General features: G+C 31.9%; 28 protein-coding genes, 3 long non-coding RNA genes and 1 pseudogene across 46 annotated transcripts; 15 read left to right on the forward strand and 17 right to left on the reverse strand.

The window, feature by feature from the left end:
* Nucleotides 1–4,019: 4,019 nt before the first annotated feature.
* Nucleotides 4,020–7,596, reverse strand: LOC111025811 (histone acetyltransferase TAP1). The gene is made up of 8 exons (XM_088123638.1): nt 7,384–7,596; nt 7,153–7,238; nt 6,890–6,950; nt 6,164–6,350; nt 5,815–5,914; nt 5,621–5,721; nt 4,480–4,573; nt 4,020–4,271 (listed from the first exon to the last, which is right to left on the reverse strand). The coding sequence occupies exons 1-8, from the start codon at nt 7,416–7,418 to the stop codon at nt 4,192–4,194; spliced, it is 744 nt and encodes a 247-aa protein (XP_087979764.1). The 5' UTR covers nt 7,419–7,596; the 3' UTR covers nt 4,020–4,191.
* A 3,371-nt stretch (nt 7,597–10,967) lies between these two features.
* Nucleotides 10,968–12,744, reverse strand: LOC111013866 (HAD superfamily, subfamily IIIB acid phosphatase). Its single transcript, XM_022288396.2, has 2 exons — nt 12,294–12,744; nt 10,968–11,479 (listed from the first exon to the last, which is right to left on the reverse strand). Exons 1-2 carry the CDS (start codon nt 12,716–12,718, stop codon nt 11,089–11,091), a joined length of 816 nt encoding a protein of 271 aa, XP_022144088.2. The 5' UTR covers nt 12,719–12,744; the 3' UTR covers nt 10,968–11,088.
* A 17,873-nt stretch (nt 12,745–30,617) lies between these two features.
* LOC111013874 (serine/arginine repetitive matrix-like protein) lies at nt 30,618–34,177 on the forward strand. Its single transcript, XM_022288407.2, has 5 exons — nt 30,618–31,041; nt 31,301–31,406; nt 31,991–32,114; nt 32,360–33,283; nt 33,436–34,177. The coding sequence occupies exons 1-5, from the start codon at nt 30,867–30,869 to the stop codon at nt 33,820–33,822; spliced, it is 1,716 nt and encodes a 571-aa protein (XP_022144099.1). The 5' UTR covers nt 30,618–30,866; the 3' UTR covers nt 33,823–34,177.
* A 6,670-nt stretch (nt 34,178–40,847) lies between these two features.
* On the forward strand, nt 40,848–45,418 carry LOC111013832 (Leucine-rich repeat protein kinase family protein). Of its 4 annotated transcripts, none has more exons than XM_022288352.2 (4): nt 40,848–41,325; nt 41,465–41,518; nt 43,170–44,491; nt 44,598–45,418. In XM_022288352.2, the coding sequence occupies exons 3-4, from the start codon at nt 43,237–43,239 to the stop codon at nt 45,236–45,238; spliced, it is 1,896 nt and encodes a 631-aa protein (XP_022144044.1). In that variant the 5' UTR covers nt 40,848–41,325; nt 41,465–41,518; nt 43,170–43,236; the 3' UTR covers nt 45,239–45,418. The 4 variants fall into 4 exon arrangements, with proteins under 4 accessions (XP_022144044.1, XP_087975180.1, XP_022144043.1 ...); XM_088119054.1 differs by having other exon boundaries at nt 40,848–41,221; XM_022288351.2 differs by lacking the exon at nt 40,848–41,325 and having other exon boundaries at nt 41,349–41,518.
* Nucleotides 45,419–46,991: 1,573 nt separating this feature from the next.
* On the forward strand, nt 46,992–49,347 carry LOC111013862 (ubiquitin-conjugating enzyme E2 28). The gene is made up of 5 exons (XM_088119058.1): nt 46,992–47,199; nt 47,359–47,431; nt 47,623–47,750; nt 47,878–47,982; nt 48,939–49,347. Exons 2-5 carry the CDS (start codon nt 47,362–47,364, stop codon nt 49,080–49,082), a joined length of 447 nt encoding a protein of 148 aa, XP_087975184.1. The 5' UTR covers nt 46,992–47,199; nt 47,359–47,361; the 3' UTR covers nt 49,083–49,347.
* Nucleotides 49,348–50,661: 1,314 nt separating this feature from the next.
* On the forward strand, nt 50,662–55,448 carry TH9 (thioredoxin H-type 9). Its single transcript, XM_022288380.2, has 5 exons — nt 50,662–51,007; nt 51,511–51,582; nt 52,778–52,900; nt 54,483–54,605; nt 55,134–55,448. The coding sequence occupies exons 2-5, from the start codon at nt 51,562–51,564 to the stop codon at nt 55,287–55,289; spliced, it is 423 nt and encodes a 140-aa protein (XP_022144072.1). The 5' UTR covers nt 50,662–51,007; nt 51,511–51,561; the 3' UTR covers nt 55,290–55,448.
* A 2,609-nt stretch (nt 55,449–58,057) lies between these two features.
* On the reverse strand, nt 58,058–61,494 carry FER (Malectin/receptor-like protein kinase family protein). The gene is made up of 2 exons (XM_022288354.2): nt 61,366–61,494; nt 58,058–61,221 (listed from the first exon to the last, which is right to left on the reverse strand). The coding sequence occupies exon 2, from the start codon at nt 61,100–61,102 to the stop codon at nt 58,406–58,408; it is 2,697 nt and encodes an 898-aa protein (XP_022144046.1). The 5' UTR covers nt 61,103–61,221; nt 61,366–61,494; the 3' UTR covers nt 58,058–58,405.
* Nucleotides 61,495–68,270: 6,776 nt separating this feature from the next.
* STN8 (Protein kinase superfamily protein) lies at nt 68,271–72,182 on the reverse strand. The gene is made up of 4 exons (XM_022288409.2): nt 71,514–72,182; nt 70,680–70,853; nt 69,361–69,765; nt 68,271–68,732 (listed from the first exon to the last, which is right to left on the reverse strand). The coding sequence occupies exons 1-4, from the start codon at nt 72,054–72,056 to the stop codon at nt 68,382–68,384; spliced, it is 1,473 nt and encodes a 490-aa protein (XP_022144101.1). The 5' UTR covers nt 72,057–72,182; the 3' UTR covers nt 68,271–68,381.
* A 901-nt stretch (nt 72,183–73,083) lies between these two features.
* Nucleotides 73,084–76,575, forward strand: LOC111013822 (uncharacterized). 2 transcript variants are annotated; one of them, XM_088125393.1, is made up of 7 exons: nt 73,084–73,980; nt 74,070–74,150; nt 74,612–74,686; nt 74,876–74,920; nt 75,006–75,095; nt 75,207–75,338; nt 76,107–76,575. In XM_088125393.1, exons 1-7 carry the CDS (start codon nt 73,231–73,233, stop codon nt 76,293–76,295), a joined length of 1,362 nt encoding a protein of 453 aa, XP_087981519.1. In that variant the 5' UTR covers nt 73,084–73,230; the 3' UTR covers nt 76,296–76,575. The 2 variants fall into 2 exon arrangements, with proteins under 2 accessions (XP_087981519.1, XP_022144029.2); XM_022288337.2 differs by having other exon boundaries at nt 73,116–73,980; nt 75,237–75,338.
* A 2,093-nt stretch (nt 76,576–78,668) lies between these two features.
* On the forward strand, nt 78,669–80,070 carry LOC111013855 (myelin transcription factor). 2 transcript variants are annotated; one of them, XM_022288385.2, is made up of 4 exons: nt 78,669–78,819; nt 78,953–79,408; nt 79,498–79,566; nt 79,665–80,070. In XM_022288385.2, the coding sequence occupies exons 2-4, from the start codon at nt 78,977–78,979 to the stop codon at nt 79,743–79,745; spliced, it is 582 nt and encodes a 193-aa protein (XP_022144077.1). In that variant the 5' UTR covers nt 78,669–78,819; nt 78,953–78,976; the 3' UTR covers nt 79,746–80,070. The 2 variants fall into 2 exon arrangements, with proteins under 2 accessions (XP_022144077.1, XP_087981042.1); XM_088124916.1 differs by lacking the exon at nt 78,669–78,819 and having other exon boundaries at nt 78,868–79,408.
* Nucleotides 80,071–86,846: 6,776 nt separating this feature from the next.
* On the forward strand, nt 86,847–94,853 carry LOC111013881 (phospholipid-transporting ATPase 1). 4 transcript variants are annotated; one of them, XM_022288422.2, is made up of 9 exons: nt 86,847–87,403; nt 87,589–87,796; nt 87,913–89,947; nt 90,786–91,122; nt 91,264–92,047; nt 92,160–92,283; nt 92,446–92,665; nt 93,037–93,495; nt 93,856–94,853. In XM_022288422.2, exons 3-9 carry the CDS (start codon nt 88,210–88,212, stop codon nt 94,067–94,069), a joined length of 3,876 nt encoding a protein of 1,291 aa, XP_022144114.1. In that variant the 5' UTR covers nt 86,847–87,403; nt 87,589–87,796; nt 87,913–88,209; the 3' UTR covers nt 94,070–94,853. The 4 variants fall into 4 exon arrangements, with proteins under 4 accessions (XP_022144114.1, XP_022144112.1, XP_022144113.1 ...); XM_022288420.2 differs by having other exon boundaries at nt 87,589–89,947; XM_022288421.2 differs by having other exon boundaries at nt 87,631–89,947.
* Nucleotides 94,854–96,274: 1,421 nt separating this feature from the next.
* LOC111013860 (Transmembrane proteins 14C) lies at nt 96,275–100,695 on the reverse strand. 3 transcript variants are annotated; one of them, XR_002601758.2, is made up of 8 exons: nt 100,346–100,692; nt 98,614–99,004; nt 98,162–98,329; nt 97,640–97,686; nt 97,471–97,508; nt 96,867–96,962; nt 96,687–96,766; nt 96,275–96,470 (listed from the first exon to the last, which is right to left on the reverse strand). XR_002601758.2 is itself a non-coding variant. In XM_022288390.2 (7 exons), exons 1-6 carry the CDS (start codon nt 100,559–100,561, stop codon nt 96,881–96,883), a joined length of 942 nt encoding a protein of 313 aa, XP_022144082.1. In that variant the 5' UTR covers nt 100,562–100,691; the 3' UTR covers nt 96,275–96,766; nt 96,867–96,880. The 3 variants fall into 3 exon arrangements, 1 of the variants encoding a protein (XP_022144082.1); XM_022288390.2 differs by having other exon boundaries at nt 96,275–96,766; nt 100,346–100,691; XR_015788411.1 differs by lacking the exons at nt 96,275–96,470; nt 96,687–96,766; nt 96,867–96,962 and having other exon boundaries at nt 97,474–97,508; nt 97,640–97,724; nt 100,346–100,695.
* Nucleotides 100,696–101,372: 677 nt separating this feature from the next.
* LOC111013880 (putative serine/threonine-protein kinase PBL11) lies at nt 101,373–105,162 on the reverse strand. The gene is made up of 5 exons (XM_022288419.2): nt 104,949–105,162; nt 103,401–104,076; nt 102,748–103,005; nt 102,364–102,489; nt 101,373–102,222 (listed from the first exon to the last, which is right to left on the reverse strand). Exons 2-5 carry the CDS (start codon nt 104,028–104,030, stop codon nt 101,593–101,595), a joined length of 1,644 nt encoding a protein of 547 aa, XP_022144111.1. The 5' UTR covers nt 104,031–104,076; nt 104,949–105,162; the 3' UTR covers nt 101,373–101,592.
* A 5,165-nt stretch (nt 105,163–110,327) lies between these two features.
* On the reverse strand, nt 110,328–111,192 carry LOC111013867 (RING/U-box superfamily protein). The gene has a single exon (XM_022288397.2). It carries the CDS (start codon nt 111,050–111,052, stop codon nt 110,519–110,521), a length of 534 nt encoding a protein of 177 aa, XP_022144089.1. The 5' UTR covers nt 111,053–111,192; the 3' UTR covers nt 110,328–110,518.
* Nucleotides 111,193–116,818: 5,626 nt separating this feature from the next.
* Nucleotides 116,819–117,781, reverse strand: LOC111013857 (Bifunctional inhibitor/lipid-transfer protein/seed storage 2S albumin superfamily protein). Its single transcript, XM_022288388.2, has 2 exons — nt 117,372–117,781; nt 116,819–117,096 (listed from the first exon to the last, which is right to left on the reverse strand). Exons 1-2 carry the CDS (start codon nt 117,722–117,724, stop codon nt 117,084–117,086), a joined length of 366 nt encoding a protein of 121 aa, XP_022144080.1. The 5' UTR covers nt 117,725–117,781; the 3' UTR covers nt 116,819–117,083.
* A 2,711-nt stretch (nt 117,782–120,492) lies between these two features.
* LOC111013848 (MACPF domain-containing protein CAD1) lies at nt 120,493–125,089 on the reverse strand. Its single transcript, XM_022288377.2, has 7 exons — nt 124,311–125,089; nt 123,229–123,467; nt 122,936–123,131; nt 122,752–122,829; nt 122,330–122,513; nt 122,074–122,237; nt 120,493–121,358 (listed from the first exon to the last, which is right to left on the reverse strand). The coding sequence occupies exons 1-7, from the start codon at nt 124,566–124,568 to the stop codon at nt 120,726–120,728; spliced, it is 1,752 nt and encodes a 583-aa protein (XP_022144069.2). The 5' UTR covers nt 124,569–125,089; the 3' UTR covers nt 120,493–120,725.
* A 12,073-nt stretch (nt 125,090–137,162) lies between these two features.
* On the forward strand, nt 137,163–146,602 carry LOC111013800 (PAP/OAS1 substrate-binding domain superfamily). The gene is made up of 9 exons (XM_022288320.2): nt 137,163–137,809; nt 139,727–139,912; nt 140,955–141,047; nt 142,381–142,563; nt 142,672–142,774; nt 142,866–143,051; nt 144,183–145,429; nt 145,616–146,022; nt 146,121–146,602. Exons 1-9 carry the CDS (start codon nt 137,549–137,551, stop codon nt 146,185–146,187), a joined length of 2,733 nt encoding a protein of 910 aa, XP_022144012.1. The 5' UTR covers nt 137,163–137,548; the 3' UTR covers nt 146,188–146,602.
* Nucleotides 146,603–149,403: 2,801 nt separating this feature from the next.
* On the forward strand, nt 149,404–154,575 carry LOC111013783 (putative serine/threonine-protein kinase WNK5). The gene is made up of 7 exons (XM_022288303.2): nt 149,404–150,030; nt 150,849–151,114; nt 151,214–151,437; nt 151,512–151,669; nt 152,223–152,520; nt 152,940–153,314; nt 154,040–154,575. Exons 1-7 carry the CDS (start codon nt 149,977–149,979, stop codon nt 154,441–154,443), a joined length of 1,779 nt encoding a protein of 592 aa, XP_022143995.1. The 5' UTR covers nt 149,404–149,976; the 3' UTR covers nt 154,444–154,575.
* An 821-nt stretch (nt 154,576–155,396) lies between these two features.
* On the forward strand, nt 155,397–158,147 carry LOC111013795 (2-oxoglutarate (2OG) and Fe(II)-dependent oxygenase superfamily protein). The gene is made up of 3 exons (XM_022288315.2): nt 155,397–155,941; nt 156,675–157,026; nt 157,644–158,147. The coding sequence occupies exons 1-3, from the start codon at nt 155,475–155,477 to the stop codon at nt 157,866–157,868; spliced, it is 1,044 nt and encodes a 347-aa protein (XP_022144007.1). The 5' UTR covers nt 155,397–155,474; the 3' UTR covers nt 157,869–158,147.
* Nucleotides 158,148–172,834: 14,687 nt separating this feature from the next.
* Nucleotides 172,835–173,990, reverse strand: LOC111013793 (transcription repressor OFP1). The gene has a single exon (XM_022288314.2). The coding sequence runs from the start codon at nt 173,888–173,890 to the stop codon at nt 172,934–172,936; it is 957 nt and encodes a 318-aa protein (XP_022144006.1). The 5' UTR covers nt 173,891–173,990; the 3' UTR covers nt 172,835–172,933.
* A 6,533-nt stretch (nt 173,991–180,523) lies between these two features.
* On the reverse strand, nt 180,524–183,014 carry SAUR21 (ARM repeat superfamily protein). Its single transcript, XM_088127818.1, has one exon. It carries the CDS (start codon nt 182,731–182,733, stop codon nt 180,682–180,684), a length of 2,052 nt encoding a protein of 683 aa, XP_087983944.1. The 5' UTR covers nt 182,734–183,014; the 3' UTR covers nt 180,524–180,681.
* A 23,437-nt stretch (nt 183,015–206,451) lies between these two features.
* LOC148213295 (CBL-interacting serine/threonine-protein kinase 14-like) lies at nt 206,452–208,185 on the forward strand. The gene has a single exon (XM_088122696.1). It carries the CDS (start codon nt 206,711–206,713, stop codon nt 207,986–207,988), a length of 1,278 nt encoding a protein of 425 aa, XP_087978822.1. The 5' UTR covers nt 206,452–206,710; the 3' UTR covers nt 207,989–208,185.
* A 20,704-nt stretch (nt 208,186–228,889) lies between these two features.
* On the reverse strand, nt 228,890–231,027 carry LOC148213296 (adenine/guanine permease AZG1 pseudogene; annotated as a pseudogene).
* An 8,531-nt stretch (nt 231,028–239,558) lies between these two features.
* LOC148213297 (uncharacterized) lies at nt 239,559–241,834 on the forward strand. Of its 2 annotated transcripts, XR_015790659.1 has the most exons (4): nt 239,559–239,862; nt 239,948–240,096; nt 241,043–241,164; nt 241,325–241,834. It is a non-coding gene; the product is annotated as an uncharacterized LOC148213297 (long non-coding RNA). The 2 variants fall into 2 exon arrangements; XR_015790621.1 differs by having other exon boundaries at nt 239,561–239,862; nt 241,043–241,834.
* A 39-nt stretch (nt 241,835–241,873) lies between these two features.
* LOC148213298 (uncharacterized) lies at nt 241,874–242,877 on the forward strand. Its single transcript, XR_015790555.1, has 2 exons — nt 241,874–242,404; nt 242,617–242,877. It is a non-coding gene; the product is annotated as an uncharacterized LOC148213298 (long non-coding RNA).
* A 1,606-nt stretch (nt 242,878–244,483) lies between these two features.
* On the reverse strand, nt 244,484–247,677 carry CIPK15 (CBL-interacting protein kinase 15). Of its 4 annotated transcripts, none has more exons than XM_088123455.1 (3): nt 247,519–247,656; nt 247,210–247,253; nt 244,484–246,477 (listed from the first exon to the last, which is right to left on the reverse strand). In XM_088123455.1, the coding sequence occupies exon 3, from the start codon at nt 246,194–246,196 to the stop codon at nt 244,751–244,753; it is 1,446 nt and encodes a 481-aa protein (XP_087979581.1). In that variant the 5' UTR covers nt 246,197–246,477; nt 247,210–247,253; nt 247,519–247,656; the 3' UTR covers nt 244,484–244,750. The 4 variants fall into 4 exon arrangements, with proteins under 4 accessions (XP_087979581.1, XP_022144061.1, XP_022144060.1 ...); XM_022288369.2 differs by having other exon boundaries at nt 244,484–246,488; XM_022288368.2 differs by lacking the exon at nt 247,210–247,253 and having other exon boundaries at nt 247,519–247,677.
* Nucleotides 247,678–250,476: 2,799 nt separating this feature from the next.
* Nucleotides 250,477–254,510, reverse strand: LOC111013781 (saposin B domain-containing protein). Of its 2 annotated transcripts, none has more exons than XM_022288301.2 (6): nt 254,356–254,510; nt 253,897–253,990; nt 252,932–253,128; nt 252,511–252,708; nt 252,100–252,159; nt 250,477–250,833 (listed from the first exon to the last, which is right to left on the reverse strand). In XM_022288301.2, exons 2-6 carry the CDS (start codon nt 253,976–253,978, stop codon nt 250,669–250,671), a joined length of 702 nt encoding a protein of 233 aa, XP_022143993.1. In that variant the 5' UTR covers nt 253,979–253,990; nt 254,356–254,510; the 3' UTR covers nt 250,477–250,668. The 2 variants fall into 2 exon arrangements, with proteins under 2 accessions (XP_022143993.1, XP_022143994.1); XM_022288302.2 differs by lacking the exon at nt 254,356–254,510 and adding an exon at nt 254,181–254,335.
* A 1,813-nt stretch (nt 254,511–256,323) lies between these two features.
* LOC111013879 (WEB family protein At2g38370) lies at nt 256,324–259,203 on the reverse strand. Its single transcript, XM_022288418.2, has 3 exons — nt 259,034–259,203; nt 258,694–258,930; nt 256,324–258,011 (listed from the first exon to the last, which is right to left on the reverse strand). The coding sequence occupies exons 2-3, from the start codon at nt 258,862–258,864 to the stop codon at nt 256,485–256,487; spliced, it is 1,698 nt and encodes a 565-aa protein (XP_022144110.1). The 5' UTR covers nt 258,865–258,930; nt 259,034–259,203; the 3' UTR covers nt 256,324–256,484.
* Nucleotides 259,204–269,605: 10,402 nt separating this feature from the next.
* On the forward strand, nt 269,606–270,617 carry LOC111013865 (uncharacterized). Its single transcript, XM_022288395.2, has one exon. The coding sequence runs from the start codon at nt 269,852–269,854 to the stop codon at nt 270,395–270,397; it is 546 nt and encodes a 181-aa protein (XP_022144087.2). The 5' UTR covers nt 269,606–269,851; the 3' UTR covers nt 270,398–270,617.
* Nucleotides 270,618–274,381: 3,764 nt separating this feature from the next.
* Nucleotides 274,382–278,382, reverse strand: LOC111013883 (aspartate aminotransferase, mitochondrial). The gene is made up of 10 exons (XM_022288424.2): nt 277,982–278,382; nt 277,818–277,903; nt 277,519–277,725; nt 277,337–277,442; nt 276,772–276,876; nt 276,510–276,682; nt 275,935–276,094; nt 275,755–275,850; nt 274,956–275,050; nt 274,382–274,865 (listed from the first exon to the last, which is right to left on the reverse strand). Exons 1-10 carry the CDS (start codon nt 278,147–278,149, stop codon nt 274,760–274,762), a joined length of 1,302 nt encoding a protein of 433 aa, XP_022144116.1. The 5' UTR covers nt 278,150–278,382; the 3' UTR covers nt 274,382–274,759.
* Nucleotides 278,383–278,982: 600 nt separating this feature from the next.
* LOC148213299 (uncharacterized) lies at nt 278,983–282,768 on the forward strand. Its single transcript, XR_015789800.1, has 2 exons — nt 278,983–279,940; nt 282,277–282,768. It is a non-coding gene; the product is annotated as an uncharacterized LOC148213299 (long non-coding RNA).
* Nucleotides 280,313–282,555, reverse strand: LOC111013797 (uncharacterized). The gene is made up of 3 exons (XM_022288318.2): nt 282,421–282,555; nt 281,546–281,719; nt 280,313–280,694 (listed from the first exon to the last, which is right to left on the reverse strand). The coding sequence occupies exons 1-3, from the start codon at nt 282,505–282,507 to the stop codon at nt 280,596–280,598; spliced, it is 360 nt and encodes a 119-aa protein (XP_022144010.1). The 5' UTR covers nt 282,508–282,555; the 3' UTR covers nt 280,313–280,595.
* Nucleotides 282,769–286,298: the final 3,530 nt, after the last annotated feature.

The following is a 286,298-nucleotide window of genomic DNA, read 5'->3' on the forward strand; positions in this document are numbered from 1 at the left end:
GCGGGTCATACCACTTTGGATAAGGTGGTCGTAATGGCTCTACAGGTACTGGAACTAATAGATTACATTGAAATAATTGAGATAACAACTCGGTATAAGATATTGGGATCAGATGAAAGCTGTCTTGCTTTAGTTGCCTCCGACTATTATGATTGTCAGGTAATGCTGAAAAACTTGCATGTGGACCATTATGCAGAGTCAATGATTTTATGGGTACTGTAGATGGATTGTATATCGCAGATCCTTGTTGGTGCCTCCATTTGCGCTTCGAGATTACTGCCTGGACTTTATTTTTCCCTTTAGTAGAGCTTCTATTCATTTCAGGACGTGGGCCTTTATAAATTAAAGGCACTGGCAGCTGTTCTGTTACTTCTCACCATCTTTGAGCATATTCTTTCCCTACAGTTTCTTCAACATTTCCATTGGTAACATTTCTTTTTTCTTTACCTTTTAAAATATTTGAGTGAATGGCCTTTGATGTTTGTCCATCATGGAGTGTAAATTCAACCTGACATATTGTAGGAGCTTGTTGGCCTTTCTTGGAAAGCTGAGCTTCATGTGATGAATTATGCGGAGGGAAGCCCTCTATTAACTGACAAGGAGGTGAGTTCACCTTAGGTGATGAATTATTATGAGGTTCGACTAAATTGTTAGGTTGAGAAATGCCGCCAACAATATTTTTTAAGATATTGAAAATTTCTGTGATTTGTCCCTGAATCTTATCAATGTCTTGTCTCATCTTCTTTAGCTCTACATTCTGCACCTCCATGACCTGTTGTTGAATCTCGCCTCTTATTTTCCTTAGCTCAGTATTCAATTCTTCCATGACCCGTTCGTGGATTTCTATTCTAAGTTTGTTTAGCTCAGCGTTAAATTATTCCATGTTATGCTGCATTATGTACCTTGTATATAAAGAATAGTAAATATGTGGTTCTTGAGCTATTTTTTCTAAGAGTTCGTATTAATTATAATGTAATGGAGAATGCACAGATTTTGATTTTTTAAGATAGAAATTGATATGCATCAGACGATGAGATACAAATGTTGGATCACCAATTAGGGGAATTATGCGAAACAATGCCTGCGAAAATATTGCTTCCTTTTTTTTAATATATATATTTAGACATATGAATGATGCATTAGAACGATAAATTTTAATTTATGATATAGACATGTAAAATGATGCATACAAAAGATAGATATATATTTTTTTTAATTTATGATATGGACATGCAGAATGATGCATGAGCAGGATAAGTTTTTTTATTTTATTTTCTTTGGAGGAGAAAAAAAAATTATCTAAATATGCTACAAACTGCCCCAAGAATATAATAAATACTTCATGCAATCATTAATACATTCCAAATGAATGCAAATGTAATGGTAGACTCTAATTCACCCTAAGAGAGAGAAACATAAATATGTACATAAAATTAAATTCTAGGGTTATAAAGCCGAACTCCTAAGTGAGTAAATAAGTTTGAAAGTGTTTACGTGCCTACAACAGGGACATTTATAACCCCTTTGAAAGGCAACACTTCTATCCAAAACTTAAACAAATAGTTAGGAAGAAGTAAGGTAAATTATTTTTTATTATTTTCCTTTATTTTTTTAAAAAAGTGGTTCATTTAAAGTTTTATGGTTAAAACTTCAAATCAACCCTAAATTTTTTATTAAAACAAACAAAATGCTATGAATAACATAACAACTGACATAAATGTAATATGAATATGGCGTGAAGTTATGTACTAATGCATCCTAAAAGATAATGGCCCCCAAATTTTCCATATGCTTTGGCAGTATGGTCGACTTGAGTGGAGAATTTCATGCGCCTGCACGGGAACCGCAATTCCACGAAGGTCACACTACTCAGTCTCCGATCTAATCCTAAAAGGTAAAACCCGGGTAGGAGGCTTGTGAATGTGTGTGAGATGCATGATTATGCAAAATAAAATAATAATACAATTAAATGAAGAAAAAAAACAAACAAAAAAAGGACCCAAAAACATATTACAATAGGATAATAAATGACAAAATAAATGGCTTGACTCTCAAATGTCCCCAGCGAAGTCGCCAAGCTGTGGCAACGTCATCGCGACGCGGAGTGGCCGACGTCATCCCTTGAAGGGTCTCTTTCGAGATAAAGGTTTCGAGTCGCCACCAATCATCTACGAGGTGTGATTGGTCACCTAAAAATAAAAACAAGGTCTGCAAAAACAGATCATTGGTTCGGGAGTCGACTGAGCGTAGGGAAGGTGTTAGCACCCTACGACACCCGTCTGAAAACGGTACCACATTTTGTCAAAAATTATCCCATTATGTTATTTGGTCCAAAAAAAATATTTTTTTTATTTTAAATGTCTCATATTATATTAATTCACATTTTATTATAAGATATGAATTAATAGATATGAGTGGCACGAAAGCCATTAGAAAAATTTTGACACCTCGAAAATATTGGAAAGATCCAATTTCTGTCATTGGGATTTTCGAAATAATTATTTAGTAAGAAAACAATGATAAATAAAAAAAAGAAATAAAACGAAATCAAGGCACACATAAAGACTTGAACTTTTAATATGGTTGTTAATACCTAAAGCTCTTGCCAGTGTTCAAAGACCTTAGTATGCAATTTAAAATCGTCTTTTATAATATAAATTTTTTATTTTTTAATTTTGTTTAAAAAAAATAAACGAAAAGATTTATTTAAAAAGAAAAAAAAAACTTTTATTTAATAAAAACAATGATAAAAATGAGGCAATCAAAGACTTGAACTTGTGTCATGTATGTCAATATCCTAGTGCATTGCCAATGTAATATTGTCTTAGGATACACATCATGCTCTTTTTTAAAATACAAACCTTTGTATTTTTTAATTTTATTTAAAAAAAAAGGAAAACAAAAGTATAAACGAAAATTTAAATAAAAAGAAAACTCTTTATTTTGTATTCCTATAAAACTGTTTTATACAAAAAAAAATAAAAATGAAAATAAAAAATCTTATCAAACTTTACATACGTATGATTTTAGATTTATTAACTTTAAAACAAAATTTATTTAAAAAAATCAATATTCTTTTATTTAAAAATAAAGGGAGAAACCGATTAAAAAAAAATGCAAGAGTAAATGGAAAGAGACAGAGAGGACGTGAATTGAGACTGCCATTAGACCATCACGGAGAATCTCTATTTCTCTGTTAAACGGGCTGAAAACTCAATAATTCGTCCCACTATAAATAATAAGGTAAAATATGTTATTTTTAATGAAAACAAATAAAATTTTATAATATAAAATATTAATATTAATGTTAATAATAAATAAATAAAATAATAAAATTTGAGCCGGACCAAATACGGTGTCAACAAACAGTATATTCGAGATACATTAAAGAACGAGTTAAAAAAAATGGTGTTTAACGTCTACTGGTTGAATTTCACACTAATCTTGGACTCACAAGTGAAGATCGTTGAGAATATATTAAAAAGATTACATTTATCTTAGCCAGCTTAAGTTTTTAAGTTTAGTGGTGATTCAAAAATTTATGTAGGGTTTAATTTTTAAATCTATAACTAATAAAAGGTAACACATAGTTGAGTATTATAAGTCTAAGTTATGTTATCCTAACTCAAAATAAATAAACTTATGTATCAAAAATAATTTGAGACTTTTGAACTCTATGATACATAAACCTAACTCATGAGTTAAATAATCTCTAAAGCTTGAACAGTATATTCAGGTATATAGAGAAAGATAGAATGGGTCGTCTACACATCGACCAAAAACTACCTATATTCACCTAAGATAGAACTGTTATGGGTTGGACTAGCAGTTTATAAGATACAAATAGTAAAGAACTTAGAGGGAATGAATTGAATCTATGGTGGTTACTTTTCTAGTATTTAATATCTCACGAGTAACCTCAACAACCAAATGTAGCAAGGTAGAAGTTGGTCCTAGACTAAAAAAAGGAAAAAATAGGATCATTCGGAGGACGGCGTGATATAGAACATAAATCAAAGTTGCACCACAAGAAGCTAGATATCATTCCTATATATGAAGTGTATTTACAGAGTTTAACAATAATCATATAAATAAAACAGAAGCAGCAGTGTTGTTCTATTTTCGTTCCAAGATCCCGTGTTAAGAAACAGAACATAGGGAGAAATAAGTGTGACCTTGTCCAAGCGAGCACTACCTTTTCGGGTACCAGAACATGCCTTTAATCCCTTCAGGGTCCGGTTCGAAACCAAGATTCCGATAAAACTCTACCACTGCAACAATCACAGTGTTTTAGACTTTCAGCTGAATCCAAATCCAATCTAAACTATTGCATAAAGCTAAAACTGGAATCGATACGTATTGCATTCCTAAAATCATGATATCGGGGTGGGGGAAAAAAGCATTGGCCTAAAACCGATTAAAAAGCATTAGATGTAAAGATCAACAATAGTAACTAAGCTGAGAACAGTGCTGCAATACCTTGACTATCTGCGAAGAGTGTTATATTGCCAATATCCCTTTGCAAGAGTGCTCTTATAAGCTTTTCAACAAGGGCCCTGCCAAGGCCTTGACCCTGAACCACAAAAGCATCATCAATGGAATTGATATAGTTTGGCAAATTCAGTATCCAGGTTCTAACACACAAAATAGTGCAACAGCACATGTTTTAGATCAAATTTATGCCCTCGAAATTTCTCGTATTCATACAACCAAAATAGTGGATGTTTGTCCTGAATCTTTTGATGTCGATACTCAAAAAGAAAAAAAAAAAAAAAAAAACCTCCTCTTAGCTAATTTAGGCCCGTTTGATAACTTTTTGTATTTGGTTTTTTGTTTTTAAGAATTAAGCTTATAAACATTACACTTTCACCTATGTGTTCCTTTGTTTTGTTATATAGTTTTAATAAACATTTTCAAAATCTAAGCCAAATTTCGAGAACTCAAAAAAGTAGTTTTCAAAAATTTGGCTAAAAATTCAAATATGCTTTCAAGAGAGTTGATAAACTTACTCATGAAATTGTACAAAAACAAGCATGATTTTTAAAAACAGAAAACTAAAAACGAAATTTTTATCAAACAGCCCTGTAATAGTTTCCATGTCACTTAGCTTATTCTTCAATCCATCTAGCACAAAGCTATTATTAGGCCAGAAAGAGAGGTAAAGAAAACTTGTGGTCTTGAACAACCATGGCTAGATTCTATGCTTTGATGAAAACCTAACTCCCTAGATTATATCACCACATAAAGATACAGCCTAAAGTGATCTATTATCTATTCACCAGCTAGATGTGGCTCTGGTTAATGTTAACAGGAATTTATTAGGAAATTTAGAATATAATAGTAATAATAATAACATAGCACACACGTCGAATGCCTACTTGGGATATTGCACTTGGAGTTAATACACGATAGTAAAACTTAAAAGATACAAACCAACACGAATCTACAGGATGAAGTTCAATTACTAAAGTGTGTATGTTAGTTGTTACCAGAAAAGCACAACACTAACTGATTGCAAGTCCATAATACATAAGTTAACGCAGTCTTCTGCTAGGCAAATGATAACCTTTACAGCACTAACCAATTAATTCAATGACCACATCCCCATAATGCTGATTACCTGATAAGAAGGATCCACAAGAACATCCCAAATTGTAGCGTTGAATGCATGATCTGATGTGGCACGAGCCATACCAATCAGCCTCTTTTGTTCATTCTCCTCTGTCAAATAACTTCTCAAAATACACTAAGATGTTCATAAAGACTTTCAGACGTAGAAGTAGAGAAAATGAATGAAAAATCACAACAAAATACCTGTAACAGGAGACCTCCGTATTGAATGCAATGCAGCTACCATATAACTGTTTCTAAGAGCTGCAGCTAATTTTGATAGCGGTCTGCGTGGCCAACCTACCTGTTAACAAAATATATCATCTAAGATACTTGTGGACTAATCGTTCTAATTAGTGGGCGCCACAAATTCACAATAACATCAAGGCCATAGATAGGGAAGAAAGTAGCAGATACTTTATTATTATTTTTTTTTCATAAGACAAATTAATCAAATGAAAACAAATTCCAGATCCTGGGCACATAATTCATAAATAAGCTCCTAGCATACAAAACTGATATTTATGATAAGGTGCTAAATCTGATGTCTAACCTTATCACAAAGAGCTTGAAGATCGTATATATCAACATCTCCACCTGAAGAGAATATTATTTGTTCAATTGTTCCATCTGGTAATGTCGTCTCGGTAAGAACAAACTCCTCAGGCAGGGGTTCTTCTTCCTCTTCCTGAAGCATGGAAGGAGGTTCAACCACTTGGGTAGTATTATTGTTCAAGAACCTGCAATCAGAAGCAAAAGCTCCTTTTTAAAATGAGTTGTAACCTGTGGATCAGGCTTATCAGTAGGACATGAAAGATGCCCACCAAGAGATTCAATGAAATTGAAATTTTAGGGAGAGAGAGAGAACCCATAATCACACCCAAATATTTAGAATTTTTATTTGCTTAGGATCCTCTGAGGGAGCATGACAAATTCCTTAGTTGATCAGCATAAAATACATGTCAACCAAAATAGCCGATACATACCAACAGGAAGACACGATAAAAGCAACATACTGTACACGTGGATTATTACAATTTTACTTCATAGGAAAAAAGATTATCCAACCACAATATCTACACATGGTCAAAATAACGATAAGGGGTCACAAATTATAGACAACAATTCTGAAAATAGCTATATCCTATATCTAAAATAGAAGGCCGACACAATAGAAGAGCATTAAAAAACGTGTAATCTAGAAATCTGTTGAAGCATGCTTACTACAAAATTGCAGTGTGTGCAAAAAGGTCACCACAATAGCCATATCTCCAATTACCCGGATTTGATAGAATCCCAGAAGCCAGCTTTGAGTCGACATATCTTGAGCTTTTTGCTCACTGCAAAATAGTACATACACACACAAAATTATCAGAATTAGCAGAAATAGATATAGAATTTCCACGAAACGTGAGACTGAAACTAATACTTCAAACTCTCCTTTTGAATTGAATGAGAAACAAAGCATCAAATCCCCTAAATTGATCCGGTTTAGCAACAAAAGAGATTCAACCACGAACTGATATAAAGTAGTATGGATACCTCTAGTGAACCCGTAGTTCAGATTGCGAGGAACCAGCAACGAGTTCGACCCTTTACAGTTACAATCCAACAGAACAACTTGGCATCTGCAACATTTCAACAAAAACAAAAAGCGACGAAATTAAGCTACAAAAACAATCAAAATCAGCTCCAGCTACGAAGAACAACTCAAAACTAGTAATCAGAGAAAGCAAATCTGAACAAACTCAAATGAACAGTTAAAATAGTTACGGAGAAGAGGTGGCGATGAGTTTTTGGGACATCATCTCCGGATTGGTCCAGTGGTGAGGATACTTAGAGACCTCGAATCCAAATCGGAGCTTCAGAGAAAGCGCCGGAGGAGAGGCGAGCAGTTGTAGTTGAAGATTCAATTGTGCTGCCCTCGCAATTGTCTGTTCTCCACAGAATTCCCCGGATAATCTGAAAAAGTTTATAATTTGCTCAAATGACTTCAATTAAAAAAATTGACTCAATTCACCAAATTTATTATCTGGAATATAATATTGAAGGGATAAATTACTATTTTAGCCTCAATCTGGAACGCAAATAAGAAGTCGCAATTTCCCCCCTTTTTTTTAATATTTTCGTTCGTATATTAGTCTAGGTTGAGGCTAAGAATCGTATATTCACTTCCCCCTTTTAAATTATAGTACCACGACTCAATCTGAACGTTCGTGATGGAATTAACACGACCATGGTTCGATGATTGTTAGCCTGACCATGGCCGTGATTGTTAGCTAGGTTGACCGTGGTTCTTGTTTAGCTGACCATGGCCGTGAAAAGTATAACCACAGTCGTGGTGTTCATGAAGACAAGCAATGAACTAGGTTGACCATGGTTCTTGTTTAGCTCACCATGACCGTAAAATGTATAACCACGGCCATGGCGTTCATGAATACAACCAATGAGCTGAGGTTGACCATGGTTCTTGTTAGCTGACCATGGCCGTGAAAAGTATAACCACGGTCGTGGTGTTCATGAAGACAAGCAATGCGCTAGGTTGACCGTGGTTCTTGTTTAGTTGACCATGGCCGTGAAAAGTATAACCACGGTCGTGGTGTTCATGAAAACAACCAATGAGGTGGGGTTGACCGTGGTTCTTGTTAGCTGACCATGGCCGTGAAAAATACAACCACGACCGTGGTATTCATGAAGACAACCAATGGGCGCGGTTTGACCGTGGTTAAATTGGTTGCTTTACCATGGCCTTGAAAGGTACGACCACGGCCGTGAATTAAATGACAATTATACCCCTCAATTGAAATTGTAACCGTGTTAGTTTCAGACACGACCATAATATAACGCACAAAAACGACGGGGGGGGGGGGGGGGGGGCACATAATCGAACAATAGAAGACCATGTTCAGAAAATTTTGTACCACGGCCATGAATCCAACGGCCTTGAAAATAGTATATCGCGGCCATTAATAAGACGGTAAAAAACCACGGCCAAGGCAATTTGTGACCACGGCCATGAATCCAACGAGCTTGAAAATAGTATATCGCGGCCATTAGTAAAGCACCACGACCGAGGGTATTTGTGACCACGGCCACCACGGCCATGAATCTAACGAGCTTGAAAAATAGTATATCACGGCCATTAATCGGTAAAGCACCACGGCCGAGTGAATTTGTGACCACGGCCATGAATCAAACATTACAGGACCGCGACGAATGAACATGTTACCACGACCATTAATCAGTCGATTAAGAACCACAGCCGAGGTAACATGTTACCACGGCCATTAATCACACAACCACGACCGTGGTTCTAAACACCCCGGTCGCGAATCGAACAAAGTGGACCATGGCCGTGACGGGGATTAAGGTTATCTGTATCCAACCACGACCGAAATCACCTAAAACCACGGTCGTTAATCATAACACCATTGACCACGGCTGTTAAACGAAGAAACATGGCCATGAATCATTGACTTATGTAACTTTTTTTACCGTAAAAAATACTGATCAAAATTCAGAATTCCATTTAGTCCAACTACATACATCATATTATGGACGAGTCAAAAGTAATATTATGAACCGATAAAAAACTAACTTCGTTCAAGGTGTCAAAGATGATAAATTGACTTCCTTTAATGGATTGAAGATGTGAAAAATGTTGGAAAAGGTATGGAATTTCTTCAAAACCACGTGAAAGATGTGCTTGTAGACAAAACTAAATGAAACATACTTTTATTCTCTCCAATCTATGAGAATGTATGGGTATATAATAAATGAAAGTACAAAAATTTGGTGGGGAATTAATATGTTCGTGGTACTTTAATAAATTCACGGTCATGAATTAAGTGGAACTCGCCCATGGTTTTAATTACACCAATCCGGGGTACATTCGTAATTACAGACTCTCTGAAATGTCAGAAAAATTAAAATTGGGTCAGTTGAGTTAATTTTTATAATTTAGGTCATTTGAGCAAAATAGAAACTTTTTTAGGTTATCTATGCCAATTTTCCATCTTCTTCCGCGGCCAGCCAATAGCCTACCAATTTTTTTTCTTTTATTTTTTAACCTTTTAGAAAACGGCTAAAATTCATATTTATTGCTTTTTAGCTCATACCTTTCAAATTAACTGAACTGATAAGTTTAGAACTTTGCACTTGGAAATTGCTATTAACTTCCAAGTAACTACAATGTATGGGGTTCGGAACCGCTCTTTTAGTCGGAATATATATTGTAACTGGTCAAGGTCTTGTAGATGTGTTAAAAATGTCTACTAAATTAACAGTTTATTAGACACAAAATTAAAATTTAAGGGGACTACTAGACACGTTTTAAATCGCAAAGGATCAAAGTTGTGATTTGAGCATTTATATCGCGATAGGTTCGTTAGTTTTAGATTTATTTATTTTCACAAATTTAAGGTGATGATTCGAATATATCATTGTTAAAGATAGATAAATATGTTTTAACGATTGAGTGATGCTCCAAAAAAAACTATTGAGTTACGTTAAAGTTGTCAACTTGGACATAGCTCAAATGGTTGAGACATATATCATTAATAAAAAAGTTGGAGGATCGAATTTCTACTTCACATGTTGTTGAACTTAAAAAAAACAATAGCTATGTTCAATTAATAATATGCTCAAATTGAAAACACCCAAATGGTTAGGGTAATAAAAATTTGAGAAAAGTTTGAATCTCTCCTCTAATGATGGAAAAATATTGAATATATAGTTACTCAATAGTTAAAGAATTTTATTTATTTTCTAAAAATCAGGGATTTAATCCTCTATCCTTACATTTATTATACTAAGACAAAAACGATTACTTATATCTTATTATCAAACTATAAAATATATATATATATATATATAACAATAAATTAAAATATTCGTACCTTGTACATATAATTTGATAATATTTATTTAATATTTTCATAAGCAGTGAGTAGTGACATCAATCAAAATTCAACCAATCATCACACTTTAATACAAGTTAATGAAATAATACCAACATTACAATAATACCAAACATTATCTATATATATTATTATTATTTTTTTTTTGAAATCCGTGTATCCGGACCAGCTTGTGCGCACCTCGACTAATCACGGGTCAACTGCCTGACCCTACTACATTTGGTTGACAAGGTAACTCGTAGGATATTAAATCTTAGGTAGGTGGCCACCATGGTTTGAATTCATTTCCTTTAAGTCCAAACATTATCTATATAAAGAACGAAATATTTACTATATGCCAAATACATTCATAAGTTAAAAGACTCGAAATTAATAGGTGTATCAAATATAAAAATTATGAAATATGAAAAATAAAACCATCAAAATAAAAATAAACAATAAGATAAAATACTTATTTATTAATTGAAATAATTTGTATACATTTCTTAGTTACCATACTTTTTCAGGTATATTATCAACATTTGTATAAATTTAAGTATAGTTTAGGAATTAAATTGAATTAAGGAACGAAATACATAGGATTTGGGAGTTTGAAAGTACGATTTCCCACAAATTGCCCCTGAAGATCGCTCCACTGATCTCCGACGTTGCCCCAAATCCGGTACCCTTGCTCCACCAATCGCCGCCGCATCTCCGTCTTGAACTCCACAGCGTTCCGCCCTGAGTACGCCGCCGACCTCAAGATTAGGCGTTCGTAGCCGACGAATCCCTCCCGGTGCAGATTATCGGCGGTGATTTGGCCGAACGTCTCCTCGTCTCTGCCGGTGACGAGGAACACTTTGAAGCCGCTTCCGATCAGCTTTTCGAACAGCGCCACCACCGATTGGATCGCCGGACATTGTCCCTCCATCGCCCATGACTTAAACGCCGCCGCATCGTACGGCTCGCACCTGCTCCCACCATTTCTCCTTCGGTCACTTCTTCGTATTATTTCGTCTTTTTTATTTTTATTTTTGAAAATTATGTTTTGCTTTTCTAAAACGTACAGTTAATTCTTACACAAAATTCTTTTTTTTTTCTCTTTTGAAAAATTGGCTTTGAAAACGTTTTTTAAAAATATATATACTTAGATAGAAAAATTACACTATATATATATATTATATATATATATATATATTTTTCTTTGGTATGTTTTATAATATTAGATTTGAGTTTAAACTTGATTTGGCTATGTTGTTTTTGTAAAATTTCAAATTTATGCCATATGCAAAAATACCCACTCATTTTATGCTATTTAGTTAAATATGTCAATAAAAAAATATATGGATAAAAGTAGTACTTACACATTTAATTTACAAAAATAGAAAACTAAATACAAGATAGTAGTTAAATGGGAGAGAAAATTCATATTTTTGTTGTTGTTTTCCCTTAAAAAATATAAGGACATTAAATTATATCTTAAATTTAAAATAAATAAAAAATTTACAATCTTAGGTCATTTAGAATCCGTTTGGTAATTTCTTATTTTTCATTCTTCATAAAGAAAATTGGAATTTTAAACCGGTAATAAAAAATGGTAAAACCAAAGAGTATTTTATTTTTAAAATAATAAGGGATGTTCAGAGGAAGTTACGTTTTGCTAGTAAAAAGTCAAATATCTTTCGATTTCGAACGTAGGTTAAGTTCTATATTATAATCAAAATGCCGTAATTAACCCCAAGCAGAAAGTTCGGAAACAGATGAAAATTTAGGGATATTGGGTACCCGTATCTCCTCTTTTGTCTATAATAATCGACATTAGAAATGCAAGTATCGTCCACGTCAAGAATCCAGGCGTCCATTCCGTCGCCGGCGACCGGAATAGCCTCGGTGTAGCTCATAATCTGGTCGACGACGAAGCGTAGATCGTGCTCATACTGGCCGCCGGTGATGTAAGCTCCGATGCAGCTGAAGCACTGCGCCGGCACCGTCCGCCACGGCTCCACATTGTTCACCTCCACCGCCAGCCGCCAGCTCAGGCAGTGGCTGCAGCTGGCTCCGCCGCCCCTCGGCCAGTACGGCGGCCTCAGGGCGGCGGCCTTCGAAAACACGGCCAACATCAGAAACACTACTACTTCTCGGACTCGCCGGACCATTTCTACGATCATATGTGCTCCGACCGCCGGCCTTGATTTGATTTTGAGCACCATAAGAACAGACCATAATGGCCGCACCCAAAATCTTAAACTATTTATAGAGAGAGACAAGAGAGATTAAATTACATTTTTTACTCTATAGTCCATGCTTTTTCTTTTCTTTTTTTAATAATTTCTTGGATTTAGTCCTGCCACTCATTTTTACTTTTATCTCATTTCTTTCGATCCTAATTTTAACATTACACTACTTTCCTTAAATGTATCTTGAAAGTTAGTTATAAATTCGTATCGAAATGTTTTCATTGAATATAAATTATGTATTCCATTTGTGTTAAAATTTTGTAAATAAAGACTAAAACTGGTCACTTTCAATAATATAGGGACAAAAATGAACGTTTTGGAAGTATATAATCCATAAGAAAATTTTTAAGAATATGGATGCCACTCCTGTTTATCATTAATCACATCATCACCTTATTTAAAAATAATATGGAATCACTAATGTTAAAAAATAAGGCAAAATTATAATGTGAATATAGGAATATAAGTATCCTATAATACTAGAATTTTTTCCATCCTCTATAATATATAATTATATAGATCATGTTTAATTAGTAAATGTAAACCTAACTTAATGGATAAAATACTAATTATTTAAATTTTCTTGAAGTTGAAGACAAAAGAAAAAAAAAACCTCTAAATATGAATATGTCCTACATTTACATTAAATAATTTATAAAGAAAAAATGTCAATAGCAAAAATCAAAATGATTTTTTATACAAAATTATGAACTACGTCACCACGTGTTTCTCGTAATATAGTATAATTTAAAATTAAACGTATTTATTAAATTAACTTATGAACAAAACGATGGTTTAATGTTCGATTCGTTTATAATTAAGAGGTTAGAATATAATTGAAGTTAATTCTACTAGTATTTTTCTTTTTTTTTAGAGAATTAATTTTACTAGTCTTGATAGACAATTTTGTTTTTATATAATATATTGAACATCCATCAATTTTCACGTCGATTATAGATTTAGAAATCATCCTCAATAGTTTACTTATCTTATTAATAATTAAATTACAATTTTGGTCCTATTGTGATCATGTTAAACTAGAACATAAAAGTTTAAACCCAACCTATTAGAGCATATTTAATCTTTTATACCTATTCTAAACTTTAAAAAAATTTAATTACCTCCTTAAGATTTGAATATTCTATTTCAATTTTTGTAGTAACAGAGAATGAAATATTGGTGAGTATTTCATTAGTTAAAATTTAAAAGTGGCGTTGTGATCTAACAACTAATTTATGGATTGTCATGACTCATAAATAAAAACATGGCAAAAAATTTTTGAATATTTTTTTTAATCTCATTTGAGTTTCTAAACTTTCAACATTATTCTATTTTTGTCACTGAATTTGAGGGTTGTTTCTTTTCGATCTCCTGAATTTTCAAAATGTCTATTTTAATTTATAAACTTTTAAAAAATAACCATCATTATTCTTGTCTTTATTTCTCTTTGAACATGTTAATGTGAGCATGTAGCCAAATTACATTGGTTGAAGGCTAGTATTGGGTAAGCAAATATCACGTGGTAAAATAATATAACAATGACTCGAACAGAATCGACATTTTGAAAGTTGTAAGACTCGAACAGAACATACTCGAAAGTTAAGAGATGAAAATAATTTTTTTTCCCATTTTTGAGTGTGCCAAAAAAAAAGAAGGGAAACTTAACAAGAAAGGGAGTTAGGTGGACAAGAATGACACACATCACATGAGGGGGAGAAACATGAAAACAAAAAAGGCAAAAAAAAACACATAGGGATTTAATTTTTGTGTCAGTCAATTATATGCCCATCAAAGAAAGGTATTTTTTTACTCCAATTGGACAAGACAAGTGGATTCCTTTCCCGTGCGGAAATAAATACGTTAAAACAAAGTTTAACTTGCAAACTCAGTCTCGTATTTAGAGGTCGAAATAAAGTTAGATTTATTGTGAGAATGAGAATTCGAACTCACGTAATCTTGATCAGAAATAGGTTCGGTTGGATAGCAAGAACAATATTTGAATTACTAAAAGACACGTTTTTGGATAGAATTCAAAAATAAAACTAGTGGATTTGTTAGCGATTTTTTTCCTCTTGTCCTCTTTATTTAATGATTTGACACAACGTAGGTCAACTTGATAATATATTAACAAATTAAGCAAATAAATCAAATGAGGCAGGCTGACGAATACATTTCAAAATTAAACAATTGTTTGGGCCATCTACCATACACATCCACCTTAAAAGTTTACAAAAATGAAAAAGTTGTGTTAATATTAAAACAATTTTTAAGCAAAATTCACAAAACTAAACTCACAATCGTTTGAAAAGTTTTAAGAGTAAAAAATTAGGGGTGAAATTCACATTCCAAAACTTATTTTAATATCTAAAAAAAGACATCTTTAATAATTATTGATGCAGGATTCTAGATGATGTGACACGCTAGCTTCATATCTGAGGTGGACATTTAGCTAAGGTGAGTACTTGCACACAAATTTTTGCACTGATGTGGTGTTTGACCACGTACAACTCTAAAACTTAAGTTAGAACTGTGCTGGCGAATTTGGTTAGGCGGTATAGATCTAGAAATTTTTTACCTTTGAAAATAAGGTACTCTGTCTTTTATAGAGGAGCTTTGGAGAGCCTGGTCTACCATATGGCGTCCTGTATCCTGTGTCAACGAATTTACGCTAGTAGCATATGTATTTTCAAGGTAGATGTCGAGCTTGACTTCCTTTAGACCGATCATAAGTGATTTAACTTGTTCTACCTTGTTCTTGACCTACTTAAGATTATTGGAGTTGCAAGGCGTGGAAACAAAGTCTCATATTGGTAAGGGAAGAGAGTGATCCATGATATATAGATGATGACAATTATCTTCATTGGTATGACGTCTTTTGGGTAAAACCAGAAGTAAAACTGTGACGATTATCCCTTTACAAGTGGTATCGGAGTCAATGCAAACAAAGTCTCACATATCTCTATTGATACAAGGTCTTTTATCATTTTAAGTAATTGTAAAAACATAAACATATATATATATATATATATATATATATTTTTTTTTTTTCTTATCATTTTAAGTAATTGTAAAAACATAAACATAATAAATATATATATATATATATATATATATATATATTTTAAAAGAAAAGGGAAAAGGAGTAGGGAAAAAATAAGAATATTAAAATTTAGAGACCAAGATGGAGTAGTGGTGGGCGGTTGGGTGGGGGAAGTTAGAAATGGGAAGTGGGTGGAGGTGGCGTCATATAGCAAAATGGTGAAAGGCAAAACGCATAAATTTAATTGCTCTTTGGACCCACCACACCACCGTGGAGACACACTCACACTCCACGTCTCCTAATTTTGCTTCCGTGGACACCATCTTTTTTTTTTCTTTCACAAAATCTATTACAAAAATTCAAAAAAAGAAGAAAGTGTATATTTACATAATGTTTCAAAAGTCATATTACTTTTTTCTTTTTAAAATAAAGTATGAAAAATTACAAATAAACGCATAAATTAATGAATTTGTTGCAGTTAAAACTTTAAATATTGCGCAAAACCATGCCTAAAATAAAATACTATACCTAATGTTACACAATAAGTGTGTGTTTTAGGTCCATGTCAAAATCATTTTCGTTTTCATTTTCATCGTGTGTTTGGTAAATTAAAATATTGATTTTAGTAAACTTTAAAATCATTTTTAGATTGTGATTTTGAAAAATCAATTGTACTCATTTTTTTTTAAAATACAAGAATTAAAATAAATAAATATATAAAGTTAGAAAGCAATATAAGATTTGAACATAAATTATAATAAATCAAAGGCAATCTATAAATCCTCATGATACCATAATTGCATTTTGGGGTCATTTTCAAGAAAAATGAAAGAGGAAAAAAGGAAAAGAGAGAAAAGGTTCTAACTTTTGTACAACATGACAAGTGTAACATTATTTCCTTAATTCAATTTATATCCATGAAGTTTTTTTAAAATATTAAAAGCACTAATACAAGATAGCTTAGCTTTTTGAAAATAAACAAAAAAATTAAGAAGGACCAATGTTTTTTAAAAATTCGAAATCTAGTGTCAATTGAATTTTAGACAAACCATTATGAATAAATCGTATGATGCATTTTTAGGATGTGTACTTTTTAAATGTCCATTTTGATGATTACACTTTTAATTTTTTATTCATTTTAGTCTCTATATTTTGAAAATATTTGTTTTCGTCTACTTTAATTTCTATTTGCAAAATTTTAACACAAATTTTATACACAATGAAATGAAATTCTTTAGTATAAAGATATGATTATCTATACTAGGGGCTATGGAGGAGAATCTTTACCTCCCCATTTTGTCCTTCACATTTCTACGAAACACGACTGTTCGAGTTAAAGTGTCTGTTGATATAACAAATTCAAAAAGTTGTGACCATTCGATGAAACAAGGAGTTTAATCCAAAAGAGTTGTAACTGTTCGAGTGAAAATATGTGTTGAGAGAAGTTTAATCCAATGAAAATTATAACTATTTGATGAAGTGATGCACCTACCCATGTCATAGCAAATAATCTATGAAATGAAAGATTATGTTTTTTTTCTTTTATGACCTAAAACTCATTTCCAAAATATTAATGAAGATTTTTCTTATTTTCATGAGTGAAAATTGAACCATGTCAAAAGAATATTTGAGATTCCAGAAACATATTTAATCGATTAAGAGGTACAGTAACAAAATCATGTATTCGTATTATCTTCAACTTTTATTTCTTTTAGATTATTTTAATATTTTTATGTAGATTACTTTTAAGTTATATATTCACGATACCTTCGTGTTTTAATGTTTAGTTAATGTTATTTTCAAGTTTGATTTAATATTTAGTTAAGGTTTTAAAATATATTCATGTTATATTTTAGTATTTGTTTTCATATTTATCTTGATATGATTTTTTGATTACTGTTGTTCTTATTTTATTTTTCTTGGTCATATGATTCTTTATTCCACATTTTTTCAATGATTTCATGACATACATAGTATTCAGTTTCTCTCTCACATTTCCATTCTTTAATTTTGGTTCATTTTTCCTTATTACATAATATACAAAAGATAAAAAAGAATGAGTAAATAATTTAAGAGAACACACAAAAAGATTATTGTTGTTTTCTTAAAAAAGAAAAATTGACAACGAATAATGTATTTTATTTGAAACAAAATATTAATACCATTTAAAAGTTCCGTTGAGTTATTATTCTATATGTTAAATCGGTAGAAATATTATATTAAATATATTTTATTTGAAACAAAATATTAGTGCATTTAAAAGTTCTGTTGAGTTGTTATTCTATATGTTAAATTGTTAGAAATATTATATTAAAATGTTTATAACCATGTGCAATGCACGTGATATTAACTAGTATTTCAAAAAATTTATTAAGTATAATGTCAGGTTAAAATTGTAATAGATAAAAATGAGATCAAAAAATGATGAGATCAAAATAATTAGATTTTACAGTACAATGATCAAAATGAACTTTTGAAAAGTAGATGACTAAAATATAAGAAACTAAAATTACATTAAAAAATGTTTTAAAAGCATAGGAACCAGAACAAAATTAAAAGTATAATCACCGTAACAACATTTGAAAAAAAAAAAAATCTTCCAATAGCTTAAATACTTCTTTCCAATAAGTTATTTTATTTTTTTAAGTACAATGATAAGTTGTTTCATATTAGGTAGGTCTATTAATTATATTAGTAATATACTTAAAATGAAATATATCTTTGATATATCTAGTATGACTGATATACTTGATATTAGGTTATTAGGTACCTCTGATATATGAGTTATATACCAAAAATAGAATAGAGTATATCTATTGAATATTTGATATATCAATAATAAATTCTTTTGTTTTTACATCATATCAATAATAAACTTGCAATGTTACTTAAACTAAAATCGTCAATCCAACGAATATTATATATCTAATATGAAGTATATCATTCATATATTTATTTAACGAATGTGATACCTGTTGATCCTAGAATTCTGACTCCTGGAATTTCGCCGAATTCGCGCCAATCTTCTAGAACAAAGGGAGTAATGTGACCTGCAAAACAGAACAACACTAAGATCGGTGTACCTTTGCCACACAGGCTCCAATGCCTAAGTTAGTATCAGAGTAATCGGGTATAGAAAGTAGGGTTGTTAGGCATACCTCTAGGGTTTGGCTTACCCTTGTATTTATAAAGGTCGAGTCCTAATCCCTTTAGGATCAGCTGAACCTTAATCATCGGGTTTACATTGGTCGAATCCTTATGCACTTAGGAGATCACAGAGTGGGCCTCAACTGTACTATTCACGGTCGAGACCAAGTCAACTCGGACTGGGCTTGCACGGGGGTCGAGATTCACTAGAGAGGTTCTCGGTCACTGAGCTGAGAACCCCTCGGCGCCAAGCACTGGTCTGGTCAACCACAGCCGGCCCGGATCGCTGGGCCCCGACTCACTTACCTCTTTGGATCGGTCCTTCTTCGGCTTTCTTTCCTCTTTTCGATTTACTTAATCTGATCTCTATTTTCTTCCTATAACAATACCCTTTTTCTAGAGGTCAAGTTAAGTCTCTCATTCCCATACTTATTTGATGTACTAAAATAATACAAGTTATGCCATATTACATTACTCGTGACTCGTGAGATCTACAAATAAATGAAAATTAAATTACACACACACAGATATAGATATATATATATATTATATATATATATATATGACATATAACAGCGACACGTGGTCATTTACAGTTTCTCTAATTTTATTGGGCCTTGAGAATTGAAAGGAGAGACCCATGGTTTGTGGGCTCTACATGGGCCGAGTAAATGGCATGTATATTGATTACTAGTTGCAATTCTATTTTATTTATTCCCAAAATGGTGGGGTTTTTTTGTTATTTATTTGCACATAATAGTTTGTATTGATTTTTAAAGGTTTAAATATTATTTCCTTCCATTTACTTTTGGTCTTTGTTTATTTAGTCTCTTATGCTTTCAAAACATTCAATTTAGTCTTTGTAGTTTCAACTTTTGTTCATTTTAATTTTTTTATTTCAAAACGTCAATTATGATTTCTATACTTTTTAAAAATGACCATTTTGATCCATTCATTTTCATTTTTGTCTCATTCCATCATAATTTTTGTCTCATCTCTTTCCATGATCATAAAATATAGTTATTAATTTTTATTTGAGAATTTCCATTATATATAAAATTTGTGTTAAATTTTTACAAACAGAGACCAACAATTGATCACTTTAAAGTGGACTTACCAAAATAAATATTTTAAAAGTAGAAAGACTAAACAAGACCAAAATAAATTAAAATAAAAAGTCCATTAGTAATTTGTTTTATCACAATAATGATCAAGCTCGAATCACAAAGCTCGTATTGGATGAACCGACGTACGAATGACCTGCAAAAAACACTTCAATGCTTAAGTCAGTGCACTTATCCGATCCATATTCGAGAGAATATTATTTCGTGTACCTTGCATGAGGACAAGTTCTCTATTTATAGAGATGAGCTCCCAACAGAACTTCTGACCACTCAAAATCATGGTGTCTTGTCGGAGAACACGTCTGTCACTTTTGTGTCTGTAGATGCTCTCTTCAAGGTCGGCTCGTACCTAGCAACGGTTGGCTGGTAGATTAGGTATAGTTCTATTAGAATTTGATTGCCTATCTGCTTAAATTTAATTGTATGAATCTCTTCATTTAATTCTCCTTTATCATCATGGTGGTTGACGTCCATACGTGGCATGCGATAAATCACCTAAAACATTGTTGGGAAAATGAATGGAGCCAAAACAAATACTAATCAAAAGGAAGGAATTGGGCTTAAATATACATTAAAGTCCAATTTACCTCACTTGTCTTTAGGTTTTGTTTTATGACGAAACTTTTTTTGTTGCTAGCCGTCTACCTAAATTTTGGCCGTGGGAATTGAAGGTTTTTTGTTGGTGCACAAACGTGGCAGTTGGCGGCAAGTAGAGTTGGCAGAGAACAAAACGAGAACTTGATCTATAGTGCGTTGTCGGCAGTCCATTCTCGTGAGGTTAGTGAGGTTTTTCATTTTGTATTCATAAGTAGCTATTGTCGTAGTGCTTAGAAGCTAGATGATTATTGTTATGGCGTCTAGAGAGAGCTTTGTAGAGCATTTGTGAGACTCATTGTATTTATCCCAAAATCATAGTAGAACCCTTTGTTGCGGAAGACTGGACGTAGTCCATAGTTAGGGTGAACCAGTATAAATTGCTTGTGTCGTTTTCTGTGTTTTCCCTATTTTTCTTAGTATTGTGTGTAACTTAGTTTTCCCTGACGAACTGTGGAAAAAGAAAATATTGTTGGTAAATAATTTTTCCCAACAAAACATAATTAAACAATTTAAAAATTGTTGTAACTCTTTAGTAAATAATAAGATTGTTTTGGAAAGTAAAGTTATTTTATTTATTATATGTGTGTGTGTGGTAATTGTAACCTTTTGAAGCATTTATCGTGAAAGTGAAGAAGAAGGAACCATAATATTTGGGCATTTCATTTTGCGTTTGTGGCAAGGAAGTTACTTTAATAGCCAAATTTGCACTTTTAACTTGTAGGATTTTTATTATTTTTAATGCATTTTTTAAAGATGATTTCATATTTTAGTTATTCTTTAAAAAAAAATATGATATAATCATCCAAAAGACTATTTTGAAAATAAATTATTTTTATACAAATAAATTGTTAATAGAAATAAATAGATACACATAATAATAAGAACAATGGTTTATATTTTTCTTTTGTATAACAAATGTGAGGTGCGAAAATTTGAACCTCCAATCTAAAGGAGTAAATGTTTTTAGTATTAAGCTATTCTCAGGTTAGCAATAACATATATATTTTTATTTTTTAAGAACAATGAATTTTTTAGTTCTTAAAAAACCAAGAATTTGTAAATAACGGCTTTGAAATTATAAATAAGTAATCTTATCAAAACCATTAGCTATTATTCTCGAGAAATGACCCAATCTAGCTCATTACTCGAGAAGCTTTTATAGGATCTTTATCTAAAAATTTTTACTTCTTGTTCCCGAATAATCATTGAGTTTTCTTATTTCAAGACAACACATACAAACAGATCTGCCAATGCTTAACAAATTTGTGAACCCACTTATATGATTGTTCGTCTTTACAAATTCAAGAACTCCGAACATGGAAGCCTCTCACCCCTCAAAATTAGGGCAAAATTGACAAACAAACCTCATTTTTTCTCCCTAAATAGGGATGGTGGGTAGCCATGAAAGGTGGCATCACAACCACAACAAAACATGCATCCCACAAATGGGTCACTTCAAATTTCATGTGACAAAAATCAATAGGTTGTGAGTTCGAATCTTTTCCCCACCATGCACCAAAATAAAGTATCTAAGTTCGAGATCGAGAGACTCGATAAAATGAAAGGAGCATATTAAAAGTTCAGAGATCAAAATAGAATTCACGGACCTGAAAAGAAGGCATAGAATTGTAGTAGTGGGGTGGGGGAGTTTGGTAGGCATAATTGTAGGCATGGGGTTTGTTGGGCATGTGTGTAAAAGGCCAAATTTCAAGAAGGAGGCCCCTCCCTTCCCCTTGTGTCTTTCCCCATATTGCCCTACTTAAAGTTTGGACATCTCAACCACATCCCATCTCCCATTTTTCTTCTCATAGGAAGCCAAAATTAGGTTAACTTAAATAAATCTTGATTCACGTGCTTTCGAAATCGTGTTTGCTTAGCATATAAACTTTACAGATTTGTAATTGTGTTCCTTGACTTTGAATTTTGTTTATCTTTATTGATTCCGTCTCGTTAATCTAATTAGTTGGCTAAGACTTTTTGTTATCGTTTAGGACTTTACACACAAATCGCTGTCTTTAGAAAAAAAAAAGTTCTTAAAAAAATATATTTTTTAAAGTTTTGTGTGGAAAAAAAAAAAAAAACTTGTACTTAATACTATAACTTTTTCTTCTAAAATCACTTTAAACATTTTATAAAAGTGTCTGTTATAATTTTAAAAAATTACTTTCTGACTACCTAACTAAATATCTACAAAGAATTTGAAAATTACTTTTATTTGACTAGCCGCACTTTTTACCTACGTTAAGTGTGTGTTTGAGAGTGAAAGTAGAAAATAAATTATACTTAATTTTTTTTTTCAAAATCACCCCTTCTACCGTCACTCTGAAACACTCCCTAAATCATCTCAAAGACTCAAACCCACCCTAAAATTTTTAGAATTAAAATATTTCACTCGTTCAAAAAATATTTTTAGATTGAATATAGCTAGATAGTCATAACATTATACATATCTCCTCAAAGTTTGGACTAAAATAAAAAGTTATTACTAGCATAATTATATATATGCAAGTTCGATAGGTTTTAGAATATTTCATAGATGGATAAAGAAAAAAAGTGTAATTTTAGAACCAGAGCATAATGTAAATGATATCTATTTTTTTTTCTTGGAGTTGATGTTCGAATACACGATAATATGGAATTAAATTGAGTCCAAAAGAATTTATCCAATAAGGACCACCCTACATTTGAAGGGCGATGAGTCGCATTACACCTGACTCATGAAAGCAACCACACTATTGCAACCAAACACTTCAATTATTCTCTCTCTCTATCTCTATAAATTTTAAGGGCACACGCTTTTCTCTCTCCTCTATTCAAATAGATTTTCTTTTTAAGTAAATCAAGTGAGATAAATAGATTCGAATTTATGACCTATTGATCAGAGACATGTGCTTGAGTTGAAGTTCATATCGGCTACTTGAATAGATTTTAATAGCATTCTCTCTCGATTTTAGTGACATATTCTTGTATGTGAATGCAATTTGGAGATGGGTCAAGTTTTAAATGCAATGAAAATGTCCAGATTTCAATTTTATAAAGTATTTACTCTTTTCAAATAAGTTAAAAGAAATTATTTATATTAATATTATGTCTATATATTGTGATGGATGATGGTGAATGAGGTTAAATATATTGAGGTGGAAGAAACAAATGTCTTCTAAATAATTGTCAAATACTAAATTTTTTATTTTATTTTAAAAATTATTCACAATTATTGCTCCACATAAAATATGATGGACCCTAACAAAAAGAAGGAAAAAAAAAGAGAGAAAAAGTTGGAAAAAAAAATAATGAAATTAGAGAAGAGGATAAAATAAAATAGATTGGAAATTTGGATAGGTGAATAACAACGGTGAGTATGCGTTTATTTGATTTGATCCAGACACGTGCTTTCGGATTCTTAGTTAGATACGAAGTTGATAACCCCAACCTTTGGTGGACCATTCACATGCCTCCCACGTGTTGTACTTGATGTTTTAAATACCGGTTCGTCGAGATCTCAATTTCATGAAAATTACGATGGAAACATTGATAAAATACCGGCTGTCAATCGATATATTTAGAAAAGTTATAAAAATTATAAAATTATAACCAATGTTAACATTAAGGTCAAAAAATACAGTTGGTCCTTATACTTTCAGTAAAGTAACGACTCAGTTCTAGAATTTTCACAAGTAATGATTTACATATTGTACTTAAATTAGTTACAATTTAATCCTACCTTTAAGAAATTAGGTTAAAGTTAATGGAAGTATGATATGACTGCCAACTAGGACACATGTGTATAAATTAAAAGCCAGGTGTATAGAATTATGGATTGATTCAAGTTCGAGTTGGTTCAAATTTAGATCGAATTATGGCTTAAAAAAAAAAAAAGAATCTCATCCTTCCATTCAATTGCTCTGAGTGGTACAAGTATTGAGTGCACTACCATCATATCACATCTCTTGCCATCTTCGACAACGAGTTCTTGGACCAAATATGATTGTCCCTAAAAGTTGAAGGTCGCCAATGTCTGATGGGACTTCGCCATCGAAGATTACTACATAATAAATTTTTGTCATTAAATTGGTCAATTTAGAGTTTGCATGTATTATTTAATGAATATGTAACGTATTGATATTGATTTCAAAGTAGTTTAAAAATTTTTAGGATATAAATGTTAAATTTGCAAGTACGTAGACAAAATATAAACAATCTTACAAATTTAGGTGTTGATGTAATTAAGTTTCTGCCAAGCTCCACAAGTCGATCACGGACTAATTAGAGCGAGCTGCTGAGGTGCGACCTCAAGTTTTAGTGGGACCTTCATAGGAAACCAACACTCCGACACCCAAGTTAGAGTGAGCTCGAGCTATAGTAGATCGTTATCGGACAGAAATTACGTACCTGATATGTGGACTGGAGTGTCCCTTTTATAGGCAGGCGGGAGAGACAAGGTTGTTGGCGCCGTTCCGACCAACGGTTACGTCTGTCGGGCCCCCAGGTCGGTAGTCGAACTTGAGGTCAGATTCCTCAGGTCGGCGGAGATAGGTTATTCTCCTCAGCTCTGTATGACGTCAGGTCGACAAGTACAAGTGGTTCCTTTTTATCCCTTCTGGTGACTCCGAGCTGTGTTGGAGCGTACACTTGTCGATTCTTAGTTCTACCGCCAATATTGGGATTTAAATTAAAAAAATAATTTTTCAAAAACTTATTTGGATTTTGCAATAATTTTGATGAAATTCGAAAATGATTGTATTAGATAAAAAGAGTGAAATCATTTTTATAAAAAAGACAATGTCAAGAGGCATAATATTTTTAAAAAAAATGTTTTAAATGATTATAACCCACATGATATCATCTTTTAAAAATAATTACCCAAAATAATAATAATATTTTTTAAAAAAATTTATTATAATCCCTGGCTGTCGTGCCATCCATGTTACCTTTTCATGTCACGCTTCCTTTACTTATTTCCACCATTTTTTTTTTATGAAAAATAGATTTCCACGTGGGATGTTCTTATTGGATCATGCTTATATGGTGATTTTCAAACTCATGTGGAGGTTGGGATAAAGGATAATTATTTACATTTTAATTTCGAGAAAGATTAATTTTAGTTCTATTTGGTCTCTCCATCTTTCCTAAATTTAAAATATTTTGTTTTATTTTTTTTTAAAGTTAAATTATAAAGTTAGTAACTTTTGAGTTAGTCCGATTCATGTAGTATGTAAGAGATCTTTAACTTTTAAATTAGTACTTATTTGGTAATATTTATATTTTTGATTTTTTGTGATTTATTTTTTTAATAGCTAAAAAGAGAATTATATTTCAAAATTATATTGTTTCTTATTTTTTTTAATTGAAAAATAAACAAAAATATTATTGGTTTTACTTTTTGTGCTCTAAAATTTTAAATTGAAAAAATGAAAAATAAAATTATAGCATTAAAAATTTTTATGTTATAATTAATTTTTAATATTTTATTACGTTGGAATCATACTTTTCATTTATGTTTTGAAGAAGAGAAGCACTTAGAAATGATATTGTTTCTAAAGTTCATGCACAATTTTAAAAAAGTTTCCTGAGAAACATGAATAGTTACCCGACGTTTATATTTCTAAAAAATAATTATATATTATATACTCTAGAAGTTGAAATTTATAAAAAGAATATAATTCAAATGAAAGTCAAACTCAAATAAAGAAAATACATGAGAAGAGTTAAGTTTGTGCTGTGTTTGCAAACAATGGAAAATCATAACATTTTAAAAGTACATATAAATTTTAGGTCATGCAATGAATTTTTTTAATTATTATTATTTAGCAGAACCTAACTGTAGATAATTTTTTTAATTCATTTACCTAATGGATAGATGTTAATATAGACCAAGATTTTAAATATAGACATCGATAGAAATGCTGAGGTCTTAATTTCATAGAAATATCGATGAAAATGATGATGCCTGTAAAAGTTAGAGAAATTAAAAAATCGTAAAAAATATTTAAATTAACAAATAAAAATTCTCTTTTTTAATATATTTAAAATAATTAATATCAATATTATGTATATATTAGTGATATTTTGTTGATATTTTTCATATTTTGTCGATTTTTGTAATATGATGGAAATGTTGATTGTCTCCCACATGTCATTGTCGAACCCATGAATATATGGAGATGTCGATGGAAATGTTGACGTGTCGATTAATATTTAATAACATGATATAGACAAATATCTTAAACCAAGTATCAATTTAAATCATTAATAAAATATTAATGATGACACTAATACAATTTTTTTATATAAATTTAAGAACTTAAACAAAATATTTTAAAAATCAAGATCAAAACAAAATAATTTTCATGACGAAAACACATTTAAATTAAAATTTTATTTTATTTTAATTACGTGTGTTTATGTCTTGATCACGATAAAATAATATTTAAATGTTGATTAATAACCAGAAATAAAAGAAATGGAAAGGAGGCTGCTAATTATTTGCCTCAATAATACAAGTCGGTGAAGGTAACGATTAAAATAATAATTTTTTTATTTAAGAAAAAAATACAAACGATTAAAATAATAGTTGAAATATTTAAATTATGTATCACGTTTTCCTTGAGCTTCAAGGGGGAAAAATTCAACTACAAGAAAAAAAATGAGATTTTGATAAATTACTTTTTTCTTTTAATTTAATTAGAATTTGAAAAACATTTTTAAAAAACGAAGAAAAAAAATTAAATTGATTATCAAACAAATTTGTTGTCAAAAACTAAAAATAAAAAATAAAAAATAAAAACGAAATGGTTATCAAATATTTCAACAATATTCTTGTCCCTCGTTTCTTTATTTTGAATAAGTAGAAATAAAATTGTCTTGCGTAAACAACATATCTTGTGTCTTATTATTAATAAAAAAAATAGTAATAGGTCTAATAAGCATTTTCTGTTTTTTTTTTTAAAGAAAGCCTTTGTTACTTTTTATATTAAATATTCAAATATTTTAATATTTATTTTGCATGGTATGGTAATGCATTTATTTATATTTTGAAAAAAACTGGAAACATTTTATTGTTTTCAAAATTTATATATATTTTTATAAATGTGTGCAAAAAATAGAAACACTTACCAAATTACCAAATAATTATGTTTCTAAAAAATAAAAAACAATAAATTGGAAGTTGCCAAAAAGACCCATCAGATAAAAGATTAAAAAGGAGGGAAAAAAATTATTACCATTTCACTTAAAACCATTTAATTTTTCCCAAATCACAAAACTAACAATAATGGATATAAGTTATTGGTAGAGCCCACATTTATTAAGTTGGATACTTGGTGCATTTATACCCAAACATTACTCATTTAATATATAATTTTATTACACAACTCCCCCACTCAATTTGCTAAGACATTTATTATCATAATTAAAGTTAATAATTTGATCATCATTTTGTAATTATTCAATGAAAAAATTGTTAAGAAAATTCGAATCTACAACCTCTAAATTGATCAGTATGACAACCTAACATAGCTCAATTGATTAATGCATTTATTTTTTATTAAGAGTTGATGAGTTCGAGTCTCCATCGTCATTTAAAAAGAAAAATAAATACAACTATTTGATTGATGAACTATTACTATTGAAACTATATATATAAAGTATATTTGCATAGTATTTTTAGATGTTCGTCACATCACTTGATTTTATTAATTATATTTTGGTCCCTAAACTTTCAAAATGTCTTATTTAGTCACTAAAATTTTAAAACTAATAATTTCAGGTCATGTTACTATTATTTTGTTACTTAGGGCTCGTTTGGTAATGTTTCCCGTTTCTCGTTTCCAATTTTCTTTAAGAAATCTTAAGAAATCTAAACATCTTGCAACTAGCTATATTTTTTGTTCGTTATTTTTTGGGAACATTTCCAAAATTTCCAAAATTGTATAGAAATTTTGGAAACAATAAAAAAAGTTTCTTTTTTCTTGTTCTCATTTCTCATTTGCTCCAAAACATAAATAAGAATAGTGTAGTATCATACTTGAGTTCATAGATGTTGAAACCATAAAAATTCACTTTTCTTTATTAAAAATGAAGAAATAGAAACAAGAAACAGGAACGTTACCAAACGGAACCTTAATGTCCGATCATCGAATGCCCGTCTCAGCCAATCAATTTGACTTTGATAATGCTCATATCAGCATATTAATACACATATTACAAGTCACATTATCCATATCTTAAAGAATTGATGAAAAACAAAAACGATCCCCAAAATGAATATATATTTATATAGTTTCTAGAGCCAAAAGTTTTCTTGAAAATATTACAATCTTAAAAAAAAATGGTCCAATGGATTTTTGCCAAAAATAAATAAAAGAAGAAACAAAAAGAATTCCTCTAGACTTCCTCACTTATCCGATTGTTGCTGAACAATTTTTGGATATCAAACGACCTGTAATTTTAATGTGTCTGATTTTTCCTCTTTAATAAAAAACAATTATTGAATGTCCTTGTATTTATTTAAGTGGAAGGGGAAAAATGATAATAATATATTTTTTTAGTTTTAATTTATTCGTAAAACAATTAAAAGTATTTTGATAAAAAAACAAAAGTTCATGTGTGAAAATACTACTTAAATTTATTTATAGATATTTTATTGATTAAAAACTTGTGGGAAAATTTAGGCGAGTTATTAATTTTTTGTCTTATATGCTTAGTTGTGTGATTTAATTTTTTACATTAGAATTTTAATTTCATTAAATCAAATCTTAAAATATAATAAAAATTGAAATAAATAGCCAATCAAAACATTGGTGGAGAACACCCCTATTAGAAAAAACAAGACATTAAATACCATTTATCAAAATCAATTTATAAAATTAATGAAAAATTAAAATTTTCCAAAAATATAGTCGAAGTCAATTAAATACCAATAATTTTGCTAACATGAGCATAACTAAATTGTTTAACAGGTTGATTCCTCAACTAATTATTCACTCGAAATATAGTTCAATTTATTAAGACATTATTCTTTAAGATATTAATAACCTCGGGCCACAGATTTCAAATACTCACCTCACATTGAACTAAAAGATGAAAGTGTTGAACTATTACTTGTTTTTAATCCTTTTTTTAATTATTTCATTTTTAGTATTTACTATGAGGGTACAATTTGATTATTTCATTTTTCACCTATTTTGAAAAATATATTTAAATTCTTAGTCAAATTTAAAAAACAAAAACACACGAGTAGTAATGTTTATAAATTTAATTTAAAATAGAAAATAAAAAACAAAATAGTCATCAAACAAATTCAACTTAAAAAAACTCCAACTTACTCATAAAATCAAATGGCAAACGGCTCAAACTCTAAATCACTTAAACTCAACTCAAACCAAAACAAATAAAAGAATCACTTAAATACTAAACTTAAATTTAATTTTGTGTCTGATAAGCTCTTTGAATAAGTCAAGTACCTATCAAACACCAAATTAAAAATTCAAAAATTTATTAGAGATACATAACCAAAAGTTAAAGAATTTATTAGACACTCCTAAAATTTATTAGTAAAATACAAAACTTCACTCTACTAATAACTGTATCAAATCGAGTGCCAACCTAAAATAGTTCAACCAGTAAAAATACCTATTTTCAACTAAAATGTATTAAGTTCAAATTCTCACTCCAAATATTTAAAAATCTAGATCGAACCTTGATCGAACTATCGTTGGACAAAAGTAAATAAATCAAGTATCAATCGAAATAGTTTGGTTGGATCGATAAAAGTATCTATTTCCAACTAAAAAATTTAACTTCAGATGCTCACTTGAAAATCAAGATCGAGTTTTACCCGAACCGTCATTGACCAAAGTAAATAGATCGAGTAAAAATAGTTCAAATACCAATTTTAAATTAAAAAGTTCATGGAGTTCGAACCCGACCCGTTAAAAATCCGCATCGAGCTTTGGCCGAACCGCCGTTGGCCAAAGCAAATGGATCTGACGCTGACTCTCTCTCTCTCTCTCTCTCTCTCTCTCTCTTTCCTTGTGACATAGAAAGTTAGTTCGGTGACTGGTTTCTCCTCCATTTCCATTTACTCCTCTCTCTCCTCTCTCTCTCTCTACCTAGATTTTCCTTAATCCCTCCCTCAATCATAGCTACGGATTCGGTTTTCTTCAGCAGTTTCATGTTTGTTTTGCTGATCGGAGCTTGAATCGTCGCCGCCGACATGAACCGCAACTGGAGGGAGCCTCTTTCCGCTCCCCGGAATGCTCCTCTTCTCTCCCACCACCGCCGTGGTCATAGCTTCACTGCAATCTCCCGAGATTCCGATGAGAATCTCGATCTCTTCTCCAAGAATCGCCGCAGTCTCTCCGTTGCTGCCTCCGATGACTCCTCTGATGGTAATCACTTCGTATTCTCTGCTGCTGATTGCTCGTGTGTGTACTCTCGGAGTAATGTTGCGTCTGTTTGTTTATGTAATGGCCTGATTAAGAGGCTGTTGTAGTTCTGAATCTGATTGTTTTACGCCGAGTCGTGATTCTCGTCAACTGAATGGACGGATTGAACTGTTGTGTCCTTTTGCCATTCAGATTAGATCGTGTACTTTGTTAATGTTGTTCTGGTTATTTCTTACTTTGTGATCTGATTTTTGGATGTCAGCGTCGGTGAAACTGGGGAGGCTTTCGGTTGGATCGGTGAAATTGGCTAAGAATGGGATCGACGATCTGCTCTCATCGACTGAAGGAGGAAAACACGACTACGACTGGTAACTATTGTACAAATTAGTATAAGCTTCAACGATTTCGACACTTTTTCTTGCTCTGGAACTACTGCTTATCAACGAACTAGTCCTTGAAACAGCTGAGATTTCATTTATATCAAAATGTTGTATAGGATTAAGGAGATGGCGGAGAAGTTGAAAAACATATCAGCATTTCTAAATTCTACCCCGATTTGGGCAAATCAATTAATTTTCCAGGACCATATATATTTACTTGATCTATTTATGTGATACATCAGCCGGGCCCTTTCGTGCATTATTTGAAGTATCTTTTAAGAGTGACACTAGCATATATTGTGATTAGAAAGTTGTAAGTACATGTCAATGACGACTTGTCAAAAATATGAACACCGATGCTTGCTGATGAGGAGTTATATAAAGTAGATGCCAGTTATTCTGATCCTTCTTTTAACTGATAAAAGTGATGGGCTTCTTTTCTTCTCTGAAAAAGAAAATGAGGTAGATGCCGACTCGTGTTTGAAACTTCTAAGCACAACACTTAGCTGTTTGAGTGTGATGCACAATGTGTTCTGAAACATGATTCTTCTCTGGTGCCTTTCTTTTTGCAGGCTTCTAACGCCTCCTGGGACTCCTCTTTTCCCTTCATCCTCGGAAAGTGAAGTTCAGTCAACTGTAGCAGCACCGAGAAGTAGCACCTTAGTCAGGTCGTCTTCCACAACAAAAGCTTCAAGGGTAGGCTTCTGCCTTCTTTACTACCTATGATTCTCTTCAGTTGCATAATATATAGTGATACATTATCATCGCTTCAGTTTGCTTTCTTCTATTTTGTGTGCTCGAGGTACATTACAGAAACTCAGAGTTACTTGGTACATGTTAATGTTATGATACAAAAGCGCTTTTCTAAGCAGGGATAACGATGATCCCTCTTCAGTTGTATGATCTAGGATGTTTATTATTGCTTGCCATATCTGTTTCAGCTTTCAGTTTCACACTCAGAGAGCAACAATTCTTCAAGGCCAGCTAGGAGCAGCTCTGTGTCTCGGTCTTCTGTCTCCACTCCACAGTATAGTAATTATTCCTCAAACAGGTCTTCATCAATTCTTAACACAAGCTCAGCTTCGGTTTCCTCTTACATAAGGCCTTCCTCCCCAAGTACACGTAATTCATCTACTACAAGACCTTCTACTCCATCTTCACGCCCGACAGCATCGAGGTCCTCAACTCCTTCAAGGGCTCGTCCATCCCCCACCAGCTCCTCCATTGACAAACCAAGGCAAATTCAAAGTTCAAGGCCATCCACTCCTAGTTCTAGGCCCCAAGTTCCTGCAAATTTGAGTTCTCCTGCAGCCCGGTCAAATTCCCGTCCATCTACACCCACTCGACGAAACTCCGCTCCTTCACTCTCTTCTGTTGTAGGCGCTCCATCTCCTACAGGGCGTGTTCTATCAATTAATGGACGCAGCTCAACATCAACATCTCGACCAAGTTCCCCTAGTCCTCGCGTCCGGGCTTCACCTCAGCCAATTGTCCCTCCTGATTTTCCCCTTGATACCCCTCCCAACCTCAGAACAACATTGCCAGACAGGCCAATTTCTGCTGGTAGATCCCGCCCAACTCCTGCTGCATCAGTCAGGGGGAGTCCAGAGCCTACATCGACTGTTACCATGCCTAGAAGGTCGGCATCGCCTACTGTCTCAAGGGGAAGACTAACCGACACTCCTGGAAGAGGTCGCGTGAATACCAATGGACACCTCAGCGATGTTTCTGAACCTAGGAGACTTTCAAGTTCCTCTGATTTGGGGGGAAGGAGACCTGTGAAGGCTTCTACAACTACAGCGGAAAGCAATGGATTTGGAAGGTCTATTTCAAAGAAATCACTTGACATGGCCATCAGACATATGGTATGCTTCACCTTCTGTTCTGAAGATCGAACTTAATCCTTATGCTGTTGATTATGCACAGGGCACGAGGAACACAAGTTCTATGATGCCATCGAATTATTATTTTCGTTGTTCAACGTATTTTAACGCTCAAATCTGCTCATGTGGTGCAGGATATAAGAAATGGCCCTGGTAGCATGCGCTCAGGTTCAGGCAATACTCTATTTCCCCACAGCATTCGATCGGCCACTTCCAAAACTCAGTCCATTGCTTCAAATAACTCCGAGGCCATCGATACCGACTTTCAAACGAGCAGCAACAGCTTTATGGAGAGAGGAAACCATTTACATAGATCCTCAGAAGGTGGAGGAGAGAATGGACGGTTTTCTGCAAGCTTGAACCATTTGGACATCTATGAGAGCTCCCGTTATGATGCAATATTGCTTAAAGAGGACTTGAAAAACACCAATTGGCTGCACAGCGCAGATGATAAAACCGATTTGGGTTCCATTTTGGATAATGGATTTGAAGCTCTGCCAGAGCCTTTTGGCCTCCTATAACATCTAAAGATGATGATGGGGTTTGTATTCTACTTTTATTTTTGTTTTTAATTATCATTATTAATTTTTTGGCATCATTTTGGTTTTGAAAATGATGGAATCTGCCCAATTGCAGTGAAGCCTCAAAAGGGAGAAGAAAAAAAAAAAATATATATATATATATATGAAGAATTGTATGTGATTTTCTGAAGGAAAAAAAAAAAGTTTTGTTAGTTTCCTTTTTAATTGTAGGCTGGATCTGCTGTCTGCACTTTGAAGTAATCTCTGTACCCCAAATAATTTTTTTTTGGGATAAAGTTGTCATTTTGTCATCAGTAAACTTGTATTTGTAATAGGGACTATCCTGTTTTTTTTCTCTCTCTTTTTTTAAAAAGTTTTAGTTCTAATTTGATCCGTCTGAGTTTCAAAATTTTCTAGTTTATTCTATTTTGGTCTTTAAAAATTTTTAAATGTTTTTGAACTTTAAAAAATAACCATTATCATTATTTTTGCTTTATTATCATTATTTTTGGTTTTAACAAATGGAGACCATGACTTAAGTAGTAAAATTAAAATTGAGTATCTAGTAGATGGAGATCATGGGGCAATAAATGTTATTTACAGGAGAGCTAAATTTTTGAGAATATTTTCAAAATTGTTTAGGAAATTTCAAAAACAATATGATGAAATTTCTTGTTGTTTGTTTTCAATTTTTTTTTCAAAACAAAGATAATAATAGTATTAGAATTTTCTGTCTTATAAAATTCATAACAATATAATATAAAATCTTGAATATTTAATTTTCGTACACAAACTTTATTGTTTTTAAATTAAAATCTTAGATAATGTTTTTTGAAAAAAAAAAACATAAATAATGTAGTTTTAAAAGTAATAACAAAAATAAGTTAGTAAAATCGCTGGAGCCACGTGGGTTTTGAGGGAAATGCGATCCCCTACCATTTCTACTGTTATTTATTTTATTTTATTTTTAGTTTTAAGATTTTTTTTAATAAAATAATTTTTAAAAAATTACATAAATAATATAGTGGTAAAATCTAATTTGGTTGGGATGCTTTTCCATAGATTTGTTTTCTAACCTAAAATAGATTTGTTGTCTATTTGATCTTATTGTTGTCGGAAATTTGGAGTATTTTCTTTTCAATTTGTACGTTATCATTATACATCGTTGATGTTTTTTCGACAAATTAGACTAATATATTTTTATTTATATTTTTTCTATAAAATATATTTATTTGTTGGATGTTGATGTATGCATGGATCTATACTTTTAATTATATATTCAAAATAGCTAAAATAATAATAAAATAAATAATATTTGTTTGTAAAATAAATAACAACATAGATATAAATATATTAAAAATATTTTAAGAAAATCGCATATCCACCTCATATATGACTTGGAACTTAAATCGCATCCATTATCTCCAATTTATTACTTTGATTTTGACCAACATCTAGTATATTTTTGTCAATAGTTTGGATCCTTTAATTTTGTAATTTTTTTACTTAAATTACATTTACTTTGTTATTATTTTTAACTCTACATTATTTTTGTGATTTATTTTTAAAATTACATTATTTTTACAATTAACCCCTCTTTTTTCTTCTTGAAAGCACCTCATTTTCTGGTAATTTCTGTTAATTTCCGAACCTACCCCACGTGTTATATTACAAGAAGAGGCCCAACTGGTAGGGCCCAAAAAGATGGAGGCCCAACCCAAAATTCATTCATCTTCGTCTCTAGAATAAAAATAAAAAATAAATTGTAAAGAATCTGTCCACCATAGCCAAAATATTTGCCATATTTATAAATATAGCAATAGTTTTTAGATCTTATAAATATAAAAGATATTTGGAATCTGATTTTTTTGTTTTTTATTTATATCGTTTACCTTTCTCGATTTTCAAATATATCGATGTTTTGTCGAATCATGTATATCATTGTTTGAGCTTAATGTTCCCTAAAAGTAGATTGAACTTTTGCTTTCTTTTGTGTGGGTAAAAAATTAGGAAACTTTTTTTTAATGTCTTTTCTATGTTATTTTATTATCGAAATTAAATATTTTAAAGGTTAAATATATGTTTTAGTTCTTAATATTTGAATTTTTCCAATTTAACCCCTGACATTTTAACATTTTTCAATTATATGGTCTCACCGTTATGAATGTTAAAATTGGTTAATGATAACTTACATAACACAATACTTAGTGAGTTAGTAAAAATATAAGGAATGGATGATGTCACCTAAGAAAATAAAAGTTGATTTTTTTTTTTTCAATTTCTTAGTAATTTGGTGGGAGGAATTGTCTCCTCTATTTTTTTTTGTTTGACTCATTAATTACTCTGTTAGGTAAGTTTGTCATCGGCCAATTATAAACATTCATCGATAGTAAAGGTATGACTAAAAAAATGCTAAAATATAAGATTATAAATTGAAAAAACACAAAAATATTAAAGATTAAAAAAATATTTAATCTAATTATAATATTATAGAGTTAAAAGTTTAACAAAAACATGTACGACCAGATGTAGCCAACTAGAGCATAGCTTAGCGGGAGGCACGTGTATGTATTCAACCATAAGATTGAGAGTTTGAATCCCCACGTCCACATTAGTATAAGGTTGAAACTATTTTGCATTTATTTTGCAAAATACAGAGATTAAAGATTCATTTAGTAATACTTTTTATTTCTTGCTTTCAATTTTTGAAAAATATTAGCATCTAGTAACTGTTTTTGTTTTTCTCTTTCTCATTTTTCAGATACACCTCTAGTAAAAATTTTGGAAACAACGATAATCAAGTTTCTTGTTCTATTCCTAATTTGTTTTTTAATTTTTTAGATAAAGTCACTGTTTTATCATTTTTATTTTTTAAATGCATAGTACACATCAAAAGAACAAATACAACATTCAAATTAAATTTCATATAAACCTTTTAAGTTTTTTTAATCTAAAAAATTATAGAACAAGAAAGAATAGATAGTTACCAAATTATGCTTTCGTTTCTTTTTTTAATAATAAAAAAAAGTGATGAATTCTAATTTTCTTAATTGAAAAAACAGGAAACAAGAAACATATATGCTAACAAATGATCTTTTGGACTAAAAAATTCACATATTAAAATTTTAATTTACAGGAGTATAAATGATGGCCCATTTAATTATATAAAATTCCAAGTCAAACATTAATAAAAACATATTTGTTGTTATAAAAAAAAAAAAAAACATAGTGCAGTTCAACCACTTCCACATTTTGAAGAAGAAAACAAAATAAAACAAATGTACAAATTAAATTACAGCAGAGATGTCTTTGTTATTAGCATCACCATTTTTGGCCCAACCATTATTGACCATTTTTCTCTTTTTGTTTGAATTTGGTTGGTGAACTCTCATTTCAATTATAATATATTTCCTAAAATTGATCAAATTATTACACAAATGTAATATGTTCTAAACTTATTGAACAATGTTGATGAATTATTTAGAATTATTTGTATCTCAAATAAAACTCTTTGCGATTTAAAAGACCAAGAATGAAAAAATCATCTCTCTCGATCAACTTGAGTGTAGCTAAGACATATATTCTTGACCAATTGATTGGAGGTTCGAATTCTCAATCACATTCGGACTCGCAAAGTTCAGATTGTATGTATGGAAGTACGAAAGACCTGCAAAACAGAGTTAGCACTCTGAGGCTCTAGACAGTACATAAGCCGATCTATATTCGAGAGAGAATGTATTTTGAGTACCTTATATGAGAGGTGGGACTCTCTATTTATAGATGCAAGCTCTCGATTGGACTTCCAACAACCTAGGACCAAGCTATCGTGTTGGAGAGCATGTCTATCATGTGTGCACCTGCGGTTATTCTTTAACTTCGATTCGTACCTAACAAAGGTCGACCAGTACGTAAAATGTAGCCCGACTCGACTTCAGATATTGAGACGAAAGAACTTGTCTTCATTAAATATTTTCAAGCATCGTCGATGAATAAATAAACATGGTTATCTAAAGATATCAAACATTTAAAATTTCAAACAACCGATTATCGAGTTTATGTCATGTATTTAAAATTTTAAAACAAGTGGTCCCAAAGTATAACATTAAAAAAAAAAAAAAAAACTCTTAAAAGCAAATTTGAAAATAAAAGCATGAAAAATATTTTAAAGAATCACTTCCGAACAACCATATTAAAAAATAAATAAATAAATGGTATAGAAAAATTACAATATATAATATTCAACCATTGGATATATAGTAAATATTCTCCTTCTTTTTCTTGTGATAAAAAAAAAAAGATGCACAAAATATCTAATTTAATGAAGCTTTTGAACCAACCTATAATTTTGGACCACCACTAAAAACATAGGGCATCCAATGCCCTATTAGACAACAATAATTATCATTTTAATAAGGACCAAATAGCAAATTTTAATTTATTTAATGATCTTGTTTACGATTTAAATTTCTTTTCTTTTTACTTTTATCTTAGTTTATTTTTATTTTTCAAAAGGCATCACGTTAATTTTTTTTTATTTATTCGGTCGAAATCGAGTATTTGAGACCGAAAAAATTTTAAAATTATGAAATCCATGAACAATGGTCTCAACAGTTTAATTGAACCAAACGGCAATAAAACTTATGGCTAAAATTAAAAAACAAATTTCATTCATATTTCTAATTTAGTTAATGAATTAAATGTTGGAATTAAAATGCTACTACAACATTACTGTTCCTTGGGAAATTAAATTTTTATTGAATGAATTATTACAGTAGATGCTAGTGGAATTTGAAAATTTATATATATATTTTTTAATAAATCCATTCTTTTGATTTCTTAAAAAAACAAAGCCATATTAATTTTATATGGATAAAATATTCCATTCAAGAGATAATTAATATTTTATTTACATGAGGAATATTTCTTCTTTTCAAAAATAGATATTGACCATACCTATTGTGAGAGGAGATCCTATTCTTTCTTGGAATATAGGACTAAATTTTTGGTTTTAATTTTTTAAAATTATAATCTCGCTTTTCTAATACATTTTTTTATTTCAATTTCATCAAGATTTAAAAAATGGTAAGAAAACAATTAAAAATAAGAAAGCATAATAATAAGGTTTTAAAAATTTTAATTACCTTGTTGAATTTTCATGAGAATAATTTCACCAACTATTTTTCACATTATATAGTTTCCAACAAAAGGAAATTAAACAAACAAAGTGCCATAGATTTTGAAAGAGGCTTTCAACCACCCACCCTTCAATTATTTTATAAATATTCAATGCTACCTAATTGAAATATGATTTAATAAAAGTTAGGTTAAAATATTATTTTGGTATTTGTAGTTTCAGCTTTGGTTTGTTTCGGTCTATCTACTTTCAAAATGTCTATTTTAATTCCTATATTTTCAAAACGTTTGTTTAGATCCTGTACTTTTAAAAATTGACCATTTTTTATACACATTTGAAACTCCTTAATATAAAGCTATTGATATATTTCAAGTATAGTGTCGTGTTGAAAATGTGATTGAAACAAATTTAAATGAGATAAACATTCACTTCTTAAAGGTACAGGAACCATAACAAACGTTCCAACATTCCAGGAAGTAAATGGACAAAAATAGATAAAAATTAAAAATATAGATCAAAATGGAAATTTTAAAAGCACATAAACAAAAATGCACAAAAACTGAAGATATAGAGATCAAAATAGTATTTTAACCCAAAAGTCACCTTATAAATTTAGCCCACGTAATTTCAACATTCTACCCGTTTAGTCTATAAATGTAAAAATTATTATAAATATTCAATTTTCAGTCTTGTTCTACCGTTACCAACCCTACATATTGGGAGAAAGAACACGCACACGCGTGTATATATTATATATATATATATATATATATAATGTGGAGTTCTCTACTATTTTTGTCATGTTATTAATTTCTTATCATTGAATTCCCTGCTATCCTAGTAAGTTATGAAGTTATTTTATCTACCTTGAGTGAGAATTCGAATATTCGACTTTTTTAGTGCATCATATTTAAGATGGAGTTTCGAAATCATAACTTTTTAGTCGGAAATGAGTATCTTAACCAATTAAGTTCTATTAAAATTGTCATATGTTTTAACAAGTTGAGATGTGATTAAGTCGGCGATATATACTGCTTTATACTCAATGATAAATATCGTAAAAGATAATGTTGGTTTACTGGGCAGGTTAGTTAATTAAGATTAAATAAAAATTTATAAAATCAATGTATTGCTAATTGGAAAAACTAATTTGAAAAATTCAAAACAGTTTTTTTTTTTAAATCTTCATATTATTATGCATATTGAAATCACTCGTGGACCTTTGGCAAAAAGAAAACACTCTTAGTAAATCCATAATTCTAAAAGTAACTTAATTGTGATAATACAATTTAACTCTAAAACAAATTTTAATCTAACTTGACAGAATTAGAATACCTAATAGGTCGTGAGTTCCACTCCTACACGTCAAATTAACCAAATGAAGTTTAAAAAATAACTATTCAACGTGATGACCACATAAATATCATATTAAAACCATACAAATTTATTGACAATTAAATATTGTACAGAGAGTCTTACATTTTTCTCGCGATATTAGATGAGATGTTTATAGAGCGGCTCAAACACTCGTAAATATCCAACAAAACATGTTATTACCAATTTCGAAGGGAAGAAGTAATTTTTACATGAAAAATATTTTGTGTTGACCACGATAAGAATTTGATGGTTTTCTTTTTTCTTTTCCTCTCTGAAAAACGAAAAAGAAAAATCAGTTTTTTTCTGTATTTATCTATCTGTCAAAAATGATCGTTTTTTTCTCTATTTATCTATCTGTCAAAACTTTAATAATATTGGTAAAAAATAGTGCAAAACTCCATAGGAAGTCGCACTGCAAATCAGGGTCCAGTGATAAGCCGCCACGTGGACTCACAAAATCAAATGCAGCTATTACAGCTCCAACGAGTAAAAAAAAAGACAGAAAAAAGATTTAATTTTTCTTTTTCTTTTTTGAGTTCTGAGCAAATCCCAAAAGTGGCGGTGAGATTCCCATCTGAAGAACTGACTCCGCGGCGGAGAAGAGTGACTCGCGGCGGCGACGACTCGGGAGGGGAAAATGCGGCGGTGGCATCGAGATCCGAGCAATCGGAACAGTAAACGGCGGTGGCGGCGTTGGCTTCACGGTGAAGCCAAAGCCTGAGCTCAAACGGTTGATTCCTCTGCTGGGGAGAATCCGAAGACCCCCAAAAGGGGAAAAAGCAAAGAAAGAAAGAAGAAAATTAAAAGAAAGTGAGAATTTAAAGAAGAAAGAGAACAAATGTATTAACAATGGAACCCCAATCCCAACCACCATGGCTCTCTTAGTTGGTAACTGGCTTTAATTATCTCTCTCTCTCTCTCTCTCTCTCTCTCTCTCTCTCTCTCTCTCTCTCATGCAATTGCGTCTTCTTCTTCAAGAAATGCCGTTAAAGGTTGGGTTTCTCTCTGCTTCTCTCTCTCTATATCTCTTTATCTATTTTTCTCTCCTCCCCCTGCCCACCATTTCATTTACTTGCTGCTGCTGCTTCTTCTTCTTATTCTTCTTTTTCTTCTTTTTCTTCCTCATTTCAGCTCTTATTATTGGCTGCTATGCAATGCTCTGGCTCAATGCTCAAGGTTCTTTAGGTTCGATTTCTCTCGCTCTCTTGGGTCTGCTGAAATTGCCCTGTTCTTCTTCTTCTTGTTCTTATTCTTGAGTTTTATGCAATGTGGGTTGATTTTTGGTGGGGTTTTCTAATTGGGTTTTTAGATCTAGAAAATGGGTTTTGGAGTATTTGGAGAGCTGGTTTCTATGGTGGCTTGGAGTGAGAGATTACTTCTGGCTGTTTGGTTTCTGTGAATGTCAATTGGGAAAATCATTGTCAATGTCTCTGAAATTTTCAATGGGAATTTGGTTTGGGTTTTAGGGTTTGAAAAGGGTTTTTAAATCTGTCCTCTGTGTATAAGACTGATGCCGCCTTTTTGGCCATTTCTTTGACTGAGAGGACACCCTTTCACTGTAAGCGACTTGCAGTTTGAATTAATAAGAAGTCTTTGATTTACCAAATCTTCACTGGCTATTGTAAAATTCTACTGGGAACACCATCAACATTTGATTTCTTTCTACACGTCTTTAATTTTACTTTGAGAGTGCTGGTTTTTTGGCTCTTCTTCCATGGCTGACTTTTCTGTGGGTTGGCAAAAAGATTGGACCCTTCCCCTGTTTAATTATTCATCATCTTCTTCTCCATTTTGCTGTGGCTTTAGGTCTGATATGGGCCTCCATTATCAAGTGTTTCTCTTTTGCATTTGGTTGTTGGATTTTGATTCAATTATCAAAGTTGGAAAAAAGTAAAAGTTAGCTGAACTTTCCTTTTGGACAAAAAAGTAGAATTCTTGCTTCTTTTTTTTCCCCTCTCATTTAAAACTTCACAGAACATAATCAAGCAAAATCTTCTCCCCTTTGTTTCTCTCAAAGTTTTGCATTTTAGGTCCTAACTTTCCGGATTGTTGTTTTAATTTTTTGGATGAATACGCTTCGTTCTCGTGCATTATTTTACATCTATCTGTAACCATAGAATCATTTGGGCAATGCAAAAGGAAAATTAAAAAAGTGAAAAAGGGCTTCTATAAGCATTTCTTTTGCTGCTCACTTTAATGCTTTTTCTTTTCGCAAAAAAAAGGCTTATGCTTTTGTCTTTTCATTCCTTCTTCTCCATCCCCATATCCACACCACACGACTTGTAGATATTCATTGAAATCTGAATTTTTATTAGCGCTTAAGACATGTAATTGAGACAAATATGTGGCTTTCTCAAGATTCGGAAGGACTGGCTCGAGTTCCGGACAAGCTTCTCCCACTGGTGAATCCATCCTACTCGTGTAACAAGGAGCATACTCGTTACACCTAATGTGAAATGGGTAGTTAGATCTCCTTCATTTTTTATGAAAGTAGTTGAAATGATTACGCAGCCCTGTGTTATGTTTCGGAAGTGTAAAATTACCACTAACATCCTAACAAATCTCCCCTTCCCCCTCTTCCTGTCCTCGTAGGTCGGTTTGGCTTTTGGTTTAGTTTCTAGACGAGCTTCTTATTTTTGTTTTGATACCATATTTCTTAATTCTACATCACTCCTGCATTTTCTAACCATGCCTGTGATAGAAGGCTACTTTTATTTCTTTGCACTGATGTGTTAATTGCTTCTTTCTTTGCATTGAGATGAGTTTGGTCGATTCCAATCATTTTTGAGTTTGTAATAGATAGCAGAAATTCCTGATAATGTTTATTACTCTGCAGGGAAGAGAACTTGTTGATTACGTCCGGATTTCCTGCAACCACCATAGGCCTCCACTAGAAATCCTCCATGAGGCTACAATCCCTTTTTGCAACATCACCTTTACTCTTACTCATATATTTTCTCCCCGGAATTGTGGCTGACCTAAACTCAGAAAAGCAAGCTCTTCTCGAGTTTATTTCGATAGTTCCCCATGGTCGAAAGATCAACTGGGATCCTTCTACCCCAGTCTGTACTACTTGGGTTGGCATCACCTGCACTTCAGATCTCTCAAACGTGCTTGCTCTCAGGCTGCCTGCCGTTGGACTGTATGGTCCGATCCCCACCGATACACTTGGAAAGCTAGATGCCCTCAGAACTTTGAGTCTTCGATCTAATAATCTTAACGGAAACCTTCCATCAGATGTGCTATCCCTTCCATCCCTAAAGTTTATATATCTTCAACACAATAACTTTTCTGGTAAAATTCCTTCTTCCCTGTCTCCTGGCCTTACCTTCCTTGATCTGTCCTTCAACTCTCTCACGGGAAACATTCCGTCATCGGTACAGAATTTAACACATCTCACTAGCCTTAACCTTCAAAACAACTCCCTGACTGGATCTATTCCCGATATAGGTCACCCAAAGCTTAAGCAACTGAACTTAAGCTACAACCATCTAAGCGGTCCAGTTCCTGCTTCACTGCAATCATTTCCTCCTTCTTCCTTTGAAGGGAACTTACTGCTATGTGGCTCTCCTCTGAAAAATTGCTCTCTCAGTTCACCCTTACCGTCTCCATCTCCCACTTCTTCGATCCTGCCAAATAAAAAGAGGATAAATATTGGAGCGATCGTTGCCATTGCATTAGGTGGTGCTGCAGTTCTCTTCCTTCTGGTGTTAATGATTGTTGTCTGCTGTATGAAGAAAAAAGATGGCGAAGGTAGTGCTGCTGCAGTGAAAGGAAAGGGTAAAAGGAGCGAGCAACCGAAGGAGGATTTCGGGAGCGGGGTACAAGAACCCGAGAAAAATAGGCTGGTTTTCTTTGAAGGCTGTTCTTATAATTTCGACCTCGAGGACTTGTTAAGGGCCTCGGCCGAAGTGCTCGGAAAGGGGAGTTATGGGACTACTTACAAGGCTATCTTGGAGGATGGAACAACAGTGGTAGTAAAGAGATTGAAAGAAGTAGTAGCTGGAAAAAAGGAGTTTGATCAACAGATGGAGATTGTAGGGAGGATGGGCCAGCATTCTCATGTTGTGCCTCTCCGCGCCTATTACTATTCAAAGGATGAGAAGCTTTTGGTTTACGATTATGCCGCTGCTGGAAGCTTTTCGGCATTACTGCGCGGTATGGCTCTATTAAATCTCTCTCATCATATTTATTGCTTTTATGGATCTTTTGCTCTTTATGGATGAAAGCCAGAAAATAACGCTGCTCCCGTCGCATTCTGCAGGAAGCCGAGAAGGCGGACGAGCGCCACCGGACTGGGAAACAAGAGTGAAGGTTTCACTGGGGTGTGCCAGAGGCCTTGCACATATCCATTCAGCAAGTGGGGGAAAGTTCATCCATGGCAACATAAAATCCTCCAACATCCTTCTCACACAAGAACTGAATGGATGTATTGCGGATTTCGGGCTGACTCCTCTGATGAACTCCCCTGCTGTTCCCTCTAGAAGTACAGGTTACCGAGCACCGGAGGTGATAGAGACTCGAAAATCAACTCAAAAGTCCGATGTTTACAGTTTTGGAGTTGTTTTGCTCGAGATGTTGACTGGGAAAGCACCATCCCAATCGCCAGGCCGCGACGACGTAGTTGACCTTCCGAGATGGGTCCAGTCTGTTGTAAGAGAAGAATGGACATCTGAGGTGTTTGATGTAGAGCTAATGAAGTACCAGAACATTGAAGAAGAGCTGGTACAAATGCTCCAAATAGCAATGGCCTGCGTGTCTCGGATGCCCGATATGAGACCAACGATGGAGGAAGTCGTTAGGATGATCGAGGAAATCCGACCATCTGACTCGGGAACTCGACCATCATCAGAAGATAACAGAGCCGGGGACGGGGACGATGGCTTGAACACTCCGACCTTGTAACTGCTGTCTCACAGTGAGTTATTGGTGTGTGTGTGACGTAATTCTTTATATTTGGAGGGTCTCATTGTTGTAGGTTTTGATTGGGTCTGTATTTCTCTCTTGTAATAACCATGTCAAAGTTGTATCCATTATGTTCTTAGTTCAATCATTAGTTATTAAAATTTGATCATATTTTCATCACTTTGTATTTTTGGCTTTGTTAATTACTTTTTGCTACATAATTATAATTAAACGATTCTTGAAAAAAAAAAATATTGTTACTATGCAGTTTGAACTATTTATCATAAAGTATGGGAATAATTTTTCGATGATTATTAAAAAAAAGGAAAAAGGAAAAATTATAACACTTTTTCAAGTTGAAATTGTAATGTGATGAAATTGAAAGTACAGAGAAAGGAGAGTTTTTGAGATATATGTTAATTATCACTGAGTTATGCTCGTTTTGTAGAGGGATAAGAATTTCTCTACAAACTGTTCAAACTAAAATTGATTAGTGTTGCTATGCATTTCGAACCATTTATGGGCTATTGGATATAAAAATTTGGATACAAGCAATTCAATGATAAGTTCTTAATTTACGTTTACTTTGTATTCAATAATAAGCCAGTAAATAACAAATTCAATTTTAAATAAAAATGAGCAATTTTATGAAAAATAATGAAAATTGATACACTTTTGCTAAATTCAAGCTTATTAAATTTCAATTAGTTATTTCAATATAAAAGTATGTTTTTCGAAAATACATTATTTTATTTTATGTGTTTTCAAATTCATTAGCAAACAAAGTTTTGCAATTTTTAATTTAGATTTAATTTTTTTTACTCAAACTTAACAAAAATACGTATTTTTTAGTACAAAAAATATAGGGATAGGAGATTGAAGATTCGACCTCTAGAAGAGAAAAAAAAAGATGCATACATGCTCGTGTTTGCACTTAGGAAGAGTGTCTTGAAACTATTCCATTGAGTTTCCCTTACTCCGAATAACCACAACATTTATTTCACATACATATAATGATTTTTCAAATTGATTAAGACTACTGTTTATGTATACTTCTTTATGTTACTGATTGTTGCTTCATTAATAGTTTTTATACAGGAAACTAGGTAAGGTCAAGCCTAGTCAAGGTATGAGAGATGGAATAGCTTGAACGTTCAATAAAGGAATGACCTACACAAGAAAGGCAAAAATTCCGATGCTCAAGTCATTATAAGCTCAGACTTAATAGGGAGTTCGAGATAAAATTTGATACCTAATGCATAAGTGAGACTCTCTATTTATAGGTTAGGGCTCCAACAGGCTATCTGACAAAACAGTTATAAGTGTCGGTCTGAAGGTCGAACATATCGGGTGCCTAGGCTTAGACTATTCGAAGATTGCATTACTGGAGTACTTCTCAACAACGTATTGTGACTAAGTATAGCGCCTGAGACCTGTTCGAAGTGGCTTTTAAGCATGACATAGTCTACATGGAACTTTATTTGTCCTCCACATGACAATGTGATTTTCTCTCCCCAACAAATAGTTTCACTATTCGATTTTGATTTTTATAGGGTGGTACTAAAATCTAACCCTGATCAGACATAATTTTAACAAGATTATACCCTTAAGAACCAAAAAAATATTATTGCTATTTGAGCATGTAAAATTAGAGAAGCTACCGATTCTCACAAGTAAAAGAATGGATAAGATTGGAAGGCGGTAAGAAAATAAAAAAAAGGGGGATTTTTGGGATCGCTATAAATATTCTAAGTCCGCTGTGATTTGGGTTGGCGATTGGCGGAGCTCTTGGGTCTCCACATTCTCAAATTGCAGAAAAATCAAAGGGTAAAGAGACCCACCAAGAAGTAGCGGTTGGTTTCTGGGGGCGGCCCTGGATCTGCTTTCCAACTCTATTTCCCCTCCCCGCCGATCTTCATCTCCTCAATCTCGCCGATCACAAACCCTTTTATTTTCTCAAGGTATTTCTCTTCCCCACCCCCCCCCCCCCCCCCCCCCCCCCCCCCCGATTTCCCCTTTTTATTCCCGTTCTCTGTTGAATCTGTTTCTCAATCGTCTGCTCTGTTCTTAGCTTGATGGGTTTTTTGCATCTTCTCGTTTTTGATCGTTTTTGCCTCTAGAACATGGCTTCGAAGCGTATCTTGAAGGAACTCAAGGATTTGCAGAAGGATCCGCCCACATCTTGCAGCGCTGGTGCGTTCTTAAGCTTTGATCTCTTTATTTTGTGATCTAAATTTTTGCATACGTTGTGGGAAATGAATGAATCGATTTCTGTTCCAATTTCATTTAGGGTTTTTGTGATTGATTTTGTTGTTGACCTTCTGATCTGTCTTGATGTGATGATGATTAGGGTGATGTTTTTGGAATTTTGATTTTGAGGATAGGTCCTGTAGCTGAAGATATGTTCCATTGGCAAGCGACCATTATGGGGCCATCTGATAGTCCTTATTCGGGAGGTGTTTTTCTTGTCAATATTCATTTCCCTCCTGATTACCCTTTCAAGCCCCCCAAGGTAAATGATGTTTTGTTTTCAAATGATCTATCGTCTGTGCAAGATGATTCTGTGTTTACCGTTTTTCTTTTCGTCGGAGTAGTATACGACCTCTGAACCGAGGTTTTGATGGTTGTGTATTGTTCAGGTTGCTTTTAGGACCAAAGTCTTCCACCCTAATATCAATAGCAACGGAAGCATTTGTCTTGACATCCTTAAGGAACAGTGGAGCCCTGCGCTTACAATTTCTAAGGTTGGTTCGACTTTTTCGTTTATCTTCTGGTTCCTGAATCTGGCCTGTCATTGTGTGATGTCTACATGATGAATATAACTTTGGTCATGTTTGGTATACAATACATGTGCTTTTGTTGTAATAAAGTTATGTGTGGCGTAGCATGGATTGCGTACTGGTTTGAAAGTTCCATAGTTGATGGAGAATCTTAGAATACCCGAGTAACACTGGTAAATTCATGACCTTGGTAGCATGGCCTTTAATCAACAGCATAGTTCAATTTCTGCTTTTGTTTTCTTGGTGGGTGTCTGTGGTTTGATCACATAAGCATTCTGGAAATTGTCTGAATCACGATCTTGCTGCTAAGTTAACATAAATTTTTGGGTTGAGTGGTAGTTTAATATGGTATCATAGTAGAAGGTTCTGTATTCGAACCCCATTTTCCTCACTAGTTCATGATTTCTTTTTTAGTTAAGAATAGTCCCATTTCCCCCCTTTTATCATTGAGATGATGGGCCCTGCTTGTTGCATTATTCTCATGGCGTGCTAACACCCCACCAATCCCCGAACGGTTTGCCCCACCCAAAGGACAGCTCTCCGGGGCAGTCGAGAACAGTCATTAATTTGTGTTTCCACCCTATAAAAGTGTTGAGGAAGAAGTGGTTGTTGTGGCCATCATCACTTGTTAATATGTAGGGTACCTCAGCTGGCATCAATGTTTAGAGAAGCCCTCATTCTATCTACATTGCTGTGACTTCGTTATCATGGAATAAGATCAGTTTCCCATCTGTGAACTTGCATTCCTCATCAGCTTTATTGATTTAGATTTCACTATAGACCCGCACAACTGCTACTCGCAATCCCGCTTGGGATAAAGTAAAAGAACGAGATTGACATGATTTCATTTCCCTTTCATCTTGTCAAATAGACGGGCAAATACCTAAAAACACTAATGTCTAATGGTGTTGATGAACCAGGTCCTGCTCTCCATATGCTCATTGCTGACCGATCCAAACCCAGACGACCCTCTCGTACCGGAGATCGCACACATGTACAAGACTGATCGAGCCAAGTACGAAGCGAGTGCACGGAGCTGGACTCAGAAGTATGCGATGGGTTGAGATGCAGTGTCGGTGATGGTGATGATGATGACGATGGTGGGTGGGATCTTTAGCATGGCATCCTTCTGTATTTTCCTTGGTTTCTTGCAGTTATTTGGGCTGTGTAGGTAAAAAGAAAAAAGAAGTTTTATGCTGTTTTTTTAGCTTTGCCACTGAAATTTAATTTATGAATGAAAGATGGAAGCAAGTGTCTAAGATTGTCAAATTAACTGGATTGAACATTCCCTCTTAAATGGGGATTTGATGCAAGCACTTATTTATCTCATTCCTAAGTTTTTTTTTTCCCCTTTTCCTTTCTTGGATTTTTGGCACTTTTCTAGGATGGGTCGGGATTTCTCGCGGGGAATTTTTTGTTAACCCATCTCTGGAAAATATCCTTATTCGAAAGACGAGATGGAGATGGGGATTCTTTAGGGGAGCTTGTTAGGAATATGGTTCTTAATCCTTTCAAAGTTTCAATTCGATAAATTTCAATTTTTAGAGTTCAGATTTCAAATTCAAAATGATGCCCCATAAGAAGTTGATTGGTACTACTGATTAATTTTCTTGAAAAATAAATTGTAATTGATAATAAAATCAATTGATATATATATTTTTAACTATCGTTCGTTTTGTGAAGTTTTTCTTAATAATAATTGTATAAAAAGCCATACCAATGCCTTTTTGTTTTTTAAAAAATAATACTTCACAGCGAGGTTGGTAAGTCAATTTCAACCTTAAATTTTTTATTTTATCAATTTGTACATTATAACTGAAAAAGTAGTACAATTAATAACTCCTCGGATAACAAATTTAAAATGCCCGTGAACCAACTAATAAAATCATACATATTTCTATAAAAAAAAAAAACTCTCAAAATCATGTCACGAAATTATGAATATACTCGAATCCAATCAAAATAAGAGTCACTCAAACTTAGTAACAACATGTCCAAATCCAACTAATTAAAAATATCTAACACAATTGGAAGAATAGTATCGAACATATTTTATTATCTAACTATAAGAACGACCATGGTTAGTCACAAATCTTTAGAAAATGAAAACTTAATTAATCGAGGGTCGTAATGTTCTCGTTCTTTGTTTCTCATTTTTAAGAAATATTTAGAAAATTATATAAAAATTTTGGAAACAACAAAAACAAGTCTATCTTTCCATTATTTTTTCAAAAACATGAATAAAAAATATTATTTTATAATTCATGAATAATAAAATCCATAATTAAAAAGGACAAGTATAACCTTAGATAATGAATATTTAATTAAAAAAATTCCATTTTTTTTTACTTTAAAATTTATAAAACAACAAATCAGAAACCATTACCAAACATGTTTTTCTTTTTTTTTTCTTTTAAATAAATAACAATAAATAATAGACAATTACACAATGCAGTTTGGTTATGATTTATTCATATAAAACAAAAGCAAAAACAAAAAATAGAAACATGCACTTAAAATAAAATAAAAAATTCAATTTTTTATATTTATGAAAGTAATATTCATTAAATTACTACCAAAAGAAATAAAGTCGGAAAGAAAATGTATATTAAAAAGATGTTACGTTCTTACAATTTCTTGTATGAAAGTTCAAAGTCTGCATTTTTACCACAGCCAACGTGCCAATGAACTGCAGAAAGTCAATATACAAAATCTAGGGCAAACCCAACTTCACTTTTCTTCTTGATTCCAATCTGAGAGACAGATCCTTCCAATTTTCCAGTTTTGGGTTCACTCGCGTTGCCTTATCCCCTCCGATTCGAGCTTTTTTCCCATCAAAACCAGCCCGGAGGAGAGATTTCGATTGCTGTGGTATTTTATTTGTGTTTTGTTCATCTTCCTTCGCTCCTTTCCTCTCCGCTTTGACGATTTCTGGATGCGATCATCTGCCACTGATTGACTCGAGGCTCCATTTCGGGGGTTCTTGAGGGTAATTTTCTGTTTCTTTTTAATGGGATTCTGCTGTGCTCTGTTTGAATTATTCTTCAGCGATTCGTTTGTGAATCTGGTCAAATGGGTTGCTGCGTCTTCCGCATTTAATTTTGCTTGCCCAACTTTTAATTGGGGAACAGCTAAGGAGTATTCTATTCTGCTAATGATTTTATTCTCTTTCTTTCTGCTGCAGTTCCCCTTTTTCTTTTTCCTAAGGGAATCACATTTCCTTGCTTTACCAATGGGCCAAAATAAGTTTTAAGAGTTTTTACGACTTTGGAATAATGGGAGAGAGGTTTTTGCAGTTTGTCAACGTTTTAGCTGTTAAGATTGCATTTAGCACTGTAATTAAAGTAGAGCGAGCCTATTTTTGATGTCTTCTTACCCAGAATTTATAACCTATCTGTGAATTGAAATTACTTGCAATAGAAAGAAAAACGTTGTATTTTTTTTTTTACCTTGATAGCACATCGCTATTCTGATAGTTTTTCCTTGTTTCAGGCTAATCTGTAACACATAGGACACTTCGAAAATCTGAACTCAGACCATCAAATGGGACTTTGCTCTAGTAAGGTAAGAACCGTATGGAAATCTTATGTGAGTGACGTAAGTAGTTGTTGATGTTTTATGATTTCCTTGTTTTGTTTTATGACTTAAGGAGTTTATGTGTAAGTAGTTGTTTTATGGTTTCCATCAAATGGGTCCCCAGTGGTGTGGCCTTTGTAAAAATTCTTCTGAAGACCTTGACCATATCCTATAGAGTTGCCAGCTCGTGCAGTCTATTTGAGGCTGGTTCTTGGAGGTTTTTGGGGTTTCATTGGCTTGTAATACGGAGTGTAGCACAATGGTGGAGGAGGTGTTCTCTGCCGTGCCCATTTTCGAGATAGAGGGATCCTGTTGTGGCAGATTTTTTTTTTTTTTTTTTTTTTTTGCTATTTTGTGGAGTATTTGGATAAAGTGGAATAGTAAAATTTTTAGGGGTTAAGAGGTCTTGGGGGAAATTTTGGGAGCTGGTTATATTTAATACCTCTCTATGGGTATTTGTTTCTAAGGCTTTTTGTAATTATCAGTTAGGTGTTACTTTTTGTATTAGAGTCCCTTCTTATAGGTTGGTCCCCCTTTGGTAGGTTTGTTTTTTGTATGCCACTTTATATTTTATCATTTATCAAATAAAAGTTTGGTTTCTTATAAATAAAAAAATATATATATTCCCTTGTTTTGTTGGTCTCTTGAAAATTTTAATTGATTGTGAAACTTGTATAGAATGTGAAATCATGAGAATGATGGGTCAGGGCATTGCTTGGCCCAGGCTATGTGGGGTTTGAAAGAGGACTGGACATGTTTGCTTCTCCCGTTAATTGGGTTTGTAAATTAGATTTATTAATTTTCAATCTGTTTGAACAATATAATATTATTTTGGGTGATAGCATTCTGGAGGTTTTTCTTTGTCGTTTAAAAAATGAGGTCGTTACTATATCACCTTAATTATATATGGGTATGGTTGAAGATGGTGCTTTATCATTATTTGCATTCCATCATGGGAGGGATACTATCAAAACATTTTTGGCAGGAAATGTATAATTATAGGAAATATCATTTCCATATGATCTAAGTCCTGACATCAGCAATGCATCAAATTTTATGGCCCAAATTTCTTTTGAAAGGGAAAGAAAAATGATTCACACTTTCGAGAATTTAGCTTGATGCATGTTTTATGTGATCATTAACATTCATCTATCTGGGAAATTATTATGTTTGCTATTCCCAGCCTGAAACCAGAGATGATGAGCCTGAAAATCATGTTGAGTTTTCTGCTGGGAATGTGCATCTCGTCACGACCAAAGAAGCTTGGGACGAAAAGTTGGCAGAAGCTAGTAGGGGTGGCAAAATTGTAAGTTTTTCATTGTTTTATATGCTGCAGTTATAGATAGGTAATGCTTTATTGCTTTTAATATGTTTGATCAATTGAACAGATTAAAATATTTAGTTCCTGAGTTATGTAATCATCGGAACCTTAAGCACCGCTGCTGGTCCCAGATGATTTGATGCTCAAAGATGAAGCAGGCCTGTTTTTCAGAAACCAAAATAGTTGGGGAAAAGCTCTCATGCACTTATATTCCTGTTCCATCAACCTTGTTCACAATCATGCTTTATTTTACATGTATTGACATCCGAAAGTTAAATGGTGCTTAACGGTAGAGTATACTTCAGGTAGCTAAATAGTTAGTAAGGCTTTTGTGACGACAAGTTGGATGGTATTGTTGGGCGTCATGGATTATGGTTTGAACTTGAGAATGATAGTTATACCCTGATTTACTGCCTAGGACTTTTATTCCTCCCCTGCCATTTTTTTATTCGAGAAAAAAGAATGACTCACTAAGGTTAATGAAGGAAAGAGGAGAGTTCCAGAAGGGCATTTCACCTCTTAGCCATGGTATCATTAATTCAACAAGTGAGCAGTCTAACTATTCATATCAAGGATAACGTTTTGTTTGATGATGAAGAAGATTTTAATGTTAGTGTCAGTAGTGAGGATTCGGCAGAATTTTTGGAAAACTAAGAGGTTGTTAATGAAGATTTATAAGAGGTTTTCCTAATTGAGGATTTTAATTTACTTTTTGCAGAGGATAACCACCAATTACACTCTTTTCCAAAAAATGGATATCATTCTTTCTCCTTCTCGGGAGTAGCCTTTGGTAGTCGAAAAAGCTTCTTGTGCAGATAATCAAAATTTATTTTTAATTTTTTGAAGATGGCCTTACCCTAGTTCCAATCACTGAATAGATAGACTTTAATTATGGGCAACAGGTATTTGGTTAGTTCCGCTTCGCAGCAGTGCTGAAGGTTGAGATATTATAGTTTTATTGTCTTCTTAGTGGAGGGAGGTTTTAGATTCTTTACTTCTTCTTTCTGGCAATCAGTTTGTGTTAAGTGATGGTTTCGGTTTCCTCCTCAGTAGTCAATCCTTTTGATTTGGCAAGCTTTATTGATGACAGCTTTTCAGCATCTGTTCTTGGGTTTCAGATCTCATCTTTCTCGTGGGTTTTTTGTTTCTATGTTTTATTTGTTTTTCTTTTTCTTTTTTTCGCTTCCTTGGGGAGCTTGTATCCTTGAACCTTTTCTTCATTTTCATATTATCAATGAAAAGTTTGTTTCTTGTTAAAAAAAAAAAAACCACTAAACTGGGACCTGATACTGCCATGTTTTCCATAATCTTTAAAGATCTATGTGCACCGGAAACGAAAATGAAAAGAAAATACTTTGCTCTCTTTTAAGTCATTTGATAAATAATTTATTGCTTCATGCCTTTATTTTCCCCCTGCTTTTGGTCATTCAAACCATCCACCCATGCTTTATGTCTGATCAACTCATTTAAACCCTGTTTGTGTTCCTTGACCAACTTTCAGCATACTTATTTGTCAAACGATGGGTTTAATCCATTCTTAATTGAGATTATGCATTTGACATGACAGGTGGTTGCGAACTTCAGTGCAACATGGTGTGGTCCTTGCAAGATGATTGCCCCATTCTACAGCGAATTGTCGGAGAAATACCCGTCTTTGATGTTCCTAGTGGTTGATGTTGATGAACTAACTGTGAGTAGTGAAGAACAATATCATTTAGGGAAGACTTTGTTCACTCCTTGATATTTAACTGATTGTTATCTCTAACTACTGCATCTAATTGACATAGAAAGTAATGTTTTTTTCTTTGAGAATATAACCTTACAATTGTAAGGTGGACATTCGAACGGTCAGCCTATCATAAAGGTTATCGATATCTTAACTATTGAACTATGCTCATGTCGGTGACATAAGAGGCAATTTGATTAACATAGCCTGTAAGGTTATAATTGTTTCCAATGAAAAGTTAAAAAAGTTTTGCTATCCATAGGCATATTGGTGTAGAACAGGAGGTTTGATGCAAAGGGCGAAGTGTTCCATGTTCAATAAGTTTATCGTACTGTTACAGAATGGAGTCTGATAACTGAATAAAACATTGTGTTTGCTACTCATTTTGATTAAATTCACAGCATTTTTTATTCACTTGTAAGTTCTACATTGTCTAAGTCTGTTTGGTACACAATACATTTCTGAGTAAAATTGGGTTTTTATCTGTTGCAGGACTTTAGCACTTCTTGGGATATCAAAGCCACTCCTACCTTTTTCTTCCTGAAAGAAGGGCAGCAAATCGACAAGCTCGTCGGAGCGAATAAACCTGAACTACAGCGGAAAATTACTGCAATGGCAGATTCTGTGGCGCACGATCATCGGATATGACTTCTGGTAAATATCATTTTGAAGCCCTTTTGAGTAGCTTCTTTCTGTATTGTGGATGTATGATTTTCTCTGTATAATGCTTCCCTTTTTCAAGTGTAGACATGTGAGGTTGACTGAGTATGAGTAATATTTATTCTGAAATTATTGAGACTTCTTCAAGCTTGAGATTTTGATTTCTTGTTCCTTTGGGAGAAAAAAAATGTTAGATTTTCCGAGCTTGAACAGATCTCTCGTTTGAGAATGATTTTGTTTCGTTTTTCGATTTCCTATGTTTTTTTTTAAATAAGTTTTTCAAGTTTTGAAAACATATTTTTCATCTTAGACAAACTTAAAATACAAAATAGATTTTTAGAAATGTTTTTCTTTTAGATTCAAATTTTGACTAAAATTTTTAAAACACTTTTTAGAGTAGATTAGATGCAAAGGAAATTGTTCATCATCATACGTATATGTAAATAAAAATATTATCAAATGGGAACTAAAAATTCAATTATTGGACTTTTTCTTTAGAAATTTGGGAAACTCATGTCCTGTCGTATAAATTTGTTCTCCCTCACTTTGGACAATTATCCATTTAGCATAATTTGGACAAATTATATAAAAATAGCAGTTAAAATAAATAATTACTAATATAATAGAAATTAGAATCAATCTATGTATATATATATGTTCTACGTTCACATAAATAAAGGAGTTAAATATAATAACATATTAAATTATTATATTTTTAGTCAATTAAGGATTCATCCTTTGGCAAAATGAAAATAAATAAATTGTTATGAATTAATCATTCATCTTTTTTTTTTTTTTTTTGAGTACTCATGATTCGTCCAGTTAATTAATGATTCTCTTTTTTAAAAAAATTATTAGTATTTAAGAAGTTTAAAAATATGAACGTATTTATAAACAGTTAATTATTTTGTTTAAACAATATTTGCAATTATTTTTACATGAATACATATTTAATTTTGATTTTCACATAAAATCCCATCCAAGATATTGTAAAGATGAGGCAGCACTCATGTGGTTTGTTCATAATTTAGGAGACATTTTAAATAAATTTTGGTCATGAGATGTAAATCATTTATTGAAATGTCTCCTCTATACTAAAAAAATAAAAATAAAAATAAATGTCTCCTTTATATTCTGAATGCTGATTTGTCCCTTTTTTTTTTATTAAAAAAGAACATATTTCTTCTTTTAGTCAGAGATTCAACAGGTTCATGTCACTCTGAGTTCGTGCAAGTGTTGTGTTGCGTTGTATTATCATTACATTTAAGTTAAGGAACTTTAAGATTAATAAATAAAAATTTTAAAAAGTATAAAAATTAAGTATGAATGAAAAGGGATTGAGAAGATTGTCCCAAATATTTATATTTTACATTTCAATTTGATATTATTTTAATTTTTTAATTCTCCGATAAAGAGATTTTTTTTTTTTACCACTTTTGACATTATTATTATTTTATATCACTTTTGGAACAATATCTTTAACTAATTAAAATTACTTCTCTGGACTAGAAAAGAAATTAAAATTACTTTTTCATTTTCTTATTTTATTTGACCACTTCGTCAAAACTCAAAAGTACTTTTATAAACTTTTGAGAATGGAAAAATAGAATGCTTTTTCAAATGTAATAAGTGCCTCGGAAATGCAATACAATTATGAAATCTAATTGAATATACAATCAATAAGATTAATTTTTTTTTATCTCTATTATATGTATATATTCAATATATTTTTGAAGCTAAATATATCAAAATGGTTGGTAATTCTCAAATTGATTCTTAATATTTTAATATTCTAAAAACATATTAAAAGTGATTGTTGAAAATTGGTTAATTAAAAGCTAACGTGTAATTAAATAATTATTTTATCACATATTTGAACATGTAAGTAAATCACTTAAAAGAAATAAATCTTCGATCATATGAGCATCAAGGTTTTATTTTGCTTATGAATGAGTTAGGTTTCATTTATTAGGCAGTCCAAATATCATATCTAATTTTGTATTTTTTAACAAAATTATGAATGACTTAATTGAAATTTTTTAATACAATAAGGGTAAAATTGAGAATTTGAAAAGATAGCCTGTATTGAATTTTTCAATTAATTTTAGATGAAATTAATGATTTAAAATGATACCTTATAAAAAATTGAATCATCAACTTTTAAATTTGTAATAGTTGTCATATCCATTAAGCTAAGCTCAAATGGAAGACTTTAAAATAACATCTTTTAATATACCGTTTCGTTAGCACTTTTAACGAGTCGGTTTTTTTTTTTTTTTGGTAGTAGTAGTAGTCGTCATCGTCGTCTTGTTCCAAATCTAGTAAATTATCTGGAGTTATGTGAGTGTATTTGCAATTCGTATATTCAATTTTGGTTCATTTTAGTCCCTACATCTTCAAAATGTCCATTTTGATCTTTGTACTCTTAAAAGAGTGACAATTTTGATATCTATGTGCAAAACGGTCACTTTTTAAAAATACAACTAAAATGAACAAAAGTTGAAAATATAAAGACTAAATTTAGCGTTTTAAAGGTAGAAAGACTAAAATGAACCAAAGTCGAAAATACATTCACCAAAATAGTATTTAAACATTTCCGATCATTAAATTAAAACATGGACATTTCCTACTCATTCAATAAATTATACTTTGAAATCACCTATGAATTTTAATGTTCAGTTGTGACAAAGACTAGTTTGAAAAGAAGGAAAAAAAAAGATAGAAACTGAAACTGAAAAACATATTAAAGATGAAACTTTAAAGAATGACATAAACATTAATGACAAAATAATACACTTAAAGTAGTCAATAATAAAGAAACAGAGCATGCAGAAACCACACATGGAGGAAAGTATGGAGTAAAATAAGTTGGAATATACCGATATTTCAATCGATATTTTATACATACAACAAATTATACTACCAGGCCACAATAACAGAGGAGATTTTTCTTGGATTTGAATAATTAGAAGCCTCAAAGAGAGAAAAAGAGGGAAGATTTGTAATAATTGACGAGCAAAGATTGTACCTTTATATGATCAATCAAAACTATAGAAGTATGGCCTTACTGAGTTGAGTGAGTGAGGCAGCCTCTCCTTGTGATGTTAACGACCTTTTGGGTTCATGATCTGTGAGAAGACAGCGCTCGGGGTCAGCCCATCGGAATCTTCACTGGCGAGGCTTCGGCTTCCGATGCTCATACTGATTCCGGTGCTTCTTGAGTCGGTTATGTTTCCATCGATGCCGGGGGAAGCATCTGGGTCCTTCTTCCCTTTGTAAACTACGTCGAGCTGAGCTTCGTCTTCTTCGATCCCACTGCCTAGTTTGCCACTCTCTTCTGCGCTTTCCTGCAGCTGCAATGCAAACTCTAGATTCCAAAGAACATCGCCCATCGATGGCCTCTCGATGCCCTGATCAGACACACATTTCATTGCTGTTTCCGCGAACTTCTTGAGACACTCGGATGCGATCTTCCCCTTTAGGTATGTGTCGATTATCTGATCCAGAATGCCTTTGTTGTAGCAGTGTGCAGCCCATTCGGCTAAACTCACTTGCTCCTTGGGGAGTGTTGGGTTGAGGGCTGGCCGAGCACATAGGACCTCGAAGAGGACGACCCCAAAGGAGTAAACGTCTGATTTGTCAGTCAATTGCTGCCTCCTGAAGTATTCGGGATCCAAGTACCCGAAACTACCTTTCACTACAGTGCTAACATGAGTGTGATCCAATGTAGGACCGGTTTTCGACAACCCGAAATCAGAAACCTTTGCCACCCACTTTTCATCCAAAAGGATGTTGGTTGTCTTAACATCTCGATGAATAATCGTATGTTTGGCACCAGTATGGAGATAATGCAGACCACGGGCAGCTCCAATGCATATCTCGAGCCTTTGCCTCCAAGACAATGGTGGCTTGTGAGTCTTGTATAAATGCTCGCGCAGCGTTCCATGAGCCATGTAATCATAAACCAGGATCATTTCACAGTTCTCTTCACAGTAGCCAATCAACGAAACAAGGTGGCGATGACGAAGCTTAGAGAGCATTTCAATCTCGGTTTGGAATTCATGCACACCTTGCTCAGAGAGAGGGTTCCCGCGCTTGATCGCGACTTTCATAGTCCCACCATCAATCTCTCCCTTGTAAACCTTGCCAAAACCACCCACTCCAAGTACAAGAGATTCATCAAAGTTCTTTGTGGCAGCCTTGATCTCGGAAAACGAAAAGTGGCGACAAAGGTTGGAAGGCAGGGAGGATGTGTAGCTTCCAGTCGTGTTTGTCTTAGCAGATCCAGCTGAATGTGAATTTCCATAGAGAGAAAGAGGGAGCCATCCTGATGGTCCTTCAACAGTACTCGAATCTTTCCCACTCCAACGACGACGTTTAGCAACAACACAGAAACCGATGATCAGAGCTAGAACAACTACACCACAAACAACTCCAGCAATAATCCCTGCATTATTCTTCGATTTACCATGAGAAGATGCTGGCTTAACTAATGATGGGTCAATAACATCCTGTTTAGGTGCAGGAATCGGATTCAGCCCAGCAAGATTAGCATTTGTATCATTAATTTTGAATATCTCCACTCCATTCAAGATCGAATCGTAGTAATTCGGGACCGCAGACTTGTCTGGATGCAGTTCGAGCCATAAATCCTTCTGTGGACTTCCCTCGGCCGGAATGTAAACCACATAATCTTCAATCACGGGAGTATCATTACTTCTAGCCCAGGCAATCACATCGGCACCATCCGTAGCAGTTTGATTGTAGATAAAAATGTCGAACACTCGTTGGTTAACTTTTGTGATATTTACAGCAATCTCACAAAAATGGAGCCTAACAAGGTAGAAGAACCCAGAGTCAACAGAGAAAATCCATGTCAAATTATAATTCAGATTGACATTGTTATCAGGCCCCATAGCTCTAGCAGTCGAGTAGACATCAACTGGCGCAACATAAGTAGGAATGCTCGGTGGATAATTAATCGTCGTGTTCTGATCAGTGCTCATCGTTACCCCCATTGAAGCACCATACAAGTATGGAGTGTCATCAAACCAAGACCTGTACATTCCCGTATCAGCCGAAGGCGAAATATCATTCCCCCCGACATTCAACCGATAAACATTCTCGAGCGCAGTTGAGTTATCCACAGTGAACGGAGTAGATTGACCAACAATAAAAGTAGTGCCAGTAGTTTCGCTGTAAATATCGGCCATCGACACAATCTCAATCCCGTTCACGAATGCATAAGCTTTTGGGTGGGTGGAGGACGGAATGAAAGTCAAGTTCAACCTTCCATCTTCAACATAGATCGAGTATTCCTTAATGATATACGCAAAATTCAAAGCCTCAGTGGTCTGTGAAGCGCTGAAGTTCTTAAGAAGAGTATAGGATTGAGTGGCGACAGAGAAAAGAGCATCAGATGCATCAAGACCTCCATAAGAAGAAGGATAAAAGTAGAGACGAACGAATAAACGACTAGGGGCCACAGGAAAGCTATAGGTGAAATTAGAGCGAAAAACCCGGGCCGTCATGAAAGGGACTTCAGGAACTGCAGAGTTTTGAGTAGCGGCTTTCGACGCGGTGCTATCACCGGTCGCCGGAACAAATTTGGAGTTGACATCCGTCATCCATTTCCGGTGATCGATATCGTTAGCAGTGGGAGGTCCTCCACAATCCAGGAGGATGAAATCCCGAGGGACATAGTTATCTGCTAAAACCCCATGGAAACCGAAGAGCAAGCAAAGGAAAACAGAGACAGATGCAAATGCAAATGGAAGACGGTACTTATGAATCTCCTTCATGAAATCAACTCGAGAACTATTAATCTCCAGAAATCAACAGAAGAAAGAAGTGAAAAAAAAAAAAAAAAAAAACCTCAGTAGGGCATCAGCCAGCAAAGGAATCAGCTCAGGACTGCGATCTGGAGACAGAAAAACAAACAAACGAAGAGAAATTCGCGCAGGGGAAGTCAAAACTGACCCAGATCCAGCCCCAAACAAGAACACAAAGCACAAAGTCAAAGTAAATTCTTCAGCTATGGGGGGGATCTGAAAATGGAGATTACCTTGGGAGAAAGCGCAGAGGAAGAAGAAGATGAGAAGATGGAGAAAATGGAGGAAGAAGAACCAGAAACCGAAGGCAAAATGGTGGTGCCAGCCAAGAGTTTCGGTGCGGGCCGCATTTTGCAGTGTCTCCAATTAGTGATCCAAAATAGCCCTTGACTTTGGGATTATCTACGTTTTTGCCACTACTACGCAACCAAGTCCAAGTAGCTCCTATCGAGCTTTACAAAGTCTGGGTCTGTGAAGTTTGTGCGTCGGGTTTAGATTGTAACAAGTTTTTCAGGCTATATAGTTTGGGTGTTTGTGATTGACGAAAAACAAAGGGTATGTTTTGAATTGAACTATAAAAAGTTAGATCACAATTACGAAGGACTGAAGTTAGATATTGGAAACTAATATCGTGAGAGATTGATCAGGCGGACTTGTTGATGAGAGAGGTCAAACGATATCATGTCCTATTTGACTTGAGTCTTATTGTGTTAGATGAATGTGAGCCATTGCTAATTTTTTTTTTTTACAACATGTAGGGTGGGGATCGAACTCACAATCTCTTAGTTGGAGATATATGTCAATTACTGCTGATCTATGTTTGTTTTCACAGTCATAGCTAAAATTTAGCTTCATATGCCTAGAGTTTATTTGATTATGAGTCTTTGTACAAAAATGCATAGAGTTTAGAAAGATTACACTAATCCATTCTAGATACAAAATTAAATCTTTAAAAACCAAACTCAAAATCACAAACCAAATATTCCCTAAAAGATTAAAATTTCCTCACCTACATATTCTAAGACGTCACCCTAAATCCTTAGGTATCAAGATTTCATATATCCAATTTCATCCATTCTCACCATTATATTAAGTATGATTTTTTTTCTGTTTCGAAATAGAAAGTATATTTAATTTACCTTTCATTTTTCTTCCCATCACAATACTCTTAATTAAATAGATTTAAAAGAAAAACTATTGTAACTCATACGGTATGTAAAATAATATTTTTTAATACAATTGTGAGGTGGAAATTCAAACTCACGACAACTTGATCAAAAGTAAGTGTCTTAATCTAATAACTTTAAATTGACATATAAAATAAGTTATCATAGGTTGAGTACACCCTTTTTAATAATTATATATAAACAAAAAATCAAATTGTATCCATGAATATATTTCTCCTGTCGTTAGGTTGCACTCCATTTGTCAAAAAACTGAGTTGTGAGGTGGGTCAGTGGTTGTGACTCAATGGACGGTGGATGGATCACAGAGAGAAACTGATCGGACGGTCAGACGACTTCCACAGAAACCCAAAACGCAATTCAAAATAATATTAAATAAAATATCTCATCTATTTTTGTTGTTAAACTTTTCTTTTAAAATAATCGTTTCCAAAGTACTTTTTTTTTCGGGTTCATTTTAGTTATATACTTTCGAAATATCTGTATTTAATTTTTTGTCTATTTTAATATATATACTTTGTAAACGTTTGGTTTAGTCTCTGTATTTTTGTAAACTATTTTATTCTCTCTCACATTTTCTTTGTTTACAATTTCAACACTACATTACATGCAATGTATTTTTTGACATGTAGTCAATAACTTTATATTAAAAGGTCTACGATGTGTATAGAAGTTGTGTGAAAATTTTACAAACAAATACCAAAATAATCATTTTATAAAAGCATACAATTGAAATAAATGAACCAAAATAGAAATTTACGAAAGCAGAAATATCAAAATAAAATAAAATTGAAGGTAACGTAAATTAAATACGGACAATTTCAAACATGGCAAAAACATTTAGTAAAATTAACAAAATAGCAGCTACATTTAGGTTTTTCAAATATAGCACTTTTTCAAAAAAGAAAACTCCACCCAAATGATATATATCTGTAATATATATGACTGTTGATATATATATGTGAAATACATATAATATACTACTGGCATGAATGTCTAAGATACTTGCAATATGTATATGATATACATTCGATATACTACTGATATAAGTGTATGTGCAATATGTATGTGATATATATCTAATATACTATTGATATGAGTATCTGATATACTTACAATATGTATGCGACATACATTTGTACTGTATGTATTGTAATACATATCTAATATACTTCTGATATAAATGAAACTTTTTGCTATATTTAAAAATTTTAAAAATATGTAACATATTTTAAAATACATAAAAGATTTTTGTTAGGACGCTGTTTATAAATTAAATAATTGAAATATTATATTTGTTTTGTAGCATAAGTACGCGTTTTCTTATTTTTTTTATTTTTCTTTTTGTTTAGGAAAAAGGCGAATATGATATGAGAACGCGTTTGGAGAGTTTTATTGGGGAGCCGCGTGGTACCCATTGGCGCCAGCTAGATTGAAGTAGTTCAAATTTTTAATGCCAAATATTGATTATTTTTTAGAACTCAGGCAAACGTGGGTGGGGTCCACCTACTTTTTTCTTCCACTCTTAGGCTGACGTGGATCAATGAGATTTCTTCTAATGATGGCTTTTTAACAAGGTCAAAGTTTTGGAGAATTTATCTACAATCTTGACTTTTGTTTCTAGTATCGGTCCATTGGTGTCCGTTTCGTGAAAAATTGGTTTCATGAATTTTTCTTTACTCCTACTCGATTAGGTTTTCATGTCAATTTAAATATAATTTAATAGATTAAAGTATTGATATTGTAGAAAAGATCGATGGTTCGGTCTAGGGTTTAGGGTATAAAAAATTAATTTAAGTTTTAATTAGTAAGCATTACAAGACAACTCTATCGAAGAACAACGAAAGAAAAATGTTTGTTTTCTTCTTTTTTTTTTTTGACTTGGAAAGTTTAAAATTTCACATCTATCTCATGAATTAATTTCAATATGTTTTTCGACAACAAATGTTGTAAGATCAGACGACTACTCTATGAGATTAGTCGAGGTGCACACAAACTGATCCTCACACTCACAAATATATTAATAAGTAATTTGTAATGTTACTTAAACTAAAATTTTCAACTCAAATAAAATTCATGAATGATATACTTTATTCATATATTTAGTATGACTTAAATGTATTAATGATATACTTGATATTCGATATATCAATTCCTATACATAATATCAAGTATATCGATGATATCCTTTTTTTTAAGTATATTTTTCATAAACAACGATGACAAAATTAGAATAAAAAAAGAAATGAAATTTTCAATTTAGAAATTTTGCCATATTTACCAAATAAAAAAGCTAGTATTATATTTGCAAGTATAGCAAATATTTTTACTACCGGTTAAAAATACCCAATAATTTCTTAGCATCGTCAATAAAGATTTGAAGTAACACAAAAGTTTATATTACTAAACAGATATATCTAGTACCGTAAATAAATTCAATCAAAATAGTTTAAAATAAAGTAACACAAATATATATTATAATAACAAATGTGCAGGAGATTCAAACTCGTGGTCTCTTAATTAGAGATAGACATCGATTACCATTGAGCTAAGTTTATGTTAACAATGTTCTATCATTTCTTTTATATTTAAATATATTTATATTACGTTTTTAACATTTATTACCTAAATTGAGAAATATTATTAAGATAAAACATGTCACATGGACTACATTTGAAAGATAAGAACTCCGAGTCATTTTCAAAAGCTAGCACCAAAGAGGGAGTTAAATTAGTCAAGCAAAATATAGCTAATGGAAATTCAAGGAAATTGCAAGGCACATTATAGAAATTGGAATAATTGGAATTGAGATAATGGAATTAATGAATAATCATTATCATTATGGAAATTGGAAATTGGACATGGCCACCTTCCATCTTCCTTTTTTCTCTTTATTCCAAATCTGGAAACCAAACCGCCAAACTCGCTAAACCGAACCGAGAAAAAACCGAACCATCGTCGGTTTTGGATTGCAACCCTATTTAGAGATCACAGGCTTTCTCAATTGATGACATAAAAAGAAACTTCCTTTTTTCAGTCAGTTACCAGAAAACTAAGCACATGAAACGCCCCGTTTCATCTATGCACAAAATATTACCTCAAATTTCATCCTTTTAAGTAACTTCTAATCAAACCCAACCAATTCCTTTTAAGTAATTTTACTAATATTGTCGGTCCCAACTTCAAGTAATGCCTAAAACAAATTCTAATTCTAATTCTAACTTCTCATTTGGTTGTTATTTTCTTGTCAATTGTTTAAGAGATGAATGACGTGTCTTCATATTTGTATCAACATAATGATATTGACGAGTATTGAAGTCGGGTAGACTAATTTAAAGTGGATATTTGGTGGGGTAGAAATTGATGATGGATATTGGGTGGATATCATTCATTCTAGCTCTCGATCGTTGATAGTTGTTATGTTGTGTCTTGTTTATGAGATATGTGGTTATCGATCTTTTTCTTTGCAATATATTTAACTTTTATCAAAAGAAAAAGAAAAAGTGATCTTAGAAATATAACAAGAAAAAGGGAGCAATTATAGTTTGTAGTAAATGGTTTATTTTTATTTTTAAAGATTTAGAGACTAAAATATCATAAATTATTCAAAAGAAGTGTTAATCTTAATTAGTGATGGTTGAGTGGGGGCACTAATAAAAAATGACGTGTACTCCAAAATTCAATCACAATTTGAAGTCAACCTCAAAATATTCCACAACATTTTTGTAAGTGGGAGAATAGACCATACCAATCGTTTTCCGTTCTGTCATTAGTCATGAATAATTACAAGTTCAGAGAACTATGTAAACAAAAAGTTTAAAATAATATAAGAGTTTTAGTGGACTATTTTAATATGTAATAATTTAGTCCATATAGTTTAAAATTTGTAATAATTTAGTCTCTACCACGAGAATTCTCATCAAAATTAAGCATCAATGTTTATCATATAACGGTTTAATTTTATAATTTATAAACTAATTCGATCCTTCATTGGTTTATCGATCTACATATATAAAATATTTAACCAAAAAAACTCACAACGAGACTAAATCATTACAAACTTTAAACTTCAAAGACTAAATTGTTACATTCTAAATTCCAGGGACTAAAGTGTTACCAATTTGAAAGTATAAGAACTAAATCGTTATTTTTGAAACTTCAGGGACTAAATCGTTACTTCAACTAAAGTACAGGGACCAAAAGTGTTGTTTAACCAATTTAGAAATATATTAGATGCAACAGTGAAGATAACGTCGTATTTTGGTAAATTTAGAGTTTATTGACACTTTTTAAAATTTTGAAATATATTAGATGCAACGGTGAATGTACCCTCGTATTTTTGGTAAAAAGTTTTATATGTGAAAAATGAGTAGTTTGAATATTTTTGAATTGGCTCTAAATATTTTTTATTAATAAAATTAGTGATGTGCAAAATTATTTAGCTTAAGATTTAGTTTTACAATAATTAAGTTATTTCCTAAATCAAAAGAAAAAAAAAAGATAGATAAAATCTTTTTTAATTTGAATTTGAATTTAAATCCTGTTGAAATTAAGCTTTAAGCTTTCTTATAGAACCCTTAAACAAAACATGGACCATATCCCACTATCCTCAACCCTTAATATTTTTAATTGCCATTAAGGTAGGTAGCTTTCCTTTTGAAATATCTATGATATTTGATTATGTATTGTTTATTTCTTTGGATTGCGTATGTATGAATTGATTTATGTTTTCGTGTCAAAAATCATGAAAATGTTTTTATAAAAGATTTTTGAAAAGTTTGTGCAATTACCTCATTTTAAAAGACTCGTTTTGTCGAGTTAGATTTGGCTCTACTAACTAGGTGCTAACTATTATTAGCGGCGTAAAGTCTCCTAAGAAATCCGCTTATGCACTTGGTATTATTTATAAAGAATGAATTTATTGCCCACATTAGCCCCATCTGTTTATGTTACATGTTATGTATGTGTATACCACGTTAGCTGTTAGCTTGGTTACCTACGGAGTATTAATACTCACCCATTTTTCCTTTTCTTTTCTAGGGAATAAGAAAGGCGTACAAGGACAAGTGACGAAAATGTCGCTTCTATATATTAGTTCTATGTTTTCTTTAATTGTTATTAAAAATTATTTATTTTACTACTATGTTTTTATGTATTTTTTTTATGGGATCCCAAATAAGGGTTTTTAATTATTTTGTAAAGTTATTTTATGAAAATATAATTTACTATTTATTTTTTTTTAAAGGATTTTTTATGTAATTAACATGTATTAACATTCAACAATTTAAGATCCAACTACAATTTAAGTCCCAAAAAGTTGGATGGTTGTCATGAATATTCAAGAAGAGAAATTTATAATTTAATCGACCAATAAATAGATTACTAATTTTGAGAATTATATTCCCCCAAGAAAGTAAAGAATCTTAAAGTTGTGAACTTCAACCATTATCCCTGCATTTCTCATAGATCTCATATTCAATTTAAATGGATCCTCATTCTAAATGTTAATAAATTAAATTTGGTCATCTACATTTGTTTCGATTCTCTTCTCTTAAGGAGTAACTAATTTGGTAAATAATTGAAAGCAACGAGATAAACCCTTTAACAAAAAATTTATACGTAATAGAAATCCTGTATATGACTCTATTTCAAGAAATTTAATAAATAATCGAAAGCAATGAGATAAAAAAAAATGAATAGATTTTTAGAAATACGGGATCAAAATAGTATTCAAACCATTAAACAAAATTGATCCTAATATGCCCTTTTTTTTTAATCTCAATTTCAAAAGTTTTAATAAACACAATAGTAGAAATTTTATTAAGTATACACAATTCAATAGCTAAAAATGGTACCTATAGAATCTTTGCCTAATAAAATTACTTTTGCATTGAATTTTTTTATCTCAAAAGTCAAAATTTTGCATTGAAGACATTACTTAAAAGGTTATAATCTTGCAAAAGGGACCATCATATTGCCCCATGAAATTGAATATGAAAAACCAGATCAAGATACAAAAATGATATTTATATATCTAATTTCTACTTACATTCCCTTCCATAACCTCATTTCTTGACCAAATTTAGTTTTGAAATAACTGCAGCTGCCTGATCACCACCCAACAAGAAATAAGGATGCCTCAGAGCAGCGGCAGCCGATAAACGCCCCCTTCTAAGGAAGCCTCTCTCCGAGACAAGCTTCGTTGCGAGATCCCACCCCCTCCCCGAGTCGAGATCGAGAATCGTCAAATCGGGCTTTGTTCTTGTTTTCTCCCTCCATTTATTCAAGTCATATCCATAGTTCTTGAGTTCCAAATTGAAATTCTTCAACCCAGCACTACTTCTCAAGTTTGGTACTGCCATTTGCAAAAGCACAATACCAGCAGAATACATGTCAAACAAATCTGGGCTGTTCAGCTGCAAAACCAAAACAGTTTCCACATTGAAATAATTCAAAAATATGCAAAGGAATTCCACAACAGCCCTTTTAACAGCATAAATCATTCTATGTGTTAAATTATGAATTTGGTCCCTGTATGTTGTATTGTATCTACTCCGTTTTTGTACTTTAAAAAATTTTAAATAAATGCCTTTTGAACTTTAATAAGTTTCTAATAGATTCTTGAACTTTGTGCCGATGCTAACTCTATTAGTTTATGATTATGCCTCAGTTTACTTGACCTGGCCTAAAATTCAACCACCATCTAATCTTTAACTAATACATAATACAGTTAAAATGTGATTGAGGCCTTTTAGAGATAAAATTGAAAGTTAAAAATCTATTTAAAATTTTTAAAGTTATTGAGCCAAGTAGGCAAACTTTTAGAAGTTTAGAACCTATTAGAAAACCTTTTTAAGTTCAATAACGTAATAGACACAACCCTATCATTTGGGAACTAAAACTTGTAAATTAACCTTCTATATAAATAGATATAAACTGAGCTTACTTCAAATATTCATAATTAAACTCTTTTATCACTTTACTAAAAGGCATCAGATTCCCAAACTTAGGCTTTTAAGAACAGATCCATGGAAATCAGCATACCTGCCAGACTATGGGAGAAAAAAGTGCAGCAATGGGAGCTGGAGGGGGGCTCGGTGTTTCTTCAGGCATCACGTAAAGCTCGGGAGGGCAGTAATCGGGATCCAGCAAAGCAAGATTTGGTACGTAGTTCTTGCCGATCCGAAGGTCAGTGGCTGCCCCGAAATCAATAATCTTTATCTGCCCTTTCTTGGTTACTACTAAGTTTGCAGGCTTCACATCCCTGTGAACAATACCTGTGTCGTGGATCTTCTTCAATGATTTAATGATTTGGCGTAAGATTTGCTTGATTATCAAAGCGTTCTTCTCGACTGAGTTTACGCCTCGTAAGACACGTCCAAACATAAGAGCTTCCAAGTTTACAGGGAAGCTTCTATCTTTCATGTAATCAGCAAGAGTTTGATCTCCCTGTCATATTCAGATGGGATCAGAGAAATTGGTTTTGAATGTTGCCTCCAACTTGATTCATAATAATAAAATCAAGAGTTTAGATTGATTGAGATGTATTACAAATTTCCTCTAGCCCAATAACTTAAACTTAACTTTTACTATGTTTAGTGTCAAGTGGAGCCGAAAATTATCATAAAAGTGGTAAAATTTTACATCTTAACTAACAAATTAAAGAGAGAACTTTAGACCCGACTAGTAACTTTTCCCGTTTCTTGTTTCTTATTTCCAATTTAGAACTACAGTGTTTGATAACTATTCCTGTTTCTCGTTTCTCATTTTCATGAAACTTTTCCAGAATTGTATAAAAATTTTAGCAACAACAAAATCGAGTTTCTTGTTTCTTGTTATAGTTTCTAATTTTTTTCATAGTGTAAATTAAACCTTCACCTTGACTTATAAAATGCATAATAAATATTTAAAAAAAATAAATATAGCATAATTTAATTTTAAAAAATTAAATACATATAAAACTTTTTACTTTTATTTTTTTATTTCAAATGGAAGATAACAGAAATCAACACATTATTACCAAACATGTTGTTGTTTATTTTTTCAATTACAAGAAAAAGACCAAGAAACAAGAAAAAATTATCAAATTCAGTTCTATTTTTATTTATTAAAAAAGAAAAAACAATAAACAATAAACAATAACATCACCCAACAAGCCCTTAAACCTGAGATCTAATGTTATCAGGACGTCTTTACCTGAAAAACTTTCGATGTCGCTTGAACTTTTACAAAATGTTATTAGGAGATCTCGAGTTCAAAAGCTTACAACAGCACTTCCTCTCCATTTCATATACTTGTGTCATAATTCAAGACGATAATATATGGAATGATTAAATTGTTACAGTAAATGATGTGTAAAGTACCTCAAATTTCCAAACGAGCCATTTCCCTCCTGCAGAGAATTGCCTGCTTTCTCTATCAGCTACAAAACTGCCAAGAAACTCAGCACAAGTTTCAGGCGCTGCTCTTGAAAGTCTGTAGTTAAACCACTCTTCATATTCCCCAAACTTCTCTGCTCCTTTAACTCCCACCTTAATCTGCACCATTACCCCCAAACAAAACAAAAACAAGAAAAACGCATCTTCATTTGTTCTTTTTCATACCTAAAAAGCACATGGAAATCGAAATAGCAGAAGTCAGGGATAGCATTCTATTGCTCAAATAATAAGCAACAAGCACTTCTCTTTCAAAATCATGGTGTTTGAGAGTAATATACAAGTGTTCTTTAAAAATGGTAAAAGCACTCAAAAGGGCTTTTATAAAGTAACACTCCTAGAATAATTTAAGGTCAAGTGCTTGGCCAAGAAGCACAAGTTTGCACTAAACTAACCCACGAGTATTTTTGAAAATGGGAAAAGCCTTTGTTGACTTTTGGCTTCATGTGTTTGACAGTGCTAAACATCAAAGTGTTTGCTAAAATTTTTAAAATCAAAGTACTTTTCCTAAAAATAGTGACGACATATCTTTTAGTTCAAATCATTTTTCTCATAATCATCTCTTAAATGCTTAAATGCTTAAAACTATAGGTGTGAATCATTTTAAAGTCACATTGAGGATCATCATCACTTAAAGAAACTCTACAAAACACACTTTAAATTAAGTACTTCTTAAGTGCTAGCAGAAAAGATTTTCTTATTGAAAAAGCACTTTTGCATCACATCATAGAAAAACACAACTAGAACGCAGCCTGGTGTTACCTTCTTAAGAATCACCTTGTCCTTCCCATCCACCTCCAAACCTCTACTCGCTCGCTCCTCAATCTTCACATTCTTGGGAAGAAACGCACCCGAATAAACAACTCCAAACGAACCCTCCCCCAATTTTCCCCCAATCACAAAATCAGAGCTCTTCAAGCTTCTCCTCCCCGTCAAACTGTCGAGCCCCAGCTGCAGAGGAGCCAGAAGATAGGCATCAATGGCGCCAAAAAGCACCCCTGGTCGAGCAGTGAGATAAACCCACAAAACCCCAGCAAAAACAATGAAACCCCATTTCTGCAAATCGCTCAATTCCCCCGAGAATCGTTGAAACTGAAGGTACCCAGATTGCAAAACCGGAAGCTGATCCACCGGCCGGAGAGGGCCGTCCAAGTTATCGAGCAGGCGGTCGGAGATGTCGCCGAAGAATGCCTTGGTCCTGAAAGTTCCGGCGAAGAGGGAGACGTGGGATTTGAGAGGAGAGAAAAAGAGGGTTTGGGGAGTGATTTGGAGGGAAATCGAAAGTGGGGAGAGGAGAGAGGCCATGGTGGTGTGGGCGAGTAAATGGGTGTCGCAGTTGGAGGTCGCTGAATCGCATCTTTACAGAGTGGTTCGATTCGGCAGTGGCTGCACAGAGGCCGCGTGGCTTTATCTAGTTTATCCCATTCTGTGAGAAGAGAACTGAGAAGCAACTTTTTGGGCGCTGAGAAATGGGTAGGTGGGGGCCCTCTCCCTCCATTTTGCTCTTTTTCCATCTCTTGTTCTTCCAATGATCTAACTAATTGAACTTGAAGAATATTGATAATGAACAAGTACAATTCAAGTATATTGATATGAATCGAGATGTTTTAGCCTTACTTTTATGACCAATCAGTTGTTTAAAGGACAATAACTCGTCTTTGCTCTTACTACTCTTCTTCTAAAGAGTAATGAACTCAACTAATAAAGATCGGAAACGAGAAGAGATGGTGGAGATTTGTGTTAATAATATTTTATTATTATTTATTTAAATTTTATGTTTTGGTTGTGTTGGAAATGAGAGATGAAAAATAGAGCAAATTAGTTATTTTGGAGAGTTTGATTTAATAACTATTTTATAATTAAAACATTTTATTTTTGTGATATTATTCTATAATAGTTGTAATGTTTATGAATTAATGGTATACATTAACAACGTTTAATTTATTTTATAACAGTTTTCAATTCTGTACAAAATTCTAAACTAGTTCTTCGATTTCAATTTGTTCTGACGCACGTTCGAGTGGGGTGTTTTGTTAACCTTGGGGAGTAGGAGATGTACATAAGATTTAGCACCGTAACCGTGTCAAAATTACTTTTAAATTGTTATAATAGAACAAAGATTTAGATGAAAACGATTGTTGTACTGTGGAAGAACCACGGTCTTAAAAGCAATTTCAGCATAACCACAGTGCTAAATTATATGTATGCCGATTGTTCCCCAAAGTTAACACAACACCCAACTATATACTTAATTACTCGCTAAGCTCTCTCAACTATAGCAATTTCATCGTGTAGATTAGGTACTTACCCCAACGTATATGCACAATATTTCATCAATCTCTTAATGAGATTCGGCAGATTCAACAAGATTAACGTTCCTTTTAAAATTGAAGCTGAAACAAAGACAATTCTATGACTATCTTTTAGCTGAGTTCCCGAAAATTGATCCTTCAATTGGGCTGACATTCGGCCCACGTAAATGTGTACCCAATTTCAGGCCCAAACGGTGACGATTCTCAATCCCGGCGATGATAGCCTCCGTCGGATCGTGCATGTTCAGTTCGAACTTTCCGGTCAAGGTTTCACCATGTGCGACTCTGTTCCGTCGCTCCCCTTTACATCTCCGATCAAATTTCGACGATTAGGGTTCACCCAATTCGAATCTCTTTCCCTCCTTCTTTCAAATCCCTTCAATTCTGGCCGCTCCGTTGTTAGAAATGGCTGCCCACTCTTCCCTTCGAAGACAAGAGTCACTAAAAGCTTGGGCGCATTTGTACCAAAGCGAAATCCGTTCAGCAGCGAGTTAAGATTGAAGGGTGAAGACGAAAATCTTTTCGACGTCGAACCAAGTCGCAGCGTTCCAAATTTAGATGATATCGAGGGTAATTTCACTGGTAGAAATGAGATTGGTTCGGACGAAGGACGGGGTGATACTGCAGCAGCTGCAGCTTCGTCCGGGTTGAAGTTTCTCGATCAGAAGGGTGGTGGGGAGGGGAAGAAGAAGGGCATGAACAGCGGAAGAAGCTCTGAAGGAGAGAGGGATTTGGTTCCCGTTGAAGATAAGGGTGTAGAAATGGAGAAGGAATCGGAAGTGGAGAGTGGGAAGGTAGCAACGAGGAAAAGGAGGCAAGTGATGAGGAGATCGAACATGTTGGCAAAGCAAGTGATCAGCATTCAAAGTGCTCTTAGCTTGGGTTTCGTCTCGCAGCTTTGGGTTGATGCCGCTTCTGTAAGTGACGACGTTCTAATTGTAGCTTGGGTTTTGAGTTTTTGTGTGATAGTTATGTGCTCTAATTTATATGCTATTGTCTTCTACAGTGGATGGTAACGTTTGTGGAAGTGAAGCCAAACTTGCTTTCTGGGGAATCAGAATGGTTTCTTCTTGAGGATATTAGCCAGGTAATTTTTCCATCTTCTTCCTCATTCATATGCACCTTCTCTGCACATTTAGGATTCGAATTACAAGTCTGAGACAAATGGTATAAAGAGTTCTGTAATTCTCTACAGTTTAGGAATTGTAGATTATTGCCTTTATAGTTACTTTACTATGAACCTAACTTTTGAGTTTTAAGTCTATTTGATTGCTTAACCAATTTAGATGTTGGTAGGTCTAGTGCTTCACTGCCTTGGATCTCCTTGCACCCACTTTAGACTCTTTCTTCAGCCTTCTTAGGGAATCCTGTTCTGAAATGTCTAGTTCTCAGCAGTAGATGGGCATTCATGATTGATGTGATTAGAATTTAGAATCAGGAGGACCCCTTAGAGGACTCTTGCTACGTTTTCTTGTCTGTGGCCGGTGTCCGTGGTTGAACTTATGCAAAAACAAAGTTTCTTTTAACATCTAATAAAACCCTTTGCAGGTTGGTGATGTTGTTCTTGTCCAAAATGAAACCGTGATGGAGAATGAATTCAAAATGGCTGGATTGGAAACGCTGGTACAGTTTGTTGTTTATTTGTCCCCTCCACCTTCAATGAGAAAAAAGTATTCTTTCGACGATGATTTTTTTTGATTTTGTAGATAGAAAGGTGCTATTGAAGTTTGCATAGGATTTTGTTTTGGGGTAGTTGGAGGGCACTGATATTCGTGGTTTATTTTTGGACATTAACAATCAAGTATTTGCTAGGTAGGATACAGAGTAGTTACACCTGGTCGAAGAAATATCGGAAAGGTATCTACTTTACTCGAGAAAGCTCTGGATTCTGGAATCATCATTTACTGTTTATTCCTCACGTGTTTCAAAATGTTGTGCTTAGATACGGGGATACACTTTCAACATTAACTTAGGGGCAGTTGAATCTTTGGAACTTGATTCATTTGGGTATTCCTTTCTCCCGTCCAGCCTGGTAGGTGGAGTGATCCTTGTAAATCCGTTTCATATACCCACGAATACATAGAATTTGTTGCTTTCGGTTTCTACTGTTGATATCTTTACTGAACATCATGTACTTTTCAAGTTGGTCTTAGATCTCATGAGACTATTTCAGGTGAGTACATATGCTTTGCTCGTTGAGGATGTGCTCGAAGTCATATCTGACGTGGTGGTTGTACACGAAGATGCTGCATCACGCATTCAAAGGCTTACAAAGGTACCATACCATCCTATGTGTTTAAACTTCCCCGTACATATTATGTTGATTTTTCTTTTTTTAATAAGAAACAAAGTATTTATTGATCTATAAAAAAGGAGACAACCTAAGGGCAGACAATCCGGCCTTCCATATTATGGTGATAATATTGTTGCTTTGCTCCCTTTTCTCTTCTTGTGTGCTGAAGATTAGTAGTAGACTTGTAGTTTAGAGGAGAGAACTTTATTTGGCCACTCTAGAGTTTCTGAGGAAGTCTGTGAGATTGGAGATTAATCTTTTCAAATTATTGTTGTTTGGGAAGTTTCTAAAATTGGTAATTGGTAAAATGAATAGAATTCTAAAGCTGGCTGATTTTCTTATTTTAATAATATGTAGTTGAAAAGCCAAAGCGAGCATGACTCAACGATAATTGGCATATATTTCCAACCAAGAGGTTATGAGTTCAATCCCCTACCCCCACATGTTGTATTAAAAAAATAATATGTAGTTGAAAAATGTAAGAATGAAGCAAAAAAATCAAATAGATAAAAGAGAGATCAAATTTAGCAACAAAATGTCCAAATCCAGCTAAAAAGTATTCAACACAAGTAAAAAAACCAATACTAACAAAAAATAGTCTCGTCCAACCACAAGAACGCCTAGAATTAACTGTAAATCTGTAGGAAAAAAAATGAAGTCACTCGTTCAAGTTTAGAGTGTAATTTATTTGATGAAATTAGACTTTTAAGTTATTTTCTTGCTCATGGATCATATGCTTGGTTGTACCAGGGATTCTTAGGCATCCAAAGTGTGGGGAATTCATTAGATGACCTTGAAGAACAGTACGAGTTCGAAGGACGGAGATTTGATCATGGCAGTTGGAGTAGTAACAACAGAAGAAGTTATGACAGTAGAAGACCTCGTAAGAGCAGGGAGACGAACAATGACGATTTGGGGCTCCCGATGGATTATCTCTGAACCTAAACTCAGGTTTTCCACTCGCTTCCCCTTGTACATTACACCACACTTTTGCATATTTGCTCTCCTCTTTTACTTTTGAATTGATGCTGGATTTGGTGGATTGAATGTTTGGATTTGGAGCCAAAAGTCTCACCCTCCCAAGTTTCAAAATGGGGGTCTTCCCTCTATTGCCCACCAATTGAACTGGGGAACTCTTTTTGCATTCTTCTTATTTGTGTTTGTACATAATACTTACATGTTTGTATACAAGTGAGAAATCCTTTGGTATGCCCCTTAACTTTTATAGCTTCCATTGTCCTTCAACATTTAATCATTCTACTTCAGTCTATTATTTTCAGAAAAAAAAAAAGTTTTTATAGTTAAATTTTCATTAATGGTTTAAGAAAATCTCGTCATGAAACTTGACCTAAGTTTCAAATACTTTGTTAAATGAGTAAAAGACGTGTTGCATTAGATTTACGGGTTCAAATCATGGTCGCCCCACGGACGTAGGATTGTCCTTCGAGTGTTGATGTGGACACTCACAGATATCCAATAGAATGCTTGCAAGTTTAAGAGTAAATGAGTTAAATTACAAGTTTAGTTTTAAACTCAAAATCGTCTCCTATATATATATATATATTATTTTTTTAGTACAACACGTTGGAGTAGGGGATTAACTCACAATCTTTTGGTTAGATATATTTTGATTTTAAAAAATGTTTAATAAATTCATGAACTTACAAATTTGTGTTGATGAATCATTTAAGAAATATTTTTAAAATTATAAAGAAATTAAAAAAAAAAACAAAATCTAGTTTCTAGTTATTCTCTTTTCAATTTTTTTCAAAACACAAATAAAAACATTACTATATTATTCCTGACTCATAAATGCATAATAAATAAACAAGTAATAGTTACCCAAAATACTTATTACCATTTTAAATATGGTTTGCATTGGGACTTTAATAGAGTAAATAAAAAACAATTATGAACTCAAATTGATGGAATGGGAAAAGAGAGACACCTCCAGTGAGGCTTTAAGAGACCTTTGAAAAAAAAGGTTTTTGGATTCCATTTTTCTACACTAGACTCATCTTTAATTTGAAACTTTGAAATTGAATTGGGATTTCCTTTTCAATTATTTGAAGTTGGTATATATATATATTTTTTTTTCTTTTTTAGGGAAATTTTTTTGAATTAGTCTAAATTGATTTGATTATGGCATATTTTGAATTATGTGTGTTGATTATTTAAATGTGATTGCTCACTGGTTAGGAATAGGCATATTCTCTTCACCCAATTATTGGAACAAATAATAAAAAAAAAAAGTAAATAAATTTGTTTACTAGACATTAATGGAAAAACAGAGAGGTTATTCATCAAGTCAAAAAGGAAGCTGCTCCAAAATTATCTATCAAACAAATAATTTTAATTAAATAACTTCAATATTTTAGAGCAACTTGATATTTCTATATATATATTATTTTTTTTAAACTAACCACAAACTCATACAAAACTTGCTAATTATATTTTTGTAAATAGATTCAATCCGCTTAAATGATAAAAACATCAATAAATGTATAAAAAATTTATATATATTTATTTAGTAGTACAAAATTAGTATTTATATTATTTACTAATTTAAATAGTTGTTCTTTTAGAAAATAATATTTTTATGAATAATTTGATGGAAAAAATTAAGAGTTAATTCTATTTTTGTTGGTTAACTATGTAATATATATCTTTTTTCTATTTTGGTCCTTAAATTTTAAAACAACCATTTTGAACTACTAACTTTCATACCGTCTATTTTAGTTTTTAAACTTAAAAAAATAGATTGGTCCTTGAATTTTTTTTTATTTTTTTTATCTAGCATGTGTTCATTCAATATTTGTCTTAACGAGTATAAATCACTCCAATAGTCAATAGATACATCAATATAAAAATTCATCTATTCGAAACTACATTATCTATTTGTTTAAATCAAAATAAAGATAAGGGTTAAAGTTTATATATTATTTTTCAGATTTTTAGGAACTAAAATAGATATTTTAAAAGTTTGACACAGAGGAAATAAGACTGAAAAATGTAGATATCAAAATGGAAGCATGGGAAGAGTTTTAATTCTCATACTTATCCTAAGAAAAATTAGGAAAACTTTTTCTCACATCATCAACTCCTACTTTATTTAAAATTTTAAATACTATTTTAATTTTTAAACTTAAATTCTCGACTTTGATTCATTTTGATCCCTATACACTCAAAACATCTATGTAATGTCAATTTTTATTTTTAAATAGAGGCCAAATTATTACTTTTAAAGAGTATAATAACCACGAAAAACGTTTTGAAATTACAAATACTAAAAGAACAAAAATTGAAAGCACAATAATCAAAATGAACCAAAATCAAAAGTAAAGGGATCAAAATAGTATTTAAACAGAAATTCTTCGTCCGCTTGGAGCATGGCCCCGCACGCACGCGACTTGACCCGATCGAACCCGGTGGACAACTTTTGTCTTTTCCTAACTTAAATAAAGTAAGTAATACAATAAACAAAAGTCTGATTATTATATCAAGTAGCCGTTGGCGCCTGTCTAGTTTCAAATTCAAAACCCTAATCTTCTGAAATCCCTCTTTTCTTTTTCTATGACTCCACTTCTCTTCCACAGCAAATCTCCAGATTCTCTCCCAAAATGCAGGCCATTCTCCATCCCCTGCCCGGAGCTCACGATCTCCCTCTAAGATCCGGCCGGCGGCCTCTCCAGCCGAAGAATTCCAATTCCCTGCCAACTCCTCTACCCGCCGTCGCCAAAATCAAGCCCGAACGCATCCAGATCTCGCTCTCCGGCGACGCCAACAAGGAGAACCTTCCGCCGATTCCAGCGACAGCGACGGCGACGATCGAGTCCTGTGATTCGTCACTTGCGGATGAGCTCAATGCGGTCAAGAGGAAGCTCGAGAGATTGAGATTGGACGGCGACAGGACGGAGAAGATGTTCAGAGAGAGGGATGCGATCTTCGAGTTGCAGATGAAGGAGCTGCTGAGGAGAGGTCAAGAGCAGAGGGAACTAGAGATGGAGGTCGATAGGTTATTCAGATTGAAGGAACTCAGATCTTACTGTATGGTAAGCATTTTCATCGCCAGTTGTTGGAAACTTAATCACTGTTAATCTGTTGTTCGTTTGCTTATTTTATTTTGGATGATTTGGATCAGAGAATTTCTCCGATTCGGAGTCTCAGAGAAAAAGAGCGAGAAAAGATCATCACCGATGCACAATTTCCGGTAAATTCCAAGCTCTAACTTCGAAGCAATTTCTCGATTTCTGAGATCCGGATTCATCCGCAATGTAAAATCAATCTCCAAATCTGTAATTGTTTCAGGAAATTGAAGTCGGCGATGGAGAAGAATCTGTTGGCGAGAATTCATCGCTGGATTCTTCAGAATTCGTCACAGGTATATGACGACGAATCGTTTCAGTTTTGTTCGCCGCTTTTGATTTTGCCCAACTTTCCGATTAATTTTCCTTCTAGTTCTGGTTCTTCATCTTCTTTGGAATTCTGCTAAAAGTGGCATTCAAAGGTCAAACAAAATTCAATGTAATACCTCATTATGTTCTTCTTTTGGTTGCTGGAACGGAAATCTTGAAGTGTAATCAACATCATTCTCCATCTTTTTCACTTCATTTATTGTCTGTAAATGAAGAAATTCCAAATCCGCATCTGTGGATTGAAGTTTAGACATTGATTCAATCTAAACAGATTAAAATTTTCTGATTTTGAATTTTAATTTTTCAAGTGTTCATAATAAAATCTATTAGGATCTAACCTTACTATTTAAGCATAGCTCAAGTGGAGCTATAGTTTAATTTTCTATGACAATTATTGAATTAGATATTTCTGATATATGATTGGAAAATTAATTAGTGTTATGAATATTTAAGAGTAAATAAATATACATATTGTTAATTGTGTTGATTTACCATTCGTTATTCTTAAACACCTTTTCTTTTCATTTAGGAGAATAGATGATGCAAACAAAGTCACTATTTTAATTAGGATAAAATGGTATATTTCAAACTTAAAGGAAAAGTCTTAAAAGCTATTATTTTGTTTTATTTTTGACAAAGACAAGTCCTTGTAAAATGTGATTCTCACGCAAAATAAATAAATAAACTCACTTTTCTTCTATTTTACTATTCTCACATTTAATTTAAATTGATGGTCATTATTTTCAAAAAAAAAAAAAAAAAATTATCATCATTTTAAGTGTTAGTTAAACAAATCAATAACTCTAGTATCACATCTCTTTATTATAATTTAAAAAGAATTCACATTACATAATATTAAAAATTTTATTCCAATTCTACAAAATTTATAAGTTTAATTCTTATTTTGATTTTTGAACTATCTAATTGATTGTATTTTGGTTCTTGAACTTAAAAAACACTCTGGTAATTTCTAAAATTTTGTAATGTCTTATTTAGCCTTTTAACTTAAAAAAGAAAAAATAAGTTTAGTCATTGCTATTACTCTCTGCCACCTAATAACGTCCTGACCAACCTATGTAGTTTAATATACGACTCTAATAAACAATGTTAATACATATTCTAGTCGTGTTATCCATCTATTAAGCAATTAACAATAAAGTAACGATAATAACAAAAAATGACAAATTTTCTTAATTCATATACTAAAATTAACCTTTAGAAAGTTTAGGAAACAAAATAGAACAAAAAAAAAAAACGTGTGGAGTAAAAGGTCTAAAATAGACGGATTGAAAGTTCAAGAAGAAATGCAAAATCTCAAGAATTCAATAACAAAAATCAAACTTATTTTTTATTTTAGTTTCACACAAATTTCTACTAAACATCATTAGCAAAGTAACATTTCTATTTCGATTGATTTTCATTATAATATTTTGTGATTTAGATTCCTCATTTGATGGAACCACAAACAAGTCATGATTTGGATGAATTTTCTATTACGTGTAAAATCATTACACCTAGGTCAGCTATGGAAGAAATCAAGTCGATTGTATAACTAGACCAAAAAGTAATACGAATAACTATCGACAAATTACTCAACTCGCAACATGTAAATAATGCCGTTAGAAGCTATACCTTTTCTAGAATAGCTTATAGCCTTAGCTTGACTGTGTTGAAGGAAGGGTCGAGATCAAGGCACTTACCTAACAAAGATCTCAGGTGTCGTTAGTTCGCCAAAAATTTTACGCAATTAACGAGATTAGCAGCAATAATATTTAAAAAAATAAAATGATTCAAACTGCTGAAACAACTATAGGTGACTCTCTCTATACATCAATAGAGATACCTCACATATATGGTGCATGCTCTGACTTTCTCGAATGAGCTCATTCGTGACTTAGACCTAAATCGTGTATAAAAAATTTTCATTTTCCATAAGTAGCTAAGCATATTTGAGAACCGACATGAACTTGTCAAGCTTAAAGACTAAAAAGAAAAGGGGAGATGCGAGCGACAAGTCGGCAGATTATGGTCCCCACACACGACGTCCTCGTTTCCTCAGCCAACTTGTGAAATTACCAAAAAGGACACCTCCGTACCCCTCCGTAAAATTCTCTCTCTTATTTTTCTCTGTTTTTAATTTTATTTATTTTTACAAATTTTGGAATTTGTTGAAAATGCCAAAGATTCCCACCATTTAGAAACCTGTGGAACTTTCCACATCCAGAATGACAATGATGCCCCTTGGCAAAATCTTTTTTCACTCCCAGCTCTAATATATATATATATATATATATTTTAACTTTTTTCTTCCCACTACCAATTTTATAGAAGATAATAAGTATCTTATTAGTTAAATTATTCTCGAAACGAGAGTAAAAAATTAACTTAGATTTTTTTTTTTTAAACACAAAACATAACTAGTATTTCTCAAAGAATGCCACTTGGGCTACACATCGAGAGATCTTTATTCTTAGTTACAATACTTAGATCGGATAGGGAAGTGGGTTGTCCACGACATAGACAAATTCCATTAATCGCTTGGTTTGCAAGCAAATCAACAACACCATTGTAATGTCTACAAACATGTAGAAAAGAGATGGTGGAAAATAGAGGTAAAAGCTCGTGGATAACTCTTATCAAATTTGTTGCTTCAGCATTTGTCTTTCTTAATCACTGCGATCGAAAGGATCCCTTGAAAACAGTCAAATTCTACCAAAATTTCATCTCTCCATAACAAAGAAATCTCTCCAACTTAGACTTTACTCATCACTGTTAAATACCCTCTAAAAATTAGCAAACTTTCATCTTGATTGACCTCTGTTATTTAGTCTCATGACAAAGATTAACTTAGATATTGGTTAGCCTTAATCTTAGTATTTTGATTGATTAATCTATATTAATATTTTTGTGTTCCATCTTAAAACCAATTCCAATGAGAAGAGTGACCTACTTATATTTTAAACTCAGTTATTTTATGATCTCACTAGACTTGTAGATATTCTACTATAGTTCTTTGATTTTGCTTAAAGTACTATTTTAGACTATGTTTAATAATTCTTTGAACTATTTAATAAAAGCGTATCTTTGGTTTATTTACACTAGATATCTCGAATAAGTATTCAACTCCCTTTAATGATTAATGAAGAAGTAACGACCTTGACCAAATAATTTTTTTTATATAAATTTTAAGAGAGTAAAATAAAATATTACAATTCTACATGTCCTTTTACATTAGCAACCTATAGCTCTACAATTTTCAACATTATAAATTATACTCATTTGTTAATTGAAGAGTAAAATTAAATGAAAGTATAAAGGTTAAACAAATACTTTTGGTTCCTCTCTTGAAAAAAAAAAAAAACAAAACTTTTGCTTCCGTTTAGATTTCTACTTTATTAAATAACAATTTAATCCATAAACTTTAGTTTACTCTCAATTTTACAACAAGCTAAGTCTTTCAAATTTACAACAATTAAGTTTATAAACTTTAATAGGTATGTATGTGTGTAAACTAACGAAGTATCAAATATATTAATAAATTACAGATACTAAATTGTTACCTAATAAAAGTTGACACTTAATTTTTATGAAATTTTTCGTGGCAAGGACTATTTGTTACACCCTACTCTCTATACTAGAACTCCATATCCATCGACTCTCCTTGCTAACTTAGACATCGGAGCTCATATGACTGAAGTCACATCGGTTTAGGTTTGATTGGTTTGGCAGGTTTTTGTCCCCTGCTTATCAAGTTTGGTGCAAACCTCATAAGGAATCGGGAGAGCAAAATTCACGCATCAACGTATGATTTATATATCCCATACAACTTAAATAAACCTTATTTTTTTAGTACCATTCAAACAAAGATTATATAAACTCAAACCTATATAGGCCTATTTGAGATAAAAAGTTTTTTTTTTTGTTTTTTTTTTTAAATTCCAAATGTGAAGTAAATCTTTGTATCTTATTGATAAAACTAAAATAAAAAAGATCCTGTATTTTTTTTTTTCCTTCTTTCGAAATAACTTAAGAATTAAATGAATTTTTTATCATAAAAAGTTCGCTTATATTTTTTCTTCATCAAGTATTACCATGTGGTTTTTTTTGTTTTATATTTTATTTGGTGAGATCTTTTAAGAGAGAAACAATGCAATTAATGTATAGAATCAAAGACATTTATATTTGATGTGAAATTATGGCAATGATAGCACTAAAATTACCTTAACTACTAAGTTTGTAACACTTTTCTTTTTGACAAAAAAAAATATGTAAATCTAATTAATTGAGATTAAAGTAAATACAAGTTCATATATATATACAAATATACATATAGTGAATTTTAAAAGTAACTGCCATGAATTGTGGTCGTTAAGAAATTGGGAAATTACATTGTTACACGTTTATAATGAGCACATTTTTTTTTTATTAAGGTTGGTTTTATTTTGATTTCTAAATGTCTATTTTAGTCTTTAATTTTTTTCTTAAAGAATAACTAATTTGATCCCCAACTTTCGAAAGGTCTATTTTAATCCTTAAACTTTCCAAAAGTAATTATTTTGTTACCTATTATTCTTCTACCTAGTACTTTTTTTTTCTTTTGTTTTTTAGTACAACATGTAAAAGTGGAGGATCGAATTCATAACCTCTTGGTTGGAGATACATTTTGTCACCTATTATTCTTCTACCGTTGAGCTATGCTTTCTATTTTTTTATTTTATAGATCTTCTACCTAATACTTGTCTCCAACATATTTGGTTTAAATACATGCTCGCATTAATATATTTAATTTACATACTTGAAACTATGTTATTTAATCTGTTAAACGTAGAGAAAGGTAAGGACTAAAATGATTACTTTTCTTAACTGTGAACTAAAATAAACATTTTGGAAAGTTAAAAAGGCAAAAATAGAACATAACTTTATAGTGTTCACATGCTAAAATGAGATTTAAACTTTACTTCAATTTTTTTGTTATTATTTATCAAATTTTTAATAAAAGTTTAAATTCATTTCAAAATTTGATGTGACTTTATTATACTATGTGACTTCAAATACTTGAGAAATTACTATTCCATATATTCTAACATCATTAACAAATAATTGAAGGTTTAAATTCCCTATTGAAAAAAGAAATTAAAAAAACAAATGTTGTCCATGTAAATATCTACTCATAGAATGTCTGAATCCTTATCTTCTTCGTATTGGCAATAATTATATCTCATGTTTCCATTAAAGAATTTTTTTTTAAATGGCAATAAAGATAATTGGTTGAAAAATATATTCCTTTTAATTTAAAGTATTGATAATATGTTTCAAAATTTAGAACACAAAGAAATTGAAGACAAACCAAAGGGAGGATGAGGCATGTACGTAGTGTCTTTTGTTTATCATAAAACTACAAGTTTCATTAATCTTACAAATTAAAAAAAAAAAATTAATGTGACAATCTGAGTATAATTTAACTGGTTGAGACACTTATCTCTAATAAAAAAATGATGAGTTCGAATTTCCATCCACACATGTTGTACTAAAAAAGAAATAAAGTATTTTAAGTCCACAGACTAAATGGATGGAACACAAAAAAATTCTTCAAATGATTTGTCATAAATTTTTTAAAGTGTAGAGACTAAATAGACAAAATTCTAAAAGTTCAATAACCAAATTTATAATTTAATCCAAATACAATGTTAAAGAACGTTTTTTTTTTTAAATTTTTGGCTACATTAGATGGTTTAATTCATCTTGAAATAGGTAAAACTTTATCGCTGATTGTAGAACCTGACTTACTTTAAGTCATTCGCCTCTTGAATCAACTAGACATGTTAACGCCAACATGAACATAACTCAACCGTAATTAATATGTACTTCTTTTCTTGAGGTTAGAGGTTCGACCATAAATTGTTGTACTAAAGGAAAAAATACTAGACATGCTAGCGTGCCTCCGAGCAAGAATGTGAAGGCTTTCACCCACATTCGTAGAGATACCAATAATTTTGTGCATTATTTGGAAACTTGGAGCCCTCATTGATCTGTTTGGCTTGAAAATAGGATATTTATCGAGTTGTAGTCTTGTTTATTTAATGCCTTTTTCAGAAAAAGAAGTTTGAAATGAAGTGTTTTATATGTTTTTAAAGTTTCAATTTAACCTTTGATAGATTTTTTAACATTAAAAAGTGTCTACTAACCTACTAAACTTTCAATTACGAGTCAAATAAGTTTTTAAACTCTAAAAATATCTAAAAATTGTATTATAACTGGTTAAATTATAAATTTGATTCCTAAATTTTTAGGACCGTGTCTAATAGGTTTTTGAATTTTAGGGAACATCTCATAGGTCTCTAATTTGTCGATATTGTATCTAATATGTCTCTACAATTCAAAAAATGTATAATAGGTATCTAAATTTTCAATTATGTATCTAACTTATATAGAAATCCATCAATTCTCATCATAACAAAATTTTATATCTCGAACCAAGTATGTATGTATGTATCTATCTATATCTCTCTATATATATATAAAACTGTCTTTCAATTCCCTTCCTCTCCTTGAGCTCGAAAACCTAGCGGAAGATGAATAGAAGCTTACTTATGGGTCTCAATGAAGAAAGATCTTTTTGACATCAAGTTGATGGAGTGACGAATGCCTATTAGCTACAACTTAAAAATAACTAGTATGAATTTTTACTTTTATTTTTTTAGTTTAGTCATAGGAGCAAACATCTCAAGATAATCGATGCCATGTGTTTATGTCTAAAAAATGTCAAACTTATTAGAAAGTTTTTGGCGAACACTTTTTAAAGTTTAAGAAAGGAACCTATTAAACTTTTTGTAAAATTCAATCACTAGGTACTAGTCGTTTTGAACATAACTTAGTAAATAAGGTTGATGATTTGGTATCCTACTTTATTTTGGAAGGTCAATTTGAACATAATTCTACTAAGTATTTATATCAAATCAGAAGAGTGTGAGTTTGAATCTCCACTCCCGTATAATGCAGTTGTTTTAAAGTTGGAGAAGAGGGAAAGAGGAAGGAAGATGGGGAACGCTCGCAAGAAGAGAGACAGGCAAAAGGGGGATGAAACGGTGCCGTATTGAGCGAGCGAGCGAGCGATGGATCGAACGAAAGCAGGCAAATTGGGAATTGGGAAAATTGCAATTGCAATTGCAAAGCTTCGATTTTGAATTGGTGGTTTTCCGATTCTCTCTCTCTGTCTCTCTCTCTCTACGATTTCCTCGGTTTTAGCATCTCTCTCTCTCTCCAATTCATTCCTTCCACCTCCTTCTCTCTCCTCCGCCATACCCATTACCCATTTCAATCCTCTTCCTCTTCTTCCTTTTTCTATTCTTATCCCCCACCCCCTTAATCCCTTAATTTATCCTTTTTCTGGGTCGTATTTGATCTACCCGCCTCCGATTCATCTCCGGAGACTACATTTTCAGGTGGGAGATCCCCCGATCCGCGTTTATACCCCCATTCTTCTTCTTCTTCTTCTTCTTCCTCTTCCCTTCTCTCACTTCTCTGCCATTTGCACTATGATTTCGTATTCAGTGCATTGAAGGGGCCTCTGATCTCTCTGCTCCTATACTTCGTTTCATCAATTCCGAGGAGATAAGCCTTCTCTTTCATCTGGTACCTACCCTCTGCCTTCTCTCTTTAATTCTTTCTTCTTCTTTTTAACATTATTTTACGTTTTTCTTTCTTGGGTTTTTTTCCAATTTTTTGTGATGATTGCATATCTGAGTCTGATTCGATTGGTGGGTTCTTTTTATTTTTTGATTTTTAATTTTGGGTTGGGGTTCTTTTTTGTTTTTCAGGTCTAGGGTTATTAATTCGAGTTTGTCTCATTTGCTCTCTAGTTTTTGGCATTGCGTGCTTGGGGAATCGTAGGGCGTTGTTGTTATTTGGATCCACGAGAGGGAGTTGTCAATACTCCGTCGAATCGAGCTGTTTGTGCATCATTGATTCCCCTCCCGACCTGATTTCTGTCTTGAAGGCTGGTCTCTGATCTGTTTTTTCTTGCGTGTAAGTTTGTCACTTCTCTTGTCAATTGAAAACGGTGTCCGAGGAGAAGACAGAAGCCTGAATGTGTTGATATTGCTAAGCCCTCCCACATTATATTTCACTGTCTTCACTTCCAGGCAGAGATATCTCTCGTCGAACCCTTCAACGTTTCTTTATTCTTCTAGTCGTGCTGATCTTTGGTAGCAAAGTTGTGGACGCTGTTCAGCGGGAATTCATTGCTGGGTAGTGCAACTGGGTTTTCACTAAGAATATGGATTTAGGAGGATGAAGGGCGGCTTCTTGGTAAAATGGAGCTCGAGTTCTTCTGGTTCTCTGTGTTTTTCTTGGATGGACTTGGGATGAGGGGTTTAATGTCTACTCGGGCTTCCTTTGATTTGCATGTGAGACTCTCTAATGAAGTCGAAGAATAATTTATGACTTCTGGTCAGCCCTTGCTGGCTTCATCAGAATCTACATCAGTCGTTGGACACCGATCCCCATCTCAAAAATTTGGTTCCGTTGGTTGTCTATGTCGCAGTGCTTCCTTCACCTCTTCCGGTTATGATGATGCTCCGAGTGACATTGTGGATGTGAAGGAAAACTGTGATAGCCCTACTGGAGATATTAGACGTTCCACTTCTCTTTCTAGGAATAAGCAGTTTTATAGTGTTGGCTCATTGTTTCCCGAGCAGTTTAATTTTGGCTACCCCACCCAGGATAGAAGACGCCTGGTATCGTGGGGTGCAATGGAGCTACATAATATTAATGAAGATCCTGTGAACTTTGAACTCTCTAGGGTTCAGGAGAAGTTGCAGCATAGGGCACAGAGAAGTCGTCATAAAAGTATGCAGTTTGATGATAATTTACAGCATGACGATAATCCAAGGTTGATTTACATCAATGATCCAAGGAGAACTAATGACAAGTATGAGTTCACAGGAAATGAGATAACGACTAGCAAGTACACAGTGATTACGTTCTTGCCAAAGAACCTCTTTATTCAGTTCCATCGTGTTGCCTATCTTTATTTTCTTGCTATTGCAGCTCTTAACCAGCTTCCACCTTTGGCAGTCTTTGGGAGAACTGTATCTCTTTTTCCCCTCCTGTTTGTGCTTTGTGTTACAGCTATTAAGGATGGCTATGAGGATTGGCGTAGACACAGATCAGATCGCAATGAGAACAATAAACAGGCTCTGGTGCTTCAATCTGATGAATTCGAGTTGAAGGTGTGGAAAAAAATACGAGCAGGTGAAGTTGTGAAGATTTGTGCAGATGAGGCCATTCCTTGTGACATGGTTTTATTGGGGACAAGTGATCCTAGTGGCCTTGCTTACATCCAAACGATGAATTTGGATGGTGAGTCCAACTTGAAGACAAGGTTTGCTAGGCAGGAAACAGCATCAGCAGTAGCTGAGGGGTGTTCATTTTCAGGTCTTATTCGATGTGAACAACCTAATAGGAATATTTATGAGTTCACTGCCAACATGGAGTTCAACGGCCATAAATTTCCCCTCAGCCAGTCAAACATAGTCTTGCGTGGTTGTCAGCTGAAGAACACTGAATGGATCATTGGGGTGGTTGTATATGCTGGACAAGAGACAAAAGCCATGTTAAATAGTGCAGTATCTCCTGCCAAGCGAAGTAAACTGGAGAGTTACATGAACAGGGAAACATTGTGGTTGTCAATCTTCCTCTTTATCATGTGTCTAGTTGTGGCTATTGGAATGGGCTCATGGCTTGTTCGTCACGAGGAACAGCTTGATACCTTGCCATACTATAGGAAAAGGTATCTCACAAATGGACCGGATAATGGTAAGAGGTACAGGTTTTATGGAATACCGATGGAGACCTTTTTCTCCTTTTTGAGTTCTATTATAGTGTTTCAGATCATGATACCAATATCCCTTTATATTACAATGGAGATGGTGAGACTGGGCCAGTCATATTTCATGATTGAAGATAAGCACATGTACTGCAGAATGTCCGGCTCAAGGTTCCAGTGCAGATCACTGAATATCAATGAGGATCTTGGTCAAGTTCGCTACGTATTTTCTGATAAAACAGGAACACTTACTGAAAATAAAATGGAATTTAGAAGAGCGAGTGTACATGGGAAGAATTATGGGGACAACTTGTCTGAGGGATATTCATCAATGTTATATTCCATTCCAGGTACAGAAAATGAATTCAACGCTATCATAATCATCATAATTTTAATCTATGTTTGTGTCAGCTCATGATGATAACTTCTGCTAGCCAATGCAGTTGCCATTTGTTTCTGTTTATGTGACTTCTTTGCATATTATCTAAGCTTGGTGGTTGGAAATGTATCAAATATTATTGTTGTTGCTGTTATTATCATTATTACTATATTTTGCAAGACATGCTAACTGGGTATACTACTTCTCTCTTATCATTATATTTATACTCTGATTGTTCTCTATTTTTTTGTTGTTCTGTCATTTTTTTTCCTAAGGGAAATCTGTATACATGATAATTATTGAGCTTACATTTGTGAAAGGTAGTCTCTTAAAGTGGTTATATTTACCAATAAATATTAGTTGAACTCATGAATTGAACATATGCTGTCTGGGTAATTTATTTATACTTTGGCATAAAAGTTAGAAGATTGTCTGGTTAAATCCTCAGTCATCAACTGGAAGGGCCATTTTTTGATTGTCGGTGGTCTCAGAAAATTTTCCATTTTTACCAACTATCAACTATGATAATTCCGGTTGAGTTATGGTATATGGAATATCTAGTCTTCAGAGTTTAAAAGGTGGTGGGTTGGCACATGAGTTCCAAAACTAACTAGATTTAAGTTTACTTGCATTTCTTCTGACAATAAAATTAGGTCTAATTTGTGGTGTCAGTATGATCTCCATTAGATGGCCAGCCTATACCCTATGTTCTTCCTCAAGTATTAAAGACCTTCTGTTAGGTGAAATTCTGAGATTGTATTATGTGTTTTCTTCTTTTTTCCTTCATCTATTGTGATCTTTTGCAACAGCAGTTCTAGGGAGGAGGAGGTGGAGACTTAAATCTGATGTTGCTGTTGACTCCGAACTGATGAAAATGTTGCACAAGGACCTAAATGGAGATGAAAAGATTGCTGCACATGAATTTTTTCTTACATTGGCTGCATGCAATACTGTAATTCCTATTCTCGTGGATGATAAATCTAGTTATGTGAATGGTGAATTGCATGAGGATGTCGAAACTATTGATTATCAGGGGGAATCCCCTGACGAGCAAGCACTAGTTGCTGCAGCCTCTGCTTACGGATATACTCTTTTTGAGCGCACATCCGGGCATATTGTTATAGATGTCAATGGTGAGAACTTAAGGTAGATAATCTATTTCTTTCTATTTTTCATTTTTTAGCTTGTCTAGTAATTCTCCATTCCTGCTTGTTTTCGTGTTTCAAACATTTTTTTATATTGTTTTATACAATATTACATTCTGCCTTTTTTTCCCCTGGATTCTAGGTTAGATGTTTTGGGTTTACATGAGTTCGATAGTGTTCGCAAAAGAATGTCTGTTGTCATCAGATTCCCCAACAACACTATAAAGGTGCTGGTGAAAGGGGCCGATACTTCAATGTTGAATGTTTTAGGCCTTGAATCTGAGAGGGAAGAACTTATCAAGAATGCTACACAGAACCATTTGCGTGAATATTCATTGGAAGGTTTGCGAACACTTGTAGTTGCTGCCAGGGATCTGACAGATTCTGAATTTGAGCTGTGGCAGAGCAGATATGAGGATGCTAGTACTTCACTGACTGAAAGAGCGGTAAAACTACGTCAGACAGCTGCCCTCATAGAAACTAATTTAAAGCTTCTGGGTGCTACTGCGATTGAGGATAAACTTCAAGATGGTGTACCTGAAGCCATTGAATCTCTTCGGCAGGCAGGAATAAAGGTTTGGATCCTGACTGGAGATAAGCAGGAGACAGCTATATCAATCGGTCTTTCCTGCAAACTGCTGACCACAGATATGCAGTCAATTATTATCAATGGCAACTCCGAGAATGATTGCAGGCAACTTTTAGCCGATGCTATAGAAAAATATGGTATTAGATCAACACAGGACATATGTCAAAAACAGAAGCTGAAGAGTTGTGAGAATGACAGTCACGATATACCAAAGCCATCTAGTATGACAGATTTTAATGATGAGGAGATAGAAGAAGAAATGACTAATAAACCACTAGCTCTAATAATTGATGGAAATAGCTTGGTGTACATTTTGGAGAAGGAATTGGAGTCAGAGGCAAGAATCTTGTTGTTACCTTTGAGAACCTTTACGTTGCAGCAACATTAATATTCTTCTAATACTTGGCGACTTGTTAATGACTGTTAGAATGACTCCTATTTTCTGGCAGCTTTTTGACCTCGCAACTTCATGCAATGTTGTGCTATGCTGTCGTGTTGCACCCCTGCAGAAAGCTGGAATTGTTGATTTGATCAAGAGTCGAACTGATGATATGACATTGGCAATAGGAGATGGTAAGTTTTCTTTTCTAACTCCCTAAATATCGTTGAATATGCCCCTTTGAGACCACTACGTGGTGAGAACTTACCAACTATAACCGACCAGCTTTATGAATGAATTACTCTCAATTCAGTTTATTGATGCATCTGTTCACTGTCCAATGACAATTCTTCTAGGGGCCAATGACGTCTCAATGATTCAGATGGCCGATGTAGGTGTTGGTATATGTGGACAGGAAGGGCGCCAAGCAGTAATGGCATCTGATTTTGCCATGGGACAATTTCGCTTTTTAAAAAGATTACTTCTAGTGCATGGACACTGGAACTATCAACGTGTTGGCTACATGGTTCTTTACAACTTCTACCGTAACGCTGTTTTCGTCTTGATGCTCTTCTGGTATGATAAGTGTCTTTTTGTATTCCTGCATTCCATGCCAACGCACCGAATTACTTTTAGTGTTTCCTTGAAATGCTAAAAGCGATCTGATGATCTTAGAGAGTAAAATACTTCAAAATGGAAAACGTAATTTGTGCTGTCAATAGAAAGTTGATCAACTATTTTATGCATTTTCTATGCTAGTTTATGAATGAATTACATCTTCTTGAAAACATGACACCCACTCTTATGATGGTAATATTTTGTTTTGTGGTCGCCCCTTTCTCCAGTCTTTATAATCCATGCTCTGAAACATCATATCTTCTGTTGGTGAAGCTTATGCTTTAGCTAATGTGTGTGTGTGTGTGTTTTTTTTTTGTGGTATTTATTAGGTACATTCTGTGCACAGCATTTTCCACAACATCAGCTTTGACTGATTGGAGTAGTGTGTTTTACTCTGTTATCTATACGTCCATCCCTACTATTTTTGTTGGTATCCTAGACAAAGATTTGAGTCACAAAACTCTAATACAATATCCAAAGCTTTATGGTGCTGGCTATAGACAGGAGGCATACAATTTGCGTCTCTTTTGGTTGACAATGATTGATACCCTGTGGCAGAGTCTTGTTCTCTTCTATGTACCATTGTTCATTTACAAGGACAGTTCCATTGATATATGGAGCTTGGGAAGTTTGTGGACCATAGCAGTTGTTATCCTTGTGAATGTACACTTGGCAATGGATGTTCAACGTTGGGTCTATATTACCCATGTTGCAGTCTGGGGATCCATAGTCATAACATATGCCTGCATGGTGGTGTTGGACTCCATACCTTCATTTCCTAATTACTGGTTGGTTTCCTGCAACAAATCTTGATTCTCCCATGTTAAATTACTAGATGTTTAATCTCGAACTTTAAAGATTATGTCTATAGGTTCTAGTACTTTAAAAATTGTCTAATGGGTCTCTAAAGTTTTCAGTTCTATATCTAATAGGTGTCTATAACTTTATAGACTTAAAAACCTATTAGACTTGAAATTGAAAGTTTAGGAGACCTATTGCTATTAAACATTTTTTAGAGTTCGGGAACCTGTTAGACACAACTTCGAAATGGTAGGATTAAACTTAATTTAAGCTATTTACATGCTGCAAACAGGAGTTCATCTAGTGCAATTACTTGCATAAGTTAATATTTTTTTGTTGTTTTGCAGGACGATCTTTCATTTGGCGAAGTCCCCAACCTATTGGTTGACTATATTCCTCATAATAGTTGTAGGATTGCTTCCACGCTACCTTTTTAAAGTTGTGAACCAACGATTTTGGCCCTCAGATATTCAGATAGCCAGGGAAGCTGAGATACTGAGGAAACGAAAAGGTCGTGATCATTCGGGTTCAAAGCGAGATCGAGATCGAGATTCCAATTAACACATGTCTACTCTGTGTACCATCGTTGTGAGCAAAACTCATTTGCAGATGGCTTCCCCTGTGGTGGTAACATGCGTGATTGTAACTCTGAAGGTTAGACATGCCAAGTGATGCATTTGTCCTTGGATATAGATGAATTCTTTTAGTTAATTATACTTTTGAGGATAGATATCCACTGGAGGCTTAAGGCACTTTAGAAGGGGTCGTATGATACAAATTTTTCGATTAGTCCTCAGACACGACTGGCATCGTAAAGAAGAGTTTATGAGAGTTGGGTCACAGAGTTTGAAGTCAGGTGCGATATGAAGATGGGAGAAGACGGAATGCCCCACCAAATGATGTCTCTTTGGTTGGGGTGATTATTCGAAAGGATGCAAAATCTGTGTCCAAATAGGAGGGATCTCGAGTCGTAAAATTTATGTTTTATTTTTGGCAGGAAGAAATGGATGGAGGAGGAGGATGGATTAATGCAGAGAATTGTCTGAAACTGTATCATATGATATTAGGGTGCTGAGGTAAAAAAAACCTACACAGTTTGAAAGAGAAAGGAGAGATTGAAGTAAAGTATATAATAGGGGGGTTTTTTCTTTTTTCCTTTCCCTTTTTTTTAACCCTTGTAAAAATTTGAGAACTTTTTACTCATCAACATAAGGAATGAGGCAAGTGTGTGAAAATACAACACTTACATACAACCTTTGCAATATGTTCATCTGCATTGTAACCATTTTAGCAGCTGTAAGCCATCAAATGAAAAAAAATAGACATGAAAGTGTTGGAATCTTCATTCTTCCATCTGTTTTCAGCTATTTTGAGTCTTCCTAATGATGAAACTTGTGGATTTGGAATGGAAGCTTTGAAGATGGCAGTTGCTGCAATGTAAAGCTTTTCCCTCTCTGAAATGATATTATAAAGCCATTTGTAAGGCATGCCAATCATATTATGTTTCTGACAGTTGGCTATGGTGTTAGTGTTACTATGGCTACAAAATTAGCCACATTTGATTTAGGTTCGAGTAGGGGCTATGTCCTATAATGTCTTTTCAGTGTTCAGATGATAACTCATCTGAGTAAAGTGACTTCTAGTCTCAACTAACTTATCTCACCTGAATTGGATTACTAAGTATGGGAATTCACGTAGTCATTTTTGCAACCTTTACTAGCATGCTACCACTTATACTATTTCTTATTTTCACCCATAACATATAGATTACATTGTCCTACGTTCTACCATGTTTCCACTATTGAAGTATGATAAAATACCGATATGGCTTGTGATAGTTTGTTGTTCCAATAAAGTTATGTTATGGAGCTATGCTTCCCATTATATAGGTATGTATCTATTGTGAATTTTAAAGAAAAATTTAGCTAGTAATTGTATAACGTTTGATGTACAAGAGAAATTACAAAAGATATTTTTATTTGTACCAAATGGTTATCAGAACTCAGAAGACCATATAGATTTTGGATCTACTTCCAAGCACATTGTGTAATCTTCATTCAATTATTTTTGGATGTTTATCTTTTGTTTTGCGATACAGATATTAAATATCATAAAATTAAAGGTATGAAATATTACAACTCACATCTTATGCTGTATGTTTTTATTAATCTCAAAATTCGTAAGTAGACATAAGTTTCTTACGTTCCAAATATAAACTATCTAAACTCAAAGTTCTCAAAATCCCTGAACTAGATGCACTCCATGAACATTGACACAAAAATGCATTCCAAGCTTACAGAATACCTTCCATCTTCATTCGAGCTGTTATTTATAATTTCTAAATTTGGGTAAGTAACAATTTAATCCCTATCGTGGAACGACGAATCACCTAGATTAAAATTACCTTACCACTGTTGCCAAGGAGAAAGAGGGTACTAGGCAACGCAATGCAGAATTTCCAGTCCACTACTATGCATAACTAGACTCGTAGGAAAACCAAAGAGCTACTTGGGATTGATGGATATAGCTTCTATTTCTTCCCATTATCTTCTCCAACCTCGTCAAATCGTCAGCACAAGTATAAAACTTAAGGACCCATCCTCCAAAGAGGGAAGAAACCCAACGAATGACGGATGCAAAAATATGTCATTCGTAATTATTCAACACTACGTTGCCACGAATTCACAAACTGATCCTAAGAGAGAAGTTTCTCTAGTTCATACTAAATAATCCTGAGAAAATGTTAGTATATCATTAGATGAGAGAGAGACAAAACTAGGATACGACTTCAAATCATATGATGAATCTCTCTGAACAGTTCAACAACTATTTTATTTTAGTACAATTGGTGCCGGACAAGATTGAAAAGCATTCAAATTACTTGACTGTGTTCCAACGATTTGGCCGCAGCTCTTCCACTCAAATTGCTCCAGCTTCAGTCCACAGTGTAATTTTTTGGCTCCTTCACATTATAGTCGACATCCAGTAAAAAGAAAAAAAAAAAAAAAGAACAAACTCAACCAATAACTAAAACTAAGACCATTTCTTTGATTCTCTTAAACCAGCTCGAGTTTTCCTGGCTATCCTACCAACAAACTGAATCATAATCCAAAATTTCACCCAACTTCATAACCTACATTTCCTTGGAGAACAAACTCTTAAAAAAATAGCAACATACCAGTGCCCCCCCACGGATCGTTTTAACTGAACTGGCAAACTATTCTCTTTCGACGCACTAATTCCGATCCCCCAAGGATCCTGCAAGTGAAAATCAAAATTCAGCCAGTACAGAAAGATTACACTGCAAAAAGATGCAGGGACTTTATCTACGTATGCACATGCATAAAAAGTAGTTCACCTGACTACTAGTTTTCATTCTGCAGAGAAGTCTTTTTCTTTTTTGTGGCGAGCGTCCAGCACCATCCTATAGACATATAATGAGACCATTGTTGCACTGTACAAAAAAGAAAAGTCTCAGCCAGCAAACCCTTCAATGTGGATACAGCAAAAAAGTCTGGCTAATCAATGCATTCTACAATAATAGATGAGTGAAGAGAAAAAATCTAAATGGGCAGAGGACTGTGAAATCATATTTATGGAACAAGACCGCTAATAAGATTGGTTTGGGGAAAAAAACTCATCAAAAGGGGAGAAAACAGAAAAGAAAAGGTGTAAAAAGAAAAGTATACATTTGATCTATTAATAGAACTAAAAGTATTAATGAACCTAACTGCCACAGGTCAAGTTCTTTGGTGCTGAATAAATATAAATGAAGAGCTTAACCTTAGGATTTTACAATACAAGCTAAGATCAAACAGACGAACATAATTTTCCAGCCAAAAATGGCAGCGTAAACTCACAAAATAGATGAAAGTTACAATAGCAATAAAGTACTTTCAGTCTGTCCATCCAGCAGAAGCAATAATGAACGTGAGAAGAAAGAGGCGAGGAAAGATATAAACCTGATCAAGGTTGTTAAAAGATTTACAATTGATGGTCTCTGCATGCAGAAAGAGAGAGAATAAGAAACAAAACAAAAACAAAGTGTCAGAAAAGAGTTCAAATTCTGTCAGTTCAAGAACAACATTCACCACGTAAACATCATGTTTAGTTAGTATCTAGAGTTCTCACCTGAAACACCAAGCGCAACTCTCTAAGAAATAGAATACTTGCAATCGCTGTTACACAAAAATCTTGAAACAGTTACAAATTCCTTCTGAAAAAGGAAAGAAAGGAGAATTGGAAGACTGATCAAATGACTTAAGGCTGAACGACTACAAGAAATGCGACTAAAAAAATGTGTGTGAATTGCAATTATTGAGGTGAACCAATGACATCAATGACTTAAGACTGGAAGACTGATCAAGGGACTTAAGGCTAGATGACAGAACAATTCATTACAGTTCATGAAGCAGTGAATAAGCTGTACATTTCACAAGTAGAGATATGGTAGCTAAAGATGTAGGTAGAACATGAAGCATGTGACATTGACCACGACAAGACAAAAGGAGAAATACCTGCCAATTAAGAATTTTTAAACAAACTTGAATGCTGTATAATTAAATACCAAAATGGCTACTCAACTAAATAACTCAATGAGTGACGATCATTTGTGTTTCATATATTAAGCTATTGAATTATTGGCAGACTGACCTGCTTGCCCCTTCAGGCCGAGAGGAAATGATTGTCCTCTTTTATATGACCGCAAGCTCAAAATACTCAAGGCCAACAAAGCACCACCAAGTATCACACCAAATCTAATTGCAGCAAGGCTTCCTGTTATCATGAAGGAAAGGAAACCACCAAGAGAAAGGACCAGTCCTGTAGACGATTAGCAATACAAGTCAGCAAGAGATTTATAAGCCCACAGGACTGGACTATATAAACTGAAGAACAATATAGTCATAGATAGAATGTTGAAAAGACAATGTTGCAAATTGCAATACACACAGCTACTACAATTATCTTATCCGAAGTTTTCTATCCCTCTAAATTAGAGATTTTACTTGGATAAGCTACTCAAGTAGAAGCTGAAATAAATGGTAGTACAAAAGCAAAGCTAACCTACTCCATTTATACATAACATAAAGTTTGATAATACATACCATATGGTATCCCAAAATAGAAGTCTTGAACTTTTGAAATTTCACGTAAGTCATCCGTTGGAGAAGTAAATGTTACCACGATCTCCTTAACTTCTTCAGGATAATTCTCTGCTACTGTGGCAATATATTCTTTACCTTCTTCACTTAATTCATGCACTACTAAAACCAAATCTTCCCTTGCCTTTTCTGCTTGGATTTTCAAAATCTTTGAAGTTTCATTCAGAGAAACAAGTGCTTTCTCAGAGTATTCCTCATATGCATCCTTCGAAATGCTTTTCATCTTCAGAGCTTGTTCTTTGAAGGTATTTAAAGCTTTTTTCCATAACTCTTGTACTTTCTCCGCATCAAAATCGAAATCTTTTTTTTCTTTCTCTGCTTCACTTTCTGAATGCTAACAATGCAATTGAGAAAAGAAAAGGAAATATCAATCTACATTCAATGCATATGATCAACTACACGACCATATATATTCACTAACCAAGAGCAAAACTAAAATAACCTAGTCATTGTCAAAAAATCAGTTAGGCTATATATATTCTTTTTTTTTTAGAAACCTAAGATAGATATATTATAGACAAAAACCAAAACAGACTGAGGGCTGGGGGTTCTGAACTGCCATGAAACGATAAATGATGGCTTTTCAGTTGTTTACAAACATGGAAAAGCGGTAATTACAAAATAATTTCCTTTTATTGAGTCACCACCAAGAAGAGGTGTTGTGCTGTACATTCCTACAAAAAATGTCAAAAGTATGAGCCTTGTCTTAAAAAATGCGCTCATTCCTTTCTAACCAAATATGCCAAAGAAGAGCTCTCACTACACAACAGAGGGATTTAACTTTCCTCGATAAGAAACAACCCGAAAAAGCCTCAGATAACCACCTGTCGATATGTCTAGGAGCACAAATGGAGATGCCAAAAATATCCAGCAAGAAATACCAACCTTGGCCACAAAGGGGCAGTGTATAAAAAGATGATCTAAGGATTCTCCATCTCTATTGCACATACTACAAACCGAGGGAGGTATGGTCCAGTTTTTGCATTTCTTTTGGAGATAATCCTGGGTATTTAAACTTCTATAAACCAGCGACCATAGGAAAACCTTAACTTTCTTGGGAATTTCAAAATTCCATATGGCAGCAATTAGGGAAGACTTCAAAGAAAGGGGAGCATCTGAAAGTTTTAATAAGGCAGACTTTGAAGAGAAAGCTCCCCCTTTTCCTAAACACCAGTAGACCTTGTCTTCTCCTTCTCCCAGGCGAACCACATCTAATACTCAAATGAGGCCCAACCAGCTTTCCATTTCCCTGTCAAAAAGACCCCTGCGAAGGCCTAAATCCCAATAATGAAAATCTTGATTTACCATGCTTGAACTTTTGTGTGCATTATTACCATCATTAAGAATAAGTTGTGGCTAAACAACCCTAAGAGCTAAAAATCTTGAGTGCCACAAATTCAATAATTATTCAACGAGCCGGGACAATGCAGACCTGGCTCAATCACCTACGGCATGACATACATATTAAATAATCAAAATAGATACCAATTTCTTAAACTCCAAATGGCCAATAGTGTACTCCAGAATACATGTATCAATTACTAATCACGAACACCATCACCCTACCCACATTCTCTCTTAATCCCAACCAGCATTATTCAATCAACAGAAGCTAATAAAAACAAGAACAAGAGATGGAATTCAACGGCAGGACAGAAGAGAGAAACAACCATACCGATTCCTCATGCGAGGCAGCAAGCGCCACAACTCGCCGAGTCAAAGGACACCGCGGAAGAGCTTTAGCGACGATGGAAACGTTAGCACCAGGAAAACCCAGCAAGGGATGGAAGCGGGGAGACGAACAGAGGCGGGAGCGCGCGGGGAGAGGAGCAGAGCTCTTCGGCTTCAAGTGGGAACAGGCGGCGGGGTTGAGGATCAAAAGCGACTCCATGAATGGGGAAGCGAAGCAGACGAAGAATGGCCGGAGATGGGATATGGCGAGGGTTTCGAGAAGAGGGTTTTATATGAATGGAGTTACAGAAGGAGAGAGAAGACGGGGAAACACAATTTTGTACTGTAACCAACTGTGGAGCCACCATATTTGCACTCAAAAAGTTTCCAACTTTAAACCCTATTTTCAGTTGATCAAGATGTATATCTTAATATATATCTACTAAATCATTTTAATCAACATAAGCTTAGAATATTTTGTTGGTTCAATCTTTCATCTTTTGATGTACTTAAAAAAAATTAAAAGTTTATGAACTTTCAAGGTTGTGTCTAATATCATATCGAGCATTAAAAATTTAGAGACTTATCCACCACTTCTTAAAATTTAAAAATCTATTAGATACAATTCTGAAGTTAGAGATGTATTTCTTGTTTCATTTTGAAAGTTAAAAGGAGAATCCCTAGTACTTATAGGAAAATCGTCGTTGTCATACTATGTCTATTTAGTCTATAAACTTCAAAATGTTTCAATTGCATCTTTAAACATTCGATTATAATTTTTACACCCAAAAGTAACCCAATTGCATTTATTAAAGACAGAAGAGCTAAAAAAAACTATTAAAGTTTGATACCTTGAGTAATTGAACTATGTTCAAGTGAGCCGAACCAAAAACATGTTATAGGTTACTTTACTTGTTTCCAAGGGGCAAGCAAGGAATGACACCTTTTCAAGTAACCTAATTGAAGCAACCAAGAACATTTGTTACATCCTTTGTTTATAACTCAAGCAAAGAGATGAGACAGGAGAAAGATGTATGAAGTGTATACATTCACATAAAACGACATTGTTAGAACTATATCTACAGAAAAGTAGGCATATATTTCTCCTCCTTCAGGTAGGAGGATGAATGGTTTTTTTTTCTCTCTTCTTCTAATCTGCTGTACATTGTGTTGAAAAATCAATCACCAGGAGAGGGGAAAACAGACAAGAAAAATATAATAAATAATGAACAAATAAAATGAATTAGAATGTCAATATCCTTCGATACGTGGTCTCCGTAGGGCTGATGCAGATGATTTTCGTCTTTCCTGTCGATCGAAATCCTCGAAGGAGAGGGTCGAACATAGCCGGGGTGGGAGTGTAGGAATGGAAGATTTCCCTCCGGGTGAAAGAGATGGGTGAAATCCGGAGGGTGGAGAAGGCGAGAAACTTAATCTAGCTGCTGCTGGTGTAATGATTCCATCAAGGCTTGGTGATCTTAGCATCTGTTTTACTGGGGGTGCAGCGGGTTCTTGGAGCGGGAATCGGCTCGAGTGCTTCAAATTTTGGATAATCTTCAGGTGTTCAACTACATTCCTCATTGTGGGTCTTTCTGAGGGGTCCTTCTGAAGACATTTCAGAGCAATGTCAGCCACTGTCCTGGCTGCCTTGATCGAGAAGCGGCCTTTTAATTGAGGATCCATGATCAATGACAACCGACCATCATCGGCGAGGAATGGTCTGCTCCACTTGACTAAGTTCCTCTCTTCTTTTGGGTAACGACCATCAAGGTTTCTTCGCCCAGTTAGCAATTCTAGAAGAACGATTCCAAAACTCCAAACGTTGCTCTTTGGAGTAAGCAGCCCTCTCTCCAATGTCTCAATTGATAGATATGCTGCTGACTGAATATGTAAGAACAGGAAAAACAATCAACAACCTTGCACCCAAATCGGCCAAGTGAAAAACGAAGGTTTAAGAAGCCAAGATAATACATGTACCACTAAAAATACCAGAAAATCTAATATAATGGATTAAGAACTCACCACTGAATTGTTAGAAATCTCTGTCTCAGGTGTAGGAATGTGTCCAACACAACCATATCCAGAAAGCTTGGCACTAAAATCTTTGTCAATTTGAATGTTGGTGATGGAAAATTCATTGTACATTGCCTGCAGCAAATAAAAATCACATTCAGCTATAGAATAATAAACCGCTCTGAACTTTTTTCTCGAGTGTCACTGAGTAAGTTCGTTGGAGAGGGGGTGTGTCATGGAATGTTGTTCATTATTACTCTGATTATTTGAAACAATTCCCAAATTAATATCATTTTGAAACTACAAGTCTAGGGTTCTAACAGTGATTCAAATGAGGAAACCAAGTAAAGTGACTAAATAGTTATAGTAAATTTGAATAACAAGTTTTCTCACCTGAAAAGGTCCCTCTTCATGCAAGAAAGTGAGACCCTGTGCAGCACATAATGCAATCTTCGTTCTTGTATTCCAGTCAATAGAAGGCCCATCTGATCTCCCATACAATAGACGATCTAAGCTTCCATGAAAAAGCCTCTCGTACACCAGCATTCTTGGCCCCGAACCCTCATGGGCATGAAAGCCAATCAATTTACAGAGGTTTGGATGTTGCAAAGATGCTAGGGTATTAACCTCGGAAACAAATTCCTTAAAACCCTGGAGTATAGAATAGCAAGGGCTTAAGAATTTCTCAACCACAGATATAAATCAACTTAAGTTTATCACTAGCCTAAAACTGACAGTTCGAAATACTGCTCAAGTTCACTTGAACGTGATGAAAATCAAAGCCTAATCCTGACTTTTTTAGTCATTAAAGTATATATAGATTGCAATAATAAGTAGGCTTAGTTCCCAATTTATCGTGGTAGATAGCTAATTCTCGTCACAAGCTTTGAACAGAAAACAAGGTTGAAACATACAAAATTAAACAAGCTACAAACGCAGGTAACAGTGACTACAAAGGCCATAAGCAGTGGGAGCTGTAATTATACCAAACTTATCAACCTACGAAGACCATTTAAAATGGAAACATGTACTTGCCAATATATTACCTGGTTGGACGGATGGCGGCAAGTAACGGTGGCTTCAAACCTCTTTGAAGTTGAAGCGTCGTCTCCAAAAGAAGCCCTATACATTAAAGAAGATAGACTTTCTGACACACAGGATTCCGCAGAAAAATTATGGCAAGCAGCTGATATTTCTTCAAATGAAAAGTTTTTGGCTGCTCCGACAGGTGGTAGTGGCAATGGCCCAGAGGCGTACAGAGGTCCAGTTGACACCACTGATTTAAAGCTTCCAGTATGCTTTAGTGCCACAACAACCTGGGGTGATGGAAGAGGAAGAGGTTGAGGACTTGGGGATCTCTGTTCCCTATTCAATCCAAATCGGCCAATTGACTCTTCTGGTTCATCATATTCAACTGATGAAAGAGCATCCTGCTCTGCTGCATCAAGTGTCGATGGAGCAGACAATGTCCGTATCCTACTGCCAGCAGCACCATTCGCTGGTTGTACAGGTTTCACTCTGGTCTTAAAACTTGGTGGTGCAGACTGCAATGAGCGTGTACGAATTTGGGGTTCGGGCAGCATAGTTGGCACAATCTCCTTAGAGCTAACATTTTTGTCATGAACACTGTGTCCATGATTTTTCTTCTTACTCTTTAAAACTGGGAAGCACCCCATCTTGTGTTCAAGAAGATAGTTATGCAAACAGGAACTCCTAATAAATCTGAAAAAGGAAAAAAAAAGGTAGACTACTAAGCCATCAATTAAAATACATAAAAATAATGCAAACTTTAGTTCTCGTTAATCCAATTCCTCATTCAAAGTTGAGAATTTACATGAACGAACCCAGAAACAAAACCTAAACTACTGGTGCATTCAAATACAAAAAATCACCATAAAACGACTAGACATTTTGAACTTAATTCAAGGAGCTTCTGAAAACTAACAAAAGGGTCGAACCACAGCAGTAACGCCCTCAATTGCCATTTCTATTTACTTGCAATCTTCTACAAACAGAATACGAATAAAAGACGGAATTCAGATAGACTCCATGAATCGAACAGCAAGAGGACATCCATGCTTCCAAAACGTAAAGAAGAACAGGTTCACAAATTGAAATCCCAAATAAATCTCCCCCAACAAATCCAATCCGCAGCAGCAAACAATCATCAAAGACTAGAGCTCAGAGGTGAATATCTGTTAAATTGTTAATCTCATGTTCAAAACGAGAAGAAGCCCAATTACCCTAACATTTGGGGGAAAACCGATCGACGACGAAAACAAAGGAAATAACCTAACCAAATAAGAAAGAACTGTCAGGTACTGATAAAAATTCCATCCTCCTTCCATACCTGCGGAGATATAACCCGTTCCCCATTCATCCGATTGCACAAAATCAAGCAACCAACAAGAAATTGTTACAATTAACATACAAACAAAACAACCCCATCTCCCCATCTCATCTCCCAACCAGGAAACAGAGATCAAAATGAAGCCAGCGCCAGATAGAAAAACAACACAGTGGCGGAGCTTTCCAAGGAACTCTAAAAATGGAACAAAATTCAGAGAGCAAACATAGCGATCATGGGTTATTACCTGGAGAAAAGCAAAGGAAGTGGTGGAAGTAAGAGTGAACAGATCGGCGGACAGCGAAATAATGAAGACGAATCGAGCTGTGAATTGAACTCGAAAATTGAAGTGAAGAATTTGAGAGCGAAAAAACAGTGAAGAAAAAGGGAAAATTATTAAGAATTAGTTATCGAACAAACAGAGGAGATAGATGAACAGTGGTCAAACTTCTCACCAAAACAAACACATTTATTATTGCATTTAACAAAAAGTATCTTTATTTAATATTGTTCTCCATAAATAGCATATTCCCCCTTATGACCTTTTTACCCTCACCTTTTTTCTTTTTCTTTTTCTTTTTAATAAATTCATATCTCTTTAAATATTTCGAGTTATTATTTTACAATTTTTGCTTTTGGTCCCTATACCTATACCTAAATGTTACTATGTCAGATTTTTAAGTTGGGTTTAGATTGATTTATTTGTTATAATATAAGTTTTAAGTATTAATGTTGATATTTAAATTAACCAATAACATTTCACCTTTTTAAATAGGTAAACAATTTTAATATTAATAGTATGTTCTTATTTAGTAATTTTTTTATATTATATTTTGTTGATTTTTTCGTGATATTGTAGAAATGTCGGTTCACATTTCATGTTGATGTCGAATTATTGGACATATGAAAGTGTCAACATGACGATGAAAATTATATATTCTCATTATTAATATCGCGTGGTCAGAGGTAATACGAAAAATTTGAAGGTATTGTACGTGAACTTTTTTTCTTTTTTGTGTAAAGTTTAAGAATTAACCCCAAAGAAACTGAAAGAGTGAGAATTCAAAGCAAAAATAAAAATAAAATAAGGGTGGAAGTTTATATATTCTAATTAAAAAAAATAACGGTATCATGTGTTTTAAAATGACTTAGAAGACTATTCGCTGAAAACTCTATAATTCTTTTTTTTTTTTAACATAACTTATTCTTTTAAGATGTTAACAATTTTCTTCCAAGATAATCAATTTGAACTTCCACTTTATATTTGGATTGCAATGTTGGACAAATCATTTATTATTTCAAAATATACTTTTTAGAATTTTTTTTTTTGCTTAATAAACTATAAACAAATAATTAAGATCCTATTTTTTTTTCTATTTTTAAAAATCAAGCTTAAAAAATTTATAAAATGTCAAATTTAAAAAACCACATAAAGTAATTTTCAAAAATTATTTTTGTTTTTTGAAATTTAGTTAGGAATCGTATGTTTCAAGAATGGTGAAAAACTGAGTAATGTAATTGTATAAAACAAAAGGCATAATTTTTTAAATATAAAACTAAAAATAAAATAGCTATCATACAACACGCCACCTAATTAATTATCGAAATGGGATTTTATTTAAATAAAAAAATAACAAAACAAAAAAGGCAAATAATAGGGGCAAGGAAGGAATTGGTAGGGGCAGAAGGGTAATTTCGGCAGCGCGTAGATATTGAATGAGGAAAATTAAGATTGGTGAGGTGGCACCATCAGTCAAAAGTTTGAAAATTATAATATTTTGAATTAATTTTTTCAAAATAAGAAAAAAACAATTATTTTTTTTTTCAGAAAGAAAAAACATGTTCCCCACATGGTCAAAGATATCTATCAAGATAGACCTTTGACTGTGGACGCAGGCCGTCGGATGAGCGACGATGGAGAGATGGACGGCCAGGATGAGATGGAGTTATAAGGCGGGACCCACAGATAAGAACGTTTTGTCGAAGGGGAAGGGATCGGGCGGCATATTCCCCGTGAAATTGTGAATGTTTCCACCGCCGCGGTCGGCCGTCGGCGGTGGGGGCCGGCCCCACCGTTTTTCGCTGTTTTATTTGGACCACCTTTTTTTTCTTTTTCTTTTTAATTAATTTTATTAATGTTTCTTTTGAGTAAGATTATCATATTACCACGTGTTAATGCTGTATATTGACAGTATTTTTAAGTAGGTCATGATTTACGTGTAGCTAATTTGAATATAATTTAACTGGTTAAGTAATTATTATACAGAGATATATGTTGTACATATAAACTTAATAATATTGACAAACAATATACCACGCAACTGGATATAAACAATACAGATACGGACAATTTGAACACTAAAACTTGATAAATATAGTCGAGGCACGCTTCAATAGCGCTAACCTAAAAACAATTGTTCGCTCTGCATAAGTTGCTAGCAGGCTACCTCGATTATCTCAACAGGATACAAAGACTGACTCCGGTAGAACAGCAACCTCGAACTACTCGAATCTTGCAGAACTTTTAAATACTTTTCTCAACACAAACGAGAACAAAAGAAGAGATAATTCTTTAAGAGGAGGAGAAACTCAAATAAGAATATTTGATATGTCAAATGAGAAAAACTACAACTATATATAGTTGCACGATTAGGTAACTCCTCACAAATGCTTTAACAAAATATAGAAATAACTCATTATTTAAAGATATAACTTCAATTTTAATAATAAAGAATTGATAAATAAAATAAAAAATAAAATTCAAATGTACATGTGAATTAATAGTTACAAATTTAATTCTGGATATTAAATTTGTAATATTCAATTGTTTATCAATATTTTCAAATTCCACTTTCTTTCCCACATTAAAAATCCAACAATTATCAATTTGAATATAACTTAAATTTAATGGATAAGATATTTATTATCACGATGATAGTTGATGATTAGATCACTCATCCTCGTTATTAAACTAAAAAAAGGTTAAGACACCAATAACATTTTTTTAAGGTAGGATTAGAAATATTTTCAAATATAGCAAAATATTTAAGATTTTAAAAATATATATATTTAAGTAAAATGTAATGGAAAGTACACTAAGGTTCGAATTAATTTTTTAATTGATTTTTGAGAGCCATAAAGTATGTTTTTTTAAATGAGTGTTTATAGCAAATAAAAATTATTTTGCAATAACCAATGGGTTAATATCAGTTTGAGAAGAATCATTTTAATGTCAACTCTCCAAACATTATTATAAATTGATTGATCGAGTTGATTCAGTTTATAGTAATTTGAAATTTGTAGAATCACTTTTATATCTAGTGCAACCAAACATACATGAAATCACTTTTAAAAAAATATAACCAAATCTATAAGTTTATGAAATCACTTTTAAAAAAATATAACCAAATCTATAAGTTTTTTAATTAAAACTATTTTATAGAAAAATATTTTAAGAAAAAACATTTTTTTTTAAAAAGTGACTAAATTAGAAGATAGGTCAAACTTACGCTATGGAGTTCTCTACATATAACATTGCTATCTATATATATATATATATATATACGTTTTGATTTATTTTTAGATAAATATGGATGAAAATAATGTTGACATATTGATGAATGTTTTTCATCGAAGGTCTGATCAACGATGTTAATAAGTTCACATGAAAGTAGAAAATCAGATACTCTAAAATTAGATGGAATTATATTAGACATTTGATTGTAAATAATGTTGTAAAGAAAATAATGGTACACATAACGATACCTTAAAGAATATTATCGACTAATTTACATGAGTCTCTCAACTATCAAGAAAGTCATAACTCAACCTAGTGAGACCAGAAGTCACGAGGTGAGCCTACTCAAATCGGGGTGCATGTAGCCAACCAAACATCGAGGTGGTCTATATCCCAACACTCAAAACAAACATGATAAGGGCAAAGGCTTGATGGTGTGGAGTTTTTTGCACCCTACGTGACAATAGCATATTATTGTACTCTACTTTTATGGTTTGTCGATCTATCTTACACATTGACATCATAATTACAGTAATTCACATTACAGGCAACTACCCTATGACATCCTAACAAGTCGTGGGTGAAGCTTTCATTGATGGGTAAATTGTAATTGGTCCACGTGTCTGATATTACTATACCAATAGTATGTAATCACAAGATTCATAACATACCTATTAATTAAGAAGAAAATTTTTGATACCGATACTCCTTCCATTTACTGCATGTCACGCCAGCATAATATTAAAAAGAATCCATCGATATTAAAAAATTATTTATAATAGTAAAAGTTTAACGTGAACAAAAAGAGTAGTACAGCTTATAGTACTAGATTTTTTCCCTCTACTAAGTTAATACTTTTTGAAACTTTGTCAAACTCGAGACTCAGATAAATAGAATTTATAAGTCATAATCAACATGGGCCATTATTGGGCTCCTCAGTTTCCAAGCCCTTTAGGTTTGGCCCATGCCCATATATAAGGCCCAATAACATAGAAGAAACAGAAAGTTTAGCGTCTTTTCGGTAACGTTCTCGTTTCTTATTTCTATTTCCTCTTTCTAATAAATAAAAATACAATTGCATGACCCTTAATACTCATAGATTCAAGAACGATAAAACAAGATTTTTATTTATATTAGAAATAAAAAAACAATAAACTTTCTCGTTTGGTAACTATTTCTATTTCTTGTTTCTTGGAAACCACAAAAATACGGACCCGTTTGGTAACATTCTCATTTCCTATTTCTTGTTTATCATTTCCTATTTCCTATGTCTTGTTTCTAATTCTTTTAAAACTAGAAACAGGATACATCTAGTAACCGTTTATGTTTCTAAAAATAGAAACAAAAATATGTTGGATAACTCTTTCATGTTTCATGTTTTTCTTTTTATTTTTTTAGAATCCAACCATACACATCAGAGTTAACTACGTGCACACCAACTATACCATCATTTTACTTTAAATTATATGAAATATTACTTAACTTTGGACGGGAAACGGAAACAGAGACAAGAAATAGAAATAAAAAACTAACAAATAGCACATAATTTTTTTTCTTGTTTCCAAAATTTGTATCATCCTCTACACATCTACCTCTTTTCATGCTGTTTCCAAGAATGAGTATAGGTTTTGAAATTTTGGAGTGGGCAATTTTTTTTTTCTTTTTGTTGATAAATTGTAAGCAATTAAAATTTATAATTTTCTCTTTGCTTTTCGTTTTTCTCCCCCTTGTTATGAATAGTATTTACTGAAAACTAATTGACTTGCACTTTATTGCTATAGTTTATTTTTATTTATTTTTTTTAAATAAAGTTGTGTGACTTCCGACCTACTAATATTTATAAAAAATAATAATGTTTTAACACTCGAATGGGCATATTTTATTGTTGAATTTAGATAGAGGTTTCACCTTCATTCATTTCACTAAAAAAAGGAAATCAATTTTAATTTATAAGTTTACAAAAGGTCTATTTTAACCTCTCAAGTCTAAACAATGAGAAAAATTATTTAGACCATCTTACTAATCACTCCTTAAATACTCATTTTAGCCGATTTATTAAATTTCAATACATATCCAAATCGACATGTTAACAGTGAGACATACTGGAGATCACGTTAATCTATTTATATATTTTGAAAGTCGAAGAAACTAAAGTAAAATAATTTTAAAAGTTCTTTAAACCAAAATAAAAGGTTAAATATTGGAACTCAGATTTTTTTTTTTTTTTTAACTTAACACATCTAATTACTCTTTTTAAGTCTTAATTAACTAATCAGCCAAAGAGCTTTGAGACAGAGCCTTCAAATCGCCGCAATTAATATAATAATATCACCTGGAAGCTGGCCGGAATCAGGATTCTCCGGCCGCCGCACCTCTCCTCCGCCGCCATCCTCCGCCGTCTTCTGCAGCAGAGAATGCCGGCAATTAGGGCACGAAGAGTGGGAGACGAACCAATGATCGATACAATTCACATGGAATCCATGGCTGCAATTGGGCAAAATCCTCAAATCGTCGCCAATTTCAAATTCCCCCAAACAAATCGCGCATTCCGTACCTCTGATTCTCCCTTCCGCCGCCCCCGCAAACACCGCCACCGGAATCTCCTCCAATTCGCCTCTTCTCTTAACCCCCGCCAGAGCGGCCGACTCCCGGCTGAGTTCGCCCCATCGCCGCCGCGCCACGCACCGGAGAATGGAGTTGACGGCGAGTGCGCCGACGAGAGCGCAGAGCAGAGCCGCCAGAACTATCACCACGTTGAAGTCGAGATTCTTCTCGCTCGTGTTCGACGGCGGCGAGGGCGGCAGCGCCGGGAAGCGGCGGCTGATCTGGAACATTTTGGTTGGGTATGGAATTGGCTGCAGAGATTCCGACGAGAAATGGACATTAAAAATTGGATAAAGCAAATAAGAAGATGATTGAAACACAGAAATATTTGGGGATTTTTTTTATTTTGCTTTGTGTCAGATTTATTCATAGGTATTTTGAAGATGATGGAGGGTGGGACAAGGAATTTTCGGGTTTTTTTTTTTAAGATTGTTGTAAATGAAATTTATTTTAAAGATATAGTTGTTTAATTAAAAATATTGTAGATTTTGAAACTTATTTTAAAAATATTATAGTTTTAAAAAACTGAAAGTTGGTCTTCACGACGACCATTTAGACATGGCGTCACACGGACGCCACGTAAATTTTTTTTAAAATTTGAACATGGTCTTCTCTTTAGAGAAAACCATGTTAGAGACGACCATCCGATCGATTCATTTTTGAAAAAAAAATATAATGTTTTATATTATATATTATCTAGTAGTTTTAGTGTAAAAAGTTCCTTAGTGGTCTCGTGGATGTACTGTCCAAAAAATACTGAGTATATGTATCATTTTCAATTTGGAACTACAACTCAACCAGCCAAGATATTAAGATCTCGATCTCAATCTTAAAAAATAGAAAAAAGCTTAATTATGTGCACTCATGTATCCACATCACTCACTCAACTTATGTGTCTTTAGTGCATACTTATGTTAGCGTGTTAATATGTATGTTTGAAATCGTGTTATTCATGTGTTAAATAATTGACATTTAAAGAAGATGTCGTCAAGGGTGACGTCGAGATTAAATGTGGGAGAATAATGTCAGAATCATATGAATTATATGTGACTGTATCCTGTGAGTGCGATGACAGGTTAAGCGGAAGAGAATGTTTCAATCCTATTATTCCTTTGACGACAATGACTCTTTTGAAAAACACTCTATCTGGTTCGTCTTTGGTTTCTTCTCTTGTTCAATGGAATATCCAAGTCCTTAGCAAATGAGTTTGGTTCTTGCTTTCTTGACGAGTTGGACTTCCTCCAATGAATGTCTTCGGAGATCAAAATAGAATAAACCTAAAAATTTAAAAACTAAAATAATCATTTTGAGAATTAGTGGATCAAAATGTTTTCAAAGAGGCATGTAGAGAATGAGTGCAACGTCTCAATCTTGGTAATCTTAAGCTTTGATTTGTGAGCTTGAGATGGTAATAAATGTTTTAATCTTGGTAATTTTTTTATTTTTTTATTTTGTTAAGTTTTTTATATGTATAGATTGATAAACTAAATAAGGATCAAATATATTTTTATGAATTAGAAAGATTAAATTGTTATATGGTAAAATTTGACACTTAATTTTAATAAAAATTTTTACGATATGGACTAAATTGTTACAAATTTTAAACTACAGGGACTAAATCGTTACAAGTTAAAGTTGAGGGACTAAATAATTACTTTAGAAAAAGTACAGGGACTAAATCATTATAAATTGAAATTGATAGACTAAATTGTTATTTCAATAAAAATACCAACCCCAAATGTATTTTTTAACATAAATAAAAACCAAAATGTTTGTACCAAACTCAGCTAGTAAAGCCTACCTCGGACACTTGTAAAAACACTCTAACGTGGCCTTTGCATGAGAATCTTTGCTTCTCTAGTCCTGCCAAGATTTCCAATGCCACTATGATCGAGCAACACTTTTTTTATTTTAATTATTTTATTTCTTTTAATGTAATTTCTCTTTAAAAATATGTCTAAAACAATATGCACTTTCTAAAGTATTAGTAAATATAAATGAGTTTAAAATTTTAAATATTATTTTTGTGGATCTACTTTCTATCTTGGTTTATTTTGATTCCGGTAGTATTTTAATTTTTGTTAATTTTATTCAACGTGTTTTCAAAACGTCTATTGGTCTCTGTACCATACTTATAAAAAGTGATTATTTTAATATCTTTATTTTCATTTTTTTTATCTCATTTCTTTGATCATAATTTTAACATGGACACTTTGCTTACTAAATTTCTTAAAATATATGTAGCCATTGAACGAGTTTTCATGTATTAAAATTTTGCAAATAGAGACCAAAATGTTTAATTTTTATAAGTACATGGACAAAAATAGATGTTTTGAAAGTGCATTGACTAAAGTGAACAAAAGTTAAAAATACAGATATCAAAATAGATGTTGTGAAACAAACCAAAGCCGAGAGTATAGAGACCAAATAAACCTAAAGTGATACTTTTCACTCCGTATTAGTTAAGATCAATAATCACTTCGTTCATTTGAATAAAGTTCAACTAGTTTAGAATATTTTTAATTTAAAGTTTGAAGATATTTGAACCTACACCAAAAGTGGAGTTGTAATTTTTTATATGACGGATAAATTTTGGCATTCTAACCTTTTATATACATGATCTTTCAATTCTAACAAATTTATAGGACAAACTAGAAGGAAAGATTTTGAAATGTTACATCTTAGATTTTGAAATGTTACATCTTTCTTAATATATTTTTTAATCCAAAACAAACAAAATCTTCACCCATATTTGTAAGTAAGTTCTAAAAGGAGAGAAAACCATTACTCAAACATTAACATTTAGGTTTATAAGTCAGCATGTTTGAACCTTATTTGTTATATAAAATATAATATGGTCAAAACGAGTATAGATCAGTGCTAATTGACATATATTTTCTAGTTTGTAAGTTCGATCCTCTTCGTCCTCACATGTCGTACTAAATATATATATATATATATATATATATATATATATATATATATAATATGTTAGCTAAAAAAGCCACATCTTTAAGATTTCATACAAAATAAGCATGATTTATCTTGAATTTATAATTATTTTTAAACCGAACTATTTTTTCAGATTTTTTTTTTTTTTTGAGAAAATAAAAATCCCACAATCTTTGTAGATATTTAAGAAATGTCTTTTTCTCTGGCCTACTTTAGTAGTTGGCCAACTTGCAACGTCAGGGAATCCCACCCACGGTTCAATTATGCAATTTAAATTATTATTATTATTTATTTTAAATCATTTTTTTATTGATATGAGATTAGGAGCATTTTTAACAGCAATTTTAATTAAAAATTAATAAATAAAATAACATGGTAAAAATGGTTGAATAACTATTTACAAGCATTAGATTTAAGCTAGGTTGAATTATAAAATTTATCCCATGAGTTTTAATTTGATTTTCATGGTTTAAAAAGTTGTCGCTTAATCTTTTATGAGATTAGTCACATAAGGTTTACGTACTAAATGTGTGTACTAGATGTGTGACATTTACGTGTGTTTATGCAAAGATCAGCACAACAGTGTGTTCCTGGTTGTAGCTTGAACTCGGCCCCCGGACCGACCTGAACACTTGGGCGGACCTGCACAGAAAGGTGAGCACTCCGACGATCAAGTCAGTATAGGTCGGATTCCAAGTCTAGTTCGAAGCCAGAAATCATCGTACCTGATCGGGGAGTGAGGTCCCCTACTTATAGGTGGTGGTCCCGCTAATCTAGCGACTGTTACATTCGGTAATCTCGGGACCGTCGGTTACATCCGGTAATCTCGGGACCGACGGTTACGCCCGATAATCACGCCGCAGACAGTTGCGCATCTCGGCCCATACCGAGCTCCCTGGTGAGTCAGACCTGAGCCAGGCTCACCTCGGCCTTCACACTTGGCATTTGTCGGCGTTGGTGGCGGCCAGTTCGGCCTTCCGAGCTGGGCATGATTCATGAGTCATCTTGGAGCACCAATAGGGACCTTCCACGTGTCCCCAGTATTCCCTTCTCCAAACAACGTGGTAATGAACTTCGTTTTTTATTTGTATTAGGTGATAGTATTAGAGATAAGTCCACGGTAAAAAAAATTAAAGAAGAAAAGTGGTAAGATTTAGGGATAATTCGTAAGATTTAACTAAATCATATGAGCCTTTTGAAACTTAAAATTATAAATACTAAATTAAAATTAAAATCTAGAGACTAATTGGATTGGTAATTTTCAATCTATATTTAATTAAATATTGAATATTATATTATGATTATTCCTATTTATTGAAAATATTTTTATAAAGAAATTATTCTTGTCGCTACATCCAAACAATTGTTAAATACAAAATCTAAAATTTTTCTACCCTTAAATAATCGTTTGATACAGATTCAAAATACAACTTTTAAATTCTCTTTCATAAATTTAATGGTGTTAAATTATAGTCACATTATTCAAGCTACTCCTATCATATTTATCCTATTAATAAACAATATGAAGATTAAAGAGATAATATTAAAAAGGCAAATCTTTTCTTGAGAAATATGATCTAAAAAATTTTTTTAAAAAAAAAACTCAACCTTCATTCAAATTTCAAAATTAACAATACATTCTGATTCTCCCAACCAATGACAAATATTTATTTCAATTTAGTCTTTATAAATTCAGAATTCTTAAAGTTTTAATTAGTCTATGTAGTTTGAGTTTAGTTTTAATTGGGTTTCTATAGTTTGGTTAAATCTCATAATTGTTTGAGTTTAGTTTTAATTGGGTTTCTATAGTTTGGTTAAATCTCATAATTTATCACCCAATTGTGTTTTTACCCACTTGAAAAACTCGCATATTTATAATACAACCAACACATTTAGCAAAATAGACAATAACAACTAAAAAATTGTCATGTAAAAAATTTGTCAATATAATAACTACATAAATTATTTGTGAAATTTAACTAAATTAAAACTCTTAAAATTATAGAAACTAAATTATAAATTCAAATCATAGATATCATATCAAATTGAATTTAAGTCTAAAATACAATTAATTAACTTTTAAAATTGTGGAGACCAAATTGAAATATATCCAAATTAGGAAAAAAGATTAAGTATTTTTAAACCATCATAATTCATTAAAATTGATTACCCATTTATTCACACGTGGCTCCTTATTTAACACGTTTAAAAATATAGATTAGTGTTTTAACTAGTTGAACTATATTTAAGTCGATTAGTTGTAAGTTGACATGCATCATCGTAGTTTTATTGAATTTGTTGTTGATTTGATAATTGATTGTGAATGTGTGAACTTTTGGTTTGATGGTAAACTTGAAATTCGACGACCCAACCTAACTTAAATTGATTTAGTTCTATTAGATAGAAGAATCGATCCACTTGAATTTTTTCATTAATCTAAAAATTCTTTAACTCGACCCAATTCAACTTGTATACACCCTACCATAATAGATCACTTTAAAGAGGGCGTTATCAACTCATAATTTCGACAAGTTTGGTGCCATAAAGTTCTAGTTTATATAGTTTGGATTTAAATTTGATAAACAGTTAAGAAAATAAAGTTTATATAACTCGTATTTAATTTTAAGGATTTATTATTTCTAAAAATTAGTATATATGGATTAAAATGATGAGTTTCATAAGTCTAAATTTTTAGATGGTATGTGAAATTAGTAACATCGTAGAGTACGAGAATTGAGATTGGTAAGCAAACAAACCTATTAAATATATTTAATTGAAGTTCTTTAATTTCACGTTACATAAATTTATCACAGATCCTTTAAATATATATTTTAAGAAATGTCAAAATAAATTTATATTATTTATAATAGGTTTTAGAACAAATATAATTTTTTTTTAACGTATTTTGACTTCTAATCTATTTTCAAAATAGTGATAACGATCAAAACATTAGTAATAATATTCTTCGATTAAAATACTACTCTGATCTTTCTACTTTTTAGTGTTGGTTCATTTTGATAGCTGAAAGTACTGCGACTAAAATATAATACTTTAATCGAAATAATTTTCATAAAAACTTCTCGAAACAAACCTTAAATCCCACATCACATTTAACATATAATATATAATTTTGGATTTCTAACCATAAATCCATTACAAAATATATATATATATATATATATATATATATCATTCATAAATTGGCAAACCCCAAATAAACCTTCCTCATTTAATGAAAATACTAAACTTCTCCTTCATTTATTCTCTCATTGCTACGACGTCGTCTTGTAGATCAGTGCTGGATTTTCCTCACTTTCTAATGCTGCAAAATAATAATTTAGCAAGTAATTAGAGCATTTTTTTGTAGTTCAGAGAAGAACAACACATATTATTCAAACTTTCTAGTTATTTTTTAAAAGTTGGAAAAAGTTGGAAGGAAATAACAATGTAGGGGAAAAAAAGAGGACCTCCCGCTCTGATATCATCTTAAGAACGAACAAACGATCACTCGACTCAAAAACTTAAACTGACGGATTAGGTAAATTTAATTCATTTATATGGATTTTAAGAAAGTGTAGAGATCAAGAAGAGATTTACCTCTTGCAATCAATACTAGGGCTAATCTTGTATGGAAAATTAACGCCACAGCGTGCCGGAAGAGCTGCAGCATTAGCAACATTGCTGGGATTATACGAGACTCGAACGATGACCGATTTCAAGCATTGACACGCCCCCTGTCGGTCGGCTGTCGTCTGAGCCTGACTGTTTAGGGTCCTCACGCCATTGCAGCAAATCATCGACGGAGTTCCGCCGCTGGTCACAAACGACACACATGGAGCCAAGTCGCTGACCACTTGGTTGCACGACATAGCCGCTTCAGCCACCTTTGCACCGATCACAATGCAAAGAAGCGCTGCTGCCAAACTAAGCTTCACGGAGCCGCTCGCCATGGAAATAGGTAAATTTTAGTGAAGAATTATTATGTGGAACTAGTTTGAGTTTAAACAAGTGGGGATTGTGGAGTTTACATAGAGGGGAATTAATGTGGTTGGATGGGTGGGTGTGATTGGTAGGTTTTGGGGTGATAAATGCAGCGTTTTGATTGGTCGGTGACGCTTTAAATGTCACCTACCAAATTTATAAGAGTTAGATGTTTTCCTTTATGAGTAATGGCCAAATAAAAACTTTTAAAAATGCTTTATTTTACTGTTTGACAATTTTTTTTTAAAATTTATGACCGTAAACAATTAAATATTTTTCTATATAAAAATGGCCACATTGATAAATTAGGGTTTAAATCTTATATTTTAGTATATGAAAGTATGAATTTTACCTTCTACAACATGTTTATTTTAGTATTTAAAGTTTTAAAAGAATAAAACCATTTTAGTCCGAGTCTCTAAACTTTAAAATAAAATAATAATGAATTATGTTAATACTTACTATTATTATGGCACCTAGTATTTGTTCACTCAATACCTATTTCAGCTAATGCATTCCTACGTACTATTTGAAATCAAATTATACATATGTTTAAATAATTAATGTAGTGGCGATAACCAAAATGGTTGTTTTTTAACCATTAATTTAGAGACTTAAATAGATATCTTGAGAGTTCAAGAACCAAATTATGTTAATCTTTGTCATAGTATAAAATTTATCAGCAAAAAATGACACAAATCCATATCACTTCTTAGTCCAAAATTACACAAACTAAGTTTTTTATGAATACTAATTAAGCCAAAGTTTAAACTAGGGCTTTAATTCTTAAACTTCCATACTCATTTTATCCTTACGCTTTCAAATATTCTGTATCAATCTCTAAACTTTGTCTAAAAACCTATTTTAATCTTTGTGGCTTATTTTTCATTAATCATTTGATAAAATTTTGAATCTATTATAAGACTTAGACACTTGACCAAATATAGGTAGATGTACTTAGACATCTATTAAATAATTTATGGACAAAATTAACAACAAAAGGACTAAAATAATTATAAAGTCTAGAACTTAAAATAAATGTCTTCACAGTTAAAACAAAAATAAGTGAGACATCTAAATCTTTACATAATTATTCATATCTGTCCCTCAACTTTATTGTCGGCATAATTAAAATGTTAACAAAAATAACCCATCCTCCACAACTTCCCATCCAATATCCAAACCCGTCACATCATGACACGTGTATAAAGCACAACTTAATTACACGAAATTTTCTAGTACTACCGAGAGTATGAAATTAAATTCAAAAATAATATGGAGTCGATGAAATAAAGTGAGTTTGTCAATATAGCATAGTCTAGCGGTCAAGATATATTTTCTTCCCTAAAAGTCGTAGGTTCAATCTCTGGCATATGTTCGTTATATTAAAATAAAAAATAAAGTGGATTTAAAATTTAAATCTCATGAAATGGTGTGGAAATTTTTGCATATTACTTCCATTTATTTCCATCTATAGATTAAAGTTGGTTTAAATCTCATTTTAGTCTCAGACGTTCGAAGTTTATTTTATTTGATCCTCCGACTTTCAAAATATTCATTTAAGTTTTTAAACTTCTGAAAAATAACCATTTTGATCATCTATTTTATCAAGGAAAAAAAAAATAACTATTTTCATAGTACTATTATTTTGTCACCTACTATTTACTCATCCACCTCAATGTAGTTTCGGTACATACACATTACTTAAATTCATCCTATTAATTTATTAAATAATAGTGTAACAATACTAAAGGAGTTGTTTTTAGAGTTAAAAATCAAAATAAAAATTCTAATGAAATAAACTCAAAATTAGAAATACTAAAATATGAAGCTGAAAAGATAAAATAAATGTTTTGAAAGGTCAAGAATTATGAAATTTAAACCAATAAAATAATTATCAATTGAAGTGTTTTAGTGTGGAAGGTGTGAGTAGGTATTACCTACAATTGTACTAAAAAAAATTCTATCATCATCACCATCTTATAGTTTACTCGAAATAAATACCCCAACCACCACGAGTAAGATTTTTTTAAAAAAAAGTTAAAAAATTGTTGATGTGTCAAATTATGTATATGGAACATTAAGAGCCCGTTTGAGATGAATAAAACTCAAAGTCATCGGTTCCTTTTATAGTAGTTGGAACACATATTTTTCTAACTTGGGACAACTTCGTACTCATTTAAAAATCAAATTATGAAGATGATACTCATTGAGCTATTGCTGAGGTGAGTGTATTATTCAACAAAGTACTATTTAATGCTTCATGAGGACTTGAAATATTTGGAAATATAAAATTTCGACTTAAATAAATTCTATGATTTGAACTTTAATTTTAATTTATCCATATAATGAAAGTTACTATGATTAATTTCAATTTAATCTTATTAACCTCCCAAATCATCCTAGAACATTTTTTACCTACCCAGAAATCTTTTTCTTCGAACTTTTAATACAAGTAGCTATGAGTCAAATTAAAAAACACAACCTCTTTATCATGCAAATAGAAATGTGTCACGTATTCAATACTTCCAACGAGAACCATTCGTAACGTTTGACCAAAGAGACCATAATTAAAATTAAACCCAAACTATAAGAACCCACGTGCCCTGAGAATCATGTCAAATCATAAGAACCAAATTTGTAATTTAACCTAGTTTACTAAAATTTGGAATGGGTGAAATCTCCCAAAAAAAAAAAAAGGTAAGACATGAGCATGGGGTAATCAGCCTGCCCACAATTAACAAAGTTTTTTTGTTCATATATATATAATTTTTCCACTCAGTTAATGGTAGAGCTTCATAAATTAAATTCAAAACATCTAATCTACCACTTGATTATGTTCATCAAACTGCAACAATTCTTTTTACAAGTTTGATGAACTCACTTTAATCTTCAGCTATACTAATACTCCCTCTACCTACCAATATTCAAGGCTGCCATCTCTCATTTGTAGGAAAAAGCATAAACAATTCAGTAATTAAGCAAGGAGTACTTCACTCTCAACACAATTTTACCCTTTTCCACGCCTAGTTTCGCACCTGTAACCAACCAGTGACCCGGAGGATCGTGCGGCCCCTTACTCATCTCCGACGTGTCGACGAGCTTTGCCAATTTGTTGCCTTGTATGTTTCTTGATCCCGAACTCGAATCATCAGCATTACTGTTATCACTGGACGACACTAGTTTTTTCGACTTGTCGTTCAGCAAATGATCCCATAATGTTCTCCGTATCGTACATCCTGGCAATCTAGAATACAGAAGCTTCATGTACAACACATTTCTTGGTCCGAAATCCCAGACTCCAAGCTGAGCTCCAGTGACTATGTAGACACCAGATAGCTCTCCCATAAAGGTTTCGGGATTTTCGATGGGCGCGGTGCTCACATGGGAAAAGTTTTTCCACTTTACTGGCTCGAACCACCGGCTATCTTGTTCTTCTGGCCCCTGCCACTTGGGAGCACCAATTCCAACATGTGTGTCCCAATATGGCTGCAGGATTTTCGGAAGAGAAGCAAGGTGTTGAAGATGGATACTTAACCGGTTCTGCTTGCTCCCTTCGAGAGACAAGCGCATACCGGTCACTGGCTTACGTCCTATCGATATCTGCATTAGCATCGAGCCAAACCATCCTTACATGAGGAAAGATTGTGTCAACAAATATAGGCAAAGGAAAAGGGATTTAACCACTGGTATACTAAAGATATAAGGCTAGTTATAATAGAAGAGTAAGAAGGCTGATTACAAAATTTCTAACTAATATTAGCTAAATATAATAGCTATATATTTATACAAAATATGAAAATTTTATTCATATTTGAAAATATTTATCAAAAGAAAAGTTTAATAATAGCCCAGCAGTTAAAATTTAAAATAAAGAAAAAAATAATAAACAGAGTTTTCTTATTTGAAATGCCTCGTGATCTTCAACCAATTTTGTGCTTCAATATATTTACCGGGAGTAAGTGCTATAGCTTGTTTCCAACACTCGGTGGGGCTTGATTGAACCAATCCTCCACAATTTCAGCAGAAAGGTTGAAAATCATAAAAAATCACTGTCTAAGTTGTTCTCTTACGATCCAAATACAAAACATGATTCTAATAAGACACAGCACTGTGCCTCAGGAGAATATTTTGACACAGTTCTCAACATCCTGTTCTGAAATCAGAACTTTGTTTATTTTGTTTTCAAATGAGAGAAAAAGGGGAGATGGAGGCTACAGAACGAAAAATCCTAATTCAAATGCTTAAATATGTTCAATTTCAGAAAAGTTTTCCGTCTCATCACATTCATTAGAGTGCATATCAAATTAGCTCAAACCTGCTCTATGCTGACATATAGTTTTTGCCCCATTATACTGAATTGCAAAGACGGGCATACTGGTTCTTTTCTTTGATGGCCCGGAACCGTGTCACGTACAGGAGCCCATACCCGAGGAATCTGAAACTCCAAGAAATATCTAAGTTCTTCTAATGGAGGTTTATCTGCAGACAAAAAATCATTGAGATCAAATTTTGGGGATTGCGGTTGAACCATTACAACTGTAGCACCATGTAAAGAGCTCAAGTCTTCTCACATTCAAGGTAGAGAAGAATAGCTCGAGTTAAATGCTCCTTTCCAGTTACACCATCAAGGAGAGCAGTTATAGGGAAAAAAGTCATCTCAATTACATCAGGGGATAACCTAACGGTTCTTGCCCACCGAACATGGTTTTGTTCCAAGTCATCTCCTCCTCTCCTCCGGAATATAACCGTGACGTCCTAATTTATTAAAATATAAGAAATGAGTAGTTAGTCACAAGTAATTACATCGTCCATGAACTAACGCCTGCAATCCAAACAATACAAACTACAATGTAGATGTTTTCTAACAGTGAATCACATGGCTAAAACATATCACATATGAGGAAAATGATCAAAATTAAAAGTCAATCAGATTATGACTGTCTAGTGAGCGTGAAAATCAGTCCTCCAAATAAATAACATAATTTCCACATACTTCTTTACCAGTGAGATATGGAGCAGAAGTAGGCTGAGGATATACCCCTTGATTGTTGAATAATCCACCATCAAGACCCTGCAGGATTCAAACACAAAGGAGGCATTAGAAAAGAAAAACAACTCACAGAATGCCAAGAAATTAACTGAAGCCTGGAAGAGGGTTCCAAAATTTAGGAAATAACCTTTTCCTTAAGTTTTATACTTCCAGAACCCGTTAGACCTTGCGTGTCAGAGAACCTCTGGTTTGCAATGTCCTGTACATATCTCTTTACCTCCATGGTTGATAAAGGAGAAGACTGGTGCTGTTTAACATATATCACATCCTTACCACCAATAGTTATAGATGTGATTACATGCGTCCCAAAATTCTCAATAAAGCTGCCCAAAAAAAAAAAAAAGAAAGAAAAGACAATTGATAAGAAAGAAACTTTATTGTCATTATATAATCACTTGCAAGGATGCGAAGGCTTCCCACCTTGCCAAGGAGGGCGGGTCCCAAGAAGTTGGAATGGCCCGTTTGACATTTTCTTGCAACACTAATGGGGTTTTTGTAAACTGAAATTTTGCAAGTGGAATATAAAACCCATCCATGGAAAGGTTCTTCGTTGTGGCAGCGTCAATCTGCTTTGAGCCATTGAAGCCGAACGCACTATTAAAACTTCCAGATGTATAGCCTTCAGAAAGACCGTCCTTTTGATTAAAATAATTTACCATCTGCATGTTATAATTAAAAGTACATTGATCAGTCACCGGCAATAGTAACATTCAGCAGATGCTCCAAGGATAATATATAATTTACCATCTGCACATTATAATTATGAGTAAAATACTTTGTTTTTTAAAAAAATTTCAAGTCACATTTTTAGAGATCAGAAAAGGAATAGTTAAATAAAGATGCTATGGATATCTGCTGAGAGCAAAGCACGAAGATTTTATCTGGGAAGAAATTAATCACTCATATAGGGAAGAAATCTGGACATCAACTAAATTTACATTAAACCTTCTTCTAGGTGTATTATTGACAAAACTTTTAGTTATTACTAACCTATAAAGAAACTAATCTTTCATGGATCAGTTTTCTGCAAGTTCCTAAGCTTGAGGCACCAAGTTCTTTTTATTTCTTATTTATTTTAAAAAATGTATTTTTTGTCTAAAAGAGATGACAAGGGACCATAGATATAGTAAAGGGTGTCATAAAAGTAATTTCAAGTTTCAACAATTCTATACCACCAGATTATACACAATATGGATGGTGGAGATACATTTTTATCAAACTTTTCAACGGCAAAGAAGGATAAAGATAGGTATGAGGAAATTTTCCCGCACTAGTTCCAATCACTTCACTAACAAACTCAAAAAGCAAGTACGCAACTTTTGATCAATTTTTTGTAGTCCTCATTCCAATTAACTCTCTATACGCATTAATCGTCGCCCATAAGTGTTCTTCAGATGGCTCCATAATCATATTGTTTCATCATAACTGAGTATAAAACTAACCAAAAATGCAGAAAACTCCTTGATTTAGCGGATTAAAGAGATGGAAACTCATAAAGTTACCTCATCGAAACTACAAATTCCAGAAGATCGATGCCCAATAGGCTCCTGGAAGTTCTTGATGTCCCAGGAAACATTGAGCAAAACCACATCATCATACAAACAGATATCTCTAGTGTGTTCATCATCGACCTCAACTATGGTAGAGCCAGAAACGCCTTTACAATAGAGCAACCTTGTATCGAAATTTACATCGAACCCCCTCCCAAGTGCCTGTACAGCGTTAATGGCAGTGTGCAGGGCAGTTCCGGTGTCCCCCATTTCTCATCCGAAAACCCTCGAAAAAGAAAAGGCAAGATCACCCCTCCTCCTCAGATCAACAGCAAAACCGAAACGGTAGCAACCCACCTGAAAATCTTGTGCTTATTTTCCTGAAACCCCACGAAAATTAGGGTTTTACTCTCGTCGACGCACTCCTCAATCGAGCTTGTCATTGATTCCCAATCGAACTCCTCTCCTCTCCCCGCCCGGGAAGCTTCAGAATCAATTCCAGAAGATTATCCAAACTCTGCTAAATTTGACTCTACTGAGAAATTTCCAGTACCCAATTGGGAATATGCTTTGACTCGAGGGAGTTGCTCTGAATCGGAATCGGAAATGGAAATCGTGGCCGTTGAAATCGCCTGTTGGGTAGATTTTTTAGGGGAAGTGGGATCGAAATCCGAAGGCGTTGAAGAGAAGAGAAGATCGGAGGGAGGAGAGAAGACTTTTCGATGAATTCTGTGGTCTTCGCTTCCGTCGTTTTCACGAAACCCAAATCGCTTTCTTTGCTTCATCAACATATTCTCCACTTTCATCAATCTTGCGTAATTAAATTTTCAATTTGATAAATGTAATTCCATTTTTTTTTTCTTTAGAAACAAATTTTAGTTTTAACTCCATCAAATTGCACGTTGGACATTGTTGTAATCTTTAGCTTGAACTTGTAAAGGTGTGTTGCCATTTTTAGCTTCCAATAGGTTTTTGTTTGAAGAATAAAAAGTGTTCTTATGTACCTTCAATAAATTATAAAATTATAAGCTTTGGACGAGTCGTTGAAGAGTTGATTGTGAGTGCTGATCAAATTTAATTCATGTAAAGTTTGATTTTGTTGAAATTAAAGAGTTTTTGGCAATATTTACATTGTTGATGGTAAAATCTAGTGATTGAGTTAAAGAAAGATTGAATAGAGGGTAAAAGTTACAAAATTTATCAGAATCTAAGATCATCTCATTTGAGTTTTTTTAGTACAACGTCTGGTGATGGAGAATCGAACCGATTGATTGAAAATATATATCAATTACTGTTGACATATACTTGATTTGACGATCGTTTCATTTGAGTTGTGATCCATCTCTCTTTCTTCTATATTAAATATAAATATATATACACATGTACACGTATGCATAGTGCATATACAAACATAACACAAAGATTTTGTTAGATCTTATTTTAAGTTGAGAATATGCAAACGTTTGACCTAAGATATATGTTCTAAAATTATATTCATATGGCCATAAATTTCAATTCTATTCTACAGAGTTATTCAAATAAATCTATTAATTTTGAACGTAATTAATAAAATTCAAAGATACACAAAATGATCAATGGCTCAAACCAATCGAATAATTTTATTTTCTATTTATATTTAAAAAATAAACAGCAGTAGTAATTGACATATATTTTCAACCAAAAGAGGTTGTGAGTTTGATATTCATCCCTACATGTTGTACTAAAAAAAATGACACATAAAGTTTCAAAACTACTATGCGTTCACCAAATCCAAGACCCATTCAAATAGTTGGATGGAGCAAGGTAGCATCAACTTCCCATCTTCTCCGCCCCGAATGTTGTTTTCAAATTGGTTCAGTAATGCTTGAAACATGATCGACGACAAGCACTTTAATGGAACAACATATCGTTTTTGCTCTTCCCCCACATAGACTACAAAATGGCCTTCCGAAGCTCCCTCGAGTGTCGATTTTTCTAACACTGGTTGCAACTTTTCTAGAATATTCATTTTGAAAAATTAGTCACAGATGAATTGAATCCAAAGTGAGAGTGAAAGTGAAAGTTAGGGCGATTTTTATGGATCGGAATTTACCATAACCATATAGGATTTGGAATTGCTTTTTCTTTTCCGATTATAAATTTATAACTAATAAATCATTTGAATAATCCTTCTCCAATTAAACCTCGTGTTGGGAGGATATATCTGTAATTTTCAAAATATTAGAAATCTGCAATTGAGTTTTTTTTAATATATATTTTAAAATTCATGTAGCTTATATATTTTTAAATTTTATCCATGTGATTTGGCTATTAATAAAAATCGATTTTTAAATTGTGGTTAAATACAAATACTTTTGCCAAGACTATTGGTTTGTGATCTGTTTTCATTTTTATGTTTTAAAAAACAAATAATAAAAACGTGTTTTGTGTATTTATTTTCGACAAAATGATATTTTCTTTGTTTTTAAAATTACTTCAAAATATTTTAACATATGAGATTAATATTTAGAAAATTTGGATTAGTGACCATATTTATACCACGATAATAAAAAAAAATGGTCAAAAGTATGGTAAATTGCAAGAATGATCAACCAATTTTTATGAGCGGTTGATTTTGACGAAATTTCTCATTTCTACCTATTAAATAAAACTTGTTATAAAAATAAAAATAAATAAATAAATAAAACCTTGCTAAACTACGCATAAAGATCAAATGGAAGTTTATCTCCTATTTTATTCAAGCCATTGAACTTTTTTGAAAAACTAAACATTTAATATTTAATTTGTGTATAATATGCCACATAAATTAAGGCATCAATTTTTAGCTAATATGAGGCTTAAAACTCTAAATTTATATTATTAAGTAAATAAAATTCTTAAAATGCCATTAATTTTTTTTATTTTACTACTTATCTCAAATAATAAAATTTAAGATTCAATTAGGTAAAATTATAATTCATTGGTTCAATTAAGTATGATTGTAAACAAAAATTAATTATTTAATTATACAAGCTATTAATTTTGGAAGTATAAATTTAATTTATTATTTATAGAAAAATATATTAAATAAGATAAAGGTGGGCCTCGATGGGCCTTCTAAGCTTTGGGCCATTTTAGTATATATGATTTGGGCTTGACCCACCAACCAAATTGAGTACATCAACTTTCCTTTGAAAAAACTTTTAATTTTATTTTTTGACATCTCATCAGCTTTCTTATTGATTTGATTTTAGGGGTGGACTTGATTTGATGGCTCGGTCGGAATATTTTTTTTAGTTGAGTCTATACACAATTCTATAACTTAATTTTGAGTATTCTATTGATTCAATTTTGTATGACTTAAAAAATTTCTCATTAAAACTTTTGAACTCAGAAAATATAATAGATATCATTTTGATGATTTTATTTCATAAAATTAAAATTTTGGAGTGGAAAATAGCTTAAAAGTTAAACTTTTAGATTTTGATGGTCTTATTAATATTAAGAAGGCAATATCTTTTTTTTTCCTTCTTTTTGTAGATAAGATCAACAAATTGGGAAAGGCTTAAAGCAGATTCCCATCAAATACTCCAAAAACGAGCTTGAGAACTATGAGGACCACCCCCTCTCAATTTCTTGTTGGTTCTATTCCAATTCCTTATCAAGATTGTTATTTTCAGATTCACATGGCTTTGGGTAACCTAGAAAAATATCTATTTTAATTCTAAATAACGCTAGTTTATTACCGATAGTTCGAACTAACGATCGTTAAGTCAACAAAAACCCCAAAATTTGCTTTATCTCGTCTTCCAAGTATCTCTTTAGACTTTATATGTATTTGTATATCATGTTTGGATCAATCCCTGATCTTTTAAGGTTTAGAATTTCACATTTTTGTATATGAATGAGTTTTATTTAGTCTTTCTATTTTAAAATTTTCTAATCAACTTACAGCTGACTGACTGTGATAATATTAATAATTACTTGACGGGTTGGTTTCTAGCCGTTTAAAGTGTTTGATGGCATGAACGTTAACTTTACGGAGTTAACGGTAGAGACATATCAAATACAAAATTAAAAGTTTAGGGATATGTTAAAATCTTTTTAAAGTATAAGGATGGAACAATACAAAGCTTTATTTCATACATTTATTAGAAACAATTTGAATAGACGTGATCATTTTGAAAGTTTATAAACTAAATTTGTAATTTGATCCATTTTCTAATCTATGTTTAATAGACATTTAAGAGAATATTAATTAAAAAATTGAAGTGATAGTTTTAAAACAAAATATCAATAACCTATTACAAATTAAAAGTTTTCAATTGTATGACTAACATAATCCATCCATCAAAATAAAATAAGAATAATTTAAACCCAATTAATAAAATATATATTTTAATCGGTATTTTATTTTATTTTTTATTTTTTGCAAAATATTTTAAGGGATCTCATCAAAATGATGTAAACAAGTAAAAAAGCAACCAACTTGGCTTCATTCCTATTCTAAAATCTTAGGTTCAGAGTTAGACCATTCTTTAAAATAAAAAATAAAAAATAAATAAAATGATTTAAGTCCTATTTTCATATATGAATTTTTCTAAAAATTCTATTTTAATTCCTGAAACTTCAAATGTTTGTTTTTAATTCATGCAATATTCAATTAATTATTTTTATATATAATTAACCTATCAATAAGATTGAAGGACCAAAATAGTATATTCGAAAGTTGAGGGAGATAATATTTTAAATATCAAAGTTCATAGATTAGACTGAGATTTTAGTCAAATTAAAATAACTTGTACTAATAATTTAACCAATGTTTCAATCTCACTTTAGCCTCTAAAATTTAAGATGGGTGCCATTTTAGTTCATAAACTTTAAAAAATAATAATTTTTAGTTTTCATTATTTTGCTTTCAATATTTGCCCCACTCATACAATTTCAATACATGTACGTTCACATTGTTGAAGATACTAACATAATCTCATATAAACTTAAAAGCGAGAAAGATTCGTATATAGTACAAACAAATAAAGACAATATCCCCATTAGTACGAGAGGTTTTGTTTGGTTAAACAAAAGTAAAGTTACATAACTTAAAGATAGAGATGTAACATCGTACTAATCTCCATCATGCTCTTAGAACACATATTTGAAACCACTTCATCTACTTGTCAAAACTAAAATAGATATTTTCAAAGGTTATATATTTTAGAATAGAGCTAAAGGGCCTAGAGAAATGAAATGCGAAGAACCGAACCGATATCCTTACCTACGCATAATAATGAAATTAAGTTGTGGGGCTGGCTTGAAAAGGTGAGGTCTTTTTCTCTCCTTTCATTCACCAAAAGAAAAATGTGCTTTCTTTTTTGAGAGGTATGGCCCATATATTTGTATTATTATTGAATCCAAGCATGGGCAAACATTAAAACCCTTAAATAATACCTACATAATATTTGATACTAAAGTTCTATACTTTTGTGGTTTGAAAGTGAATATAGATCAAAATATGGACAAAATGGACAAAGAATGCCGCTTCTTTTTAATCTCCTAATTGTAGTTTGTCTAGTTACCAATCCGATCATAGTTTTGAGTTGACAAGACATCTCTTACGTCTTTCCTTGAGATTTGAAGGTTGGATTTCGTCATGATCTAGTTGTAACTTTTGATCGTGGCTAAGTCTATCAAATAGTCTCTAATCCATTAGATTTTTTTGTTTTCCTTCGATTTAGCTCTCTAATTTTCTAAAATTTACAATCAAAGTCCTTCCATATAAAAACATGTTAAAATTTGCTAATAAAAAACTTTTATGTGTCGGTTGTTTTGTTAGCCTATAATATTAGTAATAAAAATATTTATAACTTATTAAAACATGCGTTGAAAATAGTGATTTATTAACGAAATCATTTTAAAAATTTCTTGATTTATATTCTTTCTAGTCAATATTAATATTTTGTCCATATTTCTAGAGGTATATTAAATATATCTTTACATACAGAGATATTTTAATCCTTGTACATGACAAGAGATGTTTCGTTGTTTTTTACCTGTATAATATTTTTAGTTGAGTTAATCAATTTTATTTTTTATATTTATGTTTCATCATAAAGTATTACTATTCAAAGAAGACGATGAATGAAAAAAATTAATGGAGGACTAAAGTACTTATACTCCTAACTATCTCGAGACTCTAGTTAAAAGTGAACTTACGTTGAATTAATTTGGATGATTTTGATCACCCACTTTTTTTAGTACGATATATGAGAGTGAATGATTGAACTCACAGCCTCTTAGTTGGAGATATATGTTAATTACCGTTGAGCTATGCTCCTTTTGGTACAAGAAAAATCAAGTGTATATATATCACAATTTATTTGGGTGTATATATACAAGTTTATATATATATATATATATATATATATATATATATATTTATTTATTTATTTATTTTGTTTGACACAAGTTTATAGTTTAATTTAATCATTAAGATTAAAATTAAAGCTTACTCAAAAAAGAAAAGTCAAACTGTAAAGTCAAAATTAACACACTAGATAGATACATGTACGAAAAATATATCTCCCTCTTTTACATTACAGAAGTAATTTAGTGAATTTATATTGGTATAAATTAAGTTATATTTTATATTTTAAAATGTTATACCCATTTTTATTTAAATTATTATTGATTAAATGTTAATATTGAAATATTATGATTTAATAATAATAATAATAATAAATCATAGTAATAACAATAATAGTCAACTTAAATATAATTAAGTTGGTTAAAGCATATCAAAACATACGTCACTCAATGTTGCTTAATTTAAAAAAAGAAAAAAATTTATCTCTACTTATGTATTATCTTTTTCACTCAATATTTATATATTAATTTCTAACACATTATATTCATATGTAAAAAGCCTTAAAAGTCAAATCCACAATGCATGGAAATAAATGTGTTCACATACATACAGACATATATATATATATATTATTGAAACACTAACAACATAACAACATATCTACTTCAATTTTATATAAATTCGAGTTTTAAAGAGGGTTGAATTGATTAAGGCATAAAAAATAATTTACTTTAAAAGGGGATAGTTTCAAATTCTTATGTACTTATCTGATCATGATACTTTGAGAGAAGCTCAATTCGGTAACATTTTGTAGAAAAAAACTGTATATTTTTTTAGTACAACAAATTAGGGATATGGAGGTGAGACCTTTGACCTCAAGAAAGGAGTAGGCGTCAATTATCACCAAACTATGCTCATGTTTGTAGGAAAAAAGAAACGTTTTATTATAACAACGTAGTTTTAGTACAAATGTTACTTAATTGTTATTTTGAAATTATAAATTCTAATATTTTAGAAAAATGCACCTTTTATTCTTATTTTTTTTAAAGGCACAACATGGAGAAATTTTTTATACCAATTTTATCTTTTCATTTTGTTGGGGAAGAAATTTAAGCAGGACACGCATCCAAATTTGGGAGCGACAGCGAGGCGCGAGACCACAGATGGTTATTACCGTATTCTGTGTAGGCGTACAGGCGCGTCGCCACCACTGCTATTCGAGGGAGACACTGAGAACTGTAGAAACCTACAAGCTGCAGGTTTATAGGCTTGCAGATGAAGGCACCACCCACTATTTGTCGGGAGCGTCCGCTCCTCCGTCAAAGCCTCGTACAGCTTGGTGCACCTCTGCCTCCACAACCGTCATCCTTCCTAGTTGGCCATCCGCATCTATAAAAGGGAAAGACTTACACCAACACCAAGTAAGTGAAAAACCTGTTACTGAAATCCTACGGTGTCTACTCCTATCTTCTTTACTCTGATTACTGTCTTGAACATCGAAGTGTATTAGGCGGACACCGAACTAGTGTCGAGTTTTCTGGTTGTAGGCTCATTTGCTCCTCGACATACAGACCCAGGGACACATGTACCTCTCCAAAATTCGCCGTCAACACATTTTAATATTTTTCACAATAATTTTGGTGGCAATTTTGTCCTTCAAAGTACAAAATTCTTTCTCATCATGCCACTCCTCTTAATTTCTCTCTTATCTTCGCCTTTACAAATTCTATTTTCCTCGAATAATTTTATCTCTCTCAAAAACTTCATTTATCTCTCCTAATCCTTTCATTATTTTTTTTCGCATTCACTTCTAACTCTCTTAATTTGTTTTTCTCCGTCATCCAAATTCCTTACTCAAATTATCATTTATTTAAATTTATTTATTATTTAACATAATTAATTCACTCAAATAAGCCGTTAACATACCCTAGTCCCTATATACATTTTTTACATTTAATTTAAGTTCTTTAATGGTTTATAAACTCAAATAAACCTCTTGACTACAAATATAATGAGTATTATATTATGTTAATCGTACATTTTGTCTTTTAATTTAATTTTAAAATTTAAAGAAACTCAAAAGCTATAAAATTTAATAAGATGTATAAGATATGTATGCCTTAAATTGAAACTTATATCTAATTTTTAATGTGAATTAAAATTTCTAAATCTTCCAAACTTCTAATAATAAAGGTATATTTAAATTTTAAATTTCTAAAAGGTTTGTCCATTTCTATCATTTACTAGTCTTTTCCACATATAAACATTTTGCTTGGTCTCATATACTTAATAGCATTTTGGACTTGTTGTATAATGTAATGACGGATAAGGGAAAGGGTGAAAGAGGTGGTCGGACGATAGAAGAGATGGAGAAGGCTGATGACGACGACGATGAATCAATTCTTCTTCCACCTAAACCATGATAACGAACATGTCATCATTCTGTTTAATTCTGATTTACCATTTGGCTTAGACTTAAAATTTTGAAATATATAAATAGTTGCAATTTTCAATTCCATCTTCGTGGATGGTTGTGTGGGATAAATTTATATTTTGATTTTATATTTTTGTGATATATTCTGTTTAAGTGGTCAAACATTTAGGAGTTAATATATCTTTTATGAGCCATAGATTTGAATTAATTTCCTCTAATTTATAATGTACATGAAGAGAAAAAAGAACCAAATTATATTAAAAATTAACTATTTAATTCTTTTTTACATTTTTAATACTTCAATGAAACTATGAAATGCACGTGCTTCTTACTAAGAATTATGACCATACCAATAATATTTGTACGTGGTTAAGGTGAGGTAATAAAAATCATCCATTTATTTATTTGTATATTATCATCTAAACTTTAAAGGACTATTTTAATACTTAGTCTCCAAAATTTTAAAAAGTGATTATTTAATTTAGTCATGGTCTATAGTCTAGTATAAATTGCTTTATATAAATGGATAAATGGTTTAAAAAGTGAATATGTGTATTAGTGTATTCACGAGTAAATTTATTGGACCCATATAAGCTTGTTGAGACGAATATTAATTGGGTAGGTAATATAATGTGCTTGAATAATAATAGAACTAAAATAATGTTTCATATATTTTAAAATTCAAGAACTAAAATATATATTTTGAAAGTTTAATTTACACTGTTTGTTTGATAGAGCTTAACCACAAATCATGTCATGACTAATATATATTATTCATTTCGGATATAACTCTCAAGAGTTTGCTTTTAGTTTCACGCAAAAAAGTCTTGTACCACTAGAGATACTGGTGGTACAAGTCTTATATACCCATGATCTTCCCTAGCAAATGTGAGATTTTAAGTTTCATTCACAACACCTAATCCACAACCGTGTTCCATTGATATCAAATTTGAGAAAAAATGGTTAGACATATTGCCCGTTTTCCCAATTTGCTTGTCTAAGTAGGAAACAAATACTTAGACAACAATGGATCATGTGCTAGTAGGCTGCAAGAGAGAAAAACAAGATTAGAAATTGAATTCTTCTAAAAGGGTCTCGAAGCAAATATGAACAACAACTTCTTTGATTGATGATTTTTGTGGATGGAAAATTTAACATCAAAGGAAATGAGAAATTCTAGAAGTAGATGCGAAAAGTCTATGGATGGATTTTGTTGAGGAACTTATTAAGAGAATAGATGAGAGTAGCAGGGAGTGGAACGAGAAAGTACCTCGTATAAGAATTTAGAAGCCTCCTCCAATGAGTTTTGTAAAGATTCACACAGATGCGGCTTGTGATCCTCGAAAAACGAATAGGGATTGACGTTTTGATTCATAATAATCAAAATGAAATTCAAGCAGTGATGATCTCTTCGTGCAGGGAAAACAACAATGTAGGAGTTTGAACACATAACCTCCTACTCTGATATCATGTTAAGGAGGAATAAATCACCACTTAACCTAAACCTAAAAGCTTAAGCCGACGAGTTGGATAAATTTAATTCATTTATATGAATTCTCAACAATATAGAATCGAATGAGGCTACCCTTCGAATGGCAAGGGAGTCTTGGATTTGATTTTTTATTTTTATTTTTTTTTGCGACGGTTTGATTTCCCCTCCAAACTTTCTCGTAAGGGTCTGAAAAGGACTTTCCAACTCTTGCGGCCCTCGAAGTAGTTCAATTTTCTTAAATAAAGTGCTTATTAACATATTTATGTATGCATAATATACAATTTTAGATGCCATAATAGAATTTAGACTGTATTTTTCATTTTACGTGAGACATGAATAAATTAAATTTTATAATCATCTTTCTTTTTCGAGACAATTACATAAATAACATAAAAATAAATACATATTTTCAAATATAGCAGAAATTTAATATTTGTCAAAGCTAGTATAATTAAAATCAAAAGTGAAGCTTAAATTACATTAAAAAAAAGTTAAAATTATGCTATATTTGAGAAAAAAAACTTGGGATATTTTTAAAAGTAGAAATTAAGTTTATGCTAGGGATTAATTTCTTTTCGGAAAGTAATTACTTTCTTTTAATTGTACTTTTAATTACGAATAATAGACTTGAAAAGAAAAAAAGAGAAAAAAAAAGAAAGATGCCGTGAAAACGTTTCTCACGAAATGCCCTAATTTCCGTCGTCACTCGCAGAAAAAAGATAAATAAAAGTAAAAATAAACTTGCTAAAGACAGAATAGAATCAAAACCAAAATTCGATTTACTTATTTTGTCATTTATAATCATATCAATATTTATTTAATAACTTTTAAAATCTTTGTAATTAAAAATTAATAATTTTAAAAAATAGCAATTATTAAACACATATTATCAATAACAAATGTCAACATTTTGACGTGTTAAATTATTTATAATTTGTATATCTTCATCAATGAAATAACGGTATTTTATTTATTGAGATAAAATATTTAATTGATAGGAACAAGAAATTATGGAATAATAATCTAATAATTATTTTGATCTAATCTATATTTGTAAAAAGTTTAAAACATGATAATTATGACAATTTTTGCATTGACTTTTTGTTACAATTTATGTTGCTTTTTTTTTTTAGTTTAATATTTTGATGGCTCGAATAAATTTTTGGCTTTTTTTTTTGTTTCTTTTAAAATGTATTTGATATTTTATGACAACTTTTAGAAATATAAACAAGGTTTTGAAAAATTACATAAAAATATTAAAATTGTTTGATAAATATCTCTTTTGGTTGTTGTTAACAACAAATTTATTGGATAAGGTTATTTTCTTGTTGGGAACAAAAAAAAAAAAAAAACGCGCGCACACACACATTTTTAAGATATAAAATATAAAAAATAAAGTAATATCGATAAATTTAATAATTTATTATCAACAAATATGGACAGAAGAATTATTGTCCAAACGAGCTGTTAATTTTTTGTTATTTCAGTATAAAGATAAAAATAAAGAAAATAAAATAGTTATTTGATATTATTTTATTTTTTAATTGAGAGCAATAAAGAATATAGGACATAACTTTACTATAAAAACTTGGATTGCAGGATATTCATGAATCATGTGGATGTGCAATGGACCTTTTTTTTTTTAATAAAATTGATCTACTATTATAAAATTATTAAAAATGTTAATATAATAGAGGTAAATTACATTTTTTTGCCCTAAGTTTGAGTAAATATTTGTATTTGGTCCCTATATTTAAAAAACTGACAATTCAATCATAAACCTTAAAGAAATAGTTTCAAAAGGTCCATGAAATCAAATGGCTGATAGCGTCACACACGTAATACTACTGACATGGGATTCGAGGGACCATTGATATTTGCTGATGTGTTAATCTCGAATGATGTTGTATAATAGCATGTATATTTTTAAAAAACATAAAACGAAAAGATTAAGAACTCCTATAGTCCATGATTGTTGTAGCTAGGGTGACCATCACCTCCTGAGTTAGGGAAAACCTACAACTCGATGACCATCATCTCTGGCTAACCACGACAAGAAATGACAATTCCATGAGTTTCACTAATGACAATTTGACTCTAGGGACATTTTAGAATCATTTCTTATAATTCGAGAATTACACCGTTCGTTTTTAAATTTAGGACAATACAGAAGTCTATCCTTAGACCTGAAAAGAAAAAGTAGGAAAAAGTCTAGAAAAAAGATATCAAATGGGAGAAGTTTTTGTATCTAATAAACATTTGGTTATGAGTTGAACTAATTTGTTTCTTTCAACTTATAAACACAAACGTCCAATAAGTTCCTATAAACAGTTTTTAAAAAGTGCCCATAATTAATTATTATAAATTATAATTGTACGAACAAATTGATAAACTATAGGTTTTTATAAATTTAATATTTTACCATATAAACTAAGGCTATCCAATTTTCATTTTTAATTTTAGGTTATAGATATGAAAATTAATTTGCGTAATATAGCAAAAAGGAGAAGAGAGGGTAGGAAGTTTCGTTATTATATATATATATTTTTTCCGCTGTTTGGGATTTCTTCTTCTTCTTCTTGTTCTTCGTTTTTTTTTAATTTTAATTTTTATAAATCTTAAAAATTGATTTTCACGATTTACTGTTATAAACTTCTTAATCACTTCGGATCCGCCCCCATCATCACCTGCTTCAGAGACTCTCCTCTTTTGCAAAAATCGTCGGTTTCATCCATCGTTCCGGTCGCCGTTCATCGGACGTTTTTCTTCTCTCCTCGGTGCGAATCGGTTTCCTCCAGGATCAAAATTTTCCAGTACAGATCACGAACCATCACTCGGAAAGTTGATTTTCTCGGTGTTAATTCTCCAACACCGCAATGGTTGCACCATCGATTTGCGCAGCGGCGGCCTGTACAACCGTCGCCCGTCGTTGGCCGTGAGGAATTCAGGTTTCGTATCATCGCCGTAGCTTCAGTTTTTTCATGGGCGATCTCCGGTCTTGGTCGCTTGAACAAAACGGCGCCGTAGCAGAAGAGAAGCCGTCGTCATCCTCATCCGCCTCATCATTTTCATCGTTTCTTCCCTCGAATCCGACAGAAATAGGTGCCGATTACTGGCCGCGAGCCGAGGAAGCGACGCAGGCTATAATCTCCCAGGTTCAGCCTACAGTCGTATCGGAAAGGAGGCGCAAAGAGGTTATAGATTACGTGCAGAGACTCATTAGAGGTCGTCTTGGATGCGAGGTGAGCTTCGGAATATACGTAATACAAGCATCGTAATCTTAATCTCCACACTTTGTTCTTTTAATTTGTTCACTAGTAGTTTGAGAATTCAAGAATTTCCTATCTGTGCTTCTAATTACTGATGTTGTAAGTGTACGGCTAAGCATTGGCTTTCGCGATGAAAATTAATTTGGACAGTGTTCACAAGGTTGCTATTATGTTGGAGTAGCAATAGCATCGCATAGAGGAAGCAGACAAGCTGCCTTATGATTCAACGTTGGGAGTTTATCCCAATTTGTGCTTTTGTTCATTGTTTCTCATGTGCTGGAAAGTTTTCTGCATTCATTTGGCTTGAGTTAGTGCTGATTGTAGTCCAATCTGTCCTGCCTATATTGATCAATGTAAGGTAGAAATATTTGGTTTAAACTAGATGGTTGTACTGCGGGTGACATGATTTTCGACCATACAAGTTTTGTATGCTCTATCTCTCTTCAATGGTGTGTTTTTTCATTCTTTTGATAAGAGACGGGGCTTTCATTAGAGGAAGGTTTTTCATTTTCGTTTGCAGGAATGAGGTGGTTATAATTCCTTTTCGTATTGGCATAATTTTATCAATTATATTTTATAATTAGTGTTTTTTCCCCATTGATTAATCAGGCATTACCTTCTTCAAAATGTTTACTTGTTATAATAGATTACCTACATGTCTGTGCAGCTGTACTTTTGGCAAAGGTCAATCCAATTTCATCTGAATACAATGTTAATCTACTATCAGTATATCTAGTTTAGTTTGTGGGTAACCATTTTCCCCTAATGATAACTTACAAGTAATAAGAGAGGTTGTCAAATTCCATCTTTTTTTTTTGAAAGAAACAATTTCATTGATGTATGAAATTACAAAAGCCTCAAATTGAGGGATTACATGAAGCACTTCCAATTTGCTAAGAGGGAAGTGTAGCTATAGTAGTGAAACATAGGGGAGGATTTACATCAAGTAATGACTGTGAATACTATAGCTTCAAAAAAGATATCAAAGGGGAGAGTTTTGTCAGTGAAGATACGTTGATTCCGTTCTCTCCAAAGGTTCCAAAGGAAAGCTCTCATGAAGTTTTGCCAAAGAATTGCCTTTTCCTTTTTGAAGGGGTGTCCTGTAAGAGTAACTTCGAGAAGGAGGGGAGGATCAGTCGGTCAAATTCCATCTTTTTAGTTCCAACAAATGATAATATTCTTGAAAGCTTAGCAATTATGGTGTTTCAAGGACATCTGATATGGGAATTAGTGGTGCTTGATTTTTCAACAAATATGAGGTATTGCACGGACAAGTAGTCCTCTGAAAACATGGCATTCACTGATGCTTGACGATTTTGAATATAAAATATTATAAAGTTGTAATACTAATACTTATTGAAAATTTTTGAACGGTTATTTATAGGTTTAGAAGACTTTTGAATCAGAAGATGGAAGTTCATACAAGTTCAATAGTTGTTGTGGATATTAGTGGTTTGGAAATACTGATCTTCTTGCATTTACTGATACACTAGTCATAGTTTTTTTTTTTATTTTTTATTTTTTATAAATGGGCTTTAATCTGCTGACTACTTGATGGTGAACCTGCTCTGATTGTATTCAATGACTCTGTGGCTTGCCTTTGGAAACTAGTTTCAATAACTGTGTCATGAACGCATATGTAGGGTGAATCTTGTAAAGTAGTGTATGACGTAATTTAATGCCTTGGGGTTTATTAAAGCTACTACAAGTTGACCTGACTGCAGTTTGGCTGAGGAAAAACCTTTGCATTTTCTTTTAGACACTTTCTGATTTTCACTATTAGCATGGAAATTATACCCATTTCTACCATTTTTCTATTACAATTCTGTGCTCAGATTCTGTAAATTATATTGAATTTTGCAGATTTCTTATTAACTTGTGATACTACAGGTTTTCCCATTTGGGTCAGTGCCACTAAAGACCTATTTGCCTGATGGAGATATTGATTTGACTGCCCTCGGTGGTACAAATGTGGAGGAAGCTTTGGCCAATGACGTATGTTCGGTCCTAAATAGTGAAGATCAGAATGGGGCAGCCGAGTTTGTTGTAAAGGATGTGCAATTAATTCGAGCTGAGGTCCTGGCTTTAATTATTTTTTTCTTTTGTTGTAAAAGTTATTCTATTAGCTTAATATGTACCCATTTCTTTTTGGCTGAAGCAGAAGACTGGAAAACATGATGGCATTCCATTTTTTTTGAAATTATTTTTGTTTGGTTTTAGAATTGTGAGTAGACTTCTTTAGTTACCACCAATGGGTTCAACACATCTCACCTATCATGCTGAAACTTTTGGTTCTTTAAGGTCATCTTCTCTTTTTTGATGGTTGGCTCATGCTAGTTGCTATGATATCCTAGAGTCATAAATTTCAAACTATCAATTGACAATAGGTCTAGTACTCTGCTCTCAATCATCAAAAAGAAAAACAAGTTATAGGCAATACGTACATTATTTGAAATCAATTTGACTGAAGCTATCCATTTCAGAGGTCCTTTTTTTTTTCTCGTTTTCTTCAAATTCCTTTTTTCTTGAAATTCTTCTAGAAGTTCCCATTTGTCTCTGGATCTGTTGAGATCTATTGCAGGTTATTACTGCCTCTTGTATAATGTATTTTGTGGTAGAGTTCGAGAACTTTGATTTCTGAAATAAATTAGCTGGATTTCCTGTTGCTGTCTTTTATTTTCATTTCTATTGACATTAGCTTTCCTGGACCTTTTAATGAACTATGTTGTCTTGTATTGCTTGGGATTTATTATTTTGTCCATGAATCAATGACAACTTGGCTGCAGAACTGAAATTTGCTTGTCAGTGACTATTATGTCTACTATATTTTCAACATAATTTTCTTGATGATATATAGGTTAGAGGTTGACCAAATGGATGCCATTCTTTTTATAGATATTTGGGAGGAAATCGCATTTTTAGGTTCATTAAATTGATGGTTGAACTATTTATGCATGAGTCTGATAAGTGGTCTTTCATCAATATACATTTTTTATCATGTTGTCTTATATTTGTGGTATGTGTAGTATTGCAGTTTGATATAGGATCTTCTTCTTGCAGTTAGTATAGCCATCTATAGTTAGTTTGATGTCTTGTGAATAGAGTGTTCTGTTTGCAGGTTAAGCTTGTAAAGTGCCTTGTACAGAATATAGTTGTTGATATTTCCTTCAATCAATTGGGAGGACTTTGCACGTTGTGCTTCCTTGAGCAGGTACTTTTTCAGTGAATCACACGTAAAAGATTAAGTCGTGTATGTATGAATTGATGCCTAAAACTTTGGATATTATTTTATAGCAACATCAATGATCCATAATTATATAGTTCAATGTAATAACCAACCTTTTTTTAATTTTTTTGATGAGACACTGAGGACATGTATTAAACCAACGAAACAACCTAAGGGGAAGGGGAAGGGGATGAGAGAGCCCCTCCCAAAAAAGATTAGAGAATTACAGCTTTCCAGTCACGAATAATCATTGCTAGAATGTAATTACAAAAGAATTTCTAATGGTTAAGACACCACAAGGAGGAAGTAATTTGTACACTATTACAAAAAATGTCGAAGGGACAAAGGTTGTCGTTGAAGACTCAAAGATTTCTTGCTTTCCATAGGCACCAAAACAAGGCTCTAGCTGCACAACTCCAAAGAATTTTGACTTTTCCTTTCAAGAGACCTTCCCTGTAGTGCCTCTAGGAGCCAGTAACCAACCTTTTAATTTTCCTATTTAATTCATATAATTAAGAACTTGCATTGTTATTAGCATCATCATTGAAAGCATAATTTTCTTGTAAATTGTAGGAGCTTAGTAATCACTTGACTTCCTGGCAGCTAGATTCCACATCCAAAATGATCATTCTTCCATTTTCTATTTGGTTTTTTTGTGTGACTAAAAGTCAATGAATCAAAAAATTTTGGCACGTGTTTTATTTTTCATAGTTTCTCAAGTAATTTTAGGATTCTAAATCTATAATTGGTCTCATTCTTTCCAAGAATTGTATCACAATACTATTCCTTAATAGTTTTCTGTAGAAGGAGAAATAACGGTTGATGAAAATTTTTTATCTATAAGAAAGACACACAGCTGTGAGTAAGAAAGCTCGTGAGATTCCTTGGCCTTAGACAACACCTGCCTTTCCCCTGCATGCACACATTTGCACATTTAACTGATAAGACCATGTAGTTGACTTGTTCTTGGCCCATGCATCTTTTTGGGTCAAATAACACTTGAAGTCTGATCAAATAATAAAGCACATATCTAATCGGCATCCAATGCTGTATTAACCCTTGCATGTTGCCTTGTGCATCTTGATGCATGAATATGTCATTCAACTGTTTGTCTGATGCGCAAATAACATTCCTTCAAAGGTTCTTTTTCATTTAACATGACTCACCTAATGATTTCTCATTGGTTCAAAATGAAATTCTTTCAAGTATTGGGATCAAAAGTCCTGCCTCTTTTTTTTTTTTTTTTCTCCTTCTTTCCTCTAGCATGTAAATAAATGGCATATCATAATGACATTTTAAGTGCTACTTTTTCTAACAGATTGATCGTCTTATTGGCAAAGATCATCTTTTTAAGCGCAGCATTATACTGATTAAAGCTTGGTGCTATTATGAGAGCCGCATACTTGGCGCGCATCATGGCTTGATATCAACATATGCTTTGGAGACTTTGGTTCTATATATTTTTCATCTCTTCCACTCTGCCTTAAATGGTCCTTTAGAGGTTAGTAGTTTCAGGAGCTGGTCGTCTTTAACCCCTTTCATTGTAATTCTTTTTGGTCTTTGCACATGCTTTGTATATAATTATTTCATCATACGTGTAAATTTTTAGGTGCTGTATAAATTTCTGGACTACTTTAGCAAATTTGATTGGGATAATTACTGCATAAGCTTGAATGGTCCAGTCCGTATATCCTCACTGCCAGAGCTTGTTGGTGAGCAGCTTCTTTGGGCTACCTTAATTTATTTGAGGGTCCTATATGCCTTCTATTTGAAATTCTAAATGTTTTGGTCCTCTTTTGGCAGCTGAGACACCTGAAAATGGTGGGGGTGATTTGTTGCTTACCACTGATTTTCTTAAGAGCTGTTTAGAAATGTTCTCAGTTCCTGCGAGGGGGTACGAGGCAAACTCAAGGGCATTTCCCATAAAGCATCTCAATATCGTTGATCCGCTAAAAGAAAATAACAACCTTGGTCGTAGTGTAAGCAAAGGTAAGTACAATTCTCCTGCATTAGGTTTGATTGACTGCCATTATTCTTTTCATGTATAAAGATGTGATTGGGACATCCTAAAACTATGGTGAAATGTTTTTTTAAAATTATTATTGTCTTCTTAATCATTTAGGAAATTACTCATAGCATTCTAGTTGCTAGAGCGTGCACAGGAGCAAGGGAGAGGTCTTTTGTTGTCACATTGAGTAATAAATGTTGAAAATGGAAATAATTTAAAATGATAACTAATTGTTAACTTTCACGCATATTATCTGTTTGATTGCTCAAGGATTTTGAGCGATTTAAAATCCTAAGGAATTTCCATTGTTTGTTATCACATGAAAGAGAATGATTTGAAATCTTGTGTGATTTCAAAACATATTTTTATTCAAAAATATTTTCCTGACCAAAACAATTGAATTTTGTAGGATTTCATAGAATTTTAAGATAAATTACTTTTTTAGTCTTGTTATATTTTAATTTTCAATAATAAATTAAGATTAAAAGCCTATGTTAATAAATATGTTATTTTCTTTTCCTTTCTCGCGAACATCCAAATAAAGAAATTTAATTATATTAATTTAAAATCATTCTCATTCCAAACAAGATAATGACTTTCAAATTATTTATCGAATTCCATATTATAGGATTTAAAATCATTTTTTGAACTTTCTTAACCTCAAATGAAGGGTTACTTTGTCTTGAATTTCAAACTTCAGAATGGTTCGTGAACCAATGAACTTTGCATAAAAAAATCATTTTAGTGCTTCTTGTTAATTTTCCACTGTCAGCTAACAAAAACTTGTGGCATGCCTTTAATTCATTTTCTCCATAGGCAAGTCTTTGAAGCAACAAATCATAGTGTTAAGTTTTGAAACGAATCTAGATTTCTGTCAATATTATGAATGAAAAAGTTACGGTAAGGACAAAATAATCTTTTTATTTAAAGTTTAGGGACTAAGTTCGAACATTTAATTATTTAGAAGATTTGAAAGTTGAGAGATAAATATAAAAGTTCAGGATTAGAATAGGAGGTAAATCTTAAAATTGATCAAATATAGTTAAGAGCTAGCTTTTTGTGACCTAGGTGATACCCCTTGAAATATTTGACAACCACTTCGTAATGTGCAGGAAACTTCTATAGGATTAGAAGCGCTTTCAGTTATGGTGCTCGGAAGCTAGGGTCCATCCTTTCCCATCCCGAAGAAAATGTAGTGGATGAAGTGCGCAAGTTCTTTTCTAATACATTGGATAGGCACGGAGGGGGGCAGCGGCCTGATGTCCAAGACCCTGTTCCGGTGTCTGGAGGCTATGAATCTTGTGCAGCTTTACTAGTATCTGGAACAGAGACACAAGAAGAAGCAGATAGTCGTGTTTCAGGCCCTGTATGTGCTAGTGGCCCTACTGGAGAGTGTAACTTGAGTCAGGAGGGATTGATGCATGGGGGAAATGTTAATAACAAGGTATCAGGTATTTATGACCATGTTGGCGGAATCACGAATGAATCATCTCAAGGAAGATCTTTCCAAGTGGAACCATTATCAGTTCCTTCAGGCATTGATGGTCTTACAAATGCCATTGGTGTTTCAGATTATCGTCTCTCTGGGGATGCAAATGATCTTGCTAGCCCGAGAATTGAAGGTCTTACTATTTCACATGATGCACATAAATCCTCCCCTTCAAGTTTTGAGGAGGGCGTGTCACCATTAGGTCATCAAGCACATCATGCTCATGTTTATTTCTCTAGACCGGTCTTGGAGAATGGGGAACTAAAAGATGGAAATACAAATAAATGCACACCAAAGAATTCTGATCTGATAGAGAAGTCATCTTACCAGAATCTGCCATCACCTACTGAAGCAACAGGGTTGACCGCACAAGGTAAGCAGGACGAGAACCACATGATTAATAATGATGAAGTGATGAACCAATCCGAAACAAAACAATGTTCTCCACCTTCAAGTTCGGTTTCTTTATCATCTGAAGACTTCTTTCCTGGTTCTCGTGGTTATGGGTTTCTGACTAGCAATGTTGGACCTCCAGAAGCTTTCAATGCTTTGTCAGACCTTAATGGTGATTATGAGAGTCATTTAAACAGTTTGCAAATTGGCCGGTGGTGCTACGACTATGCCTTCAATGCAGCGCTTTCGCCCATGCCTCCACCATTGCCTTCGCAGTATCCAAGCAAGAATCCATGGGATATAATACGGCGCTCGGTGCAGGTCAAGCAGAATGCCTTTGCTCAGATAAACAGTAATGGGCTCCTTGCAAGACCAGCATTCTATCCCATTCGATCACCTATATTACCGGGGGGTGCAACGTTGGGTATGGATGAGATGCCAAAGCCACGAGGAACAGGGACATACTTTCCCAACATGGTATTCTCGTCATATTAACCTTCAATATGTTGCTAGTTTGAAAATAAAATAGCAGTTAGTGACGAATACCTGGAAGAACCGTTAGCAACATGCACGACGTTTTGCAACTTTCATTTTTTTCCTTGCACTGTTAGGGTGGTTGGGATTTTACTGCTTTCTCGTCTTTTGAATATTTTCTTTTTCCAGAACCATTACAGGGACAGACCACTCTCAGCAAGGGGAAGGAACCAAGTACCGGTACGGTCACCGCGCAACAATGGCCGATCAACGACCCCCTTGGAAGCAACTGCGCCTGAGAAAAGTGGTCAAGACTTGTACCAAGTACCAACTGTTAATCATGGTGGTGGCATGTTAACTTCCTCTGGCTCTCCTGTAAGGAAAGCTCACCATAATGGAAATGGTGCAATGCCTCGGCCTGATAGAGCTGTAGAATTTGGGTCATTTGGGCATCTTCAATTAGAGCCACCCGCACCCGTAGATTGCAGCCGGGAACCAAATCCCGTATCTGCAGTTTTTCAAAACTCGGCAGCGTTGAATGTTTCGAGTCCCAAGATGCAGAAAGCCAAACACCCATTGGTTACAGACCAAGATAGGTACGAACACTTTGAACCCTTCAAGTTACTTATGGATTGATTACATGGAACTCTTTAAACTGTTAAAAGTTTTATCTTTTTGTCTTCTGAATATGTAGGCTCTCTGTGCATATGCAATCATACGAGTTGAAAGACGAAGAGGACTTCCCACCCTTATCGAACTGACTCGAGTCGGAAAAAGGGAGTTTTAATTTATTTGGTTAGTGAGTATGGAACTGAGTAGGAAGAAACTGTAGTTGCTAACAAACTGGACTAAGCGTGACTCTCTTCCACAACGGTTTGCGATCCTCCCCATCTCTGCAATTAGATGTTCTGTTCCATTTGTAGCTCAAAAAAAGCATTTTGTAAATTCTACCAATTTTATTTTGCTTTTCTCCCCAATAGTCGTGTTTTACACCAAAAAAGAGCCTTTTTTCCCCATATTTAAAACTAGGATGTTTGTAACAATGGTTGCTTTTCCTTTTTTCCTTTTTTTTTTGCCCTCTTCTTTTTCTCCTTGTAGGTAAAACATACGAGCACAGAATATATTGTTGCCTATGTTTGTTGTAATTTAAATGAAAAATGCTTCTTTTTGGAGCCATGTCTATTTTGCCCCCCAATCCATCACCATGAAATTGCATTAGCAGCAGTGTCAATGCTGCAGCATGCTTACCTTTCTTATCTTGTTGACCAAATTGTCAATGCAGGGATGATCTCTCTCTTTTTAAATGAAATGAGTATTTGTTCTTATGATGGTGCTCGAAAAGCTGAGTCGAGATGGTTTCTCTAGGTTATTCAATCAAGAGTTTAGAAATATGAAGTCGTGGTTAAAATGTCACAGGGTTTGTGTCTCCACGTGCGGCCACACGTGCATGCCAACGCCCACCAAGGGCGCATCGCTCGTGGCTTGACTACCATGGCCCCCTCCACCGAGGCCCCCTGCGCGTGCCCAACACCACCATCCCCCATGTGGTCATGCCCACTAGCTACCTTATATGCGAGGGTTGGTGGCCGTGAGTGTGCGCAGGGTTTTGGTGTTGGTGTGGGCATGGGGCTCGCACACAGGGGGCTGGTGGGTGTGGGAGCGCACATGGGGTAGCATGTGGGCATGAGGCGCACGGGGCCTTGGTAGATAATCGTCGGTAAATCATCGTGAGAGATTTGTTAGCTTCATTCACTTGCTTGCCCAATTGTTTTCTAATAAATCTCTTTCATGAAAATATGAAAACATAGTATACCAATTTGATTGCTTAAGGCCACCATCAACATTCAGGCCAACTTGCATGATATCGAACTAATTTTACGAGATTATAGCTTGGCGATACAATATTAGAATTTATTGATCTATTTATTTTGATTGTTTCTTTTCTTGATTATGCCCAAAAGACTAAAATCAGGAAAGGGGCTGATACGGAAGGAAAGGAATTGGTGCATTTCAAAACATTTGGTTCACTTTTAAAATCTCTACAACTTTACGTAACACCTTTAATAAAGAAACTATAATTATTGAGTAACACGTCAGATGAATATATTGGAGTTTAATAATTTAGGGTCATCGAAAGCTTAGTTAATGTTAAAAATGTCGAATATTTAATAACCAACTACTTGATAATTGACACGTAAAGTCAACTATATGCTTATAAAATTTGGGAGTGCCAAACAAATCCAAAATCTAACCCATGCTTATTTGAAGTCAGCCTAAGCTTTTAAATATTCAAGAGACTGCAAATTTGAGATAGAATATTACAGACAACACAAAAGTATTTATTGAAAATAATTACAAATATAAAAATAGTAGACTATATATCTTTATCAATAATTATTAATATTTAGAATAATGGTTGATTGGGTAAATCAATAATTATCACATAAAATTGAAACATTTTATGAAGAGAACAATATATTTGCAGTTACTTTTAAAAAAGGATACTACATTTGTAATTATTTTTCATGAAGATACAAAATTTACATAGTTTGGGAAATGGAAGGAGTAATAATAATCATAAAAATAAAAATAAATTTTAACTTAAACTTTTACATACATATTTTAAAATTAAGATAAATTAAAAGGGGCAATTGCTCCTTCTTCATTCTTGGCTCCAAACTATGGCCCTGCAAAGTCAGCTTAAATATTAAAAATATTACTTTGGGTTGGAAATTTATTTATATATAAAATTATATGATCGGCTAACCTCACAGTTTAGAGATAATGAGATCCCATTGAAGCTGGCTGCTCCAATAGTGTAGCTTTCTTCTAAAAATATATGAACAAAAAATGCATGAGGAAGGAGAGATTTTTGCTTTGTTAGAATTAGGGTATTAAATTTTCATATACATGTCGATATTTTTGTCGACATTTCTTATGTCTATAAGTTCGACATCGACGAGAGATGAATTGATATTTTTATAGTATTCTAAATAAAATTATAAAATATAAAAAATATTAACATAGTATCACTAAGATGGACATTAGTAATAATTTTTTTAACTTATTTAAAAAACGTGAAATATTTGTTTGTTATTTCAATCTTTTTACTTTTATTATTATTTCAAAAATATTCATTGATATCATCTGAGTGATATTTTTATAAAAGTGAGAATATATTCAATACTCTCATAACATCGACATATAAAATCTTGGTTAAAACTATAACTTTTTGCTATGTTTTGATTAAAAAAAAAGCAGTCATATGATCTCATTTGGGTTTGTATTTCTCAAATGGAACGCTTTGACTTAAGTTTAGGGAGAAAATCATTCTCCTGAAGGTGGTGAAGTGTATCGATTTTTCTCTTTACCTTAGGTTGGAATAAGTGCCGTAATTTTTACTTTATGATATAAGGATTTTGGTTTTACTATGTTTTAGTGTGCACTTAATGAATTATATGTATACATAGTGAAATTTGGGAGATGTGTTATCTAATGCATTGAACAAGGGACTTGATTTTTGGTGAAATTAATGTTTTAAGAGATTTTTGTCTTGCTTTTTTGTTAAATTTAGTGAGTAAACGTAGTAGGATAAAAATTTGAATAAGTATTGACATTATTACCCTCAATTATTTTTAATTTTAACTAAGTTTACCAATTATTACCCTCCCCAAGCAATCTTATGGTTGGATCGAAACTATTTTTGTAGGTATTAATTTTCTTTTGTTTACGAGTATAAGCATTTTTCCAACATTTTAAAAATAATAAAATATAACTTTGAGGCCGGCCGGCCGGCTCCGGAGCTGGCAAGCCAAGCCGAACCAGCCGCTAACTCCCCGGTTCAAAATCAACGCCGTCACCGTCAGCCGCTGCCAGCATGGCACATAGACTCTGTCAAAATAGACGTCATCTCCCACGTTCCCTCCGTTAAAAAATTAACGCCACTTTCTTCTTCTTCTTCATTCTTCATTCTTCATTCTTCATTCTTCCAAAAGAAAAAAAGAAAAACTTTTATTTTGTGTTCCACCAATTTTCCCGAGAAAATCTCAGAGACCCACAAATGATTCTAGCAAAGCGAGGTCACAGATTCTTCAAGTTCAGACTCCACTTTCTCTCCCGATCTTCCAATTTCACTTCATAAATCCTAACCCAACTTCAAAAGCTTCAATTTTTGTGTTTTTTCCATTCCATTTTCCTAGCAAGCAAACGACTTTTTTCAATAATTTCCTTTTTCTTTTCTGGGATTTTGGCTTTGAGACAGATGGTTTCAAAATATTACCACAATTTCTCACGTGGGGTTGTAGAAATGGCCTGGATTATGCTGTGTGTTAATTACTCGAGGCTCTTCTGGTTCTTGTTTGGATTTTTCTCAAACGAAAACTACCAAGGCAAACCTCGGATCATCTAGCAAAGCAATTACTTCTTTATGTTCTGTGTGTGAAAAATTAAATTAATACCGTTTTCTATACATAAATATATATTTGGTTTTGGTTTTGGAATTTGATTTTGGAAGAAGGACACAGAGAAGAGACAAAGAGAAGGTTCCGAGAATGGCACAGCAAATTGCCTATGTTGAGACAGATCCATCTGGTCGCTATGGAAGGGTAAGTTTTTCAAATCTTTGTTAAGCCCTACATTCTCTCTTTCTATATGTCAATTTTTGTCGCGGAGATTAAGGTTTTGTGAGAATTTTTGTTTTAAACTAGGTTGGATGGAGAAATAGAACCATCCGTTTTGATTAGTTTTTGGTCGATGGAGGCTCTTATTCTACTTATAGATCAGAAATAAGAGATGATGTTAAGTTAAACATAATTTAGTAGTTTAGGTACCATTTTGATAACTTCGTTCTAGTTTTGTTTTAAGAGATTAAAACAATTTCAGTAATTAAATTTTCATCCCTCGAAAATATATTTGAAATTTTAGTCCAATTTAAAAAGAAACAAATTTTTCAAATTGGACTTTAAATAGTGATTTATGAGAACTTTATTTAGTATTACAGTTCAATGTTGGAAATTAAAATCTAGTCTCTCGCCTTTGAGACTCAATATGCCAACTTCACAAATAATCCGAACAAGTTTGGTCATAAACTTTGAGTTGTGTCTAATAGATCATAAATTTCCATTTCGGTGTCTTATATAGGCTTAAAAATATCTAAAAAGTCTTTAAAATTTAAATTCTGTGTTCCTAAAAGTTTTAAAAATTGTCTAATATATACCTTAAGAATCTATTAGTCATATAAAACTTAAAACTCAGGGACATATTAGACTAAAAAATTCAAAGTTCAAATCTATTAGATACAACAATCATCGAAGGCTTAGAGACTTGCATTTTTTAATTTTTCGAGATGTATTAGACACAATCCTCAAATTTCAAAGACTAAACCTTATCATTTAGGTTAAAAAGCTATGTTTAATTTGTGCAGTTTAGAGAAATTCTAGGGAAAGGAGCCATGAAGACAGTATATAAAGCCTTTGACGAGGTTCTTGGAATAGAAGTGGCTTGGAACCAAGTCAAGCTCAAAGATGTGTTCCATTCCCCAGAAGAACTACAGCGCCTCTACTCAGAAGTTCATCTCCTCAAGAACCTCAACCACGACTCGATCATCCGATTCTACACGTCGTGGATCGACACTCATCGACGAACCTTCAACTTCATTACCGAGATGTTCACCTCCGGCACCCTTAGAGAGTATTGATCATAACAATGTGTGCTAAATCTTGATTTCACTTCTACTCCATTATTATTGTTGAGCTTATTGAGTAGCATTTGTGGGGATTCTATGATTAGGTACAGGCAGAAGTACCGAAAACTCGACATCGGTGCAGTCAAGAACTGGGCCCGCCAAATCCTACGCGGCCTCGCTTATCTTCATGGACACGATCCTCCCGTAATCCACAGGGACCTCAAGTGTGATAACATATTCATCAATGGCCATCTTGGGCAAGTTAAAATTGGTGATTTGGGACTCGCAGCCATCCTTCATGATTCCAAACACGCCCACAGCGTCATAGGTAAAATTCCAAACAAATATATGATATTGTCCACTTTAAACTTAGGCTCACGTGAATTTACTTTTAATTTATAGGTACACCAGAGTTTATGGCGCCAGAGTTGTATGATGAGGAATACAATGAACTTGTAGACGTTTATTCCTTTGGGATGTGTGTGATAGAAATGCTCACTTTGGAGTATCCTTATAGCGAGTGTTCTAACCCTGCTCAGATATACAAGAAAGTAACTTCGGTAAGTTTGTCCCCCGACTTTTGGGTTTGTGCTTATTTTAGTCTATGTACTTTTAAACGTTTCAAGCAGGCCGATCGTTGAAGTTTTAGAGTTGTGTTTATAATCTAGTCTATATACATTAAAGATTCTAATTATACGTCAAACTTTTAATGTCACGTTTCGTGGGTCCTTGCAATCTTTAAATAATTGTATCATTTAAACACACTAAGTTGATCGATGAAGTAAACGACATGAAGTTGTTAGATACAAAATTAAAAGTTTACGTCTCTCTTAGAAACTTTTTAAAGCATAAAGACTAGATCTAGAGTGAGGGTGGCTTTAAGATATATTGACTCAGCACATAATTGCCTTTGGTATGGCCCTAAATCTACTCTCTCAAATCCGCTATCTCTCACGGTTTATTAAATCCTTCGTTTAACATTCCTTTAGACCTATTAATTTTTTTCCCAAGTACAAGAACTAAATAGTTATATCGTAAAGTTTCAGGATCAAAACTTATAATTTAACGAAATTCAACAATGTACAATTGATTGATGATACACTAAATGAGCAGGGAAAATTGCCAAATGCATACTATCGGATTGAAGATTTGGAAGCACAAAAATTTGTGAGAAAATGCTTAGAGAATGTTTCAAAGAGGTTGCCTGCTACAGAGCTCTTGCTGCATCCATTTCTAGCTTCTGATGATGTTTCTCATGAGGAGGAGCTGCCTGCAACTCCACCTCTAATATCACATCCTCCCAAGGAAACAGCCATACCAGTGCCACGACGCACAGACATGACCATCTCGGGATCAATGAATCCCGAAGACGATACAGTTTTCCTAAAAGTTCGGATTAAAGTCAAGGGAGGTAAATATCACTAACTCTAATTGTACGCGTTTGCCTTTTTTCTTTTTCTTTTTTTTTTCAATTGGGTCTTTAACCATTTGAAAGTTTCAATTTCATCTTTGTTTGATATTATCACTTTGTCAGCTAATTCTAGCACAATATCATCATGTCAAAAATATAAGGTCTTAGTTGAAAAAAGAACTCTATATATCTCAGGACTAAAATTATTAATTTTTAGGGACAAAATCTAAACAAATATAAGATAATAGATATAGTTTAATTTTGCTTGAACCACACAATGCAACATGATAGCATGATAAATAATGCTAAAGATATATAGCGATGGAATGAAATTCACACTTTAAAAGATTAGAGATCATTTAAGGGGTTGGTTTCTAAATACATATATGTTTTTAATGTAATTAACTTGAACGTGATAGGTAATGCCAAGAACGTATACTTCACGTTCGACACTGTAAACGACATCGCAATCGATGTGGCGACCGAGATGGTAAAAGAGTTGGAAATCATTGATTGGGATCCATTGGAGATTGCTGTGATGATAAAGAAGGAAGTATCTAAATTGATCCCAAATTGGGAGGAATGGAACAACTTTATACCCAAAAACCACCATCAAGATAGCTTCAACTATGAAAATGAAGAAGAAGAAGATAATGTTACTCCAAATCCTTTCTACTCTTGCTCCTCTTATGCATCCTCCTCAAATTCTTTGCAAGGTTTCTACTCTTTATATGACAACCCTCGTCAATGGGGAGGAATGAATGATACCTCTGTTGCCTCTCAATGGTTTCAAGGTACGTACCCTTTATATTTATAAGTCGTCCTTTCTATTATACATGATTCTTCGTTTCAATTTTGGTTTATTTTATTTTGGTTCCTAAACTTTCAAAATGTCTATTTTATAAAAAAGTTTGCTTTTTTTTTTGGTACATCATGTGAGGGTATCATGTGAGGGTGGGGATCAAACTCACAATCTCTTGGTTGGATGTATATGTCAATTACTGTTGAGTGATGTTCGCTTTGACAAAAAAAAAAGACGATTACTTTTGGATTTTACCTTAGTTTTCTTTTAATTTAATTTAATTTTAGTTCCAGGGTTTTAATAAAATTGATAGCATGGTTTCAAGTTAATTAGCATGCTAATATGAGCGTTCATTGGTAGAGTATTCGAGAGCGACTATTAGGTGACTGAAAATTCAGAGACTATAATATACCTTTTCAAAGTTTATGAAAAAAAATGTTTAAGCAAAAAACCAAAGCGAGCATAGCTCAGCAATAATTGACAAATATCTTCCACCAAGAGGTTGTGAGTTCGATCCCCCACCCCACGTGTCAAAACAGACATTTTGAAAGTTCTGAATACCAAAATGAAACGGAGATAAGTTCATAGACCGTGAAGATTAATTTTTAGTACGTTTTCACTAACATAAAAAAAAACATATTTTGTTTCAGAACTATGAAAGAATGAGTGAGATATATCACTAAATTCTAATGTCTTGAGGTTGTTTATTAAATGCAGAGGATCATATCCTCATTGATGGTGATGCAAGTTCTAGCACCTCCATGAACTCCTTCAATGGCTCTAATATAAGCTTTTACTCAAACAATGAAGATCATGAAGAAGATGAATGTGACTCACATTTCAAAGGGAGAGAGCCTCATTGCATCTCAACAACCAAGCAACCTACAAGATTTTGCCCCACCATGGACCCAGATGCCCACCATTTGAGGCACAAGGATAATAACCTGTCGGACCGAGAATCCGAGGGACGATCTCGCTCAAATAGCTCACACCGACTTACGAGAACGAGATCAATGGTGGAGGGTCGGAGCCAGATGAAGTCCTTGGTAGAGATGTTGCTGAGGAAGCGACTGTTCAAGACGGTTGGAGCAGTTGAAAATATTGGGTACCACAAGCCATAGGGGTTTTTGGGGAATATATTTGTGGATAAATAAATGAAGGAAATCTTTTTGGCATTTTATTTGTTTTGAATTTGTAAAATGTGTGAAACAAAAAGCCTTATGGGACATTGAATAACAATTTTCTTTACTACATATTTTCACGAGTAAAATTTTATTTTTCGATATTCGTGAGTGTCCATATCAAATATATAGGATTCAATTATCGGGTGACCCTCCTCTCAATTTACCCTATTTGAAATAAAAGAAAGTTCTAAGAATGATTTTGTAGAAATAATTTTAATTTTTTTAAAATTTCATTTAGGACGAGAAATATTTATAAAAAAAGGCAAATGATACAATAATAGTCTACTATTTAGACTCTCCCTTTTAATATTTTTTTAGTACAATATGTGAGATAAAGGATCGAAATCATAACCTCTCTTGGAGATATATGCGTCAAATTAGTAATTTTACCTCAAAATTTTCGAAACCTAGCAGACTTCTACGATTATAATCTTGTAAAGGAAAACAACATTTAGAATTAATACTACTTCAAGTCATTCTATTTCAAGAGATAAAAAACCACTAATGTCATTAATTTGAAAAAAGAGACTTTGTAGAGTGACATATTGTCAAATTGAAAGTTAGTCTTGCTTTTATATATAGATTAAATAGCCATAACTCTAAAAGTTATGAATGGGAACTTGTAACTTTGTACATAATTTGCAATTGGCTTAAATTATTAATTTGGTTATTGTGATTTGAGTTTAATTTCAATTTGGTCCATATGATTTAGAAGTTTCACAATTTGCTCCCTATAGTTTGAGAAATGGGTAATTTAAAAAAATAAATAAATAATGAAAAAGCATGAATCCATAGTTAGGGAGAGGCAATGGCAAACACGAGAGAGAGAGAGAGACGTGCCCCCTACGCCATAAAATGGCCCACTCATGGCCCCTCCCTCCCTCCCCAATTTCCACACATAATATATATATATTTTACAAACCAAATTCACAAATACCGCCGCCGTCCGCCGTCGACCGTCCTCTTCCATGGCTCTCCTCCGCACGAAGAGTCGGTTGACGATTCCGGCACCGCCGCCGTCGCCGATCCCGACCGGCACCGGATCGCGCTCGGCGGCCAACGAGACCTTCAAGGAATTCCTCGAGACGAAGTCGATTCAACTCCCGCAACTCTCGCTGCCGGAATCTCGCTTCGTCTCCGGCGCCAATCCCTTGCCCGCGCTCCTCGATTACCGATTGCTCGCGTCTCCCGACGGCGACGCGGTGGCGCGGATGCTCCGTTCGGCCGGCGAGTTCGGCGCCTTTCGGATCGTTAATCACGGAATTTCCGGGGAGGAAATTTTGTCGGTGGTGAAGGACGCGAAATCTATTCTGGAAGATTCTTCTTCGGAGAGGAATGACGGAGCCCGGGCGGCGATTGTACAGGTCCGCCGTCGGAGACACGGCGGGGCGTCGGAACATTCGGTTGCGCGGGACGAGGCGTACCGGCACTTTAGGTAAACCCGAAACAACCCGATAACTTCGCGAGTTTCCGATTAGTTAGAAAATGGGCTGGGCTGAGCTGGACTTGGCTGTTTCTGGCCCAAATTAGGCCCACTTTCTATAGAAATAAGAGTATTTATTCAAACAAAAATAATATTTCATTAGATTAGTACTTAGTAGCGTAATTGAGTTGGTTTTCAGTGAATAAATTTACTTCAATTAATGAGAAAAATAAGTTTACTATTATATAATTATAGTTTATTTTTAATTAGTAAGTTCTTTTTTAAAACTTTCTAATTCTAAATCTTCACTTAATATCATTTTGATATAGTTTATTTCTCATATTTAAAAAAAAAAATTAACCTGTTGTGTTCAATATTTCTCTGAACTTTAAAAATTGTTAAGTAGATATGGTTTAAACTTTTCATCTTTTTAAGCATATTAAAAAAATTTAAAATTCAAAATACTTGTCCTAAAACAAAATTGAAAATATTTAAAGTATAGAAGTTTATTAAACTCAAAAATTAAAACCCATCGGATAACTATTTTAATTTTAGTTTCTATTTTTAAAAATTAAGCTTACAAACATTATTGTCAGTAGTGTGTTCCTTTGTTTTGTTTTGTTGCGTAGATTTTATAAATCTCCAAAAAATCTTCAAATATGATCGTACGTCATGGATATCAATGACAACTAATATTTTGACTATTTTTTCAACTGGGTTCGACTCGGCTCGGCTCGATTTGCAGCGGAGAGATGGAGAAGGTAGCCAGGAAAGTAGAGGGAATTGGAGAGAAATTGAGTGAGATTTTATCAGAAAGCATGGGGGAGGAATGGGGCGAAGATCAGAAGGTGAAGAAGAAGAGAGGAGAAAAAGAGGCAATTTTGAGCATTTTCAGATACAATAATAATCAGCAGAATCAATTTGATGATGGAGGAGAGAGAGAAAATGAAGAGAGAGAAAGTGATGAGAGTGTGATGATGAGCCTCCACATTCCAGCAGAGCACTGCCAATTCTCTGTCAATCCTCACACACAGGGCTCTTTCTGCTTTGATTCTGCTGCTGATACCATTGTTGTCACCATTGGCAAACAGCTCCAGGTAATTTTATCAATATCCATCCATTTCCTAATGATTTGTTCTTTTATAAAAAAATGTAAATTCCATAAGGTGTATCAATTTAGAAGTGCTACAATTTAGGTCTAGGATTCAAATTTGGATGAATATTTTGGTCCCTTCTCGAAAATAGGTTAAAAAATGCATTTGGTCAATGTACTTTTATTAAAGTAACGATTTAATCTCTAAACTTTTAATTGTAACGTTTTAGTTCCTATAGTTTCATATTGATAACAATTTAGTCCTTGTAACAATTTAATCTCTGTCACAAAAAACTCTCATCAAAATTAAGCACTAAATTGTTACGAACTTTAAACCTCAGGGACAAAACTATTACATAGTTAGATTTCAAGGACTAAATTATTACCAATTTGAAACTACATGAACTAAATTGTTACTTTTGGAAGTTGATGGACTAAATCATTACTCCAATTGAAGTACAGGGATAAAAAGTGTTTTTTAACCTTAAAAATACAATGAATAAAATGGACACTTCGAAAGTATAGATACTAAAATGTAAAAAAAAAAAAAAAAATGGAAGAAAATTTGCATAGATTTTTGAAGAAAAAATGGTTTGATAATGATTTGTGATGGTGGTGTAGGAATGGAGCATGGGAAAATTAAAAAGTGCAAGAAGTAAGATGATATTTGTACCAAATGGAAGCCAAAGCCCTTTCTCCATTGAGCTCAAAATTTCACACCCAAAATTACTCCATAATCCCCATTCCAATATCATCTCAATTTCTGACCAAATCTTCATTGCCCTTCTTCTTTTTTCCCTTTACCTTCTTTATACTTACACATCTTCATTATTTAAGGCCAAATGATCCTTTTAAATGAACCAAGGAAAAAAAAAAAAGAAAAAGGAATTGCCTCTCTTGTTTTTGCACCATTTGTGATTGATATTTTTATGCCAAGGTTTTTGTTTTTGGTATAGAATGATTGGTTTGTATAGAGATTGGTGTGACATTTGGCTTGCAAAAGTTGAAGGGTTATTATGGTATTTGTACTTTAAAATATATATATATATATATATATATATATATATATATATACACATTTGTTATTGAGTATATATCAAAATAAAAGTGTGGAATTGGGAATGATGTTTCTTTGTAAATTTGACTTTTGAATGTTGCATGCTCAAGACAGAATTGTGTGTTGGTATTGCCATTGCAATTTGATTCAATTTTTATGGATGCAACGACTTCTGGCCAAAATATTCAATTAAAGAAGCTTCAATTTTATTTTTTATTATTAGTATAGTCCATATTCTTGAATTAAGGGATGCAATCTCTAAAATGAAAATTTCAGTCTTTCTTTATATAATATGTAAATAAGGGCAAATTGATTAAATTTTATCCATTGAATTGTGTGACTAATAAACTCGGAAATTTTGAGAATAAGCTAAGTTTTAATCTAACCCACTTGAAATAGGTAGGTTTGGGCTTCAACTTGGGCCCAAAAGGAAGCTCATATTAGGGGAAGAACCAATCCAAATTAACAAAAATGGATAAATTAATAGATGAAATTGAAAAATAAAATCTTAAAATTTCAGATATTGCAATGATAGCTATTTACATAATCCATCTAATTTTGTTACGTTAGTTTTTTTATTTTTCCAACAAGCTCACAAATATGTTACCATATGATATTACAGTTATTGTTGCAGCCTCACTATTTAATAATTTTGCAATAAAATAGAGTGCACGTTGAGCCAACAGATGAAATAAGTAATTAAAAATATTTTACAATAATGAAATTTTAAGGTTTAAACTTTGTAATTAAAAATTTATGGGCACAATTGCAACAACATATAAAAATATTTTATATTGACCCAAAACTTCCCCACCACATTAGGGAATTAATTATTTAGAGTTAATGATTAAAATGTTGCTATAATATTAAACAACAAAGAATAAAGTCTTTTCATTTGTCAAATTAAACATATCTTATGGTTAAGATGTAACACTATGGGCTCCACATGAAATTTTTGATTAATCAGCATCTTGAATTTTGTTTCATTTGGAATAATTTTATTCTCTCGAATGAAGTAGGTTGTCCAAAAAAGCGAAAAAATATATTTAGAAGAGAATTTCTAAATCATATTCCAAATTATTTGTAATAATGCTAAAATTTATGTTCTAGGGACAACCCGATAGACTTGAGGTCGATTTAAAAATCTTAAGTCCAACTTTTTAATGGGCTTAATAATGTCTCTCAGGTCTAAGTTTTAAGGTGGATGCGGGTGTTATAAAAATAAATAAATAAATAAAATAATGTTAAAAATTTATAATAGTAATAATTAAAATAAGCTTTATAGACTACATTTATTCCTCCACCAAACTTCTTTAAGAAGAAGTATTAATCATAATCAATGATCAAGAACTTTCATTTACTTTATTTTTGTTTAAATAAAACGGACAAAAGAGGAGGATTCTATCTTGCTTTCTTTCTTTATTAAAAAGGTGAATTGATGACAATATTTGATTATTTAATACTCAAAAGAAGAAAAAAAAGGTATCAATGGCTTGGCAACAACTTCAATTGAGAAGCTACCCACACATAATGGAGGTGAATATACTAAATCATCTCTAATATTCTCGAAACTTTTAAATTTGGTCGTTAATTTTTTACAATATCATTTTTACCTTTAATAAATTATAATTGCGGACGGAGGGAATCAAACGATATATCAACATGGGATGGTAGTAAATATATTATCTACTGAGCTATTACTCGATTTATATTACAAAAAAATTGATGCATGATTAAGTTATTACTTTGTTAACATATTTGGAACATGGGCATTCAATTCTTATGATACTTTCGCACAAACCTAAATATGTTAATAAAATAATAATTTAACAACACGTTAGTCTTAACAATTAATAAATTTTAACATATTTTTCTATTGGAGCGGGATAAAATTAAGAATTTTAAAATACAAAACACAAAATTGAGAATTATTTTAAAATATTAAAATTAAAGCCATTTTGATATATTTAGCATTAAATTTATTCTATTTGTTTTTGTTTCGGCTAAAATATATAAATTTCATTCCACCCGATTATGAGTATATTTTATATTAGATTTGAGTTTCAATTTGAAACTTATTTGTTGGTTTTAAATAGCATCAACGGTAGATGTTTCTCACATTTTATAGTTGGGTTCTATCATCGGAGGTGAACTCAAGTAACTTGATTTTCGGCAAAGTGCCGTTTGAATTTGCTTAACCTTATCAAAAACCTAAGCATGTTATATATTCTTTTAGTGAAGTATGAATTCGTGACTTTCCAAGATAGTGACTCTTTTAGGTTCACCAATCCTATATAGGAATTTTAGTGAAATATTTTATAAATTTTGTTAGGTTGTCCCTTGAACTTTTTCGATGTGGGATAATTAACATTCTAAAACTTTAAGATTCTACCAAATTATTCCTTGTCGCCATTTCCATTCGATGACAACTAGCTATAACTATAAGGCTCTCATCATCCTACTCTCTATGTTTGGTGTAGAATAGAGTTCGTTTGTGCCGTGATTCATATCAACGCCTAAAGAATAACTTTTAGCATGGTTTGTCGTTGCTCCAAATTAAGGTTTGATTCGACGCATAAGAAGCTTGTTTTGGTGATAAGCCCTTCACTCTTGTATTGTTTACCTCTCAATTGGTCTTGTTCGAGTAGATTTCTCTGATAGTGTACTTTATACACCACATTTTATGATATTCAGGTGGAAATTATTTAACAATTTTCGGTCATTTATAGCTTATTACGTGCATAACTGATGTTTTGATAGGATTAAGCCATTAGAAAGAATTGAAACATAAACGATAAAATGAGAGGAAAACTAGAGCGAAAAAGAGGAGCTTAATTCAGCCAATTTCACGCCGTCGTGCCATCATGTAGCGCCATGGCGACTGCAGGTCACAATTGGGAGCAAATTCCCAAAGAAGCAGCGCCACAACGCCAGTACACAGTGCCATGGCACCTGCTGACAAAGCTTGGACCTATTTCCGTGATGATAGCGCCGCAACGCTATCTTGTAGCGTCATGGCTCTACGAACTTGCTTGTCCATCACAATTTTGGGACAACGCCACGGCGCTCACTACTGGCGTCATGGCGCTGTAGCGATGCCCTCACATAAGTAAATATTAGTACGTTGTTTTTGGGGATTCTCACATTGGAGAATTGGAATTTGGAGAGGTTTGGGCTCGAGATTGGAAGCAAGGAGAGTGAGGAGACGATTTTCGAAGACTCGTGATCGTGGAGGTTGAGTCGGGGACGGTAAATCGACACTACGGCTTTAGTTTCTCTCATTTACCTTATCTTTTCGAGCTTTATTATGAAATTCTCTGTGAGATTTTATTGTATTTTCGTGAACATGAGTAGCTAATCTTCTTGTTCTAGGGATTGATATAACCACTGGATTTATGAGTTGGATTTATTAACAATTGTCTTGATTGATTTGTTTTTAATCTATTTTTGCATTTATTCGCTTAATGCTTTTAATCTCTTGATCACAGATTAATTATTGTTATATCTGAATCTTACGCTCGGGAGAGGTGATTTAGATTGGAACTTGAATGCATGACTGTGGTAGTTCTAAGATTGGGAGATTTAGAATTATCTTAGAGGTTGTTAAAGACTAAGACTTAAGGTCCTGCTTGTTAATGAAACTAGATAGAGATATTGGTTTCTTAATAAGTGGGAGAATTAATTGTGCTCGGGAGGGACAGTTATGATTCTTGATTTCTTGACTTATAGATTAATTGCATATTCAATCTTGGTATGTTTAGTTTGTCCGCTTGTAGGTTCAGTCGGTGAAATCACTTCCCTAGGACCCGTTCTCCATAAGACTTTTGTTTAGAGTTTTTTATTCGCTTTGTTATTTGATTTTTGTGTGTCAAAAAAAATTTCTAATAATATTTGTAGTATTTGAGTGACTAGAAACTCAATCCAGTGGACGATATCAGTAATTACTTACCACTTTTATTAAAACTTGACTCGTACACTTGCGGTAAGCATTTTTTGCTACAGTCTCTTAATTATCATTCGATGTAGGTTCAAAATCTATTTATCCCAAATATCATTCTGTATAGATTTGAAATACAACTTTTAAAATTTCTCAATTACATCGAATAGTACTAAAATCATCTGCCACGTTGTTTCAATCCTTCGAATAATTTCTCCCACCAAAACACAGACCAGATTAAAACTTTAGTATAAGGACATAATAGTATTATTTAATAATTAAAAATTTTATATTTATTATCTAACAATCAGCGACGTGGACAGGTTATGGAACAAAATACCAATTTCGTCCTTTTCTATAATATTTTTTTTCTTTTTGAAACGTAAATAGAAATACAAATAGAATTGAGGCATGGGAAATTTTTAAATAATAAAGAAATATTGGGGTGTTGTTTGGAAAAAGAAAAAATAAATAAATAAAAACTTTTGCAAAAAGACAAAAGAGGACATGAAAATCAGGTTATTACCGAAAAGGCACCCGTGTACAGCGACCGCTCTAGGTTTAGAGATTTTCTGGAAGATTTTTTGTTCCCCTCACCCGCACGTGCCTTCGTCACCGATCAATTGCTGTCTCGCTGCCATTGGTCGGTCACCGATATTTCCCCACGCTCACCGTATTTCTTCTCCTCCTAGTCCTCTTAAATTACACTTAATATCATAAAAATTTATATATTGTTCACATCCATCATTTTCTTCAATAGTCGTGGCTTATAACTTATTCTTCGTCTTTTTGTATTATTATTTTTGTTTTATTTTGTCGACAAAGAAGAGGGAATCAAGATTTCTATATTGAAAATTTTGTTGTATTAGGTTAGTAGGCCTTTCTAGACTTTTGAAAAAGAAAAAGGATAAAAAAAATCCAAAAAAGCTAATAAGAGTAACTTTTTGCCCTTAGTATTGAAGGCGTTTTTGGACTCCTCTCGTAGTTTTGACAGGGTGGAGACGATAGGTCGGTCCACACAAATTCTTCCTTTCTTTCGTCACATTCACTCAAAGTGCTGATGGACATAGTGCATCAAACTGTATACGAAGACTAATTTGTCGAATCATATTAATTGTAAAAATTGTTTTGGATTTTTATAGTTCAACACCTCCGATATTTTAGTTGAAAATATATGAGTTAATTAATCGAGTATGCATAGAAATTGAGATGGTGTGTTTTGGTTAGTTCTCAAGAAGTCAATGAAAAGATTATACATTTAAAATTATTATTGTATAAATTTATGATCTTGAAATAAGTTCAATTACTCTAAAAATAAATAAATCATTTCAACCATTTAATTGCACTTAATGCCCATGTGGGTACTATTAATTCACGCTTACAATAAAATTTTGGATCGCTAATCAAGTGATGGAAAACTTGGGAATTACTTTAGTGAACATAATAATTTGTCTTTTCGACACATTTGGATGTGTGTCGCAATGTTTAATTTACAATTAGTGTTCTTATTTTATTTCACGAGATTCAATTAGAGGAAAAAAAAAGCTTTTTTTTTTAAGAATCAACTCATTAATGATTGATGATTCAACTAAATATATAATATTTTAATTAAAGATTTGACTATTCTATACAAATTTTTATTTATTGAGGAAAAAAAAGTTCAAAGATCACAAATACACGAGATGGTTCGAATGGAAGAGAAAAGACACGAAACTTTTAACTCTTATTCTTTGATCTATGCCATAAAAATCAATGCTAGGATCAACTTAATTATGATGAAGTTATTAAAACTCAAAAAATCAAACAAAAAATATGTGATAAAAATTATTTTTACACTAAAATCAAATCACTACGGTTAGAGGTAAGGAATGCAATAATATTTACGTCCTCACACTCGTCGGAGAAGATTACTAGAATTTTGACAACTATTTATTTTTTCGACAAAAAAGGCAAAGAGTACTCTCGACCTCTAGAATTTCCTTTTCTACATTTCTATCAAAAATTTAATAGTGGTCAATAAGATATTCATGACGAGTCAGTAGCTAAATATTATTCGTATACATGCATGCAAAATGTCGCGTTGATCTAAGTTTGTATATGAGATTCATTGACTTTTGTATTTTCACATACACATGGGGTGAGAATTCAAACCTACTGCTCATAAAATGTACACACTAATGTCTCTCACTAGAGTTATGTTCAGGTCAAACTGAATATTCTTAATATTTTACATCGAACACGCTCTCTTACAACTTCATTATGAATAGATCAGAACACGTATATAACGACTTGAAAATTCGACATTCACCCGCTGGAATATACATGTGTTTGCCCATAATTTAAACATTGGAATAAAAAAGTTGCCACAAGAGGAAGGTAAAAGAAGTAGGTTGAAAATTGATATTGGGGTTGATGAAGGTGCAAGATTCGAGCAAAAAGGTTGTCTTGTTTGAAGAAGGTATGGAGATGAACAGAGAAAAAATCATAAAGAAAAAAGAAGAAGAAAATAATTAGGTAATTTAGGGCTACTGTGGGAAACTACTGTTGTTTATAATAATAATAATTCATGTTCTTTTGGACATGAGTGACTACAAACTCCAACACAAACATCCTTTGGAAGAACCAAAGTTTGTGCAACTTCAATTATTGAAGGCTTTTAAAGTAAAACCAATTAAAATAAAGGAAAATAATTTTACTGTTGTGAAAAAAAATGTCTTTACAGTGAATCTATCTATAGTTTGTGATATGATTGATTTGATTTGTGTCGTTTAAACTTTTGAGTTTTTGGAAATTCTTATGCTTGACACTCAAAGTTAAGTTGTTGTTGCAGTGGATGGATGGAAGGATAAGATACAATTAATTGAAAGGAAATAACCACGTGTAGATTAATAAATGGGTTGAGGTCGGTTTGAAGTGTGTGTTATTTGGGTAAAATGCAGCGCAATAGATGACCCTCTCTTGTTAGGATCTGTGTGTACTCTGACTTTAGCTCGAACACTCTAAAGATGAGGAGGAATGGCCTTTGGAAGTAGAGCTTAGCTCCGTTCCGACCTAGAAAAGATTATGATCGGTTGGAAATCTGCTGATTTGTCAAATGGTTAAAAATTTGTTGAATGACAAGTATAGCAGCCATTGTGACGGAGTCATGATTCCCAAGACTCCCATTATATAAAAAGCAGAGTCCTACCTTCTCAAAAGTACACAATCTCGTATATTCAACTTCTATTCGGCTTGATACCAGCTCAAATTAAGTGTTAACCTAAGCTTTTGGGTGCATGTGGCCAAGCACCACACAAATACGGTACAAGGTTCTGTTTGCAGGTTGTTAATGGACCCACGTCATATATATGTAGGATCGTTGCTGACATGTCGCCTCTACCAGAATTACACATCAACAATGCATACAAAATTAAAAAGTTCAAATTCTATTATAATATATATCTCAACTTTTACCTATTTTCACACATGGTTAGCCTTCATTAAATCAAATGATGATGTGATATTGAAATATATTTTATTAATTATAAAGCTGAGAATTACTTGTTTGAAAAAAATTCCTTTTTTTGGAAAAGTTACCCTTTGCAAGAAAAAGAGAATCTCATAGTTTGAGATAGTGTGCAAGAAAAAAAATCTAAGAAAGGGTAAAAATAGCTCTCAAACAAGCCGAGAAACAAGGACAAAGTAAAAAAGGAGAACAAACCTATAATAAAGTAGAAGAAAGACCGATAGAAGCATACACATAAACACAACTTACAAACCGAGAAAGAAAGGACACTCAAATATAGAAAGTTCAAGGAAAAAATTCTCATGTCACAAATCGACTGTCGTGTATGATAACCTAATTACTCTCTCAACATAATCAAACTTGTAGTAATTTATTCAAGTCACGATTATAAGTTATAAATATATATATTTTTAATGTCAACCTAAGTTTAGCTCAACAGTAATTGACATATGTCTTTAATCAAGAAAATTCAAATCTTCTTCCCCACCGTACTTAAAAAAAAAAAAAAATATATATATATATATATATATATTTCTAGCAAATTCAAAATACAAAGAGGGTGGGTCGGTAGGAATTAGTTGTAATCTAATCTTAAATTTAGAAGAAGTACAAAAAGAGAGAAGAAGTTACCAAAATTTTAATTTTTAGGACAAAAGAAAAAATAGGGTAGAGTACAGTACATTGTTATTCGATGTCAAATTAATGAAAAACCCGGAATTCACGGGTCGGGAAAACCCGGAATCCCCGGGTCGGGTCCTTTTCCCCTCTGATTTCCACTCCTTCCGCGCCGACAGTTCAAAATTTTCTTCTTTAACAGAGATCCCTTCTCCTCCACTCACATTTTGCCACGTGGACCGTACGGACGACATGATCTGACGTGGCAGCACGGGGTTCACCAAAGAAAGTCAAACCTCTTGTTTCCATCAGGATAGATAATAGATGCACATGCATGCACCCACACCCAATTTTCCATTTAAAAAAAATATTAAAAAGAAATATAAATTTAATTGTTTTTTTCTTTTTTAAAGAGTGAATAGATGTGTGAAAAGAAAAGAAAAAGGAAGGCTTAATATTTGTGATGAATAAAACTTGAAGGGAAGAATGAAGAACAAAATCTGACAGAGGAAGATTCATAAATAAAGAAGGGAAAGCAACAAGTGATTGATGGATTTGAATGTGTTACCAACAACAAGCTTCCTCTATTTATGTATAGGCTTCTTTTTCTTTTTATTAAAAAAATATTTAATTTACTTTCCTTACTTTACCCCTCCCTTTTTTTTTCTCTTTTTTGAATAAAGCTTCTAAAAAAGGAGGCTAGAGGGATAGATTTGGACATTGGGATGAATTACTTTTTTGTTCCTTTTATTAAAATTTTTGTGTTTGTGAGTAGCATTGAGTGTATCAAACAATTGATACGGTGGTGATGTAGATTAACGTGAGATGAATATAACTAATCCAATACTGTTATTTCGTAAAGTTATATATCTTCCCGTAAGGATGGAATTAAGTTTTCTTTAAAGTAAAAAAGATAAAATTAACACGTACTACTTCAAATACATGTGAGTGTATCTTTTGTTTTAGAATGTGATTAAATAAATTTCTTAGTAATATATCTTTATCTTAATTATTTTAGAGACATTTGGTTCACGGATTGAAAAGTATAAGAGTTTTTAGTTTGAGATTGTTAAACATGAATTTGCACACCATGTGTTCAAATCATACAAACAAATGAATATTAAAAGTCAAGTTTATTCAACATCTGTTGTGATTTATGAATTTACAGTTTGCAAATGTTAAAGCTATGGTTTGAGATGTAGGATTAAAAATAATTCATAAACAATCTCGTAGTTTAAGATATCTACATATTAAATGTAGATTCGATTTTGAGCTGTCAAATATCCCTTAGAACGTTAGATATATATCCAATTTCAAAAAATCAATGAAAAATAGTAAGAGGAAAGCTCTCAACCATATATAGTGAAGTATATAACCATAAATCTAGGGTTTTATCTCTTTTTATTTTTGGGAACAAAATTGAACATGTTAAATTTTTAAATAAGCTTCCACATTTAATTTCCATATGGGTTCACTGTTGAGATTGATTGAACCCTTTTTTTTGTCTCTGAAAGAGACAACACCTTCAAGGTGCTTTCTTTTCATTGGATGGCCTATCACTATTGTTCTTCAATCGAAATCAAATTTATTCTAAAGAAATTTTTAAAAAATTAAAAAAAAATAAATAATAAAAAAGCAATCTTTCCCTATTCATTATATTTACAAAGAGATGTATATAACTTTTGGAGGTAGAGAATGAAAGTATGGTCTATAATGCAATCAATTGTTTTTTCTAAAATCAAATTTGAAAATAAGATGCGGAAAGCGCCCATATAGAAAAGTTTTATGTAGATATTCTTTGAATCGCTCAAATTTGAGATCTCAAAGTAGATGATATCCTTAAAGTTTTAAGTAGACTTGTTACTACATCGATGAGGAGACGATCCTTTACCATATATTTATTCCTTTTTTCTCTTAAATTTTTGAAAATTCTATTTTAGTTTTTAAACTTTATACCATAAATGATTTTAGTCATTTTCCATAGATTTTTTTGAATTATTTAATAAAAACCTAATAAATTAGAAAAAAATATTTTGTTCATTTTCCAATCAGTATAAACAAAATTTAAAGTGGCACCTAAGAAAATCATAGAGTTGTATTTGAGATGTCCTCAAAATTATATCAATTTTTTATTTTTAAGAAAATGTTGATTTGGGATAAATGGTAATTTCATTAACAATCATGATCACACAACAAGTTAGAGAGTTCAAATGATGCAGAAAGTCAACTCAATTATTGACCAAAATTTCAAATTTTAAATTCTAAGTTTGGTGTAAAAATATAATAGTTTGAAGGTACAAATCCTAGTTCCTAGGTCATTGTTCGAATTCTTTATCATTTTTTATTTTTCAAAAGAAAAAAAAAGTTATATATGCAAAAGCAAACTAATAAAATAAGATAAGTTTTTTCTTTTAAACCATCAAATATATTTTTCCAAACAATTGAATTAAATATATAATTTCATCAATAATATCCATGCCACTTTTAAAATTTCATCTCCTATTATCTCATTAAATTAAATGTACAAATTGATAGTTTGAAAATAAAATACATTTTATTAACTGAATTGAAACTACCTCGTGATTTAATTTTTTGTTACCTATAAAGTAAAAAAAAGTTTACCCCACTTTACATGTATTCTTGGTTGAAAATAATTAATACATAAAAGAATGAAATCAAAATATTCAAAAGGGTCATAAACAAAATGGAATATAAAAAATACATCTAAATTTATAATTTAACCATTTTTAATTGAGTAAGCGGTTAATATATATATATATATATATATATATTAGCTTTGGTTTTTTCTAGTTCATATATTTTCAAAACATCTATTTTGGTTCTTGTATATTTTGAAAACGTCCATTTTGATCCATGTATTTTTAAAAAGTGACTATATTAATTCCTTCATCTTCATTTATCTCATTTCTTTCGATAAAAATTATGTAACTCACTAAATTTCTTGAGATTTAGCCACCAAAATTTTTAAAGTATATTGATTAAAATAAATAAAAGTTGAAAATGCATTTATCAAAAAGAGTATTTTAATCTATATTAAAAATATTTTTTTTAAGAAACTATTTGGTCTGAAAAGGTGAAACGGTTGTTTTTTGAAAGCATGAAACAGTTTTTTTACAAGTTAGCGAAAAAAGAGGAAAGACAACAATAACAAAAAGTCCGCATGTTACCTTTTTTTTCCCCCTCTCTCTCTCTCAAAAAGTGGTGCATTTAATTTGTATGTAGACAATAGCTCTACAAAATAAATTAAAAATAATAATAATAATAAAGTTGGAAGTGGAAGGTAACTTTCGAAAATCAACTCCACTTTTTTTACTTTTTTACTACTTTATTTCTACGCAGTTCCAGTCGTCTTGTTTTTGAATTCCCATTTTATTTTACCAACAGTTTCTACGCCCTTCCTTTCCCGTTACTTTTCCCTGCCTTTTCAACGTCCTTCACTTTCATTTTGTTTTTCTTTTTTCGTTATAAATTATAAATTTGTTGAAAAAAAATCATATTGATGCAGGATTCTGCACAAGGTGACACATTAATACTTGAGTCGAGGTGGACTCTAGACCTGCTTAGTGTTGTGGGCATGCTTGTCCAGGGTGTGTTACCCATGACCGCATGTCCAAACCATCCTCACCACTCGCTTTCCTTTCATGTCTTTAAAGCTTTCTAGTGTAATTTTCTTGTATCGGGTTTTTGGGGTTGTAGGTGGAAGTTGGCCGAGCGGCTTTGGAACTAGGTGTGTATTAGTAAGATATGTAAGCACGCCAAATTTCAAGCCAATCGGAGTTCACACGGGCCCTGTAGGCTACCGAGTGACTCCTCGCCACTTAGGACGTCTACACCTGCCACACCAAAAATGTCTTATAATGTACCTTAGGGGGGACCAAGTAGTCATCAAACCTCCCCCCGACCAAGTGTTGTATACTTTCTTGCAATCAAAGCTTTCTTGCATCCAATGTCTACAATGCTTGTTTTAAAGATGTTTTCAACTGTTTTTCTCTCTCACGTTTTCTAAAACCAATTTTCTCCTAAAACGTGAGCGGAGGCTAGACCCACGACCGAGATTGTCCGCAACTTACAGTTTTTCCCGGCTGACTTGCTCGTTTGAGCTAGAGCAAGTGCCGCACAATCGCTCGAGCTGCTTTGAAAAGGTGCGATTGTGACACTTAGCTGGCGACGTGCAATAGAACTTTATGTTGGTGTGATGCTCGTGTTGGAATTAATTAAATTAATTGATTAAATGAGTAATAATTTATGATAAATTATATGTACTACTATTCATGAGTAAAATAAGTTGTCTAATCATGGCCCTATGTAGTGTGGTCCGCTGGGCAAATACCAGCATGTTGATTCTAGGGGATTATGGAAAACTATAGAATTAACTTATAAATATACGATTATGGTCCCCAATATACTATGCTCCTTTAGTATCTTATTTCTCATCTTTGATCTAGGGCTGCATAATAGAGGAAGACCCAAACCACCTAGATATTGCTACAGGAATTTGGAATCTCAACTCATTCCAACTCATGAATTTAGGTAATTTGAAATAACTTATAGTTCTTTGGCCTACTACTCTCATGCATAGATCCTATATTAAAGTTTTTGTTTTCTAAGACCACGTAGATTTTGAACTCTAAGTTAATACTTAATCCAAGATAGTATTGAGCCAACTAAGTACGTAGAGACCGTGTACCTTTTCAAAGTAGGACATTTTGCTTATTATAAGGGAAGTAATGGAAAACCGTGCTTTGTGATTGCGGTGTCTGTATCTGTCCTTTTGTGGATCTTCTGTCGGCCATGAGAAGATCATCTACCAACATAATTGAAATTCTGTCAGTTATCAGTAGATCCTCTATCGATAAACTCTTTCTCTTCAGTTGGTGCCAAGCTAGACTTCGCCTTAGGCATATTTGTCATGTTGCTCATCGTCCTGAACGTGAAGCTTGGACACTTGTTTCAAGGCAAAAAGGTCACTTATACACTTCCCCTCACCGAATCGATTACATTTTTAAAGCCATGAAAAACATACCAAAGTAATTACGAGGGAGCTAGCTTAACTAATACAAACAAAGACTAATTTTTAAGAATGACTTTTTTAATTTACAAGATTTACCTTAACAAAGTAACACATATGAGCCAGTAATATTTATTAACTTAATTTATTTAAAAATAAAAAACAAAAAACAAAATAGTTATGAAATCAACGCACTAAATTTTGATTTTGATTTCAATAAGTCTCTTTTGTTTACATTATTTACTTAAATGTTGATGTGATATACTGATTACACTAAATAAGCGATTATTTTGATTTTTGCATTCTCATGGAGGACACTAACTAAACTAGATTTTAACTATGGTGATGAAAAAAAAAATTGATGAAAAAAAATTGATGGGTCTATTGGGTCGAATCATTTTAAAACAAATTTTGTGTTGGCCAGCACATATATACCGTCGGTTTAATAAGATGACCTAACCTATGGTCAGATCAAGTTAAATTATTCATCTTTTTAGTTCCACAAATATATCTGGTCAACCATATTAAATAACAAGTTAGTGATATAAGTTAATGTAACTTTAAACACATAAATGATAAATATATATTAAGGTGTAGGTACATAACTTGGTAAAATTTAGAACCTTTTAAATTGTCTATCAACTTTAGAAATAAAAAAGAATATGTAAATATATAGTAGAGTAATTTTTAGAGGGGAGGGAATTAAAGTAGTCATTTTTTCCAATATTAAAGCTGAATTTAGTATAGAATAAAAAAAAAAGGAAAAAAATTTAAAAAGCTGAATGTAGTACCCAGAGAAATTGCCTTATAAAACATTACCATACTTGTCTTGAAGGGTGTCTTCTTCCTTCATATAAATTAAGATAACATATTTATTATATTTATAATTATAAATAAAATTTTCATTTTCTCAAAACAAAAAAAAAATAATAATAAATTTTCCAATTTTAATCATCCTTTTTTTTTTTGCAAGATTTGTCTCCATCCTTCCCAAATTCTGAGACCAAACCCAACAAATCTTCTTCCCTCCTCAACCAAACAAAACCAAAATCCAATCAAATCCTCAAAAACATATAAATTAATAAAATTTCTTCAAGTGATAATTCGTTTCAAGTTAAATTATAAGTTGGACTTGAAATGTTTAATGTTGTGTCCGATTAACATCTAAACTTCAAAATATGTTTATAACAAATTTCTAATGCTTCAAATTTGTACTTCATAAGTCTTGAGATTTTTTATTTTGTGCTTTATAAATTCACGTCTTATGAAATAACAGACCCAAAATAAAATATTTAAGAAGTTATCCGTAAAATTTATGAAGTTATTATACACAAGACGCCAGTTAGACATTTAAAGTATGTTTTTTTAATTAAAAAATTCAAACACTTGACAACTATTTAAATGTTTTTTGTTTTATTTATAAACAGTTTATTTATTTTTTTATTTCTAGTTCTTAGTTTATTGTTCTATCGTAGGTATGCAACCCTATTATTCTTTATTTCAATGAAGAAACTGGAAATTTACTAAATGGGTCTTTTAAAAGTTAATTAAAGTCTTCGCCGCTATGATGAATCTTATAATTTCTAGGTGCAATAAAAACAGTAACACCACTCCAACTAAAATACCACAAAATCTAGCTAAGGTCGATCGAATTTACAACAGTATGAGCTAAGGGAAAAAAAATCTAAAATTTTTATTTGAATATTTTTGCAATTAGAGAGAAGTAATTGTACAGAGAAAGCAGTTGAAGAGGGGATGAATTTGATTTTCAGAGTGGAGTTTGGGTAAGATCAAACCAGATCTGCTTGAAAACTTTGATTATAAGATCGTGATATTCATCGGCGTTCAAGCAGAGATAACATGCAAGAAGATCTTCCAAATCCTTCGATCCTCTGATGTTGTTCTCCACGATCATCTCCACCATTGATTCTCTGAAGTCCTTTTGTGGGTCGTACGATGATTTCATGATCGCCAGGCTGTCCGACAGGCTCCGCCGCGACGACACGCTCTTCCGCCGCCCGATTCTCGGCGAGTGCACCCGGAGCCGGACGCCGCCGCCCGAATTCGTCGGGAATTTCCTCGTCGGACTCGTCGCCGTCGTCCTCTGTTTTGGTTCTTTTTTCTTCTGCGGCTTTGTGATGATCGGCGGCAGGTCGAGCTCCGGCGGGGAGTCATCCACGGCGGCGGCGGCATTGTCGGAGTACTTTGTCGAGACGTCGATTACGATGTCGCGGTCGAAGGTGACGTGGATTTTGTCGGGTTCCGGGGAGGTTTCGGAGGCTGACGTGGAGAATTCCGGCTGGGAGTCGGATTTGGTCCAGATGGATTCCGTCGTGGTGCGGCAGCTGCAGCCCACGGAGGAGGAGCTGAGTAATTTCGCCGCCGTCGACGGCCGGGAACTCGTTTGCCTTTTTCTCTGTTTCTGCTGCTTTGATGACGTTCTCGGCGGCGGCGGCGGCCGCGGAGGGGAATCAATGTAGAACCCATCGTTGGATTCGAGTTCTCTAGTGAAATGGTAAGACTTCCTCGAACGAGACTGCGGCGGCGGCGGTTGTTGCTTCTGTTTGGACAGCGGCGGTGGCGGTGGCTGCCGGTGCTTTTTTTTGGAATCAAAAGGTGATTGGATAATCGGCAATTTTCCTCTGCCGCCGCCGCCCATCTCCCGGAGCTTGTAAAACCAGGCGTTGGGAATCATGTCCGATAACCGGAACTTATGATTTCCCATCGGAAAATTTTCTCCCTCTAAAAATCAAGCCAATTTCTCTCTCCAAAACCTCCAATTTCTCTCTGTTTCAGACACGGCGGTGGGGGAGAGATAAAAAGGAGGAGAAATTCCTCAATTTTAGAATTGTTTGGAGGGAGGCGGTGGGGCCCACCGGCGAAGAAAAAGTGGGGATAAAGGCAAAAGGGTGGGGCCCACGTGGTGATTTTTATTTTTATTTTTTTCATTTTTGTTATTTTGTTTTAATGATAAAATGGGAAGGGAAAAGAAAGAAAGGGAAAAGAAAGTAATAAAATTTGATTTGATTTTAATTAATGACTCGCTGTAAAATAAGAGTGCTGCGGCTGGCGATGAAATTGAAATATATTTCGTGGTACGGTTTATTATATAATCAGCGACTTCCATTTTTGTTTTTAAATTTTTCTTTGAAACACCTTCTACGTGGCTCACATGCCATATAGGCCCCAAATTGCAAGAAAAAATTTGAGAAGAATTGGTAAAAACTAAAACGATGAAACTATTATTTTCTTTTAGTATAATAAATATGGGATAAATTTCAATTTTTATCCTTAAATCAACCAGTAGATATCATTAACTGTAGAGTTTATATCGATTAAATTCAACTATTGATTTGTCTCTATTCGTTTTTTAGTATAATAGGGAGTGAAGATTTAAACTTACAATTTTTAGATCTAAAGAATCTGTCCTTGACTAATTGAGCTATAGTATTTGGGTAATTATTTTATTTTATTTTTTGAATCAGAGTAATTATTCTTAAATTTATGAAATTGTTATAATCAAATTATACTCATGTAATTGCGAACAATATAAAAAAGAACCCTACAAGACTTATATCGAGAGAATTTAAATAAATTTGAATGATGTTATGGGAAGATCCAATCTAATTCCAACAAAGGTACAAGAGATTCAAAATAGGCTCGAGGTGGAAATGTTGGGATGTAAAGCCCAACAGATGAATAGAGGCCCGACACATAAAGGACGGGCGACCCAAGGTGTCCAAACCTAAAGGGCTAGGTTTCAGATTCAACCTTTATAAATAAAAGGATATGCTGAGCTCTAAATTACTCTGGTAAGTTGTCAACTTCCGATTCTAACTTAAGTATCGGACCTTGTGTGGCTAGTACCACACCAATATTCAGATTTATTTATTTTGTAAATCGACATCACATCTCTGTTTATTAATTAAGATTGGTGCAAGTGAGATCTTGAAGGCCAAATTTCTGCATCGAGATTATAACCATTTATTTAATTTAGTGGTTTTTTTCCTTTGCATTTTTCCTTAAAAAAATAATATTGGTCTTGATAATTAAAATTTCATTATATACATCTTTTCTTTTCTTTTTGGAAAAAATAGTGATGTTGAGTGGTCACTTATTTTGTCTAAAATCAAAATTGAGAATTTATTATAAACAATTATAATGAACTTTATTTTTATCACATGATATATTTATTATCTTTTGGGATAGCTTTGAAATTCTTATAATATTAACATTTCATTTTTTGTTTTTTTTTGGAAGATACTCTTGGAAATAACTTTAGCCTTAATTGACCAATACTTGAATTGGACATGAATTTGGAAAGTTTCCAAAATTGTTGAAATTTTATTGTTGCTTATAATTATAACTTTGATTGGCATTGACTGCTTCAACAATTAGAAAATTTTACAGGCTTCATTTTTGTATTTCTTACCATTTTGGATTCAAGCAATCCAATCCAAGCATCATGCTTTGTTTCCCTCACTTCTCTCTCTAATGCATCAATTTGTTCTTATTGAAAGAGTTTGAGAAGTTTCTTCTTTGTACAAGTATATATGTTAGGTTGGTATTACATCATAAATGAGGACGTAATTCAAACCTGCTATCCATAATAGAGGGGTACATAAGAGATCTAATCGTTTAAGCTATATTCAAATTAGTTGCAAAAGATATATTGAATTTGTAAGGAGAATGCAGACAAAGTCACATATTGGCTAAGGAAAGAAGTGATTCAATAGACGACAATTATCTCCATTGGTTTGAGACCTTTTAGGTGAAACAAAAAGCAAGTACCGTTGTCTTTAACAAAGTATATACCCTTATATATTCTTGAATGTTGATGATTATTTGAAAGAAAATCGACATTAAACTAATGATCGAATGAATGATAAGAGTTGCTTGAAAGGATTTATCTACCAAGGGAATTCGTATAGATTTCAAAAAATTAAGTCAAAATTAAGAACTAGGTTCATTTGGATGAACGAGCTTTTTTAGTCTCAAAACTCAAAATAATAGAATGAATGTATCTCACGAGGGGACCTCTCTATACATTGAAAAATCGTTTACTTGCATGATATGGTCCCCTAGCCATAGCCACATATCTGTTGTACTCAATATGCGTAATTTATGTTGGATTTGATCTTTTTGAAAGTTACTAGACCTAGCGAAAAAGAACTTTTAGGGTCCGTTTGGTAGCGTTCCCGTTTCTTGTTCTCGTTTCCAAATTTTATTAAGAAACTTAAGCATTTTGCAACTAAACATGTTTCTTGTTTCTCATTTTTTTGGAAACATCCTCAAAATTGTATTGAAATTTTGGAAACAATCAAAACAAGTTTATTGTACTCGTTCCATTTCCAATTTATTGCAATATATAAATATAAATATTATTTGATCATCATTGAATTCATAGGTATTGGACTATACAATTATATTTTTCTTTATTAAAAATGAAGAAACGTAAACAAAAAACAGAAACGTTACCAAACGGGCCCTTAACATTTGCGCAAGAAAGCAAAGTCGAAGTTCTATAGGTAGCTGTCATATAAATAGTAGCTTCCCTGTCCTACTTTGAATCAAAAGAAAGGCGATATTCTTTGATTACTTAACTTTATATGTTTTGTTTTCCTACGGCAATAATCTTACAATACTCAAAACTATATTCATGATTAAAAATAGGTTGACAGATCACAACTTCACGGAATATAGAAGATAAATTATTGAAGAGGGACGTTTGACCAGCATCAAATCTCCATCCAAAGTTAGACATTTGATCTTATAAGCTCCAATTTGAGTACTAAAAAGAGTAAGAAGTTATTGCTCACTCCTCCATTATTATAAGAAATTGAACTTTATGCTAAATTTTGATATTATATTTGCTCTATTAATTTCTTTTTCTTCCATGTGGTTGAATAACCCTTTATTTTACCAAAACTAAACAAAATTTGAGTGACCCATCATAAAATATGGGAAAATCAAACTCAAATAATATGATTTTATATTTTTGGTTGGGTTTTGATCAAGTCCTCCACTTTCTCTTCAAAGGCTTTAATTTTCTTTCCTTTTCCCATCTATTTTCCCATCTCCCAAACAAGGATGTGTTTGTATCATAAATGTAAAACCAAAAGACAAAAGAATTGTGTTGCTCCTCTTAGTTTGTCCCCATTCCAAGTCCAGCCCATGCTTTGTATAATGCCTCAATGCCCAAACAAGCCAATGACAAGACACATCATCAATTTTAACCAATTTTTTTCAATTTTGTAATATCAAATCTTTTTAAATTGATGGATAAAGTTAGTACTTTCTCTAAATTAAGGTATTTGACAAGGAAAATTTAATTCTTTTAATTTGCTTTTTAATTCGATAAGTATAAATTCTAATATCATGTTTAGGCACTGTAGAACTTAGAACATAGTTTAATCGGTTAAAACATGAGTAATTTTGCCTCCATATTTATAAAATTATATTCTAAAGATAATGTAAGCCCATCCATTAGACCCAAAAACTTTAAAGCTTGAGCAAAGGTAAATTTAAGTGACCAAAAAAAAATTACTCCTAAACATGAGAAGTTGTATCAATTTTCACTATAAATTTTTAATTTCATCAAACTAGGTGAAATTAGACAACCGTTGCAATTTTACCATGTATTCAATGTCGTTAATTCTAACCAGTAATTTTAATAAAAAAAAATGTAAAGACTTCAAAAACTCATTAATTTTATAAAATTAAGCTTTGTACAAGATTAGATTTGATTCATGTACAAAGCTACCATTAAATAACTCCGCTAAAACTATAAATTTCAAGAAAAAGAACTCAATCTAATGTTGTTGTTTTTTTTCTTGATTATTGAATAATCCTACCAATTTCATACTAAAGATAGGTTTTGTATTACATTTTAACATACATGAGACTATTTTTTCAACAAAAATCTATTACAATGAAAAAATTGCAATACTTTCTAATGTTTAAGATGAAGATTGTAACATTTATCCAAACTTAATAGGTACAATTTGATGAAATTGAAAGTTTGGAATAAAAATTGATATTTTTTCTATATTTAACTTCCATTTGATAACAATTTTGTATTTGGCTTTTTATTTAAGTAATATTTATTTACTAATAATTTTTCATTGCCTTTTGGTATACTTAAAAAGAACAACGTTTTTCTTCAAAATTTGACCAAACTTTAAAAACAAATTAAAGAAAACAATTCAATAATAATATTATTATTTTTTAAAATTAGTCAAAATTTCAAAAGCATAATTGTTATATTATTAGTATATAATGTATAATACCTACAATTCATTCTTTAACATTAATTGATTCCAAGAATCCAATGAGATAGCACGTAATATAAACCAATTCAAATAAACCTGCAACTTACGTACAATAAGAGATGTAAAAGTAAGCTATGTGAATTGAATTTAAGATCTACAAATAAATAATTATAGAATAAGGTATTTAGATTGAATTGAAGATATACAAAATAGGGTACATGGTACACTCAAAAGGTAAAAGGTGAAAGAAAATGAAGAAAACACATGTGTGAATGTGGATAGTTTTTTGGCACAGGCAAGTTCAATTGGGTTTGGGGGAGACATTCCCTCTTACCCTTAAAACCCAAGCCACTTGCCCCACAATTTTCGGCACACATACCCCTTACAAACATTCTACGACCATTGGTCCCAGAGAGATAATTGTACGTTCTCTTCTTAAGAGGATCGTCTGTCACCTGTGTTGATGAATACATTATTTAGATTCGAGAATAGATATTCAAATTCCCGTGCTTGTTTGATAGTAGTGTAGGATGTTTACCTAACAATACCTAAACATCTCAAGATCCTCGAAACTAGAGCATTCAATACAATATGGGTTATCTTTATACCAAAATTTTCCTTCTTTGTTGTGTAATATATGGGATAAATTTTATTCATATCCACATCAATGTAAAATTATTAGGTGTATAAACACACAGCACTTGTATTGGCTGTTATTTTCCCAGCACATAAATGGTCCAAATGCTGCAAAAGTGTGATAGGCCCATCATTGTACAGCCAAATAGAAGACACTTTTTGATGTGTTTGGACCATGATGGGCTTTAAAAGTCGCCGAGGTCAAGTTATACTCAATATTTCACAAATGACTATCATGTCAATTTGTCTGTTTTGGACCTAGTTCTCCCGTCTTTCTTTTTTGTTTCACCAAAAAATCTCATAATTGTCCTTTCTTATATAACATGGATCACTCTTTTCTCTAATCAATGTTAGACTTTTTTTACAAACCCAACACAATAAAAGAATTTTTTTATGATCAGTTAAAATTTTTACAACATTAAAATTTTATGGATTATGTTATATATACATATTTTCTAACTCATCCATCGCTACGTATACAATATAAAATCCCCAAATTTGAACCAACTAATTAGAACAACCAAATTAGTATAAACAATGTATGATGTATAATCTATATGACTACACTTCGGTTTTAAAATTTCAAAACCCATCTAACAAACATGGATAAATTTCCAAGCCCAACTCTGGAGAAACAAACGAGCCCCTGAAGAGTATCGAAATTGTATATGTATTTTCTTAGGAAGAGAATTAATTGCAAACTTGAATAAGGTAAATTAAGGCATTATCGAATTCCAATTCTACGTGTTGAACTAAAAAAATGATTAAGTTGAACAAAAACTCAACTAATTAAGTATATATTTTTGACTTTGATCAGGGTTTGCAAGATAACATCAGAAGCGTCAATGCATCGTCGAATAGGTGGCAGCTGCTCTCTATGTACTTGTAGTTGAGTAAGGACTCTTTCCAATTGATTCTGAGTAGCTTTATCGAGATCAGATGTAAACAAACAATTTGGTTAATATACATTTTACTCTTTAATGTCGGAGTGTTTTTTCAATTAATCTTTAGTATTTAAATGTTTCAATTTTGCCCCTTATATTTTCACAATTTTGAATTATACTGCTTTTTAGCTTGCTCCAACATAAAACTTACATAAATTTAGAAGAGGAGGGAGGCATGTCCAAAAAGAAAACTTCTTAGAAGTTGACAGAAAATTTTTATTTTTCTTCTCTTTTTTGTGAATTCACAAAATATCATCAACGATCACATCTAAACTTGTTAACATATAAAAAATACCCAAATATTAGTGACAAAAGTATTAGCCTTAATAATTTTAATAATATATACCACCTACAAAATTAATTAGAGCAATCCAAAATGAAAAGACGTTTTATCAATTGATGGAGATACAAAATCACATGAAGATTACAAAAATAAGAAATCATTAGCCAAGAATTTGATGTTTGAAACTTTCTATATGTTTTGAGATTCAACATACAATAACAATGTGCAAACAAAATATTGAAAACTCTATTTTCGGCTTTTTCTTTTTTCTTTTAATTTATTTTACAAACCATTTCCTTTCAAAAAAAAAAAATTAAACAAATGAAAATAACATTACATTTACAAACAAATGTGCAAGAATTTTGGAGAAAAACCTTCTCTTCTAGCTATGAACAGTTGCTCCTCTTGATGAACTTACAATGGACTCGCCGCCGATTCTCGACGAAGTAACGGTCATCGAATCTCCTCCGACGCCGTTTCCGTCCAAACCCGCCGCCCATCGCCGGAGTATTCTCAACAGCGACGCCGCCTTCCGCCGCCCCCTCATCGTCCCACTTCCCATCAGCTCCCAAATCACTCTCTCAATTCCCGCCATCGACGCCAGCTCCGACACCATCTCCGACCCGCCTTGACGGCACATCGTGACCAGCGCCGCGGCGGCGCTCTCTCTGGCCCTATCGGAACCCTCCCTCAGAACAATCCCCAATTTCTTAATCACATAAAAACCAGAAGCAATCGCCACAAATCCCCCTTTCCGCACCACCACTTCCAGAATCGTCACCGCCTCCTCCGGCAGGCTGTTCATCAGATGGCTCACCGTCTCCATAACCCCTCCTTCAATCAGCCTCCCGACGGTCTCCCGGTCGCCGGCCAATGTCAAAATCGTCACCAGAGCATCCCTCTTCGAATTAATCGGCCCGTCCTTGGCCAAATCGAGCAATCCCCTGACGACACGCGCTTTCCTCCCCAATCGCCGCCGGTAAGAGTGGACGCTGGAGAGGCTGAATATGGTGGCGGCGGCGTTTCCTTTCGCCTCCCACGTGGCGCCGGAGCGGAGGACCTCGATCACTCCGATCAACGCGCCGTCGGTCTCCATTATCAGCGATTTGTTCGCCTCGTAAATCGAGAGGTTGAGGACCGTCGTGACGGCGTTAACTTGGAGGGTGGGGTCATCGGAGCTGAGACAACGGACGAGTAACGGCAGAGCTCCGGCTTTGGCGATGCAGCCGCGGCTGCCGGAGTCCGTTTTCGCTAAAACGCGAAGCTCGTGAACGACGCCGTTCGCGTCCTCGGATGACGTGGCGAGTTTGTTAACGAGGAAAGACGCCGTCATCCTCATGGCCTCTAACGCCGCTTTGTTCGACGTGACGCCGTTGACTCTCTCCTTGTTATTCTCCGTTACGTCGAATGGAATTCTCTCCTGACGGCACCACATCGCTATCAGATTTTTCAATGCGCGGTTCGGAATTAGGTTCGTGTGGGCCAGGCTCTGACCTGTCTTCGGACACGTGTTGTGCCCAGATTCAATCCACAGAGTTATGGCTGCACGATCGTACGTATGTCCCGTTGCCACGACGACTGGGTCCTGCATTAGGTCCAGGCTTATCGGGCACCTGAAGTCCGCCGGCAAAGCCAAATCCGATATGGAATCCTTGCGCCGGAAGCCGGGTTCCGGCGTCGACGCTCCGAACAGAACGCATTTCGCGTACCTCACGAGTCCGATCATAGCACTCACATCGGATTTCGATTTCTCGTCGATTTGATTCTGAACTTCGTCCTCGAGATTCTCGATTTCCTCTCTGCAACTCGACGAATCGCGAAGATCGAGCCTCGAGAAGATCTCGGATAATTCGGAATGATCGGGGACGATTTCGTCTCTGATCCGATCGATCGTGTTGGAGACTCGGCGTCGGAGATCTTCGTCTCGCGGATCGACGAAAGCGGTTGATTCCGAACATTGATTTCTCAAGAGGTAGAAAATTTCTTCAACATCTTCAGTCAATCCAGCGTCCTTGACGGGGAAAATATCCAGTAGAGTGGACAAATCGAGAGTGAGTTCGTGGAAATTACTGGCGACGGATTCGTTCTGAGTGAGGAGCCACATCTTGCTTCCATTAGAACAGTCTTCGATCAAGGTCTTGATTCTCTGCAAGACGATGTACATTTCTTCGAGGCAGAGGGAGGCGGAGGCGGAGAAGGAAACAATCCGGTTGCGGCGGAGATCGTAGAGAAAGATCTCGAGCAATCTGGACTTCCGAATCAGCGAATTGGAGTAGCGTTTGAGGAGAAAGTGAAGCGGTTTCATGGCGGAAATTTCCTGGCAGAGGGCGAGGAGCGATTCGAGGAGAATGGAGGCGGAGAATTTGGGGGAGACGAATGCCGCCGCCGAGGGCCGCCGTTTCCTCGGTGGGAAAGAATGGGGAGAAACCGCCATGGATTTGTAGCAGAAAACTCGAGGAGGGGACGAGAAAATTGTTGTGCAAAAGAATCTTTATCCAAACAGTGGCGTGGAGAAGAAACTTGCGAAGAACAGAGAGCGGAGCGGTGAGGTTGTAGAAAAAAAAATGAAGAGGAAAAATAAATGGGGGTTTTAAGAAAATAAAAAGAAGGAATTAAAGAGGCCATGTTTCCCATTATTGTTGGTTTTTGACTTTATTTTTTATTTCTCTTTTGAACTAAGAAAAGGTCCCTTCAAGTTGGCTTAGGCCTACGCGCAGTTGATTATTATAAAAACAATTTAAAAACTATTTCTGTAAATATACTTTACTCTTTAAGTTATTTTGGTTAATAAATTTTATACACCATGTTATGCGAAGATGAAACTAGACCCAATGCATCACAGGTCCCAGACGTGACCATGTCTTGGGGGACAACAAGTTCTCGACGCTAGGTTTTCGTGCTCTGCCAATAACCCATTTGATGAGCCAACTCCCATTTTCTTGTTCCGTTCGACTCGCAATAGTGGTATCTCCAAAATCCAAATTATTTGAGAATAGAAGATATCCTTGTCGACCTTAGGGTTTTGACATCTATAAATAAGGAGAAACCTCACAATTGAGATACACACTTCACATTAAACCCTGATTCTGATTTAAGTATTGGAGTGTGTGTGGCTAGCACCACATTGGTGTTCCAATGTAATCTCTGTCGAATCCCTCTTTTTATTCTCAAAGGTGGGGCAAAATTTATAAATCTCAAAACGTCAAGTTTCTGCATCAACACACCAGTAAACTTTATAATACAAATTTATGAATAAAATTAATGCATGGAGTGTCATAATAAAATTTTGATAGAAAAAATAACATAAAAATGAAAATTAGGAGACCAAATTATTACTTTTTCATGATTACTTTTAAAAGTACAGGATGAAAATAATTTTTTAAAAAATATAAAAACTAAAATAGAAATTGAAAATATAAAGGTTAAAATCGATAATCAACCAAAAAGAAAGAATTAAAATCGATCCGACCAAAATAATATTTAAATTTGAAAATAAATAAATAAATATTAAGAAGTTAAGTTATTTTGAAGGGTGAAAGTTGAAGGGAAAAAAATGAAGAGAGATTAAGTGGAGATTGGATTGGATTAGAGAATGACAAATCGAAGACGGCATTTCCATAGCAGCCGCCGATTGAGAATGGTAACGTTTTATTTAATTATTTTACTTTTTTTTTAATAGATTACTACAATTGACAACTTATTTGAAAATTATTTTTTTTTAATGGAAGATTTTGAAAACTTCTTCGTATTTTTGTATAGGAATAGTAGCCCTCGTGTAAAAGGCTAGGAGAGGATGATCCACGTGGCTGACTTGCAAGCTTACTTTATTTATCTATTTATTTTGCTGATGATTTTATTTTTAGCTTTTTACAAATAGATAAAGGGTTGACCATTTTTATGAGATTTAGAAAAAGAACAAAAAATCATCATTAGAAACTGTTTTTCAATGAGTTAAATTATAAATTCATTCTCTCCATCATGTTAAATATATATATATATATATATATATATATATAATTTTTTTAAATCTTATTTTTATTTTTTAGATTGGACTAAAATTTAAATATGTTTGTGAAAACTTACTAATGAAATGGTTAAAAACAAGCTTAATTTTAAAAAGATAAATTTAAAAATGAAATAGTTGCCAAATGGTCCCTAAGCTTTTAATTTTGATTTGACTACGTGTATATTGTTAAAATTATTATCCTAGTTCTTAATGTGATATTTTAATTATATTAAAAGTAATGATAGAATATGACACGACATAGCAGCGTAGAGTAAATAAGACAATTGGATAAGATAATGACATATCAAAAAACTCAATAAGACATGGTAGAAATCAAAATTTATTTTGAATTGACTTTTTTCACCCTTACCCCTTCTTCTTTTAATAAGTTGTCAAATCTATCACTTGTTAGTTCAATTGGAGTCTCATCAAATAAATATTTATCATAATTCAAATTTAAAATCTACGAACATTATTTAATATGACTAAACAATTTAATTTTAGTAAGCAAGGTATATACTTGGGACTTTATTATTACCTTTTCAATTTAAAAAAAAAAATTATCTTTCAAGTTGGGCAAATGTAAGGGTGTGAAGTTAGAATTATTTTCCGAAATTAGCAAAATAACTGGACTTTTTTAATTTTCCAAATAAACGAAGTAAAAAATTAGAGAGATTTTAATATTTTATTTTATTTTTATATGGTTTGGTAGAGAATTCAAACACAAGGGGCTGTTTGGGAAATTTTTCATATTAATTTGGAAAGGACAGCCAGATTGTGGGTGGGATTGTCGGCCGTCGCCCATATGTTAAAATTAATAATTAAATACATAAAATAGTTTCGTCAGCCGTTTTTTTTTTTCTCTTTTTAGGACATTTTCCAGCTAAGCGCTTTTGTAAATCAACTTGTTCTCTCTCTTTTTACGAATTTTTTTTCCACTTTCCTTCAATTTGCGAATTAGAGAATTGATAAATATTGTAAAGTTTAAAAAATTACCTTGCTTTTTTTTTTTTTTGCTAAAAATAAATGGATAAATCATATTACCTGACATGTGTCACCAACTAGAATCATTAGAGATGATTAGAAGAATTGGATAAGTACATTCAACTCGACAAGTTCTTTTATCTCGACATCCGAAGTCGAGCCGAGTTACATTCTACATGCCGGCCTACCTATATTACGTACAAGATAACAGATGACAGACATGTTCTCCAACATGATAGCTTGATCCTTCGTACTTCGACATGAGTAACCGCGGGCGCAGACGCCAATGGCAGACATGTTCTCCTACATGACAGTTCGATCCTAGGTTGTCAGGAGCTCGATCGCCTCTGTAAATAGAGAGCCCCAGCTTTCATACCAGATACTCGAAATATATTCTCTCTCGAATATAAACTAGATTGTGTAGTGACTAGAGCGTCAAAGTGAAAATAAATCTTTCGTACTCAGTATATACTGTCCGAACTTTGTGGATTCGAGTTGGGTCGATTTCACGATCAAACATGAAACATTTATTTAAGTTTAAGGTCTAATTTATTGTGAGATGGAAAGTTTAAAGGTAAAATTTGATTTTTTTTGTTTTTGGATAAGAAAAGTGGGCTTTAAAATCAACTTTTTGGGGGATTTCTCAATTAATGATGTTTGAAGTATTCTGTTTGGGAGCCGGGAAATTGCCGGGGAAAAAAGGAAAAGTATTTGGAGAACAAAAAAAAAAAAAAAGACAAAATTTATATTTGCGACCGCGACTTTCTTTTATTAAGAATAATTGATCGGACATTTTCATGAGGGTTTTACCGGGTCGGGTTCGGAAGAAATGGGTGAAAATCGGAGCCGGCCATTTTTAGATTTCAATGAAGATTCAAGAATATTCAACTGTTCTCTCTCTAAAAGTTTGCATGGAGTCCACGTAGGGTCAACTAGCAGCCAAGTTGGTGAATTAGGAAAGATTTAGTTAATTAATTTGGACACTTTTCTTTCCTTTTTTCTAGAAAAGTAAATGGTAAGATAATGGCTCTTAATGCTTGGATTATTTATTTCAGATTAAAAAATAATACTTGTTTCTGTAATAATTTAATTCGTGTAATTTACGGTTAGTCTCTCATGAAAATTTTTGTTAAATTTCTTGTATATGTAGGTCAATAAATTATGAGTTGTTTATAAATTATGAGGAATAAATCGTTGTTTATAAAAAACCGACACTTAACTTTGATGAGATTTTTCATAGTACGAATTAAATTGTTGCAAATTTTAAACTATAATGACTAAATTGTTACAGAGTTAATGGATTAATTTGTTACCAATTTAAAAGTATAAAGATTAAATCGTTAAAACTTCAAAAACTAAATTAAGATTAAATCGTTAAAACTTCAAAAACTAAATTATTACTCAACGAAAGTAATGAAATATTTTTTTTAACCTTTATTTTATTCATTTCTTTCCCATGTGGGTAGGATTATTAATATGGTAATTTACTGTTCTCTCAAATTATGCACAAATTACCTATTAATTATAAGTTCAATGGATACCATTAAACTATAGAACTATATCTACACAGTGGTTAAAATTGACTAGAAATTCTTATAAGAGTTACTATAATTAATTGAACAAAAGTAGTTATCGTTTAGTTCGACATATTGGTTGGATATATATGTAAATTACCGTCGAACAATACTTACTTTTGCAGTTTAAATATTAATTTTGATTCATGTACTTTCGACTTCGTTAGTCTATTTGGGTCTTCGTACTTTCAAATTTGGATCATTTTAGTTCATATACGTACTTTTAAAATCTTTGTTTTGGTCCATGTACTTTTAAAATCTTTGTTATTTGTAAATTTAGGTAGACATTTTGTTGTTTTAATTTGGAGAAACTTGTATATGTTTTCAATGACATATATTGTTTAATGAAATTTGTATTATTATCTAAGTAATTTTGCAAGTTGAGCGTTTTAAATTTAGCGACGAATTTTGATGTCGATTAGACTTTTGTGTTGACTTTGCATAATAAGGACCATTAAAACGAAAAAACAAGGAAAACATGCAAATAAGGAAAATTGTAATAGAAAATATGGTCAGATGCGACGAAGGCATTTTCGTCACAGAAGGGCAAATGCGACGCAAAATATTTACGTCGCATATGTGAAGAAAACGAGCTTTCGTCGCCAATATGCGTCGAATGCTGGTTTTAGTCGCTTTACATCTTCAGAGACTCAATTTTAGGCGTGAAAACTGCGACGAAAATTTTTTCGTCGTCGATGCTCTTCAGCGAAGAAAATTTCGTTTCAGCGACGAAAAATTATTGTCGCTGAAACCCCTAATTGTTGTAATGGTTCATTTATTTTTATTTTTATCTTATTTCTTTCCATCTCAATTTTAGCATGATATTTAACTTAAAAAATTTCTTGAAATATCATAACGAAATTTGTATTAAATGGTTTCTATTGTATAAAATTTATATTAAAATTAGACAAATTTAGGAAAAAAAATAGTCAACATTTTACAAGTACATGAACCAAAACATACATTTGGAAAGTATAGAGACTAAAAATAAACCAAAATTGAAAATATGTGAGTAAATATAATGTTTTGAAATTACAGGAATCAAAATAAACTAAAGTAAAAATTATCGGAATAAAATAGTATTTAAAATTATCATTAAATATTTTTTGAATTTCAAATTTTTGTTTCGTTGCAATTTTAAAAAATATAGCTGAATTATCCATGAAAACCTGAGATTTCTAACAATTAGATTCTTGGAAGTACAGAGATGGATTAAATTAAACTTTTGAAACTTTAATTTTAGCCACCTACCTAAATTACAAAGTTTTTTTTTTTTTTTGGAGTGTGGTAATCAAGCCTTAAACTTAAAATTAAAATAACATAATCTAATTATGCTTAGAAAATTAGACTTAGAATTATTTATAAAAGAAAAATAAGTAATTATAATTAAATATTTCTTGAACCATAAAGATTGTTAAGATTAAAACTTTCAAATGTAGCCAACAAAATGTAAGCTTTCAAAATTCTTATTTTAACATTTAAACCTTCAAAAGTTAAATTTAAGAAGATTTGAAAACCATAATATTGACTACATTTGGAAAATTATATTGGACTACAGAAGGATCGTTTTAAATTCATTCACAAAAATTATTGATCATTAATTGATTGATAAAAGGTTTTGTTCAATCTCGGTTTTTAGATCGTTGTGTTGACAATGGACAAAGACAAACCTTCAAAATATACTTTTTGACTAATAAAATCAAGTTAATTTATCTTGAATCTGTGTTTATTTTGGTCTATATACTTTCAAAACGTCTATTTTGGTCTCTGTATTTTCAACTTTGATCATTTTTGTCTCTAGACTTTCAAAATGTTCGTTTTAGATGAAAATGAACCAAAGTTTTCGTACAAAGGCCAAAATAATATTTTAACAAATTTTTTAGATGACAATACAAATTTAGTCAGGTGATTACCTAACTCACCCGTATGTTTCGATTAGGCTAGTTAGGTCATTTATATTAAAATTGTACAAAAATAATTAATAGTTAAAAGATAGGACTTTAAGCATGTAATCCTATTTTCAATTATTCATTTGTCTTATGTCCGAAAGTGAAAATAGAAAAAAGAAAAAAAAATTGAAATACATCTAATAAACTTTCACCACATATAAAAATTAATTTAAGGTTTAAATTCTCCATTACTATTTGGTTTATCTTATTTTAGTCTCAAAACGTTTAAAAAATTAAAAAACAAAACAAAACTCATTTCAATCCTTTTAACTTTCTTTAATATTATTTTTTTGGTACTTGTTATTTTAATTTGCTACTTATCCGCCTACCTAATTCTTCCTCGACGAACTTACATATAATTCCAATATATATTTTATTTTTACTATAATATATTTTTTAAAAAGTTTAAGAACTAAAATTATATTTTAAAAATTTTAAAACTAAAACGTGATAATCCTAAAATTATTTCAGGAATGAAATAAAATTTAAACCTAAATTTAAATAAAGGGTAAAAACTTTTTTTTTACCTTCACTGAAACCCATTTTACAAGTTTGTACATTAGAAATATAATAAAGGTCCACATTTGATTTTATGTTTTACGAGAAACATTGAATATTGTTATAAGATACAAACTTGATGGCTGAAATACAAATTTAAAAATAATGAAGCATGCAATACACATTTATTGTTTATGCAAAATAAGAAAAAGGTTCACATTTATTTTTCATTAAAAAATAAAGAAGGTAGTTAGTTATTCACAAATTTAATCACAAATAATTAAGAAGGTAGTTAGAGAGAGAGAAAAATAAAGCTGTAGAAAATAGGTGGAATTATGCACAAAACAGTCTTATTCATTTATGAGTTAGTTTTGTTTTCTATTTTCCATGAAATAAAAATTTATTTATTTATTACTTTAAAATATATAAATATATATATATATATATATAAGTGACACAATTCAATTTATTAAGGCATTATGTCTTCTATCATAAAGTTAGAACATCAAAGATACATTAGAAGACAGATTGTGAAAAGTAAACTTAATTGAGATGATTATTCTTCTAGAGGATTAAATATTTCAAACAATTTTCATGGAAAATCATTATTTCTTTTCTCTATATCATTTGGTCTTTTTTTTTTCTTTCCCATCTAAAAATATTATATTGGTAACTACTTTATGTTTTTAATTAATTTCTAATTCAAAAGAGGGTATGCTTGCATATTTTATAAGGTTGCTTGTTCAAAATATTAAATATATTTTTTAATTTTTAATTTTATAGCTTGAATTATATTTAAAGGATAAAGTGTATACAATTTAGAACTATTAAATTAAATTAATCCGAACTACCATACTATCCTTAGTTCCAATAGATCAAACAATATGGGGCATAAATATGAATGCAAAGAATCAGCAAAAAATGAGACAACTTCAATGAAATAAATTTTAGTTGGTTCAATTAATCTTTTCAGCCAAATTATATTACATCTCAACATCAATTTTAAAAATTTTACAATCTAGCCATCCTTTTAATGCTATCTTCTAACCACAAACTTAAGTTCAACCGATCGAGTCTCGAGTATTTAAAAAATGTAATACTCATTTAACTTCATGTCATGGGTGAAATTACCATATCAAGTCATCCAAAGTGAAAGAAGTGACGTGGGTCAAACGTCCAGATCAAGCTATTCAAATAGGACTATTCGACCACCCATATTGGGATACGATTTGATCATTTAAACTATTTTTTTTCTATGATTTAGACATCGAAGTCTATTAACCTTATCACCACACCGTTGCACCAATGTGGTAGATTTCTGTGTTAAAATGTTTGTGGAAGCATTGATCCAAATTCTACGTCGACCCATCCAAAAAATTATGCATATATTGGTTTATATATAGTAATTTGAATATTGATAGGGACAATCCAACTCTCTTTGGTGGAAGAATGAATTAATTAAAGAAAAGAAAAATTTGGGAGAGTGGGAACAGCATAAGCTTTTAATAAATAATAATGGCCAACACTATGAGATGAGTTAAATGCCTTTTTTTTTTTTTTTAGACAAGTGATTATGATACCACCAAACATTTTCCCACACTTATCATGTCTTGTTCTAACCACTTCAATCATGCCCTACCTTCCCCCAAACCCCCTTTATTTATTTATTTATTTATTTATTTATTTATTTATTTCCGCTTTTATTTTTAATTCCATAAAAAATCGTCATCTTCTCGTATCAGCCTCTTGTTAGTGGTATTGATGATAAAGATTAACACAAATCCATTTGATGTTTGGTTCCACTTTTTTAAAAGTCCTTGTCGGTCAAGCACTTGGATTGAAATACTCTATATTCTTTTTTCCACACATAAATTCAATAACTTTATAATTTAACCAAAAAAATTATATGTATTTATACAGGAAAAAAATTGTTTTTTCTTTAAATAATTAATTTTCTCGCTCTCTAAATATATAGAAAGAGATAGATTCTCTTGTAGTAGTTGAGAGAGGGGTGGATGGTTTATACACTAAAAATTATTCTCACTAAACTATATTATCTTAATTAATTATGTTGATGCGATATCTTATCTTTTTGTGATCTCATATGTAATCTTTATCTACAAAGCATTTGATTGATTATTCAAAGTTTGTTATACTTTTAAATTGATAATAATACTCAAAATCATTTTACCTTCTTTGCAATTATTTGGGTAAATATTTATGAAAATTTTGATCATTTTTCACTTGTGATGAATATATATATATATATATATATATATATATATATATATATATATTTGGAGAAAGAAAGGGATTGAATAACTTTAAAAATTTTATATATTCCTTTTTATAATAACACTGTTTTGTTATTTTGAAGAGATAATTACATTTTCATTGTTCTTTTAAAGATATATTGAATGAGTAATTAATGACTTGTCTTATAAAATTAGGCACTCCAAACAATTCTCTGTTATCCAATAAATAAAGTCAATCACACAACAATATATGAGAAGTTAAGGGAAAACAGAAAACGACACAAACAAATTTATACTAGTCCACCTTAATTATGAGCTATGTCTAGTCCTCTGCTCAGATGCAGGTTCCACTAATATGAGATTGGAACACAAGCGCTCTAATATCTCTGCACAAATATTTATTCTCTAGAGGGTCCGAATAAAAGTTCTCTAACTTTTAAGTATTTAACACAGTATACTTAGGTATAAGAATGAAAAATTCACAATAATTAATATCTAATCATCCGAATACTTCGATCTTGATTTGCCCCAACTCTTCTACCAATATCCTGAGCTGCTACCTCAAAACTGCCACAAAGTTCTACTATTTTCCACTGAAGAACCCTAAAATGCGAAACTATTGCTTTTATAACATTGTTCAACGCCATGGCCTATGTTGTCCATAGCGCCATGGTGCTATAGATGGGAAAGTCCCTGTGTGCCCGCCTTCATGGCAGCGCCACGACACTGCTACCTCAGTTCTTTTGACTTGTAGCACTGCTTCTTCCACAGTTTTTCATTCGTCTTCGTCCCAACTTGTTCGACGTCGATTTGGCACCACCAATCCTAACACGAAGGTTTTAACTGAAATTGAGCAAGGAAAGAAGAGGATTGGTTTGGGTAGTGTTATTGATCACAATGATGAAGGAAGACTGATTAGTGCTTCTTCGTTGGTCTTTGTTGACGAGAACCAAGCATATGCGATGAGCTAGGGGAATGATTGAATTTCACGAGAAGCTTACGGCTTAAAAAAATTATGGATTGAATTTGACTACTTGAACTTAGTGAAATCATTTCCACATGTAAATTATCACCGTTATGTGAGAATAATTTTACTTAGAGAACTAAGGGGAACGTTACTAAACGGGTCCTATATTGCTAAAAGTGGTAGAAGTTACAGCTACGTTTATTACTTTCCTTATGATATCTTCTTTTATTTTTATTTTTTTTAAACTATAAAAAATATAAGCTGCAGTAAGAATCCTAACCCTACAATCTAAAGTAGAGAATATATGCCTCCAATTTACGTTATTATACTTTGTTTGGAATTTAAAATAAATACTTTATACGTATCAATTGATTTTATTCCAAAATTTTAGAAATCAACGTCTAGAGATGTTGATGTCTCGATTTTATGAAAATGTCGATGAAAATATCTATAAAATGTCGATGTTGATGTATATTTCTAATGAACATTATAAACGAAAATCGTAAAAAATTTTTGAATTAACCAATAAGAATTTCAACATTTTTAAATAAGTTAAAAATGATGAATGTTTAATATTATGTGTATATTAATGATATTTTTTTAGGGTACTATGTAAATATCAATCTATTCCTTGTGTTGATGTCAAATCCATAGGCGTATGAAGATGTTGATGGAAGTGTTATTTAATACCCTATTTTATCCGGATTATTAAAATCAAATATAATAGTACACAAATTACACCGGCAGTTGTAATAAGTGAGACAATAATAATTGCATAAAATATCTATTTATATCATAATCTTAAAACAATAATAATAATAATCAAATTCGCTATCGCATAGAAACTCTCTCTTTGAAAAAAGCTTTTCAAACTCCAAAAAGTCTACAACAGCCCCAATAGGTCATTAATTGCTCATTCAACAAATTTCCAGCCTTTTCTTAGGAGTTTGGACCATTATATTTATTCAATCGAATCAATCAAATCTTATATTTGAGTGAATATTTGAGTAAACATTTTTTTTCCGACACCAAATGTTGTAGGATCAAGCGATTGTCCTGTGAGATTAGTCGAGGTGTGTGTAAGCTGGTCCCGACACTCACGGATATAAAAAAAAGGTTATATTTACGATTATTTATTTAAAATATGATATATTTATCATTATTTTCATATTTATAAACATTTTAAGAAATTGTGCTAGCCATTCAAATTAGAAATTTCCCAAACAGATTGTGGGCCTGAATTGTTATCCACAATGTTTCATGGGCCTTTCCTATTTTGGAGTTGGGCCAAGTAACGTGGGTTGAGTTTGGGCTTCGCTCAGTTGCAACTTTAAATATGCATTAATTCTTTTATATTAATAAATATGAAATCTTGATATTCCAATTCCAATTCCAAATATCCATGTCTAAGTATTATATTTTCAAAAAAAAAAAAAAAAACATAAGTTTAGCTAAATGTAGTAGATTTAGTTTTGACATTTTAACAAGTCCTGTTGTATTTTTACATTAACTATTTTGTAAAACAATGATTGAACTAAATATTTATTTCTAATATAATATTGGAAAAGGAAAATAAATCTCATTATCCCTTAGAAGCTATTTTCTTTTAAATCTTTTTTTTTTGGAAAGGACTTTTAAATCATTTTACATCGGTCAATGAGTCATCTCTTTCAACAATTTTTACTCTATCTGGACCATTTCACACTATCTTTGATAATAATAATAATAAATCATAAAAAAAACAAACTTTTGCCACTTAATAATTTTCAAATACTTGATCGAATCTGTGTGAGTTCTTAAGATGGTATGGACCTTAGTATATACTTATAGATATGTAAACAAAATTAAACAGACATATATGATATATGTAATATACTATTATATAATTGATATAAAATATATACTTATAAGTAATGTACCTAATGTAGTAATGTAAACAAATAGAGGAAAATAAAAATAAAACCTGCAAGTGTACATTATATACTTATAAATAATCTATTGTCTGAGAGACTTGAGTGTTGACATCCAAGATCTAGGTTCGAGCCCTCCTGCGTGTAGAAGTAAAAATATATATATAAACTTATAAATAATCTATATATATGATTTATATACACAAAACCCATATTCAAGTAAAATAGTATATAATGTACATATATTAAATAAATTATGAAAAAGCCTAAGGATAAGATTTCTGGTTGGAAGATTTTGACATTCAATTTTGGGCAAATTTGTTAAGATTTTTGGTTGTTTGAATATTTAATCACGTACATGAAGCAGAGGCAAAAGAGCAAAAAGAATCATACAATATATGTGAAATATTTAAAATTACTTTGTTGATATTTTCTCCATATTTGGAAAAAGAAATCTAAAAGTGGTATCTACTACAACTTTTTGGGGCCCAATGCATGATGGCATTACTGGCCCAGATAAATGGGCTGTGATTACTTCTTTGATGGCCTTTGGGCCTGGGCTGTTGAACCCATAATTGACATAATGTGAGATTTTTCTTTTTTCGAATAAACATCCTAACACTTACTAAAATTGATTTTTTTTTCTAAAAAATGAATATATGCATGAGTATTTAAACCTTTTAACTTTCCGCCAACCTGAGATTATAATTGGACCTATCTCTGATCGAGAGGTTGTGAGTTCGATCCTTCACCCTCACATGCTGTATTAAAAAAAACTTCGAATAAATATATGACAAATAAATGTTGGCTTGGAATCGATGTCACCGACCTTTTTCCAACTATTCTATAGGGTGTTCGGCTCACTGTTTTTTTCTTCAAAACACATTTGGCTCCTCGGTTAAGTTTGTAGAGTCTAAATTTAAAGGAGTTGAGTCGATTTTAAGTTGCAAATTAAAATTCCAACTTGCGTTTAGTAAATGATTGCAAATTAATGATATATTCAAAGTATGTTCATAAAGTAAAATTCTCATAATTACGTAATACTATAGCTTTTTCTAATTTATAATTTTAGAACACGTCTAGTTTTCTTATTTAACCACTTCATGCTCGAAATAAGAAACTCAGAGAAAGAAAGATAACAAATGTGTTAAATAAGCAATGGTTTTTCTTTTGTTTTGGGAAATTTATCAAAATTATTGCTTACACAAACAAGTTAGGCAGCCTTTCTTAAAGGTTACACAAGGCAAAGCAAAGGAACTTGAAGGAAATGTAGACTTGCAAGCAATAATTTTCGTTTTTTATGCTTAAATTAATTTAACCTCGAATTTTTAGAATCGTGTCAATTAAACTTCTAAGCTTTTAAAAAGTTTCTTAAATTTGTCAACTACGGTATTTAATAGGCCACCGTGGCTAATTTTGTTAGGGTTTACATAATACGTTAATATTTGAAATAATATGGATGATATGATGATTAAGAATGTTAAGTTGGATTAATTTTGAGTTAGTTGGCAGACTAATAAGCGTTCATATGATATAATTCACTTTCACTTAGAAAGTATCTTTTGAAATTGTTTACCCACTCTACTGTGGTTATCCAAAAATTTAATATCCTTAGAAGCAAGGAGTATACCGGCGTGTTTCAACGAGAACATCAAAAAAACCAAATTCAGCTTCACCAATAATAGCCAAAGTACGGTTGGGTAATCGACGAAATTGGATTGCAATAAAATAATCTCTTTTACACAATCTCAATAAAACAATCTTTCTTGTTCAATTTATTTTTTGTTCCATTACAAGGGAACTCTTCTTGCCATTCTGATCGCCTCCCAATTTATCATTTTTTTTTCTTCCAAGACTTTGTCCTTTTTTTCGTATCATTCTAAATATATTATGGAATTAAGGGCCATAACATTTCCAGACTTTCCAATAATAATTTATTTCAGCTCCACACTTTCATTCACTAGAATCCAATCATGATCGTGATTTTAAAAAAATCAATTTCATGTGTGATACAAGCATTAAAGTGAAGAAGTTAACAACCTTTCAAACAAATAAAAAAGAAATGAAAAATCAATAACATAATTGAAACTCTTCAAAATGCAGGTAAATTAACACCCTCCTAGAAGTTCATTAACATTATTTCCTATTTTTTTCTTTAATTAAAGGGATAGGAAATGTAATACTTTTTTTTTCTTTTTAATTGATTGGATGAATTAATTATATCCAAATTGTCACACTTCCCAAGAGGAAAGTGCCTTAAAAAGTGTGTTAGAAATTTGAGAAGGAAAAAAAGAGGAAATAATTGAGATGAGAAAGTAGAAATTAGCATGCAGCAGCCAAACAGTGCCTCCACACTGCATTATTGATTTATTGTGGCCTTTATATATACATACATATATATATATATATAAATATTACATATATTAAATTATTAATACACAATAAATTAAAAACACAAGACAGACCTCAAAAACTGAGTTCCATTGAATATGGAGAAGGTTTTGGTCCACTCTGTCCCCTACCACTCCCAAATTCCCATACTGATCTTCAATCCCTGTGCTAAAAGGCCTTTTTGCTTATTTATTTATTTTTTAATATTATCCTCTGATTTTTTAAAGAAAAAATTAAAAATTGGTGTTTTTTTTTTATTATTGATGTAATAAAATGGGAATTTGTGTAGGGTGAAGTTTGAACTCCCGTAAGTTATATTTAGATTATAGGGACGAATATGTTTTAGAAAAATAAAAGCTATTATCTTTTCGGTATCAGAAATCATAGAGGAATTCTATAGAGCTGAGTAAAGTATTACAATGATTATTTTAGCGATATAGATTACATGATAGAGTTCTAGAAAATAGATGACTTGTATTTTGGTAGAACGATTTGTTTTAGGAGAAATTAATGTAGATCTTTATTCAAAAAGAGCTCGAAGTGTTTTAAGAGTGTTGCCAACCAGTGATCTACACTAATTATTGATATGAAATTAATTAACTTTATCCTCAAGAAAGATCAGAGTAAAGGTAGATAAGAGTAGGTTATTGATGTGCCTTAGGGTAAACAAATACAAGAATGATTATTGAGATGAGACTTTGCAGTCATTTGCTTTTTCAAATTTATCATTTTTATATATCAAAATGGACGATTCCATCGTTTATAGTTGAAAAGAATAGTCACAAGAGGTTTTTCAAACTAAAAGAGAGATTATTCTTTTTTTATCTATTTCTAATTTCGAATTTTCTTTATTTCCATCCGGAGGGTAAGAAGTTTCATAAACATGTATTTTTATATTTTGATAGCGTGTCATTTTAAAGTGGAATTCATCCTTTGTTTTTCGTATGTTTTAAACTCGTGATTGTTGGAAATACTAATATAGTCCACATTAGATTATACCATATTTAGACAAATCCTTAATTTTCGTTATAAATCTGGTGCGACAAATCTTGCTTTCCCTTCACAATCACTTATTATTCCATGATTATAAACTCAAAAATTCGTACTTTTGTCGCTAAAATGATACTTTAATTTTAGCTAGTTAACTAAAAAAACTCATACATTTTCAAAAGGTAATTTATATGTTCTAAATTCGATTAAGAGTTCAACTTTTTTTTGTTCAGAAAAATAATAATAAAGCGAATATATATCCATTCGAAACAAACGTCATCTTTGAAAATATAGGACAGAAAACAAAATTCTTGTCAAAACAATCAATGTATTCATCAAATGAGATAACATAAAGAGAGGGAAAAAAGGCATGGATGAGAGAAATGTATGTGTTGCTGTTGGGGTTTTGAGGTTTTGAATGGTTCATGTAATGACACTTATGAGAACAAAAGAAGAATAAATAAAATGAAATTTGTCAGCATAAAGTTTCAAACTTTATTGTTAATCTCATTGCATAATTGAGCTTCGTAAATACAAATAATTTGTGGTTTATAATAGCCCACTTTTCTTTTAAATTGACCCCACAACTCTTTCTTTATTTCTTTATATTATTCCAAACAATGACATATATCCATATTCCTTCTTTTTCTTCTGCACTTCGAGTATTCTTGATGGCACCATTTCCTCTGCAAATTTTATATCTCGGAGATAAACTACCTTAACCAGTTAAGTTATGTTTGGGTTATCTACAGTCTAGAATTATTGAGTCGATTTTGATATAAAATGTAAGTTTTTAGTGTTTTATTTTAAATAATAAATTTATTGTTTAAATACTATTTTAATCTATGTACTTTCAATTTTTTTTTTCTAGTTTGGTCTATCTACTTTCAAAACATTTATTTTGGTCCATATATCTTAAATTTTTGTCCATTTTGGTTCATATCTAAATTGACTTTCAAAATTTCTATTTTAGTTTCTATTTACAAAATTTCAACATAAAATTTATGCGAAACAAAAACTCTTTTAAATAAAGCTATAATAATATTGAAATTTTGTGGTTGAAAAAACGAGGTGAAAAAGAAAACATATGGATAAAATTGTCACCTTTTAAAAGTATAGAAAACAAAATGAATATTTGAAAGTACGTAGACCAAAATCAACAAAACCTAAAAATACAACAAAATAATTTGTTCTACAATATAACATATAAAAATAAAATATTAAATTAATTCAAATAAATCTATTATATTAAATGAATTTATACATTATAGCAACTCATAAGAACATTTTTTGAACCTTCTATAAATTTATGTCCCAAAAATAAATCCACGACTATTTAAATATTCTCGTATATCCTTATAAATTGCATATGAAATTTCAAGCTATCTGTGGATGTCAAATATCTGAAACCTATACAAATTTAGATTTCCTAATCCTTTTGGCAACATAAACCTAAGCCTAGTAAGTTTTAAGCCAAATATTCTTGTTTTATTCCTTATTTTGTATGCTTTCTCTACCACTTTTCTCACTTTTATTGTATTTTCCTTATTTCTCACTTTTATTGTATTTTCCTTAGATCAAAATAGTATTTCAACTGACTAGAAATTAAATATAACCTAAAAAAGATTCAATATATAGTACAAAAATAGCAATCTATAAAAAGTGATTCTCCAAACCTAATCAAAGGTAGAATGCATATCAATGATTAATTTTTCAGGCTAAAGTGGGATATTATGAATTGAATGTATAATTGTTTTTCCGTTAAATTATAAATTTAGTCCCTATAATTTATACGTAATTTTAACTCTTGTATATAATTTTAAATTATCAATTTCGTACCTATAGTTCTAAAAGTTTCAATTTAATATCCAATTTCTCTGAGAGACCATTTATAAAAACAAATTAGACGTGTATTTAGAAGTATTTTTGTAAAAAAAAAAAAAACTTTAATATATTATAAATGTTTTAGTAAGAATGGTTCAATAACACAAATAATTTCAAGGTAGTTTCTTTATTCTTAAGATGCTTCTTCTCGAAACAATTGGAGGCCAAAACCACCCTATCGATCCAAATATTTTTTTCAAAACATTTTTTTATGTTACTCTTAAACAAGATTGATTTTGTCGACATAAGCCTAACTTAAATTAATTAAGACATTGCTTACTTTTCAAAAATAAGAGATTTTAAACTCTTTCTCCTAAAAAAAATCATTGGGCTTTGGTGGAGAAATTAAAAAAATACTTCCAAATATAGCTTAAACAAATAACTAAATATTTTTTCTTAAAAGTATTATTAAAAGCAACTTCCACACAATTCCTTCCCTTCCAAATCATTTTGCTTGAATGAGTTCCCAATGTGAAAATGAAAGCAAAGTAGCAAACACTAGGCTTAAAAGAATTCTTGGGAAAATGCAATTAAAAATGAAAAAAAAGAAAGAAAAAAGCCCACATAATTATTAATTATCATGGCTTAAAAGTTAAATGTAATATCTAAAAATAAAAAAAAAGAAAAAATGAATCCAATTCGATTGACTGATTGAGGGTGTGTTTGGATATGGGACTCTGCTGCGCCAGCATGCGTTTATTCCCACCTTAGTGGACAGCAAAGGCACTACTGTCAATGTCAATTCTAATTTTCTTGTTTTCAAAAAAAAAAAAAAAGGAAGAAAAAAAAATTCTAGTTTTCTTAAATATATATATTATTATATATTTTTTGATCTCTTTACCTTAAATGAAACTTGTGGATTTGTAAACCTAGCGATAGAGAAAGGAGAGGAAAAAAAAGAAAAGAAAAAACCAATGATAACATCAATAATTGAGTTTATATGGTCTATATTTATTAGAATATATATTATTGAATTAACATTTAAATCACAAATCAATTTGTGCATTGCCTTAAAAAAAATATTTGAAAATTAAATAATAGTTATTTCTTATCAATATTAGTATAACTTAATGGTAAAAAGGTATTTACCATTTTTTTAGGTTGAAGGTTGAAATCCCAAAAATAAAAATTTAGATTCAAGTTACAGTTCTATGAGCTCTGAACAAATAATTGTACACACAGAAAATGAAGCTCAACCTACTTTGATTATGAGTTAGACAATATTGAGGTTAGAGTAAGGTTGTAAAGATAGTACGAGTTCTCTCCTCCTATTTATGGAGAAAGTCTCCTCCAATTGGCTCGAGTGGACTGCTTTGATCGGGTCGGGTTTAGGAGTTCAACCTGATGGGCTTGACTCAAGCCTATTTGACCCATGCGTTGCTTCTTTGACTCCACTTTATTGGATTTAAGATGATAATTTCATGTCTAACACAACTTAAAAATATTTTATATGAAGTAAAATTTAATTTAATTAATTAAAAAAATAGTGAAATTTAATACTTAAACTAAAAAGAAAACGATTTCCATTTTATATTGATTCAAACAAATGCATAATGAGTTCAAATTTTAACATTAAAAAATAAAATTTTTAACCCGGTTTAAATGCTAGCCAAAAAGAAGGATAGGGAGAAGAAATTTAGAACGTTCCTTTCTTAAAATAATTTTTCCTTTTTGTTTACAAAATTAAGCTAAATTAAAATTTGTTTCTTTGTTTTATTTTAAAGGTTTAAAAATAAAAACCGGTAAAACAACTATATATTTAAAGAAAATGAAAAAAAAATGTAAAAGTAAAAGTAAAATTGAGGTTATGACTTTTAAAGAATGAAAAATATTTTGAAATAGTTAAAAACAATATTTTCACTTTTTTTCTTAGTGGCTGATTGCATTATTCAAAATATTTAAAAAAAAAAAATTTTAAATAATAAGGCACTTAATTAGTACTTTTCTTAAAATTACTCTTAGAACAAAATGTTTTAGATTCTAAAGTTTAAGAATTTTAATTAAATTTTAAAAACATTACAAAAAATAATTATATAAAAAAACAAATGAGGGGGTGTCTATGCAACTTCTTAAAGAAAGTAGGGATGTCGTATAGATTATATAATGCTTAAATTGAAATTCGAGGCATACTAAATTCTAGCAAACATTTTGTTTTACAAAATTCATAAGATATGTTTTAATATAAATAACAATAATGTAATTGGTAGAAGTTAAGAAAATGATTTTTCAATGGTTGAATTGAATATGATGTGCATATGAGTTCAAATTCAAACTTTCCAATTAAAATTTCAAACAATTTTAAATGCTAGGCAAAAGAAGACAGTGACCAGATTTACAACTTTCAATAATTTAATTTTGTTACTTTTAAAAACTTAATCTAAGTTATAAATTATTTCAAAAGATAAAACTATAACTAAGTTACAAAAGGAAATATCAAGCTTTTCCGAAAAAAAAAAAAGAAATATCAAGATGGTTTATTATGACTTTTTAAAAATATAAAAAAATTTAATAGTTAAAAACTCTTTCAAATTTTTTGAAAAGAATATTTCTTAGAAATTCTAAAAGCACTCTAAGATAAACACTTAATTAGCATTTCCCCCCTTAAAGTACTCAATATCTTATCTAAAAAAATATTATGAGATCTAAGAAGTGTTCAAAATATCGATGTTGATGAAAATGTCAAGGTCTCGATTTTACGGACATGTCAATATCGACAGATATTTCCGCAAAAATAATGGAAATTGATGGAAATTTTTTGGATTAGCAAATAAAACTTGAATTGTAACTTAATTAACCTATTGATCACCTTTAACTATTAAATGTAAGAATATGACCATTTTACTTATGAAAATGTCGACGTCGATAGAAATATCCTAAAAAGATTTTTCTCTTTAATGAAGATTGATGGAAATTATTTAAATACGTAAAGTAAACTTTAGTGGTAAACTTTAGTGGTAAACTTTAGTGGTAAACTTTTAACTGCTTCTTTAGAGTATTTCATTATAGGATTTCATTTGAAAATGAGATAATTACCGAGTTTCCAAACACATTTCTAAATTCTAATTAATTCGTACCTTTTTACTTTTTACCTACGCCTCTTTTCAAATTTGAATTTACACATTTTACAACATGCGTGACTAGAGCTTATCGAAAAGAAAGAATTTTTTTTTTACTTAATATCACTTTTTTTAAGATTAAAAAAAAGCCAATTATCCATTCAATATAATATTGATTAAATGCTCGAGCACTCAGATACTTTCATGAGTCCGGATATAAAGTATCTTCCTCCTTTCCGTAACTAAAAATGAAATTAGATTCCCTATCTGTCTATTCAATCTAATTCAAGACCCAATCAGTAGACACTACATTAGTAGTCGAAGGGCTATCATATCAAGATTTAACGATTATTTTTCATTACTCTACTAAATTCTTGAAACCTAGACGCAAGGATTTATAGCATTTTAGAGAATCTCAACGATGCTTAGAATCAAGCAAATCTAAAGAGGCTTTTTCTTCTGCTTACTTCTGCTGGAAAAAAAAATCATAAAGTTATATCAAACACATGAATCATCAATCCACTTTCCAATCAAATCTAAACAACTTCCAAACACATCTGTAATTCACCCAAATTATTCTTACTTTTTTTTTTTACTTTTTTTCTTTTTATCTACTTTTCTTTTCAAAATTGAGTTTGCACATTTTTCAAATACATTTTCACATCAAATCATCAATCCAACTTTCCGATCAAATTTAAACAATTTCCAAACACACTCTAATTCACTCATATTACTCATTTGAGCAACTACCTTAAAAAAATTTACTCTAATATGACATAAAGAGAGCTATTGTAATTTATATCAAAGTTATCAAAATGGTGCACTAGATCCTCCGAGGTCATTTTTTAGTATTAGTTAGTTACCTATTCTACTTCATGTATTACCACTATTTGTATATAATAATATTTTATTTTTTAAAATTTCTAAGATTATTTCAATCTTTATATATGTCAATATTTCACCTATGTTGTTCAATTGTGTAACTAAAGACTAAATTGGATTAGAAATTATAAATAAAGCAAATTCTGAATCTTATTAGTTATACAATATTAAAATGCAAATGTTGTATTGAAAAAATTAATATTACAATGATCGAGATTGTGAGAAATTATAGATTATTGTAAGTGGTATAGCGAAAATAAAATAACCCTAAAAAAGGACATGTCGAGCAGTACGGCGCAAATTGGATTTAGGATGTTTTACTCGTATCTATGATTTTGAAGAATCATAGCAGATTTGGCCAGTAAAATTCTCCATTTTTCTAATTTTTTTGTAATTAAATATTAAATAATATATAAAATATTTTTTTAAAATTAAAATTTAGATAAAAGTATTACTTGTGAGTCTTGATTATCAACTTTATACAAATGTTATTAATCATTATTAATGGATGAATATATAAGGTTAATAAATATAATTTTAAATAATAAAAATTTGAGGACGGAGAGGAAAATCGTTAAGAAATATATTCACGTTGTCATTGTAACAAAGAAAATAAGGGTCGTTTGGTAACGTTCCAATTTATTGTTTCTGTTTCTTTATTGTTAATAAAGAAAAATATAATGCATGGTTCCAACTTCTAAGAATTTGATAAATAAATCTTTTCATTTATGTTTCGGAACAAATTGGAAATGAGAATAAGAATGGAGAAACTTGTTTTGATTGTTTCTAAAATTTTTATAAAATTGTGGGAATATTCCAAAAAAAAAAGAGAAATAACAAAGTTAGTTGTAAAATGCTTATATTTCTTAGGAAAAATAGAAACGAGAAACAATAAACGGGTACGTTACCAAACGAGTTGTAAATTTTTATATTCCAAAGGAATTCATGGCAAACCTTGCCTATTATTTTTTCATACCTCTCTGTAAATAAATAAACAATTTTTAGGTTAATTAATTTTGGTAAATTGCTTTTTCAAAATATTAAAAATATGCGTTTATTAAAAAAAAATTATTAGTATGAAATGTTTGAAAAACAGTTGTTTGTTTCAACAAATTAAGAGCCAAATAAGGAAACTGATACTGAAAGTTCAGGTGAAAAGAGACTACAGGAGAATGAGTTTGGCCCACACACAAACAAAAATCAAGCCTAGCACGTGGATGGCCACAATTTTATTATTTATTTTTTATTACATCACTTATGGACCCCACTAAAAGTTTATGAAAGGAAAAAATTAGTCTAGTTAATACACAAAATTAAGTATTAAATAAACCATCAAAACTCATAAATTTCAACAAAAATATAATTACACTTATAAGCTCCATCAATACTAACCTATGTCTCATTTGTAGTTATTTAAAATTCCTATAAAAGGGATTATTAACTCGACTGAACAACATTGTGGCCATCGCAAGGTTTGAATACAAGATCTTAGGTGATACCACAAGACTCCATATAATAATGTATATTTCTTGAATGATTCTCTAAACAAAAACGAGTTAAAAGCTAAAACGAGCATAATTCAGCGGTAATTGATATATACTTCCAACAACGAGGTTGTGAGTTCGAATCCACTCCCCAACATATTGTACTACAAAAAAAAAAGGTCGAGTTACGAGATAAAATACCTATCTAAATCTATGTATAATACTTATCTAAATCTATGGTTTACTTTTAATGTAAATTTTTTTGTTTTTTTCCCAAAAAATTAAACTACAAATAATAATATTTAAATCCTTGATGATTTTCTTTAATTCTATATTAAATTATAAATTTAGTATTTTCTTTTTTTTTTTCCTTACTACTATAAATTTAGTACCAAAACTTTCACGATTACATCAAATTGATCCTTAAACTTTAAAAAATTTTAATAGATTCTCAAGTTTCTATCCTGGATCCTTAAACTTGGAAAAAAAAATATTTCTAATAAACCTTTAAAAGTTTAAATTAAAATTTGTGCCTAAATAGATCCTGGCCTATTTTATATATATTTTTAATATTTAAATGCTTATTAGACACAAAATTAAACCTCAAAAAACTAACGGTAAAATTAATGGTAGGTTTAGTTGAAATAGAAATTTGAAAACAATAAATTCAATAAAAACAGAAATTTAATATGTTTTGGTAACAAGATTGGGTAATTGAATCTAAATTTAAAAAATTATTCAATGTGTTTTTACTAATATATTTGTAAACTAAAGGTGGTTACGAACTAAATTTTAGTTTAATCTAAACTTTTATTAATTAATTTATTAACATTTTTTGTAAATTTTGTATAATTATTATTTTAGAAGATTATATAATTTAGAATACATTATATTTTACCTGTTTTAATTTTAACAAACATAAAATGAATTTATAATATAAAGTAATATATTTATCAAAATAATTTTGCATCTTGAATTTTTATGGTTTGGGTCACACAATCCGAAAACAATTTTAAAAAATGAATCTCTAAAATTCATGTCAAATAATTTATCAAAATCTGAAAACGAAAAATAGAATCTAAAAACAATTTAAAAAAACGAATATCCAAAATTCTTGTAAATCTATATTTCACTTGTCAAAATCTCGAAACAAAAAACAAAATCCGATCAGATATTAGATAATGATTATGTTATAGCCGTAATCTTGTTAGTAAAAAATTGGACAATATATTTTGTATTTCCTAATTTAAAATGGTTATATTTAAAATGGCAGTGGCGGACCCCACGGAAACTCCCAAAAACCTTTCAAATAGCTTCCCCCAACCTGGAGCGGCTGTACCAATCTGCTCTTTCACTCTAATTCCAATTCCGATTTCCTCTCTCTCTCCTCTAACTTCCTCAGATATTCATTTACAGATTCTCCTGATTCAATCCACCGTCGAAATTACCTGTTTCCTATTTCCATGGAAGAACACGAGTTCAGAATTCAAATTCATCCCCATCCCCATCCCCATCCCGTCTATTAAATCTCCCTCATCCACACTACTTCCAATCTGCTCTCTCCAGCCAATCCTCGCCAATATGCCGGAGTTCGCCGCCGCCGCCGCCGCCGCCGAGTCCCTGCCGGACCCGATTCTGTTCGGCAAATACGAGCTCGGAAAGCTTCTGGGCTGCGGAGCCTTCGCCAAGGTCTACCACGCGAGAAACATCGCTACTGGAGAGAGCGTCGCGATCAAGGCCGTGAACAAGCTCAAGGTCGTCAATGGCGGATGCTCGGCGCACGTTAAGCGCGAGATCGCTATCATGCGCCGCCTCCGCCATCCTCACGTCGTCCGCCTCTACGAGGTTCTCGCCACCAAGACCAAGATTTACTTCGTGATGGAGTTCGCCAGAGGAGGGGAGCTCTTCGCGAAGGTTTCAAAGGGGCGATTCAGCGAGAATCTCAGCCGTCGCTACTTTCAGCAGCTGATCACCGCCGTCGGTTACTGCCATTCCAGAGGAATCTTCCACCGCGATCTGAAGCCGGAGAATCTCCTCCTCGACGACAATTTCGATCTCAGGGTAACGGATTTTGGACTCAGCGCCTTGACGGACCAGATTCGCCCCGACGGATTGCTCCACACGCTCTGCGGAACGCCGGCCTACGTCGCGCCGGAGATCCTCGCCAAGAAAGGCTACGACGGCGCCAAGGTCGACGTCTGGTCCTGCGGAATCATCCTCTACGTCCTCACCGCCGGCTACCTCCCCTTCAACGACTCCAATTTAATGGCGATGTATCGGAAGATTTACAGAGGCGATTTCCGGTGCCCGAAGTGGACGTCTCCCGATCTCCGCCGATTTCTCTCCAGGCTTTTGGATACGAATCCCGCGACGAGGATAACCGTCGATGAGATTCTCCGCGATCCGTGGTTCAGTAAAGGATTTCAGGATCAGGAGAAGCTTCACCTCGAAGATTCCGCCTCTGATCTGTACGGCGATGTGAGTAACTCCAAATGCTTGAACGCTTTCGACCTCATCTCCTTCTCCCCTGGCTTCGACTTGACCGGATTGCTGAACGAGCCGGAGATTTCGGCCGGCGTCGAGAGATTCGTCTCCGCAGAGCCGCCGGAGAAGATTATTGGTAAAGTGGAGGAGGTTTCGGAGTCGGAGAGTGCGGCGGCGGTGGAGAAGAACGGATGGGGAGCTAAAGTGGAGAGCCTCGACGGCGCTTTCGTTGTAATTATAAATATTTTCCGATTGACGGAGGAATTGGTGGTCGTCGAGATTAAGAAGAAAGAGGTGGATCAAGAATTTCAAATTTGGAAGCACAAGCTCAGGCCTCAACTTGATTGCTTAATCTATCAGACGAACACGGCCTAGTGCCGCCGCCGCCGCCGCTGCCACCGCCCACCGCCGCCGGCTGTTCTAACGGATCGGAATAATTACCGACCTTCCGTTTGCCGTTCGTCTTCCTTCCGGGTTTCATGTACAAATTTTTTGCCCGGAAGTTTATTTTTTTCAATTTTGTTTTTTAAAAAAAATTCCCAATGAAAATTTTGTAAGTATATTACTTTTCATGGCTTCTGTATTTTAATTTTTATTTTCGTAAATATAAGAAATAAAAAAAGATATCAAAACGAACATAAGCTAAGCGGTTGAGGCACTTATGTACAAAATGAATTCTGAGAAAAGAGAAATATATCAAAGAAAAATAACTGCCAGTCCTAAATTAGAAAATAACTGCCCGTCATAAATTAGAGTGACTTTTATAATTGCATAAATAAATAAACTTCAAAAGTTTTAAAGAGTTAGATAGGTGCTTTTTTCGATTTTTTCTCATATATTTATTAATAACAACATTTTTTTGCCAATCTGTGACCAAAATATTACCCCTCTATAATGGTGTCGATAACTATTTTATTTTTCAAAAGAAAATATATTTTTTATTTTTAAAATTAGACTAAATTTTAAACATGTCCACAAAAAGTATATAACAAAATAGAGAAACACTCACATGAGTGAAATTGATTTTTCTAAGTTAAATTTTAAAATTCGTTATCAAACCTTACCTTAATTTTTTCAATGGAATATTTCTAGTAGTAATTACAGAAACTTTCGGCCTTGAGTCATTGATCAATAAGTTAAACAATAAACTAAGTAAAGAAACTCACATAAAATGCTAATTAATAGTTTTAATATTTTAATCCGTGGAATACTTTTTTCTATCTCGCTATTGGACATAAGCAATTGGCTCTTCTCACCGATTGTGGCTTCTAAAGTTTAATTGTGATTTAACTTTTAAATTGTGCCTTTTGGCTGTTAAGCTTTTAGTCATATTTTTGGGTCCTTTAACTTAGAATAAGAAACTATTTTAATTTTTATTAAAAAAAGATTTAGGTATGACGAATTTTATAAACTTACTTAATGAAACAGATTAAATTAACACATGTTTGAATCATATATATATAAGTTTTAGGTATCAGATTTAAGATTTAAATAAAATAATTTGAAAGTTAATCATTTATATATATTTATCAGCGTTTTAACTCATTTAGCTATGCTTAAGATGACCAACATTTAAATGATATTAGAAAACTTTTGTGTGCCAATATATTTTAACGCATCTTTTAATTATAATACTTTATTTGATAAAGGTTTTATGTTTCATTTTAAAAGTAAATTTTGAAACCTTACGTCAGTTTTAAAAATAAAATATAGGTTTCAAAACTAAAATTCTTAATTATTAAAGATGGACTAAGACTCGGAAACATTTTTCATTTAGGGTGATTCATTTTAGGTTTAAACATAAATATTATTTTAATTTTAATAAAAGTAATATAATAAAGAAAATATATATTGATATTATTAGAGGTAATTTAGTATTTCAAAATTATTTAAAAGTCAAATTGGTTCGTAAATGATTTTTAACTTGCTCAACTTTTAATTAATACATAATCAAATTAAAACAAAAAATTACTAGGAGCAATAAATGTTAGTCAATTCAGCTCTAAATAAAAATTTAAAATCAATAAAATTTAAAGTCTAAAACTCGCAAACTTAAACCTAAAAACACTTATCTCTAACTAAAATATCATAAATTTGAAAATTAATTTATCAATTAAGTTGGGCTTTTTGGTTTTTTAAATTAAAGAAAATTTTGTATATAATGCGGGAGTTTTCTTTTTTCCATCGTATTTAGTTTAATTAGTAAATATTATAAATTCACTTTAAGGGAGGATATTAATTTCACTATTTATTTATCAAATTGAAATTTTAAAGTTAAATTTGACTTAATTAAATACTTGATTGAAAAATGAGTTTTTTCTAAAAAATATAACGTGATTATTTTAGTTTAATATCAATGTTGGAATTTAGAAAAATTAATGTTTATAATAAACTAACATGAACCTAGTTTATTTTTCTATAGTAGCTAATAATATCCCATCTTTACCAATGGGATAAAAGTTACGCATGGAATTTGAAACCTAATCATAACCACTTTTGCCTTAGTTTATTTTAATAAAAAATAATTATTTTTTAATGAATTTAAATAGACTATAATCACTATTTTGTTGCTAAGTTAAGCTTAATTAAATTTGATTAAATTATCTATCTCCGACTAGGGTTTAGTCAAAACTAAAACTGATATCATCCCAAATTTATGAAGGCACATCTCGTGTGTAATCCAAATCAACTTCTTATTTTTAGATTCAATGAATTAAACGTATCAAATAGTTTTTGTTAGTTCAACAATTGTAAGGTAAGAGATCGAATCATTGATCTTTGAGATGATAATAGCTATTTTATCCACTAAGCTATGTTTGACTTGACTAATAGATTTATGTTTGGTAAACTAATTTTTGATTTTGTTACTCAAAACAACAGCAACACGCTTTTGGTGTCTTAGATTTCTGAATTTGCTAGCAAACATATTCGAAAATAGTACAAAACACAACTCCGCTTTTCGTTAAATTTATTGTGTTTTTAAGTCACTACTTTAATATCAACTAAACACACCATAAAATTCTAAAAGCTAACTCTAGGGCCTGTTTAGTAATGCTTTTATTTTATTTTTTCTCTTGTTTTTCCTTTCCTATTTCTTGTTTTTAAAAAATTGCATTTGATATAGTTGTTTTTTTGTTTCTTTATAGAAAAAAACAAACAAAAATATGTTTCCTAATTATTTCTAATTTCTATTCTTCTAAAATTTTAAATTAAAAAAGTAAAAATTTTATATGAAAAATTGAATATTAAAAAATTTTATGTTATATTTACATTATGATATCTATTACACATTTTATAAGTAAAAAATAATAAAACAATACTTTTATCTCTGTTTTGAAAAAATTTTGAAATAGGAATAAGAAATGAGAACTTTGATTTTATTATTTCCAAAATGTTTACACAATTTTGAAAACGTTTCTTAAAAATGAGAAACGAATAATATGAACAATTACCAAACACTTATGTTTCTCAAAAATTGAAAATGAGAAACAAAAGTTACAAAACCAATCTCTAAATTTATATATAATATCTAATAGAAAATTTTCATGATAACAATAACTATGTATGAGTTTAATACCAAAATAAAAAATATGAAAACGAACATAGCTCAACGGTAATCGATATATATCTCTAATTAAGAGATTGTGAGTTCGATTAATAAAGATTAAAACAATACAATCCAGAGTCTAATTCAACTTATTAAGACATATATCGTTGATCAAAAGATCGTATATTCAAATATCTACCCTGATGTGGTTGTAGTCTTAGGAAATAAAAACGAGTATTAGTGTAAGTTGATTACAATTATTATTATTATTTTATTTATTTAATATATATATATATATATATATTTTTTTTTTTTTTTGAGTACTTATTGACATTACTACCTTCATGTCGGATTGATCAAGTAAAGCAACCTTTTTCGCCCAATAATTTATTAACAAATTTGATTTAAATTATAAAAATATTTTAAAATTTGATTGGATCTTTACCTAAAAGACAAAGCCATGAACGTATGCAATGAATGGCCCACCGGAAACTTGTTCTCTTGGTTAAGATAATTCAGCTTTAACAGCGAGATCATCATTAATTAGTTACTTAATTAAATCTTATTTAAAATTTTTATTAGTTTCATATTTATACATATATTTCCCCCCTTTTTTTTATTGAGCTTAAAATTGTCTTTCATTAATCATCATCAATATGAAAACCTATCTTCGTCAATGATTGCTTAAGCCCCTTCCATTCTTATAATTATATAAAAATTATATTCCACATTTTGAAAATAAATTGTCCTTTTATTCGACGGTACAATACAATAATATATAAATATGTCAGCTTTATTTATTTTTCTTCTACAATAATAGTATATTGTATGGATTTTATATTACATTTAAATATATTATTCAGTGTTTCTTACGCTGTTTAGTAATTTCGTTTAATTAATAATATTGTAAATCTACTCACTAGAACTTAAAAAGTTAAAATTGAAAATAAGATAAACATATGTTATTATTTCATTTCTATCGAATTAATTTGATCAGTTTATTTTTTCCTATAAAGATATAACTAATTAAAACGTCTTTATTAATATGAAACATTTTAGATAAACTAAAATAAAACGAGAAAGACTTATATACATAAAGTTTATTATATCATACTATCATTTTGAAGATATGTAGAGATTCGTTATCCTAACACGTTGTGATATGATATAATGGCAAATATGAATGCAGCTAGAAATTTTTATAGAGAGGAGAGCACAAATGTACCTTCTAACATTTTGTATGTATTATCTTTCAATTTCTAAAAATTTAGGACACAAAGTACGTAGAGAGGCAAGAACATTTAAAATGTTTTAACTCTTTTTTTACCTATATATAATCTGAGATGAACTAAAGAGGGAGCCAATTACCTCCTGTCTTTTCTTTTTTTTTTTTTATCATACTCCTGATTGTAACCACACCAGTGATGATCCCCTCCAAATAACTAGTATGGTTATCGAAATTGTAAGTACCGTCAGTAAAATGAGTCTTATGGAAAGTCCAATGACTTCTAATTTTCAATAAAAAAAGTTGAATATGAATGACTGACTATTAACTCGATTTCTAAGTTATAACGATTATGTAGGAGAGATAAGTGAGTGATTGAATGCATAGGATTAGAACTGCTACGTAGAATTTTGTTCACCTGATAATTATTGGAATCCCCTTGGTCAATAATACAAATTACATTGCATTAATTAGTTATGTTAGATTTGTAATTAACATTCACACACACAAGATTTTGATTTGAATTTATGTTCTATAATTAGTATCATACAAGGGAGTAGAAAGAAAAAAAGAATCTCATTGGATAAGAGTAATAGTAATGATGGGGAGGGAGAAATAGAATCAAGTGCAATGAGCTCATGTGTGGGGCATGTGAGGTTGTAGGTGATAATGAGACATGGAGAATAAGATAGCCCAAAATCCAACTGATCAAGTGCTTCCCCTATCACCTCTTGCTTTTTGGAAATTTCTATGAACCACACATATGCATCAATTCATGCCTACTCCTATTCAATTCGAATTGTTTGATTCAACCTATACCTCTCTTTATTGTATTTTTATATGTGCGATTGAGATGTGAACCACCATTTCTGGTCGACTATAAGTTGAGAAGATTTTGATTGTGTAAATAAGGACACCTATCTTTATTGGTGCAAGACTTTCCGAGTGGAATCTAAAAATATGAAGATCTGGATCGAAAAAGAGATAATACTATATATTATTATAAGAAAGACGCGTTATCTTGTGATATATTAATACAAAATTTTTATTATTCAATTGATTAAGTTACATGTTTGGTCCTTCAACTTTAAGAGTTGTGTTTAAAATAATTCTAAAAGTTTATAATATCTCTTTGAAGTTACAAAAATTGTATCTCTTTGGACTATATACTTTACAAATTTAACAAGTTCTTAAATTTTCAATATTGTGTCTTATAGGTTACTCTCATTAATCCCGCCAATTTTAAAACTTTTATGTGATATATTGTCTATATTATTTGAATATTACCTGATGATCAGCTATTGATGTAGTTTAAGGTGCTAAGTGGCGTAAGCAAGAAATTAATAGAATTAACAATAGAAATCTATTAAATAAAAAAAATGATAAGTTGAGAGGCCTATTAAAATAGTTTAAAAAATTGCATGGACACTAGACACGACTACTCTAGAAATTGAGAGAGACTTGTTAAAAAAATTTTAAAATACAAGGGTCAAACACAAACTTAAAATTCAAGAAACAAACTTATAACTTAACCTATTTACCTATATTAATAAACCCGTAAATTAAATCGTTCGATGAACAAATTACTTTTTCAACCTCAGTAAAAGTAATTATACTCAAGTTGACAAAAATAACAAAGATTAATTAATTTCAACTTAAAAAGATATTAATCCACCGATGTAAAATACATCTATCGAATGAATAGGAAGCAAACGTAAGAGAGATGAACACATGGGGGTATGTTAGGTGTAGAGATGCAATCCTCCATTGATCATGACAAGTCCGTATCTCCAATTTCAATTTTTTATTCTTGTGGTCTCCAAAGTTGAAGGAATTTTATAATGGACATTCTTCCAAACTTCTTTGTTTTTCTTGTTTCTTTATCAATTATAAACAATATAACTAAATATTTGTACAATGTATAAGGTGTTTCTTTTGGGCTAAAAAGTTATATAAAATATAAATTAATAAGAGTTACAATATAAGCACGTAATTAATTATGAGTCTAATCATTGGACTATGAGCTTCATTCTACTTCTTAATTCTTTTATATATACACATTTAATAGAGGTTTCATGAAATCAAATAATTTAATATTATAACATTTGTATGTGCAAATTTAAACATAAACAACCAAGTTTATATACTAGATTTTTTAAACAAACAAATAACTCAATCCACAAATAAATAAATAATATATATAGATTGTATGGTCTAAGAATTCAACAAAGTTAAACTAAAAAAAAAACACAAATAATGTTATTACTTATAAAAACATTAATGTCAAAATTGACTTAATCAACCACACCAAAAAAAATCTTTTCAAATTTTCATTTATAAACTAAAAGTTTTAGTCCTGATTGGAAAATTAACTTGGCTCCAAAGGACAGAATTAAAAAAAAAAAAAATGGAGTGATTTGATAATTATTTTGTTTTTAGTTTTATAATTTTAAAAATTATGGTTGGTTTTTATACTCATTAGTAATTTTTTCCCATATCTTAAAGTATATTTTAATTTTCACCCAAATTTTAAAAATAAAAATAAAAATAACCTTTTTGAATTATTTATTTTCAAAATTTGACCTAAATTTTAAAAATATTAAAAAAAACTATATAACATGAACAAAAAATTGATAGGTAAAAGTAATGTTTATGAGTTTAATTTTAAAAAAAAAATAGAAATAGAAGTGGTTTTACATTTTTATCTTTTTTGGAAAATTGTGGTTCACATGTTTCATAAAACAATTCAAAATTGGAATATTCACGTGTAAAAGAAGAAAAAAATTATCTACGGATTTAATATCTACAAATGACACAGTCCACAATGTTTTATTTTCTCCCATCTAAGAATTTAAGGAGAAAAAAAATGCGAATTTTATTATTCACATTAAATTAAATTGGTTAAAGGGGTCCATAACAATTCCCATTCAATCAACCTATTTAAATTTCAATGCAAGTATGTGTATCACTCACAACTTTGTGTCCACAAAAATTTTCAGAATAAAATTTGTGTATCATCTTTGGCTATTTGGCATATTCTCAAGTCCTTCTCAAACAATTCATGTCCCAATCCTTCCTCTCGGCTCAATTCTCGATCTCTTTATTCGAGATTGTTTTTATTGTCATGGTAGTATCGTATTCTTGTAAATGAATCTCATATTCTTATTTAATTCATTTATGTTAAAATAATATAATTAAAAAATGTAGTGACTCCACATGTTATAGCATATTCTCTCTTGAATTTTGAGGCTTAAATCGCACCCTGCATTTGTTGTACTATCACGGAGAGATTCCTACGCCTTTATCCATTTTTTTTAAGAAAATAGTTTTTTTTGGAATATATATAAACTCACTTTTTAATAGAGAGTAAATAATTTAGACACGTTATCTTTTTGCAAGTTAAGTTGTGAATTATATTGTTTTTATAAATTTAAATTTATAAAAATAATAACAAATATATAGTATTTGATTATTCAAGTTGTTGATAATATTTATTAGTTTTATAATTTTTGTTTTGATTTTGAGTATCACCTAACAAATCAATTTTAAAATTTGGTAATCAAAATTATTACTTGATTTAAATGTTATATAATATAAAAAAAAAATTAATTGAAGAAGCTCAATTTGACACACATTTCGGCATATATGTGCCCTTGTCTATGAGACATTTGATTATGATATGTCATTGAAAATATATATAAAGACAAAAAATTAGGAAAGTTTTAACTCATTAATTTTCTTTTCTCTACTGCATATTATAAAGTTTTAAGTACAAATATAATTTTTGTATATAAATATGTTCGTTCATTAATTTCATAATTAAATTATTTTTAGGCTCCGTTATAAGCAGTAGAGTTACTTTTAATTACACAAAAATCGAGACCATAATAACGTTCCCTGAACTCTTCCTCGTCATTATTGATTTATATGGTTGATTATCAATAGTTCTAAGACTTTTTAAAGTACAATTTATTTATATTATTTCGTTAAAATAAATCATCAAATCCCACCTTATATTTATTGTTCTACAAAAAGAATTCATTTCATTATAAATTCAAAGTCAATTAATTTTTATAAAAATAAATTTAGTATTAAAAAGATTAAGTTGGAGTAATTAATTTTTTTAGGCTTAAAATGTTAAAATATATTTTTTTTTTGCGGATCAGAGATAAGTGTTTTAACCATTTGAGCTATGTTTAACTCATTTTATTCACGTTTCACATGTTTAAATCCGCGCGGTATTATATATAATGCGGTATATAAAATTAATCACGTTTTACATGGTTTTATTTTCTTCAAATTTTATATAAAATTACGATTTTAGCTTTTAGATTTTTTGAAATATTTATTTTAGATCATAACTTTTCAACAAGTATATTCATCATTGTTATATATTATTTTACCCCTCGATATCTGTCCACTCAATATCTACCTCAACCAAGTTATATGATTATAATATATGTGTCCACATTCGGTGCGTTAACACATATTTCATGAAGTCATGCTATCTATCTAATAAATAATTAATGACAAAAATAATGATGATAATAAAAAATGATTATTTTTATTTAATGGTTAGGAACTAATTAAACTAAACATTTTACAAGTTTAAGGACTGACATGAAATAAACCAAAAGATTCAAGGACTAAAATATATATTTTGAAAGTTTTGGGACAGACATGAAACAATTACGAGAGTTAAAGAAGATTTAAAACAACGTATAGTTAAATGCTATATATGAGAATGAGATTTATATCATTAACGGCTACTTACAATAATTTTTTTTTTTTGGGAAAAGTTTGATTGTTACCCTCTACTTAGGTGAATGAGTCAACTTTAATCTTAGAATGTCAGTTTCATCCATTTAAATCCTACATTTGAATAAAAAAAAACACATTGACCTTTTAATTAGTTGAATATAAGTATTTTGTTGCTAAACTTGAACATTTTTATCGGTTTGATTTTGTGACTAGGTTGGAGTATTTCCATGACTTGGACATTTTTTTTTACATGATTTTGATTTTTCTAAGTTAAATTTTATTTAATTATTGGTTAGTTTCACGGGCAATTTTCAAATTAAATTTTGAGGAAAGTATTAATTGCTACACTTCTTCAAATATATTTTAAATAATAAAATTGAAAGTTTAAAGTTTAAATTAACTCAATTGTCAGTCGAAAATGAAGTTTTTTCTTCACTCCTATTTTTCCTTTCTTTTTCTTTTAGTTGAAATTGATAAGTACTTCTTGATCTGAAACATGGATGGATATTTAACTAAATATTTAAAATTCAAGAAACTCCCCCATTCCTTCTTTAAATTAATAAATGAACCTCTTTAATATTGGATTCTTGTATCTTGTCGATTGACAATAGAAATATGGATAGGGTTCTTTGAGTCTTTGTTAAGTCTATGTTAATAGATGTATAAAATTATCATGGAAATATCAAGCTAACGAAATTTCATATCATAATCTATTTTTAAAAAAATAAAATAAATATTTTACTGACATGGGAAGAAGAACACGCCAATTAATGACGTTAACATTTAGTCCATCCACCGACCATGAAAATGGAAATGCCAAAACCAAACTCTTTGTTTTATTTATTTAATTGTTAAAAATGACAGTTAGAAAAAAAAAATATATGACTCACCAACTGGTTTATTTGGAATTGGCCATTTACAAGCAAGAATTTGATATTCAATTTCATCTTTCAAAATAAAAAATATCAATAGTAAAATAAATATAATAATAAATTATCCTTTCGGATTTTGTGGGGGATCTGTTTCAAGCTTTTAAAGCTCGAAGGAATCATGTTTAGCCAATTTACAACCTCAGATTTTTTAGAATTTGGTGTTTTTTTTTTTTATTTTTTGTTTCATTAAAAAAATTGTATGATATTTTGAACGTAAAGAATGAGTTAAAATATGTATAGAGGTCAAAATCATTTTTTTTAATATCTTTTTATTGAGTTTGCAAGTTTAAGTTTCTCCACGTCACAATATAATAACGTTTAAAACTCTCAAGGGACAACTTTTGGATTCAACCCTCAAATAGAAAGTTTGAAGAAGTCAAAAATTCCTTTTTCTTTTTCCTTCGTTGATGATTTAGTACATCAACAATGACCCAAATTTTAGGTTGAGGGGACACAAATACTTATCAACGTAACATACAAAATATCAGTTTTATACCTGAGCTTAGACAATGTATTACAAATTTTACTATTTGATAGATTTTTATTTGAAAATTTGTTGAAAAAACTATTCTCGTGTGTGAATAAGTTAGAAAACATATATATATATATATATTTTGTATGAAATAATTGATAAAATTTATAAAAAACAACACTAGAGTTGATATTTGGACTTAAATTTGTAAGTTTTGGCAGAGTTATTTAATGGTAAATTCTAGAAACTTGATTTTTATTAAAATAGTGAGTTTATGTGAGTTTTTTTTAACGGAATAAAGTGAAATTATGACATTTGTCTAAGTTCATGGTTATGCATTTAAATTTATTAAAAAAAATATGTTCCAATGATACAAATTTAATTAAACATATTTTGTTTAAAAACTTAATTGGACATAAAAGTTAAAATTATTTATTCTAAATGAAAAAAATACATTTTAAAAAAATATATTTAGAAAACCAAAATAGACTAACATTGGAATTCAATCACAAGACATTAAAAATATATTAAATTGAAATTGAGACTCAACAATAAAAATATATTTAGAAAACATAAAGAATAAAAATAATAATAGTAAAAACATTTTTAGAAAAAAAAATAATAATATTTTTAAAAAACAAAAAATTAAAAATATGTTTTCGAAAAAAACATGTCGTTGGAGTAGTTACTCGATTTGGGAATGAATAAAAATATATTACGAACACTTATTATCCATTGAAATCAATATGCCTTATGCACTTTGTTGTATACTATATTACATTTAATATAAATTGGGAGCACGCGGCCCTGATCTCAACGTGGATCCGTCCCTTATAATAAGTGGAGTAAGACAAGTGTTAGTTTTTTTTTTTTTTTTTTTTTTTTTGAAACAAGACAAGTGTTAGTTATGGCTAAGCTAAACTCATGGTTGGTCTTAATCCTAACCATTTATTCATATTGAAACTTATGACTAACATAATTTTGTTAGAGTCTATTTTTAGGAGGTGACTATCTATCTTTAATATCGTAAATAGTATATTTATAGTTTTAAATAAATTTAGTCAATTTTTAGGCCAATTATTTCAACTAACCTCATGCATTATTTATTCCACATTAATGACAATTAACTTTGGTTACAGATTCTACCATTTGAGCCTTAATTAAATTGATTTTTCATACTTCAAGATTTTTCTAAACTTGTAATTTAACGTAAATTGTATCACAATACAAATACAAAAACATTATAGCCAAATAAAAGAAGTAGAATTTGTCTTTTTAGGAAAAAAATAAATTACGTTTTTTTTTTGGTAACTATAACCATCCTATCCTCAAGTCAGCAACAAGAATTTATTTTAACTTATATTTAATATACACTTTGTCAAATATGCTATATTTGATTGTTTAATTATTCTTGTCAACCAGGATATAACTTGAGTAATTAGGAATTCATATATTTTTTTTCCTTTTTCTTTTTTTTTTTTTGAAAAAAAAGCTAGGAATTTATAATTCATAGGTTTAAATTCTCTCTCTTTCTAATATAAAAGGTATAATTAGAAAAATATATAAAATGGGCCACGTAGTCCATAATAGGTTGGCTATACAAATATGGGCCTGGCAATCCTAAGAACTTGACCATTTTGGGCCGGGCAAGAACAGATCTTTGTCTGGGCCGTTTATTTAGAATAGTAGCCCAACATTGTGCTTCTTGGGTTGCGAAAATCTCGTGAGATTATTGCCATAAAGAGCAAATTACATTAAGATTAAAAAAAAAGTAAAGAGAAAAGAAAAAAAAAATGTTAATTTTAAACTTTTTTTTGTCGGGTTCATAAAAATTGTTGTGTCATAGAGACGTTAATTTACTTCTTATATCCACGCGAATTAATAAGTACTTAAAATATTGGTGAAAATATCAAAAGGACGATCACTTCTAAAATATCTTCTATATATTTTTTGTTAAATTAAAGAAATATTTTGCTGGCATGGGAAGATGCCAATTGATGACGTTGGTATTTGGTCAATCCACCGACCATGAAAATGGAGTACCAAAAAGAAAACTATTTGTTTTATTTTTCTAATTTTTAAAAAGGACAGTAAGAAAGAAAGAAAAAAATAAAGACTTACCAACCGGTTTATTTGGGAATTGGCCATTTACAAACAACTTTGATATTCAACTTCATTATTTTAAAATAAAAAAAATATCAATTAATGACAGTGAGGGAAAATTATAAATAAATATAATAAAAAATTACTCTTTTGGATTTTGTGGGGAGAAGAGGATAAAAAAAAATTGCTAGATGGCGTATTGGAAATCTCTTTCAAGCTTTTAAAGCTTGAAGGAATCATGTTTGGCCAATTTACGACCTCAAATTTTGAGAATTTTGTGTTTTTAATTCTTTTGTTTCATTAAAAAAAGTATGATATTTTGGAGGTCAAAATCTAGATAGGTAATCATCCCATTAAAAAAAAATATAGCTTAAATAACTCATTTTGTTTAAATTTTCTCCTCGTCAATATGTAACTTTTAAAACTCTCAAGGGACAACTTGATGGTAAGGGTATTTCAAAGACCTGAGTAGAAAATTTAAGAATTTAAAATCGTTTCTCTCCTCTATGAATAAAAATGAGAATATGATTCTTATTTTTTATTTAAAAAAATGCTTTTAAAAACTATCATACTAAATAAGTTTTCCACATTAGAAAAAAAAAAGATTTTTAAAGTTTAACTTCAAAAAAAAAAATACATAAGTTTAAGATGGTCTAGTATCTAGAGGGAGACTAAAGAAAGCTCAATGAAGACTTTTTTTATAGTCAATTTTTAAAATGTCACTTTCTATCATTTATGTCACAAATAACGTATCTAAAATTTCAAATATATTTTGTCAATCTTTAGGTACCATTATTTCTACTATCTTCATGCATTATTCATTTCATATTTATCAAAATTATTTGAGGTTACAAATTCACATTCCCCATTTTGAGAAGGAAACTTCTACCATTTGAGCCTTAATTAAATGATATGAGAGGGCATTTAAATCTTGAATTAGAATCAAGTCTTCAGTTTGATTTTTATGTGATTACCCTCAAGTTTGATATAGTTGAAATATATTTGGATTGTAGTGTTTGTTACATACATGATCTACCAAACACTACAATCACATATGTATGTTGTATTGATGCCGAATTTATAGATATATAGAAATATTAATGGAGATGTCGACATGCTAATGAAATTTAATACTTTATCTGGTAGGATGTCTCACTAGTTTTTAGTTGTGATTTAATGAAATAATTAACCTTAGTAATCAAATTAATAAATTTATAAAAATATAAAGTCTAAAGTAAATGGTGTGATAATACAAAGACAAAACATTAGAAGTAGTCCAACAAAAGAGAACTAGAATTTAGCCAAACAAAAGTAGCAACTAGATTTTATTGGACTAAATTACAAGTTTAGTCCCCAAATTTTTAGAGTTACGTCTAGTAGATTTTTAAATTTTATAAAGTATCTAATAAATATCGAAAATTTTATTTTGTCTAAATAGGCTCTTTCGGCCTAATAGAGATTTTTTAAATTTTAAAGACCTATGAACACAAATTTAAAAATTCAACACTAAATATTTGGTATAATTCTAAAAGTTCATAAATCTATTAGTCTTTTTTTAATTCAATTACATATTAAACACAATTTTAGAAAATTTTTATTCTCCTATATTTAATATACACTTTGTCAAATATGCTATATTTAACGGTTGGAAAAATTTTTCCGATCAAATATAGCTCGAGTGATTAGGCATTTGTGTATTTTTGCTCCTAAGTTTTAAATTAATACTCTAAAAAAACTCCAAATAGTTCATACAAGTTTACAATGCTTAATGAACTGGCTATACAAGATAGGGCCGGCCTATTGTAGTATGCAAGCTTTGGGTTCTGCGGCCCAAAGAAGATGACTGGGCCGCAATTGTTTTGTGCTGGGCCCAATTTTTTTTTGCCCGGACCGCTTAGGCCGAAATAGCAGCTCAAAATTGTGCTTCATCACAGTTTGTTGCGGAAATTGTTGTGTGAGATTACGAAAAGGGTTTCTTTTATTAATATTTTTAAGTTAGTCATATTAATGCGTTCATACAAAAATTTATGTTATAGCAATTTTTCTAATGTGGAATTTGTTGATTAATTATTTGTCGTGGATGTTCTTTTTTATATTATACTAGTTAATTATTCATTGAAATTTATTCTCCTAGGTCACTATAATGCAAATGATTGAACTACACTCAGAATAATATTGGTCATAAGTAAAGCTATAATCTACCAACTAAGGAAAAAAAAAACCTAGTAAGCTGATCAAGGTTATGCTATGTCCTTGGACTTACGAAAATATGGAAGGGCTACTCGAACACAAACTCTATAGGTTCAACACATAGGCCATGCACCATAAATCAAGTCTATAGACGCAGACCAAGAGGCTGATCCCAAATGGCCAAGCTATAGTCGCACATGGGAGGCCCACACGTCGAGTCCTCTTGGCGTCATTTAGTGAAATGAATCCCTAGAGTTAGTGGACTCTCTCCATTATTTGGAAGATCAATTGGGCTATCCAATTCTAATTTCAAAGATTTCAAGAATTAAAAAGAGAAAATGTTCTGAAAACAGTAAGTTTTCTATCTATAAATAAAGATAAAAGTCTCAAAAAGAAGATAGGCAACAAAAATTGTAATTTTATTGACCGAAAGGTTTGGTCGAATCCCTTTATTTTAGAAGATTGATACTGATTTGACCATTAACTCAACCAAATTTACACATCTACGAACTTTAATGGTATCGGTGAGCCATATACATAAGATGGAAACTCCAGCCCACTTATATCTTAATCAAAAAGGAGAAATAAAAAGTGGGAATAAGATTGAGATAGGGAGAACTCAATGTTCTTGTCAAAGTAAGAAATGCTTTCTTCATTTCCATTCTGGATAATAAAAATTTCTTCTTTCTTTTAGAAAAAGAATATTCCAAACCTCGTCCCATTCAAACATACTCTCTTAAAAATTTTAATTTAAAAATAAAATCAGGAATGATAAAATATTCCCTCTCTTTCATTTTTTACGTCCCCATGTCCCTTTTTACAACCGTTACAGAATTATAACATTAGATCCACTATGTAGTTCAGTCCCTAATTCGGTTGAGTTCAAGCTATTCAATCGCATTAAGCATTAGAGAGTTCAAGTGTCAACCACCGAGCTTTGCAATTCGGTGTCGTAAATCAGGTATAACAAAGTGACATAGTTCACTGTGGCATACTATATTTTATCCTTCCATAACTAATATTCAAAAAAATATATATAAATGCAAAATTATAGTGCAAACAAATAGAGTAAATACTTCTACAGTACACAAGTTTTTCACCAAGATAGATGCTGACTAATAAATACTTAAGTATTTCTTTTTATTTTAATAATGGAGAGTGAGGTAATGGTATTTGGTAAAGAATTCACAAACTTTCATTAACAAGTCATAATCCAATAGCAATATATAAATTAAAGGTGACAAATACATATTAATTAATTAATTAATCTTAGGTAAAATTTATTTGTGTTTTCCATTTTGGAAGCCAACAAGACTACATTAATCAAATCCCACCGTCTTTGGAAAATGTCCTTTGTCCTTCACCGGCAATCTATTAAATATTTGAGACATTTAAGAAAAATAATAATTCTTTTTTTTTCCATTTTAATGGACCATTATGGTCTCTTTCTAAGTCTATGGTTTGTCTTGAAGTTTCAAAAGCAAACTACTTTTATGTTCCAAAAAAAAAAATTTTACTTTTTAGGTTTCACTTTTCACATTATGTTCGAGAAAAGATTTTTTTTTAGTAAAAAAATGTTAATAATGATAATATTTTTTAATTGAGATTTTGGAAGTTCTAGACAAAATTTGGACACCATTTTATTTTTAGTCTTTATTTTTGAAGATTTTGTTTATGCTCACAATTTGTTGGGTGCTTTATCATATATTTTTTTAAAAAATACATTGAATTTTTAACTAAATTTCAAAATAAAAAAACAAGCTTTTGAAAATGACTCAATTAACAAAATGTCTTAAAAAGTAGGTATTTGACAAAGAAATATATGGGTGAAAGTAGTGTTTGTGAACTTAATTTTTAAAAGCAAAAAACAAAGAACAAAATGACTATAAAAAAGGCTTAATTTTAATGATTTTGGTTATGATTAATTTTAAGGGGAAATCTTTTAGTCGTTAATGTTTGAGAGTTTTTTAATTTCATCTATACTATTTACAAAGTTTCAATTTAATCCTTATGTTCTAAATGTTTTCAACTTAGTTTCCAATCATTCGTGAATCTTAACATTTGAGTGATGATGTGACATTAAGTTAATCATGGAAATTTAGAGTATAAACAATGTCTATCAAGAGAAGAATACTAGAAATTCCCTGCCAATTTCTTATAAACTTGGAGGGAGGGGGAATTATAAATTTTTCCTTCCTTAGATTACCTTTTTCATCTTCTAGATTTATGTCTATGTCATATAAATTTATCATCAATCAATTTTAATATTTACCAATGATAAAAGGTTAAATTAAAAAAATATATATATATCTATTAGAGACAAAAACATATATTTAGCTTAAATTTGATAATATATGAAGATTTAAACTAAAAACAGAGAAATTTTGGCTTTTTTTATTTGATATAGAATGGGTTGTCAATTTTTTTAATGGATCCCATAATCAAATATTTTCCTCCTTTTTTCTTTAATTCTTCCTTTAAATAGTATAATTAAAAAGTAATTTTTAAGATTCTTTTAAAACATAAAACAAAATAATAATTTACTATTTTGTTGTGTTCTTCACATTGGAAAATTTTTGTTAATGTACCATTGATGAATAGCATTTTATAAAATTAATATAGTAAAACAGAAATCAAAATGATATTTTCAAAAAATCAATACAAGTACGTTGATGGTGAAAAAAGACACACATATAATTAATCGAAGTGTACATAAGTTAACTTTAACTTTAACGTCATATTTATTTAAGAAGTGTTTTTAAAATACTCAGTTTAAAAATAAAAGGAAAAAAAAAAACACTCTTTCTCATGTGTAAAAAAGAAACGACAATTACCTTAAAGTCCTTGGTCTCCATATTTTCAAAATACTTGTCAAGAACATCTTTGCAAAACAAAACATATAATATTAGATAGACCACTTTTCATTTTATTTCATTATTACTTTTAATAATGGCCCCTATTTCAAAACCTACCTTAAAAAATCCCTTCCACTCAAAACTCCATTGGCATGTGTATGAGATCTTGTTCCCAACTTGTTTTGCTCCACCATCTTAATTAAAAAGGGCAAAAAAGAAAAAGAAAAAAAAAGAAATTACTTCTTGAGAGATTTTTTTGCTATGGTTCACGTTACTTGTTTTTTTGTTTTTGTTCCTGTTCCTATTTTCTCGTTTCCTGGCAATTAAGAAAAACAAAATTATGTTTGATGATGGTTTCTTCTTTCGTGTTATTTCTTTTTAATTTTATTGAAAAGGAAAAGAAGCATATTTGATAACCATTTCTTGTTTATTATTCTCTAAAATTTTAGATTAAAGAAATAAAAGCTTTATATGAAATTTATTTTTTCAAATTTAAATATTTAAATACTTTATCTTATATTTATTTTTTTATATATATATTATGCATTTTAACAATAAAGATGATAAAATAATATTTTTATTATGTTTTGAAAAAAATCTAAAAACAAAAACGAGGAGCTCGATTCTTTGAGAAATATGAATAGTTAAAATACTCTTAAAAATAAAAAATGAGAAACAAAAAATACAAACCTACCTTTCATATATCTATTTTATTTTATTAGGGTAAAAAAGACAAACTCAACCAAACCACAGTTTAATTTGCTCCAAGTCCTAGACCTAATTATAATCACCAATTACCAAATGTTTCCCACTACACCCAGATTTGAAATCACTTTATATTTTAAGCCTTCCAATTAGGGAAAAAAATAAGTTATTTTATTCTCATATGGTATGTCTGGTAATATTTTAAACTTTACACCCACTTAGGGTTGTGTTTGGCATGATTTTAAACTATCTATTGAGGACCAAGAATTTTGTTTCCTTAATTATTAGTGTTTGGTTAAAATTTCAAACAGCAATTAAAAAAATATACTTTTAAAGAATTAACAATATAAAAGTAGTTTGAGATTTTCTAGTAATAGTTAAAATGATTTCAGTTTTAGATGAAATATTTAATTAGGTTTCTTCCAAAAATGATAATAATAATGATAAATAAATAAATAAAACTTCTAAAAAATTCTTCTAACTTTGAAACATATTTCTGTCTAGAGATCTCAAACTCACCCTCCGTCTAAAACCTGATAATTATTAGAACTCATTTGATAACAATTTTATTTTTTTATTTTTTGTTTTTAAAAAGTAGGTTTATCCCCTCACAATTTCTTTACTTTTCATGTATCTTAAAAATATATTTAATTTTTTTAACCAAATGACGAAAATATGAACAAAATTTAAAAATATATATATTTTTTAAATTTAACTTAAATTTTGAAAAAAATTTTAAAAAATATATGATAAAGCTCAAAAATACAAAAGTTAAAATAGTGTTTATAAGCCTAATTAAAAAATAAGTGATTATCGTGGATTAGTGGAAGTCCCTTCACTTCATTAACTTGATATAATAATTTAATGTGGGGATAAGTCTTTAATATCAAGTACTTAATTTTTACATTTGAACTATATGTTCATTATTACATTATATCTTCAAATTTTTTAATTATTACATATATGAAATTTTTTAACAAAAAAAATTCATCTAAGCGTGGTAAAATTTCAAAATATGAAGAGATTAATCTTTGAAAAAATAAACATTTTAAAAGTTATTTCAATGGGATATGAACAAGCTTTTGAAATTTTTACTTTGTGGTTGGAATCAATTATTTTCTATTTTTATTCTTTAGATTGTCTTATGCTGTTATTATTACATATTATAATCTAACCATTCAATCTTTTTTATATATGGAACTCGGGGAGGGGGGGATGTTTTTTTTCCTGCCAAAAAATTATTTGAAAAGACAATTTTTAGGGAGAAAAACCCACGAATAAAAGACATGTCAAATCTAATTACTATTAAATGATTTATGAAACATAATTGAAATAATTCTTTTAAATACTTGACCAATTGAATCAAAGTTTATGTTAGATATCAAATTCAAAAAACAAAAATAAGATTACAAGTTGAAGTTGCATAGTACATAGAACATGGACTTTCCAAAAAAAAATCATCGAAGTTTTATTTCAAGAAGATTATATTAAAAATAGGTTTAGATATTGTTTTGGTCCCACTTCCTTTACTTCATGTCAATTTTGGTCGCCTACTTATAAAATATCTATTTTAATTATTGTATTTTTAAATTTGATTCAATTTAGTCTCTATATTTTCAAAACATTTGCTTTGATCTTTGTACTTAAAAAAAGTGACTATTTTGGTCTCAATTTACAAAATTTTGACATAAATTCTATACATAATCGAAATCTTCTAATACAAAAATCAACGACTACATTTCAAGAAATTTTGTGAGTAAATTGTAGTGTTGAAATTGTGATTGAAATATATGAAATAAAAATATAAATGATAAATTTTTAAAAGTACACATAGTAAACTATATGTTAGAAACGTAGATGAACTAAAGTTCTTATATTAAAAAATTATATTAAATAATTTAAATGGTGAAGTTTTCCTCTAATTTAGTACTTCTAAATTTCATATTATAAGATTATGTATACATAAATTTAGTAGGCTATATTTTACCCACGAATAAAAGATAACAATAGTTTTCTCACACTGAAAACTCCTGACTTTCGACTGTGGCATAGTTTTATTAGAATGAAGTTAATTTATCTATTAAATACAATATAAATATACCAATGAAACTACACCTAGTTTAAAAATTAATAGAATCTTATAAATAAATAAGTATTTTTCCACGATAATTTATGATTTAACATCTTTTCTAAGATGTCAAAACAAGCATAGCTTCACGGTAATTGACGTATATCTCGAATTAAGAAGTTGCGAGTTGAATCACCCACACCCACGTGTTATACTAAAAAGAAACTCTCATCTTAAGATATTTTACCTAAAACGAAAAGGCAAAATCATTGAGTTTAGTTTTTAGAAGTTCAACTACATCTAGAGTGGTGATTCAACCTTCTACATTTTAGGTACTAATTTATATAGAAAGTATTTTTCAAAAAAAAAAAAAGAAAGAAAGAAAGAAAGAGAAATTAAGAATTACCCAAACAAGAAATTAAGAATTATCTACTAGTATACAGCTTAATTTTATTCATATAAAAAAAAGGAAAAAGAAAGTCAAATTTCTAGAGTTTTTGGGTATTCCCTTGGTGAGGCACTAGAATTTCCATTGGACAATTGGGTCTCTCTTTGGTCATCATTATTTCTGTTAGAAGAATTTTGATCAGATCGGAGTTTCTTCAAAACGGCGCCGCTCCAGTCCCACAGATGCAGAACCACGAACGTTCCAATTCCTCCGATCAAACCATAAGCAATCGAATATGTCAACGGCATCAAAATCATCGTCAAAAATGCCGGAATCGCTTCTCTCATATCCCCCCATTCGATCTCCACCACCGATCTCGCCATCAGAACCCCCACCAGAATCAGCGGCGGCCCCACCGCCCACGGCGGAATCGACGCCAAAAGCGGCGTGAACCACAACGCCAGAAGAAAGTACCCCGCCACCGTCACCGCCGTGAGCCCCGTCCTCCCGCCCTCCCGGATCCCCGTCGACGACTCGATGTACGCCGTCACCGGCGAGGTCCCCAGCAGAGACCCGACCACGATCGCCGCCGCGTCCGACATGAACGCGAAATACTGCCCCTCGAAGTCGCCGGCGGCGTCCGTGAATCCGGCGAATCGGGCGGTGGAGTACAGAGTTCCGGTGGTGTCGAGAATGTCGACGTAGAGAAAAGTGAACAGAGCTTCCCAGAAATGGGCTTTCCCCAAATCGGCGAAACTCAGAGCTGCGGCGGTGGTTTTTATCAAATGCACGTCGACGACCTTCTTGAAATACCCGTACGCAGTGTCGCCGGCCGCCGTGGCCGGAAACGCCGTGACCGCCGTGTTTCGGAACCACGAAACCGCCGTCACGAAAACGACGCCGTATATCATCGCGCCCTTAACATTCTTAACCAAACAGTACGCGATGATCACGAAACCCACGACGCCGAGCCAGAACGTGGGGCTTTCCATTCGGCTGTTGAGGCACAGAATCTGATCCGAAACGGCGCCGTTTGGGAGCAGACTGACCGTTCCGTTCGGGGCAGTTACGACCGCGGCTAGCGCTGCCCGTGACTCTTTCGGGCAGGCTCCGACCGTGACCAGCGTCGAGGCGCTGTACCCGACGAGTCCGATTCCTTGATTGCTCTGTAATCCGATGAAGGCGAGGAATAAGCCGATTCCGGCCGCGGATGAGATTCTGACAGGTTTCGGCACGATTTTGGCGAGTTTTGCTCGTAATCCGACGGCGGAGATTAAAAGGAAGATTAATCCCTCGATGAAAATCGCGGTTAATGCGCTTCGGTACGGTAAATGACCCGACCCGTGAAACCCGACTACGGTGTATGCGAAATAGGCGTTGGTCCCCATTCCCGGAGCCAGGGCTAAAGGAAGATTCGCGAAAATTCCCATTATGAGACAGCCGACGAGGGCGGAGGCCACGGTGGCAACGATCAGATCTTTTCGGGTCGTTTCGAGGCAGGCGGAGTAACCCGGGTTAACGGGTCGGAATTTGCACGACCCGTCAGGGTGGGTGACGCGGCGGTCCGGGCCAGTGCAGGCGGAGAGTGGGACGGTCGGGTCGGAGCAGAGGGGTGTGCAGTCGGCGGCGGTGCACGTGCCGCCGGAGTCGGTGAGGATGCTGGCGTTCACTGCTAGAATGTAGGCCATGGTGAGGAACGTGGCGGTGCCGGCCCGGAGCTCCGTCGTGAAGGTGGTGTTTCGTTCGGCGAGTTTGAATCGCTTTCCGATGCGGGTGGTGGCGACGAAGGAATTCAGCCGTGTCGGGAAAGATCGTAGAGTTGTCGCCACCGCCGGCGCCGCCATGGAAGGGGGTCGTTAGTAGGAATCTGCAAATTACAAAGGGAGAGTGTGAGTATGTTGAAGTTCTTCAAAGTTTCTGTGGCCAATGCAACAGCTATTTATTTATCAAGTAGAACGTGGCAACAGTGAAATAAAGTCAAATTAATTTCTAGGTTTTAAATACCATGCTCCCATATAAGCTATGTTTTTCTTTTTCGTTTTATTATTATTATTATTATTTGTTAGAATATGATATTTTAGTTTCTTTGTTAGCACTCAGTTGAGGTTGGGGATTTCAACTTCGAGAGTCGAGCTACGCTGGTATTAACACATTTTAATTAGTTGTATAATGGTTAAATTACTAATTTAAATCTCTCTATAATTTAGACTTTATGTTTTAATTTGTTTATTATGATTTTTATAGTTTTCAATTTGGTTGTTTAAATATGGACTAAGTTTGATTAATTTGATCCTTATATGTTAAAAGCTAAAATTCCATGCGTTATTATCATATTGAATACGTAATTGGTACCGCTTGCAAATATAGCAGAAAGTTAACCGTTCATTAAAAAAAAAACCATTGTTTTTCTTATTTGAAAATATAGTACAAATAGAAAGTTCGACCCAAAATATAAATGATATACTTAATATTATGTATCTCTGTAATATCAGTGATATACAAAAATGAAGTATATAATTGATATATTTAGTGTGACTAATATACTTCATACTTGATATATCATTTATATAGTGATATACTTTATATTTGATATATAACTAATATACCTAATTTTAAGTATATCACTGATTTGTTTGATATACGAATAAGAAACCGACAATGTTAGTTAAATCAAAATCTTCCCCTAGAAGAAAATTTATTAGTGATATATTTAATATAAAGTATATCATTAATATATTTGACTAATATACTTCATATGTAAATTAGTATATCAGTAATATACTTCATATTTAATATAAAAGTTTTTTTTTTAAGAATAATATTAGATATATAGGTTGTGCTAGTGATATGTCTAAAATGAGATACTGATATATTTGATATAGCAATAAGAAATATTCAATGTTTTTTTCAATAACAATAATAATAATAATAATAAATTCAATTAAAATAATTAAATTCTTATAAAAACAAATGCAATATTACTTAAACCAAAATCTTCCACCAAGAAACATCAATGATATACTTGATATGAAATATTTGATTTATATATATGGTGTAACTAATATACTAATTCATGTTAGGTATATAAGTTATTTATGTTTTATATCTAAAATGTAATTATATATCACTGTTTGATACATAAATAAGAAGACTTCAAGGTTACTTAATTAAAATCTTCAATCTAAAGGACATTTATTAATGATATATTTAATATGAAGTATATTATATATTTAGTGTTACTGATAAATCTCATTTTAATTATATCGCTAACATATTTGATATACCAATTAGAAAACTAAAATGTTACCTAATCCAAAATCTTCAATTCGAAGGAGATTTATCAGTGATGTACTTAATATGAGGTATATCTACATTAGTACATCAATTAATAATTGATATACCTAATATATCAAATATATCATCGATATACTTCAATTATATAAATTATATCGTTTATATACCTAATATGAAATATATCATTAGAGATAACAAAATTGGAAAAACAGAAAAAATCAAAATCAAAAACAAAATTTTGATTTAAAATTTTTTAGTCATATTTACAAAATCGAAAGGATATTGCAACGTTTGTAAATATGGCAAACAATTTTGCTACTCATAAAAAAAATATCCTTAATATTATTAAGAAAAAAAAACAAGAGGAAGAAGTTTGGATTGATTGAAACTAAGATGAGTTTTAATGTACACTTTTTCTTTTCACCACAAGACTTAGAATGGAAAGTTTTAAAAGAATAAGGGTAACTTTTTTTATATGTAAATAAAAATGTCATAAACATTTTAAGGACCCATTAACAAAAAGTTTTAAACAGTATTTATTTTTGGCTTCTTTTTTACTTCGAGGAGAAAAAGGTACTGTTACCTTTCAAATTTCAAAAAACATTTCACTTCCGTCCATAAAAGTTAAAAGAGAAAAACATTTTACCCTTGCAATTTCAATAATAGTTTTAAATTGTCCTAGGACCATTTTTCATTTAGTGCAAGAAATAAAAAAATAATTAAGTACATTAAATATTTACGTAACATTATTTATGTGGGGGCAATAAAAGTGTTATTAACCGTTTTAGGTTTTCCACTAAAGTAAAAACTAATGATTTATAACCCTCTATTCTTTATATTTTTAAATTAGTAACAATTTAATTTTTTAGACTTAAATACGTAACAATTTACTTTCGATAGTTTAAAATTTGTAATAGTCTCATTCTTATTGTAAAAAAAAAAAATCATCCAAATTAAGTATCTATTTTTATCATATAATGATTTAATTTTTGTAATTTATAAATACATTTGGTCCTCTTTAGTCCCTCATTGATTTATCGCTCTATGTTTATAAGAAATTTAACAAAATTTTTATGATAGGGACTAAGTCGTAAAAACTTTAAACTATAAAAACTAAATTATTATATATGTTAAAGTTCATAGATCAAATTGTTACTAATTTGAAAGTACGATAAATAAATCGTTACAAATTCAAGTTAAGTGAGTTACTTTAATGAAAATACAGAGATGAAAAATACATTTTTTTAACGTGTTAATATTATAATATGATATTTATGATATTTTTCTAAGGGCAATATTTGCCCAATGGTATAACTGCCCTTGCATGCTCGATTATCTCTAAAAGTATAATTGGTTCTAATATACATACACTCTTTTTTATTTCATAATTGGTTCTAATTTTTACCAGAAATGATGTATTACACTTAAATTAAATTCATAGATTTTTAATGAATGTGACATGCCTAATTTCTACCCTATAATAAATATCATTGGAAAAGTATAAAGACTAAACTAAAATTAGAATTTAAATGCAAATATAACTCATCCATGACATCTACTCTCTTCTACTGCTATTTTTTAGGTTTGGAATTTAAATCTCCACTTCTACTATTTTTTTTACTAAAAAATATTGAAATTAAAATTAAAGTACAATAGACAAAAATAGTTTGGTGTATAAAACTTAATACAATACAATACCATATTATTTACGACAGACTACATCGAACATCACATCATGATTCAACATGTTCAATTATCTTTGTACTATTATTACTAACCAATAGTATGTCCAAGAATCATTTAAAAATATTTTCGAAACCTCAAAATCAAAATATCATTTTAAAAATTTAAGAAGTAAAAAGTAAAAAATCCATTGACCTAATCCGGATCGGAAAGATAAAGGATCGCTCCTCTCTTATTATGGTCGAAATTTTACATTATTAGAGAAAAATTACAATACCATTTGATAATCTTCATATTTTCAAATTTTCTATCTTAGAAACTATGCTTTTTTTTTTTTTACCTATATGCTATTCAAATTTTAAAAACAAAAACAAAGTGTTGAAAATAATTTCTTTTCTTTTAAAATTTGATATAGACTTTGCAAATATTTTTTTAGTACAACATGTAGAGGTAGACGATCAAACTCACAACCTCTTAGTTGGAGATATATGTCAATTATCATTTAGCTAGGTTCGTTTTGACGATTTTGTAAATGTTTAACAACAAAACAACTGAACACATAAATGAAAATAATATTTTAAGATGTGGTTCATTTCCAATCCTATATTTTAAATAAATAGAAAAAAGAAGCCAAATGTCAAAACTGTATTTTTCTCTTATATAAAAGGAAAAAAGACACTCATAACAATACCCGTGGTAGATTTTAAATTTTCATAGATTCTACATGTCTACCAATTCGACATGAGTACGAGGAATGAATTGGTATTTCTACCATATCACTAGTAAAAAACAATAAATATCACTGATATAGAATATTTACCCTTTTTAACTTATTTAGAAATGATATTTATCGATTAAAATAAATATATTCTATAAATTTTATAAAAGTATCTGTCAGTATTCTAATAGTTGTGTTAACCAACTTTCGTAATATTGAGACTTTCACATTTTTATTAATATTAGTATTGACACCTTTGTTTGTGATTCATGGTATTAAATATTTGTTGCCGCGTGACATTTCCATCAACATTTCTATATATCCATAGTTTAACATTAACATGGAGTAAATCGATATTTTCATTGGACAAAATATGAAAAATGTCAATAAAATATCACCCGTATATACATAATATTAATATTAATTATTTTAATTTATTTAAAAATAGAAAAATATTTATTTTTTAATTTATATTTTTATAAAATTGAGAGCTCGCAGATTGCGTAGATTTAAAACTTTGTCTCTTAGGCATATTACAGGGTTTGATGCCCTTTTCTCCGGCATATCCTCAATCCTCACGTGACCCATCGTGTGACACAGCGTGTAGGGTACACGGTCCTACGGTGTACTCTCTGTAGGACTCCTTAATAAATGTGGTCTAAAGGAGATGGAAAGTTGGGGTGATTGGACACAGGTTGAAGCTATCCTGATTTATTCCTGATTAGCATGAGATTTGATGGGGGAATTATTGGGGCCATTATAATAGACATTTGTGAGGTTGAGTACAAATTTTCTTTTATATTCTAGATAATATCAAATTGATTGATGGATTAGATACGTAAGTGGTTCATAATTAATCCAACGAGAATATCACTTGTACTTTTTTACAAAGTTGAATGACAAATTTGTGTGTTTTGCTTTCGTTATTTAGAGATGGAAATTAGATTGTCACGTGGAGGACAACGATTCGTTGAAGGGAATACTCTAGATAGATCATGGTATATCTCTACCTCGGAACCATCCAAGGTGGGTGACTCACTATTTTTGCTATTAAACCATCAATATTCAAGTTAAATTGTTTGGGTTTGATTTGCTCAGCTAAATAGGTTCGACCTCAATTCCTGGAGTAACTGCCTGTCGCAACCCCTGTCGGAACCTAAACCTATAAATATATTGTCTCATTTCATCATTAGATATCGAATTTTTCCTCGAACTTAATATTGAGTTCGAGCTATTTACTGACTTGAGCGTCGAAGATTTTGCCCTTTTGTACAAGCCTTCTCTTGAAGTTTCAAGTTGGAGCGAGGACCGAGTTCGAACTTGACCAAATTTAACGTTATGCAATTCTTTGTATAAACAATATTAGCACCTGGCAACACTACAGAAAATTTGACAAATCATTACTTTTTGAAAAACAAAAAGAATATATATATATATATTTTGTATTTATCTCTACATGTCAAAAAATTAATGGGAATCAATAAAAATTGGTGTGATCCGCAAGTGGCTAAGCTTTGTTCTTTTACTTTAGGATCCACTTGTTTTGGACTAGTGAAATAAAATAGTTTTTGGAAATTGGAATTTGTGGGGTCATTTTTTATTTCTACTTTATATGCATCCTTCTCGACCCACCGACCCACCACTCATGGTAATAAATGTGAGTCTTCTGATGTCATATCAATTTCTATTTAAATAAAGACGTTAGATATTAGTTAATTTGAACGAAGTTTAATTAATTAAGGTATTAGTAACACTTCTTATAGGTTCAACCTTTGAATTTGTAACATTTTATATATATATATATATATATATATATATATAATAAAAGATAGTGATAGTTTTTTATGGGTGAGAGGTTCAAATTCCCTTTCTTGTAATAAAATATTTTGGATTTTACATCCACGTATGTGACATTAAATTTTATGGACTGCGATCACTTTGACTTTATGATTTAGATTTCATCCCACTAAATTACAAAACTGAAAAAGTATATATATAAATTAAATATCTTTTTGGTTGAATTACTGTTTTTTTTAGATGTGCAACCAAGTCTAAGCACCCTATAGTTAGGTAATTTTAATTTGTACATTTAATTAAAGGAAAAGATTTTTTAACCTACAACTCATAAAAAGAGATATACTTTTTTAAAATTTATTACATTACAAATAAAGAGATACTAAATTGACATTATTTTGTGAGAGTTTAAGCTATCAAACAAGAAAATTATGAATTGATGGGATCATGAAGTGTCTAATGTGGACCTCTAGCATTGTCGTTTATAAAGCCTTCCTATCTTAATGAATGAACAAAAAAAAAATAGTAATAATATTTTATATTTGATTTGATTCATTTTAGTCTATGTATTTTCAAAACATTTATTTTAGTCTCTATATTTTGAACATTTTTTTATTTTAGTCGTTGTACCTTTAAAACGTTTGTTTTGATCCATATAAGTTTTAAAAGTGACTACTTTGGTCCATTCATTTTTATTTTTATCTCACTTATTTTGATCAAAATTTTAGCACAACAATTCAGTCACTAAGTATTTTGAAAATGTTGCCATAAATTTGTATAAAATGTCTTTTATTGGGTATAAAATTTGTATTAAAACTTTAGAAACATGAATTAAAATGGTTACTATTTTAAAACAAATAAATCGAAACAGACATTTTGAAAATAAAGAAAATAAAATCAACAAATATTAGGAGTACAAATATCAAAATGGTCATTTTGTTGCTGCTAAAATTAACCCAAGTTTAAAAGTACAGATGAAAGTAATATAAAAAGAAAAAGCATAAATCTCTGTTTTAGTTTGGGATTGGTCGGACTTGTGGGACAAGTTGTGGACATGTAGAGTAAGGTCAAATCATGAGGTGGAAGTGGGAGTGGTTTGGTGCCAAATTAAAGCTCCATCTTTTCAATACTTGAGCTCTCATTGGGGTACCAGTCACATATTTTTTAGCTTTTTCTCTCTCTCTCTCTCTCTCTCTCTTCACTTTATGTATCAACCAAATATGTTATTTTTTATTTTAATTATTCCTTTGTAGTAATAAGGCTAAATACAATTTTTTTATGAACTAAATACATATTTTAGTATCTATTATTTAAGCAATTTAGAGCTCATTTAATAATGTTCTTGTTTATAATTTTTAATTTATAAGAAACATTAGCGTTTGATGATGGTTTATGATATAGAAACAACAAAAATTAAGTATCAAATATGCTTCTATTTCTTTTTTCAATTAAAAAGAAAAAAAACAAGAAACAAAAAATAGTTACAAAATGCAATTATATTTTTTTGATTGGAAAAAGAAAAAAGAAAAACAAGAAACAAGAAACAATAATATGATATTCAATCTGAATATAACTTAACTGATTAAGACACGTATCTCCGATCAAAAGGTTGTGAGTTCGAATCTCCAATGCTACATGTTGTACTAAAAAAACAATAATCACGAATATTACCAAATAAATCTTTAGTTCTTATTAGTTGGATAATTGTGTAATATTATATTTTTGAATCATATAACTTCTTTTAATGCATGTTAATAGTTAATGACACTCACTTAGGAGAAGTCGAAATTCTGTATTTGTGATTTGTTATTCCAAAAAATATATATGTAAACGAGAGCTGAATTTAAAAAACCAATGTAATTTTACTCTTTTAACCTATAAGATTAGTAAATCCAGAGCCTTATTATGTTGGATTAGTTAGGCTTGACTTCAATTTCAAGCTACACAAACCTCCATTGATAGATTAGTCCATCACACTTGGTGTAGAATTAGGAGTGAGTTTCATATGTCAGCTTTTAGTTTCCGCATAAAAATTACTTTTTAGATAATTATGTTTCAAGTATTTCTTCAAAAAATATTTATTTGATTTTTTAAAATGTATTTTTAGTCATCTAAAATAATTTAGAAGACTATAACTAAACACACATTAAATTAGTAATTCTTCCAAAATGCTGGTAAGAGTTATTATATATTTTTTTTTAATTTGAAAAGTACTTTTTTTCAAAAGTAAGTTCAAACGCGCGGAAAGTTATGATAGAGGAAAGATTCATGGCCCATGGGATCTTTCTTAGGCCTTGAAAAGTCTGTTCCTATTTTTCAATAATTTTTCCCAAATTTGAAGTGAATTTTGCAGATCAATAATGTTACGACATTACAATATTACATGCAGTTTGGTGGATTCTGAATCATTTAAAAAGAATAAGAAAAAAAGGAAAAAGTTATGATTTTATCCTTTTCCTTTCTAAGCCCTTTCTTCTTTTCAAGTTTTTCAGTGTGCCGCAACCTCACAGGAAAGAGCCTTTGAGCCACTTTCTTTCTTTCTTTTTAATCTCTTGACAAACAATTTATATAAAAAAAATGGTTTAAATACTTTCAACTTTGGCTTATTTTGGTCCGATACTTCTAATTTTTTATTTATTTTAATCTTTTATATTTTCAAAACGTCTGTTTTTGTTCAATGTATTTTGAAAGGTGACTATTTTAATCCATATTTAAAAATTTTCATCACAAATTATATACACAATTGAACTCTTCAATATAAAGTCATTGCTATGTTTCGAGATATTTAATTTAGTATAACGACGTGTTGAAATGATAATAAAAAAAACGAGCTAAAAAATAAAATAAATGGACAAAAACGATCCATTTTTAGAAGTATATAAACCAAAATCAACATTTTGAAGATATAGGGATCAAATTAGATAAAAAAAAAGTACGGTAACCAAAATGAATAATTTGAAACTACATGGATTTAAAATTAATAAAAACTGAAAAAGTATCTCTGTATTTCAAAATATGTCACCTGTTTTTAAAATTAGATTTACGTCTTATTTAAAAAAAAATGAAAAGTTCATATTAAATTTATGATTTGAATAATACTACTCAATATTAGATATATGAAAAAGAAAACAAAAAAAATTACACAACCAAATTTCTCGCTAAAAATGAAGCGAACATATTTTAAAATATTCGATTTTGCCATTCCATCCTTGGGGGCATTTTGGTCAACTGCTGATTTTTCCATCTAGCTAAATGGGCTCAATTTCGGCCCAGTAAGAAACCCCTTCGCAAATAGCAACATACGTATCGCGTCTCCGGTATTTTGCTTTCTACGCAAAACTTTCGTTTTGTTATCCTCTGTTTTCTATCTTCTCTGCTTCCGTGTTCGGCAAGCGCGGCGGAGCTTCGGCTGCCGGAATCATCGAATCGGATCTTCCTCCGCCGTCGATGACAGGCATTGATTAATTGCCATCGCAGTTCGGGCTCACATTTCGTTACATTTCATCGTCATTGTGTACGATTTGTACTCGTATTCTACTATTCCATAATCATATTTTCGATTATCATTAGATGTTCTGATTTACACCGTTCGTTGATAGATTCCACGCAGCGGTCTCCATCTACTTCCGTCGACGATGACCGGTGGTGCTGAATCGCTTGCTCATTGCGGCTCTCATTTGGCGCCATTTTCTCGCGATCGCTTACAAACTGTGTACTCTTCATCCTTCTAAAATGTGCCGATAATTAGGTTTGATTCTTATCATTCATGTTCTCATTTAGGTTTTTTCGTTGAAGTGATTGTTGCTGGTTTTTTTCCCGTACAATTCTCTGTTTTATCGCCATTATGGTGTCTAAGCTTCTGAAATTGCTTTGGTTAGTTGTTTATTAGTTCCTACCAGAGTTTTTGGTTCTTTAGCAGTAGTACTGTGGTGTTGAGTGCCGTTCAGATCAGCTCCGAAAGAAGTTTGAACAAAATGAATTTCAAAAACCTGAGAAAAATTAGTAGAAACTCGAAGGAGCGTCCTCTCTATTATCTAGAAGAATCGCACATTCAACTGATATTCTCACTCTTGAAATCGTAGTCGTAGAAGCATGGCAACAGATCTACTGCAAGCCTGCTGTAGCTAGAAGTCCAGAAAAGAGCGGGAAAATGTTTTCTGTATTTTTTTTTAAATGTTCTTGTTTTTGGCGCTTCTTTATTTCCACCAAAATTAATGTGTTTTTAAATGCTTTATGATGAAATCCTTTACTCAAATTTCTTCTTGTCGTTTGCTTCTGCTGCTGCTATATAAAAGTAGTATCCATCCTTTCGTTTTGATTTTGTCTCTTTCTTTCTTTCTGCAAGTTGAAATAATTGCCTCGTTTTATTAGGATAGCATTCTCCGTGAGTAATTTCTACTCCTTCGGGGAGATTGTTATATAGCGCCTATATTTTTGTCAATTTAACCTGATGCCACTGCTAATGATCCAGGTCTTGATGATGATAATAATTCAAAATATCCGTGAACTTAGTTCAGTACTAATTGATACTTATCTAATCAAGAGGTTATGAATTCAAATCTTTCACCCTCGTTGTACTAAAAAAGATATTTTAAATTAAAGATTATGAATTCAAATCTTTCACCCTCGTTGTACTAAAAAAGATATTTTAAATTAAATATGAATTGATTTGGTGATCTTAATAAATATTACAGGTACAAAAATTTTGTTAGACCTTTTAAAATCTTCTCTTCTAGGAATCAATATGATATTCAGTGGAGCACCTTCGGGTGTTGGCGTAGTGGCAAGAGGTCTGGATTTCACATCCAAAATCCAGGTTCGAGTCTTACTCTTTCTAGAAATTAAAAAAAAAAACAGAAAAATGTATGATATACACCGAACATCATATGAGAGTTATTCAATTTATTTTTATTTACCAAAGTTAGCTATAGCTTTGGGAACAATATCATATAACTGTTAATTTTACATGTCTCCAGAGCTTAGATGGCCTTCCCTGCGCGTGAGGGGGCATCATGCTAAACAATGACCTGCCGTTGGTCTCAGCTGCAAGGGTCTTTTCAGTCTATCTTTTGTCTACTGCATAGTTTAGGAAATCTAATGCATTAAATGACGGTTTATCCTATTAAATTGTCTTTTCTTTCCCTTACAAAATTTCTCGTTCTTTCATGGTCTCACGTACACCACGCGGTAATGTAGTAGATTTTAAGGTAGAAGTTCCAATTATGTTTAATAGTTGAAACCTGATGTTATAGCTATCTGTGCATTGGATTTTCGGTACTGTTCAAGGATTTTAACACTGTCTGGGGAAGGGAATATCCTGGACACGTGGAGGACCCCTATTAGTTCTCCAAGATGGCTCATGAGTCATGCCCAGCTCGGATAGCCGAGATGGCCGCCACTAACGTCGACAAATGCTAAGTATGAGGGTCGAGGTGAACCTGACCCAGGTCTGACCTACCGGGGAGCTTGGTAGGGGCCGATGTGAGCAACTGTCTGCGGCGTGATTATCGGGCGTAACAGTCGGTCCCGAGATTACCGGGTGTAACCGACGGTCCCGAGATTACCAAATGTAACCGTCGCGAGATTGGCGGGACTACCACCCATAAATAGAGGGCCTCACTCCCCGATCAGGTACGATGATTTCTGGCCTCGAACTAAATTGGGAATCCGACTTATACTGACTTGATCGTCGGAGTGCTCACCTTTTTGTGCAGGTCCGCCCAAGTGTTCAGGTCGGTCCGGAGGCCCAGTTCGAGCTGCAATCGGGAACACACTGTTGTGCATATCTTTACATAAACAAACACTTTTTAAAGTCAGCTGGGATAATCCTCATTTATAAGATCCAGCAGGATGTTGCAAGTTGTATTTTTCCTCGGAGTGACCGTTTGAGTATCAGAGCTGATGGAACTTGCTACATTTTTCTCGCTGTCCTGATCTGCCGTGTTGGTAACTTACTGTTATCTGGGATCAGATTCAATGAACAAAACTTCTGGTCTATACAACTCTCTCTTTCCCCGCGAATAAACGAGTTCTTCATCAATTAAATAACTTTAAAGGTTATATACTGTTTCCACTTCCCTATCATTTCCATCAAATAAAGATGGCTGAAACGCATCTTATTTCTGAATTCCTTTGGCTTTAATCCTTTTTCATTTTTCAGGGTTGCAAGCAATATTATGCTTCAACCCCACGTGATGAAGTAGACCAACTGTTCGTTTCTCTTGTGGTAAATAGTATATTATTGTATTACATATTTCTTTTTACGCAGATTGTGAGCTGAGGAGCCCTTCTGGAAGATTGTCGGCAAGTTTTATTAACTATTAAAAGATTCAGATTGATGATGTTTCGGATCTGGTGGAAAATAGTTTGCTGACAGAAGAGGAAAGGAACAAGTCCCATCTCTGGTTAAAGGTAAAAATTAAAAGGATTTTGATTCAAGAAAAATAACTAATTCGGTGAGCACCATATCTTGTCGAGTAAACCGAATTATTTTCCTTATATAAAATTCCAAGTAGACCCAATTTAATGATATTTTTATTTTTTGCTTTTAAAAATTAAATTTAGGAACACTGCTCCCATCTGTTTCTTTGTTTTAATATCTAATTTTTAAAAATGATTTCAAAGTCTAAACTAACCTTTTGAAATAAATTTTTTTTTTTTAAATCTTGTTTTTATTTTTTAATTTTAACTTTTAAAAATGTGAAAAAACATATAAAAAAATATGTAGAATCAAGCATGACTTTTAAAAAACGAAATAATTATTAAATAACAACGTAATTTTTGTTGTCATAGTTTGTGACATTGAGACTCTGGGTAAGCTCTTGGTAAAGTAGTTTCTAAAAAAATTCCGTACTGCTGTTGTTTTGAACATGTCAAATGAATAATGTTGAAATAAAGCACTTAATTTGGTTAAATATTAAATGAGTAATTGTACTTCTTATGAACATAGTTTGATGTATAATAGATTTCATGTCGTGTAATACTGCCAGTGTTTTTTTATATTCTTATGAGTTAATTGTTAAATTTCAATAATCTTGCTTAAGTTTTTTCGAACTCAGTTAAAGAAACGAAACAATATTTTTATTATAAACAAATCTGATACATTTATTTATTTATTTTAAAAAAACAAAAATATACTTTCTCGAACAATTATCTACATACAATATGATTTTTTTAATTAAACAATATAATCAATTATTAAAATTATTAATTGAAACCATTACAGATACAACCTAATTTTTTTAGTAGAACCAGTATAGGTAAGATATTCAAAATGAGTAAATGTCAATTACCACAACGAGATCACGATCTTGTTATGTTTTGTAAGTTTCTTTTTGTGGATTGAGGCAAAGCTGATTATTTAGGAGATTTAATGACATATTGTACTGGCTGGCCTTATTAAAGTTGAATTTGCTTTTAGACAAAGCTGATTTTTACTTGTGATCTAATTTTTAAAAGAACTTCTAAAATCCGTGTCAGCCTTGCTGATAAAAAAAAAAAAAATCTACTTGTACACTTTTCTAATTTACTATAAAGATTATTTTTTAAATAAAAAAAATAATTTTAAAAACCCTATTTCATAGTTTTTTAAATTTGTTAAGATCAAGGCTTTGAAAGTACTTTTAAAAAGGAAAGAAAATTAAACATCTACCAATGCCGAAAGGGAGCTTAATTTTAAAAAACAGAAACTCAGAAATAAAGTCCATATAATTCTTAGTTTTTTACGTTTTAAAATTACATTTGGTTATTCTTTTTTCTTCTTTATTCTCTCAAAAACACAACAGCATATTGATAAAAAGATTTATTCAATTTTGAAAATTTAGTTACAATTCTAAAAACATTTTCAACAAGAAAATGACAAAATGATGAAAATTATAGTAAATAAGCTTATTATAACTAAAAAAACAAATAATAGATAAATCAAAGCGTTGAAAAGGAACAAACACTAAAAAACGGAAATATTATAAAAAACAAGACCTATAAAAGCAAAGTTAGCAATTCAATATTCAACAAGAATAAAGAAAACTTATGCATTACTCCAAATCATAAATTAATTGTAAGGGCAGTAGTTCACCTGAAAAAGTGACATGCATAAGAATTAAGTAGTTAATAACACTTCTAACAAATCAATGATCGAGAGACTAAAATCTTGCAAGATTTTCGTGTATCAATACCGCAAAGCAGCATCTTAGTCAGGGAAGGGTCTATGACAAATTCATGAACTTGTGAATTGTGATTGTTATCGTCGTCATTATAAATTATAAAAATAAGAAAAGTAACTAGAACATAGAGAGGCCGAAACGAAGACACAAAAATAAATCATTAGCTTCAGACATCAACAAATAAGCAAAAACCATTACAATAACATGAAAGATCGGAGTGGAAGTACAGTACCTCATACTTTATGATGCCTCCGCCAGCCCTGTGTTATAATGCAATACAGAAGTAACCGGTGAAATAGGAGACTGTTGTTGCTCTTCTTGTCCTCCTTGTTCTCCCGGTTGTATTAGCTGTTGTTGCTGCTGCTCGCCTTGCCAAGTCCACACAATGTCCTTCAGAGCGGGTCTTATATCGTCTTTCATTATCTTACGATATTCCAGCGTATCTCCGCTCGACTTCTTCATTTCCACGATATGGAATGATGGGGTAATCTCGAAAATCTCTGCGTCGATGCATACGGCTCCTTTTCGACCTTCCTTACACCCTTCAATCTTCAGTATGCCTCGGTCTTTCTTTTTGATTTTCAGTTTCAAGCATTTTGCAATGTCTTGCAGTTTAGAGATGATGGTAGATGCAGGCTTGTTGGATGTGAATCTCACTTCTTTCTTTTGATCAGTCTCCTCGAACAAACCAGACAAATCAAAACCTGCTGACAAGGAGATTATGTCAAAAGCATTCAAATTCAATGGCTTTTCCGCTTCTTGCTTCAACTCTCTAACACAATCTCTGTCCTCGGTGTTCGACATAAAAACTGCAGCATCGATGTCCAAAGGAGCAGTATCTTTCACTTCTTCTACATTAGTTTGGGGTTGCACATTCAACCCCTTCCTTAACCAAGAATTTCCCATTATTTTGGCAATAGATATCCTGGTATTTGGGTTTGGATCTAAAATCTTTGATAATAGCTTGCGCACCTCTGGCGCAAACCAGTTAGGAAATTTGAATTCTCCTTTTCCAATCTTCTTATACATCTCCATTAGATTTAAATCGTGGAACGGGAGATAACCAGCCAATAGAACAAATAAGATCACTCCACACGACCAAATATCGGCTTTGCACCCATCATAACCTCTCCTGTTAATGATTTCTGGAGCAACATAAGCAGGCGTCCCACAGGTTGTATGGAGCAATCCATCTTGACGTTTAGATTCAGCAAGAGCACTCAACCCGAAATCCGAGACCTTCAGATTACCCTGTTCGTCCAATAGTAGATTCTCCGGTTTCAAGTCTCGATGGCATACCCCTCTACTGTGGCAGTAATCAACAGCACTGATCAGCTGCCAAAAATATTTCCGTGCAACAGATTCCTTGAGCTTTCCTTTGGATACCTTATTGAATAGCTCACCACCTTTGACATATTCCATGACAAAGTAAATTTTAGTTTTGCTTGCCATAACCTCATAAAGCTCAACTACATTAGGATGCTTAACCAGCCTCATGACAGAGATCTCTCTCTTGATTTGATCAATCATTCCAACCTTCAAGATCTTCTCTTTGTCGATTACTTTAATGGCCACGCTCGTGCCACTTTTAACGTCTCTTGTGTGGTAAACCTTGGCAAAGGTTCCCTGCCCCAACAGCCTTCCTAACTCATAACGTTGCATCAAGACAGCCCCCTTGTTATCCATCACAAATATAATTTACTAAAAAACAGCAACACTTACTGCCACTGAACAGAATTAGTCGAGGAAAGCTCAACCATCTTCACTATCACTGTGCTTTGAGAATATGGGCTCTCTTGCATTGCAAGCTGCAGTGGGTATTTGGTACGAACATCTGTGTGGTTGATGAATTAAATAACCAACATCATGAAGTACATAAGAGGGTATCCACGATGGACGAATGAACCCATCAACCTCAGAGAAGAAAATCTCGACTTCTACACACATGTTTCAGCATTCCCAGGTGTCTATAATCAAACTACAGAGCAAGTCAGAAATCATAGATAACACCAAATAAAGCTAAAATTATAATTGAGAATCACAGACACCTAAACCAACATTAAAGAATTTTAAGGATTATATTTAAATACCTGGTTGAGTCCAAGATAATCATATAGATAAATGGAATAAGAATGTAACAGTCGTCCAATTATATAAAATACAGTCAATCATCTAGAAACCAGATAGCAGCTTCTCAGCGTTAAATAATTATCAGGTAAAATTTTTTTATACAAACTTACAAAAGTTAATCAGTAAATCTCGCAGCCTGAAAAACAAAAACTAAACAGCGAAGCCAACTCTTTCGCAGTAGCAACCACATCCAGCACAAATTTAGCGATAAGATGACAGCAGAGTACATAATGTTATAACCTTGAAAAACCTCGTCAGGCAAGAATTAGGCTACGCAGTCACGGGTCTTTTTTCCAGTTCGTGATGGAAAATAGTGGAAAATTGAAAGAACGAATAGTAACTCTTAAGCCGTATTAGCACATACAATAATTTACTTAAAGGAGCCATAAGAGAGAGAGAGAAGTTAGAAAATAACAAAAACATAGAAGACATGAACAAGAAATAGAAATGTTGATTCATAACTTCATCATCGCATACTGCTAATCATAGTTCAACACCTACAAAGAAAGCCGACGACGAATCATCTAATTACAGATAAAGAGAAAGGAAAATGAATTTCAATCGCTTACCGAGAAACTGAAGAATCTCTCCCTCTCGGTAAAAATAATAATTCCTAAGACGTATCAACACATACAGGAATTTAGGCATACAGTGAGAAATCAATCAAGAAATAGGTAGAGGGAGGTACATCAAGAAAATTAATATCCTCTCATTCTCCAAAACATAATCAAGAAACATAAGTTCTGATTCATAACCTACTCATCAGATACCGAAAACCAGAGTTCAAACATCTAGAAACAAAATTAACAGAGAGAAATTCGATGACAATCATCTAATAACAGTGTTAAAAGAAAGGAACATGAATTTCAATGGCTTACCGAGACACTGAAGAAGAATCTTGAAGAAGATGATGAAAATAGCAGCAAAACAGCAAGAAATTTGAAAATGTAAGCAATGGAAATGGATCTTCAAACGAAATCTCGAAAACCGAAACCCTTACAACGCAAATGCTTCGATTAGGCCGCCTGCATCACTTTAATACTGAGGTCCTCTGACAGATACCGAAACTGTCAGAATATCTGTGCTTTTACTAAAATGCCCTCGACGATTCTTTTAAAGTACAGATTCTGCCATCTAATTCTTTCTTTGAATTTTGAGGCGGGATAGAAATTTAAACCATAATTAATAATTAATGGACAAATTAAATATCATTTCCTATATCACTAATTTTGAGTAGAGAGTTCCATGTAGATCGTCACAATACTTTATTAATAAATTAAATTGGATATTATTGGAAAAAAATTATAATTATTAACAGTGAAAATACCTTTTTGTCCTTCAATTTTGAGTTTAGTTTTCACATAGCTTCTAGATTTCAAATTTTTACATTTTTACCTTTTGAGTTTTGAATTTAATTTTCATTGATCTTTATGTTTCAAAATCTTATACTTCTACGCTTGAATTTTGAATTAGAGATGAAAATGTTACATTTTGAAATGTAATAATCAAATAAAAACTAAATTCAAAATTCATGGATCAAAAAAGAACATATAATGTCAATCAAATAAAACACAAGTTGAAACTTCTCGATAATAAAAAAAAATTTACCTCCAAAAAATAATATTTAAACAAATGAATCAAAACTGAAACTAATAAAATACCTTAATCAAAATAATATTAAAACAAATATAATATTTATAATTTATAATACATACCTCTGTGTGTGTATATATATATTTTTCCTTTCTGGAAAGGACTTTATTATATATTGAGGAGCTCTATCACATCTTTGTCCATGCTATAATTAAAGTACCACGTGTCCAAAAGTGAGTAGAAGTTCTGTTGTTGGTAACGAACGTTTTTATGTTTTTTAAGTTTAAGAAAAGGAATTAAAAATGATTAAATTTTTAAAGACTTGGGGTGGAGCTAGCCGGTGGGAAGTGTTTTCGTGGAAGTAACAGCAGGAAAACGACACGAGTGTGGGACACGTGCTTGACAGCGTCTTGATTGGCTACGTGTGAGGAGTGAATATCACGCGCCGGAACGGCCACTGTCTGTCACCTGTTTCCCTCATCTCCACCAATCACCAAACGACACGTAAGTAAAATTAGTTTCCACGTCGCATCCGGTAACAGACGCCGGCCCAGTGACAGCCACACACGTCAGTTTTTGTTTGCCAAAGACAAATTTACCTAAATACCATTGGCAGGAAACTTCACTTGGTCCACCCAAATTTGCGTGGCCTTCATGGTTCTTCCGGGAGACGTGAGGACGGTCGTAATTTGAGTCGTAGTGTTAATCAAAATACAATTGGTTAAGAAATATATGGTTCAATTTCACATATTCTTGATCTAAGAAGGACGTATGCAAGAAAAACTAGTAGTATTTTGAAAATATATTCAATAGATGATTAAGAAACATGTGGATTTCGAATGTAGATTCAATAAGAAAACTTTATTGACTGTCTCATTCAACAATTTTCAAAATCTATAACTTAAATAGTTGCAATAGATCAAGTGTGTCCATAGGTTAGATTCTTTTTATACTCAAATAAATTTCCGTACCAACTTGAACAAATCTCAACTAATTCTAAATTAAAGAATTCAAACCTATATTTTATAGTGTAAAAATTAACTTACAAAATAGATTCATAAATTTTTAGAGTTTATCTATTTAGTTTAGGTGATTAAATTTTTTTTAAGTCTTTGAGATGAACTAATCTTATGAATTTAAAAATAATATTTCATGACAAGTTAGCTCAAACAACTACAAATTGTTGAAAAAATAAAATATTTATAGAAATATATTCGCAAAAAGGCATTTTTACTCTTTACCACATGTTATAGAGGTTGTTTCAATTGGGTTTGAGGAAAGCAACGATGCATACTATGCTTTTAGTTCTATCCACATGTTACACTTTCCATACCCTAATCATACAAGTTATAAATGGAAGAGTGATCTTTTAACAACTTCACAAATAATGGCTCCTACACATTTGGTAATATTTCCGTTTTTTGTTACTTTTATTACTTTTCTTTGAGTTGGTTTTATTACTTTTCTTTGAGTTGGTTTTAGTACGTTAAACTCAGGGGGGAAATAACCAACCTACCAACCTAAAAAGTAAAGTATTGCTTCTTCTTCACTTCACATTATAGGCAAAATGCCAGCACAACACAAAGGTCCAAAAATACAAGAACACATCAAATTCCAACTCAAGTAAAGCAGCATCAACCATTCAAATTGAATAGCTACAACAGTGACACATTCGGCTACAAACAAAGCTTATAAATTATTTACTCAATTCTGCAACAGCCAACCATTCAAATTGAATAGTCACAACTTAAAAGAAGCACATATACGGAAACGAGACATGGATATAACTCAATATGGACATGGTGACACATCATTTTTATAAAAATCTAAGACGAAAGCATAACAAGGACACGCTGTATACAAATTTTTTAAGTGTATATCATTTTTATACAAGTAAATTCAAAGTTGCTAAGTTAATGCATTTTTATACTTAAAAAAATGTGTTTGATGTATTTTATTTTTAAAAATTCATTATTTTATCTAATATTACTATTTATGTTTATGTCTTAACAAGTTTTTGACATCTACCTAGCAAATATCTTATCCATATTCACTTTGTACAACTTAGTGTGACACGGCTCTATTGAACTAACAAGTATTTGATACCTGTATAATAAGTATCTAAGTGTCAGAGTGTCCGACGCGTATAAACGCTACCTAAATTGAAGAGTACATGCTTAGGCCACATCTGGACAATTCCAAAGTTCCACCAACAGTGACACGTTTATAAATTATACACTGAATAGAGCAACAGCCAATCATATACATATAATCTTGTGTCAGAACGTACATCATTATACCCAGACCATCCATGGACAGAGATTGTATAATATTAAGATTCTTATACAGACAGAGAAGGGCAAGAGAACAACTAAATTCTTACCCATTTTCCTTCAGAAACGACATGTCGATCCCATCGTGTCTGGTGTGGAAATTCAAGCGTCGGCAAGCGCAGGCAGAGTTCCAACAAATGATGTGGTGTTGTCGCCACCCGCTACCGCCGGGCAAGCATGTATTGCTCTGCAAATATCTGTATTTTCTAGAATTTTCTCCGACTTGGCCACAATCAGAGGCCCATATTCAAATACCAGTCTCTTGCACTGCTCAATAATTGAAAATATCACAATATGAAAAAGTAGAGATTGATTGCCTATATTAGATTGCTTTATTTTTGGCTTGGCTTAATGGACAAAAAATAATAATAATAATAATAACATATTGATCGTTAGTTGGTTGTGTGGTATTGTGTGATAGTATTATAAATGCAAGAGATAATTATAATGATTGAGCAAGATTTTGAGTTGAAATAAGTGTCTACTAATACTAACCATAAAGGTACCGGAAAGCTGATAATGAAGTCTCCGTATATTTAGAAATAATATCTAAAGTCCTGAGTTCAAACCTTCAAATAAAAAACTTAATACTTTAAAACTTCTATTAAATCTCAAAGCTTAGTTGGGTGAGCAAGACCCTGAACATTAGTGAAGGTATTCATGAACAATATTTTCTTAAAGTGTGAGGCCCACTATAGTGGGATAGTCCTCTACGACTTAAGCATCAGAGTGTGTGTTTTTAGGTGCACAACAAATATATATATATACACACACACATTTTGCACCTTGAAAAACTATATATAATATGATAATGCGCAGTTTAAAAAATTTGAGCTTGCGGAGAAAAAGTAACAAATTTTAGGAATATATTGGAAGCAAAATTGTGGGCAACTCAGCTTCAAATCACTAGTCATGAAATTAATGATGTACGGAGTGTGGACCTCAAACACTCCGTTATAAAATTAAAATTGAATTAATAAAACTGGATAACTATTCCATTTTTTATTTTCTATTTTTAAAAATTAAACTTTTCCTTTACTTGGTTATATAATTTTTTATAAACATTTTCAAAATCTAAGTCAAATTTTGAAAACAATTTCAAAAATTTATTTTTATTTTTGAAATTTGGCTAAGAATTCAAATATGTTTTCAAGACTCGCGAAAAATTTACTAATGAGATATACAAAACAAACATAATTTCTAAAAACGAAAAATGAAATGATTATGGAACGCCCTCAAATAAACCAACGGAAGAAACAAAATTAGAAGTTGGCTGACCGCTGAAAAGAGGCAATCGAAGACTAGATATGGGAAGTTTAGATAATTTGGTCAACCTCTTATTGGTTACGTTTGGATATTATATAAACGTGAAAGAAAGACCAAATATTTTTTTTTTATAACTTCTGGAACTGAAATGGATAAAAATAAAGGACAGAAATAGGGACATGAATTACGTATTCTTTTCACCATTCTCAAACAGCAAAACCAGAAAAAATAAGTGGACGCATAAATGTTAGTGAAAATTCTTCATACCTCTTTCACACGGTACCCCAAAGAGTTGCACATATTCAGAAGCGTCTCAAGTATTTCTATCTGCAACACAGAAAGCGTATAAGAGATGTTCACAAACCCGAAAAAATATATAAGAAACTACCATCCTGAAGATGTTTATATATTTCTTAACAACTATAGACTTTGTGATAAGTTTAAACACAGTCATAAATACATATATATTACTGCTACGTTCCAATCAACAAATGTTCACAACAAAGTCATTCTGACAAAAGAAAAGGTGTTTGTTCAGAACTCTGCATCCCCACTCAATCCGCACAATTTAATCCAATAAGAAATCCAGACCAAGAGTGTTAAAATTTTCATAGATCACTAAAAAGTTTTTTAATTTCCTCATAAGCAAATAAAACAGCAGAATGTATAATATCAAACCTGTGTGTTAGGATCTTTCAACTTCTCCACCATTTTTGAAACAGTCTGATGACAAAATCCACAGCTATTTTCCTGAATCTGCAAGGACATTACGGTAATTTGCTCACAGAATCGGGCTGACTGGCAGAAGCTGGTAGGTTCAATTGAGGAAATCTCTGAGAAGAAGAGAGGAGCGTAGTAGTCCACCAGACTGATGCACTGAAAAAATGGAACAAAGATAATATCAACGAGAGTAAATTCTTTTGTTCTGTCACTTCATTTGAGAGTGAGATGATAAATGATGGAAGATACTATGCTATAGCTAGGCTAGCCGAAAAAAGTTTTTCTTCGTTATAAATGAACAGAAAATTATCAATCATTTCAAATGCACACTCCTGCAGATTCGTGAAATAAAAAGTCGTATAAGCGTAAGCAGCCATACCTTCTCATTGAATAGGCCCAACACAGCGCAGGTTTTCCGGAGAATAACAGTGATCTCATCCTGGGTCTTGTTATCTGCAAGGTATTCAACTGTCTGACTGACCAAGCTCTCACAGAGTTTACATATCTTCGGATCCTCGGAAGCTTCAGATAAAGCCTCATTGTCCTTCTCTTGCCTTAGGTAGCTTAACTCAGAATCTGAAACAGCAGAAATGACGACTTTTTTGATGAGATAAAAGTCTCACTCAAAGCAAAAGATTTAAAGGTTTTTCAATTAGAATGTCATCTTCACATAATGCTTATGTTTGTTGGAAGTCTTAAAGACAAGTAATACGAGGAGACGTCTGTGCATTTGATCTCAAGTTAAACAATCATTAACCAAAAGAAAAAAACAGAACAAGAAGAAATACAATTAGTCATTTTAATGAGCCAAATAATATAAAACAGAGCTCACAAAAAATCAGGAGACATAAGTCATAACCAGAACCATCAAATTCTAAAGACTAAGTTATAGTTTACTCCCTTTTGGACTATTTTTAAAAATCCCAATTTCATCTTTAATGAATTAATTTATTTTCAATCGAATTCTTACTGCCGTCAAAATGTGAAAATTCATTGACAAAATGACGATGTAGCATCAAAATTCATTTTATTAATTAACAAATACCCATACTTTACCTTTTTATGGGATGAAATAGACAAGCTCATCCATAAATTCAGAAACTTATTCGGTTTGAAATGGCTTGTGGAAATTAGACTCATAAAACCTCATGACCAAAATACTCTATTTAAATTCGTTTCAATCTAAATTTCATGGGGGAAAAATCAATACACAAAAAAGATAAATTTGAATTTCCCAAAAAATTAGAGAAGAAATTGAGATTACGGCCTAGATTACGTTACATATTTATCCAATTCTAAACAACAATCAGACATATCGATCAAAAATGAAAAATAAAGATTTACCAGAGGATGCAAGATTTCTAGCATCACAGTCCCAAGCAGCACCAACCACGAGAAGGAAAATTAGTCCAAACCTCAAATCCATTGCGCCTGATGCCTGAGAATACGACGAAAAACAGCAATAAAAAGTAAGCTTCAACTGAAATTACCACACCACGTACTTACTGACGAAACAAAGATATTTCCATACAGACGTCAATGAAATAAGGACAAAATACAAATAGAACAAAAGACCGAGGGTTATAAAAGCCATGCGCCCCAATCATAAAATTAGGAAGAAAAAAAACCTAGAAAATGCGTTTGGCAGCAAAGAAAACGAAGGAAAAAGATCTAGATTCCCAGAAAATTTAACCGCAAACGCGGATGATCTATAGATCTTCTTCCCGGCGGTTTCTCAGAGCGCGGGATGAAGAATTTCGGATTTCAAGGAGAACAGAAATCAGATTGCAGAGAAATACATGCCTTCGCTTAGACAACCAGGCTCTGGTTTCGTTCCGAGGCGTCCGAAAGAGACGATGGAACTGATTCCCTCTAGAAACTTGGAATTGGAACATTCATTCCAATTTTCAATATCGCTCTTTAAGAATTTTTTTTTTATTATTTTTATTTTTTCTCATGCGGATATTTCTCACGTGCAATTCGAACATGAGAAATTAGAATGAGATATTGATATTTTTCTCGGTTAAATTACATTTTTTAATTTGTAGTTTTAACTCTTATTCAAAATTAAAAAAAAATCGAATATGAGATTTAGATGATAACCTATTTTTAGCTTGCTTGTTATATTCAAAATTAATTTCTATAATATTTAATTGGTTAAAATACTAATTTGGTCATTTATTTTTAATTTGGTTTTGATTCTTATACTCTTTAAAATGTGTTTATATACATATTAATTTTCGTTTAAAAGAAAAAAAATAAATGAAAATTGATTTGTCTATCTTATTTTAATATTATTTTTATTATGACTTTTATGTGATGAACAGGAATATTAGATTTAAAATTTTTATTTTAAATTTAATATACTTTATTTCTATTAAAAAGTTTGTTAGATTGAAAAAGTCACTACATTTATTTTTAAAATTAAGCTCATAAATGCTACTTTGCTACTTTTTCTGTTAATGTGTTTCTTTGTATTTTATATACTTTGCTAAGTTTTAAATGTGTTTTTAAAAATATATACCAAAATTATTCCCTTTTTTTAAGGAAAAAGCTTAATTTTTTTTTTAAAAATAGAAAACGAAAAAAGGAATTTCAAAACAAGAATTAAATTGATTTCAAAACAAGAATCCCTTATCAAATAAAAAGGTTTCATTAATTTTCTTTTCTTTCTTTTTTTTTTTAAATTTAATGCAAACAAACCAAACTAAAAGAAAAGTTGAACAAGAAAGTAACTAATAAACGCAAAATTTAGCTAAGATAAGTGATTTCGACTCACAAACTTTAACCTAATTCAACTAATTAAGACATATAAAATCCATCAAAAGATCATGTGTTCAAATCCTCACCTCACATATTATTGTACTGAAAAAAGTCTTTTCAACCGATTGTACATTATAAAAAGTCAAGTTGTGTAATCCTCTCTCCAAGGCTATGAACAAATTAGGTATTACAAATGCATAGAGAAAAAAAGAGAAAAATAAAATAAATAATTAAAAATACCCAAGATCAAATACCTTATGTCTTTTACTCTACTCAACTTCAACATATTATTTTGATCGGCGAAATTAATGCTTGGCACAAAATAGAAACCTCCATTAACAAAAACTCCTTCGAAGCAAAGTTTTAGCCCTAGGGGTTTGCATATTCTTGGTGTAAACTCATTCTTCGTCAAAATCTATGTGACGTATAGTTTTAAGAAGAGAAGTTAAGTTTTCCATTATTAATATAATTCAATTGATCAAAATATTACGTAGATCCATAAAAATTGGAGTTTCGAATCACTACTCTATTATTGAAATAATAAAAAAAGAGGTGAATTTAAAAGTTTGAATTATATAAATTGAATTTCTATAGTATATTATAGATTGAAATAAACAAATTTATATGTTAAACGTAAATTATGATTTTTCGACTTCAAATTATACAAACTCAGCTCACTCGTTTGTTTCCATGAGCTAGAGAATGTATTTGTAGGTAGGAGCGTAAGGAACCAACTTGAATCGGTCCGGGTTGGGTCGGTTTTCTTCTCTGCTGAACCGATTCGACTTTTTCCATTTTTCCTCAAAACCGACCCAACCTAATTACACCCCTATTTGTAGGCGTTCTTTTGATATCCTACAAATATTTTAAAATCTGATCGACTTTGAGATGTTTAAGTTAGTATTCTTTTTCCCCTTCAAATGATATGTTCAAATTTTTATCCATTCAACAAACCTGAAATAGTTTGAACTTTGAAGACTGCATTTTCCGAGTGAGTGATAACAGTCCTTAAAAGATCAAGAACAAGATATAAATATAAGGCAAAGCCGTTTAGAAACTATCCAAAATATAAACATCATCATCCTAAAGAAAGACCTAACAAGTGGAGAGAAGATACAAGAAAAAAGGCACTTAGAACCCAGGTGTGGAGGATCTTGAGATCAACCAAATTAAACTAAACTTACTGGTTGCTTCTTAGCAACTGTGAGTTTCTTCTTCTTCTTACTTTGCTTCGCCAACAGCAGCGTAAACCGAGCGAATCCCGACTTCTTTCTTTTTCCAGAAGGCTGCTTCTGGCTGGTATCTTTTTCAGCTCTCTTCAAAGAGGATAGATCGTCATTTTGTTTGCTGAGCATCTGACCAAGGGACATCTTCCTTCTGACTGAGCTTTTCTCAGAGGGAGTTGCCGACTCGAATTGTTCAGGAGGTAACAGTTTCCTACTTAGTATTTGCCCGATCGAAAGGGTTGGCTTCAAAACAGGCATCGGTCCATCACTTACCATATTCATTCCATTTACATCGAGTAGCCGAGAATCCCTTTTATAGTGAGGAGGACAAGGATTCTTAAACTTGGTAGAGTTTTGAACGGTTCGCCGTTTCTGACCGTGCTCCGACCTCCATTTTCGTAGAGCTTCTTCCACTGCTAGCTTTTCCTGATTTGCAGCATCCACCCTGCTCAGAGCTGCTTCCAGTGCTATTTGACTTATTTTGAGTTCCTCAGAAGCTTTCTCTGCCTGATTCAAGATCTCCATCTTCGATGCGTTTGCAGCATCAACTTGCTGCATGACATCTATAACTCTCTTACGAGATCGTTCTTTAGCTTCACAAGCTATAAGAGCGAGAGTCGAATATTCCTCTGATGAAAGAGTTACACGTTCACTTCCATGAGTTTGTGAAATATCACTAGATGGATTCTCATGCTTTGTCAGGATCATGATCTCAGAGAGAGCAACAGCTTCTGCTGCTCTGGCAGCTTCCTTCATTTTTCTGGCTGCAAACAACTTGACTTGAGCTGTATTCATCATGGCCTTGTTCCGTTCAATCTCGGATTCAATTCTCAAAACTTCTAGTTCCACCGCTGCCTTCATTTCCTTGAACTTCTCCGCCTCAAAACCTAATTGTTGCAGCTCCTTCGAAATCTCTAAATGGTTATCCGGAAAACCTTTTGCCTCAGCATCTTTCACCACTTGAAGCTTTAGTTTTGTTTGGTTTAGCTCTTCCTCAAGGGCTAATATATTGGACGAATTCTGAGCTAACCTCTCTCGAGTTTTCTCAAGCCCAGTTCTTTCTCTCTCCAATTTCTTGTTAAAAGATTCAACAGAAGCTCGAATATCAGCAATATCACTAGTAGTCCTAGTAAGATTTAACTTGGCCTGTTCCAGTTCCATAAGAATTAAACCAGGTGCAGGGCAGCTTTGCACATTCTGACCAGGACTATCAAGATACCCCTGGTTTTCCTTATCTGCTTCCTTAGCAGCAATTTCATTCGTATCCTCTCTCGTCGTATGCCGAGTCTCGCTGACCTCAAATGCTTCTTTTTGCAGTTTTAATTTCAAATCTTCCACAATCCTCTTGGTTGCTTCCAGTTCTTTCAATACTTCCAGGGTCTCCCTTTCTTTGATAATCAGTTCATTCTCCATGCTCATTGCGTGCTTCTCCAAATTAGCACTGTCAACCTCAACCTCGTCCTTATCATGCTAATGATGAATAAGAAACACAAAAATAAATACCAGGTCAGCGCACACGGCACAAACTTAATTCTCAAATTAATCTGCACCCGATTTCGATGTAATCCAGGCACAATACAGATAAATGAAAACCATGTGAATGCGCCAATATTTCCCAGATTGTCTTTGATTCTGCGTCTTTACAAATATTTTGATATTTCTTTTATAGCCATTTCGGAAGCCCCATCCCCAGTAATCTACATGGCGATATCGTATTTATATGTTCCATTAAGAGTTTTTATTTGTTAAGCTTTCTACCTCAAAGACTCAAACCATAGGACCTTTCAAAAATCAAAGCACAGAGAGAATATAAATCAATTTAGCAAGTAGCATTAGTCATATTCAGAACGAACAGCAAACTTTACAAATCTCTCTAATGTGACAAACAGAACAGAAGGAACAGGATCCAGAGTGATTCAGGATCACTTGTACATATCCAAGAAGTGGCTAATAAGCGTAAAAACATCTCAAATTAGTACCTCCAAAAGACAACGACAAAAGAACAAGAACGGTCACTGCCCAAGACTCCAAGCCCTAATGATTGGAATTGCCCATTCAACTAGAATCCAAGAATTTCAAAACAAACGACATCGTTTTCCCCAAACAAAATGCATATTCCACAACACATATAGAGCGAGAGGTAGGAGGAAACCTCGTGTTCAGATAGCTGACTGTGGCTGTGACTGTGACTGTGAGAGGGTTTCCAAAAGCCGCTTCCGCCAAACCTACTGACGGCCTCTTTCACCGACTCGAACGGCGCCGAAGTATCAACCTCCGCTCTAACACCACCGTCCCTCTCCATATCGCCGCCGGTTTTCACCATTCCACTTCCAGAGCCGAGAATCCCACGGCTCTCAGATCTCCATTCCGACAAGAGAGTTCTCTCCGGCTGCATAAATTACATGGACATCGACAGGCGACAGTTTAGGCATTCATTTAAAAATTTAAAAACGGAATTACAAAGGAAAACTGAAACTCCATTGAAAGCATACCTCGAAACTGTTCGGAGGAAGGAACAATGGCGTGTGATTTTCTTTGGTGAGAAGAAGGTAGCGAGAGCAGCAATAGAAGCAAATACAGACAAGAAAGTACACTCTTCAGGGTTCACAGTCTACAGTGTTTTCGCAGAGCGAGACGAGAGAGGGAAAAATGAAATGGTCGACTTTTTATTTATTTTTTTTTTCCTTACAATTTTGCGTATTTTCCCTTTTGTTTTCGTCCACTAATTCACCTTTCACGTGAACAAAATTTTGTTAAGAGCTCAGACTTCTTTCTCGCTAAATTTTTTTTTGTTCCGCTGTTTTGTAAGAAAGGGAAATTATATTTGTCGAAAAAAAGGGAAATTATAAATTTATATTGGAAGTAAAAATAAAAAAATAAAATAAAATAAAATTGAGTCACCTTCATTTTTAATTTTTAATTTTTTGAAATTACGTTTTTTTAATAATTTTATTAATAAGTTTTTCCATATTTTACTTTTAAGCTAAATTTTAAAAAACAAAATCACAGATTTGGTCCAGGTTTTGAAATGTTTATAAAAACTATATAACAAAACAAAAAAAACGTATCGGCGAAAGCAATGTCTCTAAACTCATGATCGATAAGTTGCTGTTTGAGTTATGATCTAATGTTTATCCCTACCTAAGATTTGTTTTCTTGATTTACTATCTGGTCCTCTTGTCTTCTGTTTGTCTTAAGGATGTTTGTGCCTTATCTCGAACAGTGAGATCCTCCATTTTTTTTTAATATATTTGTCTTTTTTTTTAAATATAAAATAAGTAACCAAATAGTTTATCCAATAAACAATGATTTAAACCCTCAACTAACAACAGTTTTGTTTCAGTTCAAAATTAAGCTGGCCTTAAATTTCGTATATATTTTTTAGTAGGACATATCAAGGTGTGATTCGAACTCACAATTTCTTAATTTGTTTGAGATATGTACTATTTACCACTAAATTATACTCGCTTTGCCCTGTCTATTTCAACTTAGGAAAAACTTTTTGAAATTTTATGTTTGAATAGTGGTACAAGTTTTTGTCAGAAAAAAAAAAATAATAACGGTGCAAGTTAAACCCTACTTAATCGAGTTAGTTCAATCTCAATTGGTTTGAAATATATTTATCAATATGTTCAATTTCTTAAAAAATAAAACTAAAAGCAATCAATTTAGTTTGAAATATATTTATTTGTTCGGACTGATTTGTTTATGTAATTAAATTTAACAAAAAAAGCTTTTGACCCTTTTTTTTAAGTTAATAGATCTATACATACATCAATTTTGACCACCAAACCAAGCGGATTCCACCCCTATTGTAACTAATTTATTTATTTATTTATTTTGTTCACATTTAAAAGAAAAATTCTGCCTAAAAAACAAAAAATTCAAATATTTGTCTATTTTCAAAAAGCAAGTCAAACAGACGATTAATTTTCAGATTTATCTTCAACTTTTACAATCTTTTTTAGTAAATACTATTAATACGTTTTTTTTTTCATACTTGTAATTACTGTTTTTGTTTTTTTTTTCCTTTTTACGGTTTTATTAATGTAAAATTGAGTTTCTGTACTAATCCCTTCTATGAGAGCCCAGAAGACTTTCTGATGGAGCTGGCCCAGTAGAAGGTACCTTGGTGTGGAAGCTAGTGAGTGGGCCTGAAGAAAAAACTGGTCGGCCCACTTTGAAATATAACTTGATTTCTTAAGATCTTGTCGCGATTTCTTTTCCAAACGTCAAACTTTACAAAAATTAATGGAATTAAACATTTCGATAGCATAAAATAAGTATTTATTCTTTTTTTTTTTTAAAGAGAAATATAATAAGTATTTATTTTAAAAGATAGCAGAAATTTTGAGGTTTCATAAAAAGAATAGAATAGCATAATTCAAAACGACGCCTTCCGCCTGATTTTCTTTTAATTTTTTACTTAACCCTAAATCTTACCATAATCGAGTAGTATAATTATTAAAATAAAAAATTGCCAATTGAAAAAAAATTATACAAAAACAATATGTGAAATTTGACGTCATAGAGACCAGATTACAACCTTTAAAATCATAGGAACTAAATTGAGTATAAATCCAAACAACAAATACTAAATTGAAACTAAGTAAATTCTATTCACTTTATCAATAATGGAGTCGGATCTGGTGTATCATAAGAGATTCGCATTTTCTATTGATTCCTACAAATTTGATGAAAAACAATTTGGTGCATTCAACTCTAGGGATGAATCGAAAAAAAAATATTTATTGGTTCTACCCCTATTTTTAGGAAGAGAATGAATCTTTTATCGAAGTATCACGAGAAAAAAAAAGGGTCCAAACGTCCCGGACGATTTGGAAGATCCAAAACAAAAAATAGTGGTATTTGTTGGTAATAACATAATGGAGGCAGTCAATCAATATAGATTGATCGGAAATATGATTCAAATCCAGTATAACACTTAGGGGTATAATAAGTTGAAACTTTTAAAACTCTAGAGACCAAATTAAAACTTTTTCAAATATACGAACTAGATCTATAGTTTAACAAAGAAAAAACTATTTTTTTCAGAGTTGACTCAATGGATTAAATGCCTAGGTAAAAAAGCAAATGGTTTAGAGAGAATGGTTCAATATGTGGTGGTGCATACTAAATATTTAATTAATATTCAACTAATTTTTCTAGCAACAAAATCCTAGTAGATGTCAACCTAAGTAAAATTCAACTAGTTTTTTTAATTGATAGTAAAACAAAGATAAGTGCTAATCAACAAGCACGTATTTTACCACGTACTTTGCACGCGTGTGTTTTTTAAATATTCAAAATGTTGAATAAATTGATGAAATATTATTCAGTTTAATTATTTTTAAAAATTAAGTATGATTAATTTTATATATTCTTATAAATGTAGTTTTATTAAAAAAAAACAAATAAAAGATAATATAATTTTATTTAGTTGGTTGAATACGTTTACGAGAAAGTATATGTTTTAGTTCTTTGTGTATATTTTTTAATTTAGTCTTCATTAATTAAAAAGTTTCACTTTATTTTCTTACGTTTTACATTTTTTTAATTTAGTCTCTTGTAAATTAAATTTAACTAATGATAAATTTACATGAAATTAGTGAAATTTTAGAGGAGGAAAACAATATAGTTTTAGAGGTAAAAGTCTCTCATTCCTCCCCAAAAACTTTAATAACTTAGTAGAAATTTAAAATTTTCTTCTCTTAGATAATATATGTTCTTATATAATTTGTTGTCAACTCACTAAATATTATAATATTTTGGTCTAATTCCGTCACTTTATTAAGTACTGTGTCATGTAAGTTTATACTTAGTCAATTTTAACCTTTATTGATCCCAAGAGATAACTTAAAAATCTTATATGAGACTAAATTGAAAATTTTAAAATAAAATAACTAAGTTGAAAGAACACTCCAACGTTAAAATTATATAGTATTTTTTTCACATGTTATAATCTCCACGAATGTGATTTTGACGTTGCTCACTCAATTATTATTTTTAAATTATAAATTTGTTTTGGATATAGCATAACAATTATAAGAGTGAGATTTGAGCTATCTATTCATGGAGAAGTTCGTGTCTTAATTGTACATTTTTAACTTTTATTCAAACAAATCACTTCTTACTAAAAAAATAAATAAATAATAAATAGATAATCTTTATAAATGATTTATTTGTTAGCTTAATAAAATAGATTAATATTTTAACAACAATACATATTTGGGTAGATATACACATATCTCCCACTAAAAGGTCGTGAGTTCGAATCTTAATCCCATATGTTGTACTAAAAAGATCAAATAAAATGTTAAAGATGATTATTTATCCGTCAATATAATTTTATTTTTTTGTATGAATTTTTTTAATATTGTAATACGTGTTTTATTAATTGAAATAACTTTATTTAAAAATGTTTCGGGGCAAATTTGATTAATTATAATAATTTTTTATAATTATAATATATTCTTTTACTTAGGTCTTTTTAGATTCATTAGTAAAAAAAATAAAGTAATTTTTTTTATCTCAGGTATCATATGAATTTAATATGATTGTATCTATTTTTTAATTTATGTACTTTATTTCATTATTACTTTTAAATACATATATGGAAACGACTATGAGAATGGAAAACATTAACGACGACTATGAAGAAAAAGATGAGTTACCAAATGAAAAATTTCCTTTTGAAATATTACAAATAAATACTGAAAATTTACTATGTCACTTTGTATCATCTATGAAAATTATGATTTTTTTTAAACATGAAAATTCTGATATTAATGTAGTGCAGGATAATTTTGTTATTATTATTCTTTTAATTCTATAAAAAGTAAGTGTATATTTGGCCTTTCTCCCAAAAAAATAAAACTTATATTTAAAATTCAATAATTTTAATCTAGGTTCATTATTTATTTATTTATTTATTTTGTAAATACAACCTCATCCAAATAGGTATATTAAAAAAATAAAATTAAAGGGTAGTTTTGTAACTAAGCAAGGTTTAGAAAACTCTAATCTAACCCTACTTTTCTCTCAAATCTCATATTTCATTTCATCTTTCTTTTCTCACTACGTAATTATCAAATGTCATCTCTCCTCCTAAAATCTTAGTCTTCTTCAATTGTTGCATTGTTGTCATCACCACATTCTTGCTTATTGTTGTTGCTATTTATGCTCGTCGCTGCTGCACTGATGTTCGTTTTCACCTTTTTTTGCCATCACTTTTGCCGTCTTGTTCGGAATTGGCCCCTAGCTCTCTTGTCTTCAATCTTCTAGTGCAACTTCTTTCACCCAAAATTTGTTGTCATCATCTTTGCCGCGTCTTGTTCGGAATTGGCCCCTCCCTTGTCTTTAATCTTCTAGTGCAACTTCTTTCGCCCAAAATTTTGATTTGGAAAATTTGATTATGTTGTATTTATATATTTGGTATGGAATTTTAATAGATATCAATTTTACTATAATAATAATGACAATAATAAATAAATTGGTAACAATTTATTATAATTCCTATAATTGCAGCCGTTGACACTATTTAATACACTATTTAATTGTGTTCAATCTCTCAATAATATGAGCGGTTAAGAATTTCAATCAATTTAAAAAAAAAAAAACCATTCAGGTTGATTGAGAGGGTAAGAGAGTAAGGTATGGATTAAATATTATATTTGAATGTATTTAATTATTATTAGAGATTTAAAGGATAATTTTGTAGTTAGTTAAATATTGGAAGGGTATATTTGATCTAAAATATTTTTTTTCCAAATCGTGACATTTTAATATAGTAGAGATATATATTTTTAATCTCTCATCTAAAGGAATTTTTAACATAGGGTAATAAAAAGGACTTTTTTTTTCTGACAAAAAAATAACGATTTCTTTTTTTTTATAACAAGTTAAAAGGCGGGGAATAGTAAGAATTGAAAAGTATTCCATTGAATGGGGTTAGAAAGAAAGGTTTGAAAATGGTCGGATTAACAAGCGGAAAAGTGACCCCACCTTGTTAAAAAACGAGGTTGGTTATGACTTTTCTAAGATAGGGTTTCTTCTCATTTATTTTGACGGAAAAGAGGAGATTGTGGGAGTGCTACCCACCCTTCTTTATTTTTGGGATCCCTCATATTTAAGATTCACATTGCATTTCATGCGATGACAATATAAATCGAGTGCATTTAGCACGATATAAGTATAAATCGAAGGCGTACGTGGCTCCAGCTCACCATCTGTGCCAGCCGGAGCCAGGTGGGGAGGGAGGGTGAATGCACCTAAAAAGAGGAAGAGAAGCAGGATTATGAGAAAACAGAAGTTGATATATTTCTTCTTTTCTTTTTGCTTAGGAAAGTTTGTTTTACTCTCTCTTTAGTTGCTTTTTTTTTCCCTTCATTTGGTGTTCTTTTTTTTTTCTCTCTATTTTTTAGGATGTTGATGCAACGTGGGGTGTCTTTTCAGCTTAATTTCGTTTTTGGTGGAAGAGTTTTGCTTGGTTTTTTTCTATCTAGAAGAAACCTTTCAGAATTGGATGGTTCTTTAGTCTCTCAAGATGGTCCAAATACAGCAAGAAGACGATTGGTTTAAATCAATGAAAATCGTGTACGACATACGTAAAATTTACATGTTGACCCGACATTAGTAAATTGAGACATATGTCGACTCCTATTTCTTTTGAACTAAGTGGGACCTGGAGTCAAAATGTTTCTTCTATTATTGTATTCTTTTCTTTAGTGTAGCTAGGTTATCTTGGACTTACAGATTTGATCTTGACGGACTCAATTAAGGTATTAGTTTTTGTTCTATTAGACAACAAAGATTGCATTTTTTTCCCTTCGTTCAAATAAGAGTTGTACCCATACGGAATTCTTCTGTTTCTTCCCTTTATCAATTCTTCTATCCCACCTAGGTCTATGAATTTCTGTATCAATTCTATTACCTTATACTTACCCATGAGGTTCCAACATTTGATCCTTAATTGACCTAGGAGTTGTTCCCGGGTATCCTCAAAAAAAGGTTTTTATACATCCCAACCTCCTCCCTTGGAAAGAAAAAGGTAGCACCGAAGAAAGGAAAGCGCGAGATGGTTGTCTTTGTTGTTCCCGCGAAACGAAGATCATTCGCTTGGCGAATGAAGTGGGTCAACCTCTTTTTGGCTTCGGCCAAACACTTTTTCTCGCTGGTCGAGCTTTCTACAAAAAAAAGCGATGCGAGAACGTATTCTCTTAGAACCATAGTTTCCATAGATACCTCTCTCTTTCAAGAGAATTCACATCATGTCAAGTCTTGGTAAGGTTCTTCGTTTGCATCAATCACTTGAATCTCTTCCGTTTCATCACTCAATGAATATATTTGTTTCTTTATTTTTTTGGTTTTTCTATGAACGTAAGAGTTTGAATATACAACTTTTTGATAGACATACCTTAACTAACTGAGTTCGAATAAACTTCAATAAATAATTATTAAAACTAAGGAAAATACACTTTTGGTCCCTGAAGTTTGAGGTGGATGTCTATTTGGTCCCTAAGATTTTAAATTGGACATTTTTAGTCCCTGAAGTTTAGAAAATAGTTTAAAATGGTCCCTAAGTTAATTTGACCGTTAGTTGACTAACAAAAGAATGATGTGGCAAGATTAGGTGTCAAAATTTTGAATGAGTTGTCAAGTTTTACTAATTTTATATTTGTTAGATTACGTGGCTTTTTAATTTTTTTTTTTACGTTCTTTTCCTCTCTCCTCTCTGCCCCATCCTGATCTTTCTCTTCCTCTTTTATTAATTTTTTTTACTTCGACGAAGCCCTGAAGACGGCCAAAAACAAGTTGATCGTGGTTGAAAATACATAAATTAACTTAGGGACTATTTTGAATCATTTCCTAAACTTCAGGACTAAAGATCAAATAGACATCAAGTTCAAACTTCATACACGAAAAGTTTGTTTTTACAAAAAAGAAAAAAAAAACTATTATATCACACCAATTAAAGTAGCGAAACAACCCACGTCACTCTCCTCACCAAACGTTATTGCCCACGTCAGCATCCTCCCCCAATATAGTATCCTCACATTCAAATCCTTGGCCTTGTCTCGCTGTCCCCTCCCCCTACTAATTTATTATTTTATTTATTTATTATAATCTCATTTTAATTTAATATACTACTCTACCCAATCAATCGTACGGCTATTGTTGCTCCACCTCAAACCATACCACCCAACCAAAAATAAATAAAATAAATAATCCCATTGCACCAATTTCCTCCGTTCGTACCCTTTTCTATAATCGAGCATTACAGATCGTCAATTTCAACATTATTTAGGGGTGCTTGGGATACTGTTTTTAATAAAATTAGTATTTTTTTTTTCTCCTTAAGAGCACTTTTGGAGGAAATATTAATTAAGAGATTCAAAGTATTATTTAAAAAAAAAAGAAACAAAATCGATAAAAAAAATATTTTAAAAATCAAATTTATTTAAAGGTCTTCTTGAAAAAGAACTTGGAGAGATGATTATCTAAAAAGTGGCTTTAAATTAATGGATTGAAAATCACTTCAAAAAAAATAAATTTATACGTGTTGGTAGAATTGCGCTTTTGAAGGTAGGTAAATTTGTTAGTAAAAGTACTTTTAGTAAAAATATTTTAAGAACAAAAAAGATGTCTGAGAAATGTCTGAAAAAGATGTCTTGGATTAAGATACTTGTGAATAAGATGTTTGAGAAACAAAGATAACTGTGTTTGGTTGTATATATGTCCGGGATTAAAATGTCTGAAAATAAATTATATATATGTTTATTTTGTGTAATTGCTCTAGAAATATGCATTTTATGTCATTGTAAACATTGATTAATAACAAATCAAATTTAAATAAAAAAATAAATCGCTATATTGACAATTTAGCACAATAATCAATTGAATAATTAATATTAAATGTTATTTAACTAAAATTCAATAGGTAGATATTTAGTAAAATGATATATTTGTATAAAGCTTTAAAATCAATCTAGATTAACTCCCAATAATTAATTTATGTTAATTAATTTATCTTTATTAAGTTAAAATAATTATTATTTTAAGCAATTATGTTTTAAGGTAAGTTTCACTCTTTAATAAATATATTATAAAAAATATACCTAAATTTATGTTGTTGATTTTATTTAGCCATCAATCTTAATAATTATCCTTTTATCCTTTTATGTGTTTAATAAAATTAATAATTTTCATCAACAATTAATTATCATTCTTATAAAAAAAATTAAGTATACTCTTTAATAAATTAATTTATTACAATAGAGTAATGAATTTAGTACATTATTGGTAAAATTTTAATGTTGTTTTATTAATTATAAATTTAATTTACTTATTTTAACTAATTTTAATTAATTAATTAATTTGAATAAAATAAAGTAAATAATTACATTTAAAAAATTTTATTTAAAAGTGGAGAGATAAGAGTATGGGACAAAACTATGGACAAACTCATGAATATGTGAGGGAAAAGAAAGCCTTTGTCCACGGGAATAAGGGATGCTGCTTTTTGATTTGATTGAAGGGAAAAATTACTATTTATTAGTTTAGCTAGCGTTCCGGGAGAATCGAGTCATCTAGTCAGTTCATAACAATCTCTATAAAGCAAGAGGCAAAGCTTCTACGACAGCTTCCTCCTTCGTCACTTTTGGCTAAGCATCTTTCGACGGAGGTGACTAGTTGCTTCTAGCGAAGCTGCAAGTTCATGAGCAAGTTGATTGTTCCCAGGTACCCCATGAATATTGATACCTTAGAGGTTAAGGTCTCTAAATGTGGTAGGTTGATTTTTTTTTTTAGTATAATAAATGTGAGATATTAAAACTTTAACCTCCAACTTGAAAGAAAGAAATATATGTCACTTACGAGTTGTGCTTATTCTGGCTTGATGGTTGAATTCACATCATTTACCTATGTGATGTAATATTCTAAAATAATTTATAAACTATTATCATAAGTATTATAAATATTGGATCCTCATACTAATACATATTGGCTGAATTTGTGTAATACTACTAGCATTTCATTAATAATATTAACGATAATAATTGAAAATGTATAGTTCTCAAAAGCCTAGTGATGTAACCAACTTAAGCATTATTGAATAGTTAAAACCTTATCAATTCTCATAAAGTTGATTGTTCAAATTCATACATCCACATATTTTTGTAATGCAATATTATGAAGAGAAAATCTAAGGTCTAATTAGAATATAATATGGGTTACATACTATTTTCGTCGTATAGTTTTGACTTTGGTTCATTTTGATCTTTATATTTTTTTTACTTTGGTTCATTTTAGTTTTTACATTTTCAAAATATATATATTGGTCCTATACTTTTAAAAATCGATCAATTTAATTATTATTTGTAAAATTTGATACACAAGGAGTATGTGTATTCAAAAAAACTTACAATCCAAAGAACCAAACAACCCAACCCAAACTGTGGTTAGATAAAGACTTGATTTGGGTTGGGTTACTATTTCAGTGAACCGAGCGATTCTGCTCAGTTTTCGAGTTTGAAGAAATCGGTTTAACCCGAATTGAACCGAACTGAACCAAACTGAAATTATAAATAAATTATTATTATTATGATTTAGGGTTTCATTCTTCCCAAATGTTAGCCTCTTCTTGACTTCTTCTCAAATCGCAACCTTCAACTTCATCTTAGCTCCCCTCGATCTTCGACTTCATCCCAGTCGACTTTATATCAGCGATGCGAAGTACGATGATTTCATGATTGGAGTTTCTGTAAACATTGTAGTAAATACTTTGATTGTTGATATTAATAGTAGGGTTTTTATCATCCCATCTGTTGCTCCTAATTTTTAAGGATGAACTTGCTCAGTTGATTAAAATCTTACAACCTAATGACCCAACTCGAAAATATAATGGTTTGATTGGGTTACCACCAATATATTTTCAAGTTTGTCAAAAAAGAACCTCTTTAAGCCCATCAAAGCCTACCCAGGTAACAATGACCTCTTTTGATTTTATTATCATTTTTATAATATAAAAACGAGAATGAAGATTCGAACTCAGAAACAGCAGCAGAAGTCAATGATTGAGGCATTTACCTCCTTCCAGATGTTTTGCTAAATAAATAAACAGAGTCTCTTTTACGGGGAACCAAAGGCAAAGGCCGTGCAGAGCTACATTATTATACACAGTTTTAGGGGACCCTTAGCATTAGCCATAGCCATGGCGTCGCTTAAGAATTCACAGAGCGACAGAAACAGAGTATAAAGAACACCAACACACCTCGCGAATCAACACATTTCTTTCCAAAAATCTGCGAAATATGAGCTCCGATTATCCCCAAAAATCGCTCCAAATCAAGCAGAACGACAAATTCTTCTCCAAGCTTCTAAGCAGAGAAAGCTCCAGAGCCAATTCCTCTTCCAGATCGGTCTACTATGGCGGATTCGCCGGCGCCGTCCCCTTCGATTGGGAATCTCAGCCAGGTACGCCCAAACACCGATTCTCCGACCACCTTACGCCCCCTCTCACTCCTCCTCCCTCTTTCTTCTCCGATTCCGCTAAAAAACCGCCCAAAAACCGCTCCAAATCCCTCAATCTCTTCCACATCTTCTTCAATCCCAAGCGGAAATTCGATCTGTTGGCGCCGCCGTTTTCCAGATCCGCGACATTGCCGTCTTCCGGATCGGCGATCGACTCGCCTGCCAGAGTGAAGTTCGCCACCGGGCGCCGTACGGCGGCGCGGCGGTGTTCGGAGGAGGAAGAGGAAGCGGCGGCCACCGGTTCGGTTATGTGTTTCGGAATCCGCAGGATGATTAGCGGCGGCGGCGGCGGCGGCGGAGGGATTGACGATCTTCGTAGGTTCTGAATCGGGATCGGGATCGGAGTCGGAGAATAATGTCTGTTCATTTGGAGTATCGACGACGACAACGCCAAAGGAATGGTTGAAAATAAATTGTAAAAAAATAATAATAAAATTTAACAATGTTTTTTTTCTTCTTTTTTTTTTTAATTTGTTTAGGTAAACTAACCGGTCATCTTTTTTATTTTACTGTTTATTATAATTTGTTTTGTCAGGTGTTTGTTTATATATTGTTTTGGGCCGCCTGCAAAATTAAAATGTAGCAAAAAAAAAAAAGTTAATTATAGATATAGTAATTGGTTTTTTAGTTAATTTGTAATTTTAGCAAAATATAGAGGTCTAGGTTTAATGAAAAAATGGAAAATAATGATATACCTAATATCAAATATATTATTAATAGGCTTAAATACTAATGATATACCTAAAATAAAATATATCATGTGATTGATATATTTTATATTAAATATATATCAACTATACTGTGATATACTTCATATTAATATATTGGTTATTTAATAAATATGCATATTATATTAGTAACAGGGGTAAAATTGAAATAACAAAGAAAATAAAAATTTTTTATTTTAAGAATTTTGTCATATTTGCAAAATAAAAAATTGTTAGTATATTTTCAAGACAAGTATTTTAGTAACCCATTAAAATACCTTTTTTTCTAACACTCTTAATTTTAATTAATGTCAGTATACCAATATATTTCAATTAAGGCAATCTCACAAGTCCATATGAATTTAGATCAGCAATGATTGATAACTACCTCTAATTAAGAGGTCATGAGTTCGAATCTCTCATCTCTACGTGTTGTAACAAAAATGTCAGTCTCAAAAAAAAAAAAAAAAGAGTGACTAGAAATTAGAATATATATGAACTTTAGACATTTGTGTTTTATAACCTAAATATTATGCTCCCATAGAATGTTGAATTTATTCCATTTACATAAAAATTCGATCATATAAAATAGTAAATGAATATTTTGAATATATTGTTTGCAGACAACCTTTTTCTTATCACTTCTTCTAACTAAATTTTGTTTATTACATATTTTATCACTTTTTTAAACACTAGTTTTCCTGCCCACTCTTGCCACTCCATCCATAAACAGCAAGTAATTTGTTTTTAGTTAAACAAATATCAAAATTAAGTATCAAAGTAGTTGTATTCTTAAACTTTTTAAATTTCACCAAAGAGAATTATCACAAAATCCTTTTTCAAAGGTTCCATATCTTGCAAAAAGATAAAATAAAATAACATCGTATAAGAAAAAAGAAAGAAAAAAAAAACTAGAAACAACCAACCAAAGGAAGCTTAATAATAAAAAGTCAAAGATTTTAGTTTATTAGAAACAAGAATTTTTAAAATTCAAAGATTTATTAGAAATAATATCAAAAATTTGGAGGCTTATTAGAATCCTTTTTAAAATTCGAGAACTATTAAATACATTTTTAAAAATTAAGAAGCAAACTTATAATTTAATTTTAAAATTATTATAATAATTTGAAATTTTAGTTTTTCAATTGGAAAAAAATCAGTTTAAGAAGGGTCATATCATTTGCATTTTACAATTATTATTAAAATACTTCACGGCAAATTCATCCTACAAATGTTTGATGTAAGAAAAGTAGGTACATTAAAAATAAAAATAAAAAGGTAGGTACATGTAAACATCAAGATATTTAACTTTGAACTAACAATTTACCATTTTTAAATATTGACTATTTCAATTGAATATTTTAGGAAAATTACATGTTTTATTATTTAAGTATTTTTTTTCATTTAATTTGTGTATTGTGGAAAAAGTTTCAATTTAATCTATTATGTTACAATGAGCTACTTATTAGTGTTAACCACAGTTTGTTAACCATAGTTTAATGAATACTATGGTAGTTAGATAGTTTGTTATGATACAAGCTTACAGATTGAATTGTATTTATACTGACCAAATATACCATGTATTCATGTGAGAGAAATAATACAGTTTTCAGATCTCTCCAATTTGTTACCGACTAATACTACTCACCATTATGAATGTAAAAATTGGCTCTGATGATAAACTTACCTGAAATAATATTTAGTGAATTGGCAAAATTTTAAAGGAGAAAAATTAGACATATATATATAAAAAAAAACTCAAAATTATTACACATTCTTTCGAAATTTGGAGGAATTAGAAACTTTGCACTCTTAAACGACATTTTTCATTCTTTAAAGACTCGTTTGATAACGTCCTTTGTTGTTTCTTATTTTTTAGTAAAGAAAAATTAATTGCATGACCCCCATCCAGTGTGATAAAAACAATCTTTTTATCTATGTTTTGAAACAAATTGAAAATAAAAAAAAAATAAAAAAAATTTGTTTTGGTTGTTTCCAATTTGTATACACTTTTGAGAATGCTCCAAAAAGGGGAACAAGAAATATAGTTATTTGACAAAATGTTTAGATTTCTTAAGAAAATTGGAAACAAAAACAAGAAATAAGAATGTTATCAAACGAGTCCTAATTTTCTGCCAATTCAATAAATATTATGGCATGTAAGTTTATTATCAATTAAATTTAGTATTTACCAACCATGAAAGACTAAAATTAAAAAAATGTTAAAAGTTAAAACATGGAAGACTAAATTGAATTTTTCTAAACAATATAGACTGAATTGAAAAAAGTACCCAAATATTAGGACTAAAACTTATTAGCCTTAATGCTTGGTTCATCTAACCTCATTTTTTGCCACACACGTAATATAATTAATTTTTAGAATATAACAACACAAATATAGAGTGAAATTTTGAATATTGAACTGAAAAGTCCTGTTGCCTTAACTAAATAAATTATGTTTGACGCTGTTTATCAATTTTGAGGAACTTAACTATATAATTTCCAATCTTTGAATCAAGCTTTTCGGCACACTTTTCACGTATCGATTTAAATAATTCACCTTTGCAAAAGAAAAAGAAATTAAATAATTCAGCCAGCCACGACCCACCACATGTCATTTTCAAACATTTATTCATACAAATAATATCATATATTCCATTTTTCACCCACACTTCCACCTGAAAAAAAAAAAGAAAAAAGAAATTGGTACCACAAACAATTAATCACTCCAACATATTCATTTATTCTATTCAATAAATTTCACCTTTTTTCTTAAACGTTTGGTGACATACTTCAATATAAATAACATTAGTATAAATTCTTTTTCTGAAATTCTCACCTACACCAGGGAGAAAAATAGACATTTTTTAGGGGGGAAATATCAATTTTTACCCATAAATTTGACAATGTGTACCATATGGGTGAATTTTATTGAATAAGATCTTATGTAAGATAAAACATTGGAATATTTATTTTATTTAGTTTAAGAATTGCAAGATACATCATCGAACTATCAACCATTGGAATGATAAGTAGATACCTCATCTACTAAGTTATGTTTGGATTGACTTAGAATCTTTACCTTAAATTTTAGTTAGTGTTGCAATTTTGAGCTTTCTATAGGCTTTCATTTGAATAATTGTTTAGAAAAATGTCCTCATATAAGATAAGATTAAGAGACGCCCTTTATATAAGAAATATTTTGTATACGACAGTGAGGCCCTCCAAATAACTCAGTCGTAATGTTTATATGTTAAATGATAGAAAAAAAGTATTATTGAAATACTATATTCCCTTTGACACTAACATTTATTCTTATTAAATAATTTTTTTAATATCGATGACTTCTCAATACAATGTTACGTGACGTACCATAAATGGAAGAAGTATTCATACTCTAGTACAAAATTTTTTTCCTAAAATGATGTTCGGACAAAAATAGGAAGGCATTGGGCATTTAATATGACATTTGTATTTTGTTTCCTTCGGTCAAACTCTTAAACTCCACAATCAACTTTGTCTCTCTTGTTTACATTCTCCGGTAACAATGTTCTGATACCAATTGATACGAGTGGTATATAGTAAGACAATGCTCTGGTAGACTGATACCAATCGATACAACGAGAATTTACTAATTTGAAGTAATAAAAATGGAGGAAGGAATCACAAATCTAACACAATTTGAGGTTTGAATCTCTCCCAAAAAGTTCCTACAAATTACCCCAAGTTTTTCCCCCCATCACATCTAGCATTAGCATAGTTATATTTGATATAGTGGCTCTCCATATCCTATCAGGATTCTCAGTAAATTCTGCTGCTTCAGAAAGCAGTTATATTTTAGCTATACAGTAGTATTTCATTCAAGTTTCTGCCACCAAAGCTGGTAAAAAAACAGATGGTTGGCTCACCTATTAGATTTCTTCTATATATATATATATAATTGAGAATGAAAAGATTTGAACTGTTTTTGAGACGACATCCTTAGAAGCTGGCATTGGAGACGTTTAAGGATTGTCGATCGTAATAGCTGACTTGATGCATTGCATCTGCTAAATAACTCACATTTCTCGTCGTCACACCGGCCATGCTGCCCCAAAGATTACAATGAAAAGTGAACATTTTTGTGGGAAGAAAGCAACAATTTTTTGAATACAGCTTTATAAGGTTATAAAGGTACCTCATACGTCCATCCCTGGTCATGTATATATGAAAGTTCCTGGCCAGCTCATCAATCTGCTCACAGTTTAATCCAGAATAGCAAAACATTCCAACCTGCATTTTGCTACAATTCAGTAAATAGATGAATAGCAAAACATTCGAGCTGTATGAAGCCCCTCCCTTTCTTTAGACTTGCAGTAAAACGGAACTTCTGTGTTTACTCAAATCTCTATATTTTACCAAGTCTTGTTATAAGAACTTACCAAGACGCAGTATCAGAGATCCAAAATGTGACAAAAATGAGTTTTATGACATTATTATAATTTAATAACATAAAAAGAAATTAGAGAGCTAATATTATCAATATTCATGAGTTCCATCTCAAAACCAATTGGCTACGAGAGGAGCAGTTCATGTCTATTATAAATTTTGTAAGATCCTGAATGTCCCTCAAGATCATGGCTCTTTTGGTTCGTCGATCTTAACTGAATCTCATTTTTAGACCGGATGTTCGTTCGAGCGTTTTGGGTTTTGATACCATATGAATATTCATGAGATTTCATCTCAAAATCAATAGGAAATGAGAGAAGTAGTCCATGTCTATTATAAACATTTGTTAGGCCCTTATCTTTTTTATGTAGAATCCTTGACAAAGCTTGATTCTGTTTCGAATGCAACCAGTAAGAGTAGTTGGATTCTCATTATTGTTTTAGAATGCAATATTGATAGCAAGTTATATAATGATAATAAAATTTTTAAAAGCATATTGAGAAATATACATGCAATCTAATCGTCAATCTCCTAATATTAAAACTGACCTGCTTGATTATGTGGTCCCAATTGAGAGGAGACTTCAATTTCTCAAGATTATCAAACAAACTAGCTCTCATAGATCGAATACGATCGGCCATGACCTTGAAATGCAAGAGGATCAAAAGCAGATCAGAATCTGTATCTTCCATAGAATCAAAAAGTTACAAAGTTAATTTATCCATTACCTGTAGTTCTTCAATCCATTCAGCCTTCAGATGTGGATCGCTCAAGATTGTTGAGACTAATAACACACCATGAATGGGAGGGCTGCTATACATTGCCCTGGCCAGTCGCAGCAGCTGAGATCTTACTATCTGGCCTTGCTCTTGATCTTTGCTGAGAACACTATAAAATGGGGAAAAATTCGACAATGATGTAACGTCAGAATGCAAGATACAAGCAAGAGGCAGCTAGACTAATCTCACCTATCCGATCCTACTACATTTAATTATCAAATAAGCTCAGAAATATGAAGTAGGTGACAATCCTAATTTGAATCAATTCGCTCTAAATCCTATAAACACCAAAATATTTCAAGTGCTAAAATAATGGAGCAAGAAAATATATATATATATATATATATATATACACTTTACAAGACTGAGACTAGAAAATGTTTAAATACTCGTTTCCCTTTAATATAATTGTGGGTATCTACGTTACATTTCATGTCCACTCCGACTAATATCATGAGACAATTACTCGACACTGTATATTTCCTTATTGATAGCAATCTAGAGTTCAGCCAAGATATACCAACCTTAGACAACCAACCCTGTGTCCGTATAAACCCATATTCTTCGCAAAAGACTGAGCACAGCCCACCATATGTCCATCTTCAAGAAAAAGCCGTATAGCTTTGGCATCCTCTTCAAGATCTCCACTGACAAAACCTTGATACGCCATGTCAAAGAAGGGAAAGTGATGTTTCACCTGGCAGGCAAAGTTGGAAGTTAAGTCACATTATTCACTACAGTAATCATGCAACGGTGGAAGTGGAACATCAAATTCTTCGCAAATACCATCAACTGATTTGAAATTTCCTTCCATTGTTCCATTGTTGGGTCGACACCAGTTGGGTTGTGAGCACAAGGATGGAGCAGAAAGAAAGCACCTTCTGGGGCATTCTACATCAAATAAAAACTAACATATAAGACCAGAAAGTTTCACTTGCCACTGTGAGAAGAAACATTTTTCAGAGGGAAAATTACAATAAGGTTTAAATTTGGTCCTTTATTTTCATATCCGTCAGCTTTCAAACATTCTATTTTTTACATAAAACTTTGTCATTGATTTTTTTATAATGAATTAATGAACAAAGATGTAAAACAAGCCTATGCTTTCTTCATTTACCTGAGTAAATTTCTATTGTCTATATATTGTCTATACATAAGTGTTGAATTTCAAACTGTATTCAAATTTCTGCTAAATAATTATTGAAAAACTAACACATGGCTAAATTGCTAAAATGCATATTAGGGACTAGAATTAAAAAATAAATAAAAATTTAGAAATTAAAATAGAATATAGACTATAGTTGAAAAGACGAAACTAGGTCTTGAAGCTAACATTAAATTCACATCATACCTTGATATCGTCCATTAATGCTCCAAAATTCAAACCCTTTGAATCTGGATGGTAGTAGCGGTAGGTTCTCACTGGCACTTGAGCATCTCTCCAAATGTTATGGTGGCTGCACATCATTTGTAAATTTTAGAGAGAGAGAGAGATAGAGAGAGAGAGGCACAGAGCGTTCAAACGAAACTTACTTAGACCAAGTTGGTTCAGGCAAGAAAATTGGAACATCAGGATGAAAATGCCTCTGAAATTCAGCAAATAGTCGGCATGCTCCAGTTCCAGAAAGTGCCTGAAGTGCAGCAAATCTTCTTTCCTTGATCACATCAGAATCCTTTCCATAAACCAACTTCACACTCTCCTCCACAAATGTTGAACTCGCGGCAGCAGAAATTGACTCTCTAAATTTTGAAACAGAACAAATCCAAGACTCAGCCAAAAAATTAAAAGCAGAAAACTCAACTCCGCTGTTAAACTAAGCATTGATGCTTACAAGAACTCGCTACCGGCAATCTTCGATTCAGCATCCCTAACACATTGAAGCAGCACAGGTTTCCCCTCGTCATCCCGGTAAGCTCCCTTCCAAAAATCAAAACCACGAAAACCTAACAAAAAGTCCACAATCAAAGAAATAGAGGACTAGAGATTGTTTATTACCACTCCAAGGTTGATTTTGTTAGGGCTAGGATCGGCCAGAAAAGACTCAGTAACTCCGATGATCGGATCCTTCGGAGCCGGTTCAATATGATCGAACCATCCGAGACCGAGAGCCTTCGAAGATGAAGTCGAAAAGCACCTTCTCGTCAGTACCAAACTTCTCCACATTACAACTGTTCGTTATCTCTTTCTTTCGCTGTTCCTTCAATTCTTCTCGCCCGAGGGCCAAACAAATGCCTCTGAGGCAAATCTTCTGAAACAAAACACTGAAGTTTAGTGTAGAATCCATGGTTAACGAAGGTTTTCTTTTATATGCTCTACTGAGTCCGATTTTCTTCGTTGCTTCGTTGTTGACGAAGAATGAGGAAGAAAAAACCACCGCTGTTTCTTGTTTCCCGGCAGCCAACGGAAATGATTAGATTTCCTCCGCTGGTTTCAGAAAACCGGGGGACTGAAGACTGAAGAGCTGGTTGGTGAGACGGCCCAAAGTGTTAATGGAGCCCAATAAACTATTTGAGATGTTCAGGCTAGGCTCAGTTTGAATTGGGCACCTGAGTTCGATGTATGGGCTTAGCCCGTCTATTCACATTATTGGGCCGCTCTTTAGGATCTGGTTGGCCCATTTGTTTTGTCAATTCATCAAGAAAGAAAGATTAAGTAAATCTAAATTGAATGTCATAAATAACAAGAATATTCCATTGGAATAATTAACTAAGAGTGGAGAGATTAATTAATTTAAGGTTTAAAATTTAAATACTCTTTTGTCTACGTAATTTATTTTGACAAAAATTCAATTTCATTTAGAGGGTGAGGTGAATAATTTCCAAGTAGTTCGAAACAGTCTAAAGTTAAACCGACTCAAAATTAAACCGATTTGTACAGCTGAATATTTTATTTTTACACGTGGACAAATCACATCTTCCGTTAAATCTAACCTAAATTTTAACTATATGGACTAAATTTTAACCAATTTTAAAATAGGGACTAAATCATTAGTTTGAAAGTTCAAATACTAAATAAATTTTTCAACCTTCAATTTATAATTACGTGTTAGATTTCGTGAATCAAAATAGAACAAAACTCATATGAAAATTTGAGCTTAATTTCGAGTCAAAAAGTAAGAATAGAATTGATTATTTAAACAAAACCATTGTGACGTTTTACCTAATTTTTGTCCCTTACATGCGATGCTGATGTGTTTCCATAGAATCATTAGTAGAAAGAAAAGATTTTGTAATATGGAAGGAAACTTAAGAAATTGATTGACATTTGAGTTAAATATTGAAGAAGGGAAGCTTAATACAAAATTTATTAGTAATTCATCAGGGATTTGAAAAGAGTGTTAATTCAGATTTAAAAAGAATATTACTCATTTAATTCAGATTTTCGTGTTCGATTTCATAAATAAAGATTTATTAAGTTAATATGTAAAACAAAATTGAATATTTAAAGATTTATTAAGTTAATATTTCAAAACCATGTTGAGAATGAGGGAAGTAAGTAATGTCCTATATGTAAAACAAAATTGAATATTTCGTCAACTTGCTCCACAAGTATTTTTTGAGAATTTGTGGCCACAGGATCAATTACTTTATCTAAGACGTGGCAAAATTATTAACACTAGATCATATACTTTGTCCAAAGTCAAGATGCTGCAGATTTATGGCCACTAGATTAACTCTTTGTCCAATGTTAAGATGTGGCAAATCTATAGCCATTCGATCATACACTTTGTTCACGCTAGGACGTGACATATTTGTGGCCATAAAATTATTTGATGGGCAAGTATGCTTGGACTATAAATAGATGGTTCATACTTGGCAATCCATCCCAAAATCTCCAAATCAATTTAGCTAAAGTGTGAGACTTGGTGAGATAAAAATAGAGAGTTTTTTCTTATGAGATATTTTTTCCCTCTACATGACAAATAAAGTTTGTAATGCTTATTTTTATTTAGAGGTATTCTTCTATCCTTGCCCCTAGTTTTTACCTTAATTTGTTTTTGGTTTTCCATATGAAACCACTGTGTCCTTCCCCTCCTCAATCTACTTTTAGCTGCGATCCTACTCTATCTGATATTAATCTTTAACCCAACAGTTTATAACTAGGTCTCTTGTCTTTTCAATATAGGATCTTCATCAGATCAAACACCTATAAAATTTGAATTTTCGAGTCACCAATCAACCCAAAAATTTGAACTTCTGGTGAGCTTGAAAATTTGCACAAAGCTTAACAAGTGATAATCAATATTAAATAGAGAAGAAATAACATTACATCAATTCGACCGTAAGAGGACCTTCTACCCATATATCATGTTAAATCACCATAATCAACTCAAAAAATTTAAACGCGTGGATTAAAGTAAATTTAGTAGTACACATTTTTTTAACAACAAAGAGGGAGAGAGAAGAGGCAAAAACAATTTTCTGAATTTCTAAGAGCTTTAGGGATTTTTTTTTTTTTTTTTTCCCCTTGGGTGGAGAGTTCTACACTTGAAAATTGAAAGAGGGTTGAAAAATTGTTACCCTATACACAGAAGAGTTGTCCTGTTTGGGGTGAAAGAAAATATGAAAGAAAAAGAGAGAAAAATAAAAATAATGTAATAGTTGTTTTTTTATGCCTGCCCATTACTTTCACTTTCACTCCATTCCTTGATTGCTTGTTTTACTGCCTTTTTCACCACTTGGGGCTTTATGATTTTGGTGCCTTCGTTCTGTTCAAAACACCACCCAAATAATTCAGTTTTCACCATCTTTCATTATAACAACAATCAAGATTTTGACACATTATGAGTTATTTACACTTATTTTTATCTTTTTTTCAAAATTACTTTTGGAATGTACTCTAGTCAATGTTAAAAAACAGAAGATTGGTTTTCTTAATATATATATATATATATATATATATATATATATATATATATATATATATATATCTCTAAGTTTTTCATTTTTATCATAGAGCAAAATTGTTTACTATGATTCATTTAAAATGTTGGACAAAACTTCAAAAGTTTAGACCAACATTACAAATAAGTTTGTATTGATAACTTTTTTTTTTCTAATTTTCATTAATAAGAGAATTTAGTTTGAGAAACTAACTTTATTTATTTTAAAATTTAGCTGCAATTTCAAAAATAAAATAAAAACAAATCATTTTCACGCCGTGTTAATAACATTATAAACAGACTATTTGGAGAGTACGAATTAGAGGAATATCCTCCATCATAATTGTTGTGAATTTATCTTACCATAAAGATAGAAAAAATCATATGAGAGTTTTCCCTCATAAATTTAGTACTTAAATTTTTTAAATGTATTTGATTGGTTATAAATTTTGAAAAGGATGTCTTTTAATTTTAACTACCATAGCTAAGTCTCTCAATTTTAAAAAAATATCTAATAAATCACTTATGTGTCTACAAAAATACCATAACAACTACAACAACTATGTTTAACGTCTAAAAGTTAACTAAATTTTTTAAAGTTAAAAGACGAATTAGACACAAAAATTGAAAGTTGAGTGTTGGAATTAACAAGTTGAAAAAGTAAAGAGAGAGGTGACCTCTTCCCCAACAGCTTGGAGTTGAAACGAATCGGAGCACGACACGGTGGCGTCGAGGACTTCGAGGCCCAATTTCTCAAAAACTTCTAGAATCCGAACCAGCAATCCCGGTGAATTCCTCTCCAAATACACATTTATCACAAAACCCCTCTCTACGCTCTCCACATTCACCTCCTGCATCTCAATAACTTCAAAATTCAACCACCCAAAATGAAAGGAAAAAAAAAAAAGAAAAATATGTCTAAATGAAAATCCATTGAATTGATATCATATGATTTCAAATTAGGGATGTCCATTTTCTATACAGGAATATGTCTAAATGGAGCGAAAATTCTCGGTTTAGATCCCCCAGGACGGACCCTCCCCACCTCACCTTAAGTTAATACACACAATAAAACAATCATATTAATTATTCTCTATATACATATTAAAAAAAATTGTTTTCTTTTTGCATCATCCATCCGACGAGGTTTTATGATTAAAGAGAAGAAAATTATTTAATTGAGAAATAAATCATAGAAAAAACAATAAATATTAATCATATTAATTACTCTTTATATATCTACAATATCACCCCTTCCATGGGTTTTATGGTTAGAAATTTGTTTAGAAAAAATATTTAATTGAGAAATAAGTTTAAAAACAATAAACGGAAAAAATTATTCACGAGAATCCAATCCTCGTGAATTCTCCGCCTCAATCCCTGTAAAATTTTGTGGATAATTTTGCAGGGATGAGGCTTCTCCGTCCCTGACCTTGAACAACCCTATTTTAGGCGCAGGCAAAATCAAACTCGATTTGATCGATTTTTCAAAGATTAAATTTGGAGAAGAAATTGAGTTTGAAATTGAATAATTGAATGATGAGAAAAGTACAGCACTAGAGCTTGTGGATGCACGAAATTCTTTGGACTTATGATTCTGAGAAGAAGCTGCTGCTTTCTTTCGCTCCCTCGAACCCATTTGGGGGCCACCAAATTTGAACCTCCGCCGTCCGCCGTCCGCCGGCTGCCGTGTCTCCTCTCCTCGCCGGCTGCGCGCCACCAGAGGGCCTTTGCTTCCTCTGCACAGCTCTTAAAATAAAGCAAACCAAGAGCTCCTCTTCATTTATATTTGCTTTTCTTTTTCTTTTTCCTTTTTTTTTTACTTTTTAATATTTTTTGCCATTGCACGAGTGCTTCTGTTTCACCTGGAAATTCAAATTTTGTACTTTTCCAAAGCATATTTACGTGATTGCCCTCCCTTCCCTACTTAAATTTCTCTTAAAAAATTGCCAATTATTTAGTTTATTTATTTTGTTAAAAATTAAAATACAAGTTTGTACTTGAGCAACAATTGTCGTATTTTAAAAAATTTCTAATAAATTTGTTAAGTTTTAAAGTTGCGTTTTTCTGTACTCAAAAGATATATATATATATATATATATTTTCTCTTGTCCTTAGACTTAATTTTTTTTTATAAATAAAATTTTGAACAACTTCCAATCATGTATCTAATGAATTCTCTAACCAACTATATTAGTTTAATGCTTCCTAGTTCATGTTAACTTTATTATCTAAAGATTGCATTATGAGCTGATTTTTCACTCATTCAAGTATTCAGTGGTACTGACAGAATTTAACTACGCAAAATTAAAATTTTTTAGAGATATATATTAGAAACTTTTTAAAATATAAAGAGACTAGATAGAGATACCATGTTTAAAGTTGAAAAGTTTAATTTTAAAATATTTTAAAGCGTATGGACTAAATAAACACAACTTTTTAAAATATAAAGAGATATATTTTGTTTAGAAATTATTCCTTATGTGTGAAGGTTCTTTTAACATGATTAGTAGCTTATTGCCCATTTTCTTAGGAAACTGCTAAAAAAGGTAGAGTATGATGAGGAAAAAGTCCTTTGGTGAAAATCAAGGTACATTTCACAAACCATCAAGATAGATGGGGAAGATTGGGTATTAGAATTTCGAAAGTATCTTGTCAAAGATACTAGATGTTTTGATTTTTCATTCGAGATAAATACCAGTGTCATACCAACTTTACACGTGAGTTGATTAGTACGCTATTGCATAAAATGTAGCATTGATTTACTACAAGAGTCATTCTCATGTTTAAAGTCAAGTTCAACATCTATTTTTGAAAGCTATTGATACACGAGGAGCTATTAAATCCCTACATTTGGTAGATACAAGAAAATTATAATTATTCATGTGTCAATATAATTATTGTTAAAATTCTTTGTTATAAATTAATGCACATACTATGATATATGTCTAATCTATTTGCAATTTATTACACCATATATTAGAATTCTATAATAAGTAGGGTGTTGTATATATTATGCGAGAGTGTGGAATATTAAAAATTATAATTAACCTAGTGGGCAAATACTTTATACATCATCCGACTTAACATATATAATTATATAATTATATATGTAATTATATAATGGGAGTAATAAAAAAAATAGTACTTGAAAGAATGAAATAGATATGAGATCCAAGAAGATCAATGCTAAAAGTTAAATGTTTAGTATATAAAATGCCCTTTGATCTTTTTAGTTGGTTTCTTTCAATTTTGTGCACAATGCTTTGAAATTTTCAATTTCTACCCCATTATTTTATTTTATTTTGAAAAAGAAGGGTATTCATCACAAATTTTTGTTAAAATATCTAGCAAAAGTTAAATAATTAAGGGTAAAACTAAAATTTTTAAAAAGTTAAATGCAAGTACATAAATTAGGTTTATGATTTATTTACTTAAAAATTTCCCTAATCCAAGTACATGATTTTAATTTTGCTCTTTTTTATTTTTTTTAATTCAATAAGACATGATGGATGTGAATCTCCGACCTTTAGTAGAGTAAATATGATATTGATTAGCTGGATTAAGCTTATATTCCTACCACTTTAATAATTTGATATTTTAAAAGTTCTAATTTCAATAAAAAAACTCTTAACAAAAGGTGTTCATGATAGGCTATAAATGAAGTGACATGTGTCCGTGCATGAATCTAGATTAGTTTAAGCTATGGACATGATACTTGACCACATACATTCGAAAACTTAAGTTAGAACTTAGTTAAATTGCATAGAGATCTCGTACCTCTGAGAAGGTGGGGCTCTACCGTTTATAAGGGAGATTTCTCTCTCAAATCGACATTAAGGATTGACTTTTTTCAAGTTGGTAATAGGTGATTTATCGATTTTGTCTTTGACCCAATCTGACATTCAGATATGTATTTCTCGAACTAACGGTTTCACGTGACAAACTCTGAACCTACCCTAGTGAAAATTTTGTCTCTCTTCAACCCATGGAAGACAAAATTGAAACTAAAGAGGCATTGGATATAATTTAGTTATAAAAGAAATAAAAATTTGAGGAGGTCATTTTAGGAAAAAGAGATGGAAAAATAGAGGGGAGAGAGAGAGAGAGAGAGAGAGAAAGGAGCCCCGTGAGAGAAAGTTTGGAGGGATTGACAGCTAAACACCATTTTAACGCAAACTCTTTTTCGCAGATATCGAAGTTATTTTTCTCTCTCTAAAAACTCTGTATTGTCTCATTCCCTCTCTCATCACGTGCAGATTCCTCCACTGAACACGTTAGGCCCTCCCTTTATGCACGTGCCACCCTTCCTCTCCCCTTCACCCCAGTCTTCTTGGACCTTCCCTTCTATATACAAAGAGGTTGACTTCGCCAAAATTTTCCCTTTTTCTTTTGTTTTGTTTTTTATTTTCACTTTTTTTTTTTTTTACTTTCTCTCCCTCTTTCACATCTAATTGAAAAAATTCAAAAAAGATCTGCCTAACACAAACATGGAAGAGTATGGATAAGAAAACTGTGTAAGATATCGAGAACCCTTTAAATCACTACATTACTTGATTCAAATGATTCTCACGAAGGCCAAATTGTACGAGGAAGTCCAATTCATTTTTTTCTTATTTAACTTGAGATTAAGGAAAAATACTTCTTTTTTTATTGTACAATCAAGGAATTAAAAAATAATTATTATAGTATTGTTGTTTCATTTTTTTTAATGAAAACTATCCGGTAAAATAATTAGATAAAATAGCTTCGACCTTGCTACATTTTCTCTTCGTGACCATTTTACCACGGTAGAGGGTGAATTTTAATTTTAAAATTTAAAATTTTCATTAACCAAAACAAGAAATTTAGCTGATTTGTGTTCACGGGATGGGGCAAGGAATGTATTCTTTATCTTTGTCTTGGTTTAGGTGATGGAAATAAAATGTCTACAAAACGAGGAGTTTAAATGGTAATTAGCTACTCGGTTTAAGGCAAATTCTGGTAGTGGACTCAGTCCTCTGAACCCAACCAGAATTAGTTTAAATTGAAATGTCTAAATCTCTGAGATATTCATAAATGAATTAAATTTATCATTAAATTTTTAGATTAAGTATGATATCAGAGACGGAGATCGTGTGTTCGAATCCTGTATTGTTGTTTACTCTTTATTTATATTAATTTCCACTTGTTGGGTTTTGTTGTATTGAGGGATGGTTTATTCATTCTCGATATGATTGCAAAAATACTCGAATCTAGCTACAATCAAGATAGTTAGAAATCATTCAAATCTTGAAAAAAGAAACATCTAAAACAACTTGAAGAATCAATATATGCAAATGAAAAAATTAATCTTAATCAGAAGAAAGCGTGAGTTTAAAGTTAAAATTGCCTTAATTTGACTTCAAAAAAGTAAATATTTTCTTTATTACTATTATTTCTACTATTTCT

The sequence above is a fragment of the Momordica charantia genome (genome assembly GCF_013281855.1).
Source record: "Momordica charantia cultivar OHB3-1 chromosome 1 unlocalized genomic scaffold, Mcharantia_2.0 BLBB01000001.1, whole genome shotgun sequence".
In the NCBI taxonomy this organism is placed as follows: Eukaryota; Viridiplantae; Streptophyta; class Magnoliopsida; order Cucurbitales; family Cucurbitaceae; genus Momordica; species Momordica charantia.

Excerpts from the sequence above, each read along its gene's own strand:
- LOC111025811 (XM_088123638.1), bottom strand. The coding sequence starts at position 7,418 with ATGATGTCCCAAAAACTCATCGCCACCTCTTCTCC. Across the intron at positions 6,951-7,152 it reads GAACTACGGGTTCACTAGAG|TGAGCAAAAAGCTCAAGATA; the intron begins GTATCCATACTA and ends ACTATTTTGCAG. Across the intron at positions 5,915-6,163 it reads TTCAAGCTCTTTGTGATAAG|GTAGGTTGGCCACGCAGACC; the intron begins GTTAGACATCAG and ends TTTTGTTAACAG.
- LOC111013866 (XM_022288396.2), bottom strand. The coding sequence starts at position 12,718 with ATGGTGCTCAAAATCAAATCAAGGCCGGCGGTCGGAGCACATATGATC. Across the intron at positions 11,480-12,293 it reads AGACAAAAGAGGAGATACGG|GTGCGAGCCGTACGATGCGG; the intron begins GTACCCAATATC and ends TGGTGGGAGCAG.
- LOC111013874 (XM_022288407.2), top strand. The coding sequence starts at position 30,867 with ATGAACCGCAACTGGAGGGAGCCTCTTTCCGCTCCCCGGAATGCTCCT. Across the intron at positions 31,042-31,300 it reads CTCCGATGACTCCTCTGATG|CGTCGGTGAAACTGGGGAGG; the intron begins GTAATCACTTCG and ends TTTGGATGTCAG. Across the intron at positions 33,284-33,435 it reads ACATGGCCATCAGACATATG|GATATAAGAAATGGCCCTGG; the intron begins GTATGCTTCACC and ends CATGTGGTGCAG.
- LOC111013832 (XM_022288352.2), top strand. The coding sequence starts at position 43,237 with ATGAGGCTACAATCCCTTTTTGCAACATCACCTTTACTCTTACTCATA. Across the intron at positions 44,492-44,597 it reads CTTTTCGGCATTACTGCGCG|GAAGCCGAGAAGGCGGACGA; the intron begins GTATGGCTCTAT and ends CGCATTCTGCAG.
- LOC111013862 (XM_088119058.1), top strand. The coding sequence starts at position 47,362 with ATGGCTTCGAAGCGTATCTTGAAGGAACTCAAGGATTTGCAGAAGGAT. Across the intron at positions 47,751-47,877 it reads ACCCTTTCAAGCCCCCCAAG|GTTGCTTTTAGGACCAAAGT; the intron begins GTAAATGATGTT and ends TGTATTGTTCAG. Across the intron at positions 47,983-48,938 it reads CTGCGCTTACAATTTCTAAG|GTCCTGCTCTCCATATGCTC; the intron begins GTTGGTTCGACT and ends TTGATGAACCAG.
- TH9 (XM_022288380.2), top strand. The coding sequence starts at position 51,562 with ATGGGACTTTGCTCTAGTAAG. Across the intron at positions 51,583-52,777 it reads TGGGACTTTGCTCTAGTAAG|CCTGAAACCAGAGATGATGA; the intron begins GTAAGAACCGTA and ends TGCTATTCCCAG. Across the intron at positions 54,606-55,133 it reads TTGATGTTGATGAACTAACT|GACTTTAGCACTTCTTGGGA; the intron begins GTGAGTAGTGAA and ends TATCTGTTGCAG.
- FER (XM_022288354.2), bottom strand. The coding sequence starts at position 61,102 with ATGAAGGAGATTCATAAGTACCGTCTTCCATTTGCATTTGCATCTGTC.
- STN8 (XM_022288409.2), bottom strand. The coding sequence starts at position 72,056 with ATGGCCTCTCTCCTCTCCCCACTTTCGATTTCCCTCCAAATCACTCCC. Across the intron at positions 69,766-70,679 it reads GGCTCGTTTGGAAATTTGAG|GGAGATCAAACTCTTGCTGA; the intron begins GTACTTTACACA and ends TGAATATGACAG. Across the intron at positions 68,733-69,360 it reads TTTCTCCCATAGTCTGGCAG|CTGAACAGCCCAGATTTGTT; the intron begins GTATGCTGATTT and ends TTGGTTTTGCAG.
- LOC111013822 (XM_088125393.1), top strand. The coding sequence starts at position 73,231 with ATGTGTACCCAATTTCAGGCCCAAACGGTGACGATTCTCAATCCCGGC. Across the intron at positions 73,981-74,069 it reads TTTGGGTTGATGCCGCTTCT|TGGATGGTAACGTTTGTGGA; the intron begins GTAAGTGACGAC and ends TGTCTTCTACAG. Across the intron at positions 74,921-75,005 it reads GTCGAAGAAATATCGGAAAG|ATACGGGGATACACTTTCAA; the intron begins GTATCTACTTTA and ends TGTTGTGCTTAG.
- LOC111013855 (XM_022288385.2), top strand. The coding sequence starts at position 78,977 with ATGCAGGCCATTCTCCATCCCCTGCCCGGAGCTCACGATCTCCCTCTA. Across the intron at positions 79,409-79,497 it reads AACTCAGATCTTACTGTATG|AGAATTTCTCCGATTCGGAG; the intron begins GTAAGCATTTTC and ends GATTTGGATCAG. Across the intron at positions 79,567-79,664 it reads TCACCGATGCACAATTTCCG|GAAATTGAAGTCGGCGATGG; the intron begins GTAAATTCCAAG and ends TAATTGTTTCAG.
- LOC111013881 (XM_022288420.2), top strand. The coding sequence starts at position 88,210 with ATGACTTCTGGTCAGCCCTTGCTGGCTTCATCAGAATCTACATCAGTC. Across the intron at positions 92,048-92,159 it reads AGAAGGAATTGGAGTCAGAG|CTTTTTGACCTCGCAACTTC; the intron begins GCAAGAATCTTG and ends ATTTTCTGGCAG. Across the intron at positions 92,284-92,445 it reads GACATTGGCAATAGGAGATG|GGGCCAATGACGTCTCAATG; the intron begins GTAAGTTTTCTT and ends CAATTCTTCTAG.
- LOC111013860 (XM_022288390.2), bottom strand. The coding sequence starts at position 100,561 with ATGGAGTCGCTTTTGATCCTCAACCCCGCCGCCTGTTCCCACTTGAAG. Across the intron at positions 97,687-98,161 it reads CGGCCTGAAGGGGCAAGCAG|CGATTGCAAGTATTCTATTT; the intron begins GTCAGTCTGCCA and ends TTTGTGTAACAG. Across the intron at positions 97,509-97,639 it reads AGTTGCGCTTGGTGTTTCAG|AGACCATCAATTGTAAATCT; the intron begins GTGAGAACTCTA and ends TTCTGCATGCAG.
- LOC111013880 (XM_022288419.2), bottom strand. The coding sequence starts at position 104,030 with ATGGGGTGCTTCCCAGTTTTAAAGAGTAAGAAGAAAAATCATGGACAC. Across the intron at positions 103,006-103,400 it reads GCCGCCATCCGTCCAACCAG|GGTTTTAAGGAATTTGTTTC; the intron begins GTAATATATTGG and ends TCTATACTCCAG. Across the intron at positions 102,223-102,363 it reads AGATTTCTAACAATTCAGTG|TCAGCAGCATATCTATCAAT; the intron begins GTGAGTTCTTAA and ends TTACATATTCAG.
- LOC111013867 (XM_022288397.2), bottom strand. The coding sequence starts at position 111,052 with ATGTTCCAGATCAGCCGCCGCTTCCCGGCGCTGCCGCCCTCGCCGCCG.
- LOC111013857 (XM_022288388.2), bottom strand. The coding sequence starts at position 117,724 with ATGGCGAGCGGCTCCGTGAAGCTTAGTTTGGCAGCAGCGCTTCTTTGC.
- LOC111013848 (XM_022288377.2), bottom strand. The coding sequence starts at position 124,568 with ATGGGGGACACCGGAACTGCCCTGCACACTGCCATTAACGCTGTACAG. Across the intron at positions 122,830-122,935 it reads GTATAAAACTTAAGGAAAAG|GGTCTTGATGGTGGATTATT; the intron begins GTTATTTCCTAA and ends TGAATCCTGCAG. Across the intron at positions 122,238-122,329 it reads TATTCTTCTCTACCTTGAAT|ATAAACCTCCATTAGAAGAA; the intron begins GTGAGAAGACTT and ends TTTTGTCTGCAG.
- LOC111013800 (XM_022288320.2), top strand. The coding sequence starts at position 137,549 with ATGGGCGATCTCCGGTCTTGGTCGCTTGAACAAAACGGCGCCGTAGCA. Across the intron at positions 142,564-142,671 it reads CCTTAAATGGTCCTTTAGAG|GTGCTGTATAAATTTCTGGA; the intron begins GTTAGTAGTTTC and ends GTAAATTTTTAG. Across the intron at positions 145,430-145,615 it reads GGACATACTTTCCCAACATG|AACCATTACAGGGACAGACC; the intron begins GTATTCTCGTCA and ends TTCTTTTTCCAG.
- LOC111013783 (XM_022288303.2), top strand. The coding sequence starts at position 149,977 with ATGGCACAGCAAATTGCCTATGTTGAGACAGATCCATCTGGTCGCTAT. Across the intron at positions 150,031-150,848 it reads CATCTGGTCGCTATGGAAGG|TTTAGAGAAATTCTAGGGAA; the intron begins GTAAGTTTTTCA and ends TAATTTGTGCAG. Across the intron at positions 151,115-151,213 it reads ACCTCCGGCACCCTTAGAGA|GTACAGGCAGAAGTACCGAA; the intron begins GTATTGATCATA and ends TTCTATGATTAG.
- LOC111013795 (XM_022288315.2), top strand. The coding sequence starts at position 155,475 with ATGGCTCTCCTCCGCACGAAGAGTCGGTTGACGATTCCGGCACCGCCG. Across the intron at positions 155,942-156,674 it reads GAGGCGTACCGGCACTTTAG|CGGAGAGATGGAGAAGGTAG; the intron begins GTAAACCCGAAA and ends CTCGATTTGCAG. Across the intron at positions 157,027-157,643 it reads CCATTGGCAAACAGCTCCAG|GAATGGAGCATGGGAAAATT; the intron begins GTAATTTTATCA and ends ATGGTGGTGTAG.
- LOC111013793 (XM_022288314.2), bottom strand. The coding sequence starts at position 173,890 with ATGGGAAATCATAAGTTCCGGTTATCGGACATGATTCCCAACGCCTGG.
- SAUR21 (XM_088127818.1), bottom strand. The coding sequence starts at position 182,733 with ATGGCGGTTTCTCCCCATTCTTTCCCACCGAGGAAACGGCGGCCCTCG.
- LOC148213295 (XM_088122696.1), top strand. The coding sequence starts at position 206,711 with ATGCCGGAGTTCGCCGCCGCCGCCGCCGCCGCCGAGTCCCTGCCGGAC.
- CIPK15 (XM_022288368.2), bottom strand. The coding sequence starts at position 246,196 with ATGGATAACAAGGGGGCTGTCTTGATGCAACGTTATGAGTTAGGAAGG.
- LOC111013781 (XM_022288301.2), bottom strand. The coding sequence starts at position 253,978 with ATGGATTTGAGGTTTGGACTAATTTTCCTTCTCGTGGTTGGTGCTGCT. Across the intron at positions 253,129-253,896 it reads TAGAAATCTTGCATCCTCTG|ATTCTGAGTTAAGCTACCTA; the intron begins GTAAATCTTTAT and ends CTGCTGTTTCAG. Across the intron at positions 252,709-252,931 it reads TGGGCCTATTCAATGAGAAG|TGCATCAGTCTGGTGGACTA; the intron begins GTATGGCTGCTT and ends CCATTTTTTCAG.
- LOC111013879 (XM_022288418.2), bottom strand. The coding sequence starts at position 258,864 with ATGGTGAAAACCGGCGGCGATATGGAGAGGGACGGTGGTGTTAGAGCG. Across the intron at positions 258,012-258,693 it reads GTCAGCTATCTGAACACGAG|CATGATAAGGACGAGGTTGA; the intron begins GTTTCCTCCTAC and ends ATTCATCATTAG.
- LOC111013865 (XM_022288395.2), top strand. The coding sequence starts at position 269,852 with ATGAGCTCCGATTATCCCCAAAAATCGCTCCAAATCAAGCAGAACGAC.
- LOC111013883 (XM_022288424.2), bottom strand. The coding sequence starts at position 278,149 with ATGTGGAGAAGTTTGGTACTGACGAGAAGGTGCTTTTCGACTTCATCT. Across the intron at positions 276,095-276,509 it reads CACAGGGTTGGTTGTCTAAG|TGTTCTCAGCAAAGATCAAG; the intron begins GTTGGTATATCT and ends CCCATTTTATAG. Across the intron at positions 275,051-275,754 it reads GGGACCACATAATCAAGCAG|GTTGGAATGTTTTGCTATTC; the intron begins GTCAGTTTTAAT and ends AGCAAAATGCAG.
- LOC111013797 (XM_022288318.2), bottom strand. The coding sequence starts at position 282,507 with ATGGGTTCGAGGGAGCGAAAGAAAGCAGCAGCTTCTTCTCAGAATCAT. Across the intron at positions 281,720-282,420 it reads CATCCACAAGCTCTAGTGCT|GAGGTGAATGTGGAGAGCGT; the intron begins GTACTTTTCTCA and ends ATTGAGATGCAG. Across the intron at positions 280,695-281,545 it reads TCCAAGCTGTTGGGGAAGAG|AACGAAGGCACCAAAATCAT; the intron begins GTCACCTCTCTC and ends TGTTTTGAACAG.